The 274196-nt window shown below is 52.3% G+C and overlaps 17 protein-coding genes and 1 long non-coding RNA gene across 38 annotated transcripts; 8 read left to right on the top strand and 10 right to left on the bottom strand.

The window, feature by feature from the left end:
* Positions 1 to 23191: 23191 nt before the first annotated feature.
* OPTC (opticin) lies at positions 23192 to 32224 on the bottom strand. Its single transcript, XM_054648934.2, has 7 exons — positions 32195 to 32224; positions 27258 to 27486; positions 26801 to 26939; positions 25349 to 25507; positions 24917 to 25119; positions 23954 to 24049; positions 23192 to 23501 (listed from the first exon to the last, which is right to left on the bottom strand). The coding sequence occupies exons 2-7, from the start codon at positions 27477 to 27479 to the stop codon at positions 23331 to 23333; spliced, it is 990 nt and encodes a 329-aa protein (XP_054504909.2). The 5' UTR covers positions 27480 to 27486; positions 32195 to 32224; the 3' UTR covers positions 23192 to 23330.
* Positions 32225 to 32858: 634 nt separating this feature from the next.
* Positions 32859 to 45307, bottom strand: PRELP (proline and arginine rich end leucine rich repeat protein). Of its 3 annotated transcripts, none has more exons than XM_054648914.2 (3): positions 45207 to 45307; positions 37164 to 38109; positions 32859 to 34875 (listed from the first exon to the last, which is right to left on the bottom strand). In XM_054648914.2, exons 2-3 carry the CDS (start codon positions 38092 to 38094, stop codon positions 34697 to 34699), a joined length of 1110 nt encoding a protein of 369 aa, XP_054504889.1. In that variant the 5' UTR covers positions 38095 to 38109; positions 45207 to 45307; the 3' UTR covers positions 32859 to 34696. The 3 variants fall into 3 exon arrangements, with proteins under 3 accessions (XP_054504889.1, XP_077046663.1, XP_077046662.1); XM_077190548.1 differs by lacking the exon at positions 45207 to 45307 and adding an exon at positions 44249 to 44446; XM_077190547.1 differs by lacking the exon at positions 45207 to 45307 and adding an exon at positions 39614 to 39663.
* Positions 45308 to 66913: 21606 nt separating this feature from the next.
* FMOD (fibromodulin) lies at positions 66914 to 76956 on the top strand. 3 transcript variants are annotated; one of them, XR_013185161.1, is made up of 4 exons: positions 66914 to 67158; positions 71348 to 72358; positions 75248 to 75679; positions 75923 to 76956. XR_013185161.1 is itself a non-coding variant. In XM_054648831.2 (3 exons), the coding sequence occupies exons 2-3, from the start codon at positions 71362 to 71364 to the stop codon at positions 75397 to 75399; spliced, it is 1149 nt and encodes a 382-aa protein (XP_054504806.2). In that variant the 5' UTR covers positions 66914 to 67158; positions 71348 to 71361; the 3' UTR covers positions 75400 to 76956. The 3 variants fall into 3 exon arrangements, 1 of the variants encoding a protein (XP_054504806.2); XR_013185160.1 differs by having other exon boundaries at positions 75248 to 75764; XM_054648831.2 differs by having other exon boundaries at positions 75248 to 76956.
* An 8751-nt stretch (positions 76957 to 85707) lies between these two features.
* Positions 85708 to 89073, bottom strand: BTG2 (BTG anti-proliferation factor 2). The gene is made up of 2 exons (XM_077190536.1): positions 88842 to 89073; positions 85708 to 86325 (listed from the first exon to the last, which is right to left on the bottom strand). The coding sequence occupies exons 1-2, from the start codon at positions 88999 to 89001 to the stop codon at positions 85988 to 85990; spliced, it is 498 nt and encodes a 165-aa protein (XP_077046651.1). The 5' UTR covers positions 89002 to 89073; the 3' UTR covers positions 85708 to 85987.
* A 21596-nt stretch (positions 89074 to 110669) lies between these two features.
* LOC129130342 (acidic mammalian chitinase-like) lies at positions 110670 to 116054 on the bottom strand. Its single transcript, XM_054648737.2, has 11 exons — positions 115937 to 116054; positions 115290 to 115319; positions 114111 to 114312; positions 113733 to 113789; positions 113463 to 113628; positions 113227 to 113351; positions 112966 to 113089; positions 112673 to 112858; positions 112124 to 112243; positions 111901 to 112042; positions 110670 to 110967 (listed from the first exon to the last, which is right to left on the bottom strand). The coding sequence occupies exons 1-11, from the start codon at positions 116052 to 116054 to the stop codon at positions 110720 to 110722; spliced, it is 1518 nt and encodes a 505-aa protein (XP_054504712.1). The 3' UTR covers positions 110670 to 110719.
* A 2102-nt stretch (positions 116055 to 118156) lies between these two features.
* LOC129130343 (acidic mammalian chitinase-like) lies at positions 118157 to 122828 on the top strand. The gene is made up of 10 exons (XM_054648738.2): positions 118157 to 118274; positions 118892 to 118921; positions 119899 to 120100; positions 120405 to 120461; positions 120566 to 120731; positions 120843 to 120967; positions 121101 to 121206; positions 121281 to 121466; positions 122493 to 122612; positions 122694 to 122828. The coding sequence occupies exons 1-10, from the start codon at positions 118157 to 118159 to the stop codon at positions 122826 to 122828; spliced, it is 1245 nt and encodes a 414-aa protein (XP_054504713.2).
* Positions 122829 to 124747: 1919 nt separating this feature from the next.
* On the top strand, positions 124748 to 131904 carry CIMAP3 (ciliary microtubule associated protein 3). Of its 2 annotated transcripts, none has more exons than XM_077190510.1 (6): positions 124748 to 124887; positions 126045 to 126187; positions 127533 to 127631; positions 128797 to 128942; positions 130382 to 130451; positions 131750 to 131904. In XM_077190510.1, the coding sequence occupies exons 1-6, from the start codon at positions 124863 to 124865 to the stop codon at positions 131816 to 131818; spliced, it is 552 nt and encodes a 183-aa protein (XP_077046625.1). In that variant the 5' UTR covers positions 124748 to 124862; the 3' UTR covers positions 131819 to 131904. The 2 variants fall into 2 exon arrangements, with proteins under 2 accessions (XP_077046625.1, XP_054504927.2); XM_054648952.2 differs by having other exon boundaries at positions 130325 to 130451.
* A 1222-nt stretch (positions 131905 to 133126) lies between these two features.
* TAF8 (TATA-box binding protein associated factor 8) lies at positions 133127 to 144302 on the bottom strand. Of its 6 annotated transcripts, none has more exons than XM_077190542.1 (10): positions 144197 to 144302; positions 143053 to 143206; positions 142212 to 142310; positions 141078 to 141140; positions 139964 to 140088; positions 138190 to 138337; positions 137109 to 137251; positions 134953 to 135475; positions 134737 to 134784; positions 133127 to 134687 (listed from the first exon to the last, which is right to left on the bottom strand). In XM_077190542.1, the coding sequence occupies exons 1-8, from the start codon at positions 144296 to 144298 to the stop codon at positions 135332 to 135334; spliced, it is 978 nt and encodes a 325-aa protein (XP_077046657.1). In that variant the 5' UTR covers positions 144299 to 144302; the 3' UTR covers positions 133127 to 134687; positions 134737 to 134784; positions 134953 to 135331. The 6 variants fall into 6 exon arrangements, with proteins under 6 accessions (XP_077046657.1, XP_077046655.1, XP_077046658.1 ...); XM_077190540.1 differs by adding an exon at positions 134885 to 134952 and having other exon boundaries at positions 133127 to 134784; positions 135042 to 135475; XM_077190543.1 differs by having other exon boundaries at positions 135042 to 135475.
* Positions 144303 to 162011: 17709 nt separating this feature from the next.
* CCND3 (cyclin D3) lies at positions 162012 to 175377 on the top strand. Its single transcript, XM_054648688.2, has 5 exons — positions 162012 to 162393; positions 163789 to 164004; positions 169030 to 169189; positions 170062 to 170195; positions 173468 to 175377. The coding sequence occupies exons 1-5, from the start codon at positions 162196 to 162198 to the stop codon at positions 173624 to 173626; spliced, it is 867 nt and encodes a 288-aa protein (XP_054504663.1). The 5' UTR covers positions 162012 to 162195; the 3' UTR covers positions 173627 to 175377.
* Positions 175378 to 175725: 348 nt separating this feature from the next.
* On the bottom strand, positions 175726 to 181011 carry BYSL (bystin like). The gene is made up of 7 exons (XM_054648687.2): positions 180744 to 181011; positions 179863 to 180019; positions 179126 to 179264; positions 178878 to 179011; positions 178579 to 178739; positions 177923 to 178025; positions 175726 to 176700 (listed from the first exon to the last, which is right to left on the bottom strand). The coding sequence occupies exons 1-7, from the start codon at positions 181009 to 181011 to the stop codon at positions 176352 to 176354; spliced, it is 1311 nt and encodes a 436-aa protein (XP_054504662.1). The 3' UTR covers positions 175726 to 176351.
* Positions 181012 to 181044: 33 nt separating this feature from the next.
* Positions 181045 to 186235, top strand: MED20 (mediator complex subunit 20). 2 transcript variants are annotated; one of them, XM_077190496.1, is made up of 4 exons: positions 181045 to 181157; positions 181897 to 182048; positions 183530 to 183801; positions 185035 to 186235. In XM_077190496.1, exons 1-4 carry the CDS (start codon positions 181144 to 181146, stop codon positions 185248 to 185250), a joined length of 654 nt encoding a protein of 217 aa, XP_077046611.1. In that variant the 5' UTR covers positions 181045 to 181143; the 3' UTR covers positions 185251 to 186235. The 2 variants fall into 2 exon arrangements, with proteins under 2 accessions (XP_077046611.1, XP_077046610.1); XM_077190495.1 differs by having other exon boundaries at positions 181069 to 181157; positions 183548 to 183801.
* Positions 186236 to 188986: 2751 nt separating this feature from the next.
* USP49 (ubiquitin specific peptidase 49) lies at positions 188987 to 213522 on the top strand. Of its 3 annotated transcripts, XM_077190581.1 has the most exons (8): positions 188987 to 189047; positions 193659 to 193777; positions 204132 to 204259; positions 205581 to 206955; positions 208365 to 208569; positions 210346 to 210454; positions 212074 to 212279; positions 213215 to 213522. In XM_077190581.1, exons 4-8 carry the CDS (start codon positions 205609 to 205611, stop codon positions 213379 to 213381), a joined length of 2034 nt encoding a protein of 677 aa, XP_077046696.1. In that variant the 5' UTR covers positions 188987 to 189047; positions 193659 to 193777; positions 204132 to 204259; positions 205581 to 205608; the 3' UTR covers positions 213382 to 213522. The 3 variants fall into 3 exon arrangements, with proteins under 3 accessions (XP_077046696.1, XP_054504672.1, XP_054504671.1); XM_054648697.2 differs by lacking the exon at positions 193659 to 193777 and having other exon boundaries at positions 188994 to 189047; XM_054648696.2 differs by lacking the exon at positions 188987 to 189047 and having other exon boundaries at positions 192994 to 193777.
* Positions 213523 to 214420: 898 nt separating this feature from the next.
* TOMM6 (translocase of outer mitochondrial membrane 6) lies at positions 214421 to 216296 on the bottom strand. Of its 2 annotated transcripts, none has more exons than XM_054648705.2 (3): positions 216127 to 216296; positions 215336 to 215437; positions 214421 to 214867 (listed from the first exon to the last, which is right to left on the bottom strand). In XM_054648705.2, the coding sequence occupies exons 1-2, from the start codon at positions 216249 to 216251 to the stop codon at positions 215341 to 215343; spliced, it is 222 nt and encodes a 73-aa protein (XP_054504680.1). In that variant the 5' UTR covers positions 216252 to 216296; the 3' UTR covers positions 214421 to 214867; positions 215336 to 215340. The 2 variants fall into 2 exon arrangements, with proteins under 2 accessions (XP_054504680.1, XP_054504679.1); XM_054648704.2 differs by having other exon boundaries at positions 214421 to 214826; positions 216127 to 216295.
* Positions 216297 to 224243: 7947 nt separating this feature from the next.
* Positions 224244 to 230757, bottom strand: LOC129130301 (Fanconi anemia group E protein-like). Of its 2 annotated transcripts, XM_054648677.2 has the most exons (12): positions 230620 to 230757; positions 229009 to 229258; positions 227948 to 228560; positions 227821 to 227865; positions 227477 to 227536; positions 227254 to 227397; positions 227051 to 227174; positions 226479 to 226554; positions 226300 to 226366; positions 226079 to 226204; positions 225878 to 225972; positions 224244 to 225726 (listed from the first exon to the last, which is right to left on the bottom strand). In XM_054648677.2, exons 2-12 carry the CDS (start codon positions 229230 to 229232, stop codon positions 225723 to 225725), a joined length of 1578 nt encoding a protein of 525 aa, XP_054504652.2. In that variant the 5' UTR covers positions 229233 to 229258; positions 230620 to 230757; the 3' UTR covers positions 224244 to 225722. The 2 variants fall into 2 exon arrangements, with proteins under 2 accessions (XP_054504652.2, XP_054504653.2); XM_054648678.2 differs by lacking the exon at positions 224244 to 225726 and having other exon boundaries at positions 225874 to 225972; positions 230620 to 230749.
* Positions 230758 to 231001: 244 nt separating this feature from the next.
* LOC143695690 (uncharacterized) lies at positions 231002 to 236068 on the bottom strand. Its single transcript, XR_013185176.1, has 2 exons — positions 233918 to 236068; positions 231002 to 232272 (listed from the first exon to the last, which is right to left on the bottom strand). It is a non-coding gene; the product is annotated as an uncharacterized LOC143695690 (long non-coding RNA).
* LOC129130348 (uncharacterized) lies at positions 235169 to 244623 on the top strand. 6 transcript variants are annotated; one of them, XM_077190554.1, is made up of 14 exons: positions 235169 to 235456; positions 236066 to 236140; positions 236785 to 237663; positions 239383 to 239550; positions 239691 to 239767; positions 239898 to 240019; positions 240111 to 240253; positions 240338 to 240436; positions 240567 to 240605; positions 240774 to 240896; positions 241829 to 242032; positions 242147 to 242305; positions 242886 to 242993; positions 244137 to 244623. In XM_077190554.1, exons 1-14 carry the CDS (start codon positions 235175 to 235177, stop codon positions 244320 to 244322), a joined length of 2664 nt encoding a protein of 887 aa, XP_077046669.1. In that variant the 5' UTR covers positions 235169 to 235174; the 3' UTR covers positions 244323 to 244623. The 6 variants fall into 6 exon arrangements, with proteins under 6 accessions (XP_077046669.1, XP_054504721.2, XP_077046670.1 ...); XM_054648746.2 differs by having other exon boundaries at positions 235169 to 235417; positions 240111 to 240436; XM_077190555.1 differs by lacking the exon at positions 240567 to 240605.
* Positions 244624 to 244951: 328 nt separating this feature from the next.
* Positions 244952 to 255179, bottom strand: PRICKLE4 (prickle planar cell polarity protein 4). Its single transcript, XM_077190557.1, has 9 exons — positions 255082 to 255179; positions 254686 to 254806; positions 250212 to 250346; positions 250022 to 250117; positions 248967 to 249104; positions 248676 to 248876; positions 247830 to 248016; positions 246702 to 246998; positions 244952 to 246007 (listed from the first exon to the last, which is right to left on the bottom strand). The coding sequence occupies exons 3-9, from the start codon at positions 250341 to 250343 to the stop codon at positions 245535 to 245537; spliced, it is 1524 nt and encodes a 507-aa protein (XP_077046672.1). The 5' UTR covers positions 250344 to 250346; positions 254686 to 254806; positions 255082 to 255179; the 3' UTR covers positions 244952 to 245534.
* Positions 255180 to 257422: 2243 nt separating this feature from the next.
* On the top strand, positions 257423 to 271035 carry FRS3 (fibroblast growth factor receptor substrate 3). The gene is made up of 7 exons (XM_054648759.2): positions 257423 to 257680; positions 260835 to 260964; positions 261130 to 261218; positions 262497 to 262683; positions 265347 to 265508; positions 266426 to 266577; positions 267774 to 271035. Exons 3-7 carry the CDS (start codon positions 261153 to 261155, stop codon positions 268641 to 268643), a joined length of 1437 nt encoding a protein of 478 aa, XP_054504734.2. The 5' UTR covers positions 257423 to 257680; positions 260835 to 260964; positions 261130 to 261152; the 3' UTR covers positions 268644 to 271035.
* Positions 271036 to 274196: the final 3161 nt, after the last annotated feature.

The following is a 274196-nucleotide window of genomic DNA, read 5'->3' as shown; positions in this document are numbered from 1 at the left end:
CCTGGGGTTTGGGATGCCAATGGAAAAGGTCCCATCCCGGTCCCATGGCATCCACACCAATTCCCTGCTCTGCTCCCGGCCTTCCCCTCACTCCAAGGCCTTTGGAGACACCCCCAAAAAAAAATTACCGAAGCCACGGAACTGCTAATTACCCATCACCACACTAATGAACCTCTCCTAGCCCGTTCCTGCTCCCAATTACTCCAACAGCCCCGTTAATTCCTAATTAAGCAGCTCCTTCATCAGGGAAAAGGACCTTGACAGGAGAAGGGAAAACGCCAGAGGAGGAATTTGGGGATTGGGAGGGATTTTTGCTTTATGGCTGTAATTAGGAGATGAAATTGTTTGCTCACCTACAGAATTCATCACCAAAGTGCCTCCGAGCCTTCCCCTTGCCCATCCCTGCACATCCCCGGTTGGAAGCATGGCAGGATTTAAATTTGTTTAGGGCCCGTTATTAAACCCCCAAAATTTGTGACAGCTCAGGAGGAGCCTCTGGGCTGGATGAGGAGGAATCCCAGGATGCTGGATCCGTGCTTCTCCATGGATCCCCCCATTCCCCTCCCCAGCAACTCCCAGGGAAACAACTCCAGGGAAAACCCCCGAGATCCCGAAATGAACATTTTATCCCTCCAGTTCCGACCTCGTTTCATCAAGGAGGAACCTTGTACTCGGTGTTTGCAGCGCGGTAACAGCTCGGGGACCTTCGTGGGCCCGAGGAAAGTCCCCGCTGCCGGCGGTGACAGCGCGGTGGGCGGTGCTGAAAGGGAGGGGAGCGAAGTGACAGCGAGGGAGAGGGAGAAAAACGCTCTGCCCGTCACTCCCGAGCTGTCAGCCCCGAGCCGGGGAGGCGGGGGAGCCCCCGAGCCCTACTTTGGGACCGTTCTTCCCTCCGGGGATGAGAGGAGAAGGTGCTGGAAGAGCTGGAGATGCTCTTGGTCCCACCTGGATCCGGGTGACCCCGCAGAGAATGGAGGTGAAATCCTGGGATGCGGCAGCAAAGGCAGGGATGACCCCAGCAGGGTCAATTTTGTCGTCTTCACAAAGTTTTGGGGTAGGGAGCGGCTTTTCCAAAGGCCCAAGAGAAAAAAATCCAAAGGCCCAAGAGAAAAACTCCCAAAATCCAAAATTTGGAGGCCAAACCGGCGGCGCAAGCCCCTGTGCCACACGTGGAGCTCCAGCAAAGCCACCAGGAGCTTCCAGACATTCCCATCCTCCAGGATCCTCTCGATTCCTGCTCTCAGAAAGGTCGATTTCCTCTCTAACCCCACCTTCAGGTGCTTTGGGAGGCTGGGTGACAATAAGGGGACATCACCGGTGTTGATGCCACAGGGCAAAGCTGTGGTGCCACCCGAAAGATGAGGGAAATACCCAAAAGAGGGGTGAAATACCAAAAAGAAAGGAGTGAAATACCCAAAAGAGGGGTGAAATATCCATGAAAGGGATGAAATACCCAAAAAAGGGATGAAATACTCAAAAGAGGAGAGAAATACTAAAAAAAAGGGGGTGAAATATCCAAAAGAGAGGTGAAATACCCAAAAAAGGGATGAAATACCCAAAAGAAAGGTGAAATATCAAAAAAAAGGGATGAAATATCCAAAAGAGGGGTGAAATACCCAAAAAAGGTATGAAATACCAAAAAAGGTATGAAATACCAAAAAAAGGTGTGAAATACCCAAAAAAGGGGTGAAAATGAGTAGGAAAATATTGGATGCAAAGGTGACCTCTTGCCAAAACAGGAATAAAGAGGGAATAGGGAAAACCAGACACATTTCCAAGTGCAACAAACCCAGGAACGGCTCCTTTATTGGAATAATAACCATCAATAATGCATTGCTAAGGAGCTGCAGATGAGTGCAATTAAAAAAAGCAGCGCATTCCCCGAGCAAAAACCGAAATTATTCCTCACAGCTTCCCCGAGATTTATGGAAATGAAGCAGTTCCTGAAGCTCAGCAGAGCCGGGGAGCCCGGCAGGGGAGAAAGGGAAAAAAAAAAAAAAAAGGCAGGAAAAAAAGAAAAAAAAAAAAGAAAAAGGGCCCTAATGTAGGGATTTATAAATATTTTACAGCTGAGGAGGAGTGGGGAGCCATGGATATAGATGGGATTGCGGGTGGCTGTGGTGGGAGGAAGGAATTAATCACAAAAACGGAGGAGAAACTTTCCTCCAGGAGCACGTGGCCACACCCACGGCTCCCGAGGGGCCCCTGCTGCCAGGGAAAGTTTGGAGTTTGCTCTGGGAGGTGCAGATGTGACCCGGTGGCGATGCCCTCCCTCCCCTTGGCAGCGTGCCGGGCATGGAGGAGGCACCAAGAATTCCTTGGGAAAGGCGGAGTGTAAATATTGACCAGGAAAAGCTGGTGGATAAGGGCTGGGAAAGCCATGCTGAGGCAGGAGGGGGTGATCTGGGATTTGGGGCCGCTCAGACAGCCCAGAATTCCCATCCCAGGGTGGTGGGATCCTGGGGAATGAGATGATCCCAGATCCCAAACTCCTGTCGCTGTCCGGAGGGGCCCAGGACTGGGCTGGCAGCTCCCCCTCACCTCCTGCCGGGAAGGGAGCAGGGAATGAGCCCCAGGAAATGTCACCTGGGATGGGGACAGCAGTGCCCCGTGTCCCTGCAGGGAGGGGAGGGTCCTCTGCCTCCCTGGAGAGCAGCAGAGGAGCAGGGGGAAGCCAAGGCCGTTTCACGGGATCCTGGAATGGTTTGGCTGGGAAGGGACCTTACAGCTCATCCCCGGGGACAGGGACACCTTTCACTGTCCCAGCTTGCTCCAAGCTGGCCTGGGACACTGCCAGGGATGGGGCAGTGCTCCAGGTTTGTGCAGCTGGAGCTGTTCCCCCCATCCACAAAGATGGGGCAGGGGGAGGCTGGGGCTCCTCAGAACCTGCAGGGATCCTTCTGAGGCTGGAATATTTTCCTTTTCCCTCCCAGCGCTTGGCTTGTGCTTCCCAGGGACTTTGCAGCAGCTGGAACATCCCATCCTTGCTCCATCCGGGCTGAGCACAGGAACAATCCTGCACCAGGATCCCATTTCTGGTGTGGGATCCCATTCCCAGCTCCAAACCTGGCTCCATCTTCCGGGTCCTGGGTGCTGAGAGCTCCTTGATCCCTATTTATCCTTCCCTCCTTGCCTCCTTCTATCCATCCATCATCCATCCGTCCATCCATCCATCCATCCATCCATCATCCATCCATCATCCATCCATCCATCCATCCATCCATCCATCCATCCATCCATCCATCATCCATCCATCCATCCATCCATCCATCCATCCCTGTGTCCATCCATCCATCCATCCATCCATCCATCCATCATCCATCCATCATCCATCCATCCATCCACCCATCCATCCATCATCCATCCATCCATCCATCCATCCATCCATCCATCCATCCATCATCCATCCATCATCCATCCATCCATCCATCCATCCATCCATCCATCCATCCATCCATCCATCCATCCTTGTGTCCATCCATCCATCCCTGTGTCCATCCATCCATCCATCCATCCATCCATCCATCCATCATCCATCCATCCATCCATCCATCCATCCATCATCCATCCATCCATCCATCCATCCATCATCCATCCATCCATCCATCCATCCATCCATCCATCCATCCATCCCTGTGTCCATCCATCCATCCATCCATCCATCCATCCATCCATCCATCCATCCATCCATCCCTGTGTCCATCCATCCATCCATCCATCCATCCATCCATCCATCCATCCATCCATCCATCCCCGTGTCCATCCATCCATCATCCATCCATCCATCCATCCATCCATCCATCCATCCATCCATCCCTTTATCCAACCTGGAAAAGCTCCGTGGCAGCTGCTGGAAGCCTCTGCAGGTACGAAACCTTCCCAGGGCTTCTTTAAAAATCCAAGAATTTCTCTTGGCCAGAGAGAAATGAGTCACGGCAGGGAGAGAGGGAGAGGAGAGGGAGCTCACGGCAGCAGGAGCAAGGAGAGGCAGCAGCAGGGCTCGGACATGGCAGGAAAAGGGATGGGAATTCACTGGGAACAGCCATGGCCTGGGACACCTGGCAGAGTTGGAGATTTGGGACACAGCCACTGTGAAGCTGAGGGTGGGATTTTCCCTGCAGGATTTTCCCTGCACGATTTTTCCCTGCACGATTTTTCCCTGTGGACACCGAGCTTTTGGCACCCAGGAAAGCCCAGCTTGGAAAAGCAGATCCCTGCCTTGCTTGGGAAGGTGGCAGGGACATCCCAGCCACCTGCTGGGTGAGGCACTGCCCCCACACAGGGGAGGCTCAGGTTGATCACCAGGAGGAATTTTTTTCCTGGAAAAGGCAGGATTGGAAGCGCCCGGGGAGTTTTGGAGTCCCCACCCCTGGAGGTGCCCAAGGAAGGCGTGGATGTGACACTCCAGGTGACAACGCAGGCACCGGACACAGCTCGGACTTCACCATCCTGGAGGGACTCTCCAGCCTCCCTGGGATTCCGGGAACACGTCGGGGGCTGCAGGAATCACCGGCGGGAGGGTCCGCGCTGCGGCTCTGGCACAGATGTCCCTCCCTCCCTCCCTCCCTGCCTCCCTCCCTGCTGTGCCTGTGTCGCACATCAGCGGTGACGCCAGCAGCTCCTGTCCCCGCTGACTGCCGCGACAGCCGATGCCAGCTCCCGGCTCTGACGTGGGAACCTGCCCTTCATTTCCAGTGCCACCGAGCTGTTTTCTCCTTTTTTTTCCCCCCTCCAAGCCCCACTCGGCTCCGCACGGGATGTGACAGGCGGTGATGGAGCACCGGGAGGCCCCGGCCTTGGCACGTCCCGGCCTCCCGAGGAGTAATTAAGCTAATGAGGGCCACGGGCTGGGCTGGCAGCGTCCCTGGCAGCTCGCGGTGAACCCGGGTCAGGAATGACACATCCCATCCATAAAGGATGGCGATGGATGAGGCTGAGCTCCGGGGGAAAAAATAAAACAACCAAGGAAGGGCAGGAGGGGAGGGAGAATCCATGCCCAAAGCTGGGGAAGGGGATGGTGCAGCCAAGGGGATGAGGGATTGAGGATCTCTGCAGGATTGGGGTGCTGAGGGTTGGGGGTGGATGGGGCAAAGATCTGGGATAGGTGTTGGAGGTAGGGATGCAAACCTGAGTCCAGGTGAGCTCCAGACCTAAACCTGAGTCCAGGTGTGCTCCAGAGCCAAACCTGAGTCCAGGTGTGCTCCAGACCCAAACCTGAGTCCAGGTGTGCTCCCTGAGCCATACCTGAGTCCAGGTGTGCTCCACATCCAAACCTGAGTCCAGGTGTGCTCCAGAGCCAAACCTGAGTCCAGGTGTGCTCCAGAGCCAAACCTGAGTCCAGGTGTGCTCCCTGAGCCATACCTGAGTCCAGGTGTGCTCTGCTGGGTGATCCCACAGAAGAAAATCTGGTGATGGAAACGCTCCTGGGAAGAGCCCCCTGTGCAGGGGGGGTTCAGGGGGTGGCACAGGGTACCTGGCCTGGTTGGGCATCTGTGGGAGGTTTCTGGATGGGAGAGCTTGGAGCCTCTTCCAGGGCCTAAAGGGGCTCCAGGAGAGCTGGAGAGGGACTTGGGACAAAGGGTGGAGTGACAGGACACAGGGAATGGCTCCCACTGCCAGAGGACAGGGATGGATGGGATATTGGGATGGAATTGTTTCCTGTGAGGGTGAAGAGGAGCTGGGATGGAATTCCCAGAGAAGCTGTGGCTGTCCCATCCCTGGAAGCATCCACGGCCAGATTTATGGGATTTGGAGCACCCTGGGGTAGGGGAAGCTGTCCCTGTCCCTGCCATGGCAGGGGTGGCACTGGGTGATTTTGATGATCTCTTCCCACCCCAGCCATGCTGGGATTCCCCGGCCAGTGCAACATTCCCCAGGTGAGCTCTGGGATCCCTGGAGCTCCTTCCCCTGGCTGTGCCTCCACCGAGCCCCGGTTTGCAGGGAAAGACCCACAAAGGGCTGGGTGGGAGCACAACCCCCGGGGAGCCGCGGGCTCTGCGCTCCTCCCCAAGCCCCACAGAGCCCCGGCTCTGTCTGTCCTGGCTGCGGATCCACAGAGCCCCGGCTCTGTCTGTCCTGGCTGCGGATCCACAGAGCCCCGGCTCTGTCTGTCCTGGCTGCGGATCCACAGAGCCCCGGCTCCGTCTGTCCTGGCTGCGGATCCACAGAGCCCCGGCTCTGTCTGTCCTGGCTGCGGATCCACAGAGCCCCGGCTCCGTCTGTCCTGGCTGCGGATCCACAGAGCCCCGGCTCTGTCTGTCCTGGCTGCGGATCCACAGAGCCCCGGCTCTGTCTGTCCTGGCTGCGGATCCACAGAGCCCCGGCTCCGTCTGTCCTGGCTGCGGATCCACAGAGCCCCGGCTCCGTCTGTCCTGGCTGCGGATCCACAGAGCCCCGGCTCCGTCTGTCCTGGCTGCGGATCCACAGAGCCCCGGCTCCGTCTGTCCTGGCTGCGGATCCACAGAGCCCCGGCTCCGTCTGTCCTGGCTGCGGATCCACAGAGCCCCGGCTCTGTCTGTCCTGGCTGCGGATCCACAGAGCCCCGGCTCTGTCTGTCCTGGCTGCGGATCCACAGAGCCCCGGCTCTGTCTGTCCTGGCTGCGGATCCCAGCTCGGGGCACCGCGGCCGGGAACAGCCTCGCCTCTCAGGCAGGAGCTGTGGGCAGCGCCGCGGGCACACGGGGAGGAGCAGCAGGAGGAGGAGGAGGAGGAGGAGGAGGAGGTGGAGAAGGCTTTGAGCGATCCCTCGGGGCACCAGGGCTGCAGGTGCGTGCTCAGCTCTGCCCAGCACAGCCCAGCAGGGAGGAATGCAGGCAGGCAGAAGGGACAGGAGGCAGAGATTCCTTGTGTGCCATCCAGGAGGGACTGGGGGGGGTTGAACCCTCCAGCCCTGCCGCACAGCCCCTCCAGCCGCCCTTTGTCCCCTTCCCCTTGTGACGAGTATCTTTCCTCCCATTCTCCCTGAAATCCCAGCCTGTGCTGAGCTGGGATTGGGATTGAGGCTTTCCAACCCAGATCCTGGAGGAGACTGAGCAGCTGCAGCCTGGCAGAGCAGTGTCCAGCCTGTGGGCACATCAGTGTCCATCCTGGGGACAGAGCAGTGTCCAGCCTGTGGGCACATCAGTGTCATTAGTGTCCATTCCATGGGCACATCAATGTCCATCCTGTGGACAGATCTGTGTCCAGTTTGTGGGCACATGGGTGTCATCAATGCCCACTTTGTGGGCACATCAGTGTCCAGCCTGTGAGCACATCAGTGTCATTAGTGTCCATTCCATGGGCACATCAACGTCCAGCCTGGGGACAGAGCAGTGTCCAGTTTGTGGGCACATCAGTGTCCATCCTGGGGACAGAGCAGTGTCCAGCCTGTGGGCACATCAGTGTCATTAGTGTCCATTCCATGGGCACATCAATGTCCATCCTGTGGACACTTCTCCAGCCTGTGGGTACATCATTATCCATCCTATGGACAGATCAGTGTCCATCCTGTGGACACCCCACTGCTCATCCTGAGGACACCCCACTGTCCATCCTGTGGACACCCCAGTGTCCATCCTGAGGACACCCCAGTGTCCATCCTGCAGACACCCCAGTGTCCATCCTGAGGACACCCCACTGTCCATCCTGTGGACACCCCAGTGTCCATCCTGAGGACACCCCAGTGTCCATCCTGCAGACACCCCAGTGTCCATCCTGAGGACACCCCACTGTCCATCCTGAGGACACCCCAGTGTCCATCCTGCAGACACCCCACTGTCCATCCTGCAGACACCCTGGTGTCCATCCTGAGGACACCCCACTGCCCATCCTCAGGACACCCCAGTGTCCATCCTGCAGACACCCCAGTGTCCATCCTGAGGACACCCCAGTGTCCATCCTGAGGACAGCCCACTGTCCATCCTGAGGACACCCCAGTGTCCATCCTGAGGACACCCCACTGTCCATCCTGCAGACACCCCACTGCCCATCCTGAGGACACCCCACTGTCCATCCTGACACATCAGCTGCTTTTTGTGCCCTGTTCTCAGCGGAGCAGCAGCAGCAGCAGCCCCGCGGGCCGGGCCGGGCCGGGCTCCTCATTCCAGCGGCGTTTTCCAGGGAAGGGGAGCCCGGGGAAGGGCCCGAGGCGCTGCAGAGCTCTCAGCCCACGATGGCCCCTCCCTCCCTCCCTCAGGAAGCAGAAGTTCGCTCCTTCCCTCTCGCTCCCCACTCAGATTTTCCAGTGACCCAGCGCTGATGGAAACTCAGCTGCTCTCTGGCCTTTTCTTCTCCAGAGTGTTGGGGTGGTTTTTTTGTTTTTTTGTTTTTTTTTTTTAATTTCCAGCTGCCCCCTCCCCAGCCCTGACTGACCCTTGGAGGACAAAGCATCACCTCTGGCACTGGCACAGTGCAGGGCTCACCCTGTTCTGCTCCAGGCAGGGGAGATCTGCAGGGAAAAGGGGAAAATTCCCATTCCCAGCCCCATTGGGAATCCCCACAAAGGGGGAGCAGCCCTAAGCAGAGCCCACCGTGACTGGGGACTGGGCCCAGCCTGGCCAGGGACAGGACATGGATGCAGCATCCCCTTTTCTTTGGGATTGCTTTAAAAAAGCTGGAACAGCATCCCCCTTTTCTTTGGGATTGCTTAGGGAAGGCTGAAACAGCATCCTCTTTTCTTTGGGATTTCTCAAGGACAGCCAGGAGCAGCATCCCCTTTTCTTTGGGATTTCTCAGGAGCAGCAGAGGCGAAGCTGCTGCCCAAGGGGACAGGCAGAGCCCAGCCCGGGGCACCCAAACATCCAAAAGGAACAGCCCTGTCCCCCCCTCTAGATGACACTGATAACACAGTGGAAAATTCCGATATTTAAGCATATTTTGGGAATCTGGAAGCACCTGTAAAAAGCTTCCCAGCCATGGAGAGCCTCGCTGGAGCTCCCCAGCAGAGCTGGACACCTGGCCACATTCACATCTCCTTTCCTGGCAGCAAAACCACTCCCAGCAGGGCTGGATCAGGGCTGGATCCCGGCTGGATCCCGGCTGGATCAGGGCTGGATCAGGGCTGGATCCCGGCTGGATCCCGGCTGGATCAGGGCTGGATCCCGGCTGGATCCCGGCTGGATCAGGGCTGGATCCCGGCTGGATCCCGGCTGGATCCAGCCCAATTCCCAGCCGGCCTCACTAACACGAACCCCCGGCGGCATCTCCGGCACGAGCTCGGGCTTAATCAACTCCTCAATTACTCATTAAAAGCCCCAGGTTGGAATCCGCAGCCCGCGCTGGAGCGGAGGCACCGGCGGCCAACCAGAGCTCTCCCAGCGCTCATCCCTAAACCTGCTCCTAATTAGGACTGGACTCACCCCTGCAAATTAATTGCTGGAGTTGTTCGTTAGCGCCTGGATACCCAGATCTGTTTGGGAGACGAGGCAGCAGGGTAATTAATCAGCTGGTAACTAATGAGGGCAGCGTCCAAACCCGTGGCAAAGTCGCTGTACCTGGCCGGGGGACAGCTGGTGGCTTCCAGCGGAAAGTTGGCTTTGGGACAAACGGGATTTGGGCATTTATTTTTTTTCCCCGGCTCTGGCGGTGCTGCGGAGCCGCTGCTCGTGGGCGCTGGCAGCCCCAGGGGCTGTCGCTTGGCGTGACACGGCTCCGGTGTCCCCGCTCGCCCCGGCCCCGTGTCCCCGCCTGCCCGCTCCTTGTCACCGAGCCCCGAGGGAGCCGCGGCTGGAGCTGGAACCGCCGGCTCCGATTCCTCTGCAGGCACCACGAGCCTTGAAGGCAGCAGGATTTTTTTTTTTTCCCCCCATTTTCCCCGTGATTTTTCCCTGTGCAAACCAGGGAATATTGGGAATATGGGGAATAGTCCCCATCCTGTGGCACCGCCCTCGGAGCAAGCTCAGGAGGAGCTGAACCTTTTGCCAAACCTCCTTAAATCCATCTCAGCACTCCCGTGCCTCAGTTTCCCACCCCCGCAGGCTGCACGAGGCTCGGGGCACCCGCTGAGCCCGAAAGCTCTGGGTGCTATAATTAGGATTTAGGGAAGTGAGAGTCTTTCTGTGCCTCAGCATTTTCATTTTCCCTCAGCGTGGAAAAAAAAAAAAAAAAAAAAGAACACCCCACACACAGCCAGACCCCCCAGGAAATCACGGCTGAAATCATCTGGGTGAAGCTCAGGGTCATTCCCGGGGGTTTGGAGCAGTTTCCAGAAGGTCAAGGAGGCTCTCGGGGCTGTTTTTGCAGCATTTTGACCATAATTGGGCTGGTTTGGGGAGGCACAAACCCTGGGCTCCCCCCGCTTTTGCCGGTCGTGGCGAGGGTCCCAAAATCAGTGAGGATTTTGCTACCAAGGCAATCTCCAATCAAGATATTTAGGGGAAAAAAAAAAAGAGAAAAAATTAGGGAAAACTTAGGCAAAAACACCGCTGTGAAGTGAGGGAGGGCGCAGAGCTGCGTTCTGGGCTAATGGCTGGTGAAAATTACATTAAAAACTGGAGCAAAGCAGAGGCTGGAAGGCAGATCAATGCAAACAGCACCAGAAACTGGGACGCGGCTCCTAAGCCGGGATGTTTATGGCTGGATGGCGGCGAGGCCGCCGTGACTCACGCTGGGCTCGGCCGACCGGGCCCGGCTCTCCCGGGGGCTGGTGCCGCTCCAGGCTGCGCGCTCAGAGCCCAGCGAGGGCTCGGTGACAGCGCCCTGCTCCTCGAGGGGACGGATTTCTGCGTGAGGCAGCGCCATCCCCACAAAAATGCGTTTTCCCAGTCATAGCCAGGTTTTTCCAGCCGGGTTGAGGGATCAGAAAATACCCTCCGGGCTCTGCAGGCCGTCCTGGAATCCTCTCAAGGAGGGATTTTGGCCGCTCCTTGCCCGCCCCTGAGGAGGGTGGGGATAACCCTGGAGAGGGAGAAATCCCCTAAAGATCCCCTCGAGCCCTGAGGCAGCACCTGGGCAGGTGGGTGGGGGCAGCGAGAGGGATAAATGCGAGGGAATACACCGAGAAATGGGCACAGCTGGAGAGGGCAGCGATGGATGTGGAGGTGCCAGGGCAGCAGCACGGGCAGAAGGTGCCAACATCCCCGAGGAGCCGATGGTAATGATAATTGTCACCTGTTCCCAATGGTAATTGTGACTAGGATAATTGTCATCGTATTGGTGATGGATGATAATCATGAATTGGGATAATTAACAAGCTCAGCGAGCAAGGTCGGTGCAGCCCTTCCCGCTGGCCCGGGGGCCACGGCGACATCAACCGGCTTTGTCACCAGCGGCTCGGAGTGACACGGAGCAGCTCCCGCAGCCCGGCCGGGGGTGGCAGCGCCTGGATCCGGCCGAGGCACCCGGGGCAGGGTTCCAGCGGCGCCCCGTGCCCCGCTCGGGTGTCACCCGCGTGTCCCTGCGGGAGATCCCGCTGGCAATGCGGCTTTAAGGACATCCTCTCCCAATCCCTGCCTCCCTGGAACTCGCCCAGCCCTGAGCGAGGAGCAGCCAGGCTGGGACGGAATCTGTCCCAAAAAACTCCGCTCCGGAGCCCAAAGTGATTCCGGGGATTTCTCTTCCCTTTCCTCCACTTCCATTTCCCACTGCGGCTGCTCCTCCTGGAAACCCTGAGAGAAGGGGGAGCACCCACCCATCACTCTCCTGCTCCAACGGGACCCCCCAGTTCTCCCTCCGGAGCCCGGAGCCCCCCAAATCAGCCTCTTGTGCCTCTCGGGGGAACTTGGCAGGAGGCGCCCGCTCCTCCCGGATTAATCCCGCTCCCCGCCACGGGCCAAGGGCTCCGACAGGAATAAACACATCCCAAATGCCTTTCCATAAGGGGAGCGAACCTGCTGGCCGAGGTGCCGCTCTCCCGGCTCCTTTCCAGCCCGGCGGTCACCGCGGGCCAGCAGGGAAAGGCTCTGGCACATCCCGGATTTTGGGGATGTCCCCAAAGCCACCCCACGGCATCACCTCCGCTCCCCGCCCCAAACGCGGGAAGGACGTGCTGGGTTCAGAATGTGAGAGGCCGTGAATTAATGAATGGGTGTTAATTAGCGATAAGCAGGGGTGGGAGCTGGCGGTGCCCTCGGGGACAAAGCAGGGGGTGCGGGTCGCGGGTGCCACCTCACCCACCAGCAGGGATCCCCCTGCTCCCGGCAGCTTTTCCCATTCCCGTCTGTTTTCCCATCCTGTTTTCCCCTCCCATCGGAGACGGCTCCTTATATAAACCCTGCTAAGTAGGGCGACCTTTTCTGTCCCCTGGTGCCATCGCTGCTGGCTGCTGGTGGCCCCGGGTCACCGCGCTGTCCCCTCTGCCCGCCTGGCAGCCGGGGCTGAGGCTGGGCTGCCCTGGTGCCCAGCCCCGGGCCGTGGTTTTGGGGTGGCCGTGGGGACAGGCTGGATTTAGGATGGCAGCAGGAACAGTCTGGTTTGGGGTGACAGCGGGGACAGGCTGGATTTTGGGGTGACAGCGGGGACAGGATGGATTTTGGGGTGACAGCAGGGACAGGCTGGATTTTGGGGTGACAGCAGGGACAGGCTGGATTTTGGGGTGCAACCAGAGATCCTGAGCAGGAGCACAGCCTTGGGATTCCACACTGGATTGCTGCATGGGAAGGTGGAGCGGAGCACGGGGCTCTCCCGCTCCTCGGGTTTGGGTTGGAATTTTCCCGATGTGTTTGGGTGTTTTTGTGTCCCTGAACGCGCGTGGGAGCGGCAGCAGCAGAGCCTGAGCTTCCCACAGGGCTGTTCCTGCATTCCCAGTGCATCCCACGGCTCCGATCCCACTGGATCCCACAGCTCTGATCCCACTGCATTCCCAGTGCATCCCACGGCTCTGATCCCACTGGATCCCACAGCTCTGATCCCACTGCATTCCCAGTGCATCCCACGGCTCTGATCCCACTGGATCCCATGGCTTTGATCCCACTGGATCCCACAGCTCTGATCCCACTGCATTCCCACTGCATCCCACAGCTCTGATCCCCTGGATCCCAGAGCTCTGATCCCACCCCATTCCCAGTGCATCCCAGGGGCTGTTCCTGCATTCCCAGCACATCCCACGGCTCTGATCCCACTGGATCCCACAGCTCTGATCCCATCCTATTCCCACCGCATCCCCACAGCTCCGATCCCACCCCATTCCCCCCGCCCCGCTCCCGCTCTCAGCCAGGACCCCAAAACTTTCTTCCCTTGGAGGAAAGGAAAGCCCGGGCCCAGCGCGGCTCTCCCGTTGCCACGGCAACTCGCAAACATCCATCGGGAAATCGCCCAGGGCCCTCATCCCGCTCGCTGGGGCCGCGTTTTCCCTGCCCCATCCCTTCCCGGCCATCCCGGGCTCTCAAATCCCGGTGGGAATTCCAGGAGAGGCCAAGGAATGTCCCCAACGCCCTCCTGTCCCCCGGAGAGCCAGGAAAAGCCTCCTGGGGGACAGGGATGCCGTTTGCATTTCCATTTTTAATCTGAGGGGTGTCCATCCCCCCTCTCTCTGCAGGAACCTGGAAGCTTTGCCGTGCTGGGAATGAAAATCTATTTCCAACACTTGATTATTCTTGTTAATAATAATTTTAAAAATTGGCTGGAAAAGGCGTTGCTGACCTTGGCACAAAGAGTGCGCAGGGACTCGGCACCGGGTGGGGTAAATGGGATTTTTGGCCTCATCCCAAATCATTAATCCCAGGAAATGCCCTGTGACTCGGGGCAGTGCTGATTTATTAATGCAGGCTCCCATCCCTGCCAGCCTGGGGCCAAATCCTGAAATCATCCCGTGCACAGCAGCCCCTGGCTGAGGGAGCTGCTGCGGGGCCAGGCTGGGGCTGAGGGGCGAGGGGGATGTGGGATGTGGGTGCTGGGGGATGTGGGTGCTGCAAGATTTGGGTGCTGCAGGATTTGGGTTCTGCAAGGTTTGAGTGCTGCAGGATTTGGGTGCTGCAGGATTTGGGTGCTGCAGGATTTGGGTGCTGCAGGATTTGGGTTCTGCAGGATTTGGATTCTGCAAGGTTTGAGTGCTGCAGGATTTGGGTGCTGCGGGATTTGGGTGCTGCAGGATTTGGGTGCTGCAGGATTTGGGTTCTGCAAGATTTGAGTGCTGCAGGATTTGGGTGCTGCGGGATTTGGGTGCTGCAGGATTTGGGTGCTGCGAGATTTGGGTGCTGCAAGATTTGAGTGCTGCAGGATTTGGATTGTGTGGGATTTGGGTGCTGCAGGACATGGATCCTGTGGGATTTGGGTGCTGCAGGATTTGGGTTCTGCAGGATTTAGGTGCTGAGGATGTGGACCCTGCAGGATTTGGGTTCTGCACAATGTGGGTTCTGTAGGATTTGGGTGCTGCAGGATGTGGATCCTGTGGGATTTGGTGCTGCAGGATTTGGGTTCTGCACAATGTGGGTTCTGTAGGATTTGGGTGCTGAGGATGTGGATCCCGGATCCTGCGGGATTTGGTGCTGCAGGATTTGGGTTCTGCAGGATTTGGGTTCTGTAGGATTTGGGCTCTGCAGAATGTTGATCCTGTGGGATTTGGGTGCTGAGGATGTGCATCCTGCGGGATTTGGGTTCTGCAGGATGTGGGTGCTACAGGATTTGGGTTCTGCAGGATGTGGATCCTGTGGGATTTAGGTTCTGCAAGATTTGGATCCTGCAGGATCTGGGTGCTGCAGGATTTGGGCGTTGCAGGATTTGGACCCTGCAGGATTTGGGTTCTGCAGGATTTGGACCCTGCAGGATTTGGGCGTTGCAGGATTTGGATCCTGCAGGATTTGGGCTCTGCAGGATTTGGGTTCTGCAAGATTTGGACCCTGCAGGATTTGGGCGTTGCAGGATTTGGACCCTGCAGGATTTGGGCTCTGCAGGATTTGGTTCTGCAGGATTTGGGTTCTGCAGGATTTGGGCACCACAGGACATGGGTGCTGCAGGCACTGTTAAGTCCAGTGGATAATCACTCCCACCTGGATGCAAAATTAATCCTTGTGGATTTGGACCATTCCACAGCCAGAAAACCCCTGTGGAGTGAGCACACCCCAAGCAGTGCAGCACAGCACCCCAAAACCACGGAGCCACCCGGAAAACCCTTCCCATTTCCCCTCCATCCCTGCAAGGAATCCTCAGCATTCCCTCAGTTCTCCTCCTCCCACCACCTTTATCCCACAATTTTTCCCAAATGGGAAACTCAGCACCTCCTTTCCCTGCTCCTGCCCTGCTCTTTTCCACGATCCCGCTCCTTAAAAGCGAAATCAGCCCCATTTATCACCCTAACGATTTTCATTTCCCGGCTCTCCGCTGATTTATGGAGCCGCTTCCCGGAGCTGCTGAAAGTTCAGGGATGGGCTGGGGGTGGCCAGGGACACCCGGGGACACTGTGGGCTCCCTCAGAGTCCCGTGGCAGCACGAGCTGGGAAAAGGCTCAAAATAACCCGGGGGGGGGTGACAGAAAAGGGACATTTGGCCATCCCACATCAGGGAATCAACCCTGGAGCTGCATGCAGTGGGGAAATCACGGGATGTGGGAGCAGCTGGTGGCACCTGGACTGTCCCCTGCTGCTGGCAGTGCCACCCGGCCCTGCTGGTGCTCGGGGTGGCGGTGACAAAGTGACCTCAATGACCAGAGGGGTTTGAGGCCATAAATCCAAAGGATGTCACCCTGCCCTGGGTGTCCCCAGCATGGGCAGAGGGGATGTGGGGCTTAAAAATCAGCGGGGTTTGGGTCTGGGGATGCCACCAGCCCCATCCCACAGCCCTGGGGCACTGGGAACCTTTGGAAAAGCCCCTTTGGAGACATTTCCTGATCCAGACCCTTCCCAGCATCCCCATCCCTCAGCCAATCCAAGCTGCCTGGGTGTTTATTTTTGCCTGCATTCATTTGCCCACTTCTCTTTCTTTCTCCTTATTTTATTCTTCCTTTTTTTCTTATTTTATTTCCCCTTTGTCCTTATTTTATTCTTCATTTTTTCCTTATTTTATTCTTCTTTTTTTTTCCTTATTTTCCCCCTCTTTTCCTTACTTTCTTCTTCTTTTTTTCCCCTTATTTTATTCCCCCCCTCTTCCTTATTCCCCCCCTTTTTTTCCTTATTTTAGTCCTCTTTTTTCCCTTCTTTCCCCCCCCCCTTTTCTCCTTATTTTATTCCTTTCTCCCCCCTCTTTTTTCCTATTTTATTCCTCTTTTTTCCCCCTTATTTTCCCCCTGTTTGTCCCAAGTCCCAGCTCAGTTTCAGGAGCTCCAGAATTTAGAAACAATTTTGCTCCACGTGCCTCTCTCCCGAAGGGACGGAAGGCACCTCCCGGCAATCTCCGTGTCCCCAGGGAGGGAGGAGCCATGGGGACGGCGACAGCGGTGCCACCAGCGGCCACCCCCGGGTCACACACCCCAGGGGGAAAAATCAAGGTCGGAAGGAAATTCCCCTGGATGCGGGAATTCAAATTCCCCCACCCTGCTCTGGGTGCACAAAGGAACACCCCCCCCTTAAAAAAAAAGCCAAAAAAAAGGGAATTTCCCCCAAATCCTCACAGGGAATTTCATCCCAACGAGCAGGACCAGAAAACAGCAGCCGGAAGCACCAGGGAAGGGAAATAATTTCAGTTTCCTTGAGCAGCAATTTGGGCTCAGCGTGCTCTGCATTCCCGGTTTTCCCTGTGGGGAAGCTTTTCCCAAGCCCTGGAGAACACCCTGGCTTCCTCCTCGGCTCAGCCGGGTCCTTTCCCTGCAATCCTGCAGCTCCAACATTTCTCTGATCATAAATTAGCGACGCTTGCACTCAGAGCTGTTTCTCTCTTCCCCCTCTCCAGGTTTTCCACATCCCACAGCCGGGGAAGATCCAGGCTTGGCGTGGTTATTTTAAAATCAATCAGAGCTCCCCTCCTCCCTCCTCATCCTCGATCAATCAGAGCTCCCTTCCTCCCATCCCCATCCTCATCCTCATCCTCATCCCCATCCTCATCCTCATCCTCATTCCTCATCCTCATCCCCATCCCCATCCTCATCCTCATCCTCATCCCCATCCCCATCCTCATCCTCATCCTCATCCTCATCCTCATCCCCATCCCCATCCCCATCCCCATCCCCATCCTCATCCTCATCCTCATCCTCATCCCCATCCCCATCCCCATCCCCATCCCCATCCTCATCCTCATCCTCATCCTCATCCTCATCCTCATCCTCATCCTCATCCTCATCCCCATCCCCATCCCCATCCTCATCCTCATCCTCATCCTCATCCCCATCCTCATCCCCATCCCCATCCCCATCCTCATCCTCATCCTCATCCTCATCCTCATCCTCATCCTCATCCTCATCCTCATCCTCATCCTCATCCTCATCCCCATCCCCATCCTCATCCTCATCCTCATCCTCATCCTCATCCTCATCCTCATCCTCATCCTCATCCCCATCCTCATCCCCATCCTCATCCTCATCCCCATCCTCATCCTCATCCTCATCCTCATCCTCATCCTCATCCCCATCCCCATCCCCATCCTCATCCTCATCCCCATCCTCATCCTCATCCTCATCCTCATCCTCATCCTCATCCTCATTCCTCATCCTCATTCCTCATCCCCATCCCCATCCCCATCCCCATCCTCATCCTCATCCTCATCCTCATCCTCATCCTCATCCTCATCCCCATCCCCATCCCCATCCTCATCCTCATCCCCATCCTCATCCTCATCCCCATCCTCATCCCCATCCTCATCCTCATCCTCATCCTCACCTCCCCAAACCCCTCCTGATCACAGCATCCCCCCCCCCCCCCAAACCCACCCAAATCCCACTTGGAAGAGCTCAGATTTAGGTCAAAATTTAAAAAAAAACCCCCACAAACAAAAATGGGGAACACTGAATTGCCAGTGGGGAGAGCCTCGTGCCCATCAGGATGCTGGACGAGATCCTTGGAAAATCTGGGATTGAGGCATGGAAGAGCCACTCCCGCTGGAGTTTTCCTCCATTCTGCCACTTTTCCATGCCCAGATGGGAGATGATCCCCTGGGATTGGGCCTGGAGGGAATTTTCCCTTTTCCAGGAGCCCTTGGGTGGGAGACCATTCCCATTCTGGGGGGGCACGCTGCTGTCACCCTCCAAGGAGGTGACACTGCCACTCCTGGCTGCCACCACCTCCCCATCCTGGGCACCCCCGTCCCATCCCAGCCCCCAAACCCCCCTTTGGCCCCTCGGAGCCGTTCCCACATTCCCGGCAATTCACACTTCCCATCCCGGAGCTTTTCCCAGGCTTTGTCAGGGCTCCTGTTGACAGCACCTAACGCGTGGCTGCTAAAAATAGCGGTGTGGCAATCGCATCTCCCACCCCGAGCCGCTCGGGGCACGGGATCCCGATCCCAGAGAAAGGCAGGAAAGCCCCGGGATGCTGCAGGAACCCCCAATCCCTTGGGAATGCAGCAGGGAGGGGGCTGAGCCGGAGAAATCGGAATTTTTACGGATTATTTTTATACAATTCGAGGGGGAGGGGGATGTGGAAAAAAACAAGGGATGTGTTTGCTGCGTTTTGCTGGGTTTTTTCCTCCTCCTTTTTTTTTTTTGTTTTGTTTTGTTGGTTTTTTTTGGGCTTTTTTGTTGTTGTTGTTTTTCCAGTGGTGGAGGGGAAAATGGGGAGAAGAAAAGCTCAGGCTGTTCCCCCCATCCCGTTCCCATTCCCATTGTTGAATTTCCCTGGAGGGACCCCAGAGCTGTCCACACCTCAGGGATAATTCATGGGTGTCCCTTTCATCCCCTGCTCCAACCTAATCAATCCCAGCTCTGGGATTTTCTGGGGAAAAAAAGGGGAAAAAGTCCGGAATTGGAGCAGCACCACTAATAATGAGAATAATTTGTTAATCCTGGGGCGGAATTAATGACTCCAGCAATGACTCCATTGGGATTGGGGTAGGAAAATGAGGTTTTGGTCATTCTGGGGGATCTTCCCAGCTTTTCCAGGGCCCAGGAGGCTGAAAAGTCCCATGGTCCTTCCGTGATTGCAGTTTCACATCCCTGAGCTGCAAGGGGACACCAGGGGACGGCTCTGTCCCCACGTGGTGGCCAAAGGACACCGGGCCCCTCCTGGTGGGGAAAAGGAGAGGAAATGTGGGTGAGGAGAAGGGAGAGGGAGTTGGGAATGTGGAGCTGGAGATGGAAACTGCTGAAGGGATGGAGGGAACTCCTGGACACACACAGAGTCCCCCGGGGGTGTCACACGCTGTCCCTCAGGAGTGTCACACTGAGCCCCCCAGGGATGTCACACAGAGTCCCCCGGGGGTGTCACATGCGGTGCCCCAGGGATGTCACACACAGTCCCTGTGTCCCCAGGGATGTCACACAGAGCTCCCAGGGATGTCACACTCAGTCCCCCAGGGATGTCACACACAACCCTCAGGGGTGTCACATGCAGTCTCTGTGTCCCCAGGGATGTCACACGCAGTCCCCCAAGGATGTCACATGCTGTGCCCCAGGGATGTCACACACAGTCCCTCAGGGATGTCACACTCAGAGCCCCCAGGGATGTCACACGCTGTCCCCCAGGGATGTCACACACAGTCCCCCAGGGATGTCACACACTGTCCCCCAGGGGTGTCACACACAGTCCCCCAAGGATGTCACACACAGTCCCCAAGGGGTGTCACACACAGTCCCCAAGGGGTGTCACACACAGTCCCCAAGGGATGTCACACACAGCCCCCAGGGATGTCACACACAGTCCCTGTGTCCCCAGGGGTGTCACACTCAGTCCCCCAGGAGTGTCACACTCTGTCCCCCAGGAGTGTCACACTCAGTCCCCAGGGATGTCACACTCAGTCCCCCAGGGATGTCACACTCAGTCCCCCAAGGGTGTCACACACAATCCCCCAGGGGTGTCACACACAATCCCTCAGGGATGTCACACGCTGTCCCCCAGGGATGTCACACTCAGTCCCTCAGGGATGTCACACACAGTCCCTGTGTCCCCAGGGGTGTCACACACAATCCCTCAGGGATGTCACACGCTGTCCCCCAGGGATGTCACACTCAGTCCCCCAGGGGTGTCACACTCAGTCCCCCAGGGGTGTCACACTCAGTCCCCCAGGGATGTCACACTCAGTCCCTCAAGGATGTCACACACAATCCCCCAGGGTTGTCACACGCTGTCCCTCAGGGATGTCACACACAATCCCCCAGGGGTGTCACACGCTGTCCCCAGGGATGTCACACTCAGTCCCCCAGGGATGTCACACGCAGTCTCTGTGTCCCCCAGGGATGTCACACGCTGTCCCCAGGGGTGTCACACGCAGTCCCAGCTGCCCCCACACCCCCAGGCACGGCCTGCGCTGGTGCCGCCTCCCGCAGGGGCAGCGAGGGAGCGGCTCCCGCTCTGCGGGGACATTTGGAGAACTCCCCAAATTCTGTCTCTGTTTCGGGGCTGGGAGCGGAGCGGGGAGGGCAGCACGGAGGAGGAGGAGGAGGAGGAGGAGGAGGAGGAGGAGGAGGAGGAGGAGGAGGAGGAGAGGAGGGGGCGGGGGCCATCTGGAGCAGCCGCAGGATGCTGAGCTGGCGGGGGCTCTGCGAGCCGGCGCTGCCAGAGCCGAGCGATCAATGTGTGACAGCCCAGCCCCGCCGAGGGAAGGTGACCTTGAGCGGCACAGCGACAAGGGACGGGGGAGGCAGAGCCAGGAATCCGCACGGAAATGCTCTCCGGGCGAGGCAGCAGCGATGGAGGGGAGGACAGGGATGCCGAGCCCCGATGGCAGCCCCGGGAAGGGCTCTGTGCCCTCCTGGCTGCTCCAGGACAGGATCCCGGAGCTCCAACAGCGCCTGGGGACAGTCCCTGCCTTGGGGACAGTCCCGAGTGGCAGGAGGGGGTGGCGGTTCCCAGCGAGGACACGGGGGGGTGATCAATAACTGCCCCAATAATCAATAATTGAGCTCCAAAACAGCCCCAGCTCGGCCTCTCCAGGGTCCCTCCTGCCCCATCCTGGCCCCTCTTCCCTGGGGGTGACAGGGACGCAAAAGTCACCCAAGGCTGAGTCTCAACTCTCCCAGCAGAGCCCCCCAGAGCCCCTCATTGCTCTCGGAAATTTGGGATTTCTGTAAATGCGGGCGCCATCCCCTCACTGCCCTCACCCTCCTGCGCAGCCCAGCCCCTGCAGCTCCTCCGAGCCCTTCCCCGCATCATTCCCGGGCTGTTCCCGATCCCGGCGGGCATTCCCCGGATCCCCGAAGGCTCCAGGCAGGAGAGAACGCGGTTCCAAGGGAAGGTCCGACATTCCCGGCGCTGCCTTTGCCCTCTAGCGGGACCAACGCGAAGGGACCGGTGGGGAAAATCCGGCCAATTCCCTCCTGCTGGAGCCCCGACTGCAGAAATCCCAACTTTTCCAAAAGAAATGAGCAGCTCTGAGCGGGATTTTCCACAGGAGGGTCGAGATTTAGCGGCGTTGTCTTGCCTTGGGTGGCTTTAGGGTCCCCTGAGCCCCGGGGAGGAGGGGACAGGAGGGGACAGGATGGGACAGGGGGGGGTTCCACCTTTTCCAGAGCTCTGCAGGGGCAAAGGTGGGGCTGGATTTGGGGAGGGGGGCGCTGGGAGCTCCATCCCTTGGGATCAGCAGGATAGAGGCTGGTGGGAAGGTGTTGGAAGGGTGGGTGGGAAGGGGGAGGATGAGGAGGCAGCAGATCCGTAGGCTGTTGACACAACAGCAGCGGCAACAAATCCTGCAATTCTGCATAAAACAACTCCAAATTCACGTTTCCCAAGGATTTTGGGTCAACAATCCACGCCTGGGCTGGGTTTTGCACGGAAAAGGGGCGAGAGGAGGTGCCCACACCATGCCAGCATCCCCGTGGATGAGGAGCTGGATCCACTTCCCAGGTTTTCTCCAGCCGCCTTCGGATGCCTCCCCGGGCTCTGAGGATGTGGGCTGAGCTCCGTGGTTTCAGTTCAGGGCTCTGGATTCTCCAGGGATGTGTCATCCCCCTCGCCGTGCTCCTTACACGTGGATAAAAATATAAGGGATGAATCCATGGCGTGGAAAATATCCCACAGCGCCGGGCAGGCCCCACTGGCTGCGGAAAACCGGGATGGGCCCCGGGATTTCAGCTCCAGCCCAGGGAGATCCTGGTGGGACTGGTGGGCTCGGGGAGCTCCTGGGCTCTCTGCAGTTCCAAATTCATGGATACTGTCCCAAACCCAATGATACTGTCCCAAATCCACGGATGCCATCCCAAATCCAGGGATACTATCCCAAATACATTTATACTACCCCAAATCCATGGATACCATCCCAAATCCATGGATGCCATCCTAAATCCATGGATGCCATCGAAAATCCATGGATAACATCCCAAATCCATCTATACCATCCCAAATCCAGGGATTCCCCTCCCAAATACATGGATACTGTCCCAAATCCATGGATGCCATCCCAAATCCATAGATACTTTACTAAATCCATTTATATTATCCCAAATCCATGAATACCATCCCAAACCCACGGATACAATCCCAAACCCAGGGGTACCTTCCCAAATCCATGGATACCATCCCAAATCAATGGATACCATCCCAAATCCATGGACGTCATCCTAAATCCATGGATACCCTCTTAAATCCATGGACACCTTCCTAAATCCACAGATACTGTCCCAAATCCATTTATACCATCCCAAATGCATGGATACCCTCCCAAAGCCAGGGATACTCTCCCAAATGCATGGATACTTTCCCAAATCCAGGGATCCCCTCCCAAATCCATGGATACCCTCCTGGATCCATGGATACCATCCCAAATCCATGGATACCATTCCAAATCCAGGGATGCCCTCCCAAATCCAGTTTCCAGGACATCTCCCAGTTCCTGTTCCCAGGACTGCAGCGGGTCTGGGATGAGGGGGCGGAAGATTCCAGTTGCCCTGTGCTGGGATTTTGGGTTTCACCCTCTTTGGGAGCTCATGGGGACAGTCCAGCTGTGCCCAGGTCACACCTGGATGTGCCACACCCCCCCTGGAGCTACACCAGGGACAGATCACACCTGAGGTGGCCAAAGTGTCACCTCCCTGGGGCAATGCAGCTCCTGGTCCCTGGCCAGGACACCCTGACCAGGATCTCAAGATCTCAGGATCTCCCTGAGGCTCTGGAGGGAATGGAGGAAGAAATGGGACACAGGGAAACCCCATCTTTGCAAATCCAAGCAAAAACTGCTGGGCTGGGGCTGGGTGAGGGCTCCCAGCTGCTCTCACTGTCAAATGCTTTGAATGCATTTTCAAATCTTTATTTCATTTTATTTTTATTTTACGTGTTTGCCCCAGCACCGAGCTCACCCTGGGGTGGAACGCCTCCACTTTAATCACATTTTCCATGGAGCAGCAGGGTCTGAGCGCTCTGGGGCGGGAGCTGGGAACGCTTTCCTGCACTCGCAGCTGTGGGGGCTCAGGAGAAGCGGCCGGTGGGCAGGCGGGGCAGGCAGGAGAAGGCGTTGGGGAAGAGGCTGAGGTTGATGGGGTTCCCGTCCAGGCGGATGTCCTCGAGCGCCCGGCGGATCTGGCCCTGCTCCTGGCTGTCACAGAACGTGTCCTCGTGCATCGTCTGGATGTTGTTGTTCTGCGGGGACAGGACACGGGCACAGCCGGGTCAGAGGGAGCAGGAGAGGAGGGGCAGGAGGACCAGGACCAGAACCGGGACCGGGACCAGGGCCAGGGCCAGGGCCAGGAAAAGGCCCAGGCCCAGGACCAGGAAAAGGACAGCAAGGATGAGGAGGAGGCAGATCAGAACCAGTCCAGGACCAGCATCAGGACCAGGACCAGGACCAGGACCAGGACAGTAAAGATGAGGAGGAGGACTGGAACCAGTCCAGGACCAGGACCAGGATCAGGACTAGGAAAAGGACTAGGAATAGGACCAGGACCAGGATCAGGATAATGAGGATAAGGAGGAAGACCAGAACCAGAACCAGGACCAGAACAAGAACAAGGACCAGGAACCAAGACAATGAAGAGGAGGAGAAGGGGGAGGAAGAGGTGGGATCTGCTAAACTCAGACAAACCCCATCCCACCTGGAGGTGCAGGGAGCGCAGGCTCTCGGGAAGGGGCACTGGGATAAAATCCAGCTGGTTATCGGAGAGATGGAGGAACTGCAGCTGCTTCAGGTCCTGCGGGGAGAGGGCAGAGGTGAACCCCAGTAGGGATGAACCCCCAAGAGATGAACCCCCAAGAGATGAACCAATGAACCTCCTAGAGATGAACCCCTTAAGATGAACCCCCAAGAGATGAACCAATGAACCCCCAAGAGATGAACTCCTAGAGATGAACCCCAACAGAGATGACTCCCCCCCAAGAGATGAACCAATGAACCCCCTGGAGATGAACCCCATAGAGATGAACCCCCTGGAGATGAACCCCCTAGAGATGAACCACCAATAGATAAACCAATGAGCCACCTAGAGATGAACCACCAAGAGATGAACTCTCAGGAGATGAACCAATGAACCCCCTGGAGATGAACCCCTAAGAGATGAACCCCCTAAAGATAAACCCCCAAGAGATGAACCCCAATAGAGATGAACCAACGAACCTCCTAAAGATGAACCCCCTAAACATGAACCACATAGAGATGAACCCCAATAGAGATGACCCCACCAGGAGATGAACCAATGAACCTCCTAAAGATGAACCCCATAAAGATGAACCCCCAGGAGATGAACCAATGAACCCCCAAGAGATGAGCCCCCCAGAGATGAACCACCAATAGATAATTCAATGAACCCTCTAGAGATGAACCTCCAAGAGATGAACACCCAAGAGATGAACCAACAAACCTCCTAAAGATGAACCTCCTAAACATGAACCCCCGAGAGATGAACCCCTTAAGATGAACCCCCTAGAGATGACCCCCCTACAAACAACCCCCTGGAGCTGACCCCCCAGGATCTGACCCCCCTGGAGTTCACCCCCTTCTCCCCTCCCTCCACGCCCCTGTCCCCCTGTGTCGGGCAGAGCCCCCCAGGCGCGGGGCGCACCCGGAAGGCCTCGGGGCGCAGCCCGGCGCTGGGGATGCGGTTCAGGCGCGCGTCCAGGCGCACGAGGCTGCGGGGCAGCTCGGGCAGCGCCGTCAGGAGGTTCTCGGGCAGCAGCAGCTCCTGCAGGCTGGGCAGCCCCCGGAACGCGTCCGCGTCCGCCCTCGAGATGGAATTGCTGCTCAGGTCGATGCGCTTCAGCTTCTCTGAGGGCGGGAGGAGGACAGGGACAAAGCCAGGGTGGTTTATTCTCTGCCGCCCTGACTTTTTAAGATTTTCTAATGCTTACATCCTTGTAACAAGCTTCCTCACGCGCTTTCTGTAAATAACTGATTGTTTTGCATTCTTTTACAGGGGAAAAGAAATTTGATGGACTGTTGGTTTGCCCAGCGTCGTTGGAGAGGTGGGATTTTCCTGCTGGCGACCCCGACATACCGAGGCCGCGGAAGTCGGCGGCGCGCACGGCCCCGATGCGGTTGAAGCGGGCGTACAGGTACGCGGTGTCCGGGGGCAGCGCCGGGATCTGCTCCAGCCCCGCGTCGTCGCAGTACACCGAGCTGCCCAGGCACAGGCACAGCAGGCAGCTGGGCAGCCCTGGGAACAAGCACTGACCCCATAAAATACCCCAGAGCAGCGGGAGGAGCCCACTCTGCCATGGGGACATGGATCTGTGACACACGGAGCTGTCACAGCTCCCTGACCCCATAAAATACCCCAGAACAGCAGGAGGAGCCCACTCTGCCCTGGGGACATGGGTCTGTGACACACGGAGCTGTCACAGCTCCCTGACCCCATAAAATACCCCAGAGCAGTGGGAGGAGCCCACTCTGCCATGGGGACATGGGTCTGTGACACCCAGAGCCCCCTGACCCCATAAAATACCCCAGAACAGTGTAAGGAGCACACCCCACTGTGGGGACATGGATCTGTGGCACACGGAGCTGTCCCAGCCCCCTAACCCCATAAAATACCCCAGAACAGAAGGAGGAGCCCACTCGGGTGTGGGGACACAAAGTTTGTGACACCCAGAGCTGTCACAGCCCCCCGACCCCATAAACTACCCCAGAACAGCAGGAGGAGCCCACCCAGCTGTGGGGATATGAGGCCTGTGACACCCAGAGTTGTCGCAGCTCCCTGACCCCATAAAAGACCCCAGAACAGTGGGATGTGCCCACCCTGCCATGGGGACACAGAGCTGGTGACACCCAGAGCTGTCACAGCCCCGCATCATCCAGGGAAGGGCCAGAAACTCCAAACAATAAAAAAAACCCAAACCCATAAATAAATGAAGTGCCCGGGATCAAACCCCTCCTGCAGGAGGAAGGGAGATTAAAGCCCCCAGATTCAGCTTTTTATACCCAAAGCTCCCCTGGCCCCTTTAATTTTCCCACTGGAGGAGGCAAAACTCAAGAAAATTCTTTTGAATCAAGAAAAAATCTGTCCCAGCTGCCCCCAAGGCCCCAGCACGGGGGGCAGGAGGGGTAAAACCGAGCCCACCCCCCACACCTGAACCCCCTCCTCTCCCCCGAGGTTCCCAAACCCCTTCCAGGGGGGTTCAGAGCAGCTCAGCACCAATTTCCTTTCTCCTCCCTCCTAATTTTTCCCAGCCTGGAGTGACAGAAAAGGAATAAAGATATTTATCCTCGCTGCAGGATTTTAATTGTCACTAATCTAATTGCCACTGTCACAAAGCCTCTGCTCATTAAAGCGTCACTGCTTTGCTGGAGTTCATTTTTTCCCAGCAATTTCTCTCTCTGCAGCCCTCCTGTGAGCAGACTCAAGCCCAGAACCCTGCAAAGAGCTGCTGGCAGCACCAGAATTCCATTTTTTCCCCCCAAAACTCCACCTGTGCGACGTGGGGATGAATTGCAAGGGAGCACAACTCACCCTGCCTGGGGATGGGCGCCGGGGGCACGGGGCCTGCACTGCTTGGGGGCTGCAGATTTGGGGTTCCAGCCGTGGTTTCAGCCAGCTCTGGGAGGGTTTTGGGGTCCTTGGGGCGAGGAGCCAAAGTGCCAACCTCGATCTGCAAGCACGGCTGGATGTGAGCTGGGGGTGATTTGTCCCCTCTGGGGTGGGTGGCACCAGTCAGGGTCACTGGGTTGGGATCATTGATTCCTTCTTGGAAACCTCTCCAAGCTCTCCAAGGAACCCCACAGCCCTCCTGGCCCAGAGGGATGAAGGAATCCTCACATCCAAGAGCTGGCAGGGGTTTGGCTCGGGTAAAACCTTCCCCAACCCCGGGAGAGCTGCCAGGGCTGCTGCTCCTGCGGTGCCACATCCGTCCCTGGCACCAAATCCCCGTCCCAGGATGCAGCCAGGGGCTCTCCTGTGTCCCCCTCACCTTGGGGACAAGGTCCCCGTAGTCATAGAGCTCCTCGTAGTTGCTCAGGTCCAGGATGTCCCCGTAGCTCTCCAAGGTCACTTCGTAGTTTTCCAAATCCAGGTTTTCAAAGAGGCTCAGCTCAGCCTTGGGCTTCTCCACCTTCCTCCTGTCCTTGGCTGGCACAGCCCAAAGCGTCCCCAGGCACAGGGTGGCCACCCCCAGCCAGCCCAGGGGACACATCCTGCACCTGGCCGGGGTCACAGCACCTGGGGTGTCACCAAGGGCTGGCTGTGGGGCCAGCCCCGGGGTGGGGGGGACAGGCGGCCCCAAACCCAGAGAGGACAGACAGCCCCAAACCCAGAGGGGACAGACAGCCCCAAACCCAGAGGGGACAGACAGCCCTGGGAGGGACAGACAGCCCCAAACCCAGGGGGACAGACAGACCCAAACCCAGAGGGGACAAATCCCAAACCCAGAGGGGACAGACAGCCACAAACCCAGAGGGGACAGACAGCCCCGGGAGGGACAGACAGCCACAAACCCAGAGGGGACAGACAGCCCCAAACCCAGAGGGGACAGACAGCCCCGGGAGGGACAGACAGACTCAAACCTCAGCGTGGTGGGGACAGACAGCCCCCAAACCCCGGCAAGGACAGGCAGCCCCAGCCCCGGGGTGGCAGGGACAGACAGCCCCGGCAGGGACAGACAGAGGGGACATTCCTGACCCTTTTCAGCGCATTTCACGCTCGGCTGTGCAGGAGAGGCCCCGCGGGGCTGCCGGGGCTGCCCGGCTTTCCCAGCCCCGGGGGCGCGGAGGGGCTCGGGGGTGGTGAGGGGGGCGCAGAGCTCGTAGGGATGGGTGGAACCGGCCCCCGGCCCAACAAACCCAGCAGCGGAGGGGGACCAGCCCCAGGAGCCCCGGAACTGCTGCTCCCCACTTCTGCTCCCACATCCAGGTCTCAATCCCGATCTAAATCTGCTTTTCCATCATCCTGGGGGGCCGGAGGCCACGGGATCCGTGTGACAGCACGGGGACATCCCCCAGCCCCACATCCAAACCCTCCAGGCACCATTCCCACAAGAGAATTCCCTCCCGTGGGACATCCATGGCAGAGCAGGGTGGGGGTCCCGACCCCCTCCAGCCTCTCCCAAATCCCAAATCCCAAATTCCAAACTCATACTCCAAATTCCAAACTCCAAATTCCAAATCCCAAATCCCAAATTCCAAGTTCCAAATTCCAAACTCCAAACTCCAAATCCCAAATCCCAAATCCACCGCCCAGCCCGGAGTTTTTTTCACTCCATCCTGAGGATCCCGCTCCCAAATTCCTGCTGTTTTCCCCCAGATCTGCCCTTTCCCGGTGCTCTGAGCCCCCTGAACCCCCCTCCCCTCCAAACCCCCCCATCCTCCAGCTGCCCCAGCTCGGACGGACGTACCCCCTGTCCTTCCTCCTCCTCCTCCTCCTCCTCCTCCTCCTCCTCGGCGTGGAGCCCCCTGGGCTGCCGGGGCTGGGGAAGGGCTTTTGAGGCAAGGAGAGGAGGAGGAGGAGGAGGAGGAGGAGGAAGGGGCTGCTCGGGGGTCTGGCCGAGGGGACAGGCAGGACGCGGCCAATCAAACCCGCTGTCCCCTGCTGGGTCCTTACATTGTCCCCAAGGCCACCAGCCCCGAGGTGGCTCCGCTCCAGCAGCCCGAGCTGAGAGGGGCGGGATCGGAGGGGAACGAGCGGTGACACCTCCCGGGTGTCCCCGGGGACGGTGGGGACACGGCCCAGGGCAGGAGCGGTGACACCTCCCGGGTGTCCCCAGGGCACCACAGCGCGGTGTCGGGGACAGAGCCAGGAGGTGTCACCAGAGAGGGACCCCCGGGATGCCTCAAAGCACTGGGGGGACCCCAGTGACCGGCCCAGGGTTTGGGGGGGCTGCAGAGACCCCCCTGGCAGCGATGGATGGGGACACTGAGCTCAGCCAGCCCTGTGAGCACCCCCAACCTTCGCTCTTTGGGGTGGTTTTGGGGTTTTTTTGGGGAGGGGAAACCAATGTGGGTGCAGGGAGGGGGCTCAACACCCCAAACCTTCACTCTCTGGGGTGGTTTTGGGGTTTTTGGGGACAAGGAGCCGCTGTGGGTGCAGGGGGAGCTCAGCATCCCAAACCTTCACACACGGAGAGGTTTTGGGTTTTTCTGGGGAGGAGGAGCCGCTGTGGGTGCAGGGAGGGGGCTCAGCTCCCCCAGTCTTCACTCTTTGAGGTGGATTTTTGGTTTTTTGGTTTTTGGTCAGGAGGAGCCGCTGCGGGTGCAGGAGGGGCTCAGCACCCCCAATTTTCACTCCTTGGGGTGTTTTTTTGGTTTTTTGGGCAGGAGGAGCCGCTGTGGATGCAGGGAGGGGCTCAGCACCCCCAACCTTCACTCTTGGGGTGTTTTTTTGGTTTTTTGGGCAGGAGGAGCCGCTGTGGGCGCAGGGAGGGGGCTCAGCACTGCTCCCCTCATTGGGGCAGGGTGTGAAGCCCCCCACGCCCCCCTGTGTCCCTGGGGGATGGCACCGCGGGGCTGGCACACCCCAGGAGGGGCAGGGCGAGCGCGGCAGCCCCTCCTGGGCAGCCTCGTGCCCACCCACCCACCCACGGCCGCGAAAATGTTCCCGTCGCCAGCGGCGCATGGCCCCCCACGCACCCACCCACCCTTCCGGAGCACCCATCTGCTCGGGGACACCCCCGCAGCCCCCCGGGGGCACCCACAGCCCCCCAGCCCCCGCCAGGACGGCCCCGGCCCCTCTCAGCACGAAGCGGCCGCTAATCTTCATTAAGCCGCTCATTAGGCGGCTCGGTGGGCAAAGGGACGGAGCCGATGTGACAGATTGGGGGGGGGGGCGGGTGGGAAATGGGGGGGGCTGGCTCAGGGTACACTGGGAAGTGGGGTCCGAGAGGGTCCCAAAGGGTGAAGGGGTCCCCGAAGATGAAGGGTCCCAAAGATGAAGGGTCCCAAAGTGCAGTGGGGTCCCCAGAGGTGAAGAAATCCCCAAGGGTGAGGGGTCCCAAAAGAGTGAAGGGTCCCAAAGGGTGAAGGGGTCCCCAAGGGTCCCCTGGGCAGGGGGGTCCCCAAGGGTGAAGGGTCCCAGAGGGTGAAGGGGTCCCAGAGGGTGAAGGAGTTCCCAAAGATGAAGGGTCCCAAAGGGCAGTGGGGTCCCCAGGGTGAAGGGTCCCAAAGGGTGAAGGAGTCCCCAAAGATGAAGGGTCCCAAAGGGCAGTGGGGTCCCCAGGGGTGAAGAAGTCCCCAACAATGAAGGGATCTCCAGAGGTGAAGGGGTCCCTGGGGGTGAAGGGGTCCCCGGGACAGTGGGATCCCCCTGGGCAGTGGGGTCCCCATAGATAAAGGATCCCAAAGGGCAGCGGGGGGGAGTTCAGCACCCCAGACCTTCAATCCCTGGGGTGGTTTTGGGGTTTTTTGGAGAGGGGAAGCCGCTGTGGGTGCAGGGGGGGCTCAGCACCCCAAACCTTCACTCCCTGGGGCGGTTTTGGGTTTTTTTGGGGAGGGGAAGCCGCTGTGGGTGCAGGGGGGGGCTCAGCACCCCAAACCTTCAATCCCTGGGGTGGTTTTGGGTTTTTTTGGGGAGGGGAAGCCGCTGTGGGTGCAGGGGGGGCTCAGCCCCGCTCCCCTCATTGGGGTACGGTGGGGAGATGGCCCCGAGCCCCCCCTGGCAGTGGGGGATCCGCAGCGGGGTTATAAAACAGGGGGATGGCGGGGGGAGGAGGGTGCGTGCGTGCTCTGCACGCCAGGAACGCGCACAAACGCGCTCGGCACCCCCGGGCCCTCACACCTTCCCCCGCTCCGCTCGGCATTGGCGGGGGCAGCGGCAGCGGCGCAGGGGGAGGAGGAGGAGGAGGAGGAGGAGGAAGAAGAGGAGGAGGAGCCGCTGCCGCTGCCCACCCCGCTCGTGTGGGGACAGCCCGAGCCGATCCCGCTGCTGCTGCCGGGCTGGGACCCCAGGGAAGGGGCCCTGAATCCTCAGGTTTTACAGGGAATGTTTCGGGATGCTGGGATGGGGATGTGGCCCCACAGATGTGTCCCTGCATCCTCAGATTTTATTTACAGGGAAGGATTCAGGATGCTGGGATGGGGGTGCGATCCCACAGATGTGTCCCTGCATCCTCAGATTTTATTTACAGGGAAAGATCCAGGGCTTTGGGATGGAGCTGTAGTCCCACAGATGTGTCCCTGCATCCTCAGATTTTACAGGGAAGGATTCAGGATGCTGGGATGGAGCTGTGGCCCCACAGATGTGTCCCTGCATCCTCAGATTTTACAGGGAAGGACTCAGGATGTTGGGATGGGGATGTGACCCCATAGATGTGGCTCTTAGTCCCAGATTTTAGAGGGAAAGAAGCAGAATTTTGGGTTGGGGCTGTGACCCCATGGATGTATCCCTGAATCCTCAGATTTTACAGGGAAGGATTCAGGATGCTGGGATGGGGATGTGCCCCATGGATGTGGATGTAGGATTTTGGGTTGGGGCTGTGACCCCATGGATGTATCCCTGTATCTTCATATTTTACAGGGAAGGATTCAGGATTTTGGGATTGGGGCTGTAATCCCATGGATGTATCCCTGAATCCTCAGATTTTACAGGGAAAGGTGCAGGATGTTGGGATGGCGCTGTTATCCCACAGATGTGCCCCCGCATCCCAGATTTTACAGGGAAGGATTCAGGGTTCAAGGATTTGGGATCAAATCCCATCCCATGATTTGGGTTCAAGGTTTGGGATCAAATCCCATCCCATGGGCAGGGACACCTTCCACAGCCCAGGCTGATCCCCCTTTGGATTCCCTGGGAATTCCATCCCAGCCAAGAATTCCTTCCCAAATTCAGCATCACTCCAGCCAAAACCCCAAACCCCCCCAAAACCCCCAAAACCACTGGGAGAGTGATCCCCATGCAAGGAAATTTTGGATGAAGCAGCACCTGAGGAAGGCGAGGATGGACCAGGGAGAGGCTCAGGATCCCTTGTGAATGATTTTATTTCCACTGCTGCAGGGAGTGGGAGTGAGAATCCCATAAAACTGCCAGGTTGGGAGGTGCAGGTGGCTTTGGGAGTATCTGTACATTCTACCAGTCTATATACACATCAGATATAAATATATATAAATCCAGGGGGGCTCCGTCCGGGTTTAGGGCTGAAACCTGTCCCCACCCAACTGCAGGGAGAGCTGCAAAGGAGGTTTTATCGTCAGGGAAAACCCTCCTTAATTAGCAGGAGGTTTTAATTAATGGGAAAAGGGGAGCATCCCTGTGCCAGCTGCAGGGAGGAGGACACGGTGCCCGTCCGTGGCCGTCCTGGGAAGGGTCAGCTCTGCTGGCTGGGCACAAAGGAGCTTTCTTTGGTTTATTTAATGCTCATTGCAGTTGGATTTTGATTTTTTTTTTTTTCCTCTCTAATGCTCGGCCTTTAAATCCAAATCCTGAGACTCAGGAAGAAAAGAAGAGAATAATCCCCCCTAAACCCGGACACCCAATAAATGCAGGTACAGCTATCGGGGGGGGGAAAGCGATACATGTGGGGATGGGGAAGAGCAGGGATAAAAATAGCCCTTCCAAAGGATGATTCTTCCCTTTTCTTCTCCCTTCCTTTTATTTCTAATTAAAAAAAAAAAAAAAAAAAAGGCAAAGCCCAGCCATGTGTGATTGGCTCCAGAGAGAAACTGAGCCGTGGATGCGGCCCTGGAGCCTCAGATCTCAGAGGGAAAGGTGCAGGGTTTTGGGATGGGGCTGTGACCCCACAGATCTGATTTTACAGGGAATGATGCGGGGTTTTGGGACGGGGATGTGACCCCATGGATGTGGCCCTTGATCCCAGATTTTACAGGGAAGGATTCGGGAGGTTGGGATGGGGCTGTGTCCTCATGGATGTGGTTGTACATCCAAAGATTTTACAGGGAATGATGCAGGATGTTGGGATGGGGCTGGGGCCCCATTTATGTGGCCCTGTATCCCTCCAGCTTAGAGGGAAGGATTCAGAATTTTGGGATCAGGCTGTGGCCCCATGGATATGGCCCTTGATCCCAGATTTTAGAGGGAAGGATGTAGGACACTGGAATGGGGCTGTGGCCCCATGGATGTGGATGTGGGATGTTGGGATGGAGCTGTGGCCCCATGGATGTGAATACAGGATTTTGGGATGGGGCTGTGGCCCCATAGGTGTGGATGCAGGATTTTGGGATGGGGCCGTGACCCCATGGGTGTGGATTCAGGATGTTGGGATGGGGCTGTGGCCCCATGGGTGTGGATGCAGGATTTTGGGATGGGGGCTGTGACCCCATGGATGTGGATTCAGGATGTTGGGATGGGGCTGTGGCCCCATGGGTGTGGATGTGGGATTTTGGGATGGGGCCATGACCCCATGGGTGTGGGATTTTGGGATGGGGCTGTGGCCCCATGGGTGTGGATGCAGGATGTTGGGATGGGGCTGTGGCCCCATGGGTGTGGGATGTTGGGATGGGGCTGTGACCCCATGGGTGTGGATTCAGGATGTTGGGATGGGGCTGTGGCCCCATGGGTGTGGGATTTTGGGATGGGGCTGTGGCCCCATGGGTGTGGGATGTTGGGATGGGGCTGTGGCCCCATGGATGTGGGATGTTGGGATGGGGCTGTGGCCCCATGGATGTGGGATGTGGGATTTTGGGATGGGGCTGTGGCCCCATGGATGTGGATGTGAGATGTTGGGATGGGGCTGTGACCCCATAGGTGTGGATTCAGGATGTTGGGATGGGGCTGTGGCCCCGTGGATGTGGATGTGGGATTTTGGGATGGGGCTGTGACCCCATGGGTGTGGGATGTTGGGATGGGGCTGTGACCCCATGGGCCAGTGCTGGGCTGGGGATTTGAAGCCAGGCAGGGTCTGCTCCTGCCCAGGGGGGGTGGGAAGGTGCCCCCCACCCCACAGGGGCAGGACCCCCTCCCTGCTCCATCCCCGCACATCCACAGCTCCAGGAGGGATTTAGATCCTCCTCCTCTGGAGAAATGTGGAGCCAGAGCTCTCCAGGAGGGTGACAGGAGTGTCCCCATCCCCTGGCATGGCCTGGTTGTCCATTGTCCCTGCAATTCCACGGATCCCACCACCCTCAGCTCCAGTTCATCCCATCCCAGCTCCAAAACCCGCCGGGAATGGTTCCCGGTGCTGGACACGCCCCGAGCCCAGCGGCTCCATCCGGACCGACCCCAAACCCTGCGGGGCACCAAGGGAGAGACAGAACCGGGGGACAAGGACAGCGAGCTGTGACCGGGGGTGACGCTGGGACACGGCGGGGAGCAGTCCCCAAGGAGCCACCGGCGTCCCCGCAGGGCAGGAGAAGGGGGGAACGGGGAGAGGGATGGAGGCGGGCAGTGAGCGGGGGGAGAGGGAGGAGAGAGGGTCCCACGTGTCTGAAAAGTCCGAGCAGAGCCGGGCCTGGGAGAGGCGGGGCAGGGCTAAAACACCACGGACTGCAGCAGGCGGAAACACAGCATCAGGTCCAGAGGGATGGGCGGCTTCAGCAGGTTCCCGTCCAGCCGCAGGTAGCGCAGCCGGGGGACGCTGTCCAGGTCGGAGGGAGAGAAATCCTGGATGGACATCAGCGAGGTGGGGCAGATCTGCGTGCCGTTGATTTCTGCGGGGACAGGGGACACACAGGGGTGAGGGGTAGGGAAAAGGGGATGTGGAGAGGAGGAACAGAGGGATGTGGGTTATGGAAAAGGGAATGTGGAGAGGAGGAACAGAGGGATGTGGGTTAGGGAAAAGGGGAATGTGGAGAGGAGGAACAGAGGGATTCGGGTCAGGGAAAAGGGGAATGTGGAGAGGAGGAACAGAGGGATGTGGGTTATGGAAAAGGGAATGTGGAGAGGAGGAACAGAGGGATTCAGGTCAGGGAAAAGGGGATGTGGAGAGGAGGAACAGAGAGATGTGGGTTAGGGAAAGAGGAATGTGGAGAGGAGGAACAGAGGGATGTGGGTTAGGGAAAGGGGAATGTGGAGAAGTGGAAGAGTGGGATGAGGGTTAGGGAAAAGGGGATGTGGAGAAGTAGAAGAGTGGGATACAGGTTTGGGAAAAGGGAATGTGGACATGAGGAGCATTGGGATACAGGTTAGGGAAAGGGGAATGTGGAGAGCAGGAAGAACGGGATGGGGGTTAGGGAAAAGGGAATGTGGAGAAATGGAAGAGTGGGATGCAGGTTTGGGAAAAGGGAATGTGGACAGGAAGAGCAGTGGGTTAGGGAAAAGGGAATGTGGACAGGAAGAGCAGTGGGTTAGGGAAAAGGAGATGTGGAGAGGAGGAGCAGTGGGATTTGGGTTAGGGAAAAGGGAATGTGAGCAGGAGGAAGAGTGGGATGAGATTAGGGAAAAGGAGATGTGGACATGAGGAGCAGTGGGATGCAAGTTAGGGAAAAGGGAATGTGGAGAAGTGGAAGAGTGGGATGCAGGTTTGGGAGAAGGGAATGAGGACAGGGATTTTTGAACCCCCCTTGCTATTGAACCCCAAACTGGGGTTGTTTTGCCGCCAAAAGGGACAATCCCAGGCTGTTCAAAGCCCCAGCCAGATGGAAAATGTGGCTTTTGATGAGGAGCGAAGTAGGTCACGTTCCTCGGGAGCGCAGCTCGGGATGCGGCGGCATTCCGGAGACAGAAGGGACCACCCCGCCCCCGGAACCTGCCGAGCCGGCCCCGAGCTTCCCAAAAAAACCATCCAGGAGTTCCACTCCAGCCCTGTCACACCGGAGATAGCGCCAGCACCCGGCTCGCTGCCCCCCTGTGGAATTCCACCTGTCCCTGCCCAGCCCAGGGGCGTTCCTCATGGAAAACAAACCCCGGGATTGTGGTGTCAGCACCCAGCTCCAGGGATGGGAACCTCCGAAAAACCAGGGAAAACAGGAAAAGAGGAAAAGCTGGGTCAGGGCGGGCACTGGATTTCTCTCCGTGGAAAACACCAGCAGGACCTGGATGCTGGGGGTGTGGGAAGGCAGCAGGGGTCACCACCTGCACCACAAGGTCCCCTCCTGGCTCAGATTTGGGGGTGTTTGATTAAAATTCAGATTAAGGAGCGTTGGAGCCAGATGAGATCGCAGCAGGATCCTGGCGCTCCAAGAGCAGAAACATCTGGGGAGAGCAGGAATCCTGGAATGCTGGAATGGTTTGGGTTGGAAGGCACCATGAAGATCACCCAGGGGCACCTTCCACTATCCCAGGCTGCTCCAAGCCCCATCCAGCCTGGCCTTGGACTCTTCCAGGGATGGGGCAGCCACAGCTTCTCTGGGAATTCCATCCCATCTCCTCACCTCTCTCCCAGAGAAGAATTCCTTCCCAAGATCCCATCCATCCCTGCCCTCTGGGAAGCAATCCCCTGTGCCCTGTTCCTCCATCCCTCATCCCAAATCCATCTCCAGCTCTCCTGGAGCCCCTTTAGGCGCTGGAAAGCTGAATGGGAATGCAGTGGGATTCTGTCTCCTCCTCTGTGCTTGCTCTGTTTCCGCACATCCCAGGCTCTTCTGCTGTGGAATTGCAGCTGGATTTCCCTGGGATGGTGTGGGACAGCCCTGGCTGCTCTGCCTCCATGGCAGCCTTGTTCTCCCTGTTCCTTCCCCTCTCTGGCATGTTCCCTCACCATCCCGAGCTGTGTGTTTGGCATCTGTCCCTAAAACCTGTGCCCAGACTCTCCTCGTTAAATATCCCGATTCTGCCAGGGGAAGAGCCTTTCCAAGGGCAGGTGGATCCAAAGAAGACAGCTGGGAAAAGTCTTGCAGCACCAGGGGGGATTCACTCTGCTCCTCCCCTTCCACCCAGATCCCCCCTCCATCCCTGCAGCTCCCACCTCATCCCACCCCTTTGAAGCGATCACATCCCACCAGGTGAGAAATTACTTTTCCAAGGTTTTTCTCCCCAAAAAAACCCCCGTGGGACTCACTCTCGATGGAGTTGTTGTTCAGGTAGAGGTGCTCCAGCTTGGGGCTGATGAAGGGCACGTTGGTGAGCTTGTTGTGGGCCAGGTGCAGCACCAGCAGGTTGGTGAGGTTGAAGGAATTTTTGGGCAGCCCCTTATCCGAGATCTGGTTGTAGTTGAGCCGGATGAAAGCCAGGTTGGGAAACTCCTTGAAATAATCGCTGGGGATGTCCTCAATGTTGTTCCTGTCCAGGAAGAGCTGGTGGATGGCGCTGGGCACGCCGGGGGGCATCTTCCTCAGGATGTTGTGGGCCAGGTTGAGCTGCATGAGGTTCTTGAGCCCCTTGAAGGTGTTCTTGTTGAAGACGCCGTCGCTCAGCTTGTTGTGGTGCAGGTCCAGCAGCACCAGGTTCTCCAGCTTGTTGAAGACCCCAGCGGGGATCTTGGAGATCTGATTCCTGCTGAGCCTCAGCTGCTCCAGGTTGGGCGGCAGGAAGGCGGGCACCTCCTTCAGCTGGTTCCTCTCCATGTAGAGGAAGATGAGGTTCTCCAGCTTCTCCAGCACCTTCCTGTCCACCTTGCGGATGCGGTTGTTGTCCAGGTTGACCCACTTGAGGCCGGTGGCGTTGCGGAAGGACTCCTCGGGCAGGTCGGCGATGAAGTTGTTCTGCAGGTACAGGTAGTGGATGCGCGCCGGGATCAGCGGCACCGTGCGCAGGTTGCGGCTGTCGCAGTACAGCGCCGAGGGGAAGTCGGGCGGGCAGTAGCACTCCCGAGGGCAGTCGGGGAACACGGACGGAGGGCCCGGAGGGAGGGGAGGGGGCAGCTCTGTGGGCTCCACGGGCTCCTCGAAGGGCAGGGGAGGCCGCGTGGGTCTGCGGGGGGGTTTGCGGCGCTGCCCGCTCGCCACCAGCGCCAGCGCCAGCGGCAGGAGGAACGCCAGGGCCGCCCTCATGGTCCGGGTGTTTTCCTGCAGGGACACGAGCAGAGGGGTTGGGTGTCGCAGGCATCTTTTGTGGAAAACCCTTTCCTCGGGATTTTTCCTCCTGAGAAGCTGAGAGGCCTCAGGAACAAAATGCAAACATTGATTTTCTGCTGCTGTGGAATGCAACAGGTGCATCTGGGATTGGGATCATGTGGATGTTTCTAATTAATGTCCAATCACAGCCCAGCTGTCTCGGACAGAGAGTCTGAGCCACAAACCTTTGTGATCATTCTTTCCTATTCTATTCTTAGCCAGCCTTGTGATGAAATCCTTTCTTCTATTCTTTTAGCATAGTTTTGATATAATATATATCATAAAATAACAAATCAAGCCTTGTGAAACATGGAGTCAGATCCTCGTCTCTTCCCTCAACCTGAGACCCCTGTAAGCACTGTCACAGGCTGGGGAGGGGTTGGTTGAGGGGTTGTCACCTCCCCGCTGCTGGCACACAGGGGTTTATCCCTCAGGGCTTTATCTCTTGTCTCTGCTGCCTGCGTTCCTCTCCCCTTCCTATCGGGAGTCGTCTTCCAATCCAACCCCTCCCCAGAGCAGGAGTCGCTGAGCTCCCTGTCCCTGGCTCACGGCTGTCCATGGAATTCCTCTCCCTGGCTCATCATTATCCATGGAATTCCTCTCTCATTCACCATTATCCATGGAATTCTTCTCCCTTCCCCACCATTATCCATGGAATTCCTCTCTCATTCATCATTATCCATAGGATCCCTCCAGCTCACCGGCTCACCGTTATCCATGGGATCCCTCTCATTGACCATTATGCATGGAATTCCTCTCTCACTCATTATTTCACATTAATTCCTATCTCATTCATTATCCATGGGATCCCTCTAGCTCACCATTATCCATGGGATCCCTCTCTCATTCACCACTGTCCATGGAATTCCTCTCCCTGCCTCACCATTATCCATGGCATCCTTCTCTCATTCACCATTATCCATGGGATCCCTCTTGTCCATGGGGAATGTTGTTGTTGTTGTTGTTTGTCTTTTTTTTTTTTTAATTTGGGTTTTTGTTTCATTTTCCCACCCCGCAGCACCTGGGCCCTCCCCAGAGGCCGCTTCCATCCTCTCTTCCCAAAGGATGGATCAGCCCTTCAGACTCCTGGATGGATTTGGTTTCATTTGGCACCCGGGACAGCAAATCAATGATTCCACAGGAAATTGGCTCTGGAAAAGCGCCGGGAACCCGGCAGAGGTGAACGGGGCAGCAGAGATGGGTGACTCGGGGCGAGGAGCAGCCCCTCTGCCAGCCCTGGGATGCAAAGGGCATTCCCAAGGCTGGAACAGCACAGGGGTTTGGATCCACAGCTCCCTGTGCTGCCCACAGAACCCATCCAGCCCCGCTGCTGATTTGGGACGAGTCACAGCGGGAGACTGGGAGGGATCAGGTGAGGTCTGTGTGCTCCAAGCCAGGAAATTTCTCCTGGACATCATCCCTGGCCACCTCTCCCTCCTCCCTGGCTCCTGCTCACCCTGAACCATCCCTGCTGCTGCCTGGAACAGCAGCCCCTGCTCATCCTTGCCGGATTTCCTGGGAATTCTCCAGCTGCTGCCTTGGAGAGGGGAGGGATCCAGCAGAGAGGCTCCGTGCAGGTGGGGTTTGGGTGTTCCCACAGCTGGAGCAGGCTGGGATTGGGGTGGGATTCCTGGCAATGGACCCTGGGGGCTCACCAGGCTCTTCCCAGGGGGGTTCATCGCCAGAGCAAGGCAGAGGGAGGGCGGGAAGGAGCAGGGAGGCAGAGGAGAGGGAGGAAAATGAGGGAAACCAGAGGAGGGAGGGAAAGTGCTGCTGAGATGGGAGAAGCCTTTGGAGGTGCTGGAGCTGCCGGTGCCAATTTTGGGGGGCAATCCAGCACACCCAGCACAGCAGAGTGGGGTGGGCCGCCCATCCTCCCTTTCCAGCCCATTGCCAGCTCTCCTCACACCCGGAACCCCAATTTCCATCATCCCTGAAGGGGCAAAACCCCCCACCCAACCCAGGAACCTCAGGGACCCTCTGGCCCATCCTCTTCCAGGGCCACCTCTGCCAGCCCCAGCTCCCTTTGGAGCCATCCCACGCTTTCCTGGGGCTCCAAGGAATTGACTTTCTCCAGGAAAAGATCCTGTTTTCGGCCCTCCTGCAGGCCCAGCCTGTTCCTGCCGGCTCCCATCTGGCTCCGGTTAACCCCGCACGCCTCCCGGGCCGGCTGCTTTCCATCAGGGCTCTGGCATCTCGCTGGGGGAAGGGAGGAGCAGGGAAGGAGCCAGCAGAGCCCAGAGCTGCCGGATCCTGAGCCCAGCAGAGCTGCAGCAGGTCCTGGTGGGCGATGGATGTGATCCTGTCCCTGCATTCTGCGTTTGGTGACAGGAAAATGGGAAAATCCATGGCAGGGATGGGCTGTTTGTGCAGTGCCCTTCCCATTCTGGCAGCATCCCGCTCCTTCCCCGGCCACACCACACGGATCTCACTCTGTCTTGTCTCAGAGCTTTCCATGGCGTTTTCCCTCTGCTCCAGAACCTGGATTTTAACCCCCACAAGCACCCAAGGGAGCAGCGGGGGCTGAGGTCAGAGCTTGGCCCGGCGCAGAGGGGAGGGAGCAGCTGGGAGGTGACCATTCCAGCTGGGAGGTGACCATTCCAGCTGGGAGCTGACCATTCCAGCTGGGAGCTGACATTCCAGCTGGGAGCTGCTCTTCCATCCAGGACACAATATTCCACGCTGTGATCCAGGTGTTGGAGCCGCTCAGGCCACCCAGCAATGCCCCAGCAGGTCCCCAGTGCTGTCACCCTGCTGCTGATTTGACATCCCAGACGTTTGGGGACTCAGCACAGAGCAGGAGCAGCCACCCAGGCCAGGAATTCTGGCTGGAGAGTGACAACATCCTGTGGAATTCTGTAGGCACAGACAGTGGTGGGAGGGTGACACCACCCCTTTTACCCACCCTGTGGGGAATGTCCCAGCCCTGTGACACTGCCACCACCCTTCCCCTGGGACCCCTGCCTGCCTGGGGAAAGCAGGACCCACTTTTTTTTTTTGTTCCAAGCAAACTGCAGGAAAGCAGTGACATTCCCAAAAAAAACCCCGGGGATTCAACGAGCCCGAGGCCACCACAACGTCACAATTGCTGGAAGATTCCAAGCCAGCTCTCCCAGGAAAAGCTGGAAATCTCTTCTCCACCCGGTTGGATTTACTGGCATGAATTGCAGGAGCAGAATTCCCAAATCCCACCCCTACTCCAACCCGAGCCCCAGCACAGCCCCTGCCCTGCCAGCCTATGGGACAGCTCCATTCCAGCTGCCCACAAGGAATCCGCGCCACTGGAACAAAGTTAAGTCATGGAGCAACGGAGGAATTCAGGAAACCGACGGCCTGGCGTGGAAAAAAGGCTCAATTCATGGATAAAACCAGTGCTGACACCTCCTCGCTCTGCAAGGCCAAGGCACCCAACAGATCCCGGGGTTTTTCCCAGAAGGAGGCAGCTGCTTCCTCAGCCATCCCGGTTACAATGGACAAAAAAAATTTTTAAAAAAAGCGGTGCAACAGCTGGAAATTCCAGCCCCGAATGCCACTGGGGTTTGCTCTGCACATAGTTTCTCTTCCCTGCATCCCAGTAACCCCCAGCTCCCAGCGGCGCTGGCTGCCAGCCCCGGGATGGGACGGGCGCCAAGGGCAGGGAGAAGCCGCCACCCCGGGGCGAGAGGGAGCCGTGCAAAGGTCACCGAGGGGGATTTGTCATCACGGCCCAAGTCCCCGCCATGTCCCTCGGGTGCCTCCTGCAGCGGTGAGGGGAGAGGGAGCAGCTGGATCCCGGTATTTGTCCAAGATCCCGCTCCCGCAGAGGGATAAAGGGAATTTAAACTCTGGGAGAGGCAGGAAAAGCCTGGATGACTGGAGCAGGGCCCCTTTCCAACTCGTTGTTAGCTCCTCTCGCACATTCCCGCAATTCCTGTCAGCCCTGGTGGGGGAAAAGCCCCTTCCAGCCTGGGAACGGGAATGTCGGAGCAGAACGAGATAAAAATAACCACAAGGATCGGGCAAAGCTCCTTCCTTGGCTTCCCTCGCGTCCAGCACCGCTCGTGTCTCTGCGAGAGCCTGGCCCAGCACGGGGCTCGTCATCCAGCGCCTCTGGAGCGCCGGGAATCGTGGAAAAAGGGCCGGGGCAGCCAGGCTGTCACCCGAGCATCATCGGCGTCCCTTGGGAAGCGCAGCCCTGATGCAACAACCCCGCGGTTCTCGCCCTTTCCCAGCCCTTTCCCAGTGAGCAGCGGAGCCGGGCTGGAGCCGGGGCTGGGTCCTGCCGTGTTCCCTCTGTGTCCATGCAGGGACGGGTGACACCCACCAGGACACTCGGTCCTGCCCCATTCCTGCTGGGATGGCACTGTGTCCATGCAGGGACGGGTGACACCCACCAGGACACTCAATCCTGCCCCATTCCTGCTGGGATGGCACTGTGTCCATGCAGGACACTCGGTCCTGCCCCATTCCTGTTGGGATGGCGCTGTGTCCATGCAGGGATGGGTGACACCCGCCAGGACACTCGGTCCTGCCCCGTTCCCGTTGGGATGGCACTGTGTCCATGCAGGGACGGGTGACACCCGCCAGGACACTCGGTCCTGCCCCATTCCCACTGGGATGGCACTGTGTCCATGCAGGGACGGGTGACACCCGCCAGGACACTCAATCCTGCCCCATTCCCACTGGGATGGCGCTGTGTCCATGCAGGGATAGGTGACACCCGCCAGGACACTCGGTCCTGCCCCGTTCCCACTGTGTCCATGCAGGGATGGGTGACACTTGCCACAGCTCAGCCAGGACAAGGTGACAACAGCGTGGGGCTCCTGCCAGGAGGGTCCCCAGAGACCCCGGGATGATCCCGTCCTTTGCTCCCGGGTCCCCAGAGTTCCCGGGATCCTTCCCAAAGCTCATCCCATCCTCTTCTCCCAGATCCCCACAGACCCCAGGATCCTTCCCAAAGATTCATCCCATCTCCTTCTCCTGGGTCCTCAGAGACTCCAGGATCCTTCCCAAAGGCTCATCCCTTCCTTTGCTCCCAGGTCCCCAGAGTCCCCAGGATCCTCCCCAAAGGCTCATCCCATCCTTTGCTCCCAGGTCCCCAGAGTTCCTGGGATCCTTCCCAAAGGCTCATCCTGTCCTTTGTTCCCAGGTTCGCACAGACCCCGGGATCCTCCCCAAAGGCCCATCCCGTCCTCCGCTCCCACCTTCCCGCTGCTCTCTCAGTCTCAGCAATTTCTCCCTCCCTGCGTGTCCCAACCCTTCCCAGCGCCTCTCCCAGCTCGATCCCGCTGCCACACGCAGTGGGAATGGCTGGACAGGGACAAAAGCGGATCCCGGCTGCCAAAGCGCCGCCGGCCCGGACCCCACGCACGCCCCGCTCGCCCCCCAAGCAGCCGCCTCGCCTCGTTCCGCTTCTCCCTCAGGCTGGGAAGCGGCTCCAGCGCCTCATTCCCTCCTCCCCAGCCTCTTCCAAGGGCAGGGGAAACCTCCCACGGCTGCGCTTTGATCTCTTCCCGGGCTGGAAGCGCTGATCCCTCATTCCCCGGGGAGCAGGGACACGATTCCCGCGTTCTGGCTGTGCCAGGAAAGGGCACTGGGATGCCCTGGGCTCCACATGAGGTACGGCCAGGATCACAGGATCCCATAATCCCAGGATCCCAAGGATCGAAGTATCCCAAGGATCTCAGGATACCAGAATCCCAAGGATTGCAGAATCCTAGGACTGAGGGATCCCAGGACTGCAGAAACCCAAAATCCCAAAATTCCAGGATCCTAGAATCCCGTTATCCCAGGATCCCATGATCACAGGATCCCAGGATTACAAAATCCCAGAATCCCAGGACTGCAAGATCCCAGGATCGCAGAACCCCAGAATCCCAAAATCCCGTTATCCCAGGATCCCATGATCACAGGATCCCAGGACTGCAAGATCCCAGGATCCCAGGATCGCAGAATCCCGGAATCCCAAAGTCCCAGGATCCCAGAATCCCAAATTCCCAGGATCCCATGATCCCAGAATCCCAGGACCCCCAGGACGTTTCTAAACCCTCACATGCCGCACACCGCGGGGATAAATTCCCATGTTTTGCTTTGGAGCTGCTTTTCCCCAAACCTCTCCAGCCGGCGGGCAAGGGCAGGTTTGGGATCAGCCTCTTCCAAGTAACAAAACTCCGTTTTTTCCCCCCCGGGATTTCGGCGAACATCGAACATCGTTTCCCGCTTGTTCCTGCTGGCGGAGCGGGGACAAAGAGCCGGCTCCGAACGCGACCCCCGCGGGGAGGGGGCTGCGCCTCCCCTCCCACCTGGAGCTGAGCTGGCTCCGGGCAGGAAAAGCGGGATTACATTCCCTGGGAATGTTCGGCGCGATCCAGGCGGGAAAGAAAGGCTTTACCACCTACATTTTGGGCAGAAAACACCCGTTGGAGCTGTGGGGCTGCTCGCTCGCACCCCGCTCTGGCTCAGTCCGAAATCCCCTGTTCCCGCTCCATGGGAGCAGCCCCCCAGAGCCCCCCCAAACCCAGGACGAGGTGCCCCGATGTCCCCGGAGGCTCCTGGTGGCGTTCCTGGCTCCGGAGGGGTCCGTCCTCCCCTCAGCCTCTCCCTTTCCTCGCTTGTTTTCCCTCCTGCTTCCAGGGCAGGGATTGCCCTGGGCTGTGCAGCCCTCACAGTTCCCCCAGTTCCGGCCCCCAGCGCCCCCAGTTTGGCTGCAGAGCCGAACGTGCTGGGCTTTGGGGTGTGGGGGACACACAAAGGGCACCTCGTGTCCCCCCAAAAGCGCCTGGCAGTGGCCGCAGCGCTGTCACAGCCCCCGGGCTTCCCTGGTACCCCAGAGCCCCCAAATCCCCCCCTCGTCCACGCCAGAAACTCCTGGAAGCGGAGCAGAGAGAGAACAAAGACTCCAGAGCGCTGCAGGACAGAGGAACCAAGAGGAGAGCGGGGAAAGGAGGGAGAGCAGATGTTTTTGGGGATGGGAGGGAGGCCGGAGAGGGCAGGAGCATCGTGGAGTCCTGGCTGGGAGGCTCAGGCAAGGTGAGAAGAGCCTGGGGGGGAAACACCTGCCCAGAGCTTACCTGTGTGCACCTCTCCCTCCTCCTGCCTCCTATTAATCCCCAAGACAAGTTTCTCTCTGGCTTCTCTCTCCCTCCTCCTCCTCCTCCTCCTCCTCCTCCTCCTCCTCCTCCACCACCACCTCCTCCTCCTCCTCCTCCTCCTCCTCCTCTCGGCTCCGCCACGGGCGAGCTCGGCCGGGCGCGGGGGTTTTGTGGCTGGGAGCGGAGGGAGAGCGGGGGGCGGAGGGCTGGGAGGGAGGGCTGGGAGCACTGGGAGGGCTGGGAGGGAGGGCTGGGAGCACTGGGAGGGCTGGGAGCACTGGGAGGGAGGGCTGGGAGCACTGGGAGGGCTGGGAGGGAGGGCTGGGAGCACTGGGAGCACTGGGAGGGAGGGCTGGGAGCACTGGGAGGGCTGGGAGGGAGGGCTGGGAGCACTGGGAGGGCTGGGAGCACTGGGAGGGAGGGCTGGGAGCACTGGGAGGGCTGGGAGGGAGGGCTGGGAGCACTGGGAGGGAGGGCTGGGAGCACTGGGAGGGAGGGCTGGGAGCACTGGGAGGGCTGGGAGCACTGGGAGGGCTGGGAGCACTGGGAGGGCTGCAGCGAGGCACGCTGACAACAATCACGTCTTTCTCTGGCAGCCGAGAGCGGCGGGCTCGGCGCACGGCAACAATTCCTCCTCCTCCTCCTCCTCCTCCTTCTCTTCGTCCTCCTGCTGCTGCTGCTGCTGCTGCTGCGGAGGCAGCTCCTTGTTTCAAAACAAAGCTAATTAATCACGGAATAAGCCCTGCCCTCGCCGCCGGCTCCGCTTTCCCAGGAGCGGGCTGGAGGTTTGCGGAGGGGCGGCTGCTGTCCCCTGTCGCCACCCGCAGGGACACCCGGCTGTCCCCACACCCCAATTCCCGGCCCCTCGAGGCAGACGGAGCCCGGACAATGGGGCGCAGGGGTTGCTTTGCTGCCAGCCGAGGAGGAGCTTTGGTTTAAATCCTGGTGGCACTTGGCGAGGACAGGGTGGGGGTGACACAGAGGTGGCACCAGCTGAGTGTCCCCGCCCGCTGGGAAACAGAAACGCACCGAGGGGACACGGCCAGGAGGGCTCGGGGGGGACGTTTCTGCTCCAAAAGGGACATTTTTGTCCTCCGAGTCCACGAGGGGCTCGGAGGAACTCGGGACCTGTTGCGTGTTCAGAGCTCTGAGGGGTCCTGGGGGGGCACAGCAGCTCCCAGCCCTGGGAATCGCCAGCCCAGATCCATCCCTGCCCCGGAATCGCCGGGATTTGGGATCCATTGGGGCAGAGCAGCCCCTCAGCCCCCGGAATCGCCATCCCAGATCCATCCCTGTCCCGGAATCTTTGGGATTTGGGATCCAGGGGGGCAGAGCACCCCCCCAGCCCCAGGAATCACCATCCCACATCCATCCCTGCCCCGGAATCGCCGGGATTTGGGATCCATTGGGGCAGAGCACCCCCTCAGCCCCCGGAATCGCCATTCCAGATCCATCCCGACCCCGAAATCCCCGGGATGTGGGATTCAGGAGGGCACAGGAGCCCCCCAGCCCCAGGAATCGCCATCCCACACTCATCCCTGTCCCAGAATCTTTGGGATTTGGGATCCATTGGGGCAGAGCACCCCCCAGCCCCAGGAATCGCCATCCCACCCCCATCCCGACCCCGAAATCCCCGGGATGTGGGATTCAGGGGGGCACAGCAGCCCCCCAGCCGTGGGAATCGCCCTCCCACCGCCATCCCGATCCAAAATCCCCAGGATTTGGGGTCTGGGCTCTCCTCCCTCCCTCTCCACCGTTCCCCCGTCTCCATCCGCAGCAGGACCGTGAAACCCGAGCTGCTCTGGCTCCTCGAAATCCCAACCCGACCGTGCCAGGGGCTGGCAGCCACCCAGGAGGGGCTGCTCCTGCCCTTCCACACGGGGCTGGCAGCCGGAACCGGAGCTTTCCCCCAAATTCCCCCTCTCTGCAGGGCCCCTTTTGCCTTCAATGTATTTATCCCCAACACGGGGCTTTTCCTTTTGCCCCAAAACCTGGGCATTGCTCCTTGCCGAGGGATGGAGGAGGACGATCCCAAGCCTGAAATCCAGCAGGTAGATGGAGAGGGAGCCAGGAAAAGGCATCGAGAGGACCCACAGAGGAATTCCAGCCCGTTTAAACAAAAAAGTCGGGATGGAGGCTCGAGTTTGCCAGCTGGAAAAGGACCAGGATCAATAAGGAAAGGAGATGCTGTTTGAAAGGAGATGCTGCTGGAATTTGATGCTAATTCCTTTCAAAACCGGTCCAAAAATCCAAAAATCCCCAACTCCATGGGGACATGTTCCATTGGAGAGGGTTTTGTTTTGTTTTGGTTTGGTTTTTGGGGGGGTTTTTTGGATTTTTTGGGGTTTTTTGGTTGTTTTGGTTTGGTTTGGTTTGGTTTGGTTTGGTTTGGTTTGGTTTGGTTTGGTTTGGTTTTTTAGGGGGTTTTTTGGATTTTTTGGGGTTTTTTTTGGTTTGGTTTGGTTTGGTTTGTTTTTCTAATTTTTTTTTTCTTTTTTCCCCTTTAATTCACAGCTGCTCAGCCAGGCATGGAAACGGAGAAATTGAGGCGCCAAAGGGGCAGTTCCTGGCACTAAAGCGATGCCAGCCATGCAAAGGTGCCACATCCCAGAGCTCCTCCCTGCCCTGCCCGACCTCCGGAGCCGCTCCCACATCGGGAAAGCTCCAAATTCGGGAGGCAGCGACCCCTCCCCGCCGCTCTGGTGGCGACGGCGAGCGCTGCTCTCGGCCAGGGACGTTGTTTGTTGAATTTTCTCCCTGCAGGAATTCTCTCCCCGCCGCGGCCAAGTTTCGGATCCACCTTCAAAGGCGCCCTTTGACATTTTTCAGCCCTCGGACGTGGCTCTGGGCACCGTTTTTTCCATGTCTGGAGTAAAATCCAGCCCTGCTCTCGCAGGGAAAGGGGGGCTGTGTGTCCCCAACCTTGGGGACATCGCGGTTCTGGTGGTTCTGATGTGGATTTTCGGCCATCCTGGTGGTTGATCCCCATTTTCCTGGTTTGTCCCACAGGGATTTGGAGCCAAACCCATCTTGGGTCTGGCAGAGGTGGGAATGGGAATGTCCAGAGCTTGGGAATGCCAGGGGACAGGGCCAGGACAGCGGGAGCGGCCAAGGGGACCAAGCACAGCACGAGGGACAGAGATGGGAATGGGGGGACACGGAGGAGTCTGGGTCCTGGTGGATCCCAGCGTGTCCCACCAGGAATGGGGAGGTTGGAGCACTGGTCAGTCCGGCCATGTTCTGGTCACTGTGACCATTCCCTGGTCACTCTGGCCATGTTCTGGTCACTGTGACCATTCCCTGGTCATTCTGTCCTTCCCTGGTCACTCTGGCCATGTTCTGGTCACTGTGACCATTCCGTGGCCACTCCAGCCATGTTCTGATCACTCTGGCCATTCCCTGGTCACTGTGACCATTCCCTGGTCACTCCAGCCATTTCCTGGTAATTCCAGCCATTCCCTGGTCACTCTGGCCATGTTCTGGTCACTGTGACCATTCCCTGGTCACTCTGGCCATTCCCTGGTCACTCTGGCCATGTTCTGGTCACTGTGACCATTCCCTGGTCACTCTGGCCATGTCCTGGTCACTCTGGCCATGTTCTGGTCACTGTGACCATTCCCTGGTCACTCCAGCCATTTCCTGGTAATTCCAGCCATTCCTTGGTCACTCTGGTCATGTTCTGATTGCTCTGACCATTGCCTGGTCCCTCTGGCCATGTTCTGGTCACTCTGGTCATGTTCTGGTTGCTCTGACCATTCCATGGTCACTGCAGCCATTCCCTGGTCATTCTAGCCATTAGATGACCATTCTGGACATTCCATGGTCACTCTGGCCATGTTCTGGTCACTCTGGTCATGTCCTGGTCACTCTGGTCGTTCCATGGTCACTCTGGTCATTCCATGGTTAATCTGGCCATGTTCTGGTCACTCTGGCCATGTCCTGGTCACTCTGGTCGTTCCATGGTCACTCTGGCTATGCCAAGCTCAGAGTTGAAGGGCAGGGTGGGAGCAGGGAGTTCCCATCACGACCTGTGACTCCACTATTCCAGCTGGGAAACAGGGAGAGCCTTCATCCTCTCCATCTTCATCCTCCCCATCTTCACCCTCCCCATCTTCACCCTCCCCATCCTCACCCTCCCCATCTTCACCCTCTCCATCCCCTCCATGCTCTCCATCCATCCCAAACTCCTCATGGGCCATGGTCCCAGTGGCTCCTGTCAGGTGTTCCTTCCCCAGGAACTGATTTTCATGGATTTCCTGCATGGATAAACTACTGGGAGCACCAGGAATTGCCAATTCCAGCCTTGGGGACATCACAGGACACCAGGAGTTGTGGAAGTGTCAGGAGCTCTCAATCCCAGCCCCAGGAGATCCAGGAAAGGGAATTTTCCAGAGCAAAGGGCTGTCCCCAAACCAGGCTCACCTTCCCCCCATCCCAACCTGTTTTTCTCAGGAATATTGTGTTTAAAATGTTGATTTGGCTCCAGGGAGAGGATTCCTGGTGTTATCCCTGTCCCAAGCTGAACTTCCACTCGGTGCCATGAACCCAGGGGATTTCTGGATCTTTCTGAGGGCCAGAGCTTCAAAATTCCCTTTGGAGAGCTAAAAAAAGGAAAAAGAATTTCAGAAAGGGGAAAGGGGGGGGGGAAGAGCAGGGGGAAGGGAAGGGAAGGGAAGGGAAGGGAAGGGAAGGGAAGGGAAGGGAAGGGAAGGGAAGGGAAGGGAAGGGAAGGGAAGGGAAGGGAAGGGAAGGGAAGGGAAGGGAAGGGAAGGGAAGGGAAGGGAAGGGAAGGGAAGGGAAGGGAAGGGAAGGGAAGGGAAGGGAAGGGAAGGGAAGGGAAGGGAAGGGAAGGGAAGGGAAGGGATGCCCCAGAAGGATGTCTGGCAGTTCGGGACGGCGCCATTCCCGCAGGATGCGGTGGGGAGAGGCCGTGCCGCCCTTCCCGGGGCTCTGCCGGGCGTTCCGGGCGGTGCCAGGCTGGAAAATCGCGCTCAGCTTCCCCCGAGCTCCACCCGGCCCCTCCGGCAGCCCCCGCACGCCAGAACCGCATCCCGAGGGCCGGGACGGCGTCACCGGGAGCCCGGGACAAGGGCTTGGCTCCGGGAAAAAAGCTCTGGAGCTGGGAATGAGCGAAAGGGAAAAGAATTCCGGGATGTAACGAGCGGATCGCGCCTCACGCGGCGGCTTTGGGGCCGCGGGGAGCTGGGATGGGGAGGGGGAACCGATCCCTGGCCGCCTCCCCTGCCCTAAAGCAGCCGGGAATGGCCTGGGGAAGGGGCTGGGGCAAAGCTGGCCCGGCCACAAAGCGCTCCAGAGGCGCTGGGATTTGGGAATTCAGCTCGGGCTCGGTGGGGCTTTGGTTATCCCGGCACAGGGATCCACAGGGAGGAGGAGGAGGAGGAATTTCGTGCAGATTCCAGGCATCCCAAATATCCATCCCTTCTTCCCTGGCATCCCCATGCATCCCTGAGCATCCCTGAGCCTGGAGCAGGATCCCTGCGCATGGAAAAGGATCCCTGAGCATGGAGAGGGATTCCTGAGCATGGAATGGGATCCCTGAGCCTGGAAAAGGATCCCTGAGCATGGAGAGGGATCCCTGAGTCTGGAGCAGGATTCCTAAACCTGGAGCACAATTCCTGAGCCTGGAGCAGGATTCCTGAGCCTGGGATGGGATCCCCAAGTCCGGGATGGGATCCCCAAGTCCGGGATGGGATCCCTAAGCCTGGGATGGGATTCCTGAGCCTGGAGCAGGATTCCTAAACCTGGAGCACAATTCCTGAGCTTGGAATGGGATCTTTGAGCCTGGAATGGGATCTTTGAGCCTGGAATGGGACCCCTGAGCCTGGAGCAGGATTCCTGCATCCCCACATGTCCCCATCCTCCCATCTCCGCCCTCCTGGCTCCCCCCGGGCCCATCCCGGCCCCGGGGCTGACTCAGAGCCGGCCCGGGCGGAGCTCGGGAATCGCCGCTCGCTGTCCCCGCCGAGGTCCCCGCGCTCCTCCCGCTCCCCGCGCTGCCCACGCGGCTCCTTCCGCCCTCCCCGCTCAGCCCGGACCCTCCTCTCCCCCTCCTCGCTATCGATGGCTTTAATTATTTTAATTTCTGCCGTTAATCGCCGCTGCTCCTCCATCTCCCCCCCGCACAAGGGAGCCGAGGCTGGAGCCTCCTCAGTCCTGGCTCCTGCCCTTCCCAGGACATCCATCTCTCCCTGCTCCCTGCTCCAGCCCCGGCCTGCGGCATTCCTGGAGGAAAAAAAAAACATGGATTTATTCCCCACAAAACCACAGAACCGCTGGTCTCCGTGCCTGTCCCTGATTCCCAGCCCTTGCAAGCAGGGCAGGGGCCAGGCTGTCCCCACAGGTGACAAACAGCGACCAGGACAATTAATCACGGCAAAATCAGCGTTTAAAGCACTTTGGCCCCAGAGGAATCAGCATTCCCCGGTTGTATTCCCAGGTTTTATTCCCAGTTTTTATTCCCAGGTTCCTACAAGGCACCGGGGCAGCCACGAGGACTTCGCTGCCTTTAATCAAATCCCTTCATTAGGTTGTTTAATTAGCAAGGGAGCTCTGGGAGCGCTCCCAGGAGGAATTTGTGGCAGAGCCATTAAGGCCCAATTAACCCAAATTTAATCTTCGGGAGTTCACTTAAACCTTCTCCATTTCCACCTTTAAACCTTCCCTGCTGGCCCTCGGCCACCCCACGCCAGGGGACACTGCCCTGGAAGTGCCCAGAGGGTTTGGGGTGCTCCAGGGACCCCTTTGGAGCATCCCAGCACCCCCAGCTCCGCAGGGAATCCCAGGGAATTCCAGGGAATTCCCACATCTGATCCTGCAGGGGTTGGGGAGGGAAGTGCTGAACCCCACCGGGGTTTGTGGGGGTTTGCAGGAAAAAGGTCAGGGGAGGAGGGGAAAGGTTTCTCATCCCAAAAAAAACCCCAAATTAATTGAGGTTTTCCCAGCAGGGAGAAGATTCCGGCCTCCAAATTCCACCAAGAGCTGCAGCTGTTGAATTCCATGGTTTTTACCCCTATTTCCCACCCCTTTGCACGCCAGGACAGTGACAACCATTGAGGACAGGGGACTGTCACCCCCCCCTCCACCCCTGAGGTGCCTCCCTGGCCCCAGGGATGGGCTGGGATGGCCAAGGAAATGTTGTTGGTTTTTTGTTTTTTGTTTTTTGGGGTTTTTTTTCCAGGGAATTCCCACATCTGGTCCTGCAGGGACTGCAGAGGGAAGTGCTGAACCCCACTGGGGTTTGTGGGGCAGAGGAAAAGGGGTCAGGGGAGAAGGGGAAAGGCTCCTCATCCCAAAAAAACCCCAAATTAATTTGGGTTCGCCCAGCAGGGAGCAGGCTCCAGCCTCCAGATTCCAGCCGTTGAATTCCATGGTTTTTACCCCTATTTCCCACCCCTTTGCACCCCAGGACAGTGACCACCATTGAGGACAGGGGACTGTGACCCCCCCTCCACCCCCGAGGTGCCTCCCTGGCCCCGGGGCTGGGCTGGGAACGTTTTTATCCCGGGAATTGCAATCCCAGCTGGCGCCCCCAGGACAGTGAGGCTGTGGCCAGGAACCAGGGTCAGCTCAGGGGGCTCCTGCCAGCACCAAGTTTGGGCAGAGGCCGTCCCAAAACAGCCCCAGGAGCTGCCAAAATCCTTGGAAAAGCTGGGATTAGAGCTGATGGAGCCCCTTCCCAAAAAAGGGCACCTGTGTCGGCCCTGTGGCTGTTCCAGGGTTCATTCCAGATGGATTTGGTTCTCATTTTCCCAACTTCTGGACCTTCTGTGCTTCCTGTGGATTTGTCTCACCCCGCTGTCCTCTCTGGAATTTGCAGATCCTCCCAGGGTTTTGTGTTATTTCCTCCCTCGTTCCCCAAGCCCAGTAAACAGCTGGTCCTGCAGGCCACCCCCAGACCTGCCCTTTCCATCCTCCTGGGCTTTCAGAGCCCTGAAAATCCTCACATGGAGATTCCCACAGCAAATCCCACCCCACGGACCCCCAGCTTGGCTAAAATGATTGGTTGCTGGATGTATTAATTATTTTATCATTTACTAGGAACTAGTGTTTAAATTCCATTTTACGCATCCATTGTTTTTATCTTGACTTTTTTTTTTTGGTCAAATAATTAAACCATTTATCTCTACCTAATCCAAATCACTCATCATCAATGCACTTTCAGTTAACCTTCCTCTATATTTCCTAATATCAAAACCAACAATCAACCATCATCATCACTCCACAACCACCCCCAAACAGACATAGAATGAACCCCAGAAATAACCCCCCAAAATAACCAAACAAAAATACAAACCATGATGATAAATCATCAACCAAATTTTACGTTCTTGTAGCTTACAGAAAGCACGACACTGAAGATGCCCTTCAGGCAAAACTCAGATCTCACCTGGAGCCACTCCCTGAAGTCCCAGGTGTCCCCAAATCCCAAAAATGCTCCAACCCAGGGCGAAGACTTTCCCTGGGTCATCACCACTTCCCCCAGGCTTGGAATTTGGCTGGAATTTCAGCTGAAGGTGGAAATTTCCATCCCAAAGGAGCAGAGTTGGAGCGGCTCAGGGTGTTTGGTCTCTCCCATGGATTCCCCTCAGGTGCTGCTCATCCCACCCCTGGGTGTGCGGTGCCTTTCCTTGGATGTCCCCAGCCTCAGCCACGTCCCCTTTCCCAGCTCCCTGCATTCCTGAGCCCCATCCCTTGGGAATTCTCTCTGGTGGCTCTCAGGCTCCAAGGAAACCTTGGCAAGGTGTCAAAGCCACCTGCACCTGCCTCATTTTGCCTTTCATTTTCCCTTCCCAAGGGAAACACCCGGTTCTGGGGGCGAACACCTCGTTCTAAGGATGAACAAACTGGTTCTGAGGATAAAAACCCAGTTCTGGGGGTGAACACCTGGTTCTGGGGATAAACACTCAGTTCTGGGGATAAACACCCAATTCTTGGGGTGAACGCCCTGTTCTAGGGATGAATGCCTGGTTCTGGGGATGAACAAGTGGTTCTGAGGATAAAAACACAATTCTGGGGTTGAACACCCTGTTCTGGGGGGGAACACCTGGTTCCCGGGGATGAACACCCAGTTCTAGGGATGAACTCCTGGTTTTGGGGATGAACTCCTGTTTTTGGGGATGAACACCAAGTTTCTGGGAATAAACATCCAATTCTGGGCTTGAACACCCAATTCTGGGGATGAACACCCAGTTCTGGGGGTGAGCACCCTGTTCTAGGGATGAACTTCTGGTTTTGGGGATAAACACCCGGTTCTGCGGGTGAACACCCGGTTCTGGGGGATAAACACCCTGTTCTGGGGATAAAAACTCAATTCTGGGGATGAACACCCAGTTCTGGGGATAAACATCCAATTCTGGGGATGAACACCTGGTTTTGGGGATAAACACCGTGTTCTGAGGATGAGCTCCTGGTTTTGGGGATGCACACCCAGTTTTGGGGATGAACACCCGGTTTTGGAGATGAACACCCGGTTTTGGGGATAAACACCCGGTTTTGGGGATGAACACCTGGTTTTGGAGATGAACACCCGGTTGTGGGGATGCACACCCGGTTTTGGGGATGAACACCCTGTTCTGGGGATGAACACCCGGTTTTGGGGATGAACACCTGGTTTTGGAGATGAACACCCGGTTTTGGAGATGAACACCCGGTTTTGGGGATGAACACCCGGTTTTGGAGATGAACACCCGGTTTTGGAGATGAACACCCTGTTCTGGGGATGCACACCCGGTTTTGGGGATGAACACCCGATTCCCAGGAGAACAGCAGGGCCCGGCTCCTGTCCAGGCTGTCCCGGAGCCGCTGCTGCCCCGACACCTCCTCCTCCCTCCCTCCCTCCTCCTCCTCCTCCCTCCCTCCCTGTCCCCGTGACGCTCCAGCGAAAGGAATCTGGAGAGCTCCCAGAGCCGCGGCTCGGCTGTTCCCAAATGTCAGGTGGAGGTGGAGGCGCAGGAAGTGTTTTCATCCCCGAGGCATCCACAGCTCCACTTCCAGACGCTCCCAGGGCCGATCCCTCCCGCCTGGGGATGCTCCCGAGCCTTTCCCGCAGCCCCCGGAGCGGTGGAGGGGATGGAGCAGCTGGAAAAGCGCCGCTGGTTCCTGTTCCTTAAAAATCCATCCAAGCCGGCCCGAAACAGGGAAAGTTCTGGAAGGGAAGGGGAGGCACCAGCAGCCTGGATGGATGGAAATGTGGATGGAAATCATCCCTCTCCTTCTGGATCCAGAGGGGCTGGGAGAGGGAAGGGCAGGGGCAGAAGGCAGCAGGTGCCCCCCGGGTGGGTTCCAGCCCTGGGGCTTTGCTGGGGCTGGAGGAATCCGTGTTTTTCTGGGAGGAAACGAGGCAGCACTGCTTTAATAGGAAACCAAAACACATGGAAGGAACACAGAGCGGGACACGGGCCTGGAAAAACGCGGAGCCGTCCAGCGCTGTCTCGCCAGCAGCCCCGACACTGCCAGGGGCTGCAGGGCCATGCTGCCCTCAGCCATGCCCTGATCCCACAGGAATATCCCATAGGAATGATCAGCCATGCCCTGATCCCACAGGAATATCCCACAGGAGTGATCAGCCATGCCCTGATCCCACAGGGATGATCAGCCATGCCCTGATCCCACAGGAATATCCCACAGGAATGATCAGCCATGCCCTGATCCCACAGGAATATCCCACAGGAGTGATCAGCCATGCCCTGATCCCACAGGGATGATCAGGCCATGGCCTGATCCCACAGGAATATCCCATAGGAGTGATCAGCCATGCCCTGATCCCACAGGAATATCCCACAGGAATGATCTGGCCATGCCCTGATCCCAATGGGATCCCATAGTGATGATCAGCCATGCCCTGATCCCACAGGAATATCCCACAGGGATGATCAGCCATGCCCTGATCCCACAGGAATATCCCACAGGAATGATCAGCCATGCCCTGATCCCACAGGAATATCCTATAGGGATGATCAGGCCATGGCCTGATCCCACAGGAATATCCCACAGGAATGAGCTGGTCATGCCCTGATCCCAATGGGATCCCATAGGGATGATCTGGCCATGCCCTGATCCCACAGGAATATCCCAAAGATCTCCACAGGGATTCACCCCTGTGGGGTGGCAGGGGGTGCTGGGGGAGAGGGAGGGAGGGATGGATCCATGGATGGATGGATGGATGGATGGATGGATGGATGGATGGAATCCATGGATGGACGGACAGATGGACAGATGGGTGAACCACATCAGCAGATCCATCTCCAATGAAAACCCCTGATGCTCCCCACCCAGGTGCCCTGGCATTTCCAAGAAGGAGCAATTCCATGCCCGCCTGGAGCTCTTGGAAACCCCCCCAGGATTCCATGGTTTCCTGCAGGATTGGGAATGAGCACGGACACAGCCCAGGGGGGAAAGCTGGGGCAGGAATCAAACTCCTCCCAGAGCTGTGGAAGCCAAAGCCGGAGTGAGAAATGCACTCAGGGGAGGTTTCCATGGTCCAGCCCTGTCCTGGCTGTCCCTGGGAGCTGCACCTGGGCTCCAGCCACACAGGAGGGGCTGGGAGCTGGAATCTCGGCCTGGAATTCCCTACAAACCTGGGCTGTGCCGCGCCTTTGTCATCCCTGCGCCCATCCCCGCATTCCTGCATCCACCCGGGAGCTCCAGCAGCTCTGAGAGCGGAGAAAGCCTTTGAAAGTTCTCCTCAGAGGCGACCTGCTGGGATTTCTGGAGCTGTGGAGCTCCTGAACAGCCTCGCTCGGAAGTGTTTGATTGGGAAGGAGCGAGGATGGAGCCCGGGGATGGGGGGGAAAGGCTGGATAAGAGCTGGGAACTCGGGGATTTGGGGTTTTTTGGGTTGTCCCGGTGATGCTCCAGCATCGCAAATCCCCCGGGATCGCGTTTGGGAAAAGCTGGGAGAAGGAGGGGCGGGAGGAGAAAGCTTTGGAAGGAGATTCCAAATCATTCCCGCAGCCGCTTTCCCGACAAAAAGCCCCTTCAGCCGCGGCCAAGGGCAACACTCGCGCCTCGGGAGCTGCAGGAAACGCGGAGATTTTCCAGCACATTCCCTGCCCCGCTCGGGGAGGGGGGAGAGGCAGCGACCGGGGCGGCTCCGGGGGCTGCTGGGAGCGGGAAAAGCTTTAAAGCTTCCCCTGGATCAGCGGGATCAGCCCCGCATCCCTTCCTAACGGCCTCGGGGGTGTTTTCCAAGAGAAATCATCCTGGGATTCTTTCTGCCACCCCAAAATCCCACGGGACGTCCCTGCTGGGAGAGGGGGGACGCGGCTGGGGGGCCCCACCCTGGTGTCCGCTGCTCCCCAAATCCTGCAGGGCCCTGGCAGAGCCGGGATTGGGGTGCCCGGGGGGTCCCCTCGCACCCATGGGTGACAGGGGGGCCCCCATGCGCGGCCACGTGGCTGCGCAGCTGCTCCCCTGCCCGGGGGTGTGTAATTAGTACCAGACCTCGTTTAGGCTGCTCGCTAATTAACCCCGCGCCTCCGCGGCTTTCCCTTTCCGTTTCCTCATGGATTCGGGGGGCAGAGCCGAGGAAAATTCTGGAAACCCCCCCAGAGAGTGAGGGGAGCCCCCCCCCCGCTCCACGGGATCATCCCTGGCGCCATCCAGGGGTGAAATTTTTATGGAGAACAAACCCAAGGACGAACCATTCCCAGCCCTCCCGAGTGGCCGCGGGAGCAGGACCCGAAATCCTGCCAGGATTTTGGGGGGTGATTCCCAATCCGACACCTGGGGGTGTCCCACACCAGCAGGGCAGGACTTTGCTCCTGGCTCCCTGCTAAACACACCTGGATGGAGACATTTACCCAGGATCTGCCGTTATTGAGCAGCCGCGGCTGGAAAAGGTCGGGAAAAAAATCAAAAATCCGCTGTTATTTCCCAGAGGGAAAGCTCGGGGAGAGGATCCCGCGGGGCTCTCCTCAGGCAGCTCCGCAGCAAAGGGAAATTTTCCCTCCTTTAAAGCACCCGGAGGGGGGAAAAAAAATAAAATATCTCCAGAGGGAATGAGCGGGATGAGTTTCTGGAATATCCCGGAGCCGTCAGCGGGGCTGGGATGCTCCTGGAGCATCTCTGGAATCATCCCCATCCATCCCCATCCCTGCGCAGCCCTCGGGGGCGTTCCGTGAGAGGATTAATTAAATCCTGCAGCCGAGCGCGGGGCTGGGTGTGATGGTGAATTATTCATCCCTCCAATAACGCGGCTGATTTATTGATGAAAAGGTCAGAGAGCCGCTGGAAGAGGAGAATTGTTGGGAAAAAGCGCTTTGGGATTGGGAGGATTCGGGACGAGCCGCGCTGTTCCTCGCAGCCCGAATCAGCGCGGAGCCGCACGTTCCCGGCTGGAAAATCGGGAATATCGGAGCCTGGAGAGGGAGAAAGAGAGGGAGGAGAAAGAGGAGCGGCCTCCGCTGCCTCCTCCCGGCAGGAGAACCTGGGGAGCCGAGCAGACCCAGAGCTTCCACATCAGCAAGGAACGGCCCCGATCCCTCCCCGCGGAGCCGGCAGGGAGCAGCGGGAGCTCCCGAATTCCCTCGGGAATGATGGAAATCCCGGGATCATGAGCGCTTTTCCCCGTGGTTATTCCTGGGGGTTCGCAGAGCTGAGCCCCGTGGTGGGGTTGGCCACGATTTGGGCATCCCCTTCCCTTAGCTCGGCTTTCCAGGAGGAGAAAAGCAGCCAGGAGGGGAATTTTAGGAACATTTCCAGGCTTTTCACACCTCGGGGTTGTCACGGGGCTGTGACAGAGGAGGGACAGCAAAGGGAGGGCTCAGAGCATCCCAAATCCAGGTTCAGCCCTTCCCACGTTCCTGGGATGGCAAAGGGAGGGCTCAGAGCATCCCAAATCCAGGTTCAGCCCTTCCCACGTTCCTGGGATGGCAAAGGGAGGGCTCAGAGCATCCCAAATCCAGGTTCAGCCCTTCCCACGTTCCTGGGATGGCGAAGGGAGCGCTCAGAGCATCCCAAATCCAGGTTCAGCCCTTCCCACGTTCCTGGGATGGCAAAGGGAGCGCTCAGAGCATCCCAAATCCAGGTTCAGCCCTTCCCACGTTCCTGGGATGGCAAAGGGAGCGCTCAGAGCATCCCAAATCCAGAGGCACGGCCCCGGTTCAGCCCTTCCCGCATTCCCGGCGCAGCTGGGGCCGCGTGTCTGGCTCCGAGGTTTCCCTCCGGCTTTGGAGGGAGAGATAAAACCGAGCCCGGGAGCCAGGGAGACACAAAGTGTTCCATTGTGCAATTCCAGAGGGAGGGATGGAGAGGGGGAAAGGGGGGAGACACCCCCGGGGGGAGCTCTGGGCGCTGGGATGGAGCCGAGGAGCAAACCCCGAGCAGGTGGAGGGGTCGAGGCCGCGTTGTTGCAGCTGTTTTGGGGGAGAGAATGGTTTTTCCAGATGTTTCTGTCAGGATGGGGCTGCGGGCTGGGGTTTGCCGTGGATTCCTGCGTGATCGCTCGGAGCGGGGCAGGAGGGGGAGCTGAGCCCCAAAAACGGCTTCTCGCAGCCCCCGAGGGCAGCAGGAGGCAGCGGCGACTGCCTGGGGACGCCTGGGAGCTGTCCCCGCTCCGATCCGGCGCACGCAGCCCTGGAGAGGAGGAAATCCAGGGGAAATTAAAGGAATTGATCGAAGCGGGAGCGGGGCGCGGCTCCTCCCCGGGAATCGGGCCGGGATGAGGGAGAGGAGCTCGGCCAGCCCCTGGCTGAGGGACAGGGGACAGCGGGATGGGGACAGAGGGATGGACAGGGGACAGCGGGATGGGGACAGAGGGATGGGGACAGAGGGATGGACAGGGGACAGCGGGATGGGGACAGAGGGATGGGGACAGAGGGATGGACAGGGGACAGAAGGATGGAGCAGGGGACAAGAAATGGGACAGGGAATGGGGCAGGGGACTGCAGGATGGGCAGGGGACGGTGGGATGAGCAGGGAACAAGAAATGGGGCAGGGGACAGAGGGATGGAGAGGGGACAGAGGGATGGACAGGGGACAGCTCATTCAGGGGACAGCGGGATGGTCAGGGGACAAGAAATGGGGCAGGGGATGGACGGGGAACAGGGAATGGTGCAGGGGACAGTGGGATTGGGCAGGGGACAAGAAATGGGGCAGGGGATGGACAGGGGACAGTGGGATTGGGCAGGGGACAGTGGGATTGGGCAGGGCACAGTGGGATTGGGCAGGGGACAGTGGGATTGGGCAGGGCACAGTGGGATTGGGCAGGGGACAGTGGGATTGGGCAGGGCACAGTGGGATTGGGCAGGGGACAGTGGGATTGGGCAGGGCACAGCGGGATTGGGCAGGGCACAGCGGGCTGCGCTGCCGAATGTCCCCAGCCTGTGACAGAAGCAGAGGTGACCCGGCCCTGGCACAGCCCCGGGCAGGGCAGGAGGGGCTGGCCCGGCCCGGCCGCTGCCCCATCGCCCCCTCCTCTCCCGCTCCATCTCCCGAGCAGCTCCAGCTCCTCAGTTCCCTCTTTCACCTCGGCAGGGATGCCCCGTGAGCCCTGCCCGGCCCCGAGCTCTGACACCCCCTCCGAGCCCCCAAATCCCCTCCCTGAGCTGCAGAGGCTCTGCCGGCAGCACCGGGCGTTGTTTTCTCCCCCCGCCGGCAGCAGCAGCCGGGAGATTTCCGATCATCGCATCCAGGGCTGTCGGGAAGGAGCCGCTTTGATCATCGCTCGTTATTGCTGGGGCTGCCAGCCCCGCCCGGCATCTGCGGCACCCGCGCCGCCCCCGGCCCCGAGCGGCTGCCACGGACCCCGACCCAGCCTTCCCCGACTCCTCGGAGCCCAGGGAACGATCCCGAATATCCCAGAGCTGCTCCTGCCTCTCCCAGCTCTGTGGGGCCCAGGGAATGATCCCAAATATCCCAGAGCTGCTCCTGCCTCTCCCAGCTCTGTGGGGCCCAGGGAATGATCCCAAATATCCCAGAGCTGCTCCTGCCTCTCCCAGCTCTGTGGGGCCCAGGGAATGATCCCAAATATCCCAGAGCTGCTCCTGCCTCTCCCAGCTCTGTGGGGCCCAGGGAATGATCCCAAATATCCCAATACCCATCACCAGCCAGGGAGCCCCAGTCCAGCTCTATAGGGCCCAGGGAATGAGGGAATGATCCCATGGGGCTCCCACACATCCCAGAGCTGCTCCAGCCTCTCCCAACTCCCTGGGGCCCAGGGAACAAAGGAATGATCCCAAATATCCAGCACCCATCCCCATCCTGGCTGTGGCTGACCATGGAGCCCCTGAAGCCCATCCCAGTTCCACAGGGTGCAGGGAACGATCCCAAATATCCCAAATATCCATCCCAAGCTCAGCTGTGGCCACCCATGGACCCTGGTCCAGCCTCTCCCAGATCCACAGGGCTCAGGGAATGAGGGAATGATCCCACAAACCCCAATATCCACCCCAAACCCAGCTGTGGCTGCCCACAGACCCCAAATCCAGCCTCTCCCAGCTCTATAGGGCCAGGGAATGATCCCATGGGGCCCAGGGAATGACCCCAAATATCCCAGAGCTGCTCCATCCTTCCTCAACTCCCTGGGGCCCAGGGAATGATCCCAAATATCCCAATACCCATCCCCAGGCGAGCTGTGGCTGCCACAGACCCTGATCCATCCTTCCCCAACTCCCTGGGGCCCAGGGAATGATCCCAAATATCCCAGCTCCCATCCCAGCCCAGCTGTGGCTGCCATGGACCCTGCTCCAGCCTCTCCCAGCTCTGTGGGGCCCAGGGAATGATCCCAAATATCCCAGAGCCCACCCCTGTCCCAGCTGTGGTTGCCCACAGACCCCAATTCCAGCCTTTCCCAGCTCCATGGGCTCCTGGGAACGATGCTAAAAATGCCAGTTCCCCCCCTCCAAGGGGGACAGGGGAGCACAGAGGGACCCCAAATCCCAGGGGACACATCCCCCTTGTGCCACCTCCCCCCAGGGGCTCGTTGTGTCCCCAGAATCGCTGCCAGGACCCCCCATTCCCCCCCAGCTCCTCGGTTCAGCTGCAGAGCAGCAGCGCCGCCCACGCCCCGCTCCTTCCTCCTGTTTATCTCCGAAGAGTTTGGTTTTTTTTTTTTTTTTTCCCAATTTATTTTTTCTTTTTCATCTTAAAAAAAAACCTCCCCCAAACGCTCTGCCTTTCTCCCTGAGGAGTTTGGTAGCTCGGGAGGAGCTGGAGCAGGGCAGGGAGGGCAGAGGTGCCTGGGCACGGCTCCGGGATTGGAAATTTTTGGGAATTTTTTGGGGAATTTTTTGGGGATGCCAGGTGGCAGGAGCAGGCAGGAACGCTGATGGCTTTCCCAGGCAGCTGATGTTGCTCTTTTCCCTTCATGTTTTTTTTTGCTTTTTTTGTTTGGGTTTTTTGGTTCATATTTGGGATGTTTTGCAGACACAAACAGGGAGGGCAGCTCGGGGCCGTGACCTTCCCGAGCCAGGGGGATCATGAGGGGTCCAGGAAGGGCAGCTCAGGATTAATTAACTTCTATATGGAATTAATTCATCCTGCATGGATTTATGTTTGCCCTATACGGATTTACATTTGTCCTGCAGGGATTTTTTTTCTGTCTTATATGGATTTATTTCTCTTACAGGGATTTTATTTGTCCTACAGGGATTTTATTTGTCTGATATGGATTTATTTTTCCTAGATGGATTTAATTGTTCTAGAGGGATTTCATTTGTCCTATAGGGATTTATGTTTGTTCTATAGGGATTTTAATTCTCCTATAGAGATTTTATTTGTCCTACAGGGATTTATGTTTGGTTTATAGAGATTTTATTTGTCCTATGGGGATTTTATTTCTCCTACAGGGATTTTATTTGCCTTACAGGGATTTATTTTTCCTAGATGGATTTAATTGTTCTAGAGGGATTTTATTTGTCCTATAGAGATTTTATTTCCCCTATAGGGATTTTATTCCTCCTATAGGGATTTATTTCTCCCTTAGGGATTTATTTGTCCTATAGGGATTTAAATGGAAACTCTGCAGGCCTTGGAAAACAGGGATTTGGGATCCAAGAATGGGAACACCCCAGGCATCCTCCCAGCTCTGTGGGGCCCAGGGAACGATCCCAAATACCCCAGAGCTGCTCCAGCCTCTCCCAGCTCTGTGGGGCTGAAGGAATGACCCCAAATACCCCAGAGCTGCTGATCCCAGCGGATCCCTGGCCAGCCCAGCCCTCCCAGATGTGTTTGGCTGCGTGTCCATGGAGGTGTCAGAGCAGTCCAGGGACAGGAGGGAACGTCGGGATGAGGAAACGCTTCAGAGTTTCCAGCCCTGCTCCGAATGAATCCTTTAACCTTTTCCAAGCCCTTTTTTTCCAGTGGCTGTGAGGAGCTCGGAGCCTCCTTGTGCCCAGGCAGCCCCTCCCGGAGGGAATTAGGGAATTTGGGATTTAGGGGTTTGGGAATTCAGCACTTGGGGTTTGCAGGGAAGGGGATGGAGCCCTCAGTCGGAGGCCAGAGGGGACCCAGAGGCACTTCTGGGGGGCCGGGGGTTTGGGATGGGCTGTGAGGATGGGATTCCGTGGGGCTGGGAATCTGGGATGGGCTACAAGGACATGCTGGGGGGCTGGGGGTTTGGGATTTGTGTGAGGATTCCATGGGGCTGGGAGTTTGGGATGGGGTGAAAGGATTCCATGAGCTGTGAATCCAGGATGGGCTACAAGGATTCCATGGGGCTGGGAGTTTGGGATGGGCTGTGAGGATTTTCCATGGGGCTGGGAACTGTCAGGACCGAGCCCACCCCACAGCAACCCACAGACCCAGAGACCCCAGGCAGGAACCACGTGAGATTCCAAGCCTGGAATTGGGGTGGGATGGGAGAAAACACTGCCCCAGCGTCTCCCAGCCTTTCCCAGCCTGGGACAGGAAGGGACAATGCGGGATTTGGGATTTGCTGCCCCTCCCTCGGCTCGCCCCATGCCGGGGAAGCTGTGGAGCAGCTCCCATGGAATCCTGGTGGCTCCAGGAGCTCCGGGAGCATCCAGCAGGGCCGGCTCAGCCCCGCTCAGAGTTTCCAGCAGCTCGCTCGGCTGTTGCTCCGTCTCCGGGTGACCGAGTCCCTCCAGATTCCCTCAAATCTCGCTCCAAGAATGTTGTTTGGGCTGAAGAATGCGCGGCTGGGAAGGGAAAAGGGAAAAGGGAGGCTCGGGGTGAGCGGGGAGGTCGGGGCAGGGCTGGATCAGCTCTCCCTGCTGACCTTCCCGGCCCTGCGGTTGTTGGGCAGATGTGGGGCCTCCGCCCCAGAGGGATCCTGGAATCCCTCAGGGTTCCCTCAGGCCCGGGGTGGTGGGAACCCATCGGGACCTTCCCCGGGCACCAGGAGTTCCAGGGAGCCCCACAGAGAGCAGAGCTCTGCCTCCAGGGAGTGCCTGGAGCAGAGGGAGGAGGAGGAGGGAGAGGAGGAAGAGGAGGAAGAGGAGGAAAATGAGGGCTCCCTGCATGGATGGAGCAATGAGAGGTACCTGGAGAGAGGAAGAAGAGGAAGATGAAGAAGAGAAAGAGGAGGAAGAGAAGGAAAACGAGGAAGAGGTGGAAGAGAAGGAAGAGGAAAAAGAGGAAGAGGAGAGAGAGAAGGAAGAGAAGGAAGAGGAGGAAGAGGAGGAAAATGAGGAAAAGGAGAAAGAGAAGGAGGAGAAGGAAGATGAAGAAAATGAGGGCTCCCTGCATGGATGAACCAATGAGAGGTACCTGGAGAGAGGAAGAAGAGGAAGATGAAGAAGAGAAAGAGGAGGCAAATGAGGAAGAGGAGGAAGATTCCTGCTCCAGCTGCCACCACAAGGCTCAGAGGGGATAAAAACCCCTCCCCACCTCCCTCCCCTGGGGTTTTCCTCCCTTTCCCTGCCCTCTTTTCCCACTTTCTCCACATCCTCCCTGCCTGCAGACGGGCTGTGCTTTCCAGGCACATTTCCCATCCCAAATTTTCGGGATTTCTGGCCGAGTCCCTGCTGTACAGCGTGTCCCTCCAAGCCCGGCCACCGAGCTCCGCTCACATCGCTGCTGCTGCTGCTGCTGCTCCTCCTCAGGATCCCCGCAGGGCTCCCCCCGCCCCGGGAGGATGTTTTGGCTGGGAATTTCCTATGGAAAACAAGGAGGAACGGAGCCCGGGGGGGAGCTGGCACCTGCTGAGCTCCGCTAAATAATTCCAGGCTGCCGGGAGGATCCGGGAGCTCCGGGCTCCTCCTTCCCTTCCCTTCCCTTCCCTTCCCTTCCCTTCCCTTCCCTTCCCTTCCCTTCCCTTCCCTTCCCTTCCCTTCCCTTCCCTTCCCTTCCCTTCCCTTCCCTTCCCTTCCCTTCCCTTCCCTTCCCTTCCCTTCCCTTCCCCTGCTTGGAGAGGCCAGGAAGAGCCTCAGGATGGGGATGGGGACAGGGACAGGGCTGGGACAGCTCTGCAGGACCCCCAGGAGCACTGGGATGAGCCCCAAAATCTCTTCCCAAGCGTGGATGACTCTCAGGACACGCTCCCTGTTCTTATCATCCCCCCATAACCACCCTGGCTGAGCCTCGAGGGGATGGATGAGATCCCAAATCCTGGGGATGGATTAAATCCCAAATTCCAGGGATGGATGAGATCCCAAATCCTGGGGATGGATGAAATCCAAAATCCTGGGGATGGATTAAATCCCAAATCCTGGGGGGTGAATGAAACCCCAGATCCCAGGGGATGGATGAGACCCCAAATCCTGGGGGATGGTGGAACCCCCAAATCCAGGGGATGGATGAGATCCAAAATCCTGGGGCTGGATGAGATCCCAAATCCTGGGGATGGCTGAGACCCCAAATCCCAGGGGAGGGATGAGACCCCAAATCCTGGGAGAATGGATGACATCCCAAATCCCAGGGATGGATAAGATCCCAGCTCCTGGTGGAATGGATGAGATTCCCAAACCCCAGCAGATGGAAGAGACCCCAAATCTCTGGGGGATGGATGAAACCCCAGTCTTGAGGGGTGGCTGAGATCCCAAATCCCAGGGGATGGATGAGACCCCAAATCCTGGTGGGATGGATAAGACCCCAAATCCCAGGAGGATGACTGAGATCCCAAATCCTGGTGGGATGGATGAGACCCCCCCCAGTCCCATGTGGATTTTCCCAGCCTGCAGAAATGCCAGCTTGGCAACCCCAGGCTGCCAAATCCGAAGACGAATTCCCGCTGTCACAGTGGCCCCTTTGCTGGGGAATTTATTTACTTTGGATGCTGCTGCCTTATCGTCCATGGAAATGTTTATCCCAAATATTTAACGGCAGCACTGCACAAACTGAGGCTTCCTGGGGAGCACTCGGAGCAGGGCCCACATCTCCCCTCCTGGAAGTGTAAAAAAATTCAGGGAAAATTCCTCGTTTTTCCCCCCAGCACCCCCAAAACCCGACATTCCCTAACCTGACATTCCCCTCCTGGTAGTGTAAAAAAAAATTCAGGGAAAATTCCTCGTTTTTCCCCCCAGCATCCCCAAAACCTGACATTCCCTAACCTGGCCAGAGGCCTCCTCGCAGCTCCCTGATGAGAAACGCAGGAGAGCCCTGAAAAACAACATCCCAAGCCCGCTAAATCGTTAAGCAGAGGGAGCCTGGAAAGTGCCAACACTCCTGAGAGAAAAGGCTGGAGAGAGAGAGAGAGAGAGAGAGGAGGGAGAGGAGGGAGAGGGAGGAAAGGAATCGCAGGTTATTTATAACGCCAGGCAGCACCAGGGGCTCGCCAGTCTCTCCTGCAAAGCTGCGGCGGGGAGGTCACTCCCTGAAAAAATCCCCCAAAAATAAATAAATCCCCAAAAAAATCGCGGAATCCCCGCCGAGCCCGGGCCGTGCCAGCGCAAGATTCGGGATCCGGGGCGGGCACGGGCGCTGCGGCTCGGGAGCCTCCCCCCCCTCCCATGCTGCCGGTGCCACGGCACAGCCCGCAGCAGCCTTTGCACAGGAGGAGAGGAGCAGCTCGGTGAGTCCAGCTCGGCCTTTTTTAGACAGGTTTTTAAGGTGGTTTTTTGTTTTGTTTTGTTTTTTTTTTTTAATTTATTTTGGAAGCCTGATCTCTGTTGCTGCGCCCCGTGGCAGCGCCAGGGGTGGCACGGCTGGGGAGATGGAGGTGATGGAGAGGCACTTCCCCTGCTGCCCGCTTCGGCTGGTGCCCATCTCCCTTCCCACCCACTTCTCCCGGTGCCCACCTCTCCTGCTGCCCAATTCTCCTGCTGCTTCTCTCTCCTGCCCACTTCTCCTGATGCCATCTCCCTTCCCACTCACTTTTCGTGCTGCCCCTCTCTCTCCTGCCCGTCTCTCCTGCTGCCCACTTCTCCTGCTGCTCCTCTCTCCTGCCCACTTCTCATGATGCCCATCTCTCCTCCTGAGCACTTTTCCTGATGTGCTTCTCCCTTCCCTCTTTTCCTGCTGCTCCTCTCCCATCCCACCCATCTCCCCTCCCGTTCCTCTGCCTTCTCCATGCCCACTTCTCTGGGATCTGGACACCTTCCCTGATATCTGTCCAGGCTGGGCAGAGGCCCCCATCCCATCCCATGGATCCCCTGGATACCATCCCATGGGTCCCATCCCATCCTATCCTATCCCATGGATCCCATCCCATCCCATGGATCCCCTGGATCCCATCCCATGGATCCCATCCCATCCCATCCCATGGATCCCATCCCATCCCATCCCATGGGTCCCATCCCATCCCATCCTATCCCATGGATCCCATCCCATCCCATGGATCCCCTGGATCCCATCCCATGGATCCCATCCCACCCCATGGATCCCATCCCATCCCATCCCATCCCATCCCATCCCATCCCATGGATCCCATCCCATCCCAGGTTCCATGGCCCCATGGACGGCCCCAAACCCTTGGCACAAGGAGCTGACCCCGTTGCAGCCCCTGGCACAGGACAGGGACGCCAGGAGGGGACGGGGACCTCAGGGCCAGGTCCCACCCCAAAACTGGGGGTGAAGCCTCAGGGAGGGGAGAAAACCCCACAAACAACGAGGGGACAGCGGGGAGTGCTGGGGACACATTTTGGGGTCACCAGAGGGGTGAAGGGGGGCAACTGGGAAAGGTGAGGAGACACCAGAGATGGGGGTTTCCCCCCAGGGAGGGGGGTTTTGCCCCCATGTATATGGTTCTGCCCCCAGGAATGGGGTTTTTGCCTCCAGAGATGGGGTTTTGTCCCCAGTTGTGGGGGTTTTGCCCCTGGGATGAGTTATTTCCCCCAGGTATAGGGGTTTTCCCTCCAGGGATGGGGTTTTTGCCCCCTGGGATGGGGTTTTTGCCCCCAGGGATGGGGGTTTTGCCCCCAGGGATGGGGGTTTTGCCCCCATGTATATGGTTTTGCCCCCATGTATATGGTTTTGCCCCTAGGTATGGGATTTTTCCTCCAGGAATGGGGTTTTGCCCCCAGGGATGGGGATTTTCCCCCAGAGATGTTTTTTTTGTCCTCCGGGGATGGGGTTTTCCCTCCAGGGATGGGGTTTTGCCCCAAAGGGGCCCCCAAGAAGGGGCTGCCAAGAGGGTGGAGAAGCTGCAGGCTCTGGTATGAGAGCAGGCACAGAGCCCTGGAGCAGCAGCAGGAGGAGGAGGAAGAGGAGGAGGAGGAGGAGGAACAACTCCTCTGCCCCTGCCAAGCTCCCCGTGGCACTCAGCACCCCCAGGATCCCGTCCCGAGCACACAGAGCAGGGAACAAAGGACAAACCCAGCCCCTCTCTTTTCCCGTGCCAGGCTGGCAGGGCAGGGCACTCTGTGCCCTCTGGGAGTGCCAGGCTGGGTGTCCCCTCCCTGCTGCAGCCTGGGGACACGGCCAGGGGTCACCAGGTGACCTCAGGGCCACCCCTGGCACCGCAGAAAGGGGACACTGGTCCCTGATGTCCCTGCTGTCCCTACTGGCTCCTACTGGTCCCTGCTGGTTCCTACTGGTCCTTGCTGGTCCCTGTTGCCCTTACTGGTTCCTGTTAGTCCCTACTGGTCTCTACTGGTCCCTACTGGTCCCTGATGGTTCCTGATGTCCCTGCTGGTCCCTGTTGGTCCCTCCTGTCCCTGTTAGTCCCTGCTGGTCCCTACTGGTTCCTGATGTCCCTGCTCATCCCTGCTGGTCCCTACTGGTTCCTGATGTCCCTGCTCATCCCTGCTGGTCCCTGCTGGTCCCTGCTGGTCCCTGTTGGTCCCTACTGATCCCTGATGTCCCTGCTGGTCCCTCCTGTCCCTGTTGGTCCCTGCTGGTCCTTGCTGGTCCCTGTCGGTCCCTCTTGTCCCTGCTGGTCCCTGCTGTCCCCTGCTGGTCCCTCTTGTCCCTGTTGGTCCCTGCTGGTCCCCGCCGGCACAGAGCTGGCAGTGACACCCTCCCAGCCACGTAGGATCCTCTCCCGCTCCCAGCAGCCAAATTCCTGGAGGGATTTCAAACTGCCTGGCTGCAGGAGCAGCCCCGTGCGCTCATTTATCCCGGGACGAGGAGGCTGGATGGCTCCAGAGCTGGAATCCTCCCGCTGCAGCTCCACCTGGCCATGGCAGGAGGAGGCTGAGGGGATCAGGGACGGGTTTGCCTCATTCCCTGCTCGCCTCTGGATCATCACCAGGGGTTGTCCCCTGTCCCTGGTCACACCGAGGGTGCTGCCCCTTTCTGTGCCTGGGGAAATGGGAGCTTGGGAGAGGTTTCAGCTCCAAAACCAGGCAGGATTTGTTTACCAGGATCTGCATCCTGCGTTTCTGTGGGGGAAGGGAGAGCTGGATGAAACCCACAGCGATTCCTGTCACCAGCGAGCGGAGCATAAATAGCTCCTTCAAAAGATGCCTCGAGCTCCTTCAAAAGGCTCCTCAGGCTCCCAGAATCACCCTGATCTGGCAGATTCCACTCTCAGCCAGAGAATTCAAACCCCTTCTCCAAGGGGATCCAAATTCCTTCTCCTCCCTCCCACGCAGAGCCAACCCCGGGCACCTCGTGTGACCCCACACAAATCCCCAGGCTCTGTTCTCTGCCCAGGAACTGGAATGGAATTAGCCAGAAATCAGGATCTCACCAGCACATCTCCACTGGGATGGAGATTCCTCCCAAATTTCCTCCAGGCTGGGAGGTTTCCCTCAAATCTCTACTGGTTTCTCCCAAATTTCCACCGGGGTGGAGGTTTCTCTCAAATCTCCACTGGGATGGAGATTCCTCCCAAATCTCCTCTGGTTTCTCCCAAATCTCCACCAGGAATAGCGATTCCTCCCAGATCCCCACTGGGATGGAGGTTTTTTCCAAATCTCCACTAGGAATGAAGGTTCCTCCCAAATCTCCACTGGCAGGGAGTTTTCTTCCCAAATCTCCACTGGTTTCCCCCAAATCTCCACTGAGGACTAAGGTTCCCCCCAAATTTCCACTGGGATGGAGGTTCCTCCCCAAATCTCCACCAGGAATGGAGGTTCCTCCCTAAATTTCCACTGGGACCAAGGTTTTTCCCAAATCTCCGCTGGTTTCTCCCAGATCTCCAGCAGGGAGGGAAGTTTTTTTTGAATCTCCACCGGTTCCTCCCTAAATTTCCACTGGGATGGAGGTTCCTCCCAAATCTCCACTGATTTCTCCCAAATCTCCACTGGTTTCTCCCAGATCTCCAGCAGGGATGGAGGTTCCTCCCTAAATTTCCACTGGGACCAAGGTTTTCCCCAAATCTCCACTGGTTTCTCCTAGATCTCCAGCAGGGATGGAGGTTCTTACCTAAATTCCCACTGGGAGGGAGGTTTTACCCAAATCTCCATTGGTTTCTCCCAAATCTCCACCGGGGATGGAGGTTCCTCCCTAAATTTCCACTGGGACCAAGGTTTTCCCCAAATATCCACTGGTTTCTCCCAGATCTCCAGCAGGGATGGAGGTTCCTCCCTAAATTTCCACTGGGACCAAGGTTTTCCCCAAATCTCCATTGGTTTCTCCAAGATCTCCAGCAGGGATGGAGGTTCTTCCCTAAATTCCCACTGGGAGGGAGGTTTTACCCAAATCTCCACCGGTTCCTCCCAAACCCCCACCACGGCCGGAATTTTCTCCAAGGTGAAAAGTGGGACGATCACACAACTGCACCCAGAAGTATCCACAGCCAGGATTCCCTCCTCTCCTGCTCCTCCAGCCCTGCCTTCCTCCCCATCTCATCCTCCCACCTCTTTGCCCCCTCTCAGGTCCCTCCAGCGCCATGCCTCGGGCCACCACCCTCATCCTCATCCTGGCCGGGCTCTGCATGTCCTCCCTGGGCCAGTACAACGAGGAGGAGGACCTGGCGTGGCTCCAGTACTACCTGCGGCAGTCCCGCGCCTCCTCCTACAACTACGTTCCCTACTACGAGGAGGAGAGCCCCGCGTACGCCTACTCCTACCCCTCTGCCACCGACACGGAGCCCGAGCCCGAGCCCGAGCCGCAGCAGGCGGCGCCCTGGCGGTGTCCCCAGGAGTGTGACTGTCCCCCCAACTTCTCGTCGGCCATGTACTGCGACACGCGCAACCTGCGCTACCTGCCCTTCGTGCCCTCGCGGATGAAGTACGTGTATTTCCAGAACAATCTCATCACCTCCATCCAGGAGGGCGCCTTCGACAACGCCACCGAGCTGGAGTGGCTGGCGCTGCACAACAACCAGATCAGCAGCGAGAAGATGGGGAAAAGGGTTTTTGGGAAGCTGCAGAGGTTGGAGAGGCTCTACATGAACAACAACAACCTGACCAGGCTGCCCAGCCCGCTGCCGCGCTCGCTGCGGGAGCTCCACCTCTCCTACAACCAGATCTCCAAGGTGCCTCCCAACGCTCTGGAGGGGCTGGAGAACCTCACGGCGCTCTACCTCAGCCACAACTTCATCTTCGAGATGGGCGCGTCCCTCAAGGGGCTCAAGTCGCTGATCCTGGCCGACCTGAGCTACAACAACCTCAGGAAGGTCCCCGACGGGCTGCCGGCGTCGCTGGAGCAGCTCTACCTGGAGTATAACTACATCAACGCCATCCCCGACGAGTATTTCCAGGTGTCCCCCAGGCTGCTCTACGTGAGGATGTCCCACAACAGCCTGACCAACCAAGGGCTCTCCAGCAACACCTTCAACAGCAGTAGCATCCTGGAGCTGGACCTCTCCTACAACCGGCTGCAGAAGATCCCGCGGGTCAACACCAACCTGGAGAACCTCTACCTGCAGGGGAACCAGATCGACGGTGAGCAGGGATGGGGAAAGGGGGTGAGGAACCCACAGGAACCATCTGGGGTGGTGGGGAACCCATAGGAACCACCTGGAGTGTTTGGGAACCCACAGGAACCACCTGGGGTGTTGGGGAACCCACAGGAACCACCTGGGAAGGTGGGGAACCCACAGGAACCATCTGGGGTGGTGGGGAACCCACAGGAACCACCTGGGGTGGTGGAGAACCCACAGGAACCACCTGGGGTGGTGGGGAACCCATAGGAACCACCTGGAAACCTACGGGAACACCTGGAGGGTGATTTGAGCAGGAATTTGGGGCTCCTGAGGGTTCCTGAGCAAGGAGGGGGTGGGAGATGTGCTGTCCCAGCCTGGAGGGTTCCTGTGGGATCCCTGCGCTGGATTTTGGGGTTTCCCAGGAGCCTGAGCATCCCCTGGGGTTGGAGATGGTGGAAAGCAGGGCATGAACCAGCTGGGGTGGGGTCTGTGGGGTCAGGAGGGGTCACAGCAGTGGGCAGAGCTGGGGGGTCCCCAAAGCCACTCTGGGGACACGGAGCACCCTGGGGAGTGCCAGGGACAGGGACATTGCCCAGGGCCAGCACAGCCCCTGTGTCCCCAGAGTCCCTGCGTGTCCCAGCCCCAGCTGAGGGCTCTGTCCTTCCCCCGGCGGCCCCGGCGCCGCCTCCGCTCCCAACACAAACAAACCAAGGGAACCCAGGATTGTTCTGGGGCTGCTCTTTATAAAAAGGGGCTGGGAAAAACCCAACCCCGAGAAAAAGCTGCTGGGAAAAACCAACCCTGCTCCCCTGACCTGCCAGGACCTGAGGGCGGGGATGGGATGGGATGGGATGGGATGGGATGGGATGGGATGGGATGGGAAATGGGAATGGGGATGGGATTGGGAATGGGAAATGGGGATAGGAATGGGAATTGGGATGGGATGGGAAATGGGGATGGGAATGCGGATGGGATTGGGAATGGGAAATGGGGATGGGAATGCGGATGGGATTGGAAATGGGAAATGGGGATAGGAATGGGAATTGGGATGGGAAATGGGATGAGAAATGGGGATGAGAAATGGGGATGGGGATGGGGATGGGAATGGAATGGGAACGGGAAGGGAATGGGAAATGGGGATGAGAAATGGTGATAGGGATGGAAATGGGGATGGGAAATAGAATGGGAACAGGATAGGAATGGGATGGGGATGGAATGGAAATGGGGATGAGAAATGGGGATGAGGATGGGAATGGGAATTGGGATGGGGATGGAGATGGGAATGGAATGGGAACAGGAGCAGGAATGGGAAGGAAATGGGGATGGGGATGGGAATGGGAACAGGAATGGAATGGGAAGGTGCCAGTGCAGCCATCAGCTGTTGCAGGGAAAACACAGAACCCCGCAGCGGGGAGCTGCCAGCAGCACAGACACGGGAACAGATTCCCAAATGTTTGCTTTCCAAACCGGAGCTGCCGCCGTCTGCCCACAAACGCCGCGGAGCCACCGCCGGCTCCTCCTCCTCCTCCCTCCTCCTCCTCCTCTGCGGGTCCTGCTGACCTTCACAGCCCCCCCAAAATCGGGGATGCTGCTCAAAGCCCTTTGGAGCATCCGGACCGCGGTCCTGCCCCTCCACCCCACCCAGGGTCCCCTCTATGGGTGCAGCCCCCAAATCCCAGCGCTCCCCCCCAGCATCCCGCTGCCTTTTCCAGCAGCAGCCCGGCCTGGAGCTCTGCTGCCCTCTAGGCTCAAATCCTGCGCGGAAAAAAAAAAAATCCCAAAAAAATGTATTTGGGAGTTTGTTCCATCTCCCGCTTCCTGCGCTGGGCTGGGCTGGAATTTCCCTGTGCGGAGGAGCGCAGAGGGGGTGGCTGGGATGGGGACAGGGACATCCCCGCTCCTGGACACGTTGCTCGGGGGTCCCACAGTGGCCAGAGGGGTCAGGACATGGAGGCTGCAGCGCAGGAAGCCGCCAAAAAAAAAAAAAAGGCTGGAAAAGCAAATGCTGATGGAAAGCAAAGTTTCCTGTCCGACTCCACCCTCCGAGCGCTCCCATCCCGGCTGGGCAGGGAAGACTCCAAACCCTCCTGCTCCTCCTGGCTGCGGCCAGGAGCACCAGGAACTCTTTTAGCTTGAGAGGCTGAGTCCAAATTCACGTGAAAAATCAGAGAATTTGCGCTGCTCCCATATTTTCCCCCCCCTGCCTGCCTCAACACAAAGCAGATCTCAGAGGTGGATCCCTCAGGACAGAGAATTTCCTACTAAAAATCCACTTTGGGGAAGGTTGTGGGGGATTCAGCTCCACAGAGAAGGCTGAGCTAGAACAGAGGCCAGACAGAGCTCAAGAATAAAGCAGGGATTTATTAAAAGGATCTCCTCAATGGATCCACCTTGGGCAGCACAAGAGCCCGGCCAGGGCTGCACCCAAGGTGAACCAAAATGATCACAAAATGAACCCAAAATGGTCACAAAAATGGTCACAAAATGAACCCAAAATGGTCACAAAATGAACCCAAGATGAACCCAAAATGGTCACAAAATGAATCCAAGATGAACCCAAAATGGCACAAAATGCACGACTGCTCACGGGGTCTCTCACTTTTATAAATTCTGCTGCATATTGGATATTGCAGTTAATTGTCCAGCTACAGCTTTAGGCTATGCAGTCCCATCCTTCTTGTTTTTCCCTCTCCAGCCCACGTTGTTTCTGCTCTTGCCCCAGAAATCTGGATCATTTCTCCTTAGTCCCCACTAGAGCAGGAATTATTTCATCTCCGTGAACAGCGCTCACCCCGCCATAACACCAACCCCAAACCCACCAACCCTAAACCACCACAGAACCCCCATAAAAAAAAAAAACCCCAAAACCCCCAAACCCTGAGGCCTCACCAGCTCCTCTCCCCCGCAGAGTTCTCCATCAGCAGCTTCTGCTCCGTGGTGGACGTGGTGAACTACTCGCGGCTGCAGGTGCTGCGGCTGGACGGCAACGCCATCAAACGCAACGCGGTGCCCCCGGACGCGCCGCTGTGCCTGCGCCGCGCCACCGTCATCGAGATCTGACAGCTGAGCCCCCTCTGCCCCTCAGGACTTGTGTCTCCCTACCCACCCTCCCATCCCCAGGGAATTCCCTCGTCCCTGCTTCTCCGCCGCAATGGCGGCGCGCTCCTGGTTTTCCCAAAATCGTCGCTTTTTGCAGTCAGATCCCGGCTCTGACCCCGCCACAGGCACCTCACAAAGGGGCCATGGGCACCTCCTGCCCCAGGCTGGGGTGGGGCGTGGCAGGGGTGGGGATCATCCCACCTTGGACAGGGGGAAATCCCAATCCCGATCCCAAGTCTGGGTCTGAAACCCCTGGGAGGAGCTTCCTTACAGAGGGATCAGACCCTTTTTCCATGGGGAAATCCCAATCCCGATCCCAAATCTGGGTCTGAAACCCCTGGGAGGAGCTTCCTTACAGAGGGACCAGACCCTTTTTCCATGGGGAAATCCCAATCCCAAATCTGGATCTGAATCCCCTGGAAGGAACATCTTTCCATAGGGATCAGACCCTTTTTCCATGGGAAAATCCCAATCCCAAATCCAGGTCTGAAACCCCTGGGAGGAGCTTCCTTACAGAGGGATCAGACCCTTTTTCCATGGGGAAATCCCGTGGGGATCAGACCCTTTTTCCATGGGGAAATCCCAGTCCCAAATCTGGGTCTGAACCTCCTGGAAGGAACATCTTTCCATGGGAGGATCAGACCCTTTTTCCATGAGGAAATCCCATGGGGATCAGACCCTTTTTCCATTAGAAAATCCCATGGGGAAATCCCATGGGGATCAGACCCTTTTTCCATGGGGAAATCCCAATCCTGACCCTAAATCTGGGTCTGAACCCCCTGAAAGGAGCATCCTTCCATGGGGATCAGACCCTTTTTCCATGGGGAAATCCCAGGGGGATCAGACCCCTTTTCCATGGGGAAATCCCAGGGGGATCAGACCCTTTTTCCATGGGGAAATCCCGATCCCAAATCTGGTCTGAACGCCCTGGGAGGAGCACCCAAGGGGTTGGGAGCTGCAGGAGTGAAGGGTTAAAGATCTCCAGGCTGGAGGATCCCTCAGTGTGGGCTGAGGAGGAGCAAATCCTTCCCTCCCCTTCCTTTTTTCCCCCCCCTTTTCCATCAGCCTGCTCCAGAATTAACAGGGAGAAAACCCTAAAGGAGAGAAACCCACCCTGGGGTCAGAGGGAAACCCCCTGAGCAACAGAGGGGTCCCAAATCTTCTCCCAAACCCCTGGATCAGGGCAGGACGGGGAAAATCCTGGTGCTGTCACCCCTGGAGCCGTCCCCCCCAGCTGCCCCTCCCTGAGCCCAGATACCCCAATTAAAACCCCAAAACCAATCACAGAGCCACGTTGGAATTCCTTAAAAATCCCAAATTCCCCAACTCAGGCGGTCGAGTTTGAGGATTGAAGGGGCAGCTGAGCTTTGGGGGTCACCCCGGCCCTCTGCGTCGTTCCTGCATGCAAAGATCATTTTTAAAAAAACCCCATTAAAAAAACCCCAAATAATCCCATAATTGCACCAGCATGAACTGTAAACCCCAAAGCCATCAATAAAAACCTTTCCAGTGCCTGCAGCCAGCGCTTCTCCTCCTCTCCGGGATGGATTTCCAGCCGGAATCCAGGCTGGAATTGCCGTCTAGCGGCTGCTCCGGGCATGGCACGGAGCTTTCCCCGGAAAAAGGGAAAAATCTCCATGGAAAAGGCTCAGCGGGAGGCACCACCGGGGTTTTTTAGGGTTTGTTTTTTTTTCTGGACCCTCCTGGCTTTGGTCGTGAGGATTTTTAACAGCTGGGCTGGGGGATGGTTGAAAAATAAGGGAAGGAAAAAAAGGAATTTTTACAGAATTTCACACGGAGGGGAACAGAAAGTGCCTTCCCCAGGGAAGCAGAGGCTGCGGGATTCTGTGGGATGAAGGAGTTGGGATTCCAAAAAAAAAAACAAAACCCCAAATTCCTGGTCAGGGCAGCCCCAAAGCTCCGGCTAAGGAGAAGCCAAGCAGGAAGATCCCGAATCTCAAAATCCCAAACTCCATCCCAGGGTGGCACAGGGACATTCACACCCTCATCACATCCTCATCCCAACGCCCCAAACCCCATCCCAGAGATCCAAACCCTCCCAGGGGCACCAGGATGGGATGCAGGATTTGGGATTCCAAAAAAAACCCCAATTCCTGGCTGGGCCCAGCCCCCAGCTCCAGCCAGGAAGATCCCAAATCTCAAACTCCCCAAATCCCAAACTCCAATCCTTTGGGATACCCTTTTCCCATCCCAGGGACATTCACATCCTCATCCCAACATCCCAAACCGCATCCCAGAGATCCAAACCCTCCCAGGGGCACCAGGAGGGGTTGTAGGATTGGGGAGGTTCTAGAGAACCTAAATCCCATAATTTCAGAGGGATCTGGGAATAACAGTGCAGAGGGAGCAATGAAAGGGGTTGGGGAGGGTCTAGGGAGCCCCAATCCTATAATTTCAGGGAGATTTTGGAGTAATAGTCCAGATGAGCAACCAAAGGGTTTAAGGAGCACAAATCCCATAATTTCAGAGGGATCTGGGAATAACAGTCCAGAGGGAGCAATGAAAGGGGTTGGGGAGGTTCTAGGGAGCCTAAATCCCATAATTTCAAAGGGATCTGGGAAGGAATGCCCAGATGGAACAAGCAAAGGGGTTGGAGAGGTTCTAGGGAACCTAAATCCCATAATTTCAAAGGGATCTGGGAAGGAATGCCCAGATGGAACAAGCAAAGGGGTTGGGGAGGTTCTAGGGAGCCCAAATCCCATAATTTCAGAGGGATTTGGGAGTGACAGTCCAGATGAACAAGCAAAGGGGCTGGGGAGGTTTTAGGGAGCCCAAATTCCATAACTTCACAGGGATCTGGGAATGACAGGCCAGATGGAACAAGCAAAGGAGTTGGAGAGGTTTCAGGGAGCCCAAATCCCATAATTTCAGAGGGATCTGAGAGAATGGCCCAGATGGAACAAAGAAAGGTGTTGGAGAGGTTCCAGGGAGCCCAAATCCCATAATTTCAGGGGGATTTTGGAATAACAGCCCAGATGAGCAACCAAAGGGGTTGGGGAGGGGATTTAGGGAGCCTCAATCCCGTAACTTCAGAGGGATCTGGGAATAAAAGTCCAAAGGGAGCAACCAAAGGTGTTGGGGAGGTTCTAGGGAGCCCCAATCCCATAATTTCCGAGGGATCTGGGAGTGACAGTCCAGATGAGCAACCAAAGGGGCTGGGGAGGTTTAAACCCCACCCCCAAAACCAACAAAAACCCCAAAACAACCCCCTCAAAAACAGAAAAAAAAAAAAAAACAAACCCTAAACAAAAAATAAAAAAACTAGCAAATAAACCCAAAAAACCCCAAAAAACCAAAAAACCCCACAACTGTCCCCAAAAAATAAAATAAAAAGAAAATAAAAATAAAACGAAAATTAAAAGAAAAATTTTAAAAACCCACAAAAAACCAACCAAACAAAAATAAAAAAAAAACACCCAACAAAATAACCCACAGAAACAAGAAGCAGGTCCTGTTCAACATTCCAGCTCAGTTAAAAATACAAATTAAAAGATAATAATAATAATAATAATAATAATAATAATAATAATAATAATAATAATAATAATAATAATAATAATAATAATAATTATTATTATTATTATTATTATTATTATTATTATTATTATTATTATTATTATTATTATTATTATTAATGACAGAAACCCCCTCAAAAGTCATTTTGTCAAAATCCACACCAGGTCTGGAGGCCAAAGGCACCGAGAGCTCAGGAATTCACAATTCCCAGCTTTGTGTGGCACCAGCACCAGACAGGAGTGGGTTCTAAACCCCAAATTGGGTTGGTTTTGAAGCTTATTTTAAATTGGAAATAAAATTAAAACAAAACAGCCTTGGAGATGAGGCAGGGTGAGGAGCACGAGGCTGTTTTGGGAAACAAAAATTCTTTGGAAAAGAATTTTCTGGGAAAAAAAAAATAAAAATTTCTCCCATGGAAAATTTCACCGGGGAGAGGGAGGGGAAAATAAATCAAATTTTAAGGCTCCTCCTGTGGCAGCTCAAAGTGAGGAATCCCCCAAAATTAAAGCACTGGGATGTGTTTGACTGGGAAATAAATTGGTTTTTTTTGGGTTTTTGGAGTGTGGGTGAGGTTACTCAGCTCTTGCACAAGCGAAAATCCCCCCCAGCGCTTCCTTCCTGCTCTGCTGACGTGAGAAATTCCAGTGAAGAGGGAAGTGATGCAAGCCCAGACGCTGCTCTGGCCTCCTCGAGCACAAACAAACCGATATTCCCATAAAAATAGAAATATTTGAGAGTTTAGGTTGATTTTCCAATTTTGGACTTGAAAAAAAATCCAAAAATCTGAATTTTAGAAATGGGAGAGAAGTGATGCAACTCCAGACTCTGATCTCAGGCACAAACAAACTGATATTTCCATAAAAAATATATATAAATATTTGAGAGTTTAGGTTGATTTTCCAGTTCTGGAAAGAAAATAAAATCGGAATTTTAGAAGGGGGAGAGAATTTATGCAACCCCAGACTCTGCTGTGATCTCAGGCACAAACAAACTGATATTTAAATAAAAATATTTGAGAATCCAGGCTGATTTTTCACTTCTGGATATGCAAAAGAAAATAAAATCTGAATTTTAGAAATGGGAGAGAAGTGATGCAAGCCCAGACACTGCTCTGATCTCCTCGAGCACAAACAAACTGATATTCCCATTAAAAAAAATATAAATATTTGAGAATTGAGGTTGATTTTCCAATTTTGGACTTGAAAAAAAATCCAAAAATCTGAATTTTAGAAATGGGAGAGAAGTGATGCAAGCCCAGACACTGCTCTGGTCTCCTCGAGCACAACCAAACCGATATTCCCATAAAAATATAAATATTTGAGAGTTTAGGTTGATTTTCCAGTTCTGGATATGCAAAAGAAAATAAAATCAGAATTTTAGAAATGGGAGAAAAGTGATGCAAGCCCAGACTCTGCTCTGATCTCCTCGAGCACAAACAAACTGATATTCCCATTAAAAAAAAATATAAATATTTGAGAATTGAGGTTGATTTTCCAATTTTGGACTTGCAAAAAAAATATATCTGAATTTTAGAAGGGGGAGAGAAGTGATGCAACCCCAGACTCTGCTCTGATCTCCTCGAGCACAACCAACCTGATATTTCCATAAAAAAATATATAAATAGTTGAGAATTGAGGTTGATTTTCCAATTTTGAACTTGCAAAAGAAAATAAAATCTGAATTTTAGAAGGGGGAGAAAATCCAGTGAAGAGGGAATGATGTAACTCCAGACTCTGCTGTGATCTCAAGCACAAACAAACTGATATCTAAATAAAAATATTTGAGAATCCAGGCTGATTTTTCAGTTCTGGACTTGCAAAAAACAAATAAAATCTGAATTTTAGAACCCAGACTCCGCTCTGATCTCAGGCACAAACAACCTGGTATTTCCATAAAAAATATATATAAATTTTTGAGAGTTTAGGTTGATTTTTCAGTTCTGGACTTGCGAAAAAACCCAAAAATCTGAATTTTAGAAGGGGGGAGAGAAGTGACTCTACTCTGATCTCAAGCACAACCAACCTGACATTTACATAAAAATATAAATATTTGAGAATTTAGGGTGATTTTCCAATTTTGGACTTGCGAAAAAACCCAAAAATCTGAATTTTAGAAGGGGGAGAGAAGTGATGCAACTCCAGACTCTGCTCTGATCTCAAGCACAACCAACCTGACATTTAAATAAAAATATAAATATTTGAGAGTTTAGGTTGATTTTCCAGTTCTGGACTTGCAAAACTAAAAATCTGAATTTTAGAAGGCAGGGCTGGGTTGCTGAGCTGGATAATTTAATGTATTTCCCAATTGGAAATGGATTGCACAAATATCTGAGAATTTGAATCACCAGGGGCTGGCTGAGAACAGCTCCGGGTTTGCCACGTCAGGAAAAGGGGAAGAGAAAAAATCCAGGAAGTTTTGCAACAACCAAGGCCCAATTTTATCCCTTGGGGAGCTCCAGGGGGTGGGAAAAGGGGAGAGGATTTGGGATTTCACAGGAAAGGCTCCTTCCCAAAATCAAGGTGGGGTTTAGGATCTTTAGGTGCCACTAAATTTGGGATTTAAAGTGAAATCCTTAAAAAAAAAAACAAACCCTTTTAAGGTGTTTGTTAAGATGCTCATTCCCAGCATCAAATGAGGTTTAGGAGCTTTAGGTGCCAATAAAAATATATTATAAAATATAGAAAATAACGACAAAAAATTTGGGTTTTAAGGTGAAATCCTAAAGAAAACTCTTTTAAAGGTTTCTTAGTGGTGTTGGTAGTTCCTTCCCAGCATCCAGGTAGGGTTTAGGGCCTTTAGGTGCCACTAAATTTGGGATTTAAAGGTGAAATCCTAAAAAAACCCTTTTAAGGTGTTTGTAGTGCTCATTCCCAGCATCAAATGAGGTTTAGGAGCTTTAGGTGCCAATAAAAATATATTATAAAATAATATAATGCAAATAAATTTGGGATTTAAAGGTGAAATCCTAAAAAAAAAACCCTTTTAAGGTGTTTGTTAAGATGCTCATTCCCAGCATCAAATGAGGTTTAGGAGCTTTAGGTGCCAATAAAAATATATTATAAAATATATAAAGTAATATAACGCCAAAAAATTTGGGATTTAAAGGCGAAATCCCAAAGAAAACCCTTTTAAAGGTTCCTTAGTGGTGTTGGTAGTTCCTTCCCAGCATCCAGGTGGGGTTTAGGGTCTTTAGGTGCCACTAAATTTGGGATTTAAAGTGAAATCCTTAAAAAAAAAAAAAACCCTTTTAAGGTGTTTGTTAAGATGCTCATTCCCAGCATCAAATGAGGTTTAGGAGCTTTAGGTGCCAATAAAAATATATTATAAAATAATATAATGCAAATAAATTTGGGATTTAAAGGTGAAATCCTAAAAAAAAAACCCTTTTAAGGTGTTTGTTAAGATGCTCATTCCCAGCATCAAATGAGATTTAGGACCTTTATATATTTTATAATATATTTTTATTGACACCTAAAGTAATATAATGCCAAAAAATTTGGGATTTAAAGGCGAAATCCCAAAGAAAACCCTTTTAAAGGTTCCTTAGTGGTGTTGGTAGTTCCTTCCCAGCATCCAGGTGGGGTTTAGGGCATTTAGGTGCCACTAAATTTGGGATTTAAAGGTGAAATCCTAAAAAAAAAAACCTTTTAAGGTGTTTGTAGTGCTCATTCCCAGCATCAAATGGGGTTTAGGATTTTCAGGTGCCACTAAATTTGGGATTTAAAGGTGAAATCCTAAAGAAAATCCATTTAAAGGTTCTCAGAGGTGTTTGTAGCTCCTTCCCAGCATCACGGTGGGGTTTAGGATCTTTAGGTGCCACTAAATTTGGGATTTAGAAGGGTTTTCTTTAGGATTTCACATTTAAGGGTTTCTCAGAGGTGTTTGCAGCTCCTTCCCAGCACCAAGTGGGGTTTAGGGCCTTTAGCTCCCACTAAATTCAGAGATTAAAGGCCAAATCCTAAAGAAAACCCTTTAAAGGTTCTCAGAAGTGTTTGTAGCTCCTTCCCAAATCAAGGTGAGTTTTAGGGCCTTTAGCTGCCAATAAATTTGGGGTTTCAAGGCCAAATCCCAAAAACCACCCGGGCAGAGCCTCCCTGAATGCCAAAGGATTGGGCAGAGCAGGAATTTTAAATTGTGTAAAAGGTTCTGTACCAAAGAGAGGGGACCCAAATCCCTTTTCCAAGGGGGGCAGGGAAGAGCTGTGGCTTCAAACAGCAACATCAGGACCCCAAAACACCCACAGGGAGCACGGAGAGCCCCCCAAAAATCCAGATTTGGGGAGAAAAGGCAGCAAAAAGGGGGTGCCACACATCAACCTGTGCAGGATGAGGAGAGATTAAAGGCCAAATCCTAAAGAAAACCCTTTAAAGGTTCTCAGAAGTGTTTGTAGCTCCTTCCCAAATCAAGGTGAGTTTTAGGGCCTTTAGCTGCCACTAAATTTGGGGTTTCAAGGCCAAATCCCAAAAACCACCCGGGCAGAGCCTCCCTGAATGCCAAAGGATTGGGCAGAGCAGGAATTTTAAATTGTGTAAAAGGTTCTGTACCAAAGAGAGGGGACCCAAATCCCTTTTCCAAGGGGGGCAGGGAAGAGCTGTGGCTTCAAACAGCAACATCAGGACCCCAAAACACCCACAGGGAGCAGGGAGAGCCCCCCAAAAATCCAGATTTGGGGAGAAAAGGCAGCAAAAAGGGGGTGCCACACATCAACCCCTGCAGGATGAGGACACAAGGAGGAGGTGGCAGCGTCAGGATGGGGACACAAGGACACAGAGGGGACACAGAGAGGCCACCAGGGCAGGGCTGGGCCCCTGGGAGCAGAAAATCCACAGGTGCAGGGTGGTGGCAGCAGCAGGAATGTCCCCTCAGTGCCACCAGGGTCACCCTGGGGACACTCCCAGGTGTCTCTGCCTTGCTCCACGGCCCAGGTGAGCCCTTCCAGGGGCTGGGACAGGGCAGGGCAGAGCTGCAGCACGTCCAGGAGGGTGACCCCAATGTCCCCAATGTCACCCAATGGGGCAGAGCAGGGCTGCAGCACATCCAGCAGGGTGACCCCAATTTCACCCAACAGGGCAGAGCTGCAGCACGTCCAGGAGGGTGACCCCAATGTCCCCAATGTCCCCAACAGGGCAGAGCTGCAGCACATCCAGCAGAGTGACCCCAATGTCCCCAACAGGGCAGAGCTGCAGCACGTCCAGGAAAAGTGACCCCAATGTCCCCAATGTCACCCAATGGGGCAGAGCTGCAGCACGTCCAGGAGGGTCACCCCAATGTCCCCAATGTCCCCAATAGGGCAGGGCAGAGCTGCAGCACATCCAGCAGGGCCACTCCAATGTCCCCAGCCCCGAGGTGACACCAGGCCCCAAATCTCCACCTGGAGGTGCAGCAGCAAAGGTGACAACAGGGCAGTGACAAGGTGACAATGCAGCCACACTGCCCAAACTGGCTTCACCCCCTCATCCCAAGGTGAGCAAAGCCAGCCCCAAAATCATCATCCAACACTAAATTAGGCAGATTTCAGCTTCACAATAATAATTAAAAAAAGAGAAACTCACAAGCTTGCAACAGCTTTAGAAAAGGCACCTGGTCTGGGGTGGGGACAGCAGCAGGAATGTCCCCTCAGTGCCACCAGGGTCACCCTGGGGACGCTCCCAGGTGTCTCTGCCTTGCTCCACGGCCCAGGTGAGCCCTTCCAGGGGCTGGGACAGGGCAGGGCAGAGCTGCAGCACGTCCAGGAGGGTGACCCCAATGTCCCCAATGTCCCCAACAGGGCAGAGCTGCAGCACATCCAGCAGGGTGACCCCAATGTCACCCAACAGGGCAGGGCTGCAGCACATCCAGCAGGGCCACTCCAATGTCCCCAGCCCTGAGGTGACACCAAATCCAGGCCCCAAATCTCCACCTGGAGATGCAACAGCAGAGGTGACAACAAGCAGGGTGGTGACAAGGTGACAATGCAGCCACACTGCCCAAACTGGCCTCACCCCCTCATCCCAAGGTGAGCAAAGCCAGCCCCAAAATCATCATCCAACACTGAATTAGGCAGATTTCAGCTTCACAATAATAATTTAAAAAAGAGAAGCTCACAAGCTTGCAACAGCTTTAGAAAAGGCACCTGGTCTGGGGTGGTGGCAGCAGCAGGAATGTCCCCTCAGTGCCACCAGGGTCACCCTGGGGACACTCCCTGGTGTCTCTGCCTTGTTCCACATCCCAGGTGAGCCCTTCCAGGGGCTGGGACAGGGCAGGGCAGAGCTGCAGCACGTCCAGGAGGGTGACCCCAATGTCCCCAATGTCACCCAATGGGGCAGAGCTGCAGCACGTCCAGGAGGGTGACCCCAATGTCCCCAATAGGGCAGGGCTGCAGCATATCCAGGAGGGTGACCCCAATGTCCCCAATGTCCCCAATAGGGCAGAGCTGCAGCACGTCCAGGAGGGTGACCCCAATGTCCCCCAACAAGGGCAGGGGCAGAGCTGCAGCACATCCAGCAGGGCCACCCCAATGTCCCCAGCCCCGAGGTGACACCAGGCCCCAAATCTCCACCTGGAGGTGCAGCAGCAGCGGTGACAACAGGGCGGTGACAAGGTGACAATGCAGCCACACTGCCCAAACTGGCCTCACTCCCTGATCCCCAGGTGAGCAAATCCAGCCCCAAATTCATCATCAGGCAGGTTTCAGCTTCACAATAACAACGATAATAATACAAAAAAAAGAGAAACTCACAAGCTTGCACCAGCTTTAGAAAAGGCACCTGGGGCGTCGCCTCGGCTCAGAGCGGCGCCCGAAATTTTAATTTTGGATTTTCTGGAGGTTTTTTTTAAAAAATATAAATAGCTCTTCATCTTAAAAATAGATCCTCAGCTTGAGGTATTACAGTAGCCTGTGTCTTGGCAGTGTAAGGACAAGGAGGAGAAAAAAAAAAATTTTTTTTTTTCTTTTTGTCGTGTTTTGTGGGGTTTTTTTTTTTTGTTTGTTTTTTTTTCTTTTTATGGGTTTTTTTTTTCTTTTTTTTTTTTTTCAACTGGAGACAGTCATGATGTAGTTTTTGGAAGGGCTGCTACGGCCCAGCATCATCTGGTTCTTGCAGGTGAGCATCCCTCCGTAGGGGCTGGGGGGTTTGGAGGCCTGGTAGAGGACGCAGATGGAGCCGTCCTCGCCGATCCTGTAGGAGACCTCGTAGGGATCCACCCAGAGCGTGAGCTCACGGGGCAGCAGCTGCAAGAGCTGGGGCACTGCCAGCCCCCCCTGCCCCGCTGCACGGCTCAGCAGAGGGTCCATCCTCTGGTTGATGCGGATGCAGCGGTAGCCGGAGCCTTTGGAGGGTTTCTCGGGGAACCAGTGGTGTCTGTAGTGCTCTGGGGAGGGAAAAACAGCTGTGAGCAGGGATATTCCAAAAGGAGGTGGGGTTTAGAGCCTTTAGCTGCCACTAAATTTGGGGGTTAAAGGCCAAATCCTAAAGAAAACCCTTTTTTTTTAATTGCGTTTATAGTGCTCTGGGGAGGGAAGAAGAGATGTGAGAAAGGATATCCCGAAAGGAGGTGGGGTTTAGGGCACTTGGAGACCGCTAAGTTTGGGGTTTGAAGGCCAAATCCTAAAGAAAACCCTTTTTTTTTCAGTGGTGTTTGTAGTGCTTTGGGGAGGAAAAACAGCTGTGAGCAGGGATATTCCAAAAGGAGGTGGGGTTTAGCTGCCACTAAATTTGGGGGTTAAAGGCCAAATCCTAAAGAAAACCCTTTTTACTCAATGATGTCTGTAGTGCTCTGGGGAGGGAAAAAGAGATGTGAGAAAGGACAACCCAAAAGTAGGTGGGGTTTAGGGCACTTGGATACCACTAAATTTGGGGTTTAAAGGCCAAATCCTAAAGGAGACCCTTTTTTTTAAATTGCGTTTGTAGTGCTCTACGGAGGGAAAAAGAGATGTGAGAAAGGGTGTCCCAAAAGGAGGTGGGGTTTAGGGCATTTGGATACCGCTAAATTTGGGATTTAAAGGTGAAATCCTAAACAAAACCTTTTCTTTTCAGGGGTGTTTGTAGTGCTCTGGGGAGGGAAAAACAGCTGTGAGCAGGGATATTCCAAAAGTAGATGGGGTTTAGAGCCTTTAGCTGCCACTAAATTTGGGGTTTAAAGGCCAAATCCTAAAGAAACCCCTTTTTTCTCAGTGGTGTTTTTAGTGCTCTGGGAGATGACCAGGGGTGTCCCACAGGCAGGTGGGGTTTAGGGCCTTTAGCCACCACTAAATTTGGGGTTTAGAGGCCAAATCCTAAAGAAAGCCCTTTGAAGGGTTTTGCAGTGGTGTCTGCAGTGCTCCTTCCCATCAGGCAGGTGGGGTTTAGAGCCCTTATTTCACCTTTAAACCCTTAAATTCAGGGTTTGAAGGTGAAATCCTAAAGAAGATCCTTTGAGGGGTTTCTCAGGGAACCAGCACTGTTTGTAGTGCTCCTTCCCAGCAGGCAGGTGGGGTTTAGAGCCCTCAGATACCCACAAATTCAGGGTTTGAAGGTGAAATCCTAAAGAAGATCCTTTGAAGGGTTTCTCAGGGAACCAGCGCTGTTTGTAGTGCTCCTTCCCAGCAGGCAGGTGGGGTTTAGAGCCTTTAGCTCTCGCTAAATTCAGGGTTTAGAAGCCAAATCCCAACAAACACCCGGGCAGAGCCTCCCTGAACGCTGGGAGCACAAAAGGAACCGGGCAGAGCAGGAATTAAACCGGGCCAAAAGCTCTGTACCCAAAGTTTGGTACCCAAATCCCTTTTCCAAGGGGGGGGGGCAGGGATAGAGAAGCACCCCCAGCCCTCTGCCCACCCCAAATGCTTCTCTTCCATCCCAAAAAGCCCCGCAGGACAATGCCAGGGGCTGGGGGGTGCTGGGGGCAGATAGGGCACCCCAAAGCTGCCCCATCCCACAGCTCAGCCCTGTGCTGCCCCTTATCACAGCCCGGCCACCCCTCCCGGGGCTGATAACAGCCCTGGCTGGAGGGAGGGACCCCCGCACCGCCCAGGGAGTGCCAGGGGCGGTGACAGCGGCACGGGCACGGCAGGGACCGGGAACCAGCGGGGGCATCACCGGGAGCAGCTGTGGGGTCTGCACCGCCCCGCAAGGGACAGCCGGACACAAAGGGACAAAGGGACACAAAGGGACAGACGGCAGCGAGAATGGCACGGGACAGCCCCGAGGGGACACCCGGTCCTGGAGAGGACAGAGGAGGGGACATCGGGTCCTGGAAGGAACACGGGGGGAGTCCCCGACGGGACACCCGGGCCCGGAGGGGACACGGAAAGGACTTGGGAGGGGACAGCAGGTCCCGGGAGCGACACGGAGGAGACACCGAGGGCGCCCCGGAGGGCATCCCCAAGGGGACAGCAGGTCCCGGGAGCGACACGGGAAGGGACATCAGGTGCTGGAAGGAACACGGGAGGCACCCCGGAGGGGACACCAGGTCCTGGAGAGGACATAGGAGGGGACACCAGGTCGCAGAAGGGACACGGGGAGCACTCGGGAGGGGACACCACGTCTCGGGAGCGACACGAGAGGGGACATCAGGTTTCAGAAGGAACACGGAGGGCACCCCGGAGGGAGTGGAGAGGACACGGGGGCCACTCGGGAGGGGACACCCAGTCCCGGGACCAAGACGGGAGGGACACCAGGTCCTCGGAGCAACAACGGGGGACAGTCAGTAGGGACAGCAGCTCCTGGAAAGAGCACAGAGGGCACGCGAAAGGGACACCAGGTCCTCGCAGCACCATGGGGGGCACTCGAAGGGCCGCCAGGTCCTGAAAGGAGCACAGAGGGGGCACTCCAGTGTGCCCCCGGCCCCGAGGGCCACCAGAAGAGCCCGGCCACCAGCGGGCTCTGTCACCGCCCTCGCCCCGAGCTCACCTGTGAGCGCCTCCCGCAGCGCCCCGCTGAAGACCTGTAGCTGCTGCTCGCTGACGCAGCCCCGCGTCCGCAGCAGGCCGGACACGAAGCCCACGGCGGCGGCGATCTCGGGCACCATGTCGGCCCGGGGGCCGCGGCGCTGGCTGTGGCGGTGGCTCATCCCGGCGGGGACGCGGCGACACCCGCGACCTTCTTCTCGACGGCTCCGCGGCGCTCGGACTGGCGGCCGCTGGCACAGCGCACGGTTTATATAGGGCGGCTCGCGCGTGACGTCACGGCGCGGCCGCGTCGTTCCATTGGCCGCGCCGCATGCAAATGAGGGAATGCAAATGAGCGGCATGGTAATAGCGGCTGAGCTCAGCGCCGTGACGTCACAGCGCGAGGGGGTGGAGGGGGGGGGGCGGTTACCGGGGGAGGATCGGGGGGACCTGGGGGGGGGACAGGGACAGGGACAGGACTGGGACAGAGGGACAGGAACACAGGGACAGGACAGGGACACAAGGACAGAGGGACAGGACCGGGACACAGAGACAGGACAGGGACAGAGGGACAGGAACACAGGGACAGGACAGGGACACAAGGACAGAGGGACAGGACAGGGACACAGAGACAGGACAGGGACAGAGGGACAGGACAGGGACAGAGGGACAGGGACAGGAACACAGGGACAGGACAGGGACACAAGGACAGAGGGACAGGACGGGGACAGAGGGGCACAGGGATAGGGACAGAGGGACAGGGATAGGGACACAGGGACAGAGGGACAGAGTGACAGAGGAATAGGCACAGGGACAGAGGGACAGGACAGGGACACAGGGACATAGGGATAGAGGGACAGGGACACAGGGATAAAGACACAGGGACACAGGAGGAGATGAGGGGTGACAGTGCCACCCCCTGAACCCCCCGAACCTTCTGAACCTCCTGAAGAATGTTCCAGGTGTCCCTTGGAGGACATGAGAGGTGACAGTGCCACCCCCTGAACCTCCTGAACCTTCTGAAGAAGGTTCCAGGTGTCCCTGCAGAACACAAGAGGTGACAGTGCCACCCCCACCCCACCTGAGGAGGTGGCAGGGGACACCTGGGACCTCCCAGCCCCACTGCAGGCTGGAGGAAGAACGGGATGCAGGAGGAGGTGGCACCAGGGCCGTGTCCCACTCCAGGAACCGGCCAGGACAAGCCAGGGCAGGCAGGGCTGGAGCAGCACACGGAGCCTCCAGGTGCTGCCAGCCAGCCCAGAGGGAGGGAGAGGAGAAACCCTGATGCTGTGGGAGATGCAGGAGCACCTGGAAGCCACCACAAGCCCAGAGAGCTCCTGCTGAAACTGGCCCCGAGCAAGAGAGTGGTGGGAGGGTGAGCTCTGGGCTTTGATCATCCATGGGAGAGCTCCTATGGAGGCAGGGCTGGGATCTCGGGTGGATATTCCCCACCAGAGCTCCAGGATGGTTCCAAACCAACCTCCCCCAGTTCCAAACCAACCTCCCCCAGTTCCAAACCAACCCTGAGGTCCTGGGGGAGGACCTGAAGCCACAGCTCTGCTCTGATGGGCAGGAAAACGCCCTCTGCTCCCCAGGTGCTCACCTGGCATCTCCAGATCAACGTGGGGTGGGAACTGGCACGGTGGGGTGGGAGGTTTGTAGTGGGGTTTGTTGTTTGAGGTGGAGTTGTGAGACTGGATCAGGTTGTTTAGGGTTTTGCCTGGTTGGGTTTTGTGGATTTTTAAGGTTGGAGGTTGTAGGGTTTTTTGGGGGAATGGTTGTTTTAGAGATAGAAAAGGTTTCCTTACATTCAGTCTCAATCTCTTATTTTTCATTTGTGTTTTTGGTTTTATTACTGTGTGTGACAGAAGGGTTTGGTTTTATTTTGTTAAACTCTTCATGGGTGTCCAGAAGTTTATTTTAGATATTTTCAACAGAAGTGCTGGGAGCAGCTGGGATGAGGAATCCCTCTGGAAAATTATCCTGGGATTGCTGACCCTTTTCTGTCCCACTAGAAAATTATCCTGGATTACTGATCCTTGGGGCCCTGTCCCTCTGGAAAATTATCCTGGACTTGCTGACCCTTTCCTGTCCCTCTGGAAAATTATCCTGGACTTTCTGTCCCTCTGGAAAATTATCCTGAGCAAGGGACAGCATCACCCACTTGTACCCCTAAAAGTGGGGATGGCCTGAAGTTTTCCAGCACCTCCATGTCTCAAAATTCCCAGTATTTCCCAGGATTCTGGGCTGTAATAGGATTTTTTTGAGGTCTTTTGCTTGCAGCCTGCAGCTGGTTTTATTCCTGCTCTGGTTTTATTCCTGCTCTGATTTTATTCCTGCTCTGGTTTTATTCCTGCTCTGCACGAGGGATTTCCCACCCAGGGCTGTGAACAGGAACTGGGAATGAGACAGGAATAAGGGGAAGGAAAATGGAAATTTGGAAATTATTGAAAAGGGAAATTCAGAGCTCCTGACCCCATTTCGTGCCCAGGGCAGGCTCAGGTTTGAGAGCAGACACAGCCAAGGGTCCCCAAATCCTCCCCTCCCCATCTGCCACCCCATTCATGCCCAGAGCAGAAAAAATCAGGCAAATCTCTCACCACAAACCAGATTTGCCTTTGTAAGCTTTGAAATAAACCCAAGGATTAAAGTCTGAGGACTGGGGGTTTTTTTCCTATTTTTTTTTCCTATTTATTTTTTCCTTTTTTTCCCTGAAGTCAGCACCACAAATGAGAGAGGCCTGGGAGAGCCCAGCACAGGCTGCAGGCGTTTGGATATTTTGGATATTCCAGAGGCCCCTGGAAGAGGCTGGATAAACATCCAGAGCTCTGAACACACCTGGGCACGTGGATCAGCGGGAAAAATTGGGAATCGAGCAAAAAAATGTGAATCCAGCAAAACCATCCTGGTGGGAATCATCCCCCATGTGCAAAAACGGCCAGAAAAACCAAATTTAATAATGTGAAAATAATTAATTAAAAATTAAATGAAATTAAGAAATAAAATTATTCTTAAAATTAAGAAATTAATTTTAATAAATTAAAAATTAAAACTAATTAATTTTTAAAATAAAATAAGAAATAAAATTGTTTTTAAATTAAAATTAATTTTAAGAAATAAAAAAGTTAAATTAATAAAGAAATGAAATGATTAATTTTTTAAAAATTAAAAATAAAAATTAAAATAATTAATTTAATTAATAAATAAATTTACTTTAAAATTTAAAAATTAATAAATTAAAAATAAACATTAAAATAAAATTTATTTCACTGAGCTGAGCTTGGCCATCCCAGCTGGGATCAGGGCTGGTTTCCCTCAGCCTAAGGAATTTTGGGATGGAATCCTCGTGCCCTGAGTCACTGGGTTGGAGCAGGAGCTCTGCTGCAGCCTAGCCCAGAACAGCTCTAATAACCGGGGCTATTAATTAACCATTAGGGGCTAACTGTGCTCATTAGGCACTGATGATGATGAGGATGATGAGGATGAGCCAGCCCCACCGGGCAGGTTCCCCTGGTCCCCCCAGGATGGGGGAAGTGTTGGCACCATTCCCCAAATTCCCATTTATTCCTGAGCACATCTGTGTTCATCAGGGCTCCTAAATCAGCTTGGCCCCGTTAAACCCTTCCAAGAGGAGATTTCCTGTGGGCTCAGGGCCCTCTAAGCCGGTTTTGTGTCCCTCATTTCTGCCCTTGGGGTTTTTAAGGCAGAGCTTGAGGCTTCGTGCAGCCTCTCAAAGAGCTCAGAGGAGTTCCAGAGCAAAGGAACCACCAGAAAAATCAAATTTGCTTTCTTTCTTTCTTTCTTTCTTTCTTTCTTTCTTCCTTTCTTTCTTCCTTCCTTCCTTCCTTCCTTCCTTCTTTTCTTCTTCCTTTCTTTTTCTCTTATTTTCTTTTTCATATTTTCTCTGAGTTTGAGGCTGTTCTGGCTGGGTTAGTTTTCCACCCTGCATTTAGCTGAGAGCATTTTTATTTCAATTAAAAAAAAAAAAAACAACAAAAAAAAAACAACAAAAAAGGCAAACTCAATAAATTTCTGCTCAAGGATTGGCCAGGCTGGGGCTGGAACTGGTCTGACAGGAACCAGGAGCTCAGAGAGGCTCCCAAACCCCCCTGGGTACCCAAATGAGGCTCCAAAACCAGTTGAGCTGGAAATTTTACAATAAAATAAAAATAAAAATAAATTTAAATACATTAAAAAAAAAAAAAAAGGGAGAACATTTGGCATCCAACCAAGGGTTAAACCCGAGCTGCTCACAGGGACTGAGGCTTTGCAAGTCAGCAGCTCAGGGTGTTTCATGTTCAGTTCCCACGCCACACTTGGACTCCTTGTGGCTTTGGTTTGTTTTTTTTTAGGGTGACGACACCCTCAGTCTGCAGTTTATAGGGCATGAGGCACAAACCCCAACCCCAAATGTCCTGGAATCCCAGCACAGGCAGCTGCCCACGCAGGGGACTCTGCACCCCCTGTCCCCAGCAGGAAAACAGCCCCAGAATTCAGAATTAACATAATTAACATTCAGAATTAACAAAATTAACATTCAAATCCTGCTCATCAGCTGGGTCCCACTTGCTGATTTTTTTTTTTTCCTATTTTTTTTTCTTTTTTTTTTTTTCAGCACCACAGATGAAAGAGGCCTGGGCAGGTTCCTTCAGCCACCCCAAGCTTTGGGAAGGATTTGAAGCTTATCTCGGTCCATTTGAGCTGCTTTTCTTTAAGTTTAGGTGGGAAAAAAAATCACTGGGAATGGGAATGGCTCAGAAATGTAAAAATAATGGATTTTTTGGGGGTTTTTTTTGAAGTCAGCACCACAGATGAAAGAGGCCTGGCCACCTCCCCTGGTGGGTCCCTGCAGCCACCCCAAGCTTTGGGAAGGATTTCAAGGTTATCTTGGTCCATTTGGGCTTCTTTTCTTTAAGTTTAGGGGGGAAAATCACTGGGAATGGTCCAAAACTATAAAAAGAGTGGATATATTTGTTTATTTTTTTTTTTAAGTCCTCACCACAGATGAAAGAGGCCTGGGCGGGTTCCTTCAGCCACCCCAAGCTTTGGGAAGGATTTGAAGCTTATCTTGGTCCATTTGAGCTGCTTTTCTTTAAGTTTAGGGGGGGGGAAAAATCACTGGGAATTGTCCAGAACTGTAAAAATAATGGATGTATTGGCCTGGTTTAAATCTCATTATGTGGCTGTGGCGGAGGAGGGACAGACAGACAGACAACTGTGGGACAGACAGCTGTGCTGGCAGTGGCAGCAGCCACCTGGTTGGGGACACCAGTTAAGCACAATCAGTGGGAATTTAAGGGGAAAAAAACCCCAGATTAAACATCTTAAACCGGGTTTAAAATGTTTAATCCCAGCTGTAATTGGTAACCCGGCTGTGACCCCTGGCAGGCAGGGTAAACAACAAGGCAGGGCTTAAAGCCCAGCCTAGACTTAAATTTAGGCCTTTCCAAATGGGTTTGAGCAATGAGGGGACCCTGTGAGAAATGGGACAGGGACACCAGAGTGTCCTGCAGCACTCTGGATCCCAAAACTCCAGAGAATTCCTGGGGTTTTTCCCCATTTTGGGGGCTCTGTCAGCCCCATCCTTTGTTTGTCAGGTTTAAATCCCCTTGGGGACTCTGGATCCCAAAACTCCAGAGAATTCCTGGGGTTTTTCCCCATTTTGGGGGCTCTGTCAGCCCCATCCTTTGTTTGTCAGGTTTAAATCCCCTTGGGGACTCTGGATCCCAACATTCCAGGGAATTCCCGGGGTTTATCCCCATTTTGGGGGTTCTGTCAGCCCCATCCTTTGTTTGTCACCTTTAAATATCCCTGGATTTAAAGTCCCTTGGGGACTCTGGATCCCAACACTCCAAGGAATTCCTGGAGTTTATCCCCATTTTGGGGGTTCTGTCAGCCCCATCCTTTGTCTGTCACCTTTAAATCCCCTTGGGGACTCTGGATCCCAACATTCCAAGGAATTCCTGGAGTTTATTCCCATTTTGGTGGCTCTGTCAGCCCCATCCTTTGTCTGTCACCTTTAAATCCCCCTTTATATCTCCAGAAGGCAAGAAAAAGCACTTTATTATTAGAAATCCAGAGTTTTTATAGAAACAATGGTGGATTTAAGACCAGATTGGCCTTTAGGAATTGTGAAGCATGCTTATTATATGATTGGCTTTTTGCAAATATTAGAATTATATCTTTTACAAGTAGAAAATCTATAATTTATATATATATATATGTAATATAAAAGATAAAATGTAAAATGTAAAATATAAAAGGTAAAATGTAAAATGTAAAATATATAATATAAAATGGAAAGTGTAAAATGTAAAATATATAATATAAAATGTAAAGTATAAAATCTAAAAGATAAAATGTAAAATATAAAATATAAAGTGTAAAGTATAAAATATAAAGTATAAAATATAAAATATAAAGTGTAAAATATAAAATGTAAAGTATAAAATATAAAGTGTAACATATAAAATGGAAGTATAAAATCTAAAATGTATAGTATAAAATCTAAAAGATAAAATGTAAAATATAAAATATAAAGTGTAAAATATAAAATGTAAAGTATAAAATCTAAAATGTATAGTATAAAATCTAAAAGATAAAATGTAAAATACAAAATATAAAGTGTAAAATATATAATGTAAAGTATAAAATCTAAAATGTAAAATATAAAATTTAAAATGTAAAATATAAAATGTAAAGTGTAAAATGTAAAATATAAAATCTAAAGTATAAAATATAAAATGTAAAATGTAAAATATAAAATGTAAAGTATAAAATGTAAAATGTAAAATATAAAATGTAAAGTGTAAAATGTAAAATGTAAAGTGTAAAATGTAAAGTGTAAAATGTAAAATATAAAATGTAAAGTATAAAATATAAAATGTAAAATATAAAATGTAAAATGTAAAATATAAAATGTAAAGTGTAAAATGTAAAATATAAAATATAAAATGTAAAGTATAAAATATAAATTTTAAAATATAAAAATAAAATATAAAATGTAAAGTATAAAATATAAATTTTAAAATATAAAATGTAAAGTTTAAAATGTAAAATTTAAAATATATATTTATTTTTCCAGGGAAAGCTGGCAGCTGGGAGCAGCAGCAGCAGCAGGGTTGGTTCAGGAGATAAAAGCACTGCAGAGCCCTGGGAACAGAGCAAGGCCCAAGGTGAGCCGTGCCCTGCTGTGCCCCACCCCAAACCTGGCGATAAAATCTCCCCCAGCCCAGGGTAAACAGCACGTGGGGGCACAGCTGGGCACAGGCAAATTGCCCCTCGGTAATTCCTCCTTATCAGGGCGGGGCTGCCCAGCCAGGCCTTGCTCTTTCCCCTCTGGAAACTCCCAGGATAAACACAGAGTGCAGTCAAAACAGCCACTCCCTCCCTCCTGCACACACCTGGGGACAGGTGGGGGTGACACCGAGTCCTTGGCACTGCCACACACACACACACACACACAGGGATCCAGGGAAAATTGGTGGAAAATTTCTTGACCAGGATGGAGAAAACAGAGCTTGGGAGATGGCACCTCCTGTTCCAAGCCAAAAAAACTCAATCAGGACACAGCCGGAATGTGCAGGACCAAAATTTTTTCCCATCTCTCTGAGGCCAAAAAACCAAGCAGGACCCTGCATTGATGGGATAAAGGACTAAAGTTCCTTCCCTCTACCTGAATTTTTTAAGCCAAAAAATCAGGACACAGCAGGAATGTGCAGGACCAAAATTTTTCCCATTTCTCTGAGTTTTACAGGCCAAAAAACCAAGCAGGACCCTGCATTGATGGGATAAAGGACTAAAGTTCCTCCCCTCTCCCTGAATTTTTTAAGCAAAAAAATCAGGACACAGCAGGATTGTGCAGGACCAAAACTTTTCCCATTTCTCTGAGTTTTACAGGCCAAAAAACCAAGCAGGACCCTGCATTGATGGGATAAAGGACTAAAGTTCCTTCCCTCTACCTGAATTTTTTAAGCCAAAAAATCAGGACACAGCAGGAATGTGCAGGACCAAAATTTTTCCCATCTCTCTGAGTTTTTCAGGCCAAAAAAGCACCAATCAAGACACAGCACTGGTGGGATAAAGGATCAAAATTTCTCCCCTATCCCTGAATTTTTCAGGCCAAAAAACAATCAGGGCCCTGTGCTGGTGGGATAAAGGACTGAAATTCCTCCCCTCTCCCTGAATTTTTTAGGCCAAACCTCCCTCCTTGGGTCTGTCTGACACCTTTCCTTCTAAGGCAGGCTGGACTGAAGGATTTCCCCCTTCCCTGCTGACACACAGCTACGAAAAAGAGATTTTTCTTTTCTTAGAAACGAGAAGTACAAAAATAAAACCAACAAAGAAAAAACCCCAGACCTCTTTGGCTGAAACCACAAGACAGGAATTTGATTTTTTTTAATATTTTTTTTAAGGTGCTGAAAATGTAACTGGGCTGCCAAAGTGCAGCTCAGCCAGGCTGGGAGGAGGGCCCACTGCCCAAAATCTGCATTTTTTTGCCCGTTTTGAAGAGAGGGAAACGTGTGGTGCAGCTCCATGGCAACCCCAATCCCTGCCACCAAAACAAGACCAAGAACACCAAAGCTGGAGCAGCTGGGAGGGGAATTTCCTGACCCTGCTGGGCTTGAATGTGGTTTTTAAAAGGTTGTGAAAAGCAGTTTATTCTCCCTGAGTCAGAGGGGAGAAGCAGGAGACGGTCACAGATTAAAGGATTTTTATCGAGCTGCTGCTCAGGCCTGGGGGGTTTTGTGGGATCCATGGGGTCCATATGGGATTTTTGGGATGTTCTGTGCTCTCCCACAAGGCTGAAGGGGTCAAGGAAGTCCCAGGTGCTGGTGAGAAGGCTCCAGACTCAGATTTGGGTCAGTTTATGGCAAATTCACCCATCCAAGGCTGATTCCAGACCTCATTCCCTCCACAGGCTCTGGATCTGTCCAGGTGGATCCACCAGCCCCTTTCTTCCTCTACTTTATTTTCTTAATTCAATATATTTAATGCTCCCTTTCTCTGTCCATCCCTCTTCACTGAAGTTTTTTATTCAATATTTTTATTTTATTTATTATTTTATTTATTTTTTATTTTATTTCTTTTATTTTATTTATTATTTTATTTATTTTTATTTATATTTTTAGTGATGGAGCAGCTCCTCAGGAAGGATTTATGTGGCTCAGCTCAGAGCTGTGCCTGGGTTTGCTATTTGGGATACCTGGAATGGCATTTTCATACTGTTTGGGACGCTCTTCACGATTTCTTCCTTTATTAGAAAATAATTTTGTAATATTTAATAATATTTTAGTAGTAAAACGGATAATAATCTAATAATTATTTAGTAATAATATAAATTTTAAAATATTTATCGATAAATTAATAATAATATATATTTAATATTAATTTAAGAATAATTTAATAATAATATATATTTAATATTAATTTAACAATAATTTAAGAATTAGTTGATAATAATTGAATAACAATTCTGTTACTTAAAAATACCATAAATCCAAATGTACTTTGCAAATTGGATCCATAATAAGAGAAGCCCCATTTCAGCCCAATCAACCCCAAAAACTTCTTTTTTTACTGGCTCTGTAACACTTCCCCACAATCAGATCAGCTTTTCCCTTTGCCTGAATATTCTGGGGCTGCACGTGGAAGGTGCTGCTTGGCAGAATGGCAGCAGGAACATGCAAAAAAATCAATTTATTTGGTTCCAAAACGAAGAGTTGAGGCCGTGGCGAGCAACCCACAGCTGTGCCCCTTCCAAATGCATGGTGGACGTTTGTCCTGGGTGTCCTGGGTGTCCATGGTGACACAGCCCAGGCTCTGGTGTGGCAGGTGACACTGGGAGAAGCTCCTGGGGCTCTTCTCAGGCTACACCCACGGAAGATGAAGGAGGCCAGGGCTTCCCAGGGCTGCCAGCAGCAATCAGGGCACAGAGGGAGCCCTGGTGAGGCAGGAAACGCGCAGGCCTGGCTCAGATCCTGCTCCAGGCTGATCCCAGCTCCAGGAGATCCTTCCTGGCTCCGCTCCGGGCCCTTCCCAAGGAGCCCTCGCCCTTCCCGGGCACAGCCACAGGGCTGGGCTGGGTGGGTCGGGCAGGAACCACATGGATTCATCTCCAGAGCTTTGGGGGAATCCACAGCTCCAGCACGTCCCCCCTGAGCTGCTCTGCTGGAATTGCCAGAGCTGGATCAGCCCTGGAGCAGGGGCAGGGTGAGCATCGCCCTCCAAACCTCCCTGGAGATTCCTCTGGCTGCCCTCAGACCCTGGCAGGGGCTCAGAGACCTTGGCACGGAGTCACAAACACCTGTGCCTCTGATTTTATCCCATGGAAACAATTCCCAGCTTCGTGTGAGGAGTTACAGGCCACAAGGGTTTGAGTAGAGTGATAGTGAATTTGTCACAGGGTGGAAAAGTAGAATTTTGGGGTTTTTAGAATGGGGGTTCAAGAGGCAAGATGGAGGAATCTGGGAGTGTCCTGTCCTTCTTCTCCTTCTTCTTGTCCTCCATCTTCTGCTGTGATGGAGGCACTTCTGGATTGGTTTAGAGCAGAGACAGACTGTCTAACATAGGTGATAGCTATTGGAAAATTATTGTAAATAAAGTATGGGTAGGTTTTAATATAAAAAGTGAGCACCAGCCCAAGGGTGGTCAGTGTGCCACAGCCCTTGTGTGGACAGATCTCAGCAGGTCGGAGAGACAATGTAATAGATAAGAGAAAATAAACAACCTTGAGAACAAGAGCCAAGGAATCCTGACTTCCTCTTCGGTCTCAGGACTGGGAAAAAGAGACTTTCCACCACATTGGGGCCATCTCAACACCAGAGCCCTCATCACCTGTCTCCCCTGAAGAGGGAGATAATGGCCCAGCAGAGCAGGGAAAAACAAAAATACCCCACAAATAAATGGCTCCAAGGCCCCTGATCCTGAGCTGAGCCACATAAATCCTTCCTGAGGAGCTGCTCCATCATGAAAAACATTGAATAAAGAAATTCAGTGAAGAGGGATGGACAGGGAAAGGGAGCATGAAATATATTGAATTAAGAAAATAAAGCGGAGGAAGAAAGGGGCTGGTGGAATGGCCCAGCAGAGCAGGGGAAAATAAAAATCCCCCATAAAGGGCTCTGAGGCCCCTGATCCTGAGCTGAGGATCACATAAATCACAAAAATCCCCCATGAATAAAGGGTTCTGAGGCCCCTGATCCGACTGAGGGGTTGTTCCCATTTGGGATCAGGGACATTAAAATGGGAATGGCCCAGCAGAGCAGGGAAAATCCTCTATAAAGGCCCCTATAAATGGCTCCAAGGCTCTGTCCTTCCCAAGATAACCCCATGGCCTTGCCCTTGGAGCCTGCAGAGGCTGGAAAGGCAAACAGAGCTTTAAAATGGTCTCAAATTCCAGCCTCCCACTCCCTCCTCCTCCTCCTCATCCTCAGGAGAGCTCCTGAGCTGCTCTCACAGGCCCCAAAGGCCTCTGGAGCAGAAAAAAAAACAGCTAAAAATATCTCCCACCCCCTCACTCTGCTGGATCCAGAGCCCTGGAGGGTTTTCCTTGGCCTCTGGCCACGTTTGTCAGCCATAAATGGGATTTTTTTTCTCTTTATTGCCCCAAGGCCTTGCTGTGCTCCAAGCGCTCTGCTCAGCAATTCCAGCTCTGAGCTCCTCAAATCTCCCAATTTTGAGGCTTTTTTGCCCCACTGTGAGGGGTGAGCAGAAAAAAAACCGCCTAAAAATACCTCCCACCCCCTCACTCTGCCAGATCCAAACCCCTGGAGGGTTTTCCTTGGCCTCTGGCCACGTTTGTCAGCCATAAATGAGATTTTTTATCCCATTTTTCTGGCTAGGCCCCGTTGTGCTCCAAGCGCTCTGCTCAGGAATTCCAGCTCTGAGCTCCTCAAATCTCCCAGTTTTGAGGCTTTTTTGCCCCACTGTGAGGGGTGAGCAGAAAAAAAACCACCTAAAAATACCTCCCACCCCCTCACTCTGCCAGATCCAAACCCCTGGAGGGTTTTCCTTGGCCTCTGGTCACGTTTGTCAGCCATAAATGAGATTTTTTTTCACTTTATTCCAGCAAGGCCTTGCTGTGCTCCCAGCGCTCTGCTCAGGAATTCCAGCTCTGAGCTCCTCAAATCTCCCCCTTTTTGAGGCCTTTTTTTTTTGGTTTTTTGAGGCTTTTTTCGCCCCCCTGAGAGGGTTAATTAATTAAGGGGAGGTTTTGGCTGAGGAAAAATCTGGAATTGCTCCTGCTGATCCACAGCAAGGCTTGAAATGCAGGAGTCAGCTGGGGGAAGAAGGGAATAAAGAAAAAAATAAAACAAATTTCCCTTTGGGCTGGTGGTGGTTTAGGGTAGGGGAGAGATAAATCACAGGGATTTGATGGATTTTAGAAGCCATGAAAGGATTTTAGAAGCCATGAAATTCCTTCATTTTCCCTGTGGATTTCCTGAAATTCCCTGATTTTCCCTGTGGAGCAGAGGGTGATGCTCAGAATTTCCTCACCCCTTTGCTCCCCCTGTTCCAAGCACAGCCAGGGTAAAAGCACAGGAATTTTAAGGATTTTAGAAGCCATGAATTTTTTTAAAATGGATTTTATAAGCCATTAAATTCCCTGATTTTCCCTGCGCACCTGGTGCCTCCCACCTGAACCTGAATTTTTCCCAACCACTCCTCAGGTTTAATTTGCTTCAGAGCTGAAACAAGAGACAAAAATTCCTTTTTTTTTTATTATTTTTTCAACAAGAATGAAGGGAAAAATTGGAAAATTGGAGTTGTTCTTCTCCAGCCCTGTCCCAACAGCAGCAGCACAACAAGGTTCACTTCAAAGGTGTCACCTGAGCCACACCTGACCTGAGAAAATCATCAGCAGGGCCACCTTGGGCTCTCAAAAAATGCCCCTGGGGATGCTAAAAATTGCCCCCAATTACTCTGTGGGCTGCTAAAATTCAGCATAATTGCCTTAATGACACCTAATGACACTTGGGCTATGCAAAGAAAGGCAGCACACGTGGGATTAAAAAGGCTCTGACCACATCTGGCCCAGGCTGAGAAGCTCCTGCTGGCCCCACTCTGCTCCTTGCCCTGCCCAGCAGGTTCCAGCTCCTCCAGAAGATGAAAGCCCTGGGTGTGAGCCTCATTTCTGCCTCTCTCCAGTTTGGGATAAAGGGATTTTCCAGTATCTCCCAGTGTCCTTCAGCTGAGGCCTGTGTAATCTGATTTTTTTTTCCCTGCTGATTTCTTTATTTTTTGCTGATTTGTTCATTTTTAAGAGCAGGGCTCGCCTTATCTCCCCACCGCCCACATCAGAGGAGGGATTTGCAGCCAGGTCATGGAAAAGGGGCCTTGCCTTGGATTTGGGGTTTTCCTTCTCCTCCAGAAGATGAAAGCCCCGGGTGTGATCCTCATTTTTGGCTCTCTCCATTTGGGATAAAGAGATTTTCCAGTATCTCCCAGTGTCCCTGTCCTTCAGCTGGGGCCAACTCCTCCTCTTGCCTCCGTAATCTGATTTTTTCCTGCTGATTTCTTTATTTTTTGCTGATTTGTTCATTTTTTAAGAGCAGGGCTCGCCTTATCTCCCCACCACCCACATCAGAGGAGGGATTTGCAGCCAGGTCAGGGAAAAGGGGCCTTGCCTTGGGTTTGGGGTTTTCCCAGGAGCTGAGGAGGAGTCAGGTGGGGATTTGGCTTTAGCCTGACTTAGAGGATTCTTGTCAAGTGTTCACAAATATTTGTATAAAATATTGCATTTGTATAAAATTTATCATTTTGGGGTAACACTCCACTGCCAGTGTGCTCTGATTTTATCCCCCATATTTTGTCCCCCTTTTCTTTCTATCCCCCTTTATTTTTTATCCCTTCTTAATCCCTCTTTATTTTTACCCCCCTTTAATTTCTAGACCCTTTTTTGTCCCACTCTTTTTTATTTTACTCCCCTTTATTTTTACCCCTCTTTTTTATCCCCTTTTAAGACCCATTTATTTTTATCCTCCTTTATTTTTTATCCCTTTTTATTTTTATCCCCTTTTTATTATTTATCCCTCTTTTTTCCCCCTTATTTTATCCCCCCTTATTTTATATCCCCCTTTATTTTGTATCCCCCTTTTATCCCCTTTCTTATCCTCCTTTATTTTTTACCTCCCTGTTTTATCCCCTTTTATTTTTACCTCCATTTTTATCCCCTTTTTATCCCCCTTTATTTTTTACCTCCCTTTTTTATCCCCTTTATTTTTTTACCCCCATTCTATCCCCTTTTTTATCCCCCCTTATTTTTTACCTCCCTTTTTTATCCCCCTTTATTTTTACCTCCATTTTTATCCCCTTTTTATCCCCCTTTATTTTTTACCTCCCTTTTTTATCCCCTTTTATTTTTAATTCCATTTTTATCCCCTTTGTATCCCCCTTTATTTTTACCTCCATTTTTATCCCCTTTGTATCCCCCTTTATTTTTTACCTCCCTTTTTTATCCCCCTTTATTTTTTACCCCCATTTTATCCCCTTTTTTATCCCCCCTTATTTTTTACCTCCCTTTTTTATCCCCCTTTTTTAACCCCCCTTTTTTCACCTTTCTATTTTTCTAATCCCTCTTTTCCAAAGCATCTGAAGTCCCCAATTCTCCTTTCCTCCCCCATAAACCTTCTGAATGCCCCCCCGAAAAAATGCCCCAGTTCTTCCTCAGCTCTCAAAACTCCCACATTTTTTGGGAGCCAAAGGATCTTTTCCCTTCCCAAAGGGGCCGCCGCTGCTTTGGAGAGGCTGAAACGAGGAGGAAAAAAAATCAAATTTAAAAAGAATTCTGGCGCAGAATTCCACCCCTCAGCAGCAAAACGCTTCCTAAAGAGAAAGGAAAATATTGTGCTGAGCACAGGGGAGGGGGGAAAAAAAAAAACCCTGGAGTGTTTATCCCTGGAGCTGACGGAGCCCAGCTGTTCCCTAATCCCAAATTCCCAAAAAAGGGCCGCGCTTCCCTCGCCTGACGCGGCCCCACAGACGTCAGCGGGAGCAGCAGGGAGCTCCAAAACAAATGACGTGGGAGCAAAAGCTCCCAGGGAGGGCTGGGGAGAACGGCCAGGCTGCCAAAGATGGAGATCCCGGCAGAATTCCAGCCCAGGGGAGCCCCGGGAATGTCGGGGGGCTGCTGGAGAGGGGCTGGGTTTGGAGGGGTCCTGGGGAGAGGAATGGCCAGGGAGGAGGGGGTGAATCCAGCCTGGGAGTGGAGGAGTGGGAGAGAGACAATCCCTGTTTTCCTGGCAGAAAATGGGGAATTGTCAGTGGGAAAACAGGTCCTGTTCCTAATGGACAGAGCCAAGGGGTGCTGCCCTTTATTTCTGGGGGAGAAATGAAGGATTGGGAAATAGAAGAGGAGAGAGGAACATCAGGGATGCCTGGAAGAGGGGATGAATCCAGCCTGGGAGTGGAGGAGTGGGAGAGAGACAATCCCTGTTTTCCTGGCAGAAAATAGGGAATTGTCAGCGGGAAAATGGGTTCTGTTCAATGTTCCAGTAATGCATGGGACCAGGGGATGTTCACTTCCCTGTGGGAGAAATAAAGGATTGGGAAATAGAAGAGGAGAGAGGAACATCTAGGGAGAGGGGGCTGAATCCAGCCTGGGAGTGGAGAAGGAGTGGGAGAGATTTAGTCCAGGGAATCTGGATTTTTCCTGGCAGAAAATGGGGAATTGTCAGCAGGAAAGCAGGTCCTGTTCCTAATGGACAGAGCCAAGGGGTGCTGTCCTTTATTTCTGTGGGAGAAATGAAGGATTGGGAAATAGGAGAGAAGAGAACATCCAGGAAGAGGGGGCTGAATCCAGTCTGGGAGTGGGGAAGGAGTTTCAGTTTCAATCTTTCAGTGAGAGATTCAGTTCAGGGAACCTGGGAAAAAACAGGGAATATCTGGCAGAAAATAGGGAATTGTCAGCAGGAAAACAGGTCCCGTTCTGTGTAACAGTTTTGTTTTCTTCCCTGTGGGAGAAATAAAGGATTGGGAAATAGAAGAGGGGAGAAGAATGTCAGGGATGTCTGGAAGAGGGGAAGGAGTGGGAGAGAGACAATCCCTGTTTTTCTGCCAGAAAATAGGGAATTGTCAGCAGGAAAATGGGTTCTGTTCCATGTTCCAGTAATGGATGGGACCACGAGGTGAGAGAAATAAAGGATTGGGAAATAGAAGAGGAGAGAGGAACGTCAGGGATGCCTGGAAGTGGGGAAGGAGTGGGAGAGATCCAGTCCAGGGAATCTGGATTTTTCCTGTCAGAAAATAGGGAATTGTCAGCAGGAAAATGGGTTCTGTTCCGTGTCCCAATAATGGACAGAACCAAGGGGTTCTGTCCTCTATTTCTGTGGGAGAAATAAAGGATTGGGAAATAGGAGAGAAGAGAGAAATGTCAGGGATGTCTGGAAGAGAGGATGAATCCAGCCTGGAAGTGAGGAAGGAGAGGGAGAGATCCAATCCCTATTTCCCTGTTTTCCTGGCAGAAAATAGGGATTTGTCAGCAGGAAAACAGATCCTGTTCCATGTCCCAGTTTTGTTTTCTTTCCTGTGGGAGAAATAAAGGATTGGGAAATAAAAGAGAAGAACATCCAGGAAGACGGGGATGAATCCAGCCTGGAAGTGAGGAAGGAGTGGGAGAGATCCAGTCCAGGGAAGGAAAAGTCCACATAACAAACTTCAAAAGATCCATTATTAGGTTAGTGGGGGAAATAATCTAAGTATCAGTTCTTAATTAAATAGTTTAGTCTTAAAAAGTCCTTGTGACAAAAAATAGTTCACCATTTTTACCTTACTAATAAAAAACCAAAAAACTCATAGTTATAGGGCTTTTTCACTAATAAAAAATAATAAGCACCTAAATCCAAACATCTCAAATACCTTCAATGCCAACCTCAAAAAATTAATACACCCTCAAAAGCCATAATCCTCCAAACCCTCCCCCTCTATATATTCCCAATTTCTGCATTCATTCCTTAATTTTAATTCAAGTTTTTAATTAATTTCCCTTAATTTTTCATGTCAGGTATTTCCCTTGCCCTGCTGACCTAAGCACCACTGAAGGAACAGGAAATTCTGTGCCAAAAAAAAACCCCAAAACCTTGAGGGGGATAAAAGGGTGGTGGGAGATAAACCCCATCCAGCAGGATTTGGAAAGAAAATTTCTGTTATTTCCAAACAAGGCCAGACAATGTCCCTGCCCCAGTGAAGGTCACTTTAAACCCCGCTCAGGAAAGCTGAACTGGGGGCTCAGCCTGGCTCCAGAGCTATTTTAAGCCCAGGGAAGTTGAAGGGCACCTGCTCCAGCAGGGAATGTTTTATTTAAAGGCTATTTGGTTGCTCAAGCTGGGCTCAAAATGTCATTAAATTATTAAAAATCCTTTTTTTTTTTTTTAAGCATCCATGCCACGTCCCTCATATCTTCCCCTCCAAGTTGTGTCTCTCTCCTTGATTCCTTGATTTTTTTCCCCTGCTTTTGCAGCATCTGTGAGCTTGGTTTTGGCCTGTTTTGGTCCTTTGCACTGCACCTCATTTCCTCCCAGACCATTTTGTTGGAGTCACTAAATAATCCTTAATTTTAACGAGCAGGAATCTGTGGATGTGAATGAGAGGAGCTCACACCCCCTGTGCTGGGGGGGATGTGATGATCCACAGCCATTTTTAAACCCTTTAATTTTATTTTTTGGGTGGTTTTGTTTGGTTTTTTTTGCTGGAAACGTGGGATCAGCTGGGCTGTCAGGGGTAAATATTTCATGGGAAGCTGATCCAGCCTCCCTGCCCAGATGGAGCAGGGATTAGGGGGCACAGGCAGATGTTGCCTCAGCACGAGGGTTTAAACTGGGATTAGATGGGCTGGGATGGGGCTGGGGGCCAGAGCATCCTGGGAGGGGTTCAGGGGGATTTCTCGTCCTAAATGAACCAAAAAAAGACTATTCTGGAAGTATAAAATGTATATAATTTTATACATTTTATATATATTTTATACTTCCAGAATAGTCTGGAATATTTACATATAGTATTTATATATATAGAATAGTATAGTATTTATATATATAGAATATATAAATACTTCTAGAATATATATATATATATATATTCTAGAAGTATTTCTATATTCTATATATGTATTCTAAAAGTATAAAAGTATAAAAGAAGTATAAAATTATATAAAAATTTTAGGTTTTGTCAGTAAGAAAGAAAAAGGTTGTAGGGGGAAGAGAAGTGTTTGTTCTAATTCTTATTCCTCTTTCCTTTAGTTAGTGTTCATAAATTTTTGTTCTAATTCTGATTTTGTTCTAATTCTTGTTACTCTTTGTTCTAATTTTTATTACTTTTTCTTTTAGTTCTAATTCTTATTACTCTTCCTTTTAGTTCTTATTACTCTTTCTTTTAGTTCTAATTCTCATTTCTCTTTCATTTTGTTAGTGTTAGTACATTTTTGTTCTAAATCTTGTTTTGTTCTAGTTCTTATTGCTCTTTTTAAAAAATTCTTATTACTCTTTCTTTTAGTTCTTATTCCTCTTTCTTTTTGTTCTTATTACTCTTTGTTCTAATTCTTATTCCTCTTTCTTTTAGTTCTAACTCTTATTCCTCTTTCTTTTAGTTACTGTTAATAAATTTTTCTTCATGTCCTTTCTAAAGTTTTAAGCCTAATTTACCTTTCTAATCTAATTAGAAATTCCATCTAATTCCATCTCACAACAAGAAACATATTCCATCTCCCAACAATAAATAAATTCTATCTCACAACAAGAAATAAACGAGTACATTCTGGTGAACACACTCATAATTATTAAATAGAGGGACACAGGAGGTGCTCCCAAGGTCCTGGTGAGGTCCAAACCTCAAAAAAACCAGGAGGAAATTCAGGATATCGTCCCCACACCCTGTGCTGGGGGATGGATTCACCCCCAGCTCTCCCAGTTTGTCCCAGGGCAGATGCTGGGAATTGGCAGGGTGGGAGCAGCTCCTGTTCCATGGGGAATCCTGTCTGGAGGCCCTAATTATTATTATTATTATTATTATTATTATTATTATTATTATTATTATTATTATTATTATTATATGTTATTCCCCTAAATAACAGCTGATATTAGTTCAGGCTGGGAGATGCTTTACCAATCCTAAATGGATTTTGGGAGATTACACGCTTTAATAAATCCAATTTTTAAGAGATCAGGGCTATATATATATATTAAAAAAAAATTTCATGCAACATAAGGTCCATAAAAAAAAAAAGATAAATAAAGGAAAATCCAGTGAAACAAATCTCCAATGATCCATGAGAAATTTCCTGAGCCAAAACAACACCCATGTGTCTGCTCATTCACATCAATCCAGCATTTCTGGAGCTCTTTTTGCCATCCTGCCCGGAGAGGCAGGAAGAAACTTTGGGATTGATTTGGGGATGGGTGGAGGGACCTGCAGCCCCTTCCCAGGAGCTCAGCACCTCTGGGAAGGCTCCAGGGAATGCCAGGGAGGTGCCAACCTCTGGGTTTTCTGTGATTGAAATGACCCCCAAGGTATTAAAAAGGTATTAAAAGGTATTAAAAGGTATTAAAAAGTCAACCCTACGACTGAAGAAGCTGAGATTCCTCAGCTCTGCTTTTCAAGGTTGTTTATTTTCTGTTATCTGTCACATTCTTTCTCTGACCTGCTGACATCTGTCCACACAAGGGTTGTGGCACAGTCCCTGCCCTTGGGGTGGTGTTGGCTTTTGATACTAAAAACTCCTGCACTTCATTTACAATAATTTCCCAACACCTATCACCTATGTTAGACAGTCTGTCTCTGCTCTAAAGCAATCCAAAAGTGCCACCAACACAGCAGAGGATGGAGGAGAAGAGAAGGAGAAGGAAGAGGAGAAGGAGAAGGAGAAGGAGAAGGAGAAGGAGAAGGAGAAGGAGAAGGAGAAGGAGAAGGAGAAGGAGAAGGAGAAAGAGGACAGGACACACCCAGATTCCTCCATCTTGCCTCTTGAACCCCCATCCTAAAAACCCCGAAATTCTACTTTTTCACCCTGTGACAAATTCACTCTACTCAACCCTTGTGGCCTGTACCTCCTCACACAAAGCTGGGAATTGTTTCCATGGTCTAAAATGGAAGGCACAGGTGGTTTTGACCCCGTGCCAAGGCCTCTGAGCTCCCTGCCAGGCTCTTGAGTCATCCAGGAATGTGCTGGGTTCCCACAGCCCAGCGGAGCCAGGGTTATCTGGGGAACAGGACAGGCAGAAATTGAGCTGGAGCTGTTTCACAACACCACAGAGAGCTCGGGGTTTGTTCACAGAGCAGGAGAACGAGGAGTGAGGGAAGATGTGAAAGATGGGAGGGACGTACAATGGGACAGGGCAGCAGGGCATGGAATCACCAGGGGAAAACTTGTCTGGGTCCCCCTCAAACATCCCCGGGGACAAGAGGGGGACAAAGGAGCCCGGAGGAGCCAGGGGAGGCGGCTGCAGCGTTTCGCAATGGGGTGAGTCAGAGCTGGTGCTCCGGGAAGGAGGGAGGCAGGAACCTCCCCCGGCAGGGCAGGGCTGGGAGCTGGAAATCAGAGCTGCAGCCACGGGCTGAGGAGAGGAGGGAAGTGGAATTCCAGGGGAAGGCGGAGCTGGGACTGGGGGAAACAGCTTGAAAATAGAGCCATTTATATTTATATTTATATTTATATTTATATTTATACTAATATTTTTATGTGTGTTTCTATTTCGATGTATATTTATATTTATATTTATATTTATATTTATATTTATATTTATATTTATATTTATATTTATATTTATATTTATATTTATATTTATATTTATATTTATATTTATATTTATATTTATATTTATATGTGTGCTTCTATTTCTATGTGTATTTAATTTATATTTATATTTATATTTATATTTATTTATACTAATATTTTTATGTATGTTTAGATTTATATTTCTCTGTATATTTCTATTTCTATGTATATTTCTATTTCTATTTATTTATCTATATTTATGGGTATAGGTATACATGTATTTGTTTATACTATTTATATTTATATTATATTTATGTTATGTTTATATTTATATAAATTTATATTTAGATTTCTATTTCTATTTAGATTTCTATTTAGATTTAGATTTATCTATATTTATGGGTATAGGTATACATGTATTCGTTTATACTTATTATACTTATTATACTTTATACTTATACATATAGATTTAGATTTAGATTTAGATTTAGATTTAGATTTCTATGTATATTTCTATGTTGATTGAGATTTAGATTTAGATTTAGATTTATTTATGGGTATAGGTATAGATGTATTCATTTATACTATTTATATTTATATTTATATTTATATTTCTCCACTGAGCTGGTGGGACTCAGAGAGAGAGGAGCTTTCCTGGCTGTCCCAAACAGGAAGAATGGCCTGTGGTGGAATGGAATGAACTTTTAAGGTCTCTTCTAACCCAGCCCACTCTGGGATTCCATGATTCCATGCCTCCCACAGGCTTTAAAACCCTGGAGAAACAAACTTTATCCTTTGTCTTTATCCTGGTTGTTTTGGGCTTTTTTTTTAACCTATCAAAGTGCTCCATTTCTATAAAATACTGCTAAAAAAATTCCTCTCCGCCTCAGATGTTGATTTGTGACCGAACAAAGAGGAGGAACAACAACTCAGTTTTCTGGCCTGCGACCACTTTTCTTCTCCAAATGTTGCCGGAAAATCTCTGAAAAACTGGAAGAAGAGCAGGCAACATTGACACCTGCTGTCGGGAATTTTAACAGCCACGCACTCCAGGACTCCCTGAGAGCCGAGAGCATGAAAACACCCAATAAATAAAGCTACAACAGAGAGGATTGCTTTGAGAAAGCTTTATTTAATCACGATTATTGCACACAATTAAATCCGAGGGATGGACTGGCTGGAAAAGGCTTTGGGAATCACTGGGGCCAGTTGCAGCAGGAGCAGGCGGGGTCGAAGACCAGCCCCTCCTCGCAGCTCTGCACGAAGGTCTGGCCGTTCAGGCAGCTGTAGAAGTTCCTCTTGTTGTTGGGGTCTGCGTAGATCCCGTTGGGTTTCCCGGCACAGAATCCAGAGCCGCCGGAGCCGCCGGAGCCGCCGGAGCCGCCGCTGGTGGTGGTGGGAGCCTCAGTGATGGGAGGAAGGGGCTCAGAGGGGGGAACGCAGTCTGGAATGCAAGAATCCAAGCAGGAAAAGGTTTATTCTCATGTTCCTGGTGTTTCATCCCTCCCACACCTCCATAGGAAGGTTGGGAGTCTCCATCAAGGAGCTGCTCCATGAAGGAACTGTTGCTGGTGGTGGTGGTGGAAGCCTCAAATGGGAGGAGGGGGGGACACGGTCTGGATTTAGGCAGGAAAGGGTTGGAAGTGTTTGATTCCACCCCATCCTTCATAGGAAGGTTGGGAGTCTCCATCAAGGAGCTGCTCCACAAGGAGCTGCTCCTGCTCCTGGTGGTGGTGGTGGTGGGAGCCTCAGTGATGGGAGGAAGGGGCTCAGCAGGGGGAATGCAGTCTGGAATTCAAGAATCCAAGCAGGAAAAGGTTTATTTTCATGTTCCTGGTGTTTCATCCCTCCCACACCTCCATAGGAAGGTTGGGGCTCTCCATGAAGGTTGGGGGTCTCCATCAAGGAGCTGCTCCTGCTGCTGGTGGTGGTGGGAGCCTCAGTGATGGGAGCGGGGGGAGACAGTCTGGAATTTAGGCAGGAAGGGGTTGGAAGTGTTTGATTCCTCCCCATCCTTCATAGGAATTTTGGGAGTCTCCATGAAGGAGCTGCTCCTGCTGGTGGTGGTGGTGGTGGTGGGAGCCTCAAATGGGAGAAGGGGGGACACAATCTGGAATTTAGGTAGGAAGGGGTTGAAGTGTTTGATTTCTCCCTGTCCTTCATGGGGAGCTTGAGAGTCTCCATGAAGGAGCTGATCCTGTTGCTGCTGGTGGTGGTGGTGGGAGCCTCAGTGATGGGAGGCAGGGGCTCAGATGGGGAACACAAATCTGGAATTTGGGTGGAAAAAGGTTCATAATGTTTCATCCCTCCCACACCCCCATAAGAATTTTGGGAGTCTCCATCAAGGAGCTGCTCCTGCTCTCCTGGAGCCACTCACCGCCACTCTCCAGCCCCAGGCCCTTCTTCAGGGTGGAGATCAGGGGGTATTTGCCTTCCTTGCAGAAATCCCCAGTGAAGTCATCCATGTCCAGGGCCCACACCATGGCTCCTCCAAAGTTGTTCTTCTTCAGCCAGTCCACCTGTGGGGAGGAAAGTCCCGGTGAGCCCCAGGAATTGATCCCACAGGAGAATCCAGCCCCATCCCAGCACTGCCCCCAGACCTTGAGGCCAAAGCTCTTGATGTTGTCGTAGCCGACCCATTCACTGCCCTTGTAGGCGTAGGGGACATCCTGGGGTTCATCCCAAGCCTGGGTGGCTCCAGAGCTCAGGAGAGAGCAGATCTAAGGAGAAGGAAGCAGGAATGTTATCCATGAAAAAGGAAAAAGCCCAGGCTCTGCCCTTTCCTTGGCTTCATCCTCGGTTTTTGTGCTGCTTCCCCATTGCCTGAGTACACAGCTCCTTCCTGGTGATTCCATGGAGAGCTCTGTGCCTGAGCCATGCAGAGAACTCCATGGGAGCTTCCTGATCAATTCCTTCAAATGAAAACTCCATGGGAGCTTCCTGATCAATTCCTTCAAATGAAAACTCCATGGGAGCTTCCTGATCAATTCCTTCAAATCAAAACTCCATGGGAGCTTCCTGATCAATTCCTTCAAATGAAAACTCCATGGGAGCTTCCTGATCAATTCCTTCAAATCAAAACTCCATGGGAGCTTCCTGATCAATTCCTTCAAACGGTTTGAGCGAGGAATGTGATGGAACATCCCTACCTCGTAGTAAGCCAGAGTTCCAGCCTCCCTGGTGTAGGGCCCAGCGGGGCCAGGGCCGGATGCTGGAGCCCCAACAGAGGTGTCAGATGGGTTCTGCAGGGTGAAGCTCTTTCCATAGGTTGGGAATCCCACAAGGAGCTTCTCAGCTGGGGCACCATTGCTCTTCCAATAATTCATGGCGTATTCCTGCAAGAAACCAGTCCCACTCAAGCCTTTGCTAGGATTTGTAGGATGAATTCCTCGAAATCTCACCCAGGATCTGGGAGCTGTGAGTGTCCCAGAGAAGCACTTACAACGTTGAAGTATTTGTAGTCGCCGCTGTCAGCAGGGCCAGCAAACAGGGGGCTGTTCTCGCCCGTGTTCCTCTCCCAGGAGCCGTGGAAGTCGTAGGTCATGACGTGGATGTAATCCAGGTACCTGCAGGGAGAGGGGCTCGGTCCTCACCTGAGGGCCTGGAGCTGCCCATCACCCCCCCTTCCTCAGGGGCTCTTTCACTTCAGCACTCCCAGGGAACCCCCCCAAATCCCACCAGGGACCCCAGGTTGGTCACTCACTTGCCAATCTCAGCGATCTCGTAGCCAGACTGGATGGTGGAGAGTCCTGCAGCAACAGCAGCAGTGACCATGAGCCGGGGCCTGTTGGTCTGCTTGGCTTCCTGCTCGAAGGCTGCCACCATTTCCTGAGGGATCCAAGGCACAGGAATCACCTGGGGGCTCTCAGATGGGGCTTTGCAGCCACTCAGGGCTCACAGGCCAGAGCTGTGGCCAGCAGAGCCTGGAGCCAAGCCCACCTTAACCAGGACGGTGAAGAGAGACTTGTCCTGGGCAGGGCTGCCCCTGGAGCCGGGGTATTCCCAGTCCAGGTCCAGCCCATCAAACTGATACTGGCGCAGGAATTTGATGACGGAGTTGATGAAGGTCTGGCGGTTCTGGGGCGTGGAGACCATGGTGGAGAACCTGGGCAAGCAGAGCAGGAGAGAGGTGGGGTTTCCATGGAGCCCCTTCCTCTTCTCATTTTGTTCCTACGTTGCTGTTTAGGGCTGGACATGGTTTGAACTCACTTGGCTGTGCCGAAATTCCATCCTCCAATGGCCAGAAGGGTCTTCAGATCTTTGTTCCTGCAGGGGAAGAGGCAGGACCCTGAGTTACTGCATGTCATAGAATCACAGAAGAGATATCCACAGCACCTCTGAGCTGCTAGCCCCATGCTCAGAGGATGGAGCTGTCCCCATGTCCTGCCTTGGCTGTGTCTCTGTCCCTCTTTGCTCAGCATCCTTGTCACTGAGCTGAGAGTGAAGCAGAGGGAAGGACTGGGAGAGAGCAGAGAAGGGCACAGGAAGGAGCAGAGAAGGGCACAGGAGGGAGCAGAGAAGGGCACAGGAGGGAGCAGAGAAGGGCACAGGAGGGAGCAGAGCCCTGCTGGGGCTCCCAGCACTCACTGGTTCTTGAGGCCATTGAAGGACTTGTAGAGGGTCTCGTCGTTCCACTCGTAGGTGGTGATCTCGTTGTTGTTCATGCCGGCAAAGGCGTAGATCAGGTGGTTGCACAGGCAAGGGTCGACATTTTCGGGGGTGAACTTGCCCAGGCCAGGCCTGTACTGGGCCCAGTTGGTGAAGTAACAGGTCAGCACATAGGCAGTGCCTGCGGGGAGACAGCGGCCATGGAGGGGCTGCAGTGCCCAGCACGGCCCGGCCCTGGGCACGGCATCGTCCACGATGGGCACAGCTCCTGTGCCAGGCTGCAGGGCAAGATCTGTTCCATTGCCATCTGGATGGCAGCTGACTTTTGTCAAGTGGGCAGTTTGCCTTATCTCCTCCCTTGGGAGGGGACACCTGCTGATAACAGCCATTGACTATGGCTGATAAGAGCTACAGCATCCCCCTGGGAGATGTGAGCCCACAGGGAGGAGCCAAGCATTCCTATCTAGATAGAATCTGGAGATTCTGGAACACCAGCACAGCTTCTGCACTGGATTGCCCAGAGGAACAGCAGCTGCCTCTTGCCCTGGATCTTCAGAGGCAGAGACTGCACCTTTCTCCAGGATCCCTGCTCCAGCAGAACCAGCCCTGGCACTGCAGGAGGGCTGAGCCACAATTCCAATGGTTCTGCTGCCCACACCCTGACCCACAGGGTGTCAGGCTGGGTTCTGACTCTGGCAGTGTTGTTCTAGTGTACTGCACTATTTATTTCATCTTTTTCTTTTCTTCCCTCTTAAAGAACTGTCATTTCCTGCTCCCACATTTTTTGCCCGACAGCCCCTTAATTGAAAATTTACAGCAATTCACAGGGGTGGGGAGGGATGACATTGCCCATTTCAGGCGAGGCTCCTGCCTTCCTCAGCAGACTCCCGGCTTTCCAAACCCAGACACCTCCGTGTGCGGGGCACAGCTCCGCCAAAGGCAGCGGGGCCGGGCGCCCTGGGCCACCCTGGGGCACCCCGGGCTCCCCCCAGCCCCGCAGCCCCAGCCCTTCCTCCCCGGGCTGGGCAGGGCCGGCTCAGCAGCCCCGGGCCCGCAGCTCCCGCCCCGCTCCGGCCCCGCTCGGGCCCGGCCGGGCCGGGGGCAGCGCGGGGGCAGCGGCGGCTCCGGCGGGGGCTGCGCCCCAAGAGCGGCACCTACCGAGCTGGGCGTTCAGCAGCAGGGCCAGACCTGGCAGGGCACAAGGAAACAGCACACGGTCACTGCTGGGCCTCGCCAATGCAAACCCTGCAGCAAGGCTCTGCTCCCAAGCTCAGGCACAAGAGCTTCGCTGACATTTCTCCATGCACTTCATTTCTCCAATGAAATAATGTAAAAGCACAGAGAAGAACCCAAACAGATGCCAAAGGAATCATTTGGTTTTTAGGTTTAAGTCTGAAAGCACATTTCCATTGCAGCCTGCAATGAACCCCGTCCATGCTCAAGCACAAGAGTTTCACTAACATTTCTCCATGCACTTCATTTCTCCAATGAAATAATGTAAAAGCACAGAGAAGAACCCAAACAGATGCCAAAGGAATCATTTGGTTTTCAGGTTTAAGTCTAAAAGCACATTTCCATTGCAGCCTGCAATGAACTCTGTCCATGCTCAAAGCAGAACAGATCCCCAACCACAGCCGCGCTAAAGAAGAGAAATTTCCCTCCCCAAAGGCAATTGAGAAATCTTGGAGAGAACAGAGAGAGCAGCGTTTTTATCCCTCCAGCCCCTGAGCAGGCAGCAGAGCAGCAGTGCCAGAGCCCCCAGCCCTGCTCAGGAGGGCTCAGAGCTGCAGCCCAGCAGCACTCACCGGTGAGCAGAGTGAGCTTGGCCATCTTGGACCAGACTGATGTGCTCGGGCTCTCTCCCTCTTTTATACCCTGCTCCTCTCTGCTGCCAACGTGGGACCGACAGGGATGGACAAACATTACGAAACTTGGCAGGGAGCAGTGTCACCAAACCTGACACCAGCACAATGGGCCTGGGCTCTCCAGCTGCAGGGGTCACTGCCGTGGGGCTGTGCCACGTCCTGCTGCTGCAAGGGCAGATAAAGAACGGGATTAGATTGCTGGGATTGTTCAAATGTTGTTCTAACCACAGCTCTGCGTCCCCGCAGGGACCGATGGCTGCAGGGCCTGACCTTGTGCTGTCCTTGAGCCCTTCCCAGGGGCTGGCACTGCCAAAGCCCAGCTTGGGTGCCCTTGGTGGCAGCGGCCCCAGGCAGGGCTGAGCGGGGCTCTGGCTCCAGCTCTGGCCCTGCTGGGGGCTCTGGGCTCACTCGCTGTGGGCAGAGGGACCCTGGTGCTCTGAGCTCTGCCGGGCTCTCCTCAGGGAGCAGACACGAGGAGTCCCATCACTAAAGGAAAATCACATCACTTTTTACTCTTCTCTGGAAGCAGACGAAGTTTCTTTATTTCTTAGAGGTAAAACTCCACAAGGCAGACCTTGGAATGTGAGGCCAGTTAATTTTCCTCTCACATTTGTCCCCTCCTCTTCCTTCTCAGCTCTTTCCCAAACTGCAACATCCCCATGTTGCTGAGCATTCCCATTTTTCCCCAAGTGAAGCTCCATCAGCTGAATGCCTCAAAATATCCTTTCCACATTTTATTTCCATTTTCTGTCCAGATGGAGACTCCAAGCTCTCCCCCTGTGTGAGGAGACTGGGGATTTCTTCCCTTTTCCCCACTCAGGAGTGGGGACACATCTGTGTCCCTGCACTGGGAGGTTTAATTCCCTGTGGGGTGACATGAAGGTGACTTTCCAGGAGGTCACCCAGCCTTGGATGACTGGAATCCTGGAAAACAGCCTGGTATCAGATGCTGGCTGACCTGCAGATTAAAATGTGCCACCCTGAGCCTTTGGGATTTGATGCAGGCACGGGGTGGGATATGGCTGATAACAGGACAACATCCTCAAGGAGTATTTTTCCAATGTTTTTCTTGGTTGATAAAGTCACAGGGTACAAATTCAACAGGGATAGAGCTGGAAAATCCTGCCCTCAGTGACCTCTGGAGCATTTTCAGCTCTGTTATCCAGGGAAGGTGTTTGGGTATAGAAATGAGAGCATTTGGGACAGGCTCAAGGACAGTGATTTGTTTTCATGTGGGGGTAACAAATCCTGGAGTTTTCCTTCAGGACTTTTCGTCCCCTTCTCCTGTTCTAACAAAGGTGGTTTGCTGTGGGTTCCCTGGGAGTGCTGGGAGGTAACAAAGGGAACAAGAATTGGTCCTTGCTGAAAGAATTCCAGTTAAAAAGAGCAGACAGGGACCTTCCAACTATTCCAGTGTTGGGTTGCAGAGAGATTTCACCACTCTGGGTTTTTCCTGCTGCATCTTTCCAGTAAAACTCTCATCCTCCCCATTCCATTGGCTGCTGGGAACACCAACACTGGAATTACCAAAACAGAGGTGTGGCACAAGGCTTGATGCAAACAAAGTGAATCAGAATCAGCTTCTGCTGTGTTGTCCTCCCACTTGCTCTTGTGACCAGGGGTGTCAGGAGATTAGGGAAAGAAGATGACAAAAACAACGCTTCTTACAGAGGAACTGTTCTTTTATCAGGTGGAGAATGACTCAGTAAAAAGTGATGTGGTTTTCCTTTAGTGATGGGAATCCTCGTGTCTGCTCCCTGAGGAGAGCCCGGCAGAGCTCAGAGCACCAGGGTCCCTCTGCCCACAGCAAGTGAGCCCAGAGCCCCCAGCAGGGCCAGAGCTGGAGCCAGAGCCCCGCTCAGCCCTGCCTGGGGCCGCTGCCACCAAGGGCACCCAAGCTGGGCTTTGGCAGTGCCAGCCCCTGGGAAGGGCTCAAGGACAGCACAAGGTCAGGCCCTGCAGCCACCGGTCCCCGCGGGGACGCAGAGCTGTGGTTAGAACAACATTTGAACAATCCCAGCAATCTAATCCCGTTCTTTATCTGCCCTTGCAGCAGCAGGACGTGGCACAGCCCCACGGCAGTGACCCCTGCAGCTGGAGAGCCCAGGCCCATTGTGCTGGTGTCAGGTTTGGTGACACTGCTCCCTGCCAGGTTTCGTAATGTTTGTCCATCCCTGTCGGTCCCACGTTGGCAGCAGAGAGGAGCAGGGTATAAAAGAGGGAGAGAGCCCGAGCACATCAGTCTGGTCCAAGATGGCCAAGCTCACTCTGCTCACCGGTGAGTGCTGCTGGGCTGCAGCTCTGAGCCCTCCTGAGCAGGGCTGGGGGCTCTGGCTCTGCTGCTCTGCTGCCTGCTCAGGGGCTGGAGGGATAAAAACGCTGCTCTCTCTGTTCTGTCCAAGATTTCTCAATTGCCTTTGGGGAGGGAAATTTCTCTTCTTTAGCACGGCTGTGGTTGGGGATCTGTTCTGCTTTGAGCATGGACAGAGTTCATTGCAGGCCGCAATTGAAATGTGCTTTTAGACTTAAACCTGCAAACCAAATGATTCCTTTGGCATCTGTTTGGGTTCTTCTCTGTGCTTTTACATGGAATCGTTGGAGAAATGAAGTGCATGGAGAAATGTTAGCGAAACTCTTGTGCCTGAGCATGGATGGGGTCCATTGCAGGCTGCAATGGAAATGTGCTTTCAGACTTAAACCTAAAACTCAAATGATTCCTATGCCATCTGTTTGGGTTCTTTTTGGTGCTTTTACATTATTTCATTGGAGAAATGAAGTGCTTGGAGAAATGTCAGCGAAGCTCTTGTGCCTGAGCTTGGGAGCAGAGCCTTGCTGCAGGGTTTGCATTGGCGAGGCCCAGCAGTGACCGTGTGCTGTTTCCTTGTGCCCTGCCAGGTCTGGCCCTGCTGCTGAACGCCCAGCTCGGTAGGTGCCGCTCTTGGGGCGCAGCCCCCGCCGGAGCCGCCGCTGCCCCCGCGCTGCCCCCGGCCCGGCCGGGCCCGAGCGGGGCCGGAGCGGGGCGGGAGCTGCGGGCCCGGGGCTGCTGATCCGGCCCTGCCCAGCCCGGGGAGGAAGGGCTGGGGCTGCGGGGCTGGGGGGAGCCCGGGGTGCCCCAGGGTGGCCCAGGGCGCCCGGCCCCGCTGCCTTTGGCGGAGCTGTGCCCCGCACACGGAGGTGTCTGGGTTTGGAAAGCCGGGAGTCTGCTGAGGAAGGCAGGAGCCTCGCCTGAAATGGGCAATGTCATCCCTCCCCACCCCTGTGAATTGCTGTAAATTTTCAATTAAGGGGCTGTCGGGCAAAAAATATGGGAGCAGGAAATGACAGTTCTTTAAGAGGGAAGAAAAGAAAAAGATGAAATAAATAGTGCAGTACACTAGAACAACACTGGCAGAGTCAGAACCCAGCCTGACACCCTGTGGGTCAGGGTGTGAGCAGCAGAACCATTGGAATTGTGGCTCAGCCCTCCTGCAGTGCCAGGGCTGGTTCTGCTGGAGCAGGGATCCTGGAGAAAGGTGCAGTCTCTGCCTCTGAAGATCCAGGGCAAGAGGCAGCTGCTGTTCCTCTGGGCAATCCAGTGCAGAAGCTGTGCTGCTGTTCCAGAATCTCCAGATTCTATCTAGATAGGAATGCTTGGCTCCTCCCTGTGGGCTCACATCTCCCAGGGGGATGCTGTAGCTCTTATCAGCCATAGTCAATGGCTGTTATCAGCAGGTGTCCCCTCCCAAGGGAGGAGATAAGGCAAACTGCCCACTTGAGAAAAGCCAGCTGCCATCCAGATGGCAATGGAACAGATCTTGCCCTGCAGCCTGGCACAGGAGTTGTGCCCATCGTGGGCGATGCCGTGCCCAGGGCCGGGCCGTGCTGGGCACTGCAGCCCCTCCATGGCCGCTGTCTCCCCGCAGGCACTGCCTATGTGCTGACCTGTTACTTCACCAACTGGGCCCAGTACAGGCCTGGCGAGGGGAGGTACACCCCCGAGAACATCGACCCCAACCTTTGCAACCACCTGATCTACGCCTTCGCCGGCATGAACAACAACGAGATCACAACCTACGAGTGGAACGATGAGACCCTCTACAAGTCCTTCAATGGCCTCAAGAACCAGTGAGTGCTGGGAGCCCCAGCAGGGCTCTGCTCCCTCCTGTGCCCTTCTCTGCTCCCTCCTGTGCCCTTCTCTGCCCTTCTCTGCTCCTTCCCAGTCCTTCCCTCTGGTTCACTCTCAGCTCAGTGACAAGGATGCTGAGTGAAGAGGGACAGAGACACAGCCAAGGCAGGACATGGGGACAGCTCCATCCTCTGAGCATGGGGACAGTGGCTCTTGGCCTTTCCCACCAAAGTGACCCAGGCTGAAAGGCCACAGTGACACCAAACCCTTGGGGTCATTCCGGTTCCTCTCCCTTCCTTGCAGGAACAGGAACCTGAAGACCCTTCTGGCCATTGGAGGATGGAATTTCGGCACACAGAAGTGAGTGCAAACCAGCTCTTTCCAATAATGACCCCTGGTAGAGGGAGGGAAAGCAGGAAAAGGCAGGATTCCAACCCCACCTCTCTCCTGCTCTGCTTGCCCAGGTTCTCCACCATGGTCTCCACGCCCCAGAACCGCCAGACCTTCATCAACTCCGTGGTCAGGTTCCTGCGCCAGTACGGATTCGATGGGCTGGACCTGGACTGGGAATACCCCGGCTCCAGGGGCAGCCCTGCCCAGGACAAGTCTCTCTTCACCGTCCTGGTTAAGGTGGGCTTGGCTCCGGGCTCTGCTGGCCACAGCTCTGGCCTGTGAGCCCTGGGTGGCTGCAAAGCCCCATCTGAGAGCCGCCAGGTGATTCCTGTGCCTTGGATCCCTCAGGAAATGGTGGCAGCCTTTGAGCAGGAAGCCAAGCAGACCAACAGGCCCCGGCTCATGGTCACTGCTGCTGTTGCTGGAGGACTCTCCACCATCCAGTCTGGCTATGAGATCGCTGAGCTGGGCAAGTGAGTGACCAACCTGGGTTCCCTGGTGGCTCTGGAATGGGTCCCTGGCATTGAAAGCCCCTGAGGGACCCCCAAGTTCAGGGGCTGTGGGGTGATGCAGCCCCAGGTGAGGACAGAGCCCTGCTCCCTGCAGGTACCTGGATTACATCCACGTCATGACCTACGACTTCCACGGGCCCTGGGACGGCTCCACGGGCGAGAACAGCCCCCTGTTCAGCAGCGGCAGCACCCTCAGTGTTGTGAGTGCCTTTGGGGCCTCTGGCCCGGGGCTCCCCTTGCCACAGCCCAGCCTGAACCCTGCTGCCTTTTGCAGGAATACGCCATGAACTACTGGAAGAACAACGGCGCCCCAGCCCAGAAGCTGCTGGTGGGATTCCCAACCTACGGAAAGAGCTTCACCCTGCAGAACCCATCCAACACGGCCATCGGAGCCCCCAGCTCCGGGCCTGGCCCTGCAGGGCCCTACACCAAGGAGGCCGGGCTCCTGGCTTACTACGAGGTGTGTGAGGGACTCATCCTGGACTGCAAGGACAGCCCAGACACTGCTGGCACTTCCAGCACGGAATTCCTTACCTGGCCCACATTCCTATTGGAATATCACCAATATGGCCAGACAGGACGTGCCTGGGCTTGTCTGGCCCTGCTGCTGAACCAAACAGCGGCCACTGTGGTGTTTCACCCCACAGACACTTTTGGCTGGCTGGGTTCTGCAGCTGGGCGTGTGGAGACAAGTCCAGGCCTGCAGGAACTCTGGTGGTGGGATGGAGCTTCCTCCCTTAAGAGGGTTTGCTCCAGAGACACTTTTGGCTGGCTGGGTGTGTGGTGTTTCACCCCACAGACACTTTTGGCTCCCTGGGTGTGTGGTGTTTCACCCCACAGACACTTTGGGCTGGCTGGGTGTGTGGTGTTTCACCCCACAGACACTTTTGGCTGCTGAGTGTGTGGTGTTTCACCCCACAGACACTTTTGGCTGCCTGGGTGCTGCAGCTGGGCCCTGCAGACAAGTCCAGGCCTGCAGGAGCTCTGGTGGTGCTGGGATGGAGCTTCCCCCCATACCAGGGGCTGCCCCTCAGGTTTCCCTCTGTGGAGAAGCTTTCAGGCCATGGTGAAGGAAAGGAGTCGGTTCTGATGGAGGGTTTGGATCCAGAGCTTTATTCTGGCCCTCAGGCCTCTGAATGCAGCACCAGCTCCCACAGAACTCCCTGAGCCCGTGGCTGCTGCTCCTTTAAACCCGGGGAGAGGGGCAGGGAAGGGGCAGGGAGGCACCAAGCAGGGACAGGAGGGGAGGGACAAAGGGACAAAGGACACCTGGATGGCCCAATGACCCCCAGGGGTAGAGGGCATCCTTTGGATCTGCCAATCCCTTCTGGAATTCCAGGATTTCAGTGCTGGGAGGGGTCAGGGAAGGGAAAGGAGAGGTGTCTGACACACCTGGGGAGGGAATCTTCAGGGAGAAACCTGAAGGGGTATCTGAGGCAAACCATGGCATCACACCACAACACATCTCCACTGCTCTTCCTCCCAGATCTGCACCTTCCTGAGCTCTGGAGCCACCCAGGCTTGGGATGCCCCTGAGGATGTCCCCTATGCCTACAAGGGCAGCGAATGGGTCGGCTACGACAACGAGAGGAGCTTTGGCCTCAAGGTCTGGGGGCAGTGCTGGGATGGGGCTGGATTCTCCTGTGGGATCAATTCCTGGGGCTCACCGGGATTTTCCTCCCCACAGGTGGACTGGCTGAAGAAGAACAACTTTGGAGGGGCCATGGTGTGGACCATCGACCTGGATGACTTCACTGGCACCTTCTGCCACCAGGGCAAATACCCCCTGATCTCCACCCTGAAGAAGGGCCTGGGGCTGTGAGCGTGCAGTGAGTGACGGGGAGGGACATGGGCTGTGCCCCCCAAAGGACACAGAGGGGTGGGCAAGGGGGCATTGCAAACGTCATCCCTTCCCCCGTGTGAAAAACAATACTCACTTCCAAAAAATTTTAAAGATTTATTAAAACCTTATCAAAAATAGAACAGAAGACTGAATAGAGAAAATTTAAAGGGTTTTTTCCACAGCGTGTGCTCGTGTACACAATGGAGGTTTTGCCTTTTAATCCTTAGCCCTTCCCAAAGTTTTGTCTGTTGACTTCTCCTTCCCTATCCAGTGGAGATCTCTTCCTTAAATCTTGATTGGAGATCAGCTGTTGCCATAGTAACAATCCCACCCTCCCAAATGTCCCAACAGGCCACCCCATAATAACAACACAAGGGGAGGATAAAACAAAACTATAAATCTATAAAACTTCTCCTAACAGATGTACATGATGTTTACTTTAATTTAATTGATATTCAATTTAATTGTGAGAGTCAGCCATGGCATTACTCATCTGTGACAGCAAGGAAAATTCTGCTTTCTTTTCACAGCACAGCCCTCACATCCCTGCAGCTGCTGGAGGTGCAGGAGGAGCTGCAGTGACAGATCCTGATCCCAATCCTGATCCCGATCCAGACCAAAGATCCCTCTGATCCCATTGCACACAATGACAATGATTCAATAAACCTTTACCCAAAACCAACAACTTCCTGTTTTGACTCGTTTCTTCCTTTGTATTTTGTCACTTCCTGATTCTCTCAGGATGTTCGTGTGAAAAACAGGTTCACTCTTCCGTGGAAATGTAAACAGTTTAATGAAGGACAATAGGAGACAAGGACCATAGAGCAAAGGTGTGAAAAACAGGTTAAAAAGTTTTATAAAGGACAATAGGAGACAAGGACCATAGAGCAAAGGTGTGAAAAACAGGTTAAACAGTTTAATGAAGGACAGTAGGAAACAACGACAAAGGTTATTGGGTCAGCCAAGAGCACCCTGTTATCCTCGGGATTCCCCTTAAATACCTTTTAATTACATCATCCTGTTGAATATTCATAGATCCTTATGCGTATCCGTAAACTAATTTACATATTCAGGGGCTATTTTACATGGCCCCTCCTTGCTCTGCCTTTTTGGAGCCTGTGTGCTTTTTGGCTGTGCTTTTGGGATGTTATCCCATCCAAGCAGGCATTTTAAGACAAAATTCATTATTCGCTATTTCACTACTATGTCCAAGCTGAATTAACAACAGAAATAAAAATTATATCTCTATAACAAAGTTACTTTAACACCAGACTTATAAAATCCATTTTAATACTTGCAAAAAGCCAATATTATAATATGTATCTCTGACACATATCACTTATTTCATCTATTTCACTTCTATGTCTAAGCTTGATTAACAACAGAAATAAAAACTATATCTTTATAACAAAGTTACTTTGACTCCACACATATAGAATCCATTTTAATATTTGTAAAAAGCCAGTATTATGCATCTATAACACACACTTATCTATTTCACTACTATGTCTAAGTAACAACAGAAATGAAACCTGTATTTTTATAACAAAGTTACTTTAACACCACACATAAAAAATCCATTTTAATACTCGCAAAAAGCCACTATTACAACATGTATCAATAACACACACCAGCCATTTCACTACTATGTCCAAGCTTAATTAACAACACAAACGAAAACTATCCTTTCATAACAAAGTTACTTTAACACCGCACGTACAAAACCCATTTTTATACTTGCAAAAAGCCAGCACACAATACGCGTCTCTGGCACTCACCCTGGTGCTCGGGGAAGGTTTTGGATCTCATCCCGGCCGGGGATTTTTCCCAGCCCCACCCTGGCAGTGCCGTGGAAACCGAGGCAGGAGCTGCTGTCCCATCGCCAGGGCTGTGACCTCACAAGCAGGGGCTGCTGCCCGGAGCCAGCCCAGCCCATTGCAGGGGGAAATGCCCAATCCTGGCTTTTCCCCGGCTCCCCGGTGCCCGTAGCACCCGCAGCGGTGCCAGGCCGGGATGGCGGCGAGGCACGACCCCAAAGGTGAGAGCTGGAGAGGTGGGGGCGCCTGGAGGGGCTGGGATTCCTGCTCTTCACCCCCTCCTGCTGCCATCGGCTGCTCCAGGATCTTCTCAGATCCCAGAGCCCCGCTCAGAATGGGAAAAACCTGCCCTGTCGGGAAAATTAATCAACAAATATCAGAGGTTTGTGTCCAAAACAGAGACGGAGTCTTTTGACTTTATTCCAGTAAAGGGAGAGGCCATGGGGTGTTCCCCTGGGGTCTCTCCAACCTTTGGAGGATCAGGCTCCTTTTTATCCCAATTTCCCTCTCTCTTTCCTCATTTCTGAGGTACCTGAGAGGTTCAGACTTCCCAAAACGCCTGATGCCAAAGATTCCCCTCTAATGTACAACCCTCCCTTTTGATTTTTAATTCTTATGGAATTTAGGAGTTTTTCCCCATTGGCTGAGGTACCTGAGAGGTTCAGACTTCCCAAAACGCCTGATCCAAAAGAGTCCCCTCTAATGTACAACCCTCCCTTTTGATTTTTAATTCTTACGGAATTTAGGGTTTTCCCCATTGTTTCTTTCACCTTTCAATGTCCAGTTTCATTTATCAGCAAACCTACAGCTCACTTGTAAAGGCAAATATCTTTTTTTCCCATTCGTCAGCCATGGGAATGCATTGAATCCAATCCACGGTTCCAATACCATGAATCCAATGGATTGAATCCAATCCATGGTTGGATTTCCATTCATGGGAATCCTTCCCATCGTTTCTTCTCTCTCTCAGTGCTGGATTTATCTACCAGCAGACCCACAGCATGTTTGGAGAGACAAATCTGTCACTGCTTGTGGAAAACAAACCTCTTTGGAAAGACAAATCCCTCATCCCTCTCAGCCCCTCGTGGCTTTGAAGAAGGGTCTGAGAGGAATGAGGCAAAGGGCAGACCCCTCCCAAATATCCAGGACAAAGACAAATCTGTCATTCCTTGTGAAAAACAAACCTCTTTGGAAAGACAAATCCCTCATTCCTCTCAGCCCCTCGTGGCTTTGAGGCAAAAGAGCAAATCCCTCCCAAACACCCAGGACCAGGGCGATGAAGGCAGAGAGCAGCTCGTGGTCACCCTTTTTTCTCTTTTTCTCTTATTTTTTTTCTCGTTTATCCCACTGCTGGCGTTTCCCTGTGCCTGTCCCCCAGCCGTGGCCAAGCTCATCTCCTTTGGGACCACTCAGGAGCGGAAAATGTTCCCCTACAGCTACGCCCCAGACAGGCTGGGCATCGAGGCGCTGGGGCTGAGGGGCAGCCCCTCCCTGGGGCCAGGCTCCTACCTGGGGCCGGAGGTGAGCTCCTCCTTCAATCTGGGGTTTTCTATAGGAGGCACAGGGGTTACAGGGTCACTCCTGCCCTGAAAACCTGCTAGAAGATGTCCCAAATCCTCCTGGAAAAAGGGAATTATCTCCCTTGCTTCAGGCTCTGCAGTAGTGAGAAATTAAGGGAATTATTAGGATAAGTTTAATAGGAAACGTATCTGCTTTTCATGCTGCACTAATGCCCTGAAAACCCACTGCAAGATGTCCCATATCCACCTGGAAAAAGGAATTATTTCTTTTCCCAACTGATCCTTGAGGTTCTGGAATAGTCAGAATTTAAAGGAGGTATTAGGAATAAGTTTAAGAAGAATAGTATCATGCAAACCTGCTGGAAGATGTCCCAAATCCTCTTGGAAAAAAGGGAATTATCTCCCTTGCTTCAGGCTCTGCAGTAGTGAGGAATTAAGGGAATTATTAGGATAAGTTTAATAGGAATAGTATCTGCTTTTCATGCTGCACTAATGCCCTGCAAACCCACTGCAAGATGTCCCATATCCACCTGGAAAAAGGAATTATCTCTTTTCCCAACCAATCCTGGAGGTTCTGGAATAGTCAGAAATTAAAGGAGGTGTTAGGAATAAGTTTAACAGGGATAGTACCATGCACTCCTGCCCTGAAAACCTGCTAGAAGATGTCCCAAATCCTCCTGGAAAAAGGGAATTATCTCCCTTGCTTCAGGCTCTGCAGTAGTGAGAAATTAAGGGAATTATTAGGAATAAGTTTAATAGGAATAGTATCTGCTTTTCATGCTGCATTCCTGCCCTGTAAATCCACTGCAAGATGTCCCACGTCCTCCTGGAAAAAGGAATTATCTCTTTTCCCAACTGATCCTTGAGGTTCTGGAACACTGGGAAATTAAGGGAATAATTAAGGGAATAAAAATAAGGAAATAATTAGGAATTGTCAGAAATTAAGGGAATAATTCGGAATAAGTTTAACAGGAATAGTACCATGCACTCCTGCCCTGCAAACCCACTGCAAGGTGTCCCGCATCCTCCTGGAAAAAGGAATTTTCTCCTTTTCCACCTGATCCTCGAGGTTCTGGAATAGTGAGAAATTAAGGGAATAATTAAGAATAAGTTTAATAGGAAAAGTACCTGCTGCTCATGCAAACCCACTGCAGGATGGAAAAAGGAAATTTTCCCGGAAAAAGGAATTATCTCCTTTCCCACCTGACCCTCGAGGCTCTGCAGCAGTAAGAAATTAAGGGAATAATTAGGAATAACTCTATTAGGAATGACATCTGCTGCTCAGATGGCTCTGCCCGGCCAGAGGTGCCTTTAATAATGTCAAATAAATGATTTTGGCTCTCCAGAACAGCGCCCTGCAGTCCTCCCTGAGCACCCGGCCCATGAGCACCCTGGGCTACGTGATGGGAGCCAGGACAGCCCCGCGCTTCCAGCAGAAGGCTCAGGTGAGGGGGGAGTGACAAAAAGAGGGGAAAAGCAGGAAAAAAACCAGGGGAAAACAGCCAAAAAAAGAGGGGAAAAGCAGAAAAAAAAAACCCAAACAAAACCAGGTAAAAGCAGCAAAAAAAAAGAGAGAAAAAGAGGAAAAGAGCAGCCAAAAACCAGGGGGAAAGCAGCCAAAAAGAATGAGAAAGTGGCAAAACAACAGGGGAAAAGCAGTAAAAAGGTGGCAAAAGGAAAAAAAAAAAAAGGAGGGAAAAAGCAGCCAAAAAGAGGGGGGAAAAGCAGGAAAAAACAGGGGAAAATGAGCAAAAAAAGATGGGAAAAGCAGCCAAAATATTCCCCAGCCCGGATGTGCCATGCCCTGGCTGCTGCCGTGGGAATGTGGGATTTTGGGTGGGAATGTGGAATTTTAGTGGCAACGTGGAATTTTGGGTGGGAACGTGGAATTTTGGGCGGGAATTCGGAGTTTTAGGTGGCAATGGGGTGGAATTTGGGAGGGAATGTGCAATTTTGGGTGGCAATGTGCAATTGTGGGTGGCAACATGGTGGAATTTTGGGCGGGAATGTGGTGGAATTTTGGGCGGGAATGTGGAATTTTAGTGGCAATGTGGAATTTTGGGTGGGAATTTGGAGTTTTAGGTGGCAATGTGGAATTTGGGAGGGAATGTGCAATTTTGGGTGGGAATGTGCAATTTTGGGTGGCAACGTGGTGGAATTTGGGAGGGAATGTGCAATTTTGGGTGGGAATGTGCAATTTTAGTGGCAATGTGCAATTTTGGGTGGCAATGTGGTGGAATTTGGGAGGGAATGTGCAATTTTGGGTGGCAACGTGCAATTTTGGGTGGGAATGTGGTGGAATTTTGGGCGGGAATGTGGAATTTTGGTCAGGAATGTGGTGGAATTTTGGGCGGGAATGTGGAATTTTAGTGGCAATGTGCAATTTTGGATGGGAACGTGCAATTTTGGGTGGCAACGTGGAATTTTGGGCGGGAATGTGGTGGAATTCTGGGCGGGAACGTGGTGGAATTTAGGGCGGGAATGTGGTGCAATTTAGGGCGGGAACGTGGCGGAATTCTGGGCGGGAACGCGGCGCAATTTTGGGCGTGAATTCTCCATGAACTCCCTGCTTTTTGCTGCCTTTTCCCCCTTTTCCGCTGCTTTCCGCAGACCGTGAGCCCCGGCCCCGCCGCCTACGGGCCCTTCCCGGCTGAGCCCCGCCCGGCCCGGCCCGGCCCGGCCCCGGCCCCGGCCCCGTTCTGCTCCAGCAGCCCCCGGTTCCCGGAGCGCCTCCTGGACAGGGAGCGCTACCCCGGGTAAGGGAACCCTGCGCCCGTTCAGTTACAAATAAAAAATGGTTTTAGCTCCAAAAAGGATGATTTTTAGCTCCAAAATTAATTTTTTTTTTTTTTTATGTCTCAAAAAATAAGTGGGTTTTTTTTAATCTCTGAAAAAAAAAATTTACATCCTAAAAAAAGAAGTTTTTTTAATCTCCAAATATAAGGGTTCTTTATCTGCAAAAAACAAGCTTTGTATCTCAAAAAAAATGGGTTAATATTGGGACGTTTTGTTTAATATGAGGGTATTTTGGTGCATATTGGAATATTTTGGTTAACATTGGGATGTTTTGGTTAATATTGGGATATTTTGGTTAATATTGGGACATTCTGGTTAGCACTGGGATGTTTTGGATAATACTGGAATATTTAGGTTAGCATTGGGATATTTTGGATAATACTGGGATATTTTGGTCAATATTGGGATATTTTGGTTAATATTGGAATATATTGGTTAACATTGGAATATTTTGATTAACATTGCAATATTTTGGTTAACATTGGGACATTTGGGATATTTAGGTTAACATTGGGGTATTTTAATTATATTGGATTATATTAGATTATAATTTTAATTATATTGGATAATATTAGAATATTTAGGTTAATATTGGAATTTTTTTGTTAACATTAGAGTATTTTGGATAATACTGGGATATTTATATAATATTTGAATATTTTGGTTAATATTGGGACGTTTTGAACAATATTAGAGTATTTTGGTTAACATTGGGATATTTTGTTTAATATTAGGACATTTTGGATAATACTGGCATATTTTGGTTAACACTGGGATATTTTGGGTAATACTGGGGATATTTTGGTTAGCATTAGGATATTTTGATTAACATTGGAATATTTAGGTTAACACTGGAATATTGTAATTAACATTGGATAATATTAGAATATTTTGGTTAATATTAGAATACTTTGGTTAATATTGGGACGTTTTGATCAATATTAGAGCATTTTGGTTAACATCGGGATATTTTGGATAATATTGGAGTATTTAGGTTAACATTGGAATATTTAGGTTAACATTACGGTATTTTGGACAATACTGGGATATTTATATAATATTTGCATATTTTGGTTAATGCTGGGACATTTTGGATAATACTGGGATATTTTGAATAATACCAGGGATATTTTGGTTAGCATTAGGATATTTTGATTAAAATTGGAATATTTAGGTTAACACTGGAATATTTAAGTTAACACTGGAATATTTTGCCCAACACTGCGACGCTTTGCCCAACACCGCGACATTTTAGTAAAACCAAACCCCAAAATGCAGATAAAATGCATTTAAATCAACAAACGATGCAAATAAATCAACAAAGGGCTCCTCTTGCCCCCAGGCCGGGCACCTACGACATCCAGGAGCCTTTCACCAAGAAAATCTCGTGGCCCTCCAGGTTTGGGGCTCCCGACCGGGCAGCACTGCCCCAGCCGGCCCCGAGGATGGTGAAGATGCAGGTGCAGAAGGTGAGGAAGGCTCAGGGACAGGGAAACTCCCCCTTTTTTTCCTTCCTATTTTAATTTTTTTTTTGGTTGTCCTCTCCTGCTTTTGGGAGAGGAAATTTCCTTTTTCCGCTTCCCGTTTTCACCTTTTTTCCCCTGTCTCCTCCTGCTTTTGAGAGAGGAAATTTCCTTTTTGCTTCATATTTTTATTAGGGTTTGCTGTTCTTTCCTGCTTCTGAGACAGGAAATGTCCTCTTTTCTTCACATTTTCACTGTTTTGTCCGTCTTTAATCTTTCTGAAAGAGGAAATTTAAGTTCCCATTTTCGCTATGTTTTGTCGTCCTTTTTTTGCCTCAAAGCTTCTGAGAGAGGAAATTTCCTTTTCGCTTCATATTTCCGCCATTTTATTGTTCTCTCCTCCTTCTGAGACAAGAAATTTCCTTTTTGCTTCATATTTTCTCTATTTTATAATCCTTTCCTACCCCAGTGCTTCCGAGACAGGAAATTCCCTTTTAAGTTCCCATTTTCACTGTTTTGTTGTCCTTTCCTGCTTTGGAGAGAGGAAATTTCCTTTTCACTCCATATTTTCACTGTTTTATTTTCCTTTCCTGCTTTTGAGACAAGAAATTTCCTTTTCTCTTCATATTTTCACTTTTTTCTTGTCCTCTCCTGCTTTTGAGGGAGGAAATTTCCTTTTCCCTTCATATTTTCACTGTTTTGTTACCCTTTTTTTTTGGTCCCAATTTTCTGAGAGAGGAAATTTCCTAATTTCCTTTTTACTCCATATTTTCACCTTTTTATTGTCCTCTCCTTCTTTTGAGACAAGAAATTTCCCTTTTTCTTCGTATTTTCCCTATTTTTGTTGTTCTTTCCTGAGACAGAAAATTCCCTTTTAATTTCCCATTTCCTCCACCTTTTTTAATCCTTCCCTGCCTCAAATCTTCTGACGGATAAAAATTCCCTTTTCAACTCCCATTTTCCCCGTTTTGTTATTTTTTTCCTGCTTCTGAGAGAGGAAATTTCCTTTTTTTCCCTCACATTTCCACAATTCTTTTGGATTTTTCCCCGCCCAGAGCACCAAACACAAAATGATTTTCTCTCAAACAATCCCTGTTGGCAAAACCCTTCCAAAAATCTTCTTTTACTCAGAATTTCTCTCCGATTTCCACCCCAAAATGAGCAACGTGGGGCCTCCACTGCCTCGTGGGGCTCCGCTGGTACAAAAATCTGATTTAAATCCCAATTTTAGCTCTCACCCCCTTCATTTTCTGGCACATTTTCATTGTTTTTAATGCAAATTTGGGTTTGTTTTTTTTTTTTAGATGACTGTGGATAAAAAATTCCAGAAGAACCAGGGCAGAGAGGCCTACCTGAAGCTGTACCACGGCTGAGGAAAAATATCTTTATTTCAGGAAAAATATCTTTATTTTATAGCACCTGCAGCTCCAGGCCGAATAAATCAAATATTTTAAATGGTTTTTAATGTTTTTAATGGGTTTTTAATGTTTTTAATGTTTGTTTTTAATGTTTTTAATTCACTCTGCTCAGCTCAACCTTCTCAGCCCCATTCCCACCCCCTTGGGAAGAAATTGAAATCCAGAATTTGTTTTAAAATAATTTGGAGGTGTTTTAAAATATTTGAAGGTGTTTTAAAATATTTTCATGTGTTTTAAATATGTTGGAGATATTTAAAAAAAAATTATGGTAATGAACTGAACTAAAATAATAATATAAAAAAAATAAAAGTATAAAATCAAAATGAAAGTAAAAATTCAAGTTCTAAACTTTCTTTTGCTTAGTTTAACATGTCTCTAAACTATAAATTTATATTCTCACTTTTAGTACTTAGAAGTTTTTTTAAAGCCTCAAATTAAATCTTACATTAAATTCTAAACTTTAGATTATAAACCGATGTAATTTTATATAATACATAATTTTATATACCAAATAATTTCATATATCAAATATTTTCATATACCAAATAATCTTATATACAAAATAATGTTATATACCAAATTATTTTATATACCAAATTATTTCATATTTCAAATATTTTCATATACAAAATAATTTTATATGCTAAATAATTTTATAAACCAAATAATTTTCCAAGAATTCCCTACATTTCAAATTCTAACACTCAGAGAGTTTTTATGTTTTTCGCCCAAAAAATCACCCTGAAAACATCTGAGGGAAAGAGGCCAGGTTGGGACAGGAGGAATTTTTCTGCATTTTGGCTCCTTCCTTGCTGAAATGAAAATATTCTTAATTTAAAACAAAAAAATAAAAAATTGCTTGAAACTGAGAATCACAAAAATAAATGTGGCCTGAAACAGAAAGTTCCTGGTGTTGGGGCAGCTGTTTCCCCTCAAACCTTTAATTTCTGTGTTTCCAAACCCAACTGCTAATTTAAATTAAATTAAATAAAGAATTGAATTGAAAATAATTTAAATAACAATTAAAATTTATCTCATAAGAGATAAAATTTCTTTAATTATGAACATCATGAATTATTTTTATATTCCATTATTAAATTTATATAAATTTAATTTAAATTTATTAATTTGTATTAAATTGATACAGGAACATACTAATATTAAATACCTTTACTAAATACCTCTATTAAATAATTCTAAATACCTTTACTAAATAATAATTATTGTTCCTTTCTGATGAACACAAAAATCACAATTTGCTCATAAGGACATAAAATTTCTTTTATTATGAACATAAAAACTACAATTTTCATTCCACCTTTTTTTCTTTTTCCCCTACCCAGCAAGGGATTTTTCTCCTTGCAGAAAACAAAAAAAAAAGTTAAAAAAAGATAAAATTTTTGGATATATACAAACATTTACAGGTGTTCTGTACATTTTTCATTCTGTACAAGCAAGGCACCAGCAGAAGGGACAGTGGAACACACAGGGTGGGGGCTTTGAGATTTAATTTCAGATTTTTTTTGGCAGGAAATCATTGAAAAAAAATTTTTTTTTAAATTTTTGTCCTGGGGAAAGAGGGGGGATCCTTTTAACTTCATGGAGGTGAAGCTGGAATTTTTTGGAAGATTTTGGACCAAACCTCAGGAGCTTTTTCTGATGGAAACTGAACCCAGATTTTGGGTCAAAGAAAACCCAAATGGGTTTTCCAAAGAAATCAAAGAAAACCTTTTTTTTTGGTTTTCTTTAACCCAAAAAAAAAAGAGAAGATTTTCCTTCTTTATTTTACCCAAGAAAATGCTGAAGGAAAATGAAAGCAAAGCCCTCCAGAAGCAGAGCCAATAATGACAACAGGGACATGGAAATAAAGGGAATGAAGGAGGAAATAAAGGGAATGAAGGAGGAAATAAAGGGAATGAAGGAGGAAATAAAGGGAATGAAGGAGGGAATAAAGGGAATGAAGGAGGAAATAAAGGGAATAAAGGAGGAAATAAAGGGAATAAAGGAGGGAATAAAGGGAATAAAGGAGGAAATAAAGGGAATGAAGGAGGAAATAAAGGGAATGAAGGAGGGAATAAAGGGAATAAAGGAGGAAATAAAGGGAATGAAGGAGGAAATAAAGGGAATAAAGGAGGAAATAAAGGGAATAAAGGCTGGGTCCTCCAAACCCAATCTCAATCCCTGGGTCCCACAGCTCCAGACTTTGTGTCCTCCAAATCCAACCCTTGGGTCCTCCAAATCCAACCTCTGTGTCCTCTAAATCCAAATCCAACCCCTTGGTCCTTCAAATCCAAATCCAAATCCAACCCTGGGTCCCTCCAAACCCAACCCTATGTCCTCCAAATCCAACCCCAACCCCTGTGTCCTCCAAATCCAAATCCAAATCCAACCCCTGGTTTCTCCAAATCCAGCTCCTGTGTCCTCCAAATCCAACCCTTGGGTTCTCCAAACCCAATCTCTGTGTCCTCTAAATCCAAATCCAGCCCCTGTGTCCCTCCAAATCCAATCCCTTGTTCCTCCAAATCCAAATCCAACCCCTGGATCCCTCAGCTCCAGCTCCTGTGTCCCTCCAAATCCAACCCCGCATCCTCGAAATCCAACCCCAACCCCTGCGTCCCTCCAAATCCAACCCTTGGGTGCTCCAAATCCAACCCCTGTGTCCTCTAAATCCAACTCTGGTCCTCTAAATCCAACCTTGTGTCCTCTAAATCCAAATCCAACTCTGTTTCCCTCCAAATCCAACCCCAACCCCTGTGTCCCTCCAAATCCAATCCCTTGTTCCTCCAAATCCAGTCCTTGGGTCCCCACATCCAACACCTGGGTCCTCCAAATCCAACCCCTGTGTCCTTCAAATCCAAATCCAGTCCCCGTGCCCTCCAAATCCAACCCCTGTGTCCTTCAAATCCAAATCCAAATCCAACCTCTGGGTTCTCCAAATCCAACCTCTGGGTTCTCTAAATCCAACCCCTGGGTTCTCCAAATCCAAATCCAACGTCTGGGTTCTACAAATCCAAATCCAACCTCTGGGTTCTCCAAATCCAAATCCAAATCCAAATCCAACCTCTGGGTTCTCCAAATCCAAATCCAACCTCTGGGTTCTCCAAATCCAAATCCAACCCCTGGGTTCTCCAAATCCAAATCCACCTCTTGGTCCTCCAAATCCAAATCCAAATCCAACCCCTGGGTTCTCCAAATCCAAATCCAACCCCTGGGTTCTCTAAATCCAACCCCTGGGTTCTCCAAGCCCAGCCCCTCCAAGGCCCGGCTCTCTCAGCTCCTCAGAAATTCAATCCCCCCCAGAGCAGAAGCCAAAGCCCCCCAGACAATTCCCGGGTGTTCTCCTGGAGCGCTGCAGGGTGGGCGTGGGGCTCACCAGGCTCAGAGACCCCTCCTCAGCTGGGCGGCCTCTCCTGAGCCCTGGGTGAGGTTCCCAGGGGAATTTTGGGAATTTCCCCCCCTCCCTCCCCCTCACTTCTTCCTGCGGATTTTGGGTTTCTTGACGGGCCTCAGGTAGGGGTTGTCGATGACGTTCTCCTCCCCGTTCCTGCTGCCTGCCAGGGAGCTGCTCTGCTGCAGCACTGAGGTGTTCTCCTTCTCGGGTCCTGCATCATCCTGCCATGGAGAAAAAACAGTAAAAAATCAAAAGTCAGGCTTGGAAATCTTTCTGCTCACAGAATCCACGGCTGCTCCAACTCTGGAAGTGTCCAAAGCCAGGCTGGAGCAATCCTGGGGTTGGGGAAGGTGTCCCTGCCCATGGGATAAGATTTTTATGGTCCCTCTCAACCCAAACTATTCCAGGATTCCAAATTCTAAGCCCAGAACGTGTGGGCAGGAGGGACAATCAACAACCAAGCACACAAGGAGCTGCATCAGGGGCCAGGCCTCCTGGGCTGTGAGACAGGAAAATTCCTTGGGAAAATGAAAATTTGGGGATGTCCTGAAAGCTCCTGCTCAGCCTCCTTCTGCACTGGACTCTGCAGGGAGCTGGAGAACCAGGACAGTGTTCAGTTCCATTCCCCATTTCCCAGGAGACAGAGCCAGAATTCCAAACTGGGGAACCCTGGCAATGTTCAGTTCCATTTCCCAGGAAACAGAGCCGGGTTTTCCAAGCTTAAGAACCCTGACAAAGTTCAATTCCATTCCCCATTTCCCAGGAGACAGAACCAGGTTTTCCTAAACTGAAGAACCACAGCAATATTAAGTTGCCTTTTCCCACCCACTCCGCTCATTCTCCATGAGACAAAGCCAGAATTCCAAGCTGAAGAACCCTGACAAAAGTTCAGTTCAATTTCCCAGGAAACAGAGCCAGGATTTCCAAACTCAAGAACCAGGACAATGCTCAATTCCATTTCCCATTTCCCAGGAAACAAAGCCAGAATTCCAAGCTGGAGAACTCTGACACTGCTCAGTTCCATTATTCCCCATTTCCCAAGGGACTGAGCCAGAATTCCAAGCTGAAGAACCCTGACAATGTTCAGTTCCATTTCCCATTTTCCAGGAGAAAACCAGAATTCCAAACTGGGGAACCTGACACTGTTCAGTTCCATTCCCCATTTCCCAGGAGACAGAGCCAGAATTCCAAGCTGAAGAACACTGACACTGTTCAGCTCCATTTCCCATTTTCCCAGGAAACAAAGCCAGGTTTTCCAAACTGGGGAACCCTGACACTGTTCAGTTCCATTTCCCATTTCCCATTTCCCAAGAGACAAAGCCAGAATTCCAAGTTCCAAGAATCCTGACACTGCTCAGTTCCATTATTTCCCATTTCCCAGGAAACAGAGCCAGGTTTTCCAAACTGGGGAACCCTGACACTGTTCAGTTCCATTTCCCATTTCCCATTTCCCAAGAGACAAAGCCAGAATTCCAAGTTCCAAGAATCCTGACACTGCTCAGTTCCATTATTTCCCATTTCCCAGGAAACAGAGCCAGGTTTTCCAAACTGGGGAACCCTGACACTGTTCAGTTCCATTTCCCATTTCCCATTTCCCAAGAGACAAAGCCAGAATTCCAAGTTCCAAGAATCCTGACACTGCTCAGTTCCATTATTTCCCGTTTCCCAGGAAACAGAGCCAGGTTTTCCAAACTGGGGAACCCTGGCACTGCTCAGTTCCATTCCCCATTTCCCAGGAAACAAAGTCAGAATTCCAAACTGGAGAACCCTGGCACTGCTCAGTCCCATTTCCCATTTCCCAGGAGGCAGAGCCAGGTTTTCCAAGGTGCAGGAATGGCCCCAGGGTGGCCCCACCGTGCTCATGTGCAGCGGGAGGTTCTCGGTGTCCGTCTGCTCGTCCTGCTCCGAGGAATCCGTCTCCTCCATCTGCTGCATCTCCAGCTCAGAGGGCAGCAGAGCTGTCAGGTAGGGCACAGTGAAAGGCCTGGCAGCAATCACTGGCAGCAGGGAAAAGGGGAGACACAGTCAGGAAGCTGGGAGAAATTCCTGCCCTCAGAAATTAGGGACAAAGTTATGGAGATCAAACATTTCGCTGGTTCTGGGTTTGGATGCATTTCCTTTTCCTTACATTTCCTAAGGATAAGGAAGGAAATCTTGATCCCTGAAAGATGGCACTCTCTACTTCCCAATTTTCTGATCCCTAAAAGATGGCATTCTCTAGTTCCCAATTTTCTGATCCCTAAAAGATGGCAGCCTCTATTTCCCAATTTTCTGATCCCTAAAAGATGGCACTCACTACTTCCCAATTTTCTGACCCCTAAAAGATGGCACTCTCTACTTCCCAATTTTCTGCTCCCTAAAAGATGGCACTCTCTACTTCCCAATTTTCTGAATCTCTTCATGTTTCCAGCAGTGTTCCAACACAGAAAATCCTCCCTGAGCTCCACCATAAATTCCCAATGAGCTGGGAAATTTGGGCTCCTCTTAAATGAAGCTGTGGGGCCAGCAAGCCTTGGGAAAGTGGGAATTCTCATCTCTGCTCTGCAGGCAGAGACAGGAAAATTTCCAGCAGCAGGAAAATGTCAGGGAGAAGAAGTTCATGGGGGAGGTTACAGGGATGGAGCCAGGATTGGGATGAGAGTTGGATTTGGGATGAGATTTGGATTTGGGATGAGATTTGGATTTGGGATGAGATTTGGATTTAACTTCTCCACCAGGAGAAAAAAGGAAACCTTGAGGAGCTGCTTTCTGCTTTTCCTCCCCATTTTAACCCCAAAATCCCTCCTTTCCCAACCTTCCATTGTGGCAATCCTTAAATCCTTCCCCCAAACCCTCTGATTTCGAGGATTCCCACACCCAGCACCTCAGCAGTGCAGACAGCACCGCGGGATGACTCCCAAACCCTGCAGGGAGGTGAAACCATGGAGTGACTGACGTGGGAAGGTGCTGACATCGTCCTTGAAGAGGCTCTGGGTCTCGCCAGTCTTGGCCATGAAGCGGGTGAGGGCCCTCTCCACGTCCCTGCGCTGCGACGCCGCCTTCTCCCGCAGCACCTGGTAATCGGACACGGGCTCGCGGTACGTCTGCAGGGAGGGACAGCACGCAGGAGCTGGGGAGAGCTCCACCTCCAAACGTCACAGGGATGGAGGAGTTCCACCTCCAAACAAACATCCCAGGGATGGAGCAGCTTCACTTCCAAGCCAACATCCCAGGGTTGGGGCAGCTCCACCTCCAAATATCACAGGGATGGAGCAGCTCCACCTCCAAACTTCACAGGGATGGAGGAGTTCCACCTCCAAATATCACAGGGATGGAGCAGCTCCACCTCCAAACGTCACAGGGATGGAGGAGTTCCACCTCCAAACGTCCCAGAGACGGAGCAGCTCCACCTCCAAACATCACAGGGATGGAGCAGCTCCACCTCCAAACGTCACAGGGATGGAGCAGCTTCACTTCCAAACAAACATCCCAGGGTTGGGACAGCTCCACCTCCAAACGTCACAGGGATGGAGCTGCTCCACCTCCAAACTTCACAGGAATTGAGCAGCTCCACCTCCAAACTTCACATGGATGGAGCAGCTCCACCTCCAAACTTCACAGGAATTGAGCAGCTCCACCTCCAAACAAACATCCCAGGGATGGAGCAGCTTCACTTCCAAACCAACATCCCAGGGATGGAGCAGCTCCTCCACCTCCAAACTTCACATGGATGGAGGAGTTCCACCTCCAAACAAACATCCCAGGGATAGAGCAGCTCCACCTCCAAACTTCACAGGAATTGAGCAGCTCCACCTCCAAATATCACAGGAATTGAGCAGCTCCACCTCCAAACTTCACATGGATGGAGGAGTTCCACCTCCAAACAAACATCCCAGGGATGGAGCAGCTCCACCTCCAAACTTCACAGGAATTGAGCAGCTCCACCTCCAAATATCACAGGGATGGAGCAGCTTCACTTCCAAACCAACATCCCAGGGATGGAGCAGCCCCTCCACTTTCAAACTTCACAGGGATGGAGGAGTTGTGGAGCAGTTCCACCTCCACACTTCTCAGGGATGGAGGAGTTATAGAGCAGCTCCACTTCCAAACATCACAGGGATGGAGCAGCTCCACTCCCAAATTTCACAGGGATGGAGGAGTTATGGAGCAGCTTCACTCCCAAACATCCCAGGGATGGAGCAGCTCCACCTCCAAACCAACATCCCAGGGATGGAGGAGTTATGGAGCAGCTCAAGTTCCAAACTTCACGGGGATGGAGCAGCTGCAGGTTCTGCTCTTCAGCATCCATGAGGTTTTGGACAGTTAGAGGGGTCCAGCAGGCAGAAATCCAGGGATTCTGCATTGGGAATGGTCTGGGAGCAGGCAAGGGGAAGGATCCCATCCCAAGGAATGTCCAAAACCCACAAACAAGGAATATTCAAAGCCAGGAAAAACAATACTTTGGATAAATAACACCAGTGCTGCAGTAAAAAAAAAAACAACACTTCTGGGGTTCTGGACATCAAAGAGATCCCAGCCAGCACAAAAATGAGAAATCCAGGGATTCTGGCTGATTTCTGGATGGCAAGGGATGCCCAAAACCCAAAAAGAAGGAGTGTATCAGGTCAGCAGGAATATTTTGGATAAATGGCAGCAGCACTGCAGTAAAACCACCCCAACTCCTGGAATTCGGAGACCCCAAACAGCACAAAAATGTTGTTTTCACTCACTGGTGTCTTGATGTAGGTGTGAGGATCTGGGAACTCTGGGAAATGGCCAGGAATGTGGGGTGGGTGAGGTTTGTTCTGCCCAGCTGTCAGGGCTTTGGGGGTCACAGGCTGGTTTGTCACTGGAGCTGCAGGGGGAAAACAGCACAGGAATCAGGGAAAACAAACACAGGAATCAGGGAAAACACCACAGGAATCAGAGAAAACAAGCACAGGAATCAGGGAAAACACCACAGGAATCAGAGAAAACACCACAGGAATCAGGGAAAACAAACACAGGAATGAGGGAAAACAAATACAGGAATGAGGGAAAACACAGGAATGAGGGAAACAAACACGGGGGTCAGGGAAAAAACCCCCAGGGATCAGGGAAAACACAGAAATTAGGGAAAACAAACACAGGAATGAGGGAAAACACCACAGGAATAGGGGAAACACCACAGGAATCAGGGAAACAACACAGGAATTAAGGAAAAGAACACAGCAATCAGGGAAAACACAGGAACCTGGAAAAACCCCACAGGAATCAGGGAAAACCCCACAGGAATCAGGGAAAACACCACAGGAATCAGAAAACAGCACAGGATTCAGAGAAAACAAACACAGGAATCAGGGAAAACAGCACAGGAATGAGGGAAAACAAACACAGGAATGAGGGAAACAAACACGGGGGTCAGGGAAAAAACCCACAGGGATCAGGAAAAACCCCACAGGCATCAGGGAAAAAACCCCACAGGCATCAGGGAAAAAACCCCACAGGCATTAGGGAAAACAAACACAGGAATGAGGGAAAACACCACAGGAATAGGGGAAACACCACAGGAATCAGGGAAAACACCACAGGAATCAGGGAAAACACAGGAATCCTCCTTCCCAGGGTCCTCCCAAAGCTCTGACCCCATCCCTGACCCTGGGATTGGATCCCAGAGGGGAAAAGGATCCCTTGACCCTTCAGATAAATCCCCTCCCAAGCGACCCAGGTCCCTTCACCCCAACACAGGAGCCCCAAATCCTGGATTATCCCAGAGGAAGCTCCTCAGGAGCTCCCTGGAAGGCAGCAGAGGGGAGCTCCAGGAGCTGCAGGCTGTCCCCAGCCCAGGAGAGGTGCCCCACGTACGGGCAGTGATCACCATCCTCTGGGAGCGCTTGGCGTAGGCAGGAAGGGTTTCCACGTTGAAACCTGGAACACCAAAGAGGAAAAGGGGAATTTACCCGGTCAAAATCCAGAATTAAATTTTTCCAAATTAAACAAGAAAGGAATGGGCGAGGGGAGCAGATCATGGGGTCAGGGAAAAGCATCAGCTGTGTGTGGACACCTGTCAGGGACACATTTTATGAAAAATCTTTTTGCTGGGATTTTTTTTTCTCCTGAGAGGCTGAGAGGCCTCAGGAACAAAATGGAAACAATGGTTATTTGCTGCTGTGGAATGCAACAGGTGCATCTGGGATTGGGCTCATGTGGTTGTTTCTAATTAATGGCCAATCACAGTCCAGCTGTCTCGGACTCTGGTCAGTCACAAGATTTTATTATCATTCATTCCTTTCTATTCCTTTCAAGCCTTCTGATGAAATCCCTTCTCCTATTCTTTTAGTACAGTTTGAATACAATTTATATCATCTGTGGTGGTGTTCACAGGGGTCCCAGGCTGAGGGAAGAGACGAGGATCTGACTCCGTGTTTCAGAAGGCTGATTTATTATTTTATTATATATATATATATTATATTAAAAATGTACTCAAAGAATAGAAGAAAGGATTTCATCAGAAGGGAAGAAGGAAAGGAAAGGAAAGGAAAGGAAAGGAAAGGAAAGGAAAGGAAAGGAAAGGAAAGGAAAGGAAAGGAAAGGAAAGGAAAGGAAAGGAAAGGAAAGGAAAGGAAAGATAATAAAATCTCATGACTCTCAGAGAGTCTGAGACAGCTGGGCTGTGATTGGCCATAAATTAAAATCAACCACATGAAACCAATCAAAGATGCACCTGTTGCATTCCACAGCAGCAGATAATTATTGTTTATATTTTGTTCCTGAGGCTTCTCAGGATAAAAAATCCTAAGGAAAGGATTTTTCATAAAATGTGTCTGTGACAATCACAAAATAATAAATCAGTCTTCTGAAACATGGAGTCAGATCCTCATCTCTTCCCTCGTCCTGGGACCCCTTTGAACACCACCACAGGCACCCCCCAAATCCCAGATTCTGGGGGGAAATTTCCCAATCCAGAGGTGGAAGGGGTGGGAAGAGGGAGCTGCTCACCCATCTCCACGAGGGTCACCACGATGTCTGAGAGCGTGGGCTGGGTCCTGGCTGTGTGCTCGCAGTAGGATTTGGCACTCCTCCCGATTTCTGAAATATCTGCAGGATAAAACCACCAGGGGTTCAATTCTCCCAGCTGGGGCAGCTCCAGGACTGCAGGAATTGGGGGCTGAATCCAGGGATTGGTGCCTTGGACTGGGGCTGATTCCAGGAATTTGTGCCTTTGGAATTGGGGCTGATTTTTGGGATTCGTGCCTTGGATTGGGGCTGAATCCAGGAATTTGTGCCTTGGATTAAGGGCTGATTTTGGGATTTGTGCCATGGATTGGGGCTGATTCCAGGAATTTGTGCCTTTGGAATTGCGGCTGATTTTTGGGATTTGTGCCTTGGATTAGGGGCTGATTCCAGGAATTTGTGCCTTGGATTGGGGCTGATTTTTGGTATTTGTGCCACAGACCGGGGCTGACTGCAGGAACTGGGGGCTGATTTTTGGGATTGGTGCCATGAACTGGGGCTGATTTTTGGGATCGGTGCCTCTCACTGAGGGCTGATTTTTGGGATTTGTGCCATGAACTGGGGCTGATTTTTGGGATTGGTGCCTCTCACTGAGGGCTGATTTTTGGGATCGGTGCCTCGCGCTGAGGGCTGATTTTTGGGATTTGTGCCATGAACTGGGGCTGATTTTTGGGATCGATGCCTCGCGCTGAGGGCCGATTTTTGGGATTTATCTGCAGCATCAGAGCTGGGCTGCTCTCTCCCCACCCTGTCATTGTGTATAAAGCAGGGTGCCAGCCCTGTGTGAGCAGAGGGCGCTGCTGTGTGGCTGTGAGGGGGCACTCACAGCTCTGGATCATCTCGGTGAGCGTCTCCACCGCCGCCTTCTCGGCGCTCTCGAAGCCGGCCTCGGTCAGCAGCGAGCTCACCACCACCTGCAGCGTGCGGCGCCGCGCCAGCTGGTAATTGTCAGCTGGGGTGCCAGCCTGCTTGCTGCCCCTCTGCCAGGGAAAAAACAGAGTTATCCATGCAATGGGATCCGTTGGATCCATGGTAATTGTCAGCTGGGGTGCCAGCCTGCTTGCTGCCCACCCTCTGCCAGGGGGAATGGAGTTAGGGAATGGGAAGGGATCCATGGGATGGGATCCATGAGATGGGATGGGATCCATGGTAATTGTCTGCAGGGGCACCCACTGGGATGGAGGAATGGAGTTAGGGATGGGGAGTTAGGGTGGGATGGGATCCGTGGGATGGGAGGGGATCCATTGGATGGGATGGGATCCATGGCATGGGATGGGATCCATGGCATGGGATGGGATCCATGGCATGGGATAGGATGGGATTGAATGGGATCCGTGGCATGGGATTCATGGTAAGGGACGGGGCAGGGAGCAGGGAATGCAAGGGCTCGGGAGCAGGAACTTGGGAGCAGAGAAGGGTCACAGATCAGGTGGAAGGACCATGAAGCAGGGACTGGGAAGGAACATGGAACAAGGATTGGAAAAAGTTCGGGAGCAGGTAATGGGAAGGGTGACAGCAGGACACAGGTATACACACACACATGTGTTGTATACACTCACAGGGGCACATGGGTATATATATGTGCATATATATATATATATATATATATATATAAATATTTATATAAGTACATATATTTACACACGTGTCCTTACAGAACCTCCCAGACACTTTTTGACTTTTTGGGACGCGGCCCCTTTAAGGACACCCTCCCCACACAAGCCCCGCCCCGCTCCCCGCCAGCCAATTGGAGCGCGCCATCCTCAGCCAATCAAACCCTGCCTCCCCTCGGGCCTTCCAGCCAATCAGCGCCTCCCTCCCTCCACCAGCCGCCTCCACGCTCCGCGGCCTGGCCGCGGCCGCCTCCGCGCCCCGGAGGGATCGAGCGCTGCCGCCCTGCCCGGCCCCGCCGGGGACCCGCCGGGAACCCGCCCCCATGGCCCCGCGCCCCGGGGATCAGGCGCCGTTACCGTGCCGGAGCCCCCGGACGCTGTGTCAGCCATCTTGGAGCCATATGGAGCTGTGCGCATGCGCCAGGTGCGGGCGTGGCGGTGGGCGGGCGCGCGGGGCATTGTGGGAGTTGTAGTGCAGGCGGGGGCGACGCGCGGAGCATCGTGGGAGTTGTAGTGCGGAGGAGGGGGCAACATCTGGATGCGCCCACCCTCCCTCCCCCCGCACATCTGGAGATCCCGAGGGGGTGGAACGAGATGGGATTGATGGTCCCGCCCATCCCAAACCGGACAGGACAAAAGGACCGCGAGGATTTTGTTGAGTCAGCAAAGTCTCCATTAAAATCTGATTTATCACATCCCAATTTATGATATCCTGATTTATGACATCCCTGGAGCTCCTTAATTCCAGGCTGTCCTTGAGCCAGGATGAAACTTTGCCTGCTCCACTCATTAACTCTCCTTTCTTGCTAAATAGGCTGGAAAGTGCACAAAGACCATCCTGATTTGAGATAATGATGATTTATCCCACATTTTGATCGTGATTTATTGTGATTTATCCCACATTTTCATCGTGATTTATCCCCCGTTTTGCAAGGAGCCCCGCTGCCAGCAGAGGGCACGTTGGCACCGAGAAATTCTGATTATTTCTTCATTCACAAACCAAATCAGCCGCACTGAATGAATTCATGGCGATTTTCCCACCTCTCTGCTGTGAAAATCCCCCCCCCCCAAAAAAAATCCACCCAAAAAATCCGCCCTGCTCCAGGCTGGTCCCGGGCACTCAGAAATTTCTGCTCCCTCCCATCCCTGCCTGGAGTTCTGGGATCCCAAGGGAGGAGGAGATGGATCCAAGCTGGGAATTTTTGCCTTTTTTTCCCCCTTTTTGTGCAGCCCAGATGATACAAACTCACTTATTTTCTGTAGAAAATCAGATTTTGGGTTGCTGAGGGAACAGAGGAGCTCTGCAGGTTTTGCTCTCTGTACTCCCCAATCCTTGCATCCCAATCCTGTCCTCAGGGACAAACTCTGCTCTTGGGATTCCCAGAACTTTGGGATTTTTTGGACCTAAAATGAGCTTAATTGTTTAAAAAATGAGCTTTAAATGGTTTAAAAAAAACAAAAACAAAAACATTTTAAATGGTTTTAGGGCAAGGAGCTGAAGAACCAGCAAGGTTTGGCTGCCAGAACTGAGCAGCTCCTTGGTGTGACAGGATGGGTGACAGCAACTCTTGTCACCTTCTCCTGCTCATTAAATCTCTCATTTTCAGCTGTCACTTGGAGAAAATCCCTAAATCTGAGCCTGGAGGTTGATGAAAAATCCCTTTTTTTTTTCCCTTCCAGTGGGATCCTGGCATTCCAGCAGGAATAAGGGTGGGTGAAATGCAGGAAGTTGTGTGAACTCACTGGAGCCTCTCAGCAGCTCAAGCTGAGTTTAGAGCTCAAGCTGAGTTTAGAGCTGGGCTTTGGGCCGGTTCTTGTTTGATCTGATCAGTTCCCCTGTCCCCATTTGCAGATGAAATGAAAATTGAGGCTGTCAGGGCAAGGAGCTGATAAAAGATCCTTGATAAGAACAAAGCCTGGCAGCCCCAGAGGAGAGGACAGTCCCCAATAAAGTCCCCATGGATGGCAGCACCAAAAGGAGGTGACACAGTCCCAATAAACTCCCCAGGGATGGCAGCCCCAAAAGGGGGGACACAATCCCTGATAAAGTCCCCATGGATGGCAGCCCCAAAAGGAGGGGACAGTCCCCAATAAAGTCCCCAGGGATGGCAACCCCAGAGGAGGGGACAATCCCTGATAAAGTCCCCAAGAACTGCAGCTCCAAAAAGGGACACAGCCCCAATAAAGTCCCCATGGATGGCAGCACCAAAAGGAGAGGACACGAAGGGACAATCCCTGATAAAGTCCCCAGGGATGGCAGCCCCAAAAGGAGGTGACGCAGCCTCAGTAAAGTCCCTAAGAATGGCAGCCCTAAATGGGGACAATCCTTGATAAAGTCTCCATGGATGGCAACCCCAAAAATGGGGGGCAGAATCCCTGATAAAGTCCCCATGGATGGCAGCCCAAAAGGAGGGGACACAAAGGGACAATCCCTGATAAAGTCCCCATGGATGGCAGCCCAAAAGGAGGGGACACAAAGGGACAATCCCTGATAAAGTCCCCATGGATAGCAGCCCAAAAGGAGGGGACACAAAGGGACAATCCCTGATAAAGTCCCCAGGGATGGCAGCCCCAGAGGCTCAGCTGGAGCTGCAGCAGCAGCTGGGAGGCCTCGATAGTTCCTGTGCTGTCCCCTCCCTGTGCCATGGGGACAGTGGCCATGTCCCCTCCCTGTGCCATGGGGACAGTGGCCATGTCCCTCCCTGTGCCATGGGGACAGTGGCCCTGTCCCTCCCAGCCCCAGCTGCTCCTCTCTCAGCTGGAGCTGTCCCCATGATTCCTTCTGGAAGGTTCTGCCCTGGCTCCGCTCCTTGTCCCTCCTGTGGGGCTCTTTGGGGGATCCTTGTCTGGCAGGAAATGCAATTTTGAAGAGGGAAAAGGAAACATTTGGGGCTAAAATCTTCATCCTGCATCACATCCCTGGGCAAAATCCCCCTCAGGACGTGTCCCTGGGGTTGGGTGTGAGGAATTCCAGCATTTTTTGCACCCCAAAAAATTATCTGAGCAGGTTTTCCACGTTCCAGCTGGGCAGGAAGGGAAAGAGGGTTTATATCCCCATTTTTTTGGTTTTTTGGGGTTTTTTTTTTGGGGGGGTGTTGGGGGTTTTTTGGGGGGTTTTTGGGGTTTTTTTTGCCTTGTTTTTTGGTTTTTTTTTTTTTGGTTTTTTTTTTTTTGTTGTTGTTGTTGTTGTTGGTTTTTAGGGGATTTTTAAATTCAGGGGGTTTTTTTGTTGTAGTTGTTGTTTTGGTTTTTGTTGGGTTTTTTGGGTTTTGGGGTGGGTTTTTTTGTTTGTTTTTTCCATTTTTCGAGGATTTTAGATTTGAGGAAGAGCAGAGGGGTTTTAACATGAAAAGCCTCAAGAATTCAGAACTTTTCCCTGATTTCAGCAGGAATGATGGAGAAGGGGACCTTCCTCATCCTCACCGGCACAGCCAGGGCTGTTTTGGGGGGAAATATCAAAACGTTGAATGAAATTCAAATACTCAAACGTGGATGAAATTCAAATATTCAAACGTTGAAGAACTCCAAATATTCAGATGTTGATGAAATGATTTCCCAGGGGCCCTGCAAGGCTCGGGGGCGCCCTGGGGAGGGTGGCAGGCCACGCTTCACGTGCACACAACTGTCACCTGCTGTCACTTGGGGGCTGCTGCCTCTCTTGTGTGACAGAGGAGCTGCCACAGCTGGGGCGGCCGTTGGAGCCTGGGGGGGGATTTAAGGAGGGGGGACAGGGACAGACAGACAGGGGGAGACAGACAGGGTGACAAGCAGGAAATGGGGAAAAAAAAAAACCCAAAATCGCCCCATTTAGTGGCATTGGGATGCTTCAAACCCTTTATTGAGACAGGGAAAGAAATCTCAATATTTGGGAAAATGCAATCCCAATATTTGGGTTGCTCCAGATGCAACCCCAATCTTTGGGATGCTCCAAACCCTTTGTAGAGGAAGGGGAAAATGCAATCCCAATATTTGGGATGCTCCAGAAGCAACCCCAATCTTTGGGATGCTCCAAACCCTTTGTAGAGGAAGGGAAAAACACAATCCCGATATTTGGGATGCTCCAGAAGCAATCCCAAGATTTGGGATGCTCCAGAAGCAATCCCAATATCTGGGATGCTCCAAACCCTTTGTAGAGGAAGGGAAAAACACAATACCGATATTTGGGATGCTCCAGAAGCAATCCCAAGATTTGGGATGCTCCAAACCTTTTATCAAAGCAGGGAAAGGAATCCCAAGATTTGGGATGCTCCAAATCTTTTATAGAGGCAGGGAAAGACACAATCCCAATCTTTGGGATTTTATCCCAAACCCTTTATCAAGGCAGGGAAAATGCAACCCCAGTATTTGGGATACTCCAAACCCTTCACTGAGGCTGGGAAAGAAATCCCAATATTTGGGATGCTCCAAACCTTTTATAGAGGCAGGGAAAATGCAACCCCAATATTTGAGAAAATGCAATCCCAGCATTTGGGATGCTCCAGATACAACCCCAATACTTGGGATGCTTCAAACCCTTTATGGAGGCAGGGAAAGAAATCCCAATGTTTGGGATGCTCCAAATCTTTTATAAAGGCAGGGAAAGATACAACCCCAATATTTGGGATGCTCTAAAGCCTTTATCAAGGCAGGGAAAAACGCAACCCCAATCTTTGGGGTGCCCCAAACCCTTTATTGAGGCAGGGAAAGAAATCCCAATGTTTGGGATGCTCCAAACCCTTTATCAAGCCCTGTCCAACCCATTTAAACCATTTTAAGCCGAGCTTTGCAAAGCTCAGCCCTGAGCTCAGGAGCCCCCAGCAGAATCCCTGAGCTGTGCTGGCTTTGCAGGCTGAGCTCAAATCTCCCCCAAAACACATCAGAACCAGCCTGGGCTGCAGCTGTGGGGTTCAGAGGAGATTTAGGGGTGCAAAAACTGCTCTGGAGCTCTCAGCTGTGCACCCAGCCCTGCAGGTGAGCAGAAATCGTTGCTCAGCAGCTTTTATTTTATTTTTTTTGTTGCTTTCCCGCTCGATTTTTCACCCTGCAGGAAGTACAGAAGCACTTTTGAGTGCTCACACTTGTGTCTGGCAGGTAAAAATAAATTTGTGGGGCACAACGGGTTTGTGGGGACCCCCTGAAATCTGTGGGGGCAAAGGCAGCCTTGTGGTTTTGAAGATTTTTTGGTTTCTTTTTGTCTCCCTGACACCATCAGGGGAACCATCCTGAGGGAGAAGTTCCTGAGGCCTCCATCAGGGCAGGAATCAAACAGGATTTTGGTGCTTAGAGGTGCAAAAATTGGGATTTTTCAGCCCTGCAGGTGAGCAGAAATCGTTGCTCAGCAGCTTTTATTTTATTTTTTTTCTGTTTTCCCGCTCGATTTTTCACCCTGCAGGAAGTACAGAAACACTTTTGAGTGCTCACACTTGTGTCTGGCAGGTAAAAATCAATTTGTGGGGCACAATGGGTTTGTGGGGACCCCTGAAATCTGTGGGGGCAAAAGCAGCTTTGTGGTTTTGAAGATTTTTTGGTTTCTTTTTGTCTCCATGACACCATCAGGGGAACCATCCTGAGGGAGAAAGGCCCTGAGGGCTCTCCTGGTTCCATCAGGGCAGGAATCAAACAGGATTTTGGTGCTTAGAGCTGCAAAAATTGGGATTTTTCAGCTCTGCAGGCGAGCAGAAATCGTTGCTCAGCAGCTTTTATTTTTCTTTTTGTTTTCCCGCTCGATTTTTCACCCTGCAGGAAGTACAGAAACACTTTTGAGTGCTCACACTTGTGTCTGGCAGGTAAAAATAAATTTGTGGGGCACAACGGGTTTGTGGGGACCCCCTGAAATCTGTGGGGGCAAAGGCAGCCTCGTGGTTTTGAAGATTTTTTGGTTTTTGTTGTGTCCCTGACACCATCAGGGGAAAGGCCCTGAGGGAGAAAGGCCCTGAGGGCTCTCCTGGTTCCATCAGGGCAGGAATCAAACAGGATTTTGGTGCTCAGAGGTGCAAAAATTGGGATTTTTCAGCCCTGCAGGTGAGCAGAAATCGTTGCTCAGAGCTTTTATTTATTTTTTTTTTGTTGTTTTCCCGCTCGATTTTTCACCCTGCAGGAAGTACAGAAACACTTTTGAGTGCTCACACTTGTGTCTAGAAGGTAAAAATCAATTTGTGGGGCACAATGGGTTTGTGGGCACCCCTGAAATCTGTGGGGGCAAAGGCAGTCTTGTGGTTTTGAAGATTTTTTGGTTTCTTTTTGTCTCCCTGACACCATCAGGGGAACCATCCTGAGGGAGAAGTTCCTGAGGCCTCCATCAGGGCAGGAATCAAACAGGATTTTGGTGCTTAGAGCTGCAAAAATTGGGATTTTTCAGCCCTGCAGGTGAGCAGGAATCGTTGCTCAGCAGCTTTTATTTTATTTTTTTTCTGTTTTCCCGCTCGATTTTTCACCCTGCAGGAAGTACAGAAACACTTTTGAGTGCTCACACTTGTGTCTGGCAGGTAAAAATCAATTTGTGGGGCACAACGGGTTTGTGGGGACCCCCTGAAATCTGTGGGGCAAAGGCAGCCTTGTGGTTTTGAAGATTTTTTGTTTCTTTTTGTCTCCCTGACACCATCAGGGGAAAGGCCCTGAGGGAGAAAGGCCCTGAGGGCTCCATCAGGGCAGGAATCAAACAGGATTTTGGTGCTCAGAGGTGCAAAAATTGGGATTTTGGGGTGTTTTGCAGCATTTCCCAACCCTATTTCACAGGAAATTTCACAGGAATTTGAGGTTTCTTGCATCATTTCCCAACCCTATTTCACAGGAGGGCCCTGTGAGGTTCAGGCCAAATGTGCAGTCCCTGGTTTTGGTTTATTCCTTGGGATATAATTCATCATTTAGGATAGAATTTATCGTTTAGGATATAATTTATTACTTAGGATAGAATTTATCCCTTATTTCCAGTTTCTTAATTAGGAAAAATATTCATCTCAAGCAGAGGATCCCTGAAAAAAAAATGGATTTTTCTGTTTCCCTGGATGGAAAATTGAGCTCCTGAGCCAAGCAGGATTTCCCAGGGCTCGTTTTTGGTCCCTGCTTGGGCCACTTGGATGTGTTCCCTCCTTCAGACAGATCCCAATCCCAATCCCATCCCAATCCCAATCCCATCCCAATCCCAATCCCAAACGTGGCATCACTTCCCAGCAGCCCAGGAGCTGCCCTGGCTGGGGGCTGAGCAGAAAAAAAATGCAAATTTCAATATTTGAGGTGATTTCAAGTCTCTCACACACAGAGAATGAGGCAGGATGGATTTCCTGGAGGGGGCTGAGGAAAAAATTGGGATTTCTATTCCAAACCTTGCAGGGCTGAGGAAAAATTTGGGATTTCCATTCAAAAATTTGGGATTTCCATTCCAAACCTTGCAGGGCCGAGGAGAAATTTGGGATTTCCATTGAAACCCTGCAGAGCTGAGGAAAAATTTGGGATTTCCATTCCAAACCTTGCAGGGCCGAGGAGAAATTTGGGATTTCCATTGAAACCCTGCGGAGCTGAGGAAAAATTTGGGATTTCCATTCCAAACCCTGCAGGGCTGAGGAAAAATTTGGGATTTCCATTCCAAACATTGCAGGGCTGAGGGAAAAATTTGGGATTTCCATTCCAAACCTTGCAGGGCTGAGGAAAAATTTGGGATTTCCATTCCAAAAATTGGGATTTCCATTCCAAACCTTGCAGGGCTGAGGAAAAATTTGGGATTTCCATTCCAAAGCCTTTCAGGGCTGAGGAAAATTGTGGGATTTCCATTGAAACCCTGCAGTTTGATGGCACAGCTGCCTCTGGAAGTGCAGGCAGCTCTTCCCCCTTCCTCTGTAGGGTGCTGATAGCCCAGGGCAGCCTCTCCCTGTGCCTGGGGACAGGGACAGGGCCAGGGCCAGCACTACTATCACTCCCTGTCCCCGTCCCCACACATTTGTTTGTCTCATTTCTCCTTTGAGGGCAGCTGCATTCTGAGAAACCCAAGCCTGGAGCTGCAGGAGCACCCAAAACAAAAAGGACTTTTTGCTTTATCTCTGCCTGGAGCTGCAGGAACACCAAAAAAAAATGGAGTTTTTGTTTTATCTCTGCCTGGAGCTGCAGGAACACCACAAAAAAAAAGGAGTTTTTGCTTTATCTCTGCCCTTTCTGCCCCCACAGGGCCTTGATAAGCCCAGGCTGGGCTGGCAGGATTAGACACCAAGGTGGCACCTGCGAGGCTCTGGGGACATCCAGATGTGGCACAGCTTCCCAAACACCCTCCCAGCTGCTCTCCCACAAAACTGAGGGGATTATTCATCATTATTCAAGCTGCAGCCACTCCTCAGTGGGGTCTGAGCCCCTCCTGAGTGCCCTTTTTTATTTTGGGGACATTTGGTGGGATTGTCCCACCCGTGGTCAGGCCAGGCAGAAATCAACCAAAGGAGGAAGAATTTATGTAAAAGGGAGGCCAGGGTGGTGGGTTTAGCTGGGTTTTTCTGTAGGAAACGAGGCCAGGAGTTCTGAAAAGCTTTGGGTCCATCCTGATGGCCAGCAGGGAGAGTTTTGTGGGGTGGGAGGGATTTTCCTTGTTCACCCAGAGTGAGGAAGCCACAGGGAGGGTCTGAGTCCTGCAGCCCAAAATTGCCCTTTAAGGCATCACAGCCAAACCCTGCTCCTCCACAGAGCACAGGGAAAACAGGGACAGAGGGAATCACCAGCACAAAATCAGGGATTTATTTCAGGTAGAAAACCCAGCTCCTCACAGGATTTTGGGGGACAAGCACCCAGGGAAGTTTGGGGGTTTGGGAGGCAAAATATCTGGAGAAGTTTGGGGCTTTGGGAGATGAACATCCAGTGAAGTTTGGGGAGTTGAGGGAGTGAAATATCCAGTAAAGTTTGGGGTTTTGGGAGACAAATATCCAGTGAAATTTGGGGTTTTGGGAGATGAACTCTCTGTGAAGTTTGGGGTTCTGGAGATCAACACCCAGTGAAATTTAGGGTTTGGGAGATGAACAGCCTGCGAAATTTGGGTTTTTTGGGAGGCAAACATCTGGAGAAGTTTGGGATTCTGGGAGACAAATATCCAGTGAAGTTTGGGATTTTGAGAGAAGAACTCTCTGTGAAATTTGGGGTTTTGAGAGATGAACACCCAGTGAAGTTTGGGGTTCTGGGAGATGAACATCTGGTAAAGTTTGGGGTTTTGGCTGGGAAATCTTTGGGAAACGCTGGAGCAGCCCCAGGGCAGGAGGATGAGGAGCATTTTGCTGCCCCCACTCGGGTTTGGGGTCCTGGGGATCTCCCCCAGCCCTGGGCAGGATGTGGAAGGGCTGAAATCGCCAACAAAAGCTGCAGCTCCAGCAGAGCTGGGAGCAAATCCTGCTGCAAACACCCCGAACCCCCCAAACCCCCAAACCCCCAAAGCCTCCAAACCCCCCAAAGCCCCCAAAGCCCTCAGAGCCCCCAAACCCCCCAAGGCCTCCAAAGCCTCCAAACCCCCCAAAGCCTCCAAACCCCCCAAAGCCTCCAAACCCCCCAAAGCCCCTAAAGCCCCCAAAGCCTCCAAGGCCTCCAAAGCCCCCAAAGCTTCCAAACCCCCCAAACCCCCCAAGGCCTCCAAAGCTTCCAAACCCCCCAAAGCCCCCAAAGCCTCCAAAGCCCCCAAAGCCTCCAAAGCCTCCAAACCCCCCAAAGCCCCCCAAGCCCCCCCTGGTGCTGGCAGGAAGGAGATCTGGGGCTGCTGAGCCGGGCTGGGAGCCTGGAGAGGTTTCCTGGAGACACCAGCACAGCCCTGGCAATGCCTGACCCTGCCTGGGCACTGTCCCCAGGGCTGGCAGCAGAGCCGGCCCTGCCACTTCCTCCTGCTGCTGTGTGCCCTGCCAGCTGCTGGCACGGGGACAGGGACACAGCCTGGGGGGAATCAGGGGACAGGGACACAGAGCCTGGGGGGGACTCGGGGGACAGGGACACCAGCCTGGGGGGGACTTAGGGGACAGGGACACGGAATCTGGGGGGCTCTGAGGGACAGGGACACAGCCTGGGGGGGACTCAGGGGACAGGGACACAGAGCCTGGGGGGAATCAGGGGACAGGGACACGGAATCTGGAGGGGACTCGGGGCACAGGGACACGGAATCTGGGGGGGACTCGGGGCACAGGGACACAGAATCTGCGGGGGATTCAGGGGACAGGGACACGGAATCTGGGGGGATTCAAGGGACAGGGACACAGAATCTGAGGGGCTCCCAGGGGACAGGGACACAGCCTGGGGGGGACTCAGGGGACAGGGACATGGAATCTGGGGGGGACTCAGGGAACAGGGACACAGAATGTGGGGGGGGATTCAAGGGACAGGGACACGGAATCTGGGGGGGATTCAGGGGACAGGGACACAGAATCTGAGGGGTTCTGAGGGACAGGGACATCAGCCTGGGGGGGATTCAAAGGACAGGGACACAGAATCTGGGGGGCTCCCAAGGGACAGGGACACCAGCCTGGGGGTGACTCAGGGGACAGGGACACACAGAGTCTGAGGGGTGTCCCCTGGGAGGGGAATCAGGGACAGGGACACAGAGCCTGGGGGGCTCTGAGGGACAGGGACATCAGCCTGGGGGGGATTCAAAGGACAGGGACACAGAATCTGGGGGGCTCCCAAGGGACAGGGACACCAGCCTGGGGGGGACTCAGGGGACAGGGACATCAGCCTGGATGCTGTCCCCTGTCTGGAGAGCTTGTGGAGCTCTCAGGGACAGGGACACAGAGCCTGGGGGGCTCTCAAAGGACAGGGACATCAGCCTGGGGGTTCCCAGGGGACAGGGACACTCATCCTGGTGCTGTCCCCTGTCCCTGGGCCTGGGGGTTCTCAGAGCTGAAACCACAACGGTTCTTGCAAATCATCCCCGGGCAGGTCCCTGGCTCAGCTCTCACACTTTCAGCAAAAAGAAAAAAAAAAAAAGCGATTTCCTATTTATTTTAGTTTCCTAAACGAGTTTTGTCGAGAGAAAAATGAGAGGTTTTCCGCTAATGGGGTGTGTAATAAAAATATGGGGTCAATATTTAGGGTGAAAATTCATAGTGGGAGGAGCCAGGGATTGGGGATTGTGAAATTCGATATTCAGGGTGGAAATTCATCCTGAGAAGAGCCAGGGATTGGGAAGAACCAGGGATTGGGGATTGTGAAATTCGATATTCAGGGTGGAAATTCACCCTGGGAAGAGCCAGGGACTGAGGACTGATTTCCTTTTTTGCTCTGCTCAGAGCATTCAGCTGCTCCTGGCCTCAGTTTCCCCCCAGCCAGGTGAGATCACAGCATTCAGACGCTCCAGGTACTCTGAAATACCCTCATGGAACTCTAAAATTCACCATATTTGTTCTGCACTTCCAGGCCATGGAGCCCATTTGTATTTAGGTGATTAATTATTAATAGTTTTCTGTTATTAAAGGTAATAAAGGCCTTCAGGATGGGAGAAAATTCCCAGGTGGGAGATGATGCCTTTCAAAACAACTCCACAAACACAGAAACAAAGGCTTTAATTCCCCTTGAAAATGACATTGTGCACTGAAATGGCTGGAGCAGCCCCTTGGAAAGGCACCTGGTAATTAACAGGGTGTAAATTAATCAGCTTCACACAGGATTTAGGGACTCTCAGAGCTCAGAGCTGCCTTTTGTAGTGACAAAACCCAGGGGGACTTTGAAGTCCTGCCTGCTCCAGGGGGTGGCAATCCAAGATTTGGGAATATTATCATTCTAAAAGCACCCCCAAGCCAAAATCTGGATTTTTTTTGGGCACTGTCACACGCAGGAGGTGCCAACCTCGAGATAAGGAGGACAAAGGAGCTGCCTGAGAGCGCAGGGCAGAGGGGGAAATGTGGGATTTGGTTTCCTGGGAGAAGCTGCCAAGGGGTTTGAGCTGCCCGGTGACAAGGGCAGGACCTGGCTGGCTCCGCAGCGTGGCACAGCTGATGGGAAAAGGGATTTAGGGGAGAATTCGCCTCCAAATCAGGTGGGATCCGGGCAGATCAGAGCTTTGCTCCTTCCAGCAGCCAGCAAAGGATGTTGTGGTGGTGAAACCGGCTCGGTGTGACTGTATTTAAATCAGCAGAAATGTAAAATAAACGGGCTTTGATGTAAAGTGAGGCTAAATTTGTGTAAAAACATCTCAGGGGTGAATAAAGCTCCTCCAGCTCAGCAAGCAGTGATTCCTGAGGTTCCTACACATGGAATAAAAATAAAAATAAAAATAAAAATAAAAATAAAAATAAAAATAAAAATAAAAATAAAAATAAAAATAAAAATAAAAATTAAAATTAAAAATAAGTATAAACATAAACAAAATATTCCTATAAATATAAATATACCTATACATATAAATGTAAATATAGCTATACATATAAATATAAGTATAACATACCTAAAAATTAAAATTAAAATTTAAAAAAATATAAGTTTAAGCATAAACAAAATATTCCTATAAGTATAAATGTAAATATAGCTATACATATAAATATAAGTATAACGTACCTAAAAATAAAAATAAAAATAAAAATTAAAAAATATAAGTATAAACATAAGCAAAATATTCCTATAAATATACCTATAAATATAAATGTAAATATAGCTATAAATATAAGTATAATGTACCTAAAAGTAAAAATAAAAATTAAAATTATAATTAAATAAATTATAAGTATAAACATAAGCAAAATATTCCTATAAATATAAATATACCTATAAATATAAAAGTAAATATACCTATACATATAAATATAACGTACCTAAAAATAAAAATAAAAATAAAAAATATAAGTATAAACATAAACAAAATATTCCTATAAATATACCTATAAATATAAATGTAAATATACCTACACATATAAATATAAGTATAATGTAGCTAAAAATAAAAATAAAAATAAAAACAGGAATAAGGAAGTGCTCATTTGTAGAAGAAACACTCAAAGTGAGATTCCTGCAATTAATTAAAAAGGAGATCAGAGCTGCCTAAATATTGGGTGAGCGAAAATGAAACTGGTGGGAAAAAAATAAAAATTAACCTCCAAAGATAACAGAGACTCCACCCCTGCTGTCCCCGAGCTCCCCAGGATGTGGCACTGGGCAGGGTGGGGCTGTCAGCGTCTGAGCTGGGGACCTGTCCTGGAGAAACCCCAAAATTCACCGGGTTCATCTCCAGAACCCCAAAATTCACCGGGTGTTCATCTCCAGAACCCCAAAATTCCACAGGGTGTTCATCTCCAGAACCCCAAAATTCACCAAATGTTCATCTCCAGAACCCCAAATTCCACAGGGCGTTCATCTCCAGAACCCCAAATTCCACCAAATGTTCATCTCCAGAACCTCAAATTCCACAGGGTATCATCTCCAGATCCCCAAATTTCACCAAATGTTCATCTCCCAGCATCCCAAAACTTCACGGGATGTTTTCCTCCCAAAACCCCAAATTTCACCAGGTGTTCATCTCCCAAAACCCCAAACTTCACAGGATATTCATATCCCAGAACCCCAAACTTCACGGGATATTCGTCTCCCAGAACCCCAAATTTCACTGGATATTCGTCTCCCAAAACTTCACAGGGTGTTCATATCCCAGAACCCCAAAACTTCACTGGATATTTGTCTCCCAAAACCCCAAACTTCTCCAGATGTTTGCCTCCCAAAACCCCAAATTTCACTGGGTGTTCATCTCCAAACCCTAAATTTCACTGGGTGTTGATCTCCAGAACCCCAAACTTCAGAGAGAGTTCATCTCCCAAAGTCCTGAATTTCACAGGGTGTTTGTCTCCCAAAACCCCAAATTTCACCAAATGTTCATCTCCCAGAACCCCCAACTTTGCCAAACGTTCATCTCCAAAACCCCAAAACTTCACTGGATTATTATCCCAGGATAAAAAAAAATTATTCTTCCAGAATAAAAAAATCATTATGAAATCCCAGGAAATTCCATTTGTGCTGCTCCTCTGAAGAGCCCTGAGCTCCCAACATCAAATAAAAAATATTAAATATATATATATATATATATATATATACATATATATATGTCCTAAAAAACAACATAAAAAATAACCTGCAACTCCAAATTCTTCTTTTTATATTTTAAAATTATTTAAATATATAAAATAGTTAAAATATTCAAAAAACCCCAAACCCATGGAATCTCCCTCAGCAGTGAGATCAGGGCAGGAAGGATGGACAAGGCAGGGGCGTGGAAAAAATATTAAAAAAAAAGCTGAATTTTAGATATAAAACATCAGAGCAATGGTGTTTTTTTTTTCAATGTTTGCATAATTGGTGACCACAGATAATCCCCTGAAATGACCTAAATTTAACCCATCCGGGGGCTTTCCAAGCCCAGGTTGTTTTCTGAAATTCTGGTTTCACCTTTGCTTTTTTCTTCTTTTTTTTTTTATTTTTTATTTTATTATTCTTTCTTTCTTTTCTTTCTTTCTTTCTTTCTCTCTCTCTCTCTGCTGGTGAATTCTGGTTCTAAAATGCTGATTTTGGGAGCAAAAATGAGATTTCACCTTGGGGCTGCCTCGCTCTGGTTCCAAGCCTGAGTCATGGAAAATGAGATTTCATTGGAGATTTCCTGGGGAAAAGGGAACTGAGGCACCAAACAGCTGGGAAAAATACAAAGGAAGGCAAAAAATGCTCTGAAGAATCAGGGAAAATGAAACGTGGGATCAGCAGGAATTTCTTCATGGAATCAGGAGGGATTTTCCTATGGGAAATTTCCTCATGGAAGGAATTTCCGCGGGGAATTTCCTCATGGAATCAAGAGAAAATTCCCTGTGGGATCAGGAATTTCCTTTGGAATCAGGAGGAATTTCCTCATGGAATCAGGAACTTGCTACAGGACCAGGAGGAATTTCCTATGGGATCAGCAGGAATTTCTCCATAGAATCAGGAGAAATTTCCCCACTGAATCAGGAGGAATTTTCCTATGGGGTCAGGAGGAGTTTTCTATAGGATCAGAAGGAATTTCCCCTTGGAATCAGCAGGATTTTCCTCATGGAATCAGGAATTTCTTCATGGAATCAGGAGGAATTGCCTACAGGATCAGGAGGAATTTCCTCATGGAATCAGCAGGAATTTCTTCAAAGAATCAGGAGGAATTTCCTTATAGGATCAGAAGGATTTTCCCCATGGAATCAGGAGGAATTTTCCTACAGGATCAGGACACATTTCCCTATGGAATCAGGAGAATTTTCCTATAGGATCAGGAGGATTTCCCCATGGAATCAGGAGGAATTTCCTCATGGAATCAGCAGGAATTTCTTCACAGAATCAGCAGGAATTTCCCTGTGGAATCAGGAGAAATTTCCTTATAGAATCAGGAGGAATTTCCCCATGGGATCAGCGGGAATTTCCTCATGGAATCAGGAGAAATTTCCTTATAGAATCAGGAGGAATTTCCCCATGGGATCAGCAGGAATTTCCTCATGGAATCAGGAATTTGCTATGGGATAAGGAGGAATTTTCCTCTGAAATCATCAGGAAATTCTTCATAGAATCAGGAGGAATTTCCCCATGGGATCAGGAGGAATTTTCCTACAGGATCAGGAGGAATTTCCCCATGAAATCAGGAGGAATTTTCCTACAAGATCAGGAGGAATTTCCTCATGAAATCAGGAGGAATTTGCCTACAGGATCAGGAGGAATTTCCAGTCCTCATTCCCAGAGATATCCGAGGAATTCCTGGATGTGACAGAGCTGGTGACAAACTGGGGATCATTCCCAGGCTGGCCTGGGAGATCCTGGAGGGATTTTCCAGCCCCAGCAATTCCAGGAACGGAGAAATGACCCCAGGCTCCTCCAGCCCCACATCCCTTGGAAAACTCCCACTTTTCATCACCAACATCCCAAAAAATCCCAATTTTATCACTCAGCCAAGACCAACCTCACCCTGGAAGCCTCTGAGGGGTTTTTTTTGTCATTTTCACTCCCAAGGAATTTCCTTTTTTAACCTTACCCAAGCCAGGAAGCCGCCTATCTACAGCCAGCAGTGACCAAAATTTGGTTTTCCTGGAATTTTCCCCCCATTTCCCTCCCCACACCCACACATTTTCGGCTTTTTAGGATCCTGCACTTGAATTTTTTTTTGCATTTCCAGCCTGCCCCTGTGGCTTGCAGAGGCTCCACTTCTGCCCAGTCATCATCTGGAGGGAACAGCAGCTTGTGCAATGTTCCCTTCCCCCTTTTTTTGGGGCCACCACCACCCCACAAACACCAGAACGGGAGCAAACCCTGCAAGTTTGGGACAAAAAAAATTAAAAAAAAACACCCTGAAACTTTCAATTTCCAAAGAGCCCCAAAACCAGAAGGCCCAAAAGGAACCACTGTGGTTTCCCCTTTGCTGGAGTCAAAAGTTTTGTTATTTTTATTATTTAAGTTTTGTTATTTCTGTTATTTTTTGTTATTTCTGTTACTTTTTGTTGTTTTTTTTAAGTTTTGGGTTTTTTGTTATTTTGCTTTTTTTATTTTTCTTCAAAATGTGGGATCTGGGGCCCTGGATTAAAACCCTGGAGTGATCCACAGGATTCCTCCCATGGATTCCTCAAATATTCCCTCAAATTCCAGCCCACTCCACTGGAATATTTCTTTGTGAGGTGAGAGAAAATTGGGGGGAAAAGGGAGATTTTTGGGAGTTTTGATGTGACCCCAAAAAAATTCCTTTTTTGTCACTGATGGAATTCTCTGCCCTTTTCTTTCCCTTCACTTCTGGGGCTTCTCAGCACAGCAAATCCACGCTGATGACATCAGTAAAAATTTACCATCTATGCCATAAATTGCAATAATTAAATGCCATAAATTGCAATAATTAAATGGAATAAATGCCAATAATTGAATGGCATAAATGAAGCCAGGGTGTTGCGGATGTGACCTCAGTGTTTGCATTTTGAGCCCCTAAACTTCTGCTCACAAAGATGATTTTTATTTCTAACAACTCCCCAAAAAAATTTCCTGAGCTGACAGAACAAAGCCTTTGGCCTTGTCTTAATTGCATTTATTAATTTGGGGTGTTTGTTTGTCACTGAAAGATTCTTTAGATGACAAAGCACCAAATTTGCTTTTTTTGGTGCATTTTTTAGCACCAAATGTGTCCAAAAGGCACAGGTGGAAGTGGCTGAAGTGTCACTTGTGTGACATTTTTGTTCCTTAGCCTAAAAATGAGTTTATTTCCAGAGGAATATCCCAGCAGGATCAGCCAGGGGTGTCCACTTTGGGATCCTGGCTTTGCTCTGGGATTTCTGCAGCTCCCAGAAATTTTTGCTCCATTCCTGAGTTTTGTGTGGACAATATTTTATTTTCTTTTGTTTTAAATATTTTTATTTTATTAAATATTTTTGTTTTATTAAATGGTTTCTTTTATATATTTTTATCATCTATATTTTTATTTAATAATAATTTTATTATCATTTATATTTTAATAGTTATAGATTCTAATATATATTTTATTTATAATTTTTATTTTTATATCTTTTATTTTATATATTTTTATATATTTTATATATAAGAAATATTTATATTAAAATTTTAATTTTATATAATTATATATATAAAATATAAAAAACTTATATAGCTATAAATATATGAATTTAAAATATAAGATATTAAATTTATATGTAAAATACACATTTTATATGCCGATTTCTGACGCTTTCCCGCTTTCTGACGCTTATCTGGGCAGCTCCCCCCGCGGTTATCTCCCGTGGAGCCGCACCAGGGTGAATTTTGGAAGCCAACAGGCTGCAAACGTGCACGGCTGATTATTTCCACAGCCTTGAAAAAAATGTGCTAAAAAAAGGAGAAAAAAAGAGGAAAAAAATGGGGGGAAAAGATAAAAAAAAGGAAAAAAAAAAAGAAAAAAAAGGAAAAAAAAGAGAAAAAAGTTATAGGAGAAAAAATTCAAGTGTCAGGGGTTGCCAGACGCCTCGCAGCGGCGGAGATGAAGGGGACGTGGCGGAAGCGCGCGGGGGGTGGCGCAGTGTCCCCCTGTCTGTCCCCGTGTCTGTCCCCGTGTGCCCCCCCCAAGATGGCAGCAGCGCCCCACGTGCGCCCGTCCCGCCAGAGCATCCCTGGCCCCGCCCCCTCCGCGGCGCTCAGCGCTGTGATTGGTGAATACCGCTTATAGCCACGCCCCAACACGGCGGGCGCGGGATGCCTCTCGGTGATTGGCTGCAGCGCGGCGGTGCCGCTCGGTGATTGGCTACAGCGCGGCGCGGGCACGCCCCCCCCCGGCGCGCGGCGGCGCTGAGGCCCGGGGCCGGGGCGGGAGCTGCGCCAGTTCCCGGCGTCCCGCGGCGGAGCCGGCGGTGCCCGCGGTGCCTCCTCCTTGTGTCCCCTCCGTGTCCCCGCAGCGTCCCCACGGCCCCTGCCCGCCCCCCATGGAGCTGCTGTGCGTGGAATCCGCGGCCCGCGCCCCCCGCGCCGGGCGGGACCCGCATCTGCTGGGGGACCGGCGGGTGCTGCAGAACCTGCTGAGCCTGGAGGAGCGCTACAGCCCCCGCGTGTCCTACTTCCAGTGCGTGCAGAGAGACATCCAGCCCTACATGCGGAAGATGTTGGCCTTCTGGATGCTGGAGGTACCGGAATGCTGCGGGGTTTGCACCGAAAACCCGGGGGACAAGCGGGGGACGAGTCAGCGCTGATGGGTGTCGGGCACAGCGGTGATGCCGGTGGGGATGGAGGGTGAAATTCGCTCTCCTGTGCTAAAATTGGGATTTTCCCCAAAATCAGGCCCCCCAAAAGCTCCGGGCAGGGCTCAGCTCAGCCCCCGGGGGGAAATAATAACGCTGCAATCGAGTTCCCTAAATTAAAAATGAATCAGCGGGTGGAGTTCGGGGCAGGGGGATCTCCTGGTGCTGTCCCAATAAATGACAATTCCGCACGGATCGGTCCTGCCTGTCCCAGCCGGTGCTGCGGGGAGCGCTTCCAAAGAAATGAAGAATATTTCCATTTTAAACGGGTTTTTTTCCCCCCTGCTGTCATTGTTCCCGCAATCCCCTTTTGGAGAAGGGTCTGTAGCTAAACCCCGCTTTGGGAGCGGCTCCTGTGCAGCCCGAAAAGCAGCGAGGTGGCACCGGAGGATGTCACGACCTGCGTGTCATTGTCCCCAGCGCTGCTGGCAGCAGGGGCAGGGTGGCGTCCGCTGCAGAAGGAGCAGGAACCGCAGTAGATTTTGATGGTTGTGTCGAAAGAAGGAAGTTCAGTGTGACAAGTGCTGCGGTGCTGGGGGCAGATAAGAGCGGAGGAGCTGAAATTTGGAGCTGCTGGACTCCGCTGGTGGCTGAGGGAGGGGACTTTGGGGACTGGTTTGGGTGCTGCCATTGATTCTCCTCGTGTCCCTGGAGAGCTCCAAGGTGCCAGCCCTGGATCCTTTTCTCCACCACCCAGCTGGAGCTGCTGCTTTGCTCCTGAGCTTCCCAGGGCAGGGACGGCAGCTGGCAGGGGCATCCCCAGCAGGGCACAGCAGAAATGGGGCAAATTCTGATTTATCCACGTGCTCCAGGTGGAATTGGCAGCCCTGGATCCTTCTCTCCTCCACCCACCTGGATCAGCTGCTGTCCCATCCAGAGCTGTCCAGGGCAGGGGTGGCAGCTGGCAGGGGCATCCCCAGCAGGGCACAGCAAAAATTGGGCAAATTCTGATTTATCCACGTGCTCCAGGTGGAATTGGCAGCCCTGGATCCTTCTCTCCACCCTCCAGAGCTGCCCAGGGCAGGGGTGGCAGGTGGCAGGAGCCATTCCCAGCAGGGCACAGCAGAAACGGGGCCAAATGGCACAAATTCAGGTTTCTCCACGTGCTCTTTGGAGCTGCAGCTGCTCCCCACAGGAAGGTGAAGCCTCAGGGTGACACCACGGGGGCGATGCCTGCAGCTCCTTGTGGCAAGTGTGAAACAGCAGCTCCGGAGCTGTGCTGAGCTCTCTCCTCTCACCAAAACTTCATTTTTTTTTCTCTCTGTGCTGTGTCTCTGGCAGGTGTGTGAGGAGCAGAAGTGTGAGGAGGAGGTGTTCCCCCTGGCCATGAACTACGTGGATCGGTTCCTGGCCTCGGTGGCCGTGCAGAAGAACCACCTGCAGCTGCTGGGGGCTGTGTGCATGCTGCTGGCCTCCAAGCTGAGGGAAACCATGCCCCTGACCGTGGAGAAGCTCTGCATCTACACAGACAACTCCATCACCCCCCAGGAGCTGCTGGTAACCCCTGGGCCCCCTCCCAGTGCCCAGCTCCTACCTGGCATCCTCTGATCCCATCCCTCTGCATTCCCCTCCTCCTTGGTGAAGGATTTTCCATCCTCCCCATGCTGGGCAGCAGAATTGTCCCCTCCTGGTTGTGGAGGAAGTTTCCTGTGCCACCACTGAGCTGTCACTCTGGGCTGTCCACTCCAGTGGCATCTCCTGTTCCTGCTCTCCTGATCCCTCTGCATTTCCTCCCTCCCTGGTGGAGGTTTTTCCATCCTCCCCATGCTGGGCAGCAGAATTGTCCCCTCCTGGTTGTGGATGGAAATTTCCTGTGCCACCACTGAGCTGTCACTCTGGGCTGTCACTCTGGGCTGTCCACTCCAGTGACATCTCCAAGACTCACAGCTCTGGTTGGCATCTCCTGTTCCTGCTCTCCTGATCCCTCTGCATTTCCTTCCTCTCTGGTGGAGGTTTTTCCATCTTCCCCATGATGGGCAGCAGAATTGTCCCCTCCTGGCTGTGCAGGAAGTTTCCTGTCCCAGCTCTGGGCTGTCACTCTGGGCTGTCACTCTGAGTTGTCACTCCAAGACTCACAGCTCTAGGAACATCCCAGTGCCCCCTCCCAGTGCCCAGCTCCTGCCTGGCATCCCCTGATTCCATCCCTCTGCATTCCCCTCCTCCCTGGTGAAGGATTTTCCATCCTCCCCATGGTGGGCAGCAGAATTGTCCCCTCCTGGTTGTGGAGGAAGTTTCCTGTGCCACCACTGAGCTGTCACTCTGGGTTGTCACTCTGAGCTGTCACTCTGGGTTGTCACTCCAAGACTCACAGCTCTGGGAACATCCCAGTGCCCCCTTCCAGTGCCCAGCTCCTGCCTGGCATCCCCTGATTCCATCCCTCTGCATTCCCCTCCTCCTTGGTGAAGGATTTTCCATCCTTCCTGTGCTGGGGAGCAGAATTGTCCCCTCCTGGCTGTGGAGGAAGTTTCCTGTCCCAGCTCTGGGCTCTCACTTCTGTGACATCTCCAAGTTCAGGGTCAGGCAGCTCTGCCTTCCCCCAGCTGCAGAAACTGGGGGAATGTGGGATTTGGGGGAATGTGGGAACCTGGGGGAATGTGGGTGATTTCACTTCCACAGCAGCAGGAAAACTCAGATTTTAGGTGCAGAGTGAAGCAGCGAAATGGCTGTGAGGGCTCTGTGAGCTCAGTGGGTGCTCGGGGCTGGTGGGGATGGGTGGAATTCCTGCTCTGCCCCCTGCATTTCTCATCCTGCATCCACAAAGTTCCATTCTGAGGCTCTGAAAGGCCAAAAGTTTCTGGTGGTGTCTGATGAAAACTCCTGAGATCCAAACCTTTGAGCTCAGCCTCAGCCACGAGGGAGGAAATGGGAGGAAAACCCTTTGTTTGGGGGCTCAGGAGGGAGCAGCGACCTCCCCTTGGGGACACAGCATCCCCGGGCACCCCGAGGGCTTTTTGGGGTTCCTCATCACCCCCATGAGCAGCTCTGGTGGTTTTGGGGTGGGATCTGAGCCCCAGAACTCTCAGGTGTGACCCCAGGGCCCTGCTGGGAACTGCAGAGCTCTGAGCTCAACCTGGTTTTTCCCAAGGCTGGGGAAAATCCATTAGTGGGTGGTGATTGCCTTAATTAACCCTCATAATTAGCTGGTGAGGGATGGGGATGGCCACAGGGTGTCCCATCCCCGAGGGACACCGCAGCCACTCCTGGTCACCCCTGCAGGTTTAAATCTGATTTTTGGTGAGGATTTTGCTGCTCCCAGCTCAGCCTGGAGCAGGTGAGGAGCAGGCAGAGCATCCCTGGAGGTTCCCCCTCATTCCCAGGCTCCAGGGCCTCATTCCTGCTGGGAATTCTCCTTCCACACAGGAAGGAGATGTAAAATAAATGAGTTTATTTCCTTAACCTTTTCTGGAGTTCATCCTGCTCCAGTAAAGAGAGAATATCCAGAAATCTGAAGGATTCACCCTGGCTGAGGGAGTTAAATCTGAATTGTCCATGGAGAGTCCCCTTCCCTGAATTTCCATGGATTTCAACCCTTTTTGGAGCTCATCCTGCTCCAATAAAGAGAGAATATCCAGAAATCTGAAGGATTCACCCTGGCTGAGGGAGTTAAATCTGAATTGTCCATGGAGAGTCCCCTTCCCTGAATTTCCATGGATTTCAACCCTTTTTGGGGCTCATCCTGCTCCAGTGTAGAGAAAAACCCCAGGGATCTTTGAAGGATTCACCCTGGCTGTGGGATTTAAACCCAGGTTATTGGATTTCCATGGATTTTAACCTTTTTTGGAGCTCATCCTGTTCCAATAAAGAGAGAATATCCAGAAATCTGAAGAATTCACCCTGACTGAGGGAGTAAAATCTGAATTTCCACACTGCAGAGCTGCTCCTCCCCCAATAAAGAGGGAATGGAGGGAATACCCAGGGGTCTGTGAAGGATTCACCCTGGCTGTGGGATTTAAACCTGATTTAAACCCAGGTTACTGGATTTCCATGGATTTTAACCTTTTTTGGAGCTCCTCCTGCTCCAGTGTAGAGAAAAACCCCAGGGATCTGTGAAGGATTCACCCTGGCTGAGGGACCTGAGGGAGTTAAATCCAATTTACTGGATTTCCATGGATTTAAACCCTTTTTGGAGCTCATCCTGCTCCAATAAAGAGGGAATGGAGGGAGATCCAGGGATCTGAAGGATTCACCCTGGCTGAGGGAGTTAAATCTGAATTGTCCATGGAGAGTCCCCTTCCCTGGATTTCCATGGATTTTAACCCTTTTTGCAGCCATCCTGCCCAGGGAAGAGGAGAATGGAGGGAACACCCAGGGATCTGTGAAGGATTCGCCCTGGCCGAGGGACCTGAGGGAGTTAAATCTGAATTTCCACACCCCAGAGCTGCTCCTTCCCCCTCTGTGCTCATCCCCTGCTCTTTCCCAACGCCCTGGAAGAAGAGGAGGGGAGAGCAGGGCCAGGGGAGCTTCTTCAGCAGCCTGGGGACAATGGGACATCCTGGTGGCCCGGGGCCATCCCAGCAGGAAGCTGGCTCACATTCCCGGGGCTCTGCTTCCTCCTCCTCCTCCTCCTCCTCCTCCTCCTCCTCCTCCTCCTCGGGCAGGGGTGCTTGGCAGCAGCTCAGCCCTTCAGAAAGGACACAGAACCTCTCTGGAGTTATTCTGGGGGAGAAGGAAATGATGCAAGGAGGGATTTGTCCATTTGGAGGAAGTTGGGTTTCCGGCCAGGCCCTTCTCTAACCCACCTTGGGGTTGGTTTTTTTTTTAAATTTAATTATTTAAATTAATTTTTTTTCAATTTTAATTTTAAATTTTAATATATTTTTAAATTTAATTATTTAAATTAAATTTTTAAATTTAATTCTTTATTTTCTTTATTTTATTTTATGTTATTTTATATTATTTTATTTTGTTATTTTATTTCATTTTATTTCATTCCATTTTATTTTGTTATTTTATGTTATTTTATTTCATTTTATTTTATTTCATTCCATTTTATTTTATGCTATTTTATTTTATTTTATTTTATTTTGTTATTTTATTTCATTTTATTTCATTTTGTTTCATTTTATTTTATGTTATTTTATTATTTTATTTTATTTCATTTTGTTCCATTTTATTTTATGTTATTTTATTATTTTATTTTATTTTATTTTATTATTTTATTTTATTTTATTTTATTTTATATTTCATTTAATTTCATTTTTTAAAGACTTTTCTGGCCTGGCTGAGAGGGGGTTCAGCTGCTCAGAGCTTGGGGACAACAGCTGGAAATCACCTGGGAAATCCTCAGCCTCACTTTGCCCAGGACCAGGAATTCCCTGAAAGAAAACCCAGGAACCACCAGCCTGGAGAGTGACAAAGTGGGCCCAGGGTGGCCTTTGGGGCAGGAATGGGTCCTGAGGGTGACAAATGGTGCCCAGGGTGGGTTTTGGGACAGGTTGAGCAATTCTGCCCCTTTGAGCAACTCAGGGTGGGTTTGTTGTGCAAGGGGAAGGAGGGAAGGGAGGCAACAACCAGAACAAAAAAAAGGGGAAAGTGAAGATCTGAGCTTGGGAAAGAATTGTCACTTCCTCCAAGCTGGAGCTCTTGGGCAGCGCTGAATCCTGAATTTTGGGGGGAAAAGGGAGATTTGTGCTGGGCTGAGGGAGCAGAAATGAACCTGAGGCAGCTCTGGAGCCTCAGCTCCAGCTCCTGGGGGGGATCCCCTGTCCCAGCAGGGACACAGCCCAGGGCTGGAATTGTGGGACAGCCTGGGGACAGTCCCTGTGCCCTTCCCTGGTCTCAGAGCCTCCAGGGCTGGAACTGTGCCCTGGGGACAGCTGGGGACAGCTGGGGACAGCTCCTGTGCCCTTCCCTGTCCTGCCCTGACCCTGGGGCCTCCAGGGCTGGAATTGTGGGACAGCTGGGGACAGCCTGGGGACAGCTCCTGTGCCCCAGTGACAGCCCCTGTGCCCTTCCCTGTCCTGCCCTGGCTCTGGAGCCCCCTGGGCTGGAATTGTGCCCCAGTGACAGCCCCTGTGCCCTTCCATGTCCTGACCTGGCCCTGGGGCTTCCAGGGCTGGAATTGTGCCCTGGGGACAGCCTGGGGACAGCCTGGGGACAGCTCCTGTGCCTTTCCCTGTCCTGCCCTGACCCTGGGGCCTCCAGGGCTGGAATTGTGCCCCAGTGACAGCCCCTGTGCCCTTCCCTGTGCCCTTCCCTGGTCTTGGAGCCTCCAGGGCTGGAATTGTGCCCTGGGGACAGCCTGGGGACAGCCCCTGTGCCCCAGTGACAGCCCCTGTGCCCTTCCCTGTGCCCTTCCCTGGTCTTGGAGCCTCCAGGGCTGGAATTGTGCCCTGGGGACAGCTGGGGACAGCCCCTGTGCCCCAGTGACAGCCCCTGTGCCCTTCCCTGTCCTGCCCTGGCCCTGGGGCCTCCTGGGCTGGAATTGTGCCCCAGTGACAGCCCCTGTGCTCTTCCCTGTCCTGCCCTGGCCCTGGAGCCTCCCGAGCCCCCCCTAACGTGCTCTCCTTGCTCTCCCCACAGCACTGGGAGCTGCTGGTGCTGGAGAAGCTCAAGTGGGACCTGGTGTCGGTGATTGCCAACGATTTCCTGCCCCACATCCTGCAGCGGCTGCCGCTGCCTGCGGACAAGGTGGAGCTGGTGAAGAAACACGCGCAGACCTTCATCGCCCTCTGTGCCACAGGTGGGTGCAGGCCCTGAGACTCTGACTGCGTGCTCTTGCAGGGCTGATTTATTATTTTATTATAATATAATATAATGTAATATAATGTAATGTAATATAATGTAATGTAATATAATATAATATAATATAATATAATATAATATAATAATGTGTTGTAATAGAATGTAATGTATTGTAATATAATATAATATAATATAATATAATATAATATAATAATGTATTGTAATATAATGTAATGTAATATGATATAATAATCTTTCATATATTTTATATTATGTTTTATATTATATGATATATTATACATTATATTATACATTATATTACATTATATATTATGTTATATTATTATATTACATTACATTATACTATATTATATTACATTATATTACGTTACATTATTCATATATTATGCCATATTATATCATATCATACTATATCATATTATACTATATTATGTTATACAATATTATACTATATTGTACTTATTACTATATTATACTACACTATATTACATTATGCTATACTAAAACTACACTAAAGAATAGAGAAAGGAAGGAATGATAATAAAATCTTGTGACTGCTCAGAGTCCCGACACAGCCAGGCTGTGATTGGCCATTAATTAAAAACAACCACACGAGACCAATCAAAGATGCACCTGCCACATCCCACAGCATTGTTCACATTTCCTTTCCAATCATTGTTCACAGCAGAAAAACCCTGGCAAACAGATTTTTTCAGAAAATACCTCTGTGACAATTCCCCTCCACCCCACCCTGCACAGACCCCTCTGTGGGGCCCTGCAGGGCAAACCCCGAGCCCAAACCCCATCTGGACCCTCCCTAACATCTCCTGTCGCCCGTGCTGGCTGCAGACTGCACCTTTGTGATGTACCCGCCGTCCATGATCGCCACCGGCAGCATCGGCGCCGCCGCCCACGGCCTGGGGCTGCCCGGCAGCGGAGAGGCCCTCACCGAGCTGCTGGCCAGGACCACGGGCACCGAGCTGGTGAGTGAGGGAGTGAGTGAGTGAGTGAGTGAGTGAGTGACTGAGTGAGTGACTGAGTGAGTGAGTGACTGAGGGGCAGTGGGGCTGGCACTGAGCTGTGAGTGCCACTGGGGCTGGCACCAAGCTGCTGGCCAGGACCACGGGCACTGAGCTGGTGAGTGACTGAGGGAGTGAGTGAGTGAGTGAGGGGCACTGGGGCTGGCACAGCTGTGAGTGCCACTGGGGCTGGCACTGGGGCTGGCACCAAGCTGTGAGTGCCACTGAGCTGCTGGCCAGGACCACGGGCACCAAGCTGGTGAGTGACTGAGTGAGGGAGTGAGTGAGTGGCACTGGGGCTGGCACTGAGCTGTGAGTGGGCACTGGGGCTGGCACCGAGCTGAGGAGTGGGTAGTGGGGCTGGCACAGCTGTGAGTGGGTACTGGGGCTGGCACTGGAGCTGTCAGAGCTGTGAGTGGGCACTGGGGCTGGCACTGAGCTGCTGAGTGGCACTGGGGCTGGCAGAGCTGTGAGTGGGCACTGGGGCTGGTGCCAAGCTGGTGACTAGGATCTAGGGCTGGTGAGTGAGTGGGCACTGGGGCTGGCACTGAGCTGTGAGTGGGCACTGGGGCTGGCACTGAGGTATGAGTGAGCACTGGGCCTGGCACTGGGGCTGGCACTGAGCTGTGAGTGGGCACTGGGGCTGGCACTGAGGTATGAGTGAGCACTGGGCCTGGCACTGGGCCTGGCACTGGGGCTGGCACTGGGCTGTGAGTGGGCACTGGGCCTGGCACTGGGGCTGGCACTGAGCTGTGAGTGGGCACTGGGGCTGGCACGGCTGTGGGAGCCGTGCTGCCACTCAGAGGAGGGGTTCTCCATCAGGGTGGGACATGGGGAGGGTGTTGGCTCTGTGCCTCTGGAGAAGTTCCAGACCCACCTGGATGTGGCACCTGTGGCACCTCTGTCACCTGGTCCTGGTGAACGTGGTGAGGGAGAGACTGGGATGGACTGGCCATGGAGATGGACTGGCCATGGAGGTGGACTGGCCATGGTGATGGTCAATGGTGATGGTCAGCCCAGGATGGACTGGCCATGGAGATGGACTGGCCATGGTGATGGACTGGCCATGGTGGTGGTCAGCCCAGGATGGACTGGCCATGGAGGTGGACTGGCCATGGTGATGGTCAATGGTGATGGTCAGCCCAGGATGGACTGGCCATGGTGGTGGAGTGGCCATGGTGGTGGAGTGGCCATGGAGATGGTCAGCCCAGGATGCATGGATGCCCTTCCAGCCCCAGCTGCTCTGGGATTCTGTGGAATTTTGCTGTTCAGCCAGTGCTGCCCCGGTTTGAGGAGAACCAAGGGCTGTGGGATGATCCCAAGCACAGCCTGGGCAGGGCAGGGTGGGCTCAGAGCCTTTGAAATGGCACACAAAGGGCAGGATCTGTTCCCTGCCCGGGCAGGTGTTGGCAGGATCGGGTTCTCGGGCTGGGATGGGGACAGGGACACGCCAGGCTCAGCATCTGCTCCCCTCAGTGTCTGGTTGCAGCTGGGGGGGAAAGGAGGGGCTGGGACATGAAACCTTCCAGCTTTGGGGGGGTTCTCCAGCCCCTCAGTGCCCTTGGAGGGGGCACAGGGATCCTGTGGGGCTCCAATCTGAGCTTTCCCTCTCCCCTTTGATCTCCTCCCCTGCCCAGGTCAGTTACAGTCCCCTGCCAGGACCTGGGGTGGCTTTGTCCAGGGGGAGGCTCCTGCTCTGTTTGTGCAGATGGAATTTTTTTGTTCTCTGGGGCCTTTTTAAAGAGAGAATCAGTGCAGCCACCTGCTCCCAACCTGCTCCGGGAGGTCAGGGCTCTGCAGGGAACAGGTGGGAAGCAGGGAGGGCTCTGTGGAGGGAGAGGAGCTGAAATGGAACCCAGCACCCTCCTGTCCCCTCCTGTCCCTCCCCAGCATCTGCTGTGCCCCCTGCCCAGGTGTGCGGTGCCTCACAAACAGCTCCAGCCCGGGCAGGGCCGGGGCAGCTCCTCCTGGGATGTCAACACAGAATTTTGGGTTCCTGGGAGAGCACCTGGGCTCAGCCTCCCCCACTGGTGCTGCTGCTTCTCCCTGAGCCTGCCCAGGTGCCCATGAGGATGCCCAGGTGCCCATGAGGATGCCCAGCCCCTGCCCAGATGCCCATGGAGATGCCCAGCCCCTGCCCAGGTGCCCCAGGGATGCTCAGCCCCTGCCCAGATGCCCATGGAGATGCCCAGCCCCTGCCCAGGTGCCCATGAGGATGCCCAGCCCATGCCCAGGGGATGCCCAGCCCCTGCCCAGGTGCCCATGGAGATGCTCAGCCCCTGCCCGGGGGATGCTCAGCCCCTGCCCAGGTGCCCATGAGGATGCCCAGCCCCTGCCCAGGTGCCCCAGGGATGCCCAGCCCCTGCCCAGGTGCCCCAGGGATGCCCAGCCCATGCCCAGGGGATGCCCAGCCCCTGCCCAGGTGCCCCTGGCACTGAGGGCCGGGCAGGGCTGGGCAGGAGGAGGCTGCACTGACGGGAAGCGGGGAAGGGGAGCCGGGGAAGGGGAGCCGGGCAAGGGGAGCTGGGCGTTGCTATTTTCGCTCGCCACATCCTCTGTCGGTTTCTAAGAACTGCCGGCGGATTCCTGGTAAGAGATTTCAGGGTGTGACAATGTCCCTGAGGTGCAAACTGTCACCGGGCTGGGCTGTGCCCCCAGGGTGTCCGAGTGGGAGTTTCCTCCTGCTTTACAGCTCGTGGGGGAAAAACCAGAGCAGGGTTTGCGTTTCTGGCAAGGTTCCTGTGCGTGTCCCCCAGCTCTGGGTCCCCTGGGGGTGTCACAGAGGGGACAGGAGGGTGGAAACCTCGTGAGAAGCTCGGTGGCCTCAGCGTGGTTCTCCCAGCGTGGATGGGAGGTGCTGTAGGGTGGGTTTGGGGTCAGGGAGGGTCCTGCTGCCCCAGGGGCACCCAGCAGAATTCCTGTGGGCTGGAGGGGGACCCATGTCCCAAGGACAGCCACGTCTGTGGCATCTGGGACATTTGTCCTGCTCTGGTCACACAGCTGGAGCCATACCCTGGCTCCAGGACTTTGGGAAGCTCTGCTGGACACAACATTCCTGCAGAACAGGGGGGTCAGCAGGGAGGACAACCAGTGTGGGGCTTTCCCTGGGGAGGGACAAAGATGGAGAAAATCTCCTGGTCATACTCTGGGGGGTCAGAGGTGCAGCTGAGCTGTTCCTAAAGGAGGAGGAGGAGGAGCAGAGGTCTGATGGCTGCCGTTGTGTTTCCCTGTTCCAGGACTGCCTGAAGGCCTGTCAGGAGCAGATTGAGGCTGCCTTAGCCGAGAGCCTGAAGCAGGCATCCCAGTCCCAGCAGGAGTTCAGCTCCAAGGCGGTGCCGTACGCGGGCAGCCAGCCCACCAGCACCCCCACGGACGTCACCGACGTCAACCTGTGACCAAGAGCCCTTGGCCAGAGCTCCAGCCCCTCCGTGGACACCCCCAGCTCGCTGCATCCCCCCTGCCCACCCAGCTCCTCCCAGGCTGGGCACCTGGAGCTGCTGCAGGTGGTGCCAGGGCACGGGGAGCAGGAGCCTGGATGAAGTTGGAATCGTTTCTGTGTTGGTGTCCCCTGGCTCTCCGGGCTGCTCGTGGCCGCTTCCAGCCCCGTGAGGGACAAAAATCACAGAGCCAAATCCTCGTCACCCCCAGCTCCCGTGGGGCTCGTGGAGCAGCTGCTTGGTGGCCCCTTTGGTCCTGATTGCTTCGTGCCACGTTCCCACAGCTCCAGGGGAAGTCGTGCAGCTGCTTCTGCTTGGAGAGGAGCCGTGGGGCCTTGTTTGGTTTTTGCTGTTGGATGTGGGAATTTTGGGGACGCGCTCCCCGTCCGTGCCTTGGGAGGAGTTCAGGGTCCCCTCAGCTGCTTAATTTATTGTTCACTGCTGGGAAAGGGGAGGGAGGAGAGCTGGAATCCCTCAGGTGGGGCCTGGAGGCTGCTCTCCCCTCCTTCCCAAAAAAGTGCCTTCCCCCTTTGCCCCTTCCCTGGCTCCCTGGGCAGTGGCAGACTCTCCTCAGAGTGGGCCCTTTGGTAGCTTAGGCATCAGACTAGGATTTAAGGAAAAACCTTTAAATGTGCTGCTATAGTCTGGGATGCATCTCCACTCTTCCAAGGCAGGGATTTCAGATCGTGCTCAGGAGGGAGCCGTGTTCAAATCCACGCGGATCTGAGCTGCCTCCTGAGAGGGTGGAAAACTTTGCTGCGCACTTGAGTTGGAAAAAAAGCAATTATTGCATTTTTGTATTGTTGTTGTTGATCCTTGTTAGGTTTTTTATAAAAATTGTTGTAAAACAGAAAAAAAAAAAAGCCAAAAAAAAAGAAAAAAAAAATAATGCTGCTTTTCTATAAGAAATCCAGAGTGGAATTAACCAGGAGAAACCAGAGACTCCACAGGGATGGGAGGCAGAATCTGCTGCTCCCTGGGGACATCTGGACACGTGGCTGTTGTCCTCCCGTGGGGGATGTGGAAAAGGAGGTCGAAATCTTCCTTTTGGATGGCACCAACCCCACAAAAATCCGGCGGAAAAAGGTGGGGCTGCTGCTCCTCCCTGAGCCTGCCTGGTCCGGAAACCCACGGAGCCGCTGCCTCCTGCGAGCAGGAGGGCTGGGACAGAGCCTGCCTGTGCAAAAGGAAATGTGTTTGTTTCTTTCTTTCTTTCTTTTTTTTTTTTTTTTTAATATATAAATATATATATGTAAAAGTGAATTATTAATTTAAGAGTAAACTGGTTTGGTGTTCACTCGCACGAGTCTCGCTGCTGGGAGAGCCAGAGAACCCTGTGATGTTGCAATAAAATATTTTAAACAAAAAAAACCAAAAAAAAACCAGTGGCTCGAGGGTTTCCCTGTGCTGTTCTTGGATCTTGCCTTGCTTTTCCCAGGATGGAGTGGGGAGAGGACCCTGAGGGACAGCCAGGGCAGCTCAGGGGTGGTGGTGGAGCTGAAGCCTTCCTGGAGCAGAGGCAGCACCTCCTCCCTGGCAGGCCGGAGGCTGAGGGGCACTGCAGCAGCTCAGGGGGTGCCAGGACAGTGCCAGGAGCTCTGTGCCAGCCCGGGCTCCCTCCTGTGCTCATCAGCTCTGGCTTCTTTCAAATCAGATAAAATCAGCAAGTCACAGAAACGGCTGAGGGGTGTGGGGACCTCGGAGGTGACAACAGGGGGCAGCTGCCCTGGGCACAGCTCAGGGTGCAGCAGGGGCTCCTCTCTGTGGCCCAAAGCTGCAGGGCACAGCCCTGGCAGTGACAGTGGCAGCAGGGCACAAGGAAGTGCAGCCTGGTGGAAAAGTCCCCCCTGGGTTTTCCAGCAAGCAGAGGTGGCACCACTCGGGCACAGCACCAGGAGCAGGCCGGGCAGGTGGCCTCATGGCAGGTGAGGACGGTGGCCCTGTGGCTTCAGGAAACAAACCCTGGGGGGCTTTGTTGGGGAAAATCCATGGGCAAGGAGCTGCAGAAGCTGGTGGGGACAGGGACAGGCTGGGAGCACACGGGGCAGAGCCAGCCCTGACTGACACGGCTCTGGTTTTATTTCAGAGTACAGGAACAAGCCAGAGTGCCCAGGAACGGGCCAGAGTGTCCAGGAACGGGCCAGAGTGACCAGGAACGGGCCAGAGTGACCAGGAACGGGCCAGAGTGACCAGGAACGGGCCAGAGTGACCAGAAACGGGCCAGAGTGACCAGAAACGGGCCAGAGTGACCAGGAACGGGCCAGAGTGCCCAGGAACGGGCCAGAGTGCCCAGGAACGGCCCAGAGTGCCCAGGAACGGGCCAGAGTGCCCAGGAACGGGCCAGAGTGACCAGAAACGGGCCAGAGTGACCAGGAACGGGCCAGAGTGACCAGGAACGGGCCAGTGTCCAGGAACGGGCCAGAGTGTTCAGGAACGGGCCAGAGTGACCAGGAACGGGCCAGAGTGACCAGGAACGGGCCAGAGTGACCAGGAACGGGCCAGAGTGTCCCCGTGCTGGCAGCAGCGGGCTCCTGGGTGGCAGTGACAGCAGCACAGTCCAGCTCTGAGGGCACAGCCTGTGCCAGGGACTGCTCAGAGCAGCAGGATCCAGCAGGGATGCTCCAGCTCCAGGCTCCCAGCAGCACCCCAGGCCCAGGCCAGGCTCCAGCCCTTCCCTGCTCGCTCACTCCATGGCCAGCACCTGCTCCCCCTCCACGTCCCTGGTGCCGGAGTTCATCAGCTCCCGGCGGATCTCGGGCGAGATCTGGGGGTGGCTGTGGAACTTGAGCAGCTCCAGCAGAGCCTCCTTCTGCTCTGAGGACAGGTCCTCCTTGTAGCGCTGCGCCAGGGCCAGCAGGCTCTGGTGCCACAGCACGGGCAGGAGCCGCTGCTCCGAGCGGAAGGCCAGGAAGTGGAACACCAGGGCGTCCAGCACGCGGAAGGGCAGCGCGTATTTCTTGTCGATGAGCAGGCGCAGGAAGATGCTGTTGGCACCGCTGTACTGCATCTCTGCCAGCTTCAGCAGGGCTGCACTGAGGGAGGGACAGCATGGGGACAGCTCAGGGGGTGGGACATGGGGACAGGGGAAAGCTCAGGGGATGGGACATGGGGACAGGGGACAGCTCAGGGCATGGGACATGGGGACAGGGGAAAGGTCAGGAGATGGGACATGGGGACAGGGGAAAGGTGAGGGGACAGCTCAGGGGATGGGACACAGGGACAGGGGAAAGCTCAGGGGACAGCTCAGGGGGTGAGGCATGAGGACAGGGGAAAGGTGAGGGGACAGCTCAGGGCATGGGACACAGGGACAGGGGAAAGGTCAGGGGATGGGACATGGGGACAGGGGAAAGCTCAGGGGACAGCTCAGGGCATGGGACACAGGGACAGGGGAAAGGTCAGGGGACAGCTCAGGGGATGGGACACAGGGACAGGGGAAAGGTCAGGGGACAGCTCAGGGGGTGGGACATGGGGACAGGGAAGGGCTCAGAGTCAGGACAGAGTCACAGGGACACAGGAAAAGTGAGGGGTCAGGGGACAGGGACATGGAAGCAGTCAAGGGTCAGGGGATGGAGCCACGGGAACACAGGAGTGGTGAGGGGACAGGGACACAGGAGTGGTGAGGGGTCAGGGGATGGAGCCACAGGGACCAGGGAGGGGCTTAGAGTCAGGACACAGAGCAACAGGGACACAGAACAGGGTGAGGGGCCAGGGGACAGAGCCACAGGAGAGGTGAGGGGTCAGGGGACAGAGCCACGGGGACACAGGAGGGGCTGAAGAGCCAGGGGACAGAGCCATGGGGACACAGGAGAGGCGAGGGATCAGGGCATGGAGCCATGGGGAACAGACACAGAGGGCTCAGGGTCAGGGGACAGAGCCATGGGGACAGAAGAATGGGCACAGGTCAGGGGATGCTGGGTTGAAGTCACGGGGACCAAGGAATGGACAAAAGAGGGGCCAGGGTGGAGCCACAGTGACCAAGGCTGGAGCACAGAGTCACAGGGGCTGGAGCCATGGGGACCAAGGTGGGGCCAGGCAGGAGCCATGGGGACAGAGGAGGGACCACAGGGTTCAGGGGGAACTGGACTGGACCATGGAGCACTCAGGCACAAAGCTGAGCCTTGGAGCTCAGCCCCAGAGGGAGCTGAGTGACCGCTCATCACCTCCAAGGGCTGGAGAGGCTGAGGGCTGGATCCAAGGAGCTTCCCAGGGTCCCTGGAGGAAAAGCTCTTCCCCCCCAGCCCCTCAGGGCCTCACCTGGAGTGCAGGACGGGGATGGAGCACTTGCTGAGGATGCTGCCGATGATGATGGCCTCCCTGAGCGTGCAGGTGCCAGACTCGCACAGCGGGATGAGGATCCCTGCAATGGCAACAGTCAGACACATTTCATGAAAAATCCTTTCCTTAGGATTGTTTCTCCTGAGAAGCTGAGAGGCCTCAGGAACAAAATGCAAACAATGGTTGTCTGCTGCTGTGGAATGCAACAGGTGCATCTGGGATTGGGCTCATGGGGTTGTTTCTAATTAATGGCCAATCACAGTCCAGCTGGCTCAGACTCTCGGTCAGACACAAACTTTTGTTTCCATTCTTCTTCTTGCTTGCTAACCTTCTGATGAAATCCTTTCTTCTATTCTTTTAGTATAGTTTGAATAGATCATTTACTTTTAATATAATATATATCATAAAATAATAAACCAGCCTTCTGAACATGGAGTAGTCAAGATTCTCATCCCTTCCCTTGTCCTGGGACCCCTGTGAACACCACCACAGTCAGGCACCAACCACCTCCACGCACAGGCTCAGCCCCTTCCCCCTAGAAACCCCCACTCCTGCAGGAGCACCTGGACACCCCTGCCATGCACCAGCCCCTCAGGAGCCAGCCAAGCCCCAGAGGAGACCCTGAGGACCCCTACCCTTGAACCAGGCTGCTGGTTTGAACAGGGCCTTCTTCAGAGCCATGTACAGGTGGAAGTTGAGCCTCTTGTACTCGGCGATGTCGTCCCGGATCCGCGGCAGCAGCACCAGGTTGTAGAACCTCTGGGCCATCCTCTCCTTCAGGTTGGAGGAAAATATCCTGGGATCAGCAAATCATGAAGGGATGGATGAGGAAAGGAGGCCAAATGGGCAGGTTGGTGTTTTGTGAATCTGATTCTGGTTATGGGAATAAAAACCCTAAAAATGCCATGCTAGAGGATCCCTGAGGTGACCTTACCTGGTGGCCTGGTACATGGCAGCAGCTGTCCACGTCTCTGGCTCAGTGATGTAGAGGATCTGCTCCCAGTTGGACAAGGCAGGGATGATTTTGAACGCCTTGGGGAGCTTCCCACTCCTGTACTTGGACAGCACCTTCAGAGACAGGGACAGGGACCAGGCTGTGACTGGGGCAAGTGACAGCAGGGACAAGAGAGCGTTGTCACCTCAGGGTGGTGGTGGCTGTGGGTTTGGATGTTCCATCCTCACCTCCCTGACGCCCCTGTAGACCTCCAGAACACGGGGGTCGAGCTGGGGCATGGGGCAGCCTGAGAGCTCCGACAGCGCCGTCTCCACCTCCGTCTGCTTCTCCGTGATCTTCTCCATGATGATATCGGCCAGCGTGCGCCTGGGGACAGCGGCAGGGGGGACATGGAGGGCTGGCAGGGACAGGGGGGACATGGGAGGGCTGGCAGGGGACAGGGGGGACATGGGAGGGCTGGCAGGGACAGGGGCAGTGGGGACATGAGAGGGCTGGCAGGGACAGTCAGGGGGACATGGGAGGGCTGGCAGGGGACAGGGGGGACATGGGAGGGCTGGCAGGGGACAGCATCTAAGGGACATGAGAGGGCTGGCAGGGACAGGGCAGTGGGGAATTGGGGGGATGGCAGGGACAGGGGCAGGGGGGAATCGGGGGCTGGCAGGGACAGGGGCAGTGGGGAATTGGGGGGATGGCAGGGACAGGGGCAGTGGGGAATTGGGGGGATGGCAGGGACAGGGGTGAGCCAGGGGCTGCCCAGGGAGGGGGGCGAGCTGGGGTCTGTGCATGGACCAGGGGGTCACAGGGGGATGACACGAGGGGATCACATCACATGGGATGGGGGTGACCTGGGGGCTGCCACGGGACAGGGACTGAGACAGGACCAGGGGTGACTCGGGGGCCGCAGGGGCTGACACCGGACAGGCACAGCCGGTGCAGGGAGGCGGCCCCTGCCCGGTGCTCTCACCTCAGGGGCGGGTTCTTGTTCATGAACATCTCGATGGCTTTCTCATCCTCGGGGTCCACCTCCACCTCCCCGCCGTAGTCCCCGCTCCGTCCCGCGGCCGCCGCTGCCTTCTCCAGCGAAGGCCACTCCTCATCATCCTCCGAGTCCGAGCCGGGACCTGCGGGGAGCGGCGCTGGCTCAGCCACCCTCGGGGTGCCACACACCCTCGGGGGTTTACCAAGGGTCACCAGGTTTACCATGCATGTATTTTATCATTGGCTTTTCGCAAATATTAAAATGAAGATTATACGTGTTGTGTTAGAAAGTGATGCTGCATTAATTGTCTTAAGTACTGTGTTAAATATAGTTTTGGGTTATAAAAAATGTTAAAATAGAAACTATGCTATGTAAGATACTTTTTTTTTTTTTAAAGAAAGGACTTGCACGGAGATAGCAGCCACAGGACATCTGAATCTTTCTGAGAAAGAGAATTTATTGCCCTCTTATCAGAAGAAACGAACTTCTTCCTGCCTCAAAGGTGCTGTCAGGATTCAGAGGAAGAAGCTGACACTGCCCAGACAGAATCCTGTGTTTGAATGGAATTTATGCATCATGCATGAAGTGTATGAACATGCAAGAGGCTGTTGCTTTTAAGGGTTAATCCTCTGTTTAACGTGGGTCCTTTTTCGTGCTCGTGCTGCCCAGAGAGAGGTACCCGGACCCAAAAAGTACCCAAAAAGCCCGTAACTCTTCGTCTCTATTGTCTCATATTGTCCTAATTCAAGTTGCCCAAATTATTATTACTCTAATTGTATTACTATTTTTATAACCATTTTATTACTATTAAACTTTTAAATTTTTTATAAACAAGCGATTAGCGTTTGGGGTTTTTTTTGGCTCACCGAGAACCGCGCTGCGCTGCCGGGGCGCTGCGGGCGCTCCGGGGCCGTGCTCGGCCTCCAGCTCCTCCTGCTGCCGCCGCGCCTGCTCCAGGATGCGCCGGGACAGTCGCGCGTCCACGAACCCGTCCCCGCCGCCGTCCCCGCCCGGCTCCTCCGCCCCGCGCTTCTCCCGCGCCCGGAGCCGCGGGGCCGCGTCCTGCAGGATCTGCTCGGCCAAGGGCAGCGCCGGGGCCGGGCCGGAGCCCCGCGCCCGCCGGGCCTTGGGCATCGCGGCGGAACCGGGGGACAGCGCAGCGGCACCAGACAGCGACACGCGGGATCTGCCCCCGCCTCTTCCGGCGCGGATCCGCCTCTTGCCGGTGCCACTGGCCCCGCCCGTTCCGGCGGCGGCACCGGCACCATGGGGGTCACCTGGTGAGAGCGGGGGATCCGGAACGGGGGGAAAGCACCGGAAAGGGCTCCTGGAATGGAGATGGAACCGGGATAGATTCCTGGAATGGCGGGGTGGAACCGGGATAAATAGACTCCCGGAATGGGGGGGCAGAACCGGGATAGACTCCTGGCATGGGGGGCGGCACCGGGAAGGGCTCCTGGCATGGGGGGCGGCACCGGGAAGGGCTCCTGGAATAGGGGGGCAGAACTGGGAAAGGCTCCTGGAATAGGGGGCAGAACCAGGAAAGGCTCCTGGAATGGGGGGCAGAACCAGGAAAGGCTCCTGGAATAGGGGGGCAGAACCGGGAAGGGCTCCTGGAATAGGGGGGCAGAACTGGGAAAGGCTCCTGGAATAGGGGGGCAGAACCTGGAAGGGCTCCTGGCATGGGGGGCGGCACCGGGAAGGGCTCCTGGAATAGGGGGGCAGAACCGGGAAGGGCTCCTGGAATGGGGGGGCGGCACCGGGAAAGGCTCCTGGAATAGGGGGCAGAACCGGGAAAGGCTCCTGGAATAGGGGGGCAGAACCTGGAAGGGCTCCTGGAATAGGGGGGCAGAACCTGGAAGGGCTCCTGGCATGGGGGGACGGAGCCGAGCGGGCTCCCGGCGCGGGCAGCCCCGGGGGCGCGGGGAGAATCTCCGGGCGGGGGATGCGGAGCAGTGCCGGGGACGCGGCCGGCGGGCGGTGTCCCGGTGGGTCCCCGAGCCCCGGCCCGTGTCGCAGCGTGTCGCAGGTGCCGGTGGCCGAGGGCAAGAGCGTGCAGCAGACGGTGGAGCTGCTGGCGCGGCGGCTGGAGGCGCTGGGCGCGGACAAGCAGGGCACGTTCGGCGTGGACTGCGAGACCTATCACACCGCGGCCGCCCTCGGCACGCAGGGTCAGCAGAGCCCTTCTCCAAGCTCCTCTTTGCCTTTTCCTTCCCGTCCTTTTCCTCCTTCTCTCCTCCTTCCCCACCTGCCCTGGAGGCGCCTGGATCTGATGCTGCTTGATGGGGTTTAGGAGTTACAGTGGCAGTGCTGGACTGGCTGATCTTGAGGGTCTCTTCCAACTTTCATTACTCGATGATTCTACAATTCCTTTGTCCCTTTTCCCTGTCCCCTTTTCCCGTTTTCCTTTTCCCTCTTTCCCTCCTTTTTTCCTTTTCCCTCCTCCACTGGCTCCCCCCATCCCTTCCAGGCACTGATGTGTTCACAGCCCTGGCTCTGCTGAGCCCTTGTTCCCAGCCAGACCCATTGGAATGTTCCAGAGCAGCTTTTTCCTGCTTTTTTGGCAGCTGGAACACAGAGCAGAGGCCAAGCCCAGGCTCCCTCCGGGCAGTGGGTGCTCCTGGGGTTCTCCTCTCACCTCACCCCGAGCCGTGCTGATGTTTTATCCCGGTGCTGCCGAGGATTTTCTTTTTTTCCCCTATAAACTTCCATAAGAAAATCCAAACTCTTCCCTGAATGGATACCATAATAAACACATGAGGATCCAGAATTAAAGCAAGGAGGAGGAGAGGCAGGAAGAGGAATTCCTGCTTTAAGGCAGGAATTTTGTGGGAACCCAGGAGATTCCTCTGGCTGCCTTGGAGGGCTCGAGACCCTACCCAGAAGCTCAGAGACCTTGGCACAGAGCCCTGGACCCCTGTGCCTTTGATTTAGCCCTTGATAAAAACAATTACCAACCTTTATGTGAAAGATTACAAGCCACGAAAGTTTAAGTAGAATGATAGTGAATTTATTACAGGGTGAAAAATAGATTTTTTTTTGGGTTTTTAGAATGGAGGTTCAGGGGGCAAGATGGAGGGATCTGGGCATGTCCAGCCTTTCTCCTTCTTCTTCTTCTTGGCCTCCATCTTCTGGGTGATGTTGGCACTTTTAGATTGGTTTAGAGTAGAAGCTCACTGTCTGACATTGGTGATGGGTGTTGGAAAGTAATTGTAAATATTGTAGATGTAGTTTTTATATTGTAGATGTAGTTTTTATTATAAAGACATAGCACTGCCCCAGGGGCAGGCAGAGTGCTTCTGTCTGTCCTGCTGAGCAGACCTCAGCTAGATAAGAGAAAAAATTTTATAGATGGGGAACAATAAACAACCTTGAGACCAAGAACTGAAGAGCTCTGACTTCTTCTTTGAGTGCTGGAGTGGGAAAAGGGTTCCCACAAAATTCCTGCCTTAAAGCAGCTCCTCTTCCTGCCTCTCATCCTTGCTTTAATTCTGGATCCTCACGTGTTTGTTATGGCGTCCATTCAGGGAACAGCTTGGGTTTTCTTATGGAAATTTATAGGGGAAAAGAAATCCTGGGCAGCACCGGGGTAAAAGATGCATCTTGGGGTCGTTCTGAGCAGCAGAGAATCCGAGAGAATTTGTTTTTGCAGCCCTGGCTGTGATTGCAGGGCAGACAGGGAAGCTGATGTACGTCATGCACAACTCCGAGTACCCCCTGAGCTGCTTCGCCCTCTTCGAGAACGGGCCCTGCCTGGTGGCCGATGCCAACTTTGACACCCTCATGGTGAAGCTCAAGGGCTTCTTCCAGAACGCCAAGGCCAACAAGATCGAGAGCCGCGGCACCCGCTACCAGTACTGCGACTTCCTGGTGAAGCTGGGCACGGTCACCATGGGCCCCAGCGCCAGGGGCATCTCCGTGGAGGTGAGAGCCCTGTGGGAAGGGTGGGGAATTCAGGGATGGGCAGGGGGATGCCGTGGGAGAAGCTGGAGAAGGTTTAGGGGTGGTGGAATTGAGGGTGTCTGAAGCGAGCCAGCGGGGAAGGTGGAGAGAGGAGATTTAGTGACAAGGGCGTGGAGTTCCAGGAAAAGCTTCACACTGCCAGAGGGCAGGGATGGATGGGATAGTGGGAAGAAATTCTTCCCTGGGAGGGTGGGAACACCCTGGAATAGATGTCCCAGAGCAGCTGTGGCTGCCCCCAGATCCCTGGAAGTGTCCAAGACAGGGGACTTGGAGCAGCCTGGGACAGTGGGAGGTGTCCGTGCCCTGGATGAGCTTTAAGGTCCCTTCCCCAAACCATTCCACGATTCTGGAATTCCCTGTCCTGTCTGTGTCTCAGCTGTGTTGCTGGTGCAGCAGGCAGGTTTGGATCTCCTCTCCTGAGGTTTAATCCTTGGTGCTGCAGGGCTGTCCCTGCAGTGGGAATCCCTGCAGGAATTCCATCCAGATAAAAAGCTGATGAAATTCCAGCTGCACAGCACAAACACCATCCCTCATGTTAACCATCATGGTAATAATGGATAAAACAACCTCTCCAGTGCTAATTCCATGCTGAGTTGGGGCTTGCTGTCCTTCCCTTTGCATTTTACCTTCCCTTCCCTTTGGAAAGGGTCTCTGGCATGTTCCCAGCACGTCCTGTCCTGTTTGCATTTACCCATCCTTGTTAGATGCTGAATATTTTGAGATGTTTCCATGAAAAGCCTTCCCTGCAGGGAGGCTCCAGGGCTCTGGGCTGTGTTCCCAGGTGGAATTCTGCCCCTGTGAGCAGCTCCAAGCCTGTGGGGATGTGTTCCCAAGTGGAACACTGTTCTTGATTCCAGCTCCAAGCCTGTGGGGATGTGTTCCCAAGTGGATTTCTGCCCCTTTGAGCCATTCCAGAGCTCTGGGATGTGTTCCCAGGTGGAATTGTGCCCCTGACACCATCTCCAAGCCTGTGGGGATGTGTTCCCAGGTGGAATTCTGTCCCTGTGAGCAGCTCCAGGGCTCTGGGATGTGTTCCCAGGTGGAATTGTGCCCCTGACACCATCTCCAAGCCTGTGGGGATGTGTTCCCAGGTGGAATTCTGCCCCTGTGAGCAGCTCCAGAGCTCTGGGCTGTGTTCCCAGGTGGAATTCTGCCCCTGTGAGCAGCTCCAAGCCTGTGGGGATGTGTTCCCAGGTGGAATACTGCCCCTGTGTGATCGCCAACGACTGCTGGAACCTGCTGATGGAGTTCATGCAGAGCTTCATGGGCAGCCACACGCCCGGGCTCCCGTCAGTGTTCGGCTCCAAGCACGACAGCACCTACAGCCCCGGGGACACCATGGTGCAGTACATGGAGCTCTTCAACAAGATCCGCAAGCAGCAGCAGGTGCCCGTGGCTGGCATCAGGTGAGGAGCAGCCCCTGCAGCTCCTGACTGCATCCTCAGCCTGCCTGCACCAGCAGCTCCCCCAAAATGAGCCACAGGAGCTTTTCCTTCCGGAGATTTCCCCGTTTCGAAGCTGTGCCGGGGGTAATTCTGGGAGCCCTGCACGGGTTGGGATTATTGCATCCATTGGTTCTGTTTGGACACTGAAAGGAGAAATTCCAGGAAAATACAGACATCTCTTCAATTTCTATTTTTTTTTTATATATCCACATCAGTGTTTTGTTGTATTTTATCCCAATAAAAGGCTGGGTTTTGTGTCCCTGCAGTGAGAGTTGTGTTGTGAACTTCCAGCCTTCACTTGGATCTGCTTTATGCTCCCAAAGCAAACAATTCCCTGTGAAAAAAATCCAGGAATTCCCTAAGGGATTTTTAAGGGAATCCCTAATTCCCTAATTTTCCTGTTCCTGGCACGTTCTTACCTTGCCTTCATCCTCAGTACCTGATGGGAATGTCAAAATCTGCTGCCTCCCTTGGATCCATTGGTTCAGTGTTTTTTTGGACAGTGTTTGGTGCAGGGAAAATAGAAATTCCAGAAAGTTACAGACATCTCTTAAATTTCTATTTTTTTTATGTCCACATCAATGTTTTGTTGTATTTTATCCCAATAAAAGGATAGGCTGCCTCCCTTAGATCCATTGGTTCTGTGGTTTTTTGGACAATGTTTCATGCAGGGAAAACCGAAATCCCAGAAAGTTACAGACACCTCTTAAATTTCTATTTTTTTTATGTCCACATCAGTGTTTTTTTGTATTTTATCCCAATAAAAGGATAGGCTGCCTCCCTTGGATCCATTGGTTCTGTGGTTTTTTGGACAATGTTTCATGCAGGGAAAATCGAAATTCCAGAAAGTTACAGACATCTCTTCAATTTCTATTTTTTTATGTCCACATCAGTGTTTTGTTGTATTTTATCCCAATAAAAGGATAGGGTTTGGTGGTTTGTGTTGTGAATTTCCAGCCTTCACTTGGATTTGCTTTATGCTCCCAAAGCAAACATTTCCCTGTGAAAAAAAAATCCAGGAATTCCCCACTTTTCCTGTTCCTGGCACGTTCTTACCTTGCCTTTATCCTCTGTAGCTGATGGGAATGTCAAAATCTGCTGCCTTCCAGTTGAAGGCTCTGGATAAATTAAAAAATAAAATAAATAAGCCTGGCAGGAGCTTTGTCTGGCACTGAGAGAATTCCAGCTGTTTTATCCCATTGTTTTTAAGGTAGATAATAAATATCCCGTCCCTGCACACCATTTGAGAATTCCTGATGGCTTCAGATTCAATGGAATAAGGAAGGATTTGGGCAATAAAAGCCAAAAATTCATTGTATGTCATAATGATATCACTTCAATGTATTTTTTTTCCTTCATGTTCCTGGGAAGGCACCAACATTCCAGAAAAAATATTGTTGGTTCCTTGCCCATACATGTCTGAAGAGCAAAGAAAACAGAAATAATTTGTCTTAAACAGGCTTTTATATGAAGCAAAAAGGAAACAAAAAAAAAAAAAGCTGATTTGTGGCTTGATTTTCTGGCTGAGAACTGTTTTGTTGTATTTTATAAATGTAACACTCCATTGTTTATACTTGCAAACCTAATTAACTGTTAGAGTGCTCAGAGCTCTTAGTTGTGAAGATTTAATAAATTTAATCAGCACAGGGCCCAGAAAGAGATGGTTCATGAGCCATAAGAAATGGCTCAATGTCCCCTAAGTGAGGTAAAAATACACTGAATTTTTTGCAGCTCTTAGCCCCAAGTTCATGACTGTTCAGTGGTGAAAATTCACTGTCCTTCCATGTAGCTAAACTGGGAAAACTTTAAGGAACAAACTGGGATTTATAGGGATGGTTATCCCTGTCCTGTTTCCCATTAAAACCCTTAAAGTTTAAAAAAAAAAACCAGTTAATGAGCAGATTAGTCATGGTGAATGTCGGGAATGCTTTGTTAATTCCGTAACCAGAGATGTCAAAACTCTGCTCGTGTGCCTAAAAACCATGGAAGTGTGTGCTGGAATCCCTGGGGATTCCTGGGATTTTCTGAATTCATTGTGCTGTTCCTGGAGCTCCAGAAAGGGACCCCTGGAGCCACGTTCTGCCTTTAATTAACCCCTTGACGTCAGTGGGTTTCCAGAGAATGAGGATGAGGAGGATTTGGTCCTTTATGTCCCAGCAAATCTTGTTGCTGCTTTCTAGAAACGAGGAATTAGCTGCTCCTTTCACTCCCTTGATGGCCAAAATTACTCTTTTTCCCTGAAAAAAAATCCTCATTTTGGCTGTCAAATCCCAGTTTGGAAGGTTGGTTGAGGTAGAGGTGGCCATGCTGAGATCCTGCTCCATCGTGGATCCTTTTTTTTCTGCTTCTGCACCTCTCAAAACCTCTGCCAGTGTTGTTTCGTTCCCTAAATTGGGAATGAAATTCATTCCCGAGAGGGATTTTGGGAATGGAGGCCTCATCCTTGCATGGTTTATTATTTATATTTGTTTATTTATACAGGTGATGTCATCAGGGTCATGAGTGCTTCAGTGGCAGAGCCAGCCCCAAGTCTCGCTGCCACCAGAGGATTTTTGGGGCTTTTGTTCTTTTCTTGTGCTGTGGCATTTTTTTAATCTCACAAAGAGAGTGAGGATTGTTACTCTTCAGTTTTAATTTTTAAGTGGTTGTAGGCTCATTGCAGCTGTGCCAGTGTGGATTTGTGTGCAGGTACAGGGTCAAAATGGGCCAGGCACTGATGCCACCATCACCTTGGGGTCCCTGTCACCTCAGGGGCCATGTGGGGTGTGACCCCATTTTCTCAGAGCCCCCACCCCAGGTTCTTCATCACCTCAGGGTCCCTGAGATGATGGGAAGGGTCCAAGGGGGTCTGTGGGGACCCTTTGGGGTGTCCCCTCATCACCTCATGGACACTTTGGGGTGTCCCCTCATCACCTCATGGGCACTTTGGGGTGTCCCCTCACCACTTCAGAGACCCTTTGCGGTATCCCCCCTATGACCTGGGGGTCACCATCACCTCAGAGCCCCCACACCCCCCGACTCCATGGTCTCCCCATCACCTCAGGGACCCTTTGGGGTTCCCCCTCAGGGTCTTCATCACTCAGAACTCCCTTGCTCCCCGCCGGGGTTCCCCCTCACCGCCTCAGGATCTCCATCTCAAGGCATCCATCACCTCAAAGCCCTCACAGCCTCCCCCTTGTGCCCCCCCTCACCTCAGGGACCCCCGTGGGGCGCGCCCCCGCCATCCCCTCAGCAACCCCATCACCTCAGGGCCGCCGTGGGGTACCTCCCACCCCACGCCACCCCCTCGGGGGCCCCCGCGCCGCCCCTTTAAGAGCCTCTTTGTCTCCGAGACACCCTTATTTACCCTCCCGAGCCTCAACCGAACTTCGGCCCCGCGATTCACAAAGCCCGGTACGTCACGGGCGGGGGCGGGACTCGAACCCGCGGCGGCCCGCCCCCCCCGGCGCCCATTGAACAGCGCCCCCTGCCGGCGGCGCAGACTGCGTACGCCCCGACACCGCTCTGCTCGCCGCGGCGTACGCTACGCCAGCGGGGTGCGTACGCTACGCAAATAGCGTAAACACCCGCGGTCTTCGCCTGTGTGCCGCGCTACGCAATAGGCGTAAGCGGCGGAGAGGGAGGCGGGTGTTGGCGTTGAGCGACGCGCGCTCCAGCCAATGGGAGGGCGGGGCGGGGCGCGGCGGCCAATGGGCGGGGAGGGGGCGTGGCCGGCCGGGGCGTCTCGCGCTGGGTGACAGCTCGCGCGTGCTGGTGATGGCGGTAAATAAAGGGGACGCGGGGGGGCGGCGAGGGGAGGTGGGGGGGGACACACGGGACGCGACCCCTCCTGAGGGCAGAGAGGGACAGGGGGCTGGGGGGATATGGGGGATGAGGAGGAGGAGGAGGAGGAGGAGGAGGAGAGGAGGGGTCTTCGGCGCTGCCCCCGTCAAAAGGACCCCCCCGCCGTCCTCTGTGGTGGGGCTGAGCGGACCCCGCTCCGCTCCCCCCTCATCCCTCACAGGGGTCGCCGCCTTTGTGTGCGGGCGGGACCCCCGCGCCGGGCTCGGCGGCTCCGCAACTTTGCCTTTGTTGAGGGAACATCCTCCGCTCTCCACGTTCCCCCCCTCATTCTCGGGATCCACTCCCACCTCCCCAGGCTCCCCCTTTATTCTCCTTTCCCTAAAATCCCCCAAATCCCCTTCCAGCTCCTCCTTGCCGGGACCTTCTCCCCTTCTCTTCGCCGGGACCGTGAGAGGGTGCTGGGGGTCGTGGCTTTGCGGGAAGGGGGGAAAAAAAAACCCTTAAAAAACTCCCTTTAAACCTCCGTGCTGAGCTGGAACGGGAAAAGGGCACGAAAACGGGGAAATTCGGTGCGGGTTTGTGTTTATTTAGGAAAAAAACAAGCCTAAAAAGCCGTGCGTTTGTGTCCCCAAGAGGGGGGAAGAGCTGAACTTAATCCGGGGGAGGCTTTGGCAGCAAAACTGCTCCAAAATCCCCCTTTTTAAACCTCCGAGGGGATCCCCCTTTGCCACGATCACAGATCAGGGATAACCGAGCCCTTAAAAACGGGAATCCAGCGTAATTTTAGGAAAAAAATCTCCCGTTAAGCGCTTTACACGTAGGGAACGAGCCTGATCCTTGTGTCAGAACAGCTGCGGGACGGCGTGGGGAAAGCATCCCCGTTATCCCGAAATGCTGGAGCTGGGAAAGTGGGAAGTTATCTTTTACTTTGCAGAGTTTTTTTTTTGCTGTAGTTTTTAGTCAGGCAGAGATGCCTGGAGTGGCTGGGCTCGTCTGGTGTGAAACGAGGCGAAATTTGGTCCTTTTAACGCTCTGCTGCCTCGGGGATGATGCTCCTGGAGCCCAGGGATGGAGGTGGAGATTCCAGGGAAAACCGATGGATTTCAGCGGGGTTTTTTTCCTGGAGTTTTCAGGCATTTTTTGTGAGGAAGAAATGCAGAAAGCAGCGGATTAAAAGGGATGATTTGTAGGGCTGGAAGCAAAAAAAATGAAGTGTTGTGGAGGGGGCTGAGAGCTGAGGAAGTGTGGCTGGGAATGTGGGAATGAGGATGGGAGAAAGAGCTGGAGGATGAGAGGGGATAAACTAGTGGAATTGTGAATAAAAAACTCCCTGTGGATGCAGGCAGAGTGGATTAAATTTGGATTAAATGAGTGTTGCTGTAAAGTGTTGGGAGCTGCCCCGTGTGGAATTTCCACCAAAATTTGGCTGCTCTGCCTTGGGGGGCTCCTGTGGTTTATGTAGGGTCAGAGAGGTTGGGTGATGTTTAAAAACCCAAAAAGGAGAAGGCAAGAAAAGCATTTGGTGTTTTATTTGGTGTTTGTAACTGCCTTGAGAACGGGCTGGGTGCAGATATTTGGGAGTGATGTGCCAAGTGTGAGCAGCATTTGATGTCTCTGTGCTTCCAGCAAACCATAAATGTGCATTTATTCCTCCCCTGACCATTCTCCCAGGGAATACGAGCTGACTCCAAGTGGAAAAGGGTGTTTTGAAGTTGGCAGATTTTTTTTTCCCAGCGTGGAATTTGTGCAGGCTGGGTTGGTTACAAGAGAATTTCGCTTGTTCAGGAGCAAGGCTTGGACAATAGTCACACATGCAACGGGTTAGGGGCTTAGAAAAGAGCCAAAAAAGCCCAAACTGGGGATTTATTATTTTTTTTTTGGCTGTTGTGTGGCCAAGGATTGTTAGGAAGGAATCTCTTGCTGCAATTCCTGCCGAGATTCCGGCTCCATGTGGTCCAAGGCTTGTGAGGATGGAGGAATTTGGGATCAGCTTGGTGTGCTGGGGTTGGGAAGGGAGCGGTGACAATTGCTCAGTGGGGACAGAAAAAAGCACATTCAGGTTCTGGGTGTCCTTTTTAGCAGAGGATTTCTTGTGGCTGCTGCAGCTCTGCCCACATCACGCTCTGCAGGTCGTTTCCCTCAGTGCTCTAAACACACTCACTTGTTAATTATTATTTTTAAGCAGCCCTGTGTTGTCTCAGCACCTCTGAACACGTGACAAGAAGCACTTGCTCAGCACCAAGAGTGGTTGATTCAGTCTAAAGGACTGAAAATGCCTTTTAGATCCTGTTTTTCTTGGCCTTTTTTTATTTTTCCCCCCCTTCCTTAACTGTTTTTATACTGAAATGTCACAGGAACGTGCTGGGACTCTTAAAATGAAATTTAGTGTTTCCTCAGCCCTCAGAGGATGTTAATGGATTGATTTAGAATAGTTAACAAATGGAAATAATTCAAAATAATACGAAATTCTAAAAAAATCCTACAAAACTCAGCTGCTGGTGTGGAAGTGTGGATTCCTTCCTGAGTGGTTTTAGCTTTAGGGAAGCCTGAAAGGTTTTCTGAAGTTGACCCTAGCTCTGAGGCAAAACAAAACCGAGGGGTTTGGTTTGAAATCGTTATAAATAAACAGAGAAATAATAAAGAAGTTGTCTGACAACTTTGCCTGTAAGTGGGAGCAGTGGTTGAGGTCAGGAGATGGGGTTGTTTCAAAGGTTTCAGCTCCTCCAACTCTTTATTTTGTGCAGGAATCCTCTCTGGTGAGAATGAGAACTTTTCTCACTTTGTTTAACAACATTTGTGGTTTTCAGCTTGAATATTTCATCAAGGCTTGGGTTTGTTGCTGGGGTTTTTTATTTTATTTTTTTCCCCTTTGGGGAATGAAACCTTGGGAGGTGTTTTTATCTCAGCAGCTTGATATTCATAAATCTTCACCTTTCAGCACACCTTCACTTCTCCCAAACCCTTCACCTTTCCCAAAATCTTCACCCTTCCTCAAACCCCTTCACCTTTCCCAAACTTTCCCTTCCCAAACCCCTTCACCGTTTCCCAAACCCTTCACTTTTCCCAAAATCTTCACCCTTTCCCAAACTCTTCACCCTTCCCCTTTCCCAAACTTTCCCTTCCCAAGCCCCTTCACCCTTTCCCAAAATCTTCATGGTTGCCAAAACTCTTCACCCTTTCCCAAACCCCTTCACTTTTCCCAAAATCTTCTCCTTTCCCAAACCTCTCCACCCTTCCCAAATCCCCTTCACCCTTTCCCAAACTCTTCACCCCTTCCCAAATCCCCTCCACCCTTCCCAAACCTCTTCCTCTTTCCCAAAATCTTCACTCTTTCCCAAACCCTCTTCACCTTTTCCCAAAGCCCTTGACCCTTTCCTAAATCCCTTCACCATTCCCAAAAATCTTCCCCTTTCCCAAAATCTTCACCTCTCCCAAAATCTTCACTTTTCCCAACCTCTCCACCCTTCCCAAACCCCTTCACCCTTTCCCAAAATCTTCATGATTTCCAAAACCCTTCACTCTTTCCCAAACCCCTTCCCCTTTTCCAAAATCTTCACCTCTCCTAAAATCTTCACTTTTCCCAAACCTCTCCACCCTTCCCAAATCCCGTTCACCCTTTCCCAAACCCCTTCACTTTTCCCAAAATCTTCTCCTTTCCCAAATCCCTCCACCATTCCCAAACCCCTTGACCCTTTCCCAAAATCTTCCCCTTTCCCAAACCTCTTGACCCTTTCCCAAACCCCTTTCACCCTTTTCCAAAATCTTCACTTTGCCCAAACCTCTCCACTCTTCCCAAATCCCCTTCACCCTTTCCCAAACTCTTCACCCCTTCCCAAACCCCTTCACCCTTTCCCAAAATCTTCATGATTTCCAAAACCCTTCACCTTTTCCCAAACCCCTTCACCTCTCCCAAAATCTTCCCCTTTCCCAAACCCCTCCACCCTTCCCAAACCCCTTTCCCAAACCCCTCCACCCTTTCCCAAACCCCTCCACCCCAGTCTCTTCTCTGGAAAAAGCCCCCCTTGAATTGCAGTGAAAGGAAGAGGTCCCTCATTAGTGTCAAACCCTTAATGAGCCTTTGCTCCTAATGAAGCTGAGCAAATCCAAATTGTTGAACAGAAATGATTTCAAAATCCCATTCAGAGCTGAGGAAGCCTCAGTTGTTGGTTGATGTTCCCCTGGGTGCTCTTCACTTTGGGGTTTTTGGAGGTTTTAGCTCCAAGATGGATCAGGTGAGGCTTTTGTGGCTCAGGAATTCCAGCACAGAGCAGCCAGAGCCCCCCATGATAACAAACCAGATTCAAAAGGAGAGGAGATAAAACTGGAGGTGAGGTTCTGCCCTTTGCCAGTGTCTCTGGGATGGAATTTTGGGTGAACTAAAGCTGATTATTTATCTCTTTGCTGTAATTGATATCCTGGTGCACTGAGGAAAATTCAGATTAAACCCCACTGTTCTGCTGGCTGTGAAAGGAAAAAAAAAAAAAAATTCCCTTTTTGCAACAGCATTAAGGAGTGTCTGTAGCAGGCAGGAAAGAGCACAAAGCTGCCAAGTTTATATATTTTTCCTAATTGTTGTTAATGAGCTTTTAGCTTGCAAGATGATAATGAGGAGCACGTGAGCTGTTACACCTCCAGCTGCTGACAAATCAGCTGAAATTCCAGCAAATTGTTGGGCCCTACCTTGAGATTTCTGCAAGAACACTGGCTAGGTGAGTGCCTTTAATTAGCTAATTATGCTGTAATTCACTGAGAAGTCTGGCTTTGCTGAGGGAATAAAAAATACCTGAAAACCAGGAGCTTTTCCTTGTTCCTCACCATGATGCTCACACTTCTCTCATCTCTCTGCTGGGCTCTGGAATTCAGATTTCAGCTGCTTTTCCAAATGGAGACAGAGAGCTGCAGTCCAGGGATGTGACAGCTCCGAGTTCCTCTGAAATGTGGCTCGTGGAACGTGGCAGTGGTGACAAATGGAGGTTTAAAGGGAGGCTCTGACTGAGGAGGTGGTTTTGCAGCAGTTTGAAGGAGTTTGCTGCCTGAAATGCCAAAGGAAAAAAAAAACACATCCTCAGGAATCCCCCCAAGAAGGCTGGAATCTCTAAATAACTTGGATTTTAAAATATATATAAAAATATACTATAATAGTATATAAAAATATAATATATACTATAATAGTAATATATTTATAATATATATATTATATAATATATAATATAATATATATACTATAATATATACTATAATATATATAATATAATATATATTATAATAGTATATAAAAATATAATATAGACCATAATATATATAATATATACTGTAATAGTAATATATACTATAATATATATAATATAATATATACTATAATAGTAATATATATAATATATATAATATAATATAGACTATACTAGTATATAAAAATATAACATATACTATAATAGTAATATATATAATATAATATATACTATAATATATATAATATAATATAGACTATAATAGTAATATATATAATATATAATATATATACTATAATATATATAATATAAAATAGACTATAAGAGTATATAAAAATATAACATATACTATAATAGTAATATATATAATATATATAATATAATATATACTATAATATATATAATATAGACTATACTAGTATATAAAAATATAACATATACTATAATAGTAATATATATACTATAATATAGACTATAATATATATACTATAATATAGACTATAATATATATACTATAATATAGACTATAATAGTAATATATATTATATATAATGTAATATATACTATAATATATAATATAATATAGACTATAATAGTATATAAAATATAACATATACTATAATAGTAATATATAATATAATATAGACTATAATATATATAGTATATACTATAATCATATATAAAAATATACTATAAAAATATTCTAGATTTCGAAGAAAATGGCATTAATTATGAAAAATGCCATTATTAGACTGGCATTAATTATGTTGGGGAAACTAAAAATCCATGTAAAACTCTGTTATTCTTTAAAAAAACCCTGAAATCGGCTGTTTATTCCCTGGAGTTGGGAGAAAGAGCCCTGAGCTTGGGTTTAATGATGTTTAATCATTCTTTCAAAACCACAAAGGAGGCACTAAAAGCTGTTGAGCTGAGCTGGAAAGAACCAATAGCCAGAAGTGAGATTGCAAAGTGATTTAGTTGCAGAGGTAAATCCATAATCCCAGCAGTCAGGAGTTAATCTGGCATCAGACTAAGACTAGAAGCAAATCTATTGAACTAAGAATAGTTAATTCACCTGAGCAGGGCTGGAGATCCTGCCCAGCAGAGTTTATTTGGAGGAAATAAAATATTCAATGATGGAAAGTGGAAACAGCAAAGGGGAGAAAAAGAAAAGTCTGCTTTGGAATTTGTTCTGCTCTTTTCCTGCACTTCCCAGGATGGTTGGACCTCCTGGTTTGGGTAATGTGGAAATAAATCAGAATATAAGGAAGGAAATATCCTGTTTATCCTAAAATTAGAAGGGTTTAGGAGCAGCTTTTTGTGGCATCAAACCCAAATTCACCTCTCCCTCTTTTCTCTCCTTGTCCTGTTGTTGTTTCATGTGAGGACAAATTGAAGGGATGAACTTGAACCTCTTAGGAGGATAATTTATCCAAAGAACAGATGCTGCAGGATCTGCAGCTCTTAAGGAAGATTAACAACCTGAGAGTTCACAAATCACCTCGGCCTGGGGGCAGCACACAGGCACCCACCCCTCACATCCTGAAATTCATGAAGAAAAAAGGGATTTCAGCCTAATATGCAAATCAATAATATCTCCACCAGGGAAATACAGATTTCAACAAGTGATGTTTTTCCTTTTTGAGGCACAAACCTCGGGCCAGGCTGGGGCTGAAAAGATAAATTTTAGTTTTATTTTATTTTTAACACATTTAGCTTTAGTTTTTTTTTTTAGTTTTTACCTCAGCTCTCTGTTTGGACATTGAAGAAGAGCATGGATTGGCTTTTCCCAGCACAAACCAGGCCCAGCAGCTGAGCAGGGGATGTGTAAATCCCTTAATTCTTTGTTGGCAAGAAAGCACAGAGGCCCTTGGTGGAGCCCCAGGCTCCAAGTGGAGGGCTCAGAGATTTTCTATTTCCAGAGCTGGGCACACAGCAGCTCCCTCCACATGGGAATGTGGGAATTTGGGAATTCCTATGGATCCTGAACAGAAATCCCACTGAGCACCTTGGGCTTGGCTGGGCAGACAAATCAAACACCAAACCCCTCATTGTGCTGGCATCAATTGGATAAATGGCTGTGATTTCCTCATTTTTACCCATTTATAAATCCCAGAGAAAATTTGCTGCTGTTGTAAAACCCAGAGAAAAATTTTCTGCTGTTGTAAAACCCAGAGAAAAATTTCTGCTGTTGTAAAACCCCCAGAAAATTTGCTGCTGTTGTAAAATCCAGAGAAAAATTTTCTGCTGTTACAAAACCCCACAGAAAAAATTTCTGCTGTTCTGCCTCACTCATTTAGGGTTCAAAACCCCAAATAATTGATTGGCAAAGCAAATGATGGAGGGGGCTGTGAAATCCTGGTGTTATTTTAGTCTGGGATCCTGAAGGGATCAGAGGCTCCTTCCCTGCCCACAGCCCCCGTTGTGCTCTCCTCTTTCTTTAATGCTTTTTTCTTTTTCCTGAGGGGAGGATCAGGCCCGGCCTGCTGGGCTTTCCTGGCCTCTGCCACCTCTCTGGGACCAGATCTGTTCCCAGGATGGGCTCCTTGCTACTCCAGCAGGGATTTCCCCAGCGTGGAGCTGAGTTTGGTTCCAAAAAGAGCAGCAGAGGAGTCCCCAGAAGTCAGCAAGTGCTGTGATCCCTCTTTGTGTGTGCCACAAAGGGATCCCAGCGCTGCCACAGGTGCTGCAGCTGCCAAAGTTCCCCTCCTCCCTGTGCCACGGGCTTCATCTCACTGAAATTCCTCTTTTTGGGACAGAATTTGGGGATGCTGGAGGTGCTGGAGGTCAGAGCATCACCAGCTCTGCACTCAATCCCAGAATGGTTGGAACTGGGAAAGACTTTGAAGGTGAACAAACCCAAATTGATGCTGGGGTTTGTTGTTATTATTGGGAAGCTGGATGGGATTTTCTCTGTGAAAAAGCTGAGTTTTGGTATTTGGAATCCATCAGCTGGGAAGCTCAACTCTGGGTGTGTTGTTTTCCTGATAAATGGGATAATGTGGGGAAAAGCAAAAATGCTTCCAGCAGGCTGGAAAATTTGGGATTTGTGTGGCTGGCTGTGATTTAAAGGAATGATTAAAAGAAAAAGTGGGAATCTGAGGGAAGGAAAGAAGGAATTTGAGTGCTGATCTCTGCTCCTGCTTTGTCACCTGGGGGTGATTTGGTCTCACCTGTCCCTGGTTCATTATTCCATGGGCAGGGGGAAGAGTGAAAGGAAACAAAGATTTGGGGTGAGTCCCAACAGTTTGGGGATGGGAGGCATGAAAAAAAAGTGAATTTCCATCAGATTTGGAGTCGGTTCTGCTGATTTGGTGTCCTTAAATCTCCTCTCCTACCTGCTCTGGTCAGGAGGGAAATTTGGGTGGAAAACCTCAGGATTTGGGACACCACCCTCTGCTCTTGTCACCCCTGTGGACACAGAGTTCTGTGGGAATCCTGGGTTGTGCCAAGGTGGTTGTGAAGTGAAATTGGAACTTTCTGAAGTGAAATTGGAACTTTCTGAGGTGAAATTGGAACTTTCTGAAGTGAAATTGGAACTTTCTGAAGTGAAATTCGAAGTTTTTATCAGTCAGAATCAGCTCTCAGCCTGTTCTAATTCCTGCTCCAGGTTGATATTTTTATATATATAATTCAAAATGTGGGGTTTTGCTGTAATTGCTTCAGGCTTCTCCAGATGGAAGAGGCAGGGAAATGCTGGGAATTCCAGCAGGGAATTGCTGGGAATTGCTGGGAATTCCAGCAGGGAATTCCAGCAGGGAATTGCTGGGAATTCCAGGGAATTCCAGCAGGGAATTGCTGGGAATTGCTGGGAATTCCAGGGAATTCCAGCAGGGAATTGCTGGGAATTCCAGCAGGGAATTCCAGCAGGGAATTCCAGCAGGGAATTTCTGGGAATTCCAGCAGGGAATTGCTGGGAATTAAAGCAGGGAATTTCTGGGAATTCCAGCAGGGAATTGCTGGGAATTAAAGCACGGAAATGCTGGGAATTTCTGGGAATTCCAGCAGGGAATTTCTGGGAATTAAAGCAGGGAATTGCTGGGAATTCCAGCAGGGAGTTTCTGGGAATTGCTGGGAATTCCAGCAGGGAATTTCTGGGAATTAAAGCAGGGAATTGCTGGGAATTCCAGCAGGGAAATGCTGGGAATTTTTGGGAATTCCAGCAGGGAATTTCTGGGAATTCTCTCCCTTTTGGCTGCTCCAGGAGCCCTGGAGTTGTTCAGGAATGCTGGGAATTCTTTTAATGCCCACATCATCCTTCAGCTCCTGTTTCCCTTCCAAAAGCCATCCCAAAAATAAAACCTGGATGGAAAGAAAGGGGAGAAAGGGTTTTATGTGCTGGGATAAATAGAGAAATTCAGTTTTAGAAAGCTGTGAACTATGACATAAATAACATTTTAACAATTCTTTTTAACATCCTGGATGATTAAATAGAAATTCCCATATTTTCAGGCATCTGCAGGATGTGGATTTTCAACTCAATACTTTAAATTTTTAAAACTTTCAACTCAATACTTTAAATTTTAAAAACTTTCAACTCAATACTTAAAATTTTTAAAACTTTCAACTCAATACTTTAAATCTTAAAAACTTTCAACTCAATACTTTAAATTTTAAACACTTTCAACTCAATACTTCAAATTTTACAAACTTTCAACTCAATACTTCAAATCTTAAAAACTTTAAATTCAATAGTTCAAATTTTTAAAACTTTAAACTCAATACTTTAAAAACTTTCAACTCAATACTCAATACTTTAAAAACTTTCAACTCAATACTTTAAATTTTAAAAACTTTAACCTCAGTACTTAAAATTTTAAAAACTTTCAACTCAATACTTTAAATTTTAAAAACTTTCAATACTTTAAATTTTAAAAACTTTCAACTCAATACTTTTTTAAAAACTTTCAACTCAATACTTTAAATTTTAAAAACTTTCAACTCAATACTTCAAATTTTAAAAACTTTCAACTCAATACTTTAAAAACTTTCAACTCAATACTTTAAAAACTTTAAACTCAATACTTAAAATTTTAAAAACTTTCAACTCAATACTTTAAAAACTTTCAACTCAGTACTTAAAATTTTAAAAACTTTCAACTCAACACTTCAAATTTTAAAAACTTTTAACTCAAAACTTTAAACTTTAAAAACTTTCAACTCAATACTTCAAATTTTAAAAACTTTCAACTCAATACTTTTTTAAAAACTTTAAACTCAATACTTTAAAAACTTCCAACTCAATACTTTAAATTTTGAAAACTTCCAACTCAATACTTAAAATTTTTAAAAACTTTCAACTCAATACTTAAAATTTTTAAAAACTTTAAACTCAATACTTTAAAAACTTCCAACTCAATACTTTAAATTTTGAAAACTTCCAACTCAATACTTCAAATTTTAAAAACTTTCAACTCAATACTTCAAATACTTTCAACTCAATACTTTAAACTTTAAAAACTTTAAACTCAATACTTTAAATTTTAAACTTCCAGCTGTCATGGCAGTGCAAACCCCCAACTCCTCCCTTTGTGGACTGAAGGGTTTCACCTCCTCTTTGCCTTTTCCATGATTATTTCCAAACCCTGCTCCATTCCCAGGATTTTCAGGAATGTCAATGGAAGACACATGTGCAGCCCTTTGTGTGGAGTTTGCAATTCCAGCCCTTGCAAGAGGCCAAGGCTTTTGGTGGAATCATAAATTTCCCTCCCAACCAACCCAAAAGGAGTTTGGTGCCTTCTCCCACTTGTTGGAATTCACCAGGAAAAGCAGAGGGAGGTGAATTTTTCCACCAGAAACAGCAAAAAAAGGGCAGGATTTGGGTTATTTTACCCATATTTTCCCACAGTATTGCAAAAAAATGGTTCAAAAACCTCCCTAAATGTGCTTTATTTCATGTGACACCAATCCCCGAGGGTTCTGTGCTTCACTTCTGCCATTCCCAGGAGGGGAATGAAGGAATGAGTGAAAAAATCCGAGCTTCCCACCTGTCCTGGCAGACGATTGCCAGCAGTTTGTGCTCTTTTCTTTATTCTGGAATCCCCTTTGGGACTAATGAAAGCAGCATCGTTCCAGGCTTGAACACCCAGCACCTCTCCTGGCCCCTGCATTGGGATTTTTTGGGGTTTTTTTTGGCTTTTTTTGCAGATTTCTTTCGAAAAAGCAAGTGGCTGCTGTCACCAGATGCCTGCAGATGGCTTTAATCAGGTTCCAAACGTGCAGCAATGGAGCAGAATGAGCTGGGGTGGGTTCTTGTAATTCTCTTTTAGGGGCAGCAGCCGAATTGTTTCTGCTGCTTTTGCTTCTGGGAGCTGTTACAGGAGCTCAGTGGGAGATTTTTTCCAGGATTCTGAGCCATGCAAGGCAGGGAAGTGGGGTTTGCCCCAGTGTTTCAGCGATTTACAAGGTGAGAAGTTTTCAAATGGCCTCTAAAATGTTATTAGCTGAACTAATACCCCTCTTTGGCTTTTATTCCCTGGGGGCTTTATTCAGCTTTACTCATCTTTAATGGATTGCAGTGCTCCAAGTGGTTCCTTCTCTCTCTTTTTCCTCCCTTTTTCTTGTCCCTTCTTCCTCTTTTTCCCTTCTTCCTCTTTTTCCCTTCTTCCTCTTTTTCCCTTCTTCCTCTTTTTCCCTTCTTCCTTTCTCTTTTTTCCTTCTCCTTCTTTTTTCCTTCTTCCTCTTTTTCCTTTCTCTTTTTCCCTTCTCCCTTTTTCTTTTCCCTTCTCCCCTCATTTTCCTCCCTTTTTCTTGTCCCTTCTCCCTCTTTTTCCCTTCTCCCTCTTTTTCCCTTCTCCCTCTTTTTCTCTTCTCCCTCATTTTCCTCCCTTTTTCTTTTCCCTTCTCCCTCTTTTTCCTCCCTTTTTCTTGTCCTTTCTCCCTCTTTTTCTCTTCTTCCTCTCTCTTTCCCCTTCTCCCTCTTTCTTTCCCTTCTCCCTCATTTTCCTCCTTTTCTCTTTTCCCTCTTTCTTTTCCCTTCTCCCTCTTTTTCTCTTCTCCCTCATTTTCCTCCCTTTTTCTTTTCCCTTCTCCCTCATTTTCCTCCTTTTCTCTTTTCCCTTCTTCCTCCTTTTCTCTTTTCCCTCTTACTTTTCCCTTCTCCCTCTTTTTCCCTTCTCCCTCTTTTTCCCTTCTCCCTCTTTTTCCCTTCTCCCTCATTTTCCTCCCTTTTTCTTTTCTCTTCTCCCTCATTTTCCTCCCTTTTTCTCTTCCCTTCTCCCTCTTTTCCCCTTCTCCCTCTTTTCCCTCCCCATCCCTTCTCTGGAAAAGACCTAAGTAGGAAGATTTCATAGAGATTCCTTCAATTCAGCCTTTATGGAACGAAAAAAGAGCAAAGCCAAGAGTTAAAGCTGATAATTACAAAGAGCAGAGCCCTGAGTGTTTCCTTCCAGAGCTTTTGCAATCCAAGGTGTTCATTCCCCATCCTCCAATCCTGGCTTGTCCCATCCAATTTGGGATTTCTGGGGCAGCTCCAGCCCTGTGATCTCTGCCAGTTTTGGTTTGAGCTTTGTTTTTCCTGTGTTTACAGCTCCTGACTCACAAATCCTCTTCCCCTTTAATCCCAGCCTTGGAATTCCCACTGGGAGCTGCAGCTCTCTGTTCCCAGGAGGAGAATTGTCCCAAAATGTTTGGGTGCATGTGGAAAAGAGAGCAAAACTTCTCTCCTTAGTCCTGTGCCAGCTTTTCCAGGGATTTTTTTCACTCTGATGTGTGGGGGGTGCAGAGCTGGACCTGCAGCTGCTCCAGCTGCCTTTGGAACGTGTGAGAATTCAGAATTTATTCCAATCTTTGGGGTTTTTTTTTTGTTTTTTTTCGTGGAAAGAGTCAAAAAATCTGAGTCAGCAGGAGAAATGTTGAATGGGAAGAACTCTGGGGGGTGGAGAAGCTTCACTTTCGAGGAAAAACCTCTCATTGGAGTGCTTTGGGGTGGAACAACCCCAATTCCTTCCTGACTTTCAGCTGTGCAATTATGGCCTGGATTTGTAAGGGAATTATCCCTGGATACCTGAAGGGAAGAGGGGAATATCAAATGCAGCATCAAAGGTGCTTTTGTGCTGAGAGAGAATTCCTGGATTTGGGGATAACAAAGCTGCTTTGTCAAATGCCAGAGGTGTTTGGAATCCCCTCCCTTCTCCAAGCAGGAAATCTCCTGGCCCGGCACAGGAAAAGCCAAAGCAGTTGACAAAAGGCTGCTGATTTATCTCCTGCATTGTCACACAGCATTCCTTACTCTGCTTTTATTTATTTTTATTTATTTATTTATTTTTTAAATTCCCTGGATCTGCTGTGGGAGTGATTTCCTAGGAGAACCCAGCAGCTCTGTTCCTCTTTGGGAATTGAGAAGAAATTCAATTTTTTTTTTTTTAAATTACACTTCACAGAGCCCACGAGCAACCAGCTGTTTGATCAATCCCTAAAATATTCTGTCTTTCAAGCCTATTTTTTTTTGTTCCAAAGTAGAAATTTGCAGTGCTGGGGAGGCTGAAGGGTTAAATTTCCCCACACTGTCGCATATGGCAGTGAGCAGAATCACAGATGTTGATGATACAACATAATTAGTATTCTTTTATGTAAATGAAGGCTGTCAATGTTACCACAGTGTCTGCACTCCTGCAAGCTGGAATTTCTGCCACTTGCTCTCCCTGAGCTTCAGGATTCGAAATAAAATCCCAGGATTTTTATATCCACACCTGAGGAGGAAAATTAAAGAGGAAAAAGGAGAAAAAAAAACCAAAAAAAAGCTTAGGGAGGGAAAAAGGTGAGGAAGGGATTTTTCCAACTTGGGAAAAAAGAGAGCAAATCAATCCTTTGTTTAAATGAGGATTTCCAAAATCCTTTCCACATCTTGGGGTTTGGGAGGGAACGAGCCCAGCCCAAGGGAAATGTGGGAATTTCTGAGCTGCTTTAAATAAAAACCTCAGGGGTTCTTTGGGTGCTCAAGTGGCCTCTTGAGCTTTCAGTGGAGTCCAGGAGAAAGAACTGAGGAGCTTTGATATTTCCCTGAGAGATTCCATCCTCCACAGCAATAATCCTGATAAAGGTGGTAATTAAAGCAAATTTGTGCCATTTGAGGCCACTAAAAACGCATTTCCTTCACCTGGCCAGCTCCCTGCCCACCCATGAGGTGAGGGCTCAGTCCCTGCCTCAAAGCTTTGGCAAATGTTCAACTTTGCACCTCATAAATGATGTTTAAACCACATTTTCTGTGTGCCAGGCCCCTGTGTAACCAACTTCATTCAGATCCCTTTTTCCATTCTCTCCTACCTCTGGTTTTTCCCCCGTTTTTCCCCATTTTTTCTCCTCTGTGATTATTTTGTTGCACTTTGCACCTGCCATCCCCTCACTGCTTCCTTTGTATTGTTTGAAAAAGCACCTAGAACTGAAATTTAACTGAGCACAGCTTTTCTTTTCTTGATCTTTTCCCCCCTTCTCCTCCTTCTGTCTCTCACCAGGCAATCCAAGCAGCCAAAAAAATCCAAGTGATCACAGGAGGGCCACATTTTTTCCCCTCCTGTTTGTTTTTCCTTTTTGACTCCCATTTTTTCCCCTCTGCCATATGTTGGGTCATGCACTACAAAAGCCTCACCATGAAGAGGCTCCATGTGATCAGCAGATTTTTTTACAGCCTGCTCAAATTAAAAAAAATGAAAGCTGGGAATGGAATGGAATTGAATGGAATGGAATTTTGTGTGTGAGAATTCAGGATCTGGGGGTAATTCCACAGAATTATTTCTGGGATAAATGAGTTCTGCACTGAGGGGTTAATGCTGCTCCTTCCAGGGTTCCAGGCTTTGCTTTCTGTGCATCACCAGGATGTTTTCCCTTCTCTCTCCAGGGCTTTGAAGCTGCCTGGCAGTGAGGACTTCCCAATAATTAAATTCTCCAGGACTGTGGGAGGATGATGGGGCTGCTGCACGCCCGGGACACGGCGGGGCCCAGGAGAGGATGTGTGAGCTGCACCCCGTGAGTGCTGAGCCCTCAGAGCCTTGGGGCACTGGGAAAAGGGTCCCAAATTCACTGGGGATCTTCTGTCAAACCAATCATTTATCAAGACTTAGGATTCCAGCTTTTCATACATTTATTATCCTGCAATTCTTTAGTGTAGAACTCTAAACTCCATATCCAGAGTCAGCTGCTGCTTTCCCATTTTTACAAAACCGTTTCCTCTCCAGGCCTGGGAGTCAAGGACACCTCAGTGCCTCAGGCCCTGAGAGATGTGAACAAAAATGATTTGGGGGAGCAAACTTGGGGTCAGTGACTTCATTACCTGCAGCTGTAATTGGAAGATTAAGATGCAAATATGGGGAATTTGGGGTGTCCTGTGCAGGACTAGGAGTCAGATTTGATGATCCCAACCCTAACCCCTCCAATTAGGCCCCCTCCCAATGACCCTACAAGGACATTTCAAATCAGTGTCACTGAGACATAAACTTTAATAAATCATCACAGCTCTAAAACCTTTCCCTTGTCTTTTGTGCCCCCAAGGTCAGAGCAGCAACTCCTCCTGTGTGACATGGGTGGATGCAAATGTGGGGAATTTGGAATGTTGTGTGCAGGGCCAGGAGCCAGATTTGATGATCCTAACCCTCCAATGACCCTGTAAAAACACCTCAAATCCATGTCACAGCTCTAAAACCCTTTTCCTTGTGTTTTACCCCCTCTAAGGTTAGAGCAGCAACTCCTCCTGTGAGACATGGACAGCTCCAAACAGGGAGAATTTGGGGTGTCTTGTGCAGGACTAGGAGTCAGATTTGATGGTCCTAACCCTCCCAATGACCCTACAACAAGATCTCACATCTGTGTCCTGTGCAACATGGGTAGATGCAAATGTGGGGAATTTAGGGTGTGCTGTGAGGTTCAAGAATCAGATTTGATGGTCCTAACCCTCCCAATGACCCTACAACAAGATCTCAAATCTGTGTCACAGCTCTTTTCCTTGGTTTCTTTTCTCTCCCCGAGGTCAGAGCAGTGGCTACTCCTGTGAGACATGGATGAATTTAGGGTGTGCTGTGAGGGCCAAGAATCAGATTTGATGGTCCTAACCCTCCCAGTGACCCTACAACAAGATCTCAAATCTGTCACAGCTCTTTTCCTTGTTTTCTTTTGCCCCCAAGGTCGGAGCAGCGACTCCTCCTGTGAGTCATGGATAGATGCAAATGTGGGGAATTTAGGGTGTGCTGTGAAGGCCAAGAATCAGATTTGATGATCCTAACCCTCCCAATGACCCTACAACAAGATCTCACATCTGTCACAGCTCTATTCCTTGTTTTCTTTTGCCCCCAAGGTCGGAGCAGCGACTCCTCCTGTGAGTCATGGATAGATGCAAACATGTGGGGCGGCTACGACTCGCCCAGGACCACTCGATCCTGAACCCCCAGAAGTGGCAGTGCGTGGACTGCCACACCACCGAGTCCCTCTGGGCCTGCCTCAAGTGCTCGCACGTGGCCTGCGGGCGCTACATCGAGGAGCACGCCCTGAGGCACTTCCAGGAGAGCCGGCACCCCTTGGCCATGGAGGTGCACGAGCTCTACGTCTTCTGTTACCTCTGCCAGGATTATGTCCTCAATGACAACCCCGAGGGCGACCTGAAGCTGCTGAGGAGCTCCCTGTCGGCCATCAGGGGCCAGAGGAGCGGGAGGACGCTGCGCTCCACGGCGCTGGCCGAGGACGCCTGGAGGAGGAGGAGCCCCCAGGGCCAGTCCCAGATGCTCACGGCGCTGTGGCACCGGCGCCAGGCCCTGCTGGCGAGGGCTCTGCGCACCTGGTTCCACAAGAGCTCCCGGGGACAGCTGAAATTAAAGGAGAAAAAACAAATGGAGGAGCTGGAGAAGAAGAAGGAGGCGGCTCGGCAGCGGCGGCGGGAGATGAAGAGGCAGCTCCTGGAGGAGCTGGCCAGCACTCCCCCCAGGAAGAGCGCCAGGCTGCTGTCCCACGTGCACAGGGAGAGCCTGATCCCAAGGAAGTTCAGGGAGGTGGCCACAGCTTCCCCTACCTCAAGGCAGGTGCAGAGCAGCCGATTGAAGCAGTTCTACTCCATCCGGAGGCAGCCCCTGATGACGCCCGGCGTGACGGGGCTGAGGAACCTGGGCAACACTTGTTACATGAACTCCATCCTGCAGGTGCTCAGCCACCTCCAGAAGTTCAGAGAATGTTTCTTGACTCTTGATCTCTGTGAAACAGAAGAACTTTTAGCTCAAACTGTGAATGGGAGGGCCAGGATGCCTGGCAAGCTGGCAAACGGGGCCGCTGCCGGCGAGCCAGGGAAGCCTGACAAGGTCCAGAGCTCCCCGGCCGCCTTGAACGGGGCCTCCTCCATCAGCCGCAGCTTGGAGCTGATCCAGCCCAAGGAGCCCAGCTCCAAGCACATCTCCCTGTGCCACGAGCTGCACACCCTGTTCAGGGTGATGTGGTCTGGCAGGTGGGCCCTGGTGTCCCCCTTTGCCATGCTGCACTCCGTGTGGAGCCTGATCCCCGCCTTCCGCGGCTACGACCAGCAGGACGCGCAGGAGTTCCTGTGCGAGCTCCTGGACAAGGTGCAGCAGGAGCTGGAGTCTGAGGGCAGCAGGCGCAGGATCCTCATCCCCTTCTCGCAGAGGAAGCTCACCAAGCAGGTCCTCAAGGTGGTCAACACCATTTTCCACGGGCAGTTGCTCAGCCAGGTATGGAATTGCTTTTCCAGTTGGAGCTGTTCACACCGAGGAGCAGAGGCTCTGCACCTTGAGGATCCCATTTAGGAGTCTCTTAGGAATTCCCCAGGAAGAAATCCCTTGAATTGCCACCATTTCCATCCTTGGAAATGCACAAATTTAGCACAAATTCACTTCAGTTGTGCCACTTCTGGATGAGACCTGCACAAGCATAGAAGTCCTGAGCCCCTCATTTTAGGATTTGAATGTGTTTAGTCCTGAGGTTTTAGACAAAGGCTCTGCATGTTGAGGATCCCATTTAGGAGTCTCTTAGGAGTTCCTAATTCCCGAGGAAAAAAATCCCTTGAATTGCCACCATTTCCATCCTTGGAAATGCACAAATTTAGCACAAATTCACTTCAGTTGTGCCACTTCTGGATGAAACCTGCACAAGCATAGAAGTCCTGAGCCCCTCATTTTAGGGTTTGGATGCGTTTAGTCCTGAGGTTTTAGGGTTTGAATGTGTTTAGTCCTGAGGTCTTAGGGTTTGAATGTGTTTAGTCCTGAGGTTTTAGGGTTTGAATGTGTTTAGTCCTGAGGTTTTAGGGTTTGAATGTGTTTTTAAGATGCCTTTGCCTTTATGTCCCTTTTCCTTGTGTTTTTTTCCCCCCAAAGCTGGAGCAATGACACCTCCTGTGAGACATGGGTAGATGTAAATGTGGGGAATTTGGGGTGTCCTGTGCAGGGCCAGGAGTCAGATTTGATGATCCTTTTGGCCACCTTCCAATTGGGGTTATCCCAGGACCCTATAAAGAGATTTCAAATGTGTGTCACAGCTCTAAAACCCTTTTCCTTGTGTTTTTTTTCCCCAAATTTGGAGCAGTGACACCTCCTGTGAGACATGGGAAGATGTAAATGTGGGGAATTTGGGGTGTCCTGTGCAGAGCCAGGAGCCAGATTTGATGACCCTAACCCTTCCAATGACCCTACAAGGAGATTTCAAATGTTCCAGCACTAAAATCCTTTTCCTTGTGGTTTTTTTCCCCCCAAATTTGGAGCAGTGACACCTCCTGTGGGACATGGGTGGATGTAAATATGGGGAATTTGGGGTGTCCTGTGCAGGGCCAGGAGCCAGATTTGATGGTCCTAACCCTTCCAATGACCCTACAAGGAGATTTCAAATGTTCCATCACTAAAACCCTGCTCCTTGTGGTTTTTTTCCCCAAATTTGGAGCAGTGACACCTCCTGTGAGACATGGGTAGATGTAAATGTGGGGAATTTGGGGTGTCCTGTGCAGGGCCAGGAGTCAGATTTGATGATTTGATGACCCTTTTGTCCTTCCAATTGGGGAAGGCCCAAAGTCCCGCAGCTGTGAGAATTTCCTGCATTTCAGTTCCATCACAAAGCCAGCTCTGTGTGTGTCCCTGTGTCCCTGTCCCAGGTCACCTGCAGGACGTGCAACTACAAATCCAACACTGTGGAGCCCTTCTGGGACCTGTCCCTGGAGTTCCCAGAGCGCTACCACGCCCTGGAGAAGGGAATCCTGCCCGTGCCCCAGGCCCAGTGCCTGCTCACGGAGATGTTGGCCAAATTCACCGAGACTGAAGCCCTGGAGGGGAGGATCTACGCCTGTGACCAGTGCAACAGTGAGTGCCACCCCCTGGCACTGTCCCCTGCCAGGGACACCCCTGCAGTGTGGCCTCAGGGCTGGGGAGCCGTTCCTGAGTGGGTGTGCTTGGGAGCAGAGCCTGGAGTCAATCCTGCCCCACACACCGGGAGAGTTCGGCTTCCTCTGAACCCGCTTTGCTTTGATTCTTTGGGAGGAAAAAGAACTAAAATGTATTAATTATTTATTCGTTCATAAATTGGAATTAAATGGCTGAGGAATTCTGAATGGCTTCTGAGGAATTCTGAATGGCTTCTGAGGAATTCTACTTCTAAGGAATTCTGAGTGGCTTTTAAGGAATTCTGAATGACTTTTAAGGAATTCTAAATGGCTTTTAAGGGATTCTAAATGGGTCAGGAATTCTACTTTTAAGGAATTCTGAATGACTTTAAAGGAATTCTGAATGGCTTTTAAGGAATTCTAAATGGGTCAGGAATTCTACTTTTAAGGAATTCTGAAAGACTTTTAAGGAATCCTAAAGGGTTTTTAAGGGATTCTAAATGGGTCAGGAATTCTACTTTTAAGGAATTCTGAGTGGCTTTAAAGGAATTCTAAATGGGTCAGGAATTCTACTTTTAAGGAATTCTGAATGGCTTTAAAGGAATTCTAAATGGGTCAGGAATTCTACTTTTAAGGAATTTTGGGTGGCTTTTAAGGAATTCTGAATGACTTTTAAGGGATTCTGAATGATTTGTAAGGAATTCTGAATGGCTTTAGAGGAATTCTAAATGGGTCAGGAATTCTACTTTTAAGGAATTCTGAATGGCTCAGGAATTGTAGCTCACTAAGAGATTTTAAATGCTTTTAAGGAATTCTGAATGACTTTTAAGAGATTCTGAATGATTTGTAAGGAATTCTAAATGGCTGAGGAATTCTACTTTAAGGAATTCTGAATGGCTTTAAAGGAATTCTAAATGGGTCTGGAATTCTACTTTTCAGGAATTTTGGATGGCTTTTAAGGAATTCTGAGTGGTTTTTAAGGAATTCTGAATGACTTTTAAGGAATTCTGGATGGCTCAGGAATTCTAGCTCACTAAGAGATTTTAAATGGCTTTTAAGGAATTCTGAATGACTTTTAAGGAATTCTGAATGGCTCAGGAATTCTAGCTCACTAAGAGATTTTAGATGGCTTTTTAAGGAATTCTGAATGACTTTAAAGGAATTCTGAGTGGCTCAGGAAACATTTTCCATCTGGAGGAGTCAGGGAAAAGGCCCCAAGTGCCAGGAGCAATGGGGGCACTGCTGCCAGAGCACTGCTGCAGGAGCTGGGGCTGCACAAATCCAATTAACAGGTGCTGTGCTAATTGGGATCTCTGACAGCCACCTGGCCCCTTCTGCTCCAGCCTTTCCTGGGAGGAGGAGGAGGAGGAGGAGGGAGGAATTCTTCCTCTTTTCCAGCTTTGCTGTTGCTGGGAGCATTTTTAAAATGCTTCTATGAGAAGCACAAAGCAGCAGGGAGAATAAAATATCCAATATTTGTGAGCTGGAATTCACCTGTTGGTTGGAATTCTGCAGCCTAGGAAATCTTGGGCTCAACATTCCAACAGGAAAAACTCTGATTTCTCACTCAGAGGTGACAAATATTTGTGCGATTAGGAGAAAGAAATTCTGAATTTTTTTATTCCTGTGGCCATCCCCATGCTGGGAAAAAAAAAATAAAATAAAGATTTCAGCCTGTGCTGGTTTTTCTCTTTAAGAATTAACAGGATCCTGATAATCTTTACCTTGGGGGGGTTTTTTGGGTTTTTTTTGGCAGGTAAACGGCGAAAATCTTCTCCCAAACCTCTTGTTCTGAGTGAAGCTAAAAAGCAGTTGCTGATCTACAGACTACCTCAGGTCCTCCGGCTGCACCTTAAACGCTTCAGGTGAGGCTCTGAGGACATTTTTGGGGGAAAAAAATGACCAAAAATAGGCCTTTAAATACCCTCAGTCGCTGCTAAAATCAGTTGTGGAACTTCTGAGCCATCACATTTGTGAAACCCCCTGGTGTTGCCTCTTTGCAGGGTTTTTTTTTCTGCCACAATTTAATATTTTGTGCATTTAATCCTTAATTTCTTTGGGTTTTAATCAAGTTTGCAGGCAGCTTGGAAGGAGAAGTCAGAGTGAAAAGTGGGAGATGGAGAGAATTCAGGGCCAATATTGATTGGCTGTTTACCTGTGGAACAGAAAGCAGAAAAAGCTCAAAATATGAGGAAAAGTCTCTGAAAAAGTGGTTAGGGTGGGTGTAGGGGGGTTTTATGGGTAGCACTGAGGATTTTAAAGGTGTTCAGAGGAGAAATCTGGCTCAAAAATATCCCAGCTACAATAAAAAAATATCAATGGCAGGGGGAGACCCCACCTAAAATAAAAATTATCAATGGCAAAGGGAGGTTTTGGGGTGAAACCCCTGGATTTGGTGACACTGAGCACCCCGAGTATGGGGTTTGTGTGTTTGGGGTTCCTGTAGGAGATTTTGGTTCAAAACCCCCAGATTTGGTTCTGCTGAGCCCCCTGAGTGTGGGATTTATGTACTTGGGGGTTTCCTGCAGGGAATTTTGGACCAAAACCCCTGGATTTGGTTCTGCTGAGCACTTTGAATGTGGGATTTGTGTTTGGGGGGTTCCTGCAGAGGATTTTGGTTCAAAACCCCCAGATTTGGTTCTGCTGAGCACCTTGAGTTTGGGCTTTGTGTGTTTGGGGTTCCTGTAGGAGATTTTGGGGTGAAACCCCTGGATTTGGTTCTGCTGAGCACCCTGAGTTTGGCCTTTGTGTGTTTGGGGGGTTTTTGCAGCAGATTTTGGTTCAAACCCCCAGATTTGGTTCTGCTGAGCACCTTGAGTTTGGGATCTGTTTGGGACATTCCTGCAGGGAATTTTGGTTCAAAGCCCCCAGGTTTGGTTCTGCTGAGCACCCTGAGGACAGGATTTGTTTGTTTGGGGCATTCCTGCAGGGAATTCTGATTGAAACCCCCAGGTTTGGTTCTGCTGAGCACCCTGAGGACAGGATTTGTGTGTTTGGGGCATTCCTGCAGGGAATTCTGATTCAAACCCCCCAGATTTGGTTCTGCTGAGCACCCTGACTGTGGGATTTGTGTGTTTGGGGCATTCCTGCAGGGAATTCTGATTGAAACCCCCAGGTTTGGTTCTGCTGAGCACCCTGAGGACAGGATCTGTGTGTTTGGGGCATTCCTGCAGGGAATTCTGATTGAAACCCCCAGGTTTGGTTCTGCTGAGCACCCTGAGGACAGGATCTGTGTGTTTGGGGCATTCCTGCAGGGAATTCTGATTGAAACCCCCAGGTTTGGTTCTGCTGAGCACCCTGAGGACAGGATCTGTTTGTTTGGGGCATTCCTGCAGGGAATTCTGATTCAAGCCCCCAGGTTTGGTTCTGCTGAGCCCCCTGACCGTGGGATTTGTGTGTTTGGGGCATTCCTGCAGGGAATTTTGATTGAAACCCCCAGGTTTGGTTCTGCTGAGCCCCCTGACCGTGGGATCTGTGTTTGCAGGTGGTCTGAGCGCAATCACCGCGAGAAGATCGGGGTCCATGTCCTCTTTGAGCAGGTATTAAACATGGAACCTTACTGCTGCAGGGACTCTGTGCCCTCCCTTGCCACAGATTCCTGTGTCTATGACCTCTCAGCTGTGGTGATGCATCACGGGAAGGGCTTTGGCTCAGGACACTACACAGCCTATTGCTACAACACGGAGGGAGGTGCGTGAGCCCCAGGCCAATCCCCTCCCACCCCTCTCCCCTTCCTTGGCTTTTCCCTCCTTTGGAATCCCTGCCCCAGGATTCCAGTTCCTTGGGATCCACTCCTTGCCCTTCAGTAGTTTGTTTTCCCCGCTGTATTTTTATTTTTTTATATATTTTTTTGTCTTTTATTTTCGCTTTTTTATTTATTTTTTTTTTCCCTGGGAATGGTGGGAATTCTTCATTCTGCCAAAGCTGCTGCAGCTGGGTTTGCCCAGGATCCTGGGGATTCAGGAGATGAACAGAAAGTGTTTTGAAGCTGGAAAAAACAGGAACTATTCATGAGCAACATCCGCAGGGGGCTGGGAGATCCCAGCAGCTGGATCAGGACAGGCTCTGCCTTCCTGGCTGCACAAATTGGGAATTTTTGGCTGCCTAATTCAGCTTTTGGGCTGATTAAAAGATGCTTTGATATTTCTAAAGCACCCCCAAAAATTATATTTTAAAATTATATTAAAATTTATATATTTTTAAATTGTATTAAAATTATATTTTAAAAATTCTATTTTAAACTGTATTTTAAAAATTCTATTAAAAACTGTATTTTAAAAATTCTATTAGAAACTATATTTTAATTTTTATAGAAATCATATTTAAATAATATAATATTTATAATATATTTATAATATTTTATAATACTATATTTAAACAATCATATTAAAATTATAGTTATAGTAAAAGTATATTTATTGAAATTATATTAACATTATGTTTATTAAAATATACTAAAATTATATAAAAATTAAAATTATATTAAAAATTATATTAAAACCATTTTCCAGCTTACAGGAAAAGACAGAGTTGCCTTTTCTCCTGTGGATGTTTCCTGTGAGCAGTTCCAAAATCCAAAGGGATCCTGCCTCAGCTAAAAGGGATTTTTTTCCCCTTTTTTCCAGGTTTTTGGGTGCACTGCAATGACTCCAAACTGAATGTATGTAGTGTGGAGGAGGTGTGCAAGACCCAGGCCTACATCCTCTTCTACACTCAGAGAACGCTGCAGGACAAAGCAGGAATCCCAGAAAAACAACTCCAAACTCAGGTGTTTGCCACCCAAAACCAGTGACAAGGACACAAAAGTGACATTGCCACCAGGGGAAACACTCCCGGCTGCTTTGGGGAACTTCTGGGGTTCAACTTCCCCTGATCTGGGGGGAAACTGCAGGAATGGGGTCAGGGCAGGGATGGGATCAGGGATCAGGGCAAGGATGGGGTCAGGGCAGGGATGGGATCAGGGAAAGGATGGGATCAGAGCAGGGATGGGATGGGGCAGGAATGGGATCAGAGCAGGAATGGGGTCAGGGCAGGGATGGGATCAGGGATCAGGGCAGGAGTGGGATTGGGCAGGAATTGGAATCAGGACAGGGATGGGATTGGGACAGGAGTGGGATCAGGGATGGGATCAGGGCAGGGATGGGATCACAGCTGGAATGGAGTCAGGGCAGGGATGGGATCAGCAGTGGGATCAGAACAGGAGTGGGATCAGGGATCAGGGCAGGGATGGGATCAGGGCAAGGATGGGGCAGGAATGGGATGGGGCAGGAGTGGGATCAGAGCAGGGATGGGATGGGGCAGGAATGGGATCAGGGATCAGAGCAGGAATGGGATCAGAGCAGAGAACAGGTGTGGGATCAGGGATGGGATCAGGGCTGGAATGGAGTCAGGGCAGGAATGGGATCAGGGCAGGAGTGGGATCAGGGATCAGAGCAGGAATGGGGTCAGAGATGAGAGCAGGAATGGGAGAGCAGGGATGGGATCAAAGCACAGCCTGGATTTCATCCCAGGCTGATTTCAGGTCCATCCCAGGCTGGATTTTTATCCCAGGCTGATTTCAGGTCCATCCCAGGCTGGATTTTCCCTGGAATTCCATCCCAGGCTGGATTTCCCTGGCAGCAGCAGCAGCTGCTGGATCCCAGGGCTGGGCTCGTCCCTGTCTCTCTCTCGGGTGTGAAACAGAAATCATGTTTTTATGATTTTTTTTTGTTGTTATTTTGTAAATCTTTACTCTTTTTACACCTTGTTTTTTTTTGTAAGCTGAAATTTCTTATTAAGAAAAAAGAAAGAAAAAACAAAGAGAAAAAAAAAAAGAAAGAAATTCCAGTGGGTTGTGTTGTTATTCCATAAAATTTAATAAACATCTGGGGGTGGGGGGTACAGGAAGAAATTCCATGAACATCCTCGAGGAAACAATTCCCAAAGGAATGAATGGGAAACCAAATCTTCCTCTCAGCATTAAACCTCTTGTCCTTGTCACTGCTCCAGGCAGGACAGGGGGGACCAGAGCAGCTCCAGAGGCGTCAGAGCAGCTCCAAAGGGATCAGAGCAGCTCCAGGTGCGATCAGATCAGCTCCAGGTGGGATCAGAACAACTCCAGAGGGGTCACAGCAGCTCCAGGTGGGATCAGAGCAGCTCCAGGTGGGATCAGAGCAGCTCCAGGTGGGATCTGAGCAGCTCCACAGCTCCAGTCCTGGTGGGAGGGCGAGCTCAGCTCCCAGCAGCTCCGGCTCCTTCCTGGGACAGGAGTCAGCACCATCAGGGGAGCTGCTTCTGCTCTAAAATGTGGGTAAAAAAGGGGTTCTGTGGGGTTTGGGGTGGGCTCACCCCCGATTTGTGTCACCTCGGGTGGTGACAGTGCTGTCCTGGGGGGGACAGGGTGAGTTTGGGGGCTTTGTTCAGCCTTGGGGGGCTGCAGCTCCAAACTCTGGTGAGCAGGGACAGCAGCCAGGGAAGGGCTGGATTTGGGAGATTGAGGGTGGATTTTGGGAAAGGTTCCTGCCCCAGAGGGTTTGGGGCACTGCCCAGGCTCCCCAGGGAATGGGAAAAATCCCGAGGCTGCCAGAGCTCCCCAGGGTGGGATTTTGGGATCTCAGGGACACCCAGGTGGGATTTTGGGCTCTCAGGGATGCCCAGGTGGGATTCTGAGGTGTCTGAGCAGGGCAGGGGTTGGATTTGATCCCTGCGGGTCCCTCCCAGCTCAGGATATTCCCGATCCCGCCCCTCGGTCCCTCTCCCGCGCTGACCGGAGCTACGGCACGGGCTGCGGGGCCATCAGGTCGATGTCGGTCAGGTTCCGGGCCACCCAGACGCCGGCGGCAAACAGCCCCAGGTTCAGCAGCAGGTTCCTGCAATCACAGAGTCCCAGAAGCGCTGAGCTCGGAAAAGATTTTGGGAAAGTTCATCCGAGCCCAGGCTGTGCCGATCCCCACCCTGAGCACTCAGTGCCACCTCCAGGTGACACCTCCAGGGATGGGCGCTCCAAACCCCCCTGGGCAGCCCCTTCCAGCCCTTCCCATGAGGAAATTCCTGCTGTGTCCAACCTGAGCCTCCCCAGCCCGGCCTGAGGCCGTTCCCTCTCCTCCTGTCCCTGTTCCCTGGGAGAAGATCCCAAATCCCCCCTGGCTGTCCCCTCCTGGCAGGGAGTTGTGCAGAGCCAGAAATTCCCCCTGAGCCTCCTTTGCTCCAGGCTGAGCCCCTGCCCAGCTCCCTCAGGACTCTCCAAACCCTTCCCAGCTCCCTCAGGACTCTCCAAACCCTTTCCAGATTTCTCCAAACCCTTCCCAGCTCCCTCAGGACTCTCCAGGCCCCTCCAGCTCCGCTCCCTTCCCCGGACCCGCTCCAGCCCCAAAATGTCCTCCCTGAGGCGAGGAGACCGAACTGGACGCAGGGACCGAGGGACAATCCCTGTCCCTCTCCTGCTCCAGGCCGGGGACAGACACCGGGCTCCCGATCCCAACCCCGACCGCTGCTCCGGGCCCGGCCTCGATCCCGGCCCCATCCGTGCCCCGCTCCCGGTCCCGCAGCCGGTGCCGACCTGCGGAAGTCGTTGCGGTCGGTGGCGAAGCGGAAGGCGCTCCGCAGCCAGGCGCGGATGCCCCGCGGCGGGGCCGCCACCGCCCCGGCCGCTCCCGCCGCTCCCGCTCCTGCCACCGCCGCCATTGCTGCCGCCCGCGCCGCGGCGTCACTGCCGCGCGTGACGTCATCTGCGCGGCGTGACGTCACCGCCGGCGCGCGGGGCGCTGCGTGAGGGCGGCAGCGGGAGCGGGAGCGGGATCGGGATAGGGACCGGCACTGGAATCGGGATCAGCACCAGGAGCAGGACTGGGATTGGGATCGGCACCGGGACTGGGAGCGGAACCGGGATTGGCACCAGGGTCGGGATTGGCACCAGGGTCGGGATTGGGATCGATGATCAGGATCGGCACCGGGATTGGGATCTGCACCAGGACTGGCACCGCGATCGAGAGCGGAACCGGGATCGGCACCGGGACCTTTGTGTTCTCCCGAGCTCCTGTGCCTGGGAGGAGGCTCGGGTGGAGCCCCAAAGCCGAGAGCTGCACGTTTTGGGGTGCTCGCTGTGTCACGATGGGAATGAGGGGCTTTAAGGGCCCTCGGTGGGGTGAGGACTGCGGTTAGAGTGAGGTTTATTATTATTATTGAATGATTTTAACAATAAAATAACTTATTCTTGCACAGAATTTCTGGAATTAGCAGAGTTTTCCTGTTCTTCCCATTTCTCTCCTCCTCCTCTCTGGGGACGCCCAGGTGACCAAGCCAGGCTTGGGTAATCCAGGCTTGGATCCGTGGGGACATCCTGCCACACTGTCCATCTGTCCGTCCATCTATCCGTCCATCCATCCCTCCATCCATGGATCCATGGATCCATCCCTCCATCCATGCATCTGTTATATTTGCCCAATCATCCCATCATCCTAAAAAACCCCAAACAATATTAAAGGTAGCAGCAATTTTAATTGAATAGCTTAGAATATATTAGAGAATTCCTGGATTTTTTTCACAGGGAGATGTTTGCTTTGGGAGCATAAAGCAAATCCAAGGGAAGACTGGAAATTTACAACACAACTCTCACTGCGCAGGGACAACTCCTCCCAAAATCCATCCTTTTATTGGGATGAAATACAACAAAACACTGATATGGATATAAAAAAAATATAGAATTTTAAGAGATGTCTGTAACTTTCTGGAATTTCTATTTTCCCTGCACCAAACACTGTCCAAAAAACCACAGAACCAATGGATCCAAGGGAGGCAGCAGATTTTGACATTCCCATCAGGTACAGAGGATGAAGGCAAGGTAAGAACGTGCCAGGAACAGGAAAAGTGGGGAATTCCTGGATTTTTTTCACAGGGAATTGTTTGCTTTGGGAGCATAAAGCAAATCCAAGGGAAGGCTGGAAATTTACAACAGAACTCTCACTGCAGGGACACAAAACCCAGCCTTTTATTGGGATAAAATACAACAAAACACTGCTGTGGATATAAAAAAAAAAAATAGAAATTTAAGAGATGTCTGTAACTTTCTGGAATTTCTATTTTCCCTGCACCAAACACTGTCCAAAAAACCACAGAACTAATGGATCCAAGGGAGGCAGCAGATTTTGACATTCCCATCAGGTACAGAGGATGAAGGCAAGGTAAGAAAGTGCCAGAAAGAGGAAAATTAGGGAATTCCTGGATTTTTTTTCACAGGGAAATGTTTGGGAGTTCTTGAAGCAAATCCAAGGGAAGAGGAAATTTACAGGACAAACCAGCACAGCCCTCACTATGCAGGGACAACTCCCCCCAAAACCAACCTTTTATTGGGATGAAATACAACAAAACACTGCTGTGGATATAAAAAAAAAATAGAAATTGAAGAGATGTCTGTAACTTTCTGGAATTTCTATTTTCCCTGCACCAAACACTGTCCAAAAAACCACAGAACCAATGGATCCAAGGGAGGCAGCAGATTTTGACATTCCCATCAGGTACAGAGGATGAAGGCAAGGTAAGAACGTGCCAGGGACAGGAAAAGTGGGGAATTCCTGGATTTTTTTCACAGGGAGATGTTTGCTTTGGGAGCATAAAGCAAATCCAAGGGAAGACTGGAAATTCACAACACAACTCTCACTGCAGGGACAACTCCTCCCAAAATCCATCCTTTTATTGGGATAAAATACAACAAAACACTGATATGGATATAAAAAAAATAGAAATTTAAGAGATGTCTGTAACTTTCTGGAATTTCTATTTTCCCTGCACCAAACACTGTCCAAAAAACCAAAGAACTAATGGATCCAAGGGAGGCAGCAGATTTTGACATTCCCATCACCTACAGATGATAAAGCCAAGGTAAGAAAGTGCCAGAAAGAGGAAAATTAGGGAATTCCTGGATTTTTTTTCACAGGGAAATGTTTGGGAGTTCTTGAAGCAAATCCAAGGGAAGAGGAAATTTACAGGACAAACCAGCACAGCCCTCACTGTGCAGGGACAACTCCCCCCAAAACCCAGCCTTTTATTGGGATGAAATACAACAAAACACTGCTGTGGATATAAAAAAAATATAGAATTTTAAGAGATGTCTGTAACTTTCTGGAATTTCTATTTTCCCTGCACCAAACACTGTCCAAAAAACCACAGAACTAATAGATCCAAGGGAGGCAGCAGATTTTGACATTCCTATCAGGTACAGAGGATGAAGGCAAGGTAAGAACGTGCCAGGGACAGGAAAAGTGGGGAATTCCTGGATTTTTTTCACAGGGAATTGTTTGCTTTGGGAGCATAAAGCAAATCCAAGTGAAGGCTGGAAATTTACAACAGAACTCTCACTGCAGGGACAACTCCCCCCAAAACCCAACCTTTTATTGGGATGAAATACAACAAAACACTGCTGTGGATATAAAAAAAAAATAGAAATTTAAGAGATGTCTGTAACTTTCTGGAATTTCTATTTTCCCTGCACCAAACAGTGTCCAAAAAACCACAGAACTAATGGATCCAAGGGAGGCAGCAGATTTTGACATTCCCATCAGGTACAGAGGATGAAGGCAAGGTAAGAATGTGCCAGGAGCAGGAAAATTAAATTCCCCTCTTTAATGTGAAGTAAAAATCTACAAACAGAAGAGGAAGCAGGTAAGGAACCACTGCCCATTACCACAAGTAAACTGGATGAAAATCACAGACTATCTGCTACCTCCAGCCTAGGAAAGGTCTCAGACAAAGCTTCAGACCAGTCCCTTCCCCATCACTGCTCCTAAATCAGGACAAGGACAGAGCCAGTCCTGGCACTCCCGCCACCCTTGGCCAAGGTTCTGCTGATCTGTAAAATCTGACTGATGTTTTGTGTTGCATCCACCCCTCTGCGCTGTTCAGGATGGATTCCAAAGTTCTTGAAAGGGTCAAGACGAGTCAAAAGTGAAGTTTTCTGTGCTGCCAACCTCCTTCGTTTGTGGAATCGTGACACAAAGTAGTCCCACTCGGTGCTAGGAGGGCGGAAGGCGAAAACGCGGGGGCGCCCCCGGTATCGCGCTGCGGCGGGGGGGGGGGGGGGGGGGATCTCTCGGTGCCCCAGGTATCGCGCTGCGGCGGGGGGGGGATCTCTCGGTGCCCCAGGTATCGCGCTGCGGAGGGGGGGGGATCTCTCGGTGCCCCAGGTATCGCGCTGCGGAGGGGGGGGGATCTCTCGGTGCCCCAGGTATCGCGCTGCGGCGGGGGAGGGGGGGGATCTCTCGGTACCCCAGGTATCGCGCTGCGGCGGGGGACGGGGGGGGATCTCTCGGTGCCCCAGGTATCGCGCTGCGGAGGGCGGGGGGGATCTCTCGGTGCCCCAGGTATCGCGCTGCGGCGGGGGAGGGGGGGGATCTCTCGGTACCCCAGGTATCGCGCTGCGGCGGGGGACGGGGGGGATCTCTCGGTACCCCAGGTATCGCGCTGCAGGGGGGGGGGGATCTCTCGGTGCCCCAGGTATCGCGCTGCGGCGGGGGGGGGATCTCTCGGTGCCCGGCTCCTCAAGCTCCGGCAGAGGCAGAGACGCGGAAGGATACATGCAGGGCGCTGCTGTATCCGCCTGCTGTGGTGCCGTGTATACACCCGGTGGCGGCGGAAGCGGCGTGACAGGGCACGGGCATGCCGGCCGTGGCCGGACAGCGGCACGCAGCGGCTCGGAACCGGGACCGGGCTGTACCAAAACTGCAGCGAAAGCAGTGGGGGGGGGCGGCGGCGGCGGCGGCGCCGTGGAGAACTGCGCATGCGTGCCGCTGATCCCGGAAAGGGCGCTGTGGTTGGATGAGGCGGCGCGGAGTGATATCGCTGGTGCGGCGGTTATGGCAACTGCGCATGCGCGGGGCAGGCGGCGGGCAGCGGCGGGCAGCGGCGGGCAGCGGCGGGCAGCGGCGGGCAGCGGCGGGCAGCGGCGGGCAGCGGCGGGCAGCGGCGGGCAGCGGCGGGCAGCGGCGGGCAGCGGCGGGCAGCGGCGGGCAGCGGCGGGCAGCGGCGGGCAGCGGCGGGCGGGCCGGGGGGTGCGGGAAGCGGCGGAGCCGCGGAAACGGGGGACGGGGCTGCGGCTGCGGAAGGGAACGACGGGACGGCCGTGGTTGCAGGAGGCGGCGGAGCCGTGCCATCCGGCAGCTCTGAAGGGGGAGCCGCGGTGGGGAAGGCGCGGCTTGGCCCGCCATGGAGCGGCAGCGGCAGGAGCGGGAGGGCGACCACGGGCGGCGGCGGGGCGGCCGCGTCAGCGGGAGATGATCCCGGGGCGGCGGGAGGAGCGGCGTGGAGGCGGCGGGAGGCTGCCGCGGGGGGGCCATGGCGGGCGGTGGGGGAGTCGGCGGCTGGAGCGCGGCGCGCAGCCGCTGGGGGCTGGGCTGGCTGCTGGCCCGGCGGGCAGGGGCGGCGCCAGGCGCGGGAGAGGCAACGTGCACGAGGGGCCGCGCCAGGCGCGCTCGGCACCGCAGATCCGGGAGCCACAGGAGACTGCAAAAATGCAGCAGCGACGGGACTTGGGCCGCCACCGGCGCTGTGTCGGCAAAGGGGGCGAGGGGGACTTGGGGGCGGGAGGAGCGGCCGCACCCGCGGGTAGCGGGGGGAAAGCGGCAGGCGCGGGAGAGGGGGGGCGGGGCCGCGGTAACGCTGAGGGGCGGGGCCCGCGGTAGCCGGGACAGCAGGGACCAACGGGATGGCAAAGGCGGGGATGGCGGGAGCGGTGGGAGGGGCCGGGGGGGCGGATATCGGGACCGCTGGGGCGGGGCGGCACGGGCGAGCAGCGCCGCGGGTGCCGGAGCTGTGCGGTCCGACGGGGAGGTGGGGGGCGTGTCCCGCTGGAGACTCGCGGCGGCGAGGGGCGGAGTCGCAGGAGGGGCGGGGCGGTTGCTGCGGGCTTCCCCCGTGCGGCAAACGCAGCTCAAGCAGCGCCCGGCAAGCTGGTGCCGGCTCCGCGGCAGCCACCTCCCGGTGGGAGATACTAATAAAGTGCTTGATACAAACTGTGTCCCAAAGTCTCTGGTAAACACGGCCAAACAGTCAGCATTTGGTTTTCATAACTCCTGTTGCAGTAATTTAGCTTTACGACAATCGCGCTTTATGGCGCCTTTCACGACAGTCGCGCTTTACGACCCCTTTCACGTCAATGCTGCTTTACGACCCCTTTCACGACAGTCGCGCTTTACGGCAGTTTTGCGACAGTAGCGATTTACGACCCCTTTCACGACAGCCGCGCTTTACGGCAGCTTTGCGACAGTGCTGCTTTACGGCACCTTTTACGGCAGTCGCGCTTTACGGCACCTTTTACGACAGTCGCGCTTTACGGCACCTTTTACGACAGTCGCGCTTTACGGCACCTTTTACGACAGTCGCGCTTTACGACACCTTTTACGACAGTTGCGCTTTACGGCACCTTTTACGACAGTCGCGCTTTACGGCAGCTTTGCGACAGTCGCGCTTTACGGCACCTTTTACGACAGTCGCGCTTTACGGCACCTTTTACGACAGTGTTGCTTTACGGTACCGTTTACGACAGTCGCGCTTTACGGCACCGTTTACGACAGTGTTGCTTTACGGCAGCTTTGCGACAGTGTTGCTTTACGGCGCCGTTTACGACAGTCTCGCTTTACGGCAGCTTTTACGACAGTCTCGCTTTACGGCACCGTTTACGACAGTCGCACTTTACGGCACCTTTTACGACAGTCGCGCTTTACGGCAGCTTTGCGACAGTCGCGCTTTACGGCACCTTTTACGACAGTCGCGCTTTACGGCAGCTTTACGACAGTGTTGCTTTACGGCACCCTTTGCGACAGTTTTGCTTTACGGCACGTTTTGCGACAGTGTTGCTTTACGGCACCTTTGGGACAGTTCTGCTTTACGGCACTGTTTACGACAGTGTTGCTTTACGGCACCTTTTGCGACAGTCGCGCTTTACGGCACCTTTTACGACAGTCGCGCTTTACTGCACCTTTTGCGACAGTGTTGGTTTCTGGGACCTTTTACGACAGTCGCGCTTTACGGCACCTTTTACGGCACTTTAGGGTTTTTATTTTGTTTTTCATTTATTTTTAATTAATGTTATTTTAAAATTTTTGGGTTTAATTTAAATTTTATTTTTAATTTTTCTATTTTTAAAGCTTTTTTTATTTTTTTATAATTATTTTAAATTTATTTTTAAATTTTTTTTTTTTTTTTTTTTTTTTTTTTTTTGTGCTGCCCTGTGCTTTACGGCACCTTTTCCGACTGTCGCGCTTTAATGCAGTTTAGGGTTTTTATTCTGTTTTTAATTTATTTTTAATTAATTTTATTTTTAAAATTTTATTTTTAATTTAAATTTTTTTTTAAATTTTTTTTATTTTTAAAGGGTTTTTTAAATTTTATTTTGTGCGGCCCAGTGCTTTATGGCAGTTTCACGACAGTGGCACTTTACAGCACTTTAGTGTTTTTATTTTGTTTTTCATTTATTTTTAATTAATTCTATTTTTTGAATTTTATTTTTAATTTTTCTATTTTTAAAGCTTTTATTTTATTTTGTGCTGCCCGGTGCTTTACGGCAGTTTTACAACAGTCGCACTTTAGGGGTTTTTTTTTGTTTTTCACTTATTTTTAATTAATTTTATTTTTTAATTTAAATTTTATTTTTAGTTTTTTTATTTTTAAAGGGTTTTTTTTTTATTTTATTTTGTGCTGCCTGGTGCTTTACGGCAGTTTTATGACAGTCACACTTTACGGCACTTTAGGGTTTTTATTTTGTTTTTCATTTTTTTAAAATTAATTTTATTTTTTAAATTTTATTTTTAATTTTTCTATTTTTAAAGCTTTTATTTTATTTTGTGCTGCCCGGTGCTTTACGGCAGTTTTACAACAGTCGCACTTTAGGGGTTTTTTTTTGTTTTTCACTTATTTTTAATTAATTTTATTTTTTAATTTAAATTTTATTTTTAGTTTTTTTATTTTTAAAGGTTTTTTTTTTTATTTTATTTTGTGCTGCCCGGTGCTTTACGGCAGTTTTACAACAGTCGCACTTTACGGCACTTTAGGGTTTTTATTTTGTTTTTCATTTTTTTTTAATTAATTTTATTTTTTTAATTTTATTTTTAATTTTTCTATTTTTAAAGCTTTTATTTTATTTTGTGCTGCCCGGTGCTTTACGGCAGTTTTACAACAGTCGCACTTTAGGGTTTTTATTTTGTTTTTCACTTATTTTTAATTAATTTTATTTTTTAATTTAAATTTTATTTTTAGTTTTTTTATTTTTAAAGGTTTTTTTTTTTTATTTTATTTTGTGCTGCCCGGTGCTTTACGGCAGTTTTATGACAGTCACACTTTACGGCACTTTAGGGTTTTTATTTTGTTTTTCATTTTTTAAAAATTAATTTTATTTTTTAAATTTTAATTTTTCTATTTTTAAAGCCTTTATTTTATTTTGTGCTGCCTGGTGCTTTACGGCAGTTTTACAACAGTCACACTTTACGGCACTTTAGGGTTTTTATTTTGTTTTTCGCTTATTTTTAATTTATTTTATTTTTTAATTTAAATTTTATTTTTAATTTTTCTATTTTTAAAGCTTTTTTAAATTTTATTTTGTGCTGCCCGGACCAGCTCAAGCCAGTGATTGTGGTGGTGTTTGACGGTCCCCAGGACAAGGGAAGAGATGAGAATCTTGACTTCTCCTAATAGAAGCCTGATTTATTATTTTATTATTGCTATTATATTAAAAGAAAATGGGATATTAGAACTATACTAAAAGAGCAAGGAGACATCAGAAAGCTGGTAAGGAATGAATAATAAAAACCTGGGACTGCTCACAGCCCTGACATAGCTGGACCATGATTGGTCATCAAGTAGAAACAATGCACAGGAGACCAGTCCAAGATGCCCCTGTTGCTAAACCACCTCCAGCCCACACTCCACAGCCAGCAGATCCTTATTGGTTCCACTTCTGTTCTGAGGCTTCTCAGGAGAAAAATCCCAGCAAAAGGGTTTTCATCAAACACGTCAGTGCCAGGTGATGATGGCACAGGCAGCATCAGCTGGCAGAGGTCACTGTGTCATCCCTGCCAGCCCAGGTGTCACAGCAAGGAGGAGAGTTCACCCTGCAGTACAGAGCTTTTGGGTTGTTTGTCACTAGGCAAAGGCAAAACCAGGGCCAAGAAGGCTCTTGCCACAAGGCAGTGGTCACCTCCATGTGACCAACAGCCACAGCCAGGCAGAGCACTGGGGACAATGACACTGAGGTCACTTGGTAGAAGCTCTGCAGGGAAACTGCAAAGATCAGAGCCTGCTGCCGAATAAAGCCAGAAGAGCAGGCTTAGACCTTTGATGATCATGGCACAATTTCTATTTATGTCATGTTTTGGGCAGCCCTACAATAGCTTCACTTTACTCAGCCACTAACTCAGTGGAATGCAAACACATCAACAATCTGGCTCCCTGGAGGTTTCCATCCTCCAGCTAATGTGGATTTTGAAGCCTCATCAGTCCACTGCCACCTAAAATAGCTTAAGTGATTCTTATGTGAAGAAACCTGGCTCTCAGCCTTAAGAGTGTCACCTAATGCTTCAGACTTTCCTTCCTCTGGCTGGGATCTGAACATTACTGAGCAAACCTGGAGCAGTCACACATGCATATTCTAATTCTCCTTCTCCCTTTGTAGATGTTTGTGGATTTTTAAATAGTTCCTGAAATATGCAATGCTTCAAAGCCTCCATTGAAACCCCAGCTCTACCTGCCTGAGTTCTCTGTCCCAACCTTTTCTTCCCAGTTCTCAGACCAGGAGGTGCCTGGATGAGGTTTCCAGTGGGTACTTTCAAAAATACAGGACAGAACTTTGAGCAGAGTCATGCCACACAAGCACTATTAGGGCCACGAGCAGTGTCATCATCACCAGAAACGTGTCACACACAGCAGGGCCCCTCACGGGCCAGGCAAACAGGAAAGAAAGGTGGCTTTAAAGCAGAACACTCAAATTTCCCAGCTAAATTCAGCTGGAATTCAGTTAAATGCTGCTCTCCTGCACCCAGAGATCTGTAAATCCCAGCAGATCAGATACACAAAGCAGCAGCCCAGCCTGCACCACTGCCTGGCTGTTGGGGAGGAACGTGCACAGAGCTCGTGCACACCAGGAAGCTGCCCCCTCACGATTCCTTTGGGCGATCACCTGAGGAAAGACAAAAATCAGGATGAGGAAAGTCACTGCCATACCCAGCTCTGCACAGCTCTGGCATGGCAGGGGTGGCACCTTCTGCTTCCAGACCCTGGGGCAGCCCAGGGTGCAGAGGCTGCCATGACAGGGACCTGTCCCCACTCACCTGGCCCCTTCCAGCACAGCCTGCAGGGATTTCTTCAGCACCGCAGTGCTCCGGTCCAGGACAGCAGCCAGGCTGCTCCTGTGAGCTGGGCTGACCTGGGGCGGAGGCAGCACCAGCTCAGGGCCCTGCCCTGCCAGGAGCTCACCTGAGAGCTCTGGGCTGGGCCCCAGCAGCTGCAGGAGCAGCCCTGGCTGGGCTCACCTGGCTCTGGTACACCGTGAGCACGGCTGTCACCAGCCTGGCAAAGTTCAGTGACGTGGCAAAGGCTGGAGCCTGCTGGCACAGAGTCAGGACCAGCAGATCCAGGAGCTCAGGGGACAGCACCTCCTGGAAAAGGCCCAGGGGCAGGTAAGAGAATGGGTCCTTGCTCCAGCACTGCTGGAGTCACCAAGGACACCCGTGGGACAAGGGGGGCTCCTCACCTGCCGCCCCAGCACGGCCTGCAGCACTGGCAGGAGCTTCTCTGACAAAGGCACCTCCAGGACTTGACTGCAAGGACAGTGAAGAGGAAAGGTGCTGCTCTGTGGCCTGGCTGGTGCCCCCAGGCAGGCTGGACAGTGAGGCCAAAGCAGAGCTGCCAGCCCTGTGACCCCTCACTCACCTCAGCACCAGCTGCACAGAGTGGGGCTCCAGGCACTCCTCCACCAGCTCACACAGCAGCTTGGTCTGCTCAGCACCTGCAAAGCAGCAAGGGAGAGCCTCCAGAGGCTGCCAAATCCATGGGGAGGTGCCTGGCCCTTCCTGGCACCTCTTCACAGGTGTATGTGCCAGTCAGGACAGACAGAAACCACCCAGTGCCTCCTCCTGCTGCTGAGGATAATCCTGCTTCCTTTGCCCAGCTGCAGCAAGGGTTTAAACAGCTCCAGTCTCTGAGAAAAGGGGACACTGTGGCAGGGGTTCCCCCTCTCCTCACAGCAGCACAAGGGGAGCTCTGCCCTGAGCATTAGGAGCTGCCAGGAACCCCCAATCATGGAGGGATGGGAACTGTCCTTTGGGAAAAAATAAGCCAGAAGCCAGCCTAGCCAGCCCTCCCACTTCATCTGTAAACCCATCTCCCATCCCAACCCCCAAGTGTCCACCTGCCCAGAAAAAACCAACCCCAGGCGTCCATGGTTCCTAACATGTGACAAATGCCACCCACAAACAGCCACGGCTCCCAGCAGCCCTGCACACCTTCCCCTGGCCCCTGCAGCACTGCAGCCACCAGCACACGGCACAGGGAATGGGAATACTTGGAGCAAAACGAAGTCAGGGCAGCCATGAGGTGTCGGGAAGGCGGCTGGGTGAGGGCCAGGACCTGGGGACACAAAAGGCAGGAGCTGGGGACAGTGGAGAGGGGAATGGGGAGCAGGAACCTCCGCTGCCATGACACGTACCCGCCTGAGGAAGAGCTGCTGTGCCAGGATGGCTGCGCTGGTGTGGCTGAGGGCAGGGCTCAGAGGCAGCAGCCAGCTGCAGAAACGCACCAGGGAGGGCTCTGGGCACGTGGAGAGCTGCAGGAAGGAGCACAGCCCCTCGAGCTGGGGTGGCACAGGGCATGGGGCATTAGGGACAGCAGCAGGACCCTGCAGCAGCTGCAGCAGGGGTGCTGGGGCTCACCTGGCTGGGGGTGCAGGTGTTCAGGATGCTCAGCTTGGAAGGGGTGTGCAGCTCGGAGTGCTGGAGAGAAACACTGTCCTGAGTAAAGCACCAAAGAAACCAGAATACAAAATACAGCTCCAGGGCTTCTCCCTTCCCCTGTGTCTGTCAGGGCTGAGCCCACAGGCAGCCCCTCACACCTGCAAGGTGCAGGCAGGTGTTGGTATCCCAAGCCCAGAGGAGGTGCCAACAGGGCTTTTTATCCCCATCTGTGAAATCCAGCTCCTTTTCCACCCCTCCCGAGGCCCTGGCACCAGCCTGTATAGAGCATCAGCTCCAGGAGAGGGACAGAAGCAACCACTTACACTGGACTCCTGCAGCAGCAGCATTTTCAGCCCCTGTCCATGCACCTGAGGGAAATGAGATGAAGGAATGGGAATCAGGCAGTAAAGGCTCCCTGGCTGGGAGGGGACAGCAAACCCTACCCAGTACCTGGACAAAGGACTGGACCTCTGCTGCCAGCTCTGTCTGGGAAATCCTCCTGGGCTCCCCAGCTGCATCCTGCTGGGAGCTGTCCTGAGCAGCCTTATCTGTGCTCTGAGCAGATGTGTCCCCTGAAGGCTCCTCAGGCACCTCCTCTTCCACCTCTGCCACATCTCCACATTCCTGGGGCTCAAATGCCACCTCCTCCAGCAACAACCTCTTCCCCTCTCTCTCACTGTCCAACTCCAGGCTCTCCTCAGACACTTCTTTACATTTCCCACCTTCAGGCAGAGAGTCAGGGGCACCAGCCTGCTTGCTGAAGCACCAGCTCAATTTTCTTTGTCCCTCTGGTTTCTTCTGGGCAATTTTCTGGCACAGGCCCCTAAGCTGCTGCTGGCACGCAGCAGAAAGGGCAGTGGGATGTGGGGAGCTCTCCTGTGCCCTTGGTCCCTGCTGGAGCAGATCCCCCAGTGCCTGCACCCAGGGATCCACACGGGAACGCTGCTCCAAGGCCTGGAGCAGCTGGTGAAGGCAGTCCCGTGGCACCGCATCCTGCACCACCAGGAGCAGGGAGAAGAGGTTCCTCTGGCACAAAACGGGCAGCAGCAGCAGCCGTGGCTTGCTGGAAAAGGAGAGGTGAGTGGTCAGAGCAAATCCCCTGTCCTGAGCCCAACCCACCCCGTGGAGCAGAGTCCCACAGCACCAGGGAGCAAGAGGAGGCACCTGATGCTTTTGCAGACACGACCTGGGGCACCAGTGGGTCACTGCTATGATCCCAGCTTCATGTATGGACCAGGAAAGTGGATTTTTACAAGGATCGAGGGCCATTGGTTGTTTCTGTGGATTTTTATGAAGATTGAGGGCCATTGGTTGTTTCTGCATGCGGATATGAGGATGATGAGAATGGATAGGGTGAATGATCCTAAGCAGGCTTTGATTAGGCCGGAATGGAGGGCAGTGGCAGTTTGGGTTGCTATTAGTTGTAGGTTGTGCACCTGACACCCAAAATCGTGCACCTGACACCCAAAACTCCCGCAAAACACCGAGTTTTAGAAACGTATCCAACTCACACAGCCAGGGCGTCCTCTGGCCCCTCCAGCGAGGGCTCCTCGGCGCACAGGGCTGCGGTGAGAGCCGGCCAGGGGAACGCCAGCCCCGCTCCGTCCCGGGGCCGGCTCCGCTGCAGCGCCCGCAGCGCGGCCATGGCCCCCGCGGGGCCGGAGCACAGGGAGCGCAGCAGGAGGCGGCACGGCCGGGGACACCGCGGCAGCCAGGGCGGGCATCGCGGCTCCATCGCTGCGGCCGGGGCTGCACAGCCGCCTGCGGGACACGGGGACACCGGAGACGGTCACACACACGGGGACAGCCGGACATGGGGGACAGCCGGACAACGGACACAGCCGGACACGGATGACAAACAAAGGGAACAGCCACACACGGGTCACACCTCCTACCAGAAGGCACCCCCACCCCGTTAATCCCTGCCCTTATCCCAATCGAAACAACCCTACTAATTCTCCCATTAGCACTGGGTGCGCTCCTAACAGCCAACCTCACAGCAAGCCACCTCCTCATCCAGCTCATCTCTACAGCTACCACAGCCTTGTCCTCCACAATATCAGCGGTCTCACTCCTAACCTTACTAGTGCTCTTCTTAATAACTATTCTAGAAGTAGCGGTAGCGATAATCCACGCCTATGTTTTCGTACGTACAAGAAAATATCTAACTCCCAATGGCACACCAAGCACATCCTTATCACATAGTTGACCCTAGCTTGACCAGACACGGGTCCCACTCGGGAGGCACGGGACGATCAGGACCTGCCTGTCCATGCTCGGCGCCCACCCCGGCATCAACCCGGGCAGCTGCCTTTACCTCTCCCCAGCCGAGGATGCGGGAGAGCACCGGGAGTCCCTCCGTGCCCTCCATCACCCCTTGGCTGGCAGCCCCGCACGCACCCCCAGCCCAAGGCCGATCCTTCCCCTCCCGGGGGCGCTGCTGGTGCGGCTCCCCCGGGCCCCGAGCACCGCCTCGGTCAGTGCCGGGCACACTCGGGGCAGGCCCGGGCACACTCGGGGCAGGCCCGGGCACACTCATTCAGAACTGGCCCCGCACATTCACCCGCAGCTGTCCCGGGCACACTCACTCAGAGCTGTCCCGGGTACACTCACTTAGAGCTGGCCCCGCACACTCACTCAGAGCTGGCTCCGCACACTCACCCGTGACTGTCCCGGGCACACTCGGGGCAGTCCCGAGCACACTCGGGGCAGTCCCGGGCACACTCACTCAGAGCTGGCCCCGCACACTCACTCAGAGCTGTCCCGGGCACACTCACTCAGAGCTGTCCCGGGCACACTCACTCAGAGCTGGCCCCGCACACTCACTCAGAGCTGTCCCGGGCACACTCACTCAGAGCTGTCCCGGGCACACTCACTCAGAGCTGGCCCCGCACACTCACCCGCGGCTGTCCCGGGCACACTCGGGGCAGTCCCGGGCACGCTCACTCAGAGCTGGCCCCGCACACTCGGGGCAGTCCCGGGCACACTCAGAGCCGGCCCCGCACACCCACCCGCCGCTGTCCCGGGCACACTCGGGGCAGTCCCGGGCACACTCACTCAGAGCTGGCCCCGCACACTCGGGGCAGTCCCGGGCTCACTCAGAGCTGGCCCCGCACACTCACCCGCGGCTGTCCCGGGCACACTCAGAGCCGGCCCCGCACCCTCACCGCCGCCGTTCCCCCGTCCCCGCCGCGCTCCGCCCGCTGCTCGCGGGCCCCACGGCGCCGCTTCCGGCCCCGGCCCGGAAGCGCAGCCGGACCGCGCTCAAAGGAGCTCATTATGCAAATATCCCTTAAATTCCAACCCAAACACCGTCTCCCCCCCCTCGCCCCCGAGGGTGGATCCCGCAGCCCACAGGTCACAGGCACCCGGAAGCGTAGCGTTACACAGCCCGTTTTATTTCGTTATTCCCGGATCTGGCTAATGTTAAAAACGCCAATCGCTTGTTTTCAAAATTTTTCAAAGTTTAATAGTAATAAAATGGTTAGAAAAATAGCAATACAATTAGAGTAATAATAATTTGGACAATTTGAATTAGGACAATATGAGACAATAAATACAAAGAGTTACGGACGTCCGGGTACCTTTTTCTGGGCAGCACGAGCCCGAAAAAAGGACACCCGTTAACAGAGGATTAACCCTTAAAAACAACAGCCTGTTGCATATTCATCCACTTCATACGTGATGCATAAATTCCATTCAAACACAGGATTCTGTCTGGTCATCGTCAACTTCTTCCTCCAAATCCTAACAGCGCCTTCGAGGCGGGAAGAAGTTCGTTTCTTATGATGAGAAGGCAATAAATTCTTTTTCCCTGAAAGATTCAGGTGTCCTGTGGCTGCTATCTCGCTGCGAGTCCTTTCCTTTTAAAACAAAGTATCCTACATAGCATCGTTTCTATTTTAACAATTTTTATAACCTAAAACTATATTTAACACAGTAGTTAAGAAAACGAATACAGCATTACTTTCTAACACAACACATATAATATTCATTTCAATATTTGCGAAAAGCCAATGATAAAATACTGGAGGTGCCTTTGTCAGAGAAGCTCCTGCCAGTGCTGCAGGCCGTGCTGGGGCGGCAGGTGAGGAACCCCCCTTGTCCCCAAATCCCATTAATTGATCCACCCAAATTGATTTATGGCAATTAATGACTCTCATTAAGGGCCCAGCTGGAGATCCAGGCGTTATCCCCCCAGCAGGAGCAGCCAGATCCCATGGGCTGCCCGGGCCCCACACCCTGTTTGGGGTTTTGGAAGGGTTTAACCCCATTCTAATAAATAACTGAGGAAGAAAAGCATGGAAGAAGGCTTTTGAACCTATCCTTTGTTCACAATTAACCTTTATAAGAAGTCTTAAGCTGATTTAGGAGCATTTGAATTAAAGCTTTAAAGATGTTGTTTTTTGACAGGAACTTTCTGCTTGTAAGCCTTAAAGAATTTTGCAGTAATAACCTTTCAAAGTATAATTTTAGAATATTGCTTGTAGTAAGGATCTTTGTAACTATAGCTTTAGAATATATAAAAAGGAAACATGCTTATCTCACACCTTAACAAAACAGTGAAAAGCAGCTTGAGAAAGGAAGATGAACATCAACTCAAGCATTTATAGTTTCAACCAAGGGAAGCTGGACATCGCTGTTATGAGATTTATAGTCCTTGCAATCAAAAGGTGGACACACATCTGGAATCTGGACCTCACCAGCTGGGAGACTTCTTCCTTCTTTCGGAAACTGGACCTCAACATATGGGATACTCCTTTCTGGGATACATCCTGAGAAAAAATAAATCACAATAGTGCATAGTAATGTGACGTAAAAATTGAGAATAGAAACTGCTGATGAGTAAAAAATGGGAATAGAAACTTTGAAACTATAGCTTTAGAATATATATATTATATATTCTATATAATATATATAGAATATATATTTTATTCTATCTATATTCTCTATATATTATATAGAGAGTATATTATATTATATTATACTATCTATTCTATATATTCTATATAATATATAGAATATAGAGTACATATATATTCTATATAATATATATAGAATATATATTATATAGAATATATTATATATATTCTATATATTATGTATAATACATAGAATATATAGAATATCTATTCTCTATTTATTCTATATAATATATATATTTTATAGAAACTGCTGAGAAAGCTGATGAGTACCCCTATAAATACCTGTAATCCTCAACTATCAGTGTGGAGGGAAAACTTCCCCCACTGTACCCAGCGCTGTATTGCTTGTTATAAGTGGCGGTGAGGAACCACCGACAAGTGAGTCCACATGAAATGTAATTTATTGATTGATAGAGCAAGCGAGGGAAGGAAAAGATGAGACCCCCACTGAATGGTTGGAAAGATTAAGGAAGAGTTTTCAGTTATACTCAGGGGTGGACCCAGAGACGCCAATGGGGCAAGCGCTCCTTAAAACACAGTTTGTAGCCAAATCATGGGAGGATGTTCGAAAGAAATTAGAAAAGTTAGAGGATTGGCAGGACAGAGGGCTTAATGAATTGCTCAGGGAGGCTCAGAAGGTGTATGTTAGACGGGAGGATGAGGCACACAAAAGACAAGTTGGGATGATGGTGGCGGCAGTCAGGGAGGGACAGCGAAACAACCTTCCAGCACGAGAAAGAAGTGGCATGAGGAGAGGTCCCTGGCATTTAGGAGGACCCCCAACTGGAGGGAGAGAAGGAACAGTGTGCTACTGTTGTGGTGGAAAAGGACACATGAAGAGGGAATGCCAAAAGAGGCTTAGGGATGAGAAAATGTTCAAAGAGGATTAGGGGGGTCAAGGGCTCTATTGGGGACCCAAATGTCATCGGAGCCCTTGGTAAAACTTAAGGTGGGTCCCCAGCAAACCCCCATAACCTTCCTTGTGGATACAGGGGCTGAGAGATCAACAGTTCAGTCTTTGCCCCCGGGATGTAAGATTTCACCTTCCACACTACAGGTAATTGGGGCAAAAGGAGAACACCCTTCAAGGTTCCTGTAATTAAAGATGTCTTAATAGAATCAGAGAAGAAAATAGGGGTAGGATCACTGCTACTGGTCCCCGAAGCTGATTACAATTTATTAGGAAGAGATTTAATGGTGGAATTAGGGATAAACATAAATATTGAAGAAAAACAGCTGAAAGTCAGGTTGTGCCCCTTACAGGTCACTGACGAAGAGAAAATCAACCCAGAAGTCTGGTATACCCCTGATACAGCAGGAAGATTGAATATAGAGCCCTTCACAGTCAACATTCAAAGCCCAGAAATCCCAGTAAGGATAAAACAATATCCCATGTCAGATGAGGGGCGAAGGGGACTAAAACCAGAGGGAGAACGGTTAATACAACAAGGGCTCTTGGAACCTTGCATGTCTCCCTTCAACAGCCCCATCTTACCTGTAAAGAAACCAGACGGAAAATACCGATTAGTACATGATCTAAGGGAAATAAATAAGAGAAGCATTGCCCGTTCCCTGTAGTAGCAAACCCCCATGTTATAAAATTGACTCAAAACGAGTAATTTCCAATCAAAGAATTTATTAATTATTGAAGCAGTTATACTACGTAAGCAAAAGCTCAGCGCTGGGCGACAGGGGAGTCTCTGCTCCACCAACTGCCGCCCCAACTAGTTTCTGATTCAGTCCTTTTATCCTCTCCATCCTTCAGGAGTCCATGTTATCTCAGAGTTCTCTGTGCCTGCGCTGGTTATTGCTAGGGGTTCATCCTTCTGTCTCCTGGTGGTCGGTGATAAAGGCTGCGGAGTCTTCCTCAGCCGCGTCTTCTTCACCCTATGTCTTTATTTGGTGACTTCTCCGTGGAAAATTACCAAAATCTTATGATTAACGCAATATGTGCCCTATTAAGCTTAAGCAAGCAAATGTCCTGCCTTGCAAACTGTGCCCTATCAAGCTTCAGCAAGCAAATATCCTGCCTTGCAAACTGTTTATCTGCCCCTGCCCCTTCCCCAGCTTTTCCCTGGTCGTTATTTCTGTGAGTTATCTGCTTGTACCATCTGCTGGGTGGGACTATGTGTGGGCTCCTGCAACCCCTTCCCTGGTATCCTTGTGGCTCATATCTCATGAAGTAGTACAGAAATAGTCAGCAGACAACTCTTGTAACACACTGGTCTCTTTCTCATGACGAACAGAATGTAGTCCCTCATCTCACCCCATGCATTGCTCAGTCAATTGAAACCAGATGATCACTGGTATAGTGTTATAGATTTGAAAGATGCCTTCTGGGCGTGCCCCTTGAAAGAAGAATGTAGAGATTATTTTGCATTTGAATGGGAAGATCCCGATACCCACCGAAAGCAGCAACTAAGGTGGACAGTGCTCCCACAGGGATTCACAGAATCCCCGAATTTGTTTGGGCAGGCACTAGAGCAAATAATGAAATCCTATACCCCGAACCAAAGAATAACCATTGTTCAATATGTAGACGACCTGTTAATTGCTGGAAAAAGCGAGCCTAGAGGAGCAGAGACTCCCGGCCGCCCAGCGCTGAACTTTTCTTATTCTCGCTTGCATAATAATAAAGATAATTATACGATCCTTGAATCCAGTGAACTCGTTTATCACACCAGGATCCCCTTGTCCGTGGATATTCCATGCCCCGGGGGTGCAATTTGCGGATCTTTCTCCCACCCCGCCGATGGATCCGAGGTTCCCGGAGGAGTTCGGATCCCCGGGGGATGCGGGAAGCGGCGCGTCCCGGGCTCTGCGCGCTCCCGTTCCGCTCGGGGGCGGAATCAGCGCCGAGAGCGGGATGGGAGGAGGAAGGGAAACTCCGGGGGAGGGACGGAGAGCTCCGGGAGAGCTCCGGGAGAGCTCCGGGAGGGCTCCGGGAGAGCTCCGGGAGGGCTCCTCAGGAGGGATCGGCTCCCGCTGGATATTGGTGTGGAACGAGACCGGGCTGCGGGACGGGAGGACTGGGGTGCGGGGAAGGATTGGGATTCAGGATTGGGGTGCAGAGGTGCAGGATTGGGATTCGGGTATTCAGGATTGGGGTGCAGAGGTGCAGGATTGGGGTGCAGGGAGGCTCTGGGATTCAGGATTGGGTTGCAGAGATGCAGGATTGGGGTGCAGGGAGGGATTGGGGTGCACAGATTCAGGACTGGGATTCGGGATTGGGGTGCGGGGCTCTCCAACCCCTCCACGCTCCAGTGCTGCCACCCCGCAATTTAGGGACAAAAATGGGATTTCGGGCTGGCGGGGAGCTCACCCAAGCCCCCGTGTCCCAACCCGGATCCCTTGGGGACATCACGGGGTGACCCGCGGGGTTGGCAGGGACACGTGGCAGGGACAAACCGAGCCGGGGGCAGGCACAGGGGGTGCCAAGGCACTGCCAGCCCCATGTCCCCTCCAGGGGACAGCGAGCGGGTCTCGGTGTCCATGCCGGTGTCCCTGGAGCTGTGGCAGCGCTCCGGACGCGGGGCTGGCAGCAGCAGCAGCAGCAGCACGGGTGGCACCTGGCTGGCAGCGTCCCCAAGGCGGCAGTGACGTCCCTGGGGGACGGGCTGAGCCAGCCTCTCCCCCCCTCCAGCGGATCCCGCAGCTCCGGGGCTCCTCCGGAAGGATGTTCCACCGGTCGGGCTGCAGGAGGAGCTTCCCCAGGGAGGTACGTGCGGCTGGAAGGGTCTCCTGGAGCTCTCCTGGGCATCTCCTGGGGCTCCCCCCTGGAGCTCTCCCGGGGCTCCTCTGGGACTCTCCTGGAGCTTTCCTGGAACTCCCCTGCATTGGGGCTCTCCTGGGGTTCCTCTGGGACTCTCCTGGGGCTTTCCTGGAACTCCCCTGGACTGGGGCTCTCCTGGGGTTCCTCTGGAGCTCTCCCGGGGCTCCTCTGGGACTCTCCTGGGGCTTTCCTGGAGCTCTCCTGTGGTTCCCCTGGGGCTCTCCTGGGGCTCTCCTGGGGCTCCCCTGGGGCTTTCCTGGGTTGGGGCTCCCCTGGGGCTCTCCTGGGGCTCCCCTGGGGCTCTCCTGGGTTGGGGCTCCCCTGGGGCTCTCCTGGGGCTCTCCTGTGGTTCCCCTGGGGCTCCCCTGGGTTGGGGCTCTCCTGGGTTGGGGTGGGAGCCCAGCAGCACCCGGGGCCACCCTGGGTACCCACTACCCCATCTCCACCCCTGGGGATGCTGAGGAGCCAGGAGAACGTCAGGATGAGGAGGAACCCTGGATCATCTGGGCTCTCCCTGGGCAGCTGGGTGTGCTCCTGGCTCCCCATCCCCGCCTGCTCCTGGGGCTCTCACAGCTCTGATCTCTCCACAGCCTGCCCCGTGGTGGGATGGACCGTGGCCACATCCCCCTGCTGGCCCTGAGGACACCTGGGATGAACCACCTTGGGATGGGCCACCTCAGGATGGGCCAACCTGGGATGCACCAGCCTGGGATGAACCACCTCGGGATGGGCCACCTCGGGATGGGCCAGCCTGGGATGAACCACCTCAGGATGGGCCACCCAGGCATGGGCCAGCCTGGCATGAACCAGCCTGGAATGAACCACCTCGGGATGGGCCAGCCTGGGATGGACCACCCAGGCATGGACCACCTCAGGATGGGCCACCCAGGCATGGGCCAGTCCAGGATGCACCAGCCCGGGATGGGCCACCTCGGGATGGGCCACCCAGGCATGGGCCAGCCTGGCATGAACCAGCCTGGGATGAACCACCCAGGCATGGGCCAGCCCGGGATGGGCCACCTCGGGATGAACCAGCCTGGGATGGACCACCCAGGCATGAACCACCTCGGGATGGGCCACCCAGGCATGGGCCACCTCGGGATGGGCCACCCAGGCATGGGCCACCTCGGGATGAAGCAGCCTGGGATGGACCACCCAGGCATGAACCACCTCGGGATGGGCCACCCAGGCATGGGCCACCTCAGGATGGGCCACCCAGGCATGGGCCAGCCTGGGATGCACCAGCCCGGGATGGGCCAGCCCGGGATGAACCACCCAGGCATGGGCCACCTCGGGATGGGCCACCCAGGCATGGGCCACCCAGGCATGGACCACCCAGGCATGGGCCACCCAGGCATGGGCCACCTCAGGATGGGCCACCCAGGCATGGGCCACCTCGGGATGAAGCAGCCTGGGATGGGCCAGCCTGGGAGCAGCAGCCCAGCAGACGCCAGTGCAGGAGGCACCCGGTAAGGGGACAGGGCTGGGGGGACATGTCCCAGGGAAGGGTCACAGTTTGTCAGGGACACCCTCCCAAGGCACAGCAAGGAGCCCCTGGCTCACCAAACCCCACCCCAAAACCGGTGTGGAGATGTCTGCATGCAGTCGTGGTCCCCCAGGCACAGACAGGAGTTTGTGGCTTTCTAAATCCCAAAAAGGAGTCTGGAAATGTCAGGATCCAGCAGTTTGTGTCTAAAGGATTTCACAGCTTTACCCCCACCAGGATTAAGAGTGGCAAAATAAATACATTTACATAGGTATATGTAATATATCTATGTAAATATATTTATATAAAAATGTATTTATATATATATATATATATAACTATATATATAAATAACTATATATATATATTTATATATATATTTATATATATATAAATAAATAATTTATTTATTTCCACGGATGGCCAGGATCTCCACTAGTTATCTACAGTGCAGTGAGGATGCTGTTATGAATAAGGTCCTATATGTCTAATTTATTAAACCACAAAATTAGAACTTAGCAGCAGTTTTAATTGAGCAGCAATTTTATATAAAATGAAGTAAGCATGTACAAAGTAAATTTGGCAGTGATTTCAAGGCTGATTCCTTAATTATGCCAAGGCCTATTCTATTTTGGGATGTTACTTATCTCAAACTACATCCTGTATCCTATTTTCTCATGAACATCTGAAAACATCTCTTTTGTGGCACTAATTACATATCCTTTTCCTCTATTCCTTTTTAACAAATATTTTCTAAAATATCAATATATTTACAATTACAATATATTTATATTATATATATTTATATTGTATATTATATCATATATAATATTATATTGTATATATTGTATATATTATACTATATTATATATACTGTATACTATATACTATATTATATATTTATAGTATATAATATTTTATATATTTACAAATACAATATATTTACAATTGTTAGCACAAGTCACATTCATTTATCACGATGGTTACACCAGGGCACTGCTAATTAAATCAATAGTTTCAGTGTTAATTAGCAATTACAGCTTGGATTGATGTTGCTCACCCAGACCCACACAAATCTCTCTGGCTCAGCCTCCAGGAGTGACCCTGAGGGGCTCCAGAAATGAACCCACACTCACTCCTGGGAGGGTTGTGCTGGAAATTCCCCTGTTCAAAAGTGGGGTTCAGCTTTTACAGCATGGAATGACAGATGCTGGGGGGGGTTTGTGGAGCATTTCTCCTTAAAAAATCAAATTGCTGCCCTCTGGTTCCTCCCAGGAAACATCTGCCCCTGTTCCCTGCCATTGCTCTCAGGGTTTCACATCCTCGTGGGGTTTCATTTTCGGATTTTTGAGTCAGTGCTGCTCTCAGGGTTCTCCACCACTGCTGGCAGCCTGATCCCCCCTTCACTGCTGCTGATTTCCACAGTCGGGTGAAATCTGAGCTGGTTGCATCCTGCTGCAAAGGGGGATTCACCCACAAACCCCAAAGCAGGGAGCAGGAGGGGCACAAAGAGCTGAGGGTCGCAGTGGGGAGGGGGAGCAGCAAGAAATCCCAAAATTCCCAGTGGGTTCATGGGAAAAAAATCCCAAAATTCCCAGTGGGCTCATGGGGAAAAACTCCCCAAAATCCCAGTGGGCTCATGGGGAAAAAACTCCCAAAATTCCCAGTGGCTGTGTCCTTACCGTGGCCCTTCCCTTTGCAGCCCAGCCCCAGGGCCCCCAGAGCGTTCCGTGGCCCTGGGGACATCTCCTGGAAGGAGGAGGAGCGGGACAGGAGGTGGGCACCCCCCGAGTGTCCCCTGCCGCCCCCCTGGGATGACAGAGCAGCCATGCCAGGAGCCGAGGGTGACTTTGGAGAGTGCTGGTACCAGGTGAGCGGGGTGCTGACCTGGCCATGGTGGCAGCCGCGGTGGCTGAAATGGGGCAGGGGCCACTCACTGCCCGGCGACAAGGACAGTGTGTGGGCACCCTCTGGCCCGTCCCATTCCCTAAATCCAGTTTACCCCTGCAGGATCCACCTCCTGACCCCTGGCCCGAGTACCCCGAGGAGGAGCAGCCCCAGCCCTGGCCCCCCTCCGGCCCTGCAGGGTGGGTGCCGTGCCCGGGGGGTGACAATGAGCGACACCAGCACCGCTGGGAGCTGTCCCTGCCTGGGCTGGCATTGCACAGAGACCCCTCCCAAGCCAACCCTCCGCACCCTGGGGCTGTGCTCCTGCAGGAATCTGGGGAATTTCCACCAACACCGCCCGCCCTGGAGCCACCACCCGGCCGGGACACGACGGAGCCACCCCCGGCAGCTGCTCCTGGTGCCCCGGGCGAGGTGTCCCCGACCCTCCCGAGGTCTGTGCTGTCCCTTTGCCGGCTCCTCGCTGCTTTTCATCCTCTCCTGAGCCAGGCTGAGGAGTTCCTGCCGTTGTTTCCCACCCTGCAGGGCACAAGCCACGCTCCAAGCCCTCCTGTCCTGCCCCCTCCAGGAGGAGCCAGCCCGGGGCCAGGAAGGAGCCGCAGCCCCCGGAGCCTCCCCAGGCCCCTGCTCCTCCCCCAGGAGCTGCCGAGAGGCGGGAACAGCCGCAGGTGAGGGGTTTTACCTGTCCCCTCCCATCCCACAGCAGGGCTGCGCTCACCCCGAGCCCTGCACGCTGCCCTGGTTCCCTCCAGGATGTGCCAGTGGGGACTGGGAATGTTCTGGAGCCGCCCAGCCCAGCCAGGAGCCCTCTGGAGAGCCCAGCTGCTGATGCTGGTGCTGCAGAGCTGCAGGTAGGAGATTCCCCCGTCCCAGGGGTGCTCCCAGCTCTGGAGCTGCCTGGCTCAGGGGTGTCCTTGGCTGCTGGGACATCTCCCTCCTCTCTGATCCGGCCTTTCCCCTCTCCACCTCGCTTTTTGCCAGGCATGGAGTTTTTCCAGGCTTTTCTCTGTGTGTTCTCCTGTGGGTTTTAGCACCCTGTGCATCCCATCCCATCCCATGGATCCCATCCCATCCCATCCCATCCCATGGATCCCATCCCATCCCATCCCATCCCATCCCATCCCATCCCATCCCATGGATCCCATCCCATCCCATCCCATCCCATCCCACTCCCTTGCCTGTCCCCAGGTGAAGCTGGAAGCTGGGCAGAGCCCTGTGGGCAGCCAGGATCAGGATCCCTGTGCCCCAGGAACAGATCCAGCCCCTCCAGAGGAGACCTCCAGGAATCCTGAGATCCAGGAGCACCTTGAGGTATGGGACTGCTGGGGAGGGGCACAGGATCAGCTCCAGGCTCCACAAATCCTCCCCACCAGCAGCACACACAGCTTCCCCTGGGGATATTTTCTATTTTTTTCTATTCTTTTTTCTATTTTTTCTTTTTTTTCCCTATTTTTTCTATTATTTCTATTGTTTCTATTATTTCTATTATTTCTATTTTTTCTATTTTTTCTATATTTTTATTTTTTCTATTTTTCTATTTTTTAATTTTTTCTATTATTTTCTATTCCCACCCTAAAGCAGAGCCTGCAGGGAGGCACAGCCCCCATCCCAAACCCTTTGTTCCCTCACTGTGGGACTCCACAATGCCCCTAATCCCACTCTGAAATTTAAGTTTAATTAGAGATAATAAATAAATATTTATTTATTATTTATATTATTTATTTATCTATTTATTTATAAGTTATTATTATTATTATTATTATTATTATTATTATTATTATTATTATTATTTACTTATTAAATAAGTTATTATTATTATTTATTTATTTATAAATAAGTATTTAGTAGCCAGAGGCACACACACACTTTTCAGTCCTTTGTGCTGCTGCAATTGCACAACTTCCTCAAATTTCTTGGCACATTCTCAGGGCAAGTTTGCCACAGCTCCACCCTGGGTTGCTGCTGGGTCTGAGGGTCCATCCAGGCACCCCAGGGTGGTCTCCTGATGCCACTTTTGACCTGGCATTCTCTTTTTGTGCTGTTTTGTTCTCTGCCTGTGCTATCTTGGTTCTGTATTTTGTTACCTGCTGTGACGGCCTTGCTTCGTGCACATTTTCAGTTCCACAGCCCACAAAAGCCATTACAAATTTGCCTTCTGTCCTGAAAGCAGTTACAATTTACAAGCAATTACCATTTATAATAATAACAACAATTCACCAAATTTGGCTGTTTGTATCACACAGGTGGAGCCGTGCAGCGTCCCCAAGGCTGGCAGCGGTCACGGGTCCCATCCCCAGAGCCCAGCAGCCCCTCCAGACCCTGCCAAGAGGGAAATCCTGGAAATCTCCAGCTGCTCTGGAGAGGCAGGGGCTGAGCTCAGCCCACACTCCTGGGAACAGCTGCCCTGTGGGGCTGGAGAAGCTGAGGCAGAGGCTGCCCAGGCTGGGGTGAGTCTGGGATGTGGGGCAGCTCCGTGTCCCCACCCCACGGGGGACAGCTCTGTCCCCACATGCTGGCAGTGCTGTCCCCCTGTCCCAGCACAGCCACTCTCTGTCCCTCAGCCTCTGCAGAGCCTTCAGCCTCCTGAAAACCCTCAGCTTCCTCCAGGATCTGCAGCAGAACCCAAAGCTCAGCCCAGCCAAGCTTCTCCTGGTGCCTGCACCACACCAGTGACCTCCCCACAGCCCCAGCACCCACCTGGGGCTGGTGACACCAATCTGGTACGGGGTCTGGGTGCCCCCCGGTGTCCCCCTGGGCTTGGGGACGCTGCCCTAGCCTAGGGGGATCCCTGTGGCTGCAGGATCTGGGGTTAAGGGGCAGCTTTGTCTGGAGGCACAGCCCGTGTCGGCCCCGGGACACGGCTGGGAAAAGAGCCAGGGCAGGAACCCGAGGCTCAGGGCTGCTGGGGTGTGAACAGCCCTGGAATGGAGCTCTGAGGAAGCCAAGGAGAACCCTCCAGAGCAGCTTAATTACTGCTAATGAGGGAGAGAACTTGGGCAAAGAGGGGGTGTGGGGTGGCACCCGAGGGAAGGTGACAAACCAGTGGCTCCTTCCACAGGGTGACCAGTCCTGGGCTGGTGACCAGCGCTGGCAGCCCCAGTGTGGCTCAGTCCCTTTCCCCTCTGAGCTTTCCTTGGGATTTTTGAGCCAGTGCTGCTCTCAGGGTTCTCCACCACTGCTGGCAGCCTGATCCCCTGATCCCCCCCCTCCACTGCTGCTGATTCACCCACCTGAGCTGGTTCACCCGAATTGCATCCTGCTGCAAAGGGGGATTCAACCTTTGCCTTTTCCACCTGCCAGGCTGTGTGTGGCCAGCAGCAGCTCTGCTCAGAGCCCCCCACACCATCCCCAGCTGACCTCGACTCCCGCTTGGCTGCTGTCCTCAGGAGGAAGGCAAAGATCGAGCTGGTGAGTCCTGGAGAGCACCCGAGGGTCTGGGAGCAGCTCCAGGATGGGGAATCTCACCTGAGGAGCTTTGGGAGCCATGCTGGGTGGTGAATTTGGTGTTTGGGGGGCTTGCAGGGGGAGCTGCTGTGGGTTTGCAGGGGTTTGGATGATATTTGTGGGGTTTGTGGGCTAAAATCAGGGGTGGTTTGGTGCTGGTTTTGGGGTGCTCAGCCCTTGGCCCTGCCCTGTGGGTCTGGGAACAGCTCCAGGACGGGGGAATCTCACCTGAGGAGCTTTGGGAGCCATGCTGGGTGGTGAGAGTGTGAATTTGCTGTTTTGAGGAGCTTGCAGTGAGAGGTGCTGTGGGTTTGCAGAGGTTTGAATGATATTTGTGGGTCTGTGGGCTAAAATCAGGGGTGGTTTGGTGCTGGTTTTGGGCTGCTGAGCCCATGGCCCTGCCCTGCGGGTCTGGGAGCAGCTCCAGGATGGGGAATCTCACCTGAGGAGCTTTAGGAGCCATGCTGGGTGGTGAGGGTGTGAATTTGGTGTTTTGGGGAGCTTGCAGCGGGAGGTGCTGTGGGTTTGCGTGGGCTCAGATGATGTTTGTGGGTTTGTGGGTTAAAATAGGGGTGTTTTGGTGCTGGTTTTGGGGTGCTGAGCCCATGGCCCTGCCCTGTGGGTCTGGGAACAGCTCCAGGATGGGGAAGCTCACCTGAGGAGCTTTGGGAGCCATGCTGGGTGGTGAATTCGGCATTCTGGGGGACTTGCAGAGGTTTGGATGGTATTTGTGGGTTTGTGGGTTAAAATAGGGGTGTTTTGGTGCTGGTTTTGGGGTGCTGAGCCCATGGCCCTGCCCTGCAGTTGTACCAGCAGTTCAGCCTGAGCATTGCTAAAATCAGGGGTGTTTTGGTGCTGATTTTGGGGTGCTGAGCCCTTGGCCCTGCCCTGTGGGTCTGGGAGCAGCTCCAGGATGGGGAATCTCACCTGAGGAGCTTTGGGAGCCATGCTGGGTGGTGAGGGTGTGAATTTGGTGTTTTGGGGAGCTTCCAGGGGGAGGTGCTGTGGGTTTGCGTGGCCTCAGATGATGTTTGTGGGTTTGTGGGTTAAAATAGGGGTGTTTTGGTGCTGGTTTTGGGGTGCTGAGGCCGTGGCCCTGCCCTGCAGTCGTACCAGCAGTTCAGCCTGAGCATTGCCGTGGTGGCCACGATGCTGCTGCACAAGGAGCCCTCGATGGAGGCGGCGCTGGGGGTGGCACTCAGGGCCAACCTGCGCCAGGGCTGCCTGCACCACCTGCAGCAGCTGGAGGAGTTCATTGACAGCCTGGACTCCATGGGCTCCCCCAGCCTCTGATGGCAGCCACCCCTCCTGCCCTGTCACAGGGCTGGGACAGCGCCCTGGGGTGCTCAGGAGGGTGCTGAGCCTGCAGGATGAGCTGGGAGGTGTTGGCAGCCCCCTTGGAGAAGGGAGGGTGGGCAGGATGTGTTTGGTTTCAGCCCTGCCCAAAGCCCTGAGGGCAGCAAAAGTGTCACTGGTTTACCTGGAGGGAGGGCAGCAGTGCCTGTCCTCCTTTCCTCATTGCCAGGAATGTGTCCCCAAACCCCAGCGAGTGTTTTTGGGTTTAAATCTGCAAATAAAGCGTGTTCTTTTTGCAGCCCTTGCTGTGCCATTGTTCTGTTCCTGCAAGGGAGGGGTCCCACAGTGAACCCTGGCTGTGGCAGAGGGCACAGATCACCCCTGGGGACCTCCCAGCCCTGGTGACATTGTCAGTGTCACAATGGGGTGGGAAGGGACAGGGCAGAGCCTGAGTTCAGATTTCAGCCAGATTTTATTGCAGATTTGTCACCTGAGACCAGAGCTGCACCCCTGGTCCCCTCCCCATGGGGACACGGTGCCACCAGGGATGGAGAGAGGTGGCAGTGGGGCCCTGCTGACATTATCAGTGTCACAATGGGCTGGGAAGGGACGGGGCAGACCCTGAGTTCAGATTTCAGCCAGATTTTATTGCAGTTTTGTCACCAGCAGCAGCAGAGCTGCGCCCTGGTCCCCTCCCTGTGGTGACAGCAGGACAGAGTGCCACCAGGGATGGAGAGACGTGGCAGTGGGGCCCTGGTGACATTGTCAGTGTCACAATGGGGTGGGAAGGGACGGGGCAGACCCTGAGTTCAGATTTCAGCCAGATTCTATTGGAGCTTCGTCCCTGGTCCCCTCCCCGTGGTGGCAGCGGGGACACGGTGCCCCAGGGATGGAGAGAGGTGGCACGGAGCAGTCCAGGGAAGGATCCCCCGTGTTCCCCAGCAGTGGGGGGATGCTGGCAGCTGCCCCGCTCCGGAGCTGCCGCCTCGTGGGAGGTGCTGGGGGCCGGCCCGGCCCCGCTCCCTTCCTGCTTTACCTGTTCCTAATTGCGGCAGAGCCCGGCAGGAATGGCAGCCTCTGCTCTGCTCTGCCGGGGGCAGCGATCCCAGCCGCTTCTCCCACCAGCCCTGGGCCGCCGCCAGGGTGTGATTGGAACGCGCTGAGGCCATGGCAGGAGCTGGCAGTGCCACTCGGGACCCCAGCCCGCTGTTAGCACACGCTGCAGTGCTTGGCCGTCCTGCCCCTGCCCCGGCCCGGGGGCTCCCTGCCCAGGGAATCCATGCCGGGCTTGGGGATGGGCTTCCCGAAAAAGAAACCCTCCTCCTCCGAGTCTGAGTCCGAAGATGAGGAGCAGGTGGGGCACCAGGAGTCCTCCTCTTCCTCCTCCTCCTCCTCCTCTGTGCCATCCCCTGCCCGGGCGCCGTGTCGGGGACGGGAGGTGCCCGCCTGGAGCTCTGGGTTTCCATTGCCTGCAGCTCTTCGGGGTTCAGGGGACCCCAGAAGGGGTCTGGGCTCGTTGGGGGGCTCTGGGCCGGGCTGGGGGGCTGAGGGGTGGCCGGGTGGGGGTCCCAGCACCCCTGGGTGCTCCTTGGCAGTGTCGCTGCTCCGCTCCCGTGGGGCTGCTCCGAGATCCTCGGGGCTCCTGAACGCGGGGTGCACTGGGGGCTGCTCTGAAAACGCCTCTGCAAGAGGGGAGCGGGGTGTGAGGGAGGGAGGAGAAGCTGAGCCTGTCCTCCCACAGCCCTCCCACAGCAAGGGACACAACGGGCTGGCACCCAGCCACCCACCCCCGGCTCCCACCGTGTCACTGGTGTGACATTAACAGGAAAGTCCCCAGAGCCTGGATTTGCTCTCACCCGTGGCAGCAGCTCCTACCATCCCCAAAGTCCCCAAAATCCCCTGGATTTGCTCTCCCCCCATGGCAGCAGCCCCTACCATCCCCAAAATCCCCTGGATTTGCTTTCCTCCCATGGCAGAGACTCCTACCATCCCCAAAATCCCCAAAATCCCCTGGATCCCTGGATTTGCTCCCACTCCATGGCAGAGGCTCCTACCATCCCCAAAGTCCCCAAAATCCCCTGGATTTGCTCTCCCCCCATAGCAGAGGCTCCTACCATCCCCAAATCCCCTGGATTTGCTCTCCCCCCATAACAGAGGCTCCTGCCATCCCCAAAATCCCCAAAATGCCCTGGATTTGCTCCCACCCCACAGCATCAGGTCCTACCATCCCCAAATCCCCTGGATTTGCTCTCCCCCCACAGCATCACCTCCTACCATCCCCAAAATCCCCTGGATTTGCTCCCACCCCACAGTATCAGGTCCTACCATCCCCAAATCCCCTGGATTTGCTCCCACCCCCACAGCATCAGCTCCTACCATCCCCTTCCCCTCCCTGCCCGCCGCCCGCCGCTGCCGAGCTCCTGCCGGCGGCTCCGGCCGGGGGCCCGGGCGTGCACTCGGGGGACGGAGCGGAGGCGAAGGCGGAGTCCGAGGAGTCGGAGGCGGTGGAAGAAGCGTCCTGGCCGCGGCTGCAGGTGTCGGAGCAGAAGAGGCGGCCGCGGCGGCAGGTGAGGGGCTGTCCCCGCAGCGGGGCCCGGCACAGGCTGCAGCACAAGCAGGAGGCTCGGGCGTGCCAGTGCAGCCCCTGGTGCGTGACCTGCTCGCTGTCGGCACCTGCGGGGCGGACACGGCTGAGGGAAAGGTGCTTCGAAAAGAAACGAAACCCAAAAAAAACCGAACCAAAGCAAAAAACTACCCCAAAACAACAACAACAAAACAGACAAACCAACCAAACAACACCCCCAAAAAACCCCAAAAAAACCCCGAAAAAAAACCCCCAACCCCTCCAAAAACCAAAAAAAGAAAAAGAAAACCAAACCAAACCAAAAAACTACCCCAAAACAACAACAACAACAAAACAAACAAACCAACACCCCCCAAAAAAAACCAAAAAAAAAAACCGAAAAAAACCCCCCAACCCCTCCAAAAACAAAAAAAAAAAAAAGAAAACCAAACCAAACAACAACAAAAAAACCACCTAAACGACAAAAAAAAACAAAACAAAAAAACCCCCAAAACCCCCAAAACAAAACAAAAACAACCCCCCTCAAAAAAAAAAAAAAAAAAAAAACAAAAAAACCCCAACCCCCCACCAAAAAAACTCAAAAACCAAACCAAACCAAAAAAAACCCCAAACCACAAAAAGAACCCCCAAAATAAACCCCAAAAAACCCCAAACCAAACCAAACCAAACCAAACCAAAAAAACAACACCCCCCCAAAAAAAACCCCACAAAACGAAAAAAAAAAACCCCAAAAAAAAACAAAAGAAAAAAAAAAAGATAAACCAGAAAAAAAACCAAAATAAACTCCAAAAAACCCAAACCAAACCAAACCAAACAAACAAAAAAACCAAAAAAAAACCCCCGCACTCCAAAAAAAACCCCAAAAACCCCAAAATCCATGCTCTGAAGCGTGGGGGGGCCCTGCAGGGTGGCGGCCGTACCGATGGGGTCCCCGCACGCCTGGCACGGCTCGGCAAAGAGGCTCTCGAAGCAGCCCCGGCAGCAGGGGCGGCCGCTGCGCATCACGTAGCGCTGCCCCCGCAGGGGCTCCTCGCATTCCAGGCAGCAGAAATGCTCCAGGTGCCAGCGCCGGCCCTCGGCCTCGATGCACTCCTCCATGAAGATCAGCTGGAATGGGACAAAAAACAAACCCCAGGCTCTCAGCACCCCACGGTGCTTTGCTGCGCTGGGTGGTGATGTGTGGGAACTCAGCGCATCCCTCTGGGTGGCCAGGGTTACCCAGGACCCCAGGCCCTGGCATGCAGCCCAGAGCACCTGGGGATTTGATTGTGACCCCTGGAGCAAGTTACCAGCTTTGTATGAGGACCTGAAAGTCACAGAAGTTTAAATAGCATAATAATAAAATTATCACAGGGTGAAAAGGTCGATTTTAGGATTTTTGGAATGGGGACAAGATGGAGGAACTTGGGCATGTCCAGCCTTTCTTCTTCTTTTTCTTGGTCTCCATTTTCTGCAGTGATGTTGGCACTTTGGGGTGCAGGGAGCTGCCAGGCAGAGCTCAGAGCAGGACTGAGAGAAGAGAGGGGGAGAGAGGATGAGAGGGAATGAGAGTAAAAGGGCAAGAGCATAGAAAGGTAAGAGAGCAAAAGCATAAGGGGATCACCTTCGGTGGCCACACCATTGTTTTCCAGTTGTTCAGTAACTGAGAGATCTCAAAGCTTGCTTTCATTTCAATCTCACTTATAGTTTCTATATTCTCAAAATCTTTTGCCAGGCAATCATATTGATAAGGCTTTCCTGTTTCACCTTCCCCAACAGGCACCCACCTGGTCGCAGGAGGCACAGCGGGGTCGGAAGAGCTCGGCGTGGTGCCGGCCGCAGTAGATCCTCCCATCCTGCTGGAAGTAGATGAGATCCACCAGCTGCTGGTGGCAGAAGTGGCAGGAGAAGCAGGATGGGTGCCAGAACTGGTCGCCCAGGCGAGACGCCGACACCCCCGGGTCCCCTTTGTTCAGCCTCCGGCCGCACTGCAAGGCAGGGGGACAGCAGGTTTGGGGCAGGGCTGGCTTTTGGGGACAGCTCCCTGCCAGGGGAGGGAAGCTGGAGGGACAGCTCACCTTCCTGCAGGGACAGCCGTGGCAGGGCCCGGGCACGGGGCACGCCAGGCCCTGTCCCAGAGCCTCCTGTCGGCGGCGGGCGCTGAAGGCGCGGAGCTGGCGCCGCTCCTCCTCGGCGAGGTCGGGGCAGTAGCGCTCCTGTGGGGCACGGGGGTCAGGGCTGGGCTCTGCTGGGACACCCCCATCCCATTTCCTCTTCTATCCAACAACCTCAAGAACGCTCCCAGCGCAATTACAAACACAGTCAAAACCTCCTTCTTAATCAGCCTAATCCCGATAACAATCTACATCCACTCTGGAGCAGAAAGCCTCACCTCCTTCTGGGAATGGAAGTTCATTATAAACTTCAAAATCCCCATCAGCCTGAAAATAGACTTCTACTCCCTTACCTTCCTCCCCATTGCACTATTCCCATTCATATCATGCTCAATCCTACAATTTGCAACATGATATATGGCCTCAGACCCCTACATTACAAAATTTTTCACCTACCTACTATTCTTTCTAATCGCTGTACTCATCCTAATCATGGCCAACAACCTATTTGTCCTATTCATTGGCTGAGAAGGAGTTGGAATCGTATCCTTCCTTAGGAGTTTAGCTTTTATCTTTTCCAGACATTTATAATCCTGTAATTCTTTAGTGGTAAACTCTAAACTTTAGTGGTAAACTCTAAACTCCACACACAGTGTCAGCTGCTGCTTTCCCATTTTTACACAATTCCTCTCCAGGCCTGGGAATCAAACACCTCATTGATCAGGCCCTGAGAGATGGGAACAAAAGGGAGTTGGGGGAGCAAATTTGGGGTCTTCATTACCTGCAGCTGTAATTGGAAGATTAACCCTCAATATGCAAATGGCCCAAACTTATAAAAGCGTGAAAACCCCGTGACCCGTGGTCCGTTTTTGGGTGGGCTTCAGCTGCATTTAGGGCAGCTGAATAATAAATAAAAGCGCTTTTTATTCCCTTAATTTGGCCTGGCCTCTGTTTTTAGGGAGTCTCGACAGCAGGTGAGGCCGGGGAGGGGAGCAGCAGCCGGGGAAGGGGGGTCTCACATCGCAGTCCTGGGGAGGCAGCTGCTGCAGGAGCGCTCTGGCGCGGAGCCGCGTCCGCTCACAGGCAGAGCCCGGCTGGGGCGAGCACGGCGGCACCTGGGGAGAAACACCAAGTTCAGAGGGGGATTGAAATGTGTTTTAGGGGCTGAAATGTGCGTTGAGGCCCAGAAACGGGGTGGGAACCACCCACCTCGGGGGGCTCCAGGTACTCCTCCAGGGCACAGCCGGAGTCGCTGTCGGACGAGGCCGGGGGGAGGCCCCCGGTGGTGCCGCAGGGAGAGGGCTCGTCCTGCTGGGGCCATGCAGGGCTCGGCAGGGACATCAGCTGGGGACAGAGAGAGAGCCACAGGTGTCAGACACAGGGCAGGGAGCAGGGATCCATCCCTGGACACGGATCCTGTGCCATGCAGGGCTCGGCAGGGACATCAGCTGGGGACAGAGAGAGAGCCACAGATGTCAGACATGAAGCAGGGAGCAGGGATCCATCCCTGGACACAAATCCTGTGTCCCTGTGGCTGCAGGACAAGCAGCTCCTCATCCCTTGCAGGGACCTGGGGCACATCCAGCTGGGATGATGCTCCAAGGCACCACAACCTTGAGATCTTTGGCTGAACCACTGCAGGAATCCAAGGGATTCTTGGGGGGGCTCCTTTCTCTTTCTTTTTCTTACAGCAAACCCACACTGAAAATACAGGCACCTGGCAGGGCTGGGGGTTTGTCTGCTGAGCGGGACGGGATGGGATGGGATGGGATGGGATGGGATGGGATGGGATGGGATGGGATGGGATGGGATGGGATGGGGATGAAGCCAGGCAGAGAAGACCCCAAATGCCCAAGCTCAAGCTGGAACAGGTTTTGGAAAACAGCAACACCCACAGCAGGAGCTTTCCCCCAGCTGCCACAGCTAATCCCAGGTCTAGTGGCCCATCCCTGAGTGGGAACAGACCGAGGTTGAGCCCAACTCAGTGGAAAATAATTCCTTCCCCTCGGGCTGCCATTGTTCTGCCCAGGGCTGTCCCAGCCCACAGCACACGCCTGGCTCAGGGTTAGGCAGTGAAACCCATCCGGAGCCCTCCCCTCCTCCCCACGTGGGCTCTTTCCACCACGGCGCTTCCTTCCTGCCCTGGCTTCCCAAAACAAAGGCCAGATGCTGATGTGGTGGTGGCTCCTGGGGTTCCCTGGATGCCAGCCCAGAGCCTGACGCCCTCAGCCCACACTTCCTGCCCTGCCATGGGGAGCCAGGGTGGGATGGAGGGGAAAATCACGGAGCTGTGCCCAAACACACCCAGGGATTCGCCCCTGCAACGCCCACCACGGATGGATCAACCCCTCTGGAAAATGTTCCACGCATAAAACAGTCTCGGGGATGAGGGGTGAGAACCCCCAGACCATGAAATTTTGGTTCTCCTCCACCTCTGCCACCACGAGGACCCCGTTCCCTGCTCCACACTGGGATGGTGCTGGTGAGTCCCCCCTGCCAGGGACATCCCAGTGTCCCCAGTGCTCCCAGCAAACGCCTCCTGAGCAGCACCTGGGGCTGCTGGGATGTGGCAGGGGCAGCTCTGGGGCCCGGAGCAGGTGGGATCAGCTCAGGTTTCCCTGCCCTGCTGCCGGGTCAATGATTAACACACCGGCTAATCAGAGAGATAAAACAAAAAGGGCTGCTGGCTTTTTCCTGCCATTTGGGGTCTGGAACCCTGGGGGGATGCAGGGCGGGTTTTTTAGGGTGTTGTTCAAAGCTGTGCTTTGGGATAGGGATGAAATAATCTGGCTGGACTGGGTGTTTGCTGCCCAAAAAGAGCCCTGGCCTTGCTGGCTTGGTGAGGGACCACAGCCAGGCCAGGGAGAGCCTGGGATGCCGAGTGGGGACCCTCGTGTCCAGCCCCAGCTCTGCTGCCGCCTGGTTTGGGAAAATGTCCCCATTTCTCCCTCCCGTGGGAGGTGGGGGCATTCCCAGGCTGTGCTGGGCTCATTAAGCCTCCAAAGCTGCATTTGTGTAATCTCTTGGAACTTTGCTGTTAATTAGACCCCTGCGATGCTCGGGGGACTCGGGGGGGTGGCAGTGCCAGCCCGGCCCCGTCCTGAGAGCCACAGGGACCCCAAGCAGGGCCACCAGCACGGGGGGGTGACCCTGGGGTGGGGAGGGCGGCTTGGGCAGGGCGGGGATGTGCCGGAGAGCCCAGCCCAGCCCAGTTTGATGTGATTACAGCGGCTGGCAGCCGTCTGGGCTGTAAACAAGTCCCTGTAATTAGCCCCAGACGGTGACAGAGGTACGCGCCTCCCATGCTAAAGAGCCAGGCAGCCCCAACAGGTCTGGCTCCTCCGCTCGCCAGCCCTGTCCCCTCTTCCTTCCTGCCCTCCCTCGCTGCCTCCGGGCTCTGCTGCCGCTGCCCTGCCCTGCCAAGGGATGCAGGGATGCTCCCAGCCTTGCCCCGGACCCGCGGCGGAGGTGGCACCGTGGTGGCACTTTGGGGCAGCGAGTCCCCGAGAAGGGACGTGCGACAGACCCGTCGGGCAGGCTGGGTGGCACCGGCTGTCATTTGCCTTGGCTGCAAATCCTCCGTCCTGCCTGTGCGAGCTCCTCCGGATGCGTTTTGCCCGAGCTCCTCTCTCGCTCTCCCCAAAGGATCGGAAGCCGTCGCGGCTCCCTGGGTGCAAGAGGCTGGAATTCCTGGGAATGTTAATGGGATTTGGCTCGGCGGGAGCAGCCCCCGTCTCCAGCTGGCTGTGGGAGCCCGTGTGGGCTCCAAGGTCACACATTAACCTGGAGCTCAGCCACCCCAGCCTGCTCGGAATTCAGCGCAGGCTCCCCGTTCCAGCCCGCCCAGGGAGCCGCATCCCATCCATCCCCGCCTCAACTTCGCTTCTGCAGAGTCCCCAGGGAGACACAACAACTCCAAAAAGCCCCTCAAAGCAGCGCTGGCAGCTCCCAGGGGCACAGATCCACGCTGGCCTCACCCACGGGATAACCTGTTTGTGCTTGAGCTCCCGTCAACACAGCTGCAGAGGCAGGAACAGAGATGCAGAGAAATGAAGATGCAGAACAACAAAGATGCAGAGAAACAAAGATGCAGAGAAATAAAGATGCAGAGAAATAAAATGCAGAGGAATAAAGATGCAGAGGAATAAAGATGCAGAGCAACAAATATGCAGAGAAATAAAAATGCAGAGCAACAAAGATGCAAAGAATAAAGTTGCAGAGAATAAAGTTGCAGAGAAACAAAGATGCAGAGCAACAAGGATGCAGAGAAATAAAGATGTAGAGCAAAAAGATGCAGAGAAATAAAGATGCAGAGCAACAAAGATTCATAACAACAAAGATGCAGAGCAAAAAGATGCAGAGAAATGAAGATGCATAACAACAAAGATGCAGAGCAATAAAGATGCATCTTTTGGGGTGAGATAAGCTGAGGTCTGGCCGGGAGAGCCGGAGCAGCAAGTCCTGCCCGACCTGGAGCCGGTCCCACCGAGGAGCCCTCGGTGCCTTTTGGAGCTGGGGTGGCACCAGGTGGAGCAGCCCTTGGTGCCACTGCTGGGCACAGCAGAGTCGTGGCCCTCGCTTTAAAAACGCCTTTGCAGCCCCCCCAAATGATGGGGAAGGGTCTCAGCATCCTCAGCGCCGTGTCCCCAGAGGGGACCGTGGCCTGGTGGCTCACCAGGGGATGTGCCAGCGCTGCCAAAGGCTTTTCCTGTGTTTTCCCGCGGGCACGGCAGGAGCAGTAATCCATTAACCCATTAACCCACCCTGGCTCACCCATTCGTACACCCGCAGGTACGGACCGAGACCCCCGCCCCTCCTCTCCCTGAGGCCACCGGGGCGAAGATTCGCGACCCCCTCCTCACCCCATGACCACGGGGACGGAGATTCGCGACCCCGCCTCTCCCTGTGACCACCAGAACGGAGCCCCCCACCCCTCCATGTGGCCACTGGGGTGAAGATTCGCGACCCCTCCTCTCCCCACGGCCACTGGGGTGAAGACCCCTCACTCGCTGTGACCACCGGGATGAAGATTCGCGACCCCTCCTCTCCCTGTGACCACCAGAACGAAGCCCCCCACCCTTCCCAGTGGCCACTGGGGTGAAGATTCGCGACCCCTCTTCTCTCCCCACGGCCACCAGGATGAAGATTCGCGACCCCTCCTCTCCCCACGGCCACTGGGGTGACGACCCCTCACTCGCTGTGACCACCGGGACGAAGATTCGCGACCCCTCTTCTCTCCCCACGGCCACTGGGATGGAGATTCGCGACCCCTCCTCTCCCTGTGACCACCAGAACGGAGCCCCCCACCCCTCCCAGTGGCCACCCCGGCAGGTCCAAGGGGTCCAGCTCCATCCCCGCTCCCGACCGCTCCCATTCCCTGCCGATCCCAGGGATGGTGGCACCAGCGCTGCCCGCGCACCTGGCAGAGCCTGGCACGATGGAGCGCGCGTCACCTCCCGCTCTCAGGGGACATTTCCCGAAAACAAAGACAGCGATATTGTCTCCTCCCCACCCCCCCAAAAAAATCTCCAAACAGCCCAAATCCCCCTGCTCTGCCTCACCCCCTTCCCCTCGCAGCAGGACCCTCCCGCTGCCCCCTGCTCTCCATCCCCCGCTCCTCCAGCTCCATCTCCGCTCGGAGCTGGCACAGCCGAGCCCGGCTCTCCCTTCCAGCCTCACGTACCTGCCCTTTCCCGGCGCTCCGGGCCCCGCTCTCCGCCGCTCCGGGCTCGGCCGCCCGCTCCAGCCCCGCCGTCCCGCCCTGCTCCGGAGCACGCCAGGGAATGGAGCCTGGGCTGGGAAAACTTCGCAAAGCGAAAGGAAAACATCCAAGCTCAGCCAGGGAAACGCTTTTTTTTTTTTTTTTTTGCTCTTTCTTTCCTCTCTCTCTCTTTTTTTTTCCCCTGCCTGCCCAGGCACTGGCTCCGCGGCTGCCGGGGTCCTAATTAGAGGCTTTTTAGCCTAAACCTCGGGAGGCAGCCAATGGCTGGAATTCCAGGGCAGGCAGGGAGGGGAAAAGGGGGGGGGACATTAACCCTACAGGGGAAAGAGCTGCCGATGACATCTGGCTCGCTCCTACCTCTCATTTTCCGAGCGCCCGCGCCCTTCCCTCCATCTGCGGCTCGGTTCACCCCAGGTTGCCGTTTGATGACTTTTTATGATCCCGCGCGGTGATTTATTTCCCTGCCGAGATCAGAAAGAGTTGAAGCTTCATGAAAGAGGGGGAAGTGTCATTACACCCCAATTTAGAGGTGGAGAAACTTTGGCTGGGCTCTCACAAAGGAGTTAGCCAGCGGCAAGTCAGGATGTCCCAGTTTCCACAAGCCCTGCACACCTGACGAGGCTCCTCCAGACTGCAGCAATTCCACCCAGGCAGGAGTCAGGGGAAAATTGATCAGAGCACGGCGTCCTGCTGGTGTTCCTGTGCATTTCTCACCACGCTGTAAGATTTTCCTGCCTGCTGATGTGGCTTTGGGGATGAGAACTGACACAGCATCCCCCAAAAACCCCCCAGGTCTGCAGGGACCAGGCTGGATCTCTGCCACCTGCGTGGTCCTGGGAGCTGTGGCTGGTTTTGGGAGCCCTGAGGGGTGCAGATGGCTCCTGTTGGTGCTGGGATCAGGGCTGGGAGTGCAGCCAGAACTCACAGGGGTGGTGATTTGGCAGAGGAGGTGCCAGGCTCCGTGACAAGCCCGTGGCACTGCTGGGTGAGGCCGTGCAGGGCGGTGCTGGGCACAGGCTGTGGTGCTGCTTTATGGAAGAGGTTGCCCCATCCCAAGGTCAGGTTGGATGGGGTTTGTGATGATTTCTTAGGATTTTAGCTTTTATCTTTTCCATACATTTATAATCCTGTGATTCTTTAGTGTATAATTCTAAACTCCTCGCACAGTGTCAGCTGCTGCTTTCCCATTTTGACACAACAATTCCTCTCCAGGCCTGGGAATCAACACCACCTCAGTGCCTCAGGCCCTGAGAGATCAACAAAAGTGATTTATTTAGGGGGAGCAAACTTGGGGTCAATGACTTCATTACCTGAAGCTGTAATTGGGAAATTAACCTCCAATATACAAATGGCCCAAACTTATAAAAGTGTGAAAACCCCGTGACCCGTGCTCCATTTTTGGGTGGGCTTCATCTGCCCTAAATGTACCTGAAGGCCTTTAAATAAATAAATATATAAATAAACAAACAAACAAATAAATAAATAAATCTGCTCTTTATTTTCTCGATTTTATTTGATCTCTGGTTTTAGGTAGCCGGGATAAGGAGCAACTTAGGATACTGGAAATTGTCCCTTTAAAAAGGATTTTTAAAGTCCCCTTCCAACCCAAACCATTTGAGGATCCTCTGCACAATCCCCTGAGCAGGGGGAGAACCAGGAGGAGGAAGAGGAGGGGGGAAGCACCCCCATGCTGCTCTCCCCCCTGTGCAGGGGTCCCAGCGGGGCTGGCACTGCCCGGGGTCCCCGTGAGGTCCCCGATGTCCCCACGCTGTTGTCCTGGTCCCTGCAGCTTTATCTTGGCCCCGTTGCTGTTGGACTTTGTCCCCGCGGGTGGTGACAGGGCCCCCCCCTCGTCCCCTGCTCCCCCCATGCTCCTCCATCCCTCCCCAGGGCGGAAAAATTCACGGGCAAAGTCCTCCTTGGGCACCGGGGGGGGACACAGAGGGGTCACCGGGGCTTTCCCGAGGTGGCATCGGCCACTGCGCCATGGCAACAGCCCGGGGGTGGCCCCAGTGTCCCCAGAGAGGGCAGGGACAGCAGGACACGCTGGGTGGCGCTGGGATGAGGAGCTGGCAGCTCCCCCGACGCCCCTCTAGAGTCTGCCTCAACTCCCGACCCCCCAAATCCCCCTGCGCTGACCCCCGAGGGCATCCTTCCATCCCAGACCCCCCAAATCCCCCTCCCTGACCCTTCCTTGAGAAACCTCCTGGCCCTGAGCCCCCAAATCCCCCTGCAGTGACCCCCAGCCCTTCTCCCTCCCCAGTTCCCCTCCACCGATCCCCCTTGAGCATCTCCCAAACCCAGACCCCCAAACCCTCTCACTGACACCCCAAACCTACCCCAGACCCCCCCAAAACCTCTCACTGACCCCCAAACCCTCTCACTAACCCCCAAAACTTTCCCCAGACCCCCAAACCCTCTGTGACCACCCCAAACCCTCCCCAGACAGCCCAAACCCTCCACTGACCCCCCAAACCCTCTGTGACCACCCCAAACCCTCCACTGACCCCCCAAACCCTCTGTGACCACCCCAAACCCTCCATTGACCCCCAAACCCTCCACTGACCCCCAAATCCCATTCCCCAGACCCCCCAAACGCCTGTCCATCCCCTTCGCCCTGACCACGCCCACATGACCAGGCCCACCCAAGCCCCGCCCACCAGGCCCCGCCCCCTCGGCGCCGCCGCGCCCCCCTGGCGCCCCCTGGCGGCCTCGCGGCGCTGTCGCGGTGTCGCTGCTCCGGCGGGCCCGGCCCGGCCCCGATCGCTCCGGGCCCCACCGGGGACCCCCGGACCCGCCGGGCCGGGCAGGGCCAGGGCCGGGCCGGGGGCCCCGACACGCTCCGGGCCCCGGGAAGGGCCGGGCCGGGGGTCCCGACACGCTCTGAGCCCCGGGAAGGGCCGGGCCGGGGGCTCCGGGCCGCAGGTCCCGGACGGCGGAGCCGGGAGCGCCTCAGGTACCGAGCAGCGCCCGGAGCGCGGCCGCGGCATCGCCCCCGTCCCCCTCCCCTCGTGCCCTCCCCGGGCTGCCCCGGCCGCCCCTCGCAGCCAATTCCCCGGGAGCCCCCCGAGACTCGCCCCTTCCTCAGGGCCCTCGCTCCCACGGGCTCTGCAGGCCCGTCCTCCTCCCTCCATCCCCTTCCTCCTCCCTCCATCCCCTTCCTCCTCCCTCCATCCTCTTCCCCATCCCTCCATCCCCTTCCTTATCTCTCCATCCCCTTCCCCATCCCTCCATCCCCTTCCCCATCCCTCCATCCCCTTCCCCATCCCTCCATTCCCTTCCTTATCTCTCCATCCCTTTCCTCATCCCTCCATCCTCCTCCCTCCATCCCCTTCCTCATCCCTCCCATGTCCCTGCAGCCCCATCCTCCTCGTCCCTGCAGCCCCTTCCACCTTTCTCCATCCTTTTCCCCATCTCTGCATCCCCTTCCCAATCTCTGTATCCCCTTCCCCATCCCTCCATCCCCCTCCTCTTTCCCCCATCCCCTTTTTGCCCCTCCTGCCCCCAGAGCTGTCCCCCTGCTCCCCCTCCTTTTCCTGGCTCTGTCCCTGTGTGTCCTGGAGGGGCTGATGTGGGTCCAGGTGCTTTTCCACACGTGTCTGTCCCTGTGCAGGGGGTGTCAGGCTGCCCCCCTGACCCTTTGGGATTAGGGGAACTTTCTCCAGCTCTGGCTTTAAGGAGGGTGTGAAGGCACGAGGGGCTTCTGCAGCCTGGGGGGTTCGGGAGGATGGGAACAACCTGGGAATTTGGGAGAGGCTGCTCCAGGCAGGGCTGAGGAGGGTTTGGGTCAGGATCCTGGGAGTCTGGGTGGGGCTGGTGGCCTTAGGAGGGAGCCAGCCCTGCTGTGGGGACCCTGCTGGGCTCTGGGGGTGGTTTTAGGGACTGGCTGGGCTCTGAGCTGGCAAACAGGGCTGGGGAGGTGAGCTGGAAGTGCAGAGCAGGAGCCTGGGGAGTCGGGAATCTCAGTGGCTGTGTGGAAGGGATGCTGATGAAAAATTCACCAGTGAGGAGCAGGGGGAAGCACCCAGGGAGTGCTCAGGGGTCTCCTGGTGGTTTTTTAATTCATTTGTTCGATTCTCAGTGTAAAAACTGTCCTTGGTAAGCCACAGCACTTCAGGCCGACCCCGCACAGATGGAGGTGGAGGGAGAGGAGTGCAGGAAGAGGAGAAAAGGCAGAATGTTTTCTCCCAGCTCCTATTCCTGAGGGAATTGCTGGGGTGGGACTGGGAGAGCCCAGCCAGAGAGGAGCCAGCCCCCAGTACCCAGATGAGCTGGATCTGTGCTAAATTCCTGTGAGGGGAATGAATAAATCCCTGCAGAGGCCAGGAGGAGCAGCAGCAGGCTGGGGCAGGGCGTGGGGTGGCACAGGGAAGGGCTGGGGCTGCTCTAGGGCTGGCAGGTGTGTGCAGGAGGGCACCTGGCACCGCCTTTGTTTGTTCTCAGCTCGCACAGAAAGGAACTTTCCTCTCTCCTGGGCACTTGGCAGGGCTGGGGCACGGTGGGGAATTCTGCAAGGGCCGAGAGGTGCAGTGGGAGGTGATTTATGGAGCTGTTTTTGATGTAGAAATGGAATGGGACCCTTGGGCAGCTCTGCCCCCTCCCTCCACACTGGAAAGGGCCTGGAGCAGCTCTGCCACTCTGTGAGCTGTGGTTTCATTGGGAGGAGGGGGAGGCAGAGTCTGGCAGAGGGAGAGACTTGAAATGGAGAGAGATTTCCAGTGGAAAGAGGTTCCAAGGGAAGGAGGGTCCCGATAGAAGATGTTTCCAATGGGAAAAAGTTTGCAATAGAAAGAGGTTCCAAGGGAAAGAGGGTTTCGAATGGAAAGAGGGTCCCAACGGAAAAAAAAGCTTCCAATGAAAGAGATTTCCAATAGAAAGAGGTTCCCAGTGGAAAGAGATTTCCAATGGAAGGAGGTTTCCAATAGAAGGAGGTTCCAAATGGAAAGAGGGTCCCAAATAGAGAGAGATTTCCAAATGGAAAGAGGTTCCCAACAGCAGGAGGGTCCCAAATAAAGAGGTTTCCAATGGAAAGAGGCTCTCAATGGAAAGAGATTCTAAATGGAAAGAGGTTCCCAATGGAAAGAGATTTCCAATGGAAAGAGATTTCCAGTGGAAGGAGGTTTCCATGGAAAGGGGGTCCCAAATAAAGAGGTTTCCAATAGAAAGAGGCTCCCAATGGAAGGAGATTTCCAATGGGAAGAGGTTTCCAATAGAAAGAGGTTTCCAATGGGAAGAGGTTTCCAGTAGAAAGAGAGCCCCAAATAAAGAGGCTCCCTATAAAAGAGGCTCCCAATGGAAGAGGTTTCCAGTGGAAGAAGTTTCCAATGGAAGGAGGTTCCCATGGAAAGGGGGTCCCAAATAAAGAGGTTTCCAATGGAAAGAGGTTCCCAAAGTGCCATTTCCTGCCCTGGTGCCGGGCTGGGGATCCTGGTGGATCAGGTGGAGACACTGAGCTGCTCTCAGGGCACACCTGGCCTCATCCCCTGTCACCTGCCCAAGTTCCCATCAGGGAGAGCAGAATTTCCCATTTCTCACTGCAATTAAAAAAAAAAAACCAGGAATATTTCTCACTGTGAGTGCAAAACACAGGAGTGTTCCTCACTGCCTCCCTGCCTGATCCTTGCACTGACTGGGTCAGATATCAGAGTTTTGGTGTTTCCTGGGACAGATATCAGAGTTTTTTGTGTTTTCTGGCCTTTTTTTTTTTTTTTGCTTCTCCTCCTCCAAAGCAGAGCAGCTGCTGTTCCCTGACCCTGAAGGACCTTCCCTGCACTGAAGGCACCTTCACATTCCTCAGCAGCAGCAGCAGCTGCCTCACCACCCCTGGCTGCTCAGTTTTATTTCCTTCACCCTGCTAAACCCCACTCCCCTCTAGGATTCCAAAGCCAGGAAATAAAATGTATCTTAATTAATTTTTTTTAAAATTATTTTTAGCGGTGTGTTTTTCATCGTTGTGCAGAGTTTTCTGTGTTGATATAAATGTAATTAATTCAACACAAAATGCACCTGCTTTCCTTGGGTTGTCTGAAGGGAAGTTCAGTCACTCTCCCACCCCCTGCTTTTGAATTTTCTCTGCTTTTATCATTGTTTAATTGTGTTCTCCTTGCCAGGTGGAAGATGGGAGTGTTCCCCTCCTGTTTTAGGTGAAACCTGCTTGCCATGAAATCCCGAGGGAGGTAGAGGGACTGCAGTGGGAATTCCTTCTCACTCCTCCACAACAAATCCAACAGCTGCCTAATGGTAAGAGTTGGTTTTAATTAACATTTATGGCATTAATCAAGGAGCAGAGCAAAGAGTTGGAGCTCCAGACTCACAGGGATGGGAAGGGCACAGCTGGAGAGGGTGGGAGAGGTGGATTTTGGGATTTGGGGTCTGATTGTGCCACCTTTTGTGTCCTGTCCCCAGGGATTGCCTCTCTGCCTGGCGTCATGGGGAGCTGCTGCAGCTGTCTGTGCCCAGACAGCATCCCAGACAACCATCCCACCAAATTCAAGGTAAATTTTTGTTCTTCCAGCCCCATCAGAGGGTCTGGGACAGCTCTGACTGCACGAGGGGAGAGCAAACTCCTACACACAAGCATCCCTCCAGAGGATTTGCAAATTCATCATTTCTAGCGATGAATTTGGTTTTTTTTTTTTCCTTTTATTTTCCTCCCTTTCCTTAAGAAACTCCTGCTGAAAATGCATTTGTTGCTAAATTGCCTGTGCTTGGGAAATGCAAGGAAATGGGGGACTGGAGAGAAAAACCTTTTATTGCTCAGGGCTGTGTTCCAGAGCCTGGGCTCAACCACAGCAGCTGAGCTGCCAAGGGCTGCCAGCTCCTGCCAGCCACGGGTCCCTGCTGGCAGCTGGGAGAAAGGCAGCAGGAAACGGGGGGAAAATCCATGGAATTGCAGGAAATGGGGGAAATCCATGGAATTGCAGTGCTTGGAGCTGCTCAGGGACACCTGGGAGCCCTGTCCAGCTCTGGGTCCTCACGGCAAGGGAGATGTGGAGGGGCTGGAGGGAAGGGAATGGAGCTGGAGCACCTGGAGAAGGGTCTGGAGAGTCCTGAGGGAGCTGGGAAGGGGCTGAGCCTGGAGAAAAGGAGGCTCAGGGGGAATTTGGGATTTTATCCCAGGGAACAGGGACAGGAGGAGAGGGAACGGCCTCAGGCTGGGCTGGGGAGGTCAGCGATGATGAGAGACTCTGAGAGATGGTCAGAAGAATCCAAATTTATTGTGGACTAAAAATCCAAATTTATTGTGGACTACCTATGCTCATATACTATTTTGGGAAGGCTGGAAATGTTTTATTACAATGATTGGGTTAATAATCATATAAACAAACTTCAGCATTTTACAGCATCTCTCTCTTGCAGAAATCTTGGTGTAATTTTCTTATCCACTAAGTCAGCCTGGTTTAATCTTCTTGCAATCTTCAAAGCTGTTTGTTCTTGCCAAGGCCTCCTGATTATCAAATCTCTTATGCTAACCAGGCCCAAAGTCCTGTGTGTCCCAAAAAGGGGAGGTTTGGGCTGGAAATCAGCAGGAATTTCCTCATGGAAAGAGTGGTCATGCCTTGGAAGTGCCCAGGGAGTTCCCCACAACTTTCCCCAATCATTGTTCTTGGGAAAGGCTGCGAGAAGATCAGAAAAAAAAAATGAAAACCAATTCTGATCTTAACTTTTCCACCTGTTACTGTGAACACGCGGAATGCGTTACGGAGATAACAAAAGGGCGGTTTCTTAATTAACCACCGTTAATTTGTTAATTAACACGGGCGTCCCTGCAGGTGACCAACGTGGACGACGAGGGGCACGAGCTGGGCTCGGGGGTGATGGAGCTGACGCGGCGGGAGCTGATCCTGCACTCGCACAAGCGCGACGCCGTGAGGTGGCCGTACCTGAGCCTGCGGCGCTACGGCTTCGACTCCAACCTGTTCTCCTTCGAGAGCGGCCGCCGCTGCCACACCGGCCAGGGTCAGTGCCAGGGGGACAGGGACAGGGCCTGAGGGGACAGGGACAGGGCAGGGACAGTGCCTGAGGGGCTGCAGGGCTGCAGGACTCCAACCTGTTCTCCTTCGAGAGCGGCCGCCGCTGCCACACCGGGCAGGGTCAGTGCCAGGGGGACAGGGACAGGGCAGGGACAGGGACAGGGACAGGGCCAGGGCAGGGACAGGGACAGGGACAGGGACAGGGCCTGAGGGGACAGGGACAGGGACAGGGCCTGAGGGGCTGCAGGGCTTCGACTCCAACCTGTTCTCCTTCGAGAGCGGCCGCCGCTGCCACACTGGCCAGGGTCAGTGCTGGGACAGGGACAGGGACAAGGCCTGAGGGGACAGGGACAGGGACAGGGACAGGGACAGGGACAGGGACAGGGACAGGGACAGTGCCTGAGGGGCTGCGGGGCTTCGACTCCAACCTGTTCTCCTTTGAGAGCAGCCGCCACTGCCACACCGGCCAGGGTCAGTGCTGGGATAGGGACAGGGCAGGGTCAGTGCCAGGGGGACAGGGCCTGAGGGGACAGGGACAGGGCAGGGGCAGAGCCTGAGGGGACAGGGACAGGGACAGTGCCTGAGGGGCTGCAGGGCTGCAGGACTCCAACCTGTTCTCCTTTGAGAGCAGCTGCCACTGCCACACCGGCCAGGGTCAGTGCCAGGGGGGACAGGGACAGGGCCTGAGGGGACAGGGACAGGCAGGGACAGGGACAGGGACAGTGCCTGAGGGGCTCCCTGAGGACAGGGACAGTGGCCAGGGCAGGGACAGGGACAGGGGAGCTTCAACTCCAACCTGTTCTCCTTTGAGAGCAGGGGGAGTGGCAGGGGCAGGGGCAGGGACAGGGACAGGGACAGGGACAGGATCAGTGCACAGTGAGGGTCAGTGCCTGAGGGGTTCCCTGGGGCTGGGTCAGTGCCTGGGGGCTCTCTGGGAGCAGCAATGCTGAGATTTCTCTCCCCTTGATGCCAGAGAGGCTAGACAGAGTTAAAGGAATAAAGTAGGATTTATTAAAATACAGTGACAGTGACCTCTATTTATTAAAATATAGGGACAGAGGTGCTGGGGAAGGGCTGTCCCTGTCCCCTCACCTTGTCCCCTGTCCTGTCTTCAAGGATACACCTTGGGCAGTACAAGAGCCCAGCTGTGGCTGCACCCAAAGGTGGACACCTGGTCATGAGTTTTCACACTTTTATAAGTTCTGGTCCATTTCCATACTGGGGTTAATTATCCAATCACAGCTCCAGCTTCTGCAGTCCCATCCTCCCAGCCTGCTCTCCTCAATTTGCTGGTTCTGCTCAGAGCTCTGATTTTGGAACTTGGTGACAGAGGAGAAGGTTTCCCACCACGTTTCACCGATGCTGAGAGCACGGAGAGGGAAGTGACTCACCCAGGAGCTGATGCCAAGTCACAGCAGCACTGGGAATAGTCTGGGGATTGAGGAATTACAGTTTTACACTGCTGCCTCTTGGTTCCTTCACCAGTCTGGCTCTGTTGCTTTTTAAAAAGAGCTGAACATTTCCTTGGCATCTGCATCCCCTGGGAGAAAAGCAAAAGTTGTTTCCTCGTTCTCTTAATGTGTTTGTAAACTCCAAAAGGGCTCCCGTGAGTGCTCAGGGTCTGTGTGAATCTGCACTGGCATCTGCTGCTCTTTAATGTTTATTTCAGTGGGGTTTTCCTCTCCCATCAGGGAATTTGTCCTTTGGTTTCTGGTTTTTTTTTGCCTTTCGCAGGGTTGAGGATCAGTGGTGAAAATTTAACCCAGGGATAAAAGTTCTGCCCTCAGCGTGGTTTGGTTCTGTTCAGGTCCAGGCAGAGGGGAGGAAGCAGAGCTCTCACACCCTGCAGAGGTTTTATCAGGCACTCTTCAGGCAGAAATGAGAGGGGTGATGTGTTCTGTTGAATTTTCTCCCTTCTTTGAAGGATTTTATCCTGCTTATTAATTTTACCTGGAGCCCTCCTAGCTGCTGCTGCTCCCCACCTGCTGCAAGGCAGATCCAGCTGGGTTTTTTTGGGTGGAAAATGAGGATCTTTGGGAGCAGCCCTTGTTGCCAGGCTGTTCCTGTTGCCATGGCTGTGCTGTGTGTGTGTATGTGCCAGCCTGGGATTGGCTCCTGGCCTGGGCTGCTCCTTTGGGGACAGACTCTTCAATCCCAGAGATTTTTAAAAACGTGACATTTCCATCCCTCCCTCCTGTGCACGGGGCCCAGCCCAGCTTTGAGGAGGCACTGCCTGGGTTTTCCCCTGGAAAAGGATGCAGGGGGTGCCAGGGGGGTTCAGTAGGAGAGGGGAGCAGCTCACCTGGCCCCCCACACCTGTGTGGGGTGAGATTCCTCTGCACTGAGGGGGTTTAAACCAGCCTGGGCTTGTGGCAGGTTGGGAGTGGAACTGGATGACCTTTAAGGTCTCTTCCAACCCAAACCATTCTGTTTTCCATGATTTCTGCTGTTATTTCCTGAATAATCCACAGGGTTCTTGGTGGTGGCTTGATGGTGCTAAACAACAGCAGAATAAATCAGAATTCATTTAGAAATGGGAACAACACAGATTTTTAAATTTTTAAAATATATATTTTTTTTATATTTTAAAATATTTTTAAAGCAGGATCATTTCCTTGCTGTTCTAACCCTCCTCTCTGTCCCTGGCAGGGATTTTTGCCTTCAAGTGCTCCAGAGCAGAGGAGATCTTCAACCTGCTGCAGGACCTGATGCAATGCAACAGCATCAATGTGGTGGAGGAGCCCATGGTGGTGACCAGGAACAGCCACCCCTCGGAGGGGGAGCTGGCCCACAGCCCCCAGGGCCCCACCAGTAAGGGGACAGCACTGGGGACACAGGGCTGGGCTGGGTCTTGGTTTGAAAAGTCTGCTAAGGAAGGCAGGAACCTCCCTTGAAATGGAGAATTTGAACCCCCTCCCTCGTAATTATTGTAATTTTGAAATTAAGGGGTTCTCAGGGGAAGATATGGGAGGAGGAATAACAGTTCTTTATTAGGGAATAAAAATAAAATTAAAATGCAATAATATGAAGCAACCCTGACAGAATCAGAGCAGGAGCTGATCCCTGAGGGTCAGGGTGGTGGCACAGCCCCATTCCATGGTGGCAAGGGGACAGCACTGGGGACACAGGGCTGGGCTGGGTCTTGGTTTGAAAAGTCTGCTAGGAAGGCAGGAACCTCCCTTGAAATGGAGAATTTGAACCCCTTCCCTCGTAATTATTGTAATTTTGAAATTAAGGGGTTCTCAGGGGAAGATATGGGAGGAGGAATAACAGTTATTAGGGAAAAAATAAAAATAAAATAAACTAATTATAATCCCTCCTGATTATTGACGTTAAGGGGTTCTCAGAGGAAGATATGGGAGTAGGAATAACAGTTCTTTATTAGGGAATAAAAATAAAAATAAAATTTAAATGCAGTAATACGAAGCAACCCTGACAGAGTCAGAGCAGGAGCTGATCCCTGTGGGTCAGGGTGGTGGCACAGTCCCATCCCATGGTGGCTCAGCCCTCCTGCAGTGCCAGCTGTGCTTCTGCTGGAGCATTGGAAAGGCTCAATTCCTGTCTCCATGAGGAATTCTTTAGATTTAAAGGAGGGCCTGGCCCTGGCATGGCCCCTGGGCAGGCCTGTTTTACCTTCCAGGGTGTCCACAAGAGCCCAGCTCACTCTGAAAACGTAATAATTCTATTTTGTACCCATTCAATGCTCCTCTGCCTTGATTCCCTCACAGGTCTGGGCTACACTGGACTTCCCAATGGATTTCACAGCTTCCCTGGAGAATCCCTGCCCTGCTCTGCAGCCCAGCACCCCTCAGTGAGCAGCCTGAGACATTCCTCTGTGGGGGAAGACTCTACCCACCCCCTCCTGGGGCCTGAGGAGCAGGTAAACCCACCCTCAACTCTGCTGGCTGCACTTCTGGGTTTCCCTCACTCAAAGCGCAGGGGATCCTCACACCTCGTCACTCTTTTTATTCTCTTTACTTCGTTTTACTCCTGGAGGCTTCTGCTCTTTGATACTTCACTAGAACTGGTGTTCTGTCAAAAAAAAATATCTGAGTTTTATCCTCAGCTCACTGGTATTTGGGTGGCAGTGACCTGCCAGCTGTCACACAACCCCTAAATTTCAGACCCTTGTTATTTTTGGTTTTGAGGTTCAGGTTTTTGCTCGCAGTTGTAGAATTTTGAGATTTTTTTCCTACAAAACCCAGCTGGTCTGAGCCACCCCCAGGGAGGCCTGGGCAGGTGTGAGGGCTGTGGGGTCACCTGTGAGGACGCTGGAGGGCACAGTTTGTGAGATGTGCATCGAGCATGACACAGAACCCCAGAATCACTGAGAAAAGATTAAATCCAACCTGTGCCCAGTCCCCCCTGGGCATTGAGTGCCACATCCAGGTGACACCTGCAGGGATGGGCACTCCAAACCTGCCTGGGCAGCCCCTTCCAAAGCCTGACCACCCTTTCCATGAGGAAATGTGGTGCTGTTTGCAGGGGCCTTACCATGAGGGAAGAGATGAGAATGTTGACTCCATGTTTTAGAAGGCTTGATTTGTTATATTATGATATATATTCTATTAAAACTATACTAAAAGAATAGAAGAAAGGATTTTATTAGAAGGTTAGCTAAGAATAGAAAATGAAGGATAACAAAGGCTTGTGACTGACTGAGGCAGTCTGGACAGCTGGACTGTGATTGGCCATTAATTAGAAATAACGAACATGGACTAATCAGAGATGCACTTGTTGCATTCTACAGTAGGAGATAATTATTCTTTACATTTTGTTTCTGAGGCTTCTCAGGAAAGGATTTTTCATAAAACATGTCTGTGACAGGGAAATTCCTGCAGCTGTCCATCCATGAGGACACACAGTGTGCATCTGCAGCTGCACTCATCATCTCTCTCCCAGCCCACAAAACCCAAACCAACTTCTACATTTGACCTCCCAAAACCTTCCCAACTTCCAAAATCCTTTCTCCTCTGAGGAACCCCCCTCTCCTGGTGGTTTCTTGGTTTCTCAGCTGCTTTGCTCTGGTCTGTGCTGTCTCCTCCTTTCACTGTCCCTCTGCTTCTCTCCTTGCAGTCCCACACCTACGTCAACACCGGGGAGCCGGAGCCGAGGGGCCGGCACTGTTTGCACTCCCTGCCTGAAGCCCACCCTCCTTTCCCCCCTAGGAACCACAGCTGCTCCCTGGAAGACCGGAACCCCCAGGTCTTCCTGCAGCCAGGGGAGGTGAAATTCGTGCTGGCTCCCACCTCCGGCTACCGCCGGCTGTGCCGGCAGCCCCGCCAATGCCGGCCTCACCTCTGCGCCCCCAACAACAACAACAACGAGTGCCAGCAGGGCTGTCCATCCCCACAGTGTGTCTATGAGAACCTCAACGGGCTGGTGGCCCCCAGCAGCTCGTCCCTGTGCCGGGCTGGTCACTCCAAGGCGTCCCGGGAGGACGGGAGCTGCTCCCAGCGCCGCTCGGCGCTGCTGCACTACGAGAACCTGCCGGCGCTGCCGCCGGTCTGGGAGCTGCAGCCAGCCCAGCACAGGGATGAGGACGCTGGCACGGCACCCACACCGTCCCCAAACGGCTTCTCTGAGGCTGGAGAGGAGGAGCCCCTGCAGAATCCCCCCGCGGGCTCGGAGCCGCGCCGCGCTTTCCTGCCCAGGCCCAGGCGCAGCCGCCTGCCCAACGTCTTCAGCTTCGACTTCCCCCGGCCCTGCCCGGAGCCTCCACGGCAGCTCAACTACATCCAGGTGGAGCTGGAGCCCGAGGCCTGCAAGGGACAGCAGGAGCCCAGGGTGGCAGCCCCCGGCAGCCCCGGTGCCCGCCGCACCGACTCCTACGCCATCATCGACCTCAAGAAGACGGCGGCCATGTCCAGCCTGCAGCGGGCCCTGCCCAGGGACGACGGCACCTCCAGGAAAACTCGGCACAACAGCACTGACCTGCCCCTCTGAGGGCCCCAAGTGCCAGCCCCGTGTCGTGGCTTTGGTCCCTGCCCTTCGCTGTGTCCTGTCCCCCTCTGAGTGTGGCTCCCTCTCTCGCCATTGCCATCCCCCGGGGCCCAGCGTGGCTCCTGCAGCTGCTGCTGTTGAGGCTCTGTCTGTCTGTCCGTCCTCCCCTCTGTGTGTTGCTCGTTTTTCAAGCCTTGTGGGATGTTTGGTGGTTTTTCAAGCCTTGTGGGACGTTTGGTGACTCTGAGGGTGGAATTCCGGTGGCACAGCCTGGGGTGGGGCAGGGCAGAGCCAGCTGGGCAGTGCCTCGGGGCAGTGCTCCCAAAACTGAGCTGCTTCAGGAGCTCTGTGCACGTGGAGCCCGTTCCCCGTGGATTTCACACCTCCAGGAGAGCTCCGTGGTGAGGCCTCTCCAGAGCTGGGGTTTGCCTTGTGCTCCCAGCGGTGCCTGGAGATGAGGAGCTCACGCCGTGGCCTTTCCCTCCTCAGCTCACTGTTTGTTCCTGAAGCTTTTTATCCTTCTGTCCCTGTCTCAGATCCAATTTCAATTGGGCAGCTGCAATGAAACCAGGAGGACACAGAGCCATGGGGCACACACTGTGATCACAGAAACCTGATTGCCTAAATCCTTAAATTCCCTCCCCTGCTTTAGAAGAGGAGGGAAAGGCCACAACCATGAGAGAGATTGGAAGTTTGGTCTAGAAAACTTCACTTGTGCCATACCCTGCTTTGTTTTTTTTTTTTTACCAGGGTTCTATTTGGCAGCTGCTGAGAAGTGCTGTGGGTTTATTTATTTGTTTACTGATTTATTTATGAACTGCTCCTTTGCATCCCAGTTCCTTGCCAAACTGGTGCCAGTCTGCAGCCTGCGCTCGCTGGGGCTCACTCCTGCCTGGGGGGACAGGTCCCAAAAGAGCTTGGTGGCTTTGCTGAGCCACCAACTGGGGGGAAAAAAACCACTGTGGAGAGGAGCAGCTGGGAATGAAGAATGCATGAACTGGGGGGCTGAGCGTCAGGGGGTGGGTGGGAAATGGAATGGGAGCCGTGGGAGTGGGAGCGGAGCCGCCGGGCAGCCGAGCCTGGAGCGGCATCAAAGCTACACCCACGAGCCTGGCTGGGGCTGGGAGCAGCCCAGCTCGGTGTCAGGAGTGAATGTGCAGTTTGTTCTCTCAGCTGTGGGCCTGGAAGGGCTCAAATTCCGGGTACATTCGTGGCCTTTCGCTGTGGATTTCTGTCTCGGTGCCGGGGTGGCGCTGAGCTGCCCCGGGATGTCCCCTTGTCCCTCCCCACGGGACACGCGGCACCTCAGCCTGTCCCTGAATTTCTGTGCCTGTTCCGATGGAGAGCGGTGCTCCGGGGTTCTCTGGGATGCTCTGGGGTGCTCTGGGATCTTGTGGGATTCTCTGGGGTGCTCAGGGATTCTCTGGGGTGCTCTGGGATCCCCTAGGATCCTTTAGGATGCTCTGGGATCCTCTGGATTGCTCTGGGGTGCTCTGGGATCCTCTGGGTTGCTCTGGGATCCTCTGGGATCCTTTAGAATGCTCTGGGATTCTCTGGGGTGCTCTGGGATCCCCTGGGATCCTTTAGGATGCCCTGGGATTCTCTGTGATGCTCTGGGATCCTCTGGATTGCTCTGGGATCCTCTGGGTTGCTCTGGGATGTTTTGGGATCCTCTGGGTTGCTCTGGGATGCTCTGGGACACTCTGGGATCCTCTGGGATGCTCTGGGATCCTGTAGGATCCTCTGGGGTGCTCTGGGATCCTCTGGGTAGCTCTGGGATCATCTGGGATGCTCTGTGACACTCTGGGATTCTCTGGGATGCTCTGGGATCCTGTAGGATCCTCTGGGGTGCTCTGGGACCCTGTAGGATCCGCTGGGATGCCCTGGATCCCCCTCCCTGCTGGCTGTGCCCGCGTTCCTCCTGGGACAGGAGCTGGCTGCAGTGCCAAGCCTCGTGTCCCCCTTGTCCTTTTCCCTCTGCTGGCACCCCTGGAAGAGGCAGGAGCCCCGTCCCCCAGTCCCCCAGCTCCGAGGGCCAGCAGCTCCAGTCCCAGGCCTTGGAAACTCAGCCTTTTGTTCGGTTTTTGGTGCTGTCCTGTCCTGTTGAGCCGTGACCCTGTTGGGAGCAAGGCCACGTGTCCCCAGTCCGAGTGGTGCCATGTTTGTGTCGCAGAACGTGGAGTTCTTGGCTTGCTGTTGCACTATAAATTCCGAGTGTGCCACATGCTTCAATCTGGTTTTTCTTTTCATTTTGGAAGTCCTTGTGCTCGTCTTCCATTCTTTCATCCGTCCCTTGTGCCACCTGTAACTGAAAGGAGACCCAAGTAATATATTTTTATATGTATAACAAATGACTTTATTTGAAGGAAAAAAAAAAAAACCAAACAAAAACAAACAGCCCCCCCCACCCCAAGTAATGTATCCCCCTAAATCCAGCTTTCATTTAGGGAAGTGAGAGAAGAAATTGTTTATATCTTATCTATCTATATAAATATATATATATATATATATATATAAAAAAGTTAACTGCGTTAAGCTTTAAATAAAGTATTTAAATAAAGAATTTCTAAGCCGTCGGTGTCACCCTCTGGGACAGCACAATTCCCTCTGGAGCCTCTGTAGGAACCTGCTGGAGCTGAGAAATACAAAAATCCCTTTTTCCCCAGAAAGGGAAAAGAGGATGGAATGTTTTCATCTTCCGTGAGGGTCCTTTCTAGGGAAATTAAATTCCAGGGGAGGTTCTGGGGTGGCTCTTGGTGCCTTGGGTGGCAGCAGCTCGGGGCTGGGGCTGTCCTTGGATGGCCACGTGTCCCTGAGGGTGGCGTGGAAGGGTCTGCGAGCTCCTGGGGTCAGGGAATTCCCTCTGCAGTGCTGGGGTTTGGCTTCTTTTTTCTACCTTTTCTACCTTTTCTACCTTTTTTTCTACCTCTGTCGAGGTCAGGATTGAAGGCACTTGAGACGGTGCTTTGTGTTCAGGTCAAATGCTGACTGAACTCTCTCCTGGGAGTCAGAGTCTGTCAGCACAGAAAATCCAAAATTCTCAGCATCCAGAACTCCAGCGCTGGGGTTCCTTAAAAAATCTGGCAAAATCCCATTTGGGTGGCTCCACCAGAGCTTTGTGTTGGGAAATCACTAGTTTTTATAATTTTAAAAGTCTAATAGTAATAAAATGGTTATAAAAATAGTAATACAATTAGAGTAATAATAATTTGAATTGGGACAATATGAGACAATAAAAACAAAGAGTTGTGGACAGTCCAGGTACTTCTTTCTGAGCAAAATAAGCCCAAAAAAGGCCCCACGTTTACAGAGGATTAACCCTTAAAAGCAACAGCCTGTTGCATATTCATACACCTCATCCATGATGCATAAATTCCATTCCAACACAGGATTCTGTCTGGGCAGGGTCAGCTTCTTCCTCTGAATCCTGATGGCACCTCCGAGGTGGGAAGAAGTTAATTTCTCCTGATAATGGGGCAATAAATTCTTTTTCTCCGAAAGATTCAGGTGTCCTGTGGCTGCTATCTCCCTGCAAGCCCTTTCTTTTAAAAAAGTATCCTACATAGCACAGTTTCTATTTTAACATTTTTTAAAATAACCTAAAACTATATTTAACACACTACTTAAAAGAATTAAACCAGCATCACTTTCTAACACAGCACATGTAATATTCATTTGAATATTTGCCAAAAGCCAATGATGAAATTCGCATTTTTTCCACAGGATTCTCCCGGGGGTGCTTGGGGCTGTCCCCGCAGCTCGGGTGACACTTTTGGGACTCTCCCTGAGCAGTGTCGCAGCTTCCTCTAGTGGCCGTGGGGGAAACGCTTCCAGAGGAGGATCCGGGCTGGGACTGGGAAGTGAGGAGGGAATTCCAGTCCGTGCTCCCTCATCCCTTCAATTCTGTGATTTGGGGTCTGGTTTTCCCCGTGGCTGTTTTATTCGGGTTGGGAGTGTTTCCCCAGTCCTTATGGAACCCTGGAAAAGTGGATTTTTATGGATTTTCCTTTGGGTCTGGCACCACCTTCTGCTGGGCTTTCCCCCAGGTGCTGCTGGCTTGGATGGGAAACTGGACTGGGACACTCCAGCCGTGGAAAATCCTCCCACTCCTCAGCAGAATCCTCACCTTGGATGCATCCAGAAATCTTCCTTTGGCTCTCAGGGCCCCATCCTGGGCTCTGTGCATCCAGCTGGAGCAGCCAGGTGGGAAAAACCCTCCCAGAGCTGCTCTGGAATCCATCCCTGGAGCTGAGGGGATGCTCTGAGCTCTCCTCTGTCCCGGGCTCAGATGGTTCAGCCTGGTGCTTTGGCAACTGGAAAATGGAAAATTGAGGAATGAGCTGCTTCAGTGAGGGGTTTGCTGAGATTCTGGCTCTCCAAAAGGGTTTAGGCAGCAAAATGAGGTGGATTTGGGTGGTGCTGAGCCCCAGGGGTGGGGATGGCTCTGTGTGACCCCCTTTGCACTGTCCTGGCCTTGCTGGGCTCCTTCCTCCACCTGGAATTGGAATTTTGGGAAGTCTGGTGAGCAGCCATGGCTGAGCAGAGGGAATGTCACTGCCTTGACCTTTTCAAGTGGTTCTTGTTTGAGTCTGAGTTAATCCATCAGATTTCTCCCCCTGCTATTTCCTCTCCGGGCGAATGCACACACAGATCTTCCCCTCTTCCCCTTCTCAAGAACCTGCTGATGGGAACAGTGCTCCATGGTCTCATCTGGGAGAGTTTTTTCCCTTCTAACCCATTTTTTTCCCCTGCTTTTCCCTCAGGGAAGGAGGCTGGAGTCCCTGTGAGCTCTGCCTGCCTTCCAGGGAGGGGAAAGGGGAGGTGGTGAGGGTTAAAGGATCTTTATTTCTGCAGAGACTCAAATGTGTTTGTTATTTCTGAGGAATTCTTGCTTTTCTTACCTCAGCTGTGCTGTTCACTGGCAGCAACACCAAACCAGGGGTGGCATTCCCAGCTCCCTGTTTTCTCATTGTCCCTCTGCGTGACGCTGCTCGAGTGGAGGATCATTAATGAATGATTGTTAATGAAGCCATTTCCTAATTCCAGCCCCTGGGAAGGCTGCCCTCGGTCTTTCTGGGAATTCTGTCTTTTCCCCAGACTTGGCTGGTCTGGAAGTGCTGCTCAGAGGCAGCAGAACAGGTTTGGGTTCCTGCTGCTGGAGGTGAATTCATTACTGAGAGCCCTGGCAGCTTTGAAGTCGGCAATTACAGGCCAGGGGATGGAAAAGGCTCCTTGTAAAGATGGGATCTAATTTGTTTTTCCTTCCCTGAGCGAGTGGGATTTTTCCAGCTGAAAGGCCCAGGTGCTCCAGTGCCACCTCCAGCTCCTGCTGCCATTGTCACCTGTGCTGGCGCCTTGGCCAGTGAACATTCCTGACGTGGCAGAGGAGCAAAGGTGCTCTGGGGGCTGAGCTGCCCTGTGCCATTGCTCCTTTGAGCCCTTCCCAGGGATAATCCAGGCTGTGCCTCGCCCAGGAGCAGCTCTGTGACCTGAGGAGGGCTCCTGGTTTGCCCTGAGGTGCGAAACTGAGCAGAACAAATGCAATGGCGTGGTTGT

The sequence above is a fragment of the Agelaius phoeniceus genome, chromosome 25 (assembly GCF_051311805.1).
Source record: "Agelaius phoeniceus isolate bAgePho1 chromosome 25, bAgePho1.hap1, whole genome shotgun sequence".
Lineage (NCBI taxonomy): Eukaryota > Metazoa > Chordata > Aves > Passeriformes > Icteridae > Agelaius > Agelaius phoeniceus.
The sequence above is the reverse complement of the archived record's forward strand: the minus strand, read 5'-3'. Positions and strand labels throughout refer to the sequence as shown.

Excerpts from the sequence above, each read along its gene's own strand:
- LOC129130343 (XM_054648738.2), top strand. The coding sequence starts at position 118,157 with ATGTTTGTCCATCCCTGTCGGTCCCACGTTGGCAGCAGAGAGGAGCAG. Across the intron at positions 120,732-120,842 it reads TCTTCACCGTCCTGGTTAAG|GAAATGGTGGCAGCCTTTGA; the intron begins GTGGGCTTGGCT and ends TGGATCCCTCAG. Across the intron at positions 120,968-121,100 it reads GAGATCGCTGAGCTGGGCAA|GTACCTGGATTACATCCACG; the intron begins GTGAGTGACCAA and ends TGCTCCCTGCAG.
- PRICKLE4 (XM_077190557.1), bottom strand. The coding sequence starts at position 250,343 with ATGTCCCTGCCGAGCCCTGCATGGCCCCAGCAGGACGAGCCCTCTCCC. Across the intron at positions 250,118-250,211 it reads AGTACCTGGAGCCCCCCGAG|GTGCCGCCGTGCTCGCCCCA; the intron begins GTGGGTGGTTCC and ends GTTTCTCCCCAG. Across the intron at positions 248,877-248,966 it reads ACGGCTGTCCCTGCAGGAAG|TGCGGCCGGAGGCTGAACAA; the intron begins GTGAGCTGTCCC and ends CCTGCCTTGCAG.
- MED20 (XM_077190496.1), top strand. Across the intron at positions 182,049-183,529 it reads GGCCGCCCTCGGCACGCAGG|CCCTGGCTGTGATTGCAGGG; the intron begins GTCAGCAGAGCC and ends TTGTTTTTGCAG. Across the intron at positions 183,802-185,034 it reads CCAGGGGCATCTCCGTGGAG|GTGGAATACTGCCCCTGTGT; the intron begins GTGAGAGCCCTG and ends ATGTGTTCCCAG.
- FRS3 (XM_054648759.2), top strand. The coding sequence starts at position 261,153 with ATGGGGAGCTGCTGCAGCTGTCTGTGCCCAGACAGCATCCCAGACAAC. Across the intron at positions 261,219-262,496 it reads ACCATCCCACCAAATTCAAG|GTGACCAACGTGGACGACGA; the intron begins GTAAATTTTTGT and ends GCGTCCCTGCAG. Across the intron at positions 266,578-267,773 it reads TCCTGGGGCCTGAGGAGCAG|TCCCACACCTACGTCAACAC; the intron begins GTAAACCCACCC and ends CTCTCCTTGCAG.
- BTG2 (XM_077190536.1), bottom strand. The coding sequence starts at position 89,001 with ATGAGCCACCGCCACAGCCAGCGCCGCGGCCCCCGGGCCGACATGGTG. Across the intron at positions 86,326-88,841 it reads GCTGCGGGAGGCGCTCACAG|AGCACTACAGACACCACTGG; the intron begins GTGAGCTCGGGG and ends TTCCCTCCCCAG.
- PRELP (XM_077190547.1), bottom strand. The coding sequence starts at position 39,658 with ATGAGCAGGGGCTGCTGTTCCAGGCAGCAGCAGGGATGGTTCAGG. Across the intron at positions 38,110-39,613 it reads AGCAGCAGGGATGGTTCAGG|GAAAACACCCGGACCATGAG; the intron begins GTGAGCAGGAGC and ends GTGTCCCTGCAG. Across the intron at positions 34,876-37,163 it reads GAACAACAACTCCATCGAGA|AAATCAACGGCACGCAGATC; the intron begins GTGAGTCCCACG and ends CTGTCCCCGCAG.
- LOC129130348 (XM_054648744.2), top strand. The coding sequence starts at position 235,175 with ATGGATCCGAGGTTCCCGGAGGAGTTCGGATCCCCGGGGGATGCGGGA. Across the intron at positions 240,437-240,566 it reads CTGGTGCTGCAGAGCTGCAG|GCATGGAGTTTTTCCAGGCT; the intron begins GTAGGAGATTCC and ends GCTTTTTGCCAG. Across the intron at positions 242,994-244,136 it reads GGAAGGCAAAGATCGAGCTG|TCGTACCAGCAGTTCAGCCT; the intron begins GTGAGTCCTGGA and ends CCTGCCCTGCAG.
- LOC129130301 (XM_054648677.2), bottom strand. The coding sequence starts at position 229,232 with ATGGAGCCGCGATGCCCGCCCTGGCTGCCGCGGTGTCCCCGGCCGTGC. Across the intron at positions 227,398-227,476 it reads ACACCTGCACCCCCAGCCAG|CTCGAGGGGCTGTGCTCCTT; the intron begins GTGAGCCCCAGC and ends GTGCCACCCCAG. Across the intron at positions 226,367-226,478 it reads TCTGTGCAGCTGGTGCTGAG|TCAAGTCCTGGAGGTGCCTT; the intron begins GTGAGTGAGGGG and ends CTGTCCTTGCAG.
- TOMM6 (XM_054648705.2), bottom strand. The coding sequence starts at position 216,251 with ATGGCGGCGGTGGCAGGAGCGGGAGCGGCGGGAGCGGCCGGGGCGGTG. Across the intron at positions 215,438-216,126 it reads GACCGCAACGACTTCCGCAG|GAACCTGCTGCTGAACCTGG; the intron begins GTCGGCACCGGC and ends CTGTGATTGCAG.
- USP49 (XM_077190581.1), top strand. The coding sequence starts at position 205,609 with ATGGATAGATGCAAACATGTGGGGCGGCTACGACTCGCCCAGGACCAC. Across the intron at positions 206,956-208,364 it reads ACGGGCAGTTGCTCAGCCAG|GTCACCTGCAGGACGTGCAA; the intron begins GTATGGAATTGC and ends TCCCTGTCCCAG. Across the intron at positions 210,455-212,073 it reads CTGCACCTTAAACGCTTCAG|GTGGTCTGAGCGCAATCACC; the intron begins GTGAGGCTCTGA and ends CTGTGTTTGCAG.
- CIMAP3 (XM_054648952.2), top strand. The coding sequence starts at position 124,863 with ATGGCGGCGAGGCACGACCCCAAAG. Across the intron at positions 126,188-127,532 it reads GCTCCTACCTGGGGCCGGAG|AACAGCGCCCTGCAGTCCTC; the intron begins GTGAGCTCCTCC and ends TTGGCTCTCCAG. Across the intron at positions 130,452-131,749 it reads TGAAGATGCAGGTGCAGAAG|ATGACTGTGGATAAAAAATT; the intron begins GTGAGGAAGGCT and ends TTTTTTTTTTAG.
- LOC129130342 (XM_054648737.2), bottom strand. The coding sequence starts at position 116,054 with ATGTTTGTCCATCCCTGTCGGTCCCACGTTGGCAGCAGAGAGGAGCAG. Across the intron at positions 112,244-112,672 it reads GAACTCTGGCTTACTACGAG|ATCTGCTCTCTCCTGAGCTC; the intron begins GTAGGGATGTTC and ends CCTTCTCCTTAG. Across the intron at positions 110,968-111,900 it reads CCTGGGGCTGGAGAGTGGCG|ACTGCGTTCCCCCCTCTGAG; the intron begins GTGAGTGGCTCC and ends CTTGCATTCCAG.
- OPTC (XM_054648934.2), bottom strand. The coding sequence starts at position 27,479 with ATGTGTCCCCTGGGCTGGCTGGGGGTGGCCACCCTGTGCCTGGGGACG. Across the intron at positions 25,508-26,800 it reads GGCGCCCATCCCCAGGCAGG|GGCTGCCCAGCTGCCTGCTG; the intron begins GTGAGTTGTGCT and ends GCTTGTTCCCAG. Across the intron at positions 23,502-23,953 it reads TGCGCTCCCTGCACCTCCAG|AACAACAACATCCAGACGAT; the intron begins GTGGGATGGGGT and ends CTGTCCCCGCAG.
- CCND3 (XM_054648688.2), top strand. The coding sequence starts at position 162,196 with ATGGAGCTGCTGTGCGTGGAATCCGCGGCCCGCGCCCCCCGCGCCGGG. Across the intron at positions 162,394-163,788 it reads TGGCCTTCTGGATGCTGGAG|GTGTGTGAGGAGCAGAAGTG; the intron begins GTACCGGAATGC and ends TGTCTCTGGCAG. Across the intron at positions 170,196-173,467 it reads GGACCACGGGCACCGAGCTG|GACTGCCTGAAGGCCTGTCA; the intron begins GTGAGTGAGGGA and ends TCCCTGTTCCAG.
- TAF8 (XM_077190538.1), bottom strand. The coding sequence starts at position 144,298 with ATGCCCCGCGCGCCCGCCCACCGCCACGCCCGCACCTGGCGCATGCGC. Across the intron at positions 143,207-144,196 it reads CGTCCGGGGGCTCCGGCACG|AGGGGCAGCAAGCAGGCTGG; the intron begins GTAACGGCGCCT and ends TTTCCCTGGCAG. Across the intron at positions 138,338-139,963 it reads ACACCTACATCAAGACACCA|ACGTACCGCGAGCCCGTGTC; the intron begins GTGAGTGAAAAC and ends CCCTCCCTGCAG.
- BYSL (XM_054648687.2), bottom strand. The coding sequence starts at position 181,011 with ATGCCCAAGGCCCGGCGGGCGCGGGGCTCCGGCCCGGCCCCGGCGCTG. Across the intron at positions 179,012-179,125 it reads TCTACAGGGGCGTCAGGGAG|GTGCTGTCCAAGTACAGGAG; the intron begins GTGAGGATGGAA and ends CTGTCTCTGAAG. Across the intron at positions 176,701-177,922 it reads ATCCCCGTCCTGCACTCCAG|TGCAGCCCTGCTGAAGCTGG; the intron begins GTGAGGCCCTGA and ends TCCCTCCCTCAG.
- FMOD (XM_054648831.2), top strand. The coding sequence starts at position 71,362 with ATGCCTCGGGCCACCACCCTCATCCTCATCCTGGCCGGGCTCTGCATG. Across the intron at positions 72,359-75,247 it reads GCAGGGGAACCAGATCGACG|AGTTCTCCATCAGCAGCTTC; the intron begins GTGAGCAGGGAT and ends TCTCCCCCGCAG.